General features: G+C 48.5%; 8 protein-coding genes across 22 annotated transcripts; 6 read left to right on the top strand and 2 right to left on the bottom strand.

Moving 5' to 3' along the window:
* Positions 1-22,588: 22,588 nt before the first annotated feature.
* On the top strand, positions 22,589-36,301 carry CSF3R (colony stimulating factor 3 receptor). 4 transcript variants are annotated; one of them, XM_047873372.1, is made up of 18 exons: positions 22,589-22,744; positions 23,802-23,856; positions 25,811-25,894; positions 27,828-27,896; positions 27,993-28,289; positions 29,214-29,337; positions 29,487-29,674; positions 30,511-30,680; positions 30,795-30,948; positions 31,041-31,120; positions 31,547-31,754; positions 32,729-32,917; positions 33,299-33,400; positions 34,027-34,173; positions 34,288-34,428; positions 34,665-34,758; positions 34,999-35,080; positions 35,498-36,301. In XM_047873372.1, the coding sequence occupies exons 3-18, from the start codon at positions 25,831-25,833 to the stop codon at positions 35,975-35,977; spliced, it is 2,589 nt and encodes an 862-aa protein (XP_047729328.1). In that variant the 5' UTR covers positions 22,589-22,744; positions 23,802-23,856; positions 25,811-25,830; the 3' UTR covers positions 35,978-36,301. The 4 variants fall into 4 exon arrangements, with proteins under 4 accessions (XP_047729328.1, XP_047729329.1, XP_047729330.1 ...); XM_047873373.1 differs by having other exon boundaries at positions 35,002-35,080; XM_047873374.1 differs by lacking the exon at positions 27,828-27,896 and having other exon boundaries at positions 22,590-22,744.
* Positions 36,302-38,128: 1,827 nt separating this feature from the next.
* Positions 38,129-44,783, top strand: MRPS15 (mitochondrial ribosomal protein S15). Its single transcript, XM_047873433.1, has 8 exons — positions 38,129-38,379; positions 38,657-38,701; positions 39,811-39,886; positions 40,789-40,837; positions 41,314-41,398; positions 42,586-42,644; positions 44,186-44,377; positions 44,627-44,783. The coding sequence occupies exons 1-8, from the start codon at positions 38,244-38,246 to the stop codon at positions 44,762-44,764; spliced, it is 780 nt and encodes a 259-aa protein (XP_047729389.1). The 5' UTR covers positions 38,129-38,243; the 3' UTR covers positions 44,765-44,783.
* A 4,323-nt stretch (positions 44,784-49,106) lies between these two features.
* OSCP1 (organic solute carrier partner 1) lies at positions 49,107-76,591 on the top strand. Of its 2 annotated transcripts, XR_007155243.1 has the most exons (11): positions 49,107-49,296; positions 59,470-59,624; positions 63,559-63,726; positions 64,496-64,576; positions 71,599-71,702; positions 72,144-72,272; positions 73,043-73,112; positions 74,494-74,633; positions 75,855-75,918; positions 76,185-76,411; positions 76,576-76,591. XR_007155243.1 is itself a non-coding variant. In XM_047873844.1 (10 exons), the coding sequence occupies exons 1-10, from the start codon at positions 49,185-49,187 to the stop codon at positions 76,299-76,301; spliced, it is 1,140 nt and encodes a 379-aa protein (XP_047729800.1). In that variant the 5' UTR covers positions 49,107-49,184; the 3' UTR covers positions 76,302-76,534. The 2 variants fall into 2 exon arrangements, 1 of the variants encoding a protein (XP_047729800.1); XM_047873844.1 differs by lacking the exon at positions 76,576-76,591 and having other exon boundaries at positions 76,185-76,534.
* Positions 76,592-85,661: 9,070 nt separating this feature from the next.
* On the top strand, positions 85,662-90,050 carry LSM10 (LSM10, U7 small nuclear RNA associated). 2 transcript variants are annotated; one of them, XM_047870726.1, is made up of 2 exons: positions 85,662-85,961; positions 87,438-90,050. In XM_047870726.1, the coding sequence occupies exon 2, from the start codon at positions 87,461-87,463 to the stop codon at positions 87,830-87,832; it is 372 nt and encodes a 123-aa protein (XP_047726682.1). In that variant the 5' UTR covers positions 85,662-85,961; positions 87,438-87,460; the 3' UTR covers positions 87,833-90,050. The 2 variants fall into 2 exon arrangements, with proteins under 2 accessions (XP_047726682.1, XP_047726683.1); XM_047870727.1 differs by having other exon boundaries at positions 85,662-85,831.
* A 3,842-nt stretch (positions 90,051-93,892) lies between these two features.
* STK40 (serine/threonine kinase 40) lies at positions 93,893-134,204 on the top strand. 3 transcript variants are annotated; one of them, XM_047870721.1, is made up of 11 exons: positions 93,893-94,281; positions 114,803-114,922; positions 116,664-116,749; positions 117,110-117,253; positions 119,677-119,904; positions 120,812-120,864; positions 126,208-126,323; positions 129,593-129,737; positions 129,882-130,001; positions 130,440-130,524; positions 131,875-134,204. In XM_047870721.1, exons 2-11 carry the CDS (start codon positions 114,811-114,813, stop codon positions 132,091-132,093), a joined length of 1,308 nt encoding a protein of 435 aa, XP_047726677.1. In that variant the 5' UTR covers positions 93,893-94,281; positions 114,803-114,810; the 3' UTR covers positions 132,094-134,204. The 3 variants fall into 3 exon arrangements, with proteins under 3 accessions (XP_047726677.1, XP_047726676.1, XP_047726678.1); XM_047870720.1 differs by lacking the exon at positions 93,893-94,281 and adding an exon at positions 94,534-94,716; XM_047870722.1 differs by lacking the exon at positions 93,893-94,281 and adding an exon at positions 105,667-105,761.
* A 5,928-nt stretch (positions 134,205-140,132) lies between these two features.
* EVA1B (eva-1 homolog B) lies at positions 140,133-142,492 on the top strand. 2 transcript variants are annotated; one of them, XM_047870723.1, is made up of 3 exons: positions 140,139-141,055; positions 141,458-141,563; positions 141,790-142,492. In XM_047870723.1, exons 2-3 carry the CDS (start codon positions 141,497-141,499, stop codon positions 142,218-142,220), a joined length of 498 nt encoding a protein of 165 aa, XP_047726679.1. In that variant the 5' UTR covers positions 140,139-141,055; positions 141,458-141,496; the 3' UTR covers positions 142,221-142,492. The 2 variants fall into 2 exon arrangements, with proteins under 2 accessions (XP_047726681.1, XP_047726679.1); XM_047870725.1 differs by lacking the exon at positions 141,458-141,563 and having other exon boundaries at positions 140,133-141,055.
* Positions 142,493-143,319: 827 nt separating this feature from the next.
* SH3D21 (SH3 domain containing 21) lies at positions 143,320-157,437 on the bottom strand. 5 transcript variants are annotated; one of them, XM_047870717.1, is made up of 16 exons: positions 157,165-157,437; positions 156,855-157,012; positions 156,700-156,763; positions 156,330-156,448; positions 155,972-156,062; positions 155,742-155,797; positions 155,607-155,652; positions 155,357-155,457; positions 155,151-155,237; positions 154,946-154,988; positions 145,109-145,202; positions 144,969-145,021; positions 144,738-144,832; positions 143,735-144,579; positions 143,586-143,649; positions 143,320-143,507 (listed from the first exon to the last, which is right to left on the bottom strand). In XM_047870717.1, exons 1-16 carry the CDS (start codon positions 157,166-157,168, stop codon positions 143,436-143,438), a joined length of 1,992 nt encoding a protein of 663 aa, XP_047726673.1. In that variant the 5' UTR covers positions 157,169-157,437; the 3' UTR covers positions 143,320-143,435. The 5 variants fall into 5 exon arrangements, with proteins under 5 accessions (XP_047726673.1, XP_047726672.1, XP_047726671.1 ...); XM_047870716.1 differs by having other exon boundaries at positions 143,320-143,501; positions 157,165-157,424; XM_047870715.1 differs by lacking the exon at positions 155,972-156,062 and having other exon boundaries at positions 156,700-157,012; positions 157,165-157,424.
* An 885-nt stretch (positions 157,438-158,322) lies between these two features.
* Positions 158,323-234,742, bottom strand: THRAP3 (thyroid hormone receptor associated protein 3). Of its 3 annotated transcripts, none has more exons than XM_047870711.1 (12): positions 234,612-234,742; positions 207,105-207,210; positions 178,361-178,528; positions 173,089-173,994; positions 170,835-171,548; positions 169,717-169,889; positions 168,853-168,964; positions 167,734-167,818; positions 165,575-165,762; positions 162,532-162,727; positions 161,961-162,104; positions 158,323-159,910 (listed from the first exon to the last, which is right to left on the bottom strand). In XM_047870711.1, the coding sequence occupies exons 3-12, from the start codon at positions 178,495-178,497 to the stop codon at positions 159,689-159,691; spliced, it is 2,877 nt and encodes a 958-aa protein (XP_047726667.1). In that variant the 5' UTR covers positions 178,498-178,528; positions 207,105-207,210; positions 234,612-234,742; the 3' UTR covers positions 158,323-159,688. The 3 variants fall into 3 exon arrangements, with proteins under 3 accessions (XP_047726667.1, XP_047726668.1, XP_047726669.1); XM_047870712.1 differs by lacking the exon at positions 234,612-234,742 and adding an exon at positions 233,639-234,415; XM_047870713.1 differs by lacking the exon at positions 161,961-162,104.
* Between the last annotated feature and the right edge of the window lie 17,131 nt (positions 234,743-251,873).

A 251,873-nucleotide genomic window follows, 5' to 3' on the forward strand; every position in this document is an offset into this window, starting at 1 on the left:
CCCTGCTGATTCAGCCTCCCCGCCAGGACAGGAGGAAGGGCTTCAGAAAAGAAGAAAAACATGCTAATCCCCCCCCCATTAGACCACCTGCAGGCTACAGCCTCTGAGCCCTGAAAAGAGCATGGACCCAGGAGGAAGGGGGACATGGGCCGGCTGTGCAGCCTGGACCCTGGATATTCCTGTTCACATCTGAGGCTCCCAATCACTGCCCCCTGAAAAAGAGGACCTCATAGTGTGGTAAATCCGGGAAGGAGCCAGATCTTGTTAACCTCCTGCTTGATGCCGTGGTCTTTCCTCATGCCCCCAGCTTGCCCGCTGTGTGGGCAGACCCAAGTGCTCCCATCCCCCCAGTCACCCCAGGTGAGCACTTCTCAAAGGGGGACAGAATTAAGCGCCCCGTCCAAGAAGCCACTGCCCCCACATCACGAGCCTAACTCTCGCTGGCCTGTCCTCACCTCTCACCCCCTAAAGCAGTGGGGTCACAGTCATCAGATTCTGTCTAGGGGTGCCCCCATTTTCTGCCATGATGATCCCCACACACCCTGAGCTACACAGGGGCCTGTTCATCCTCCAGGCAGCCCGTCACTTTTTCCGTGGCTCCCCTCCCACCCGCCCCGTCCCCCTCCACCTGTCCCTTAAACACAGGCAAAACCCCAATCTCCGCCCACCCCCAAAAGTAAGGGGCAGCTTCCAGAATTACAGCACTTTATCCTCCCTGGGCAGCCCTGGGTTCTGAGGCAGCACTCATGCCCCTTCTCGCAGTGACCGGCATCGCCCAGGGCTTGTCCTGTTAACGTTGCAGCAAAGGGCACTTGCAGCCAGCTGGCTCAGGCCCTTAACTTACCCCTGAGGTTGGCGCCCCGCAAAGCCAGCCCACGGCCGGGTGAAGGGCAGCAGAAGGCGGATCCCACGGCAGCAGTATCATGTGGGCGATTAACAGAACAGCGCAGGAACTGTGCACACAAACTTTCTAAAGCTAGGGTGCCTGGGTCCCATCCCGGCTCAGACACTTACTGGGCAACCTCACGTTGGTTACCGAACCTCTCCCGTTCATCTATAAAGTGGGAGTGCTGCTCGCAGCTGCCTTGTCGAGTCTTTTAAGGATTAAATGAGTTAATACACGTAAAATGCCTAGTTGGAATAACGAATGGCACACGAAAAGTCAGACACGAATATTACATGAATCAGAAATGCTGTCAGGGGAGGCTGGCAGGCTCCGTCAGTAAAGCGTGCCAGTCTTGATCTTGGGGTCATGAGTTCGAGCCCCACCCACCTTGGGTGTAGCGATTACTAAAAAAAAAAAAAAAAAAATGGCGTCAAGGTGTCCGCCTGGCTGGCTCAGTCGGTAGAGCATGTGACTCCTGATCTTGCGGTCATGAGTTCAAGCCCCGCATACAGCTTACTTGCAAGATAAATTAATGTATTAAATAAAATGAAAATGCTGCCAGTTGGCTCCACTTCTGTTCGAGTTGGGATGTCCTCCACTTATGTATCCAGGTTGCACATGCTCCAGCCTCCCTTCCGGCCAGCTCTGGCACGTCGCTATGTCCTGGCTCTGAAGTGTCGCGCACCAACCCCGGGGGGCCTTATTTAAAGGAAGCTGGAGCCTGTCTTGCACTCCTTCTTCATTCACCCTCCCCCCTGTTCCCTAAAATGGGAACCTCCCATCTGGGACCACGAGGATGAGAGGCGCACCCTGGGGATGGGGGACAGGAAGCTTGCAAGGAGCCTGTGTCCTTGAACGTTCCCGAGCCCCTCCAGCCCTGGACTTGTACATGACAGAGAAAGAAATTCTCTGCTGTCCAGGCTCCCCCGACAAATACACCTTCCCATCTGCCACGTGAATAGAAACGACGGCCTCGGATGCCTGCCGGCTAGCATCCCAGGAGGGACCCGCCACAGTGCCCCATCCTCCTCGCCAACTAGGGCAAGGAATGGGGACGGCACAGCTCGGGCCGTGCTGGTGGTGGGGACCCACTGGTTGGGATCACGGCCAGGAGAGGGTAGAGAGGGTTCAGAACCTCAGCTAGAACCAGGAGGATTTTGTAGCAGGCTGTACGGCAAGTGGGTGATTCGTGGGGCTCTACGCGAAGTGTCAGGCTTCCGGCCCACGCTGGACTCTGGTTAATAGGCTCCTTTCTGGCTGATAGAGATAGCATTGTCGGATTAACTCCGAGTCAGCCCAATGGGGAGAGCCGGCACCGAGACCCACCCTCAGAGAAATCCCCCTCCTCCCTCTCCTCCTGATACCGAGGCACGTTGGGGAAAAGCTGAGACTATTTTCTCTTTTCCCCTTCAAATCTCAGTCTGTGGCTTGTCTTTTTCGCTTTGTTTATGGTGTCATCTGTCTTCTGGATTTTCATTGTTATGAGTTCAAACCTGACAGTGTTTGCCTTTAGAGCTTCCGAGTTGTGTGCCTTGCTAAGAAAAGCCGTCTCGTCTCAAGGACGGAGGTGCCCCACAGAGGGCCCTGGCAGTGGCGAGGTGGTGAGGCAGCCTCAGGCAACCTCACAGACAGCGGGCACCAAGGGGGCAGGGAGCGGGAGCCGGGGCCAGAGGACACGGCCGATGCCACGAGACAACTCAAGCTGGTCGGATCTTGCGTGAACACCAGGCAAAACCCCCTGGAGGCTCCCAGAAATAACTGGACGAGACCTGCAGGCTTCTGGGAATCCTGGCGAACAGATGGGGATAGAAGCCAGCCAAGGACAGGTCGTGACTGTTACTGCGACTCCACGGGTACCTTTCCCGGGCTGCTGGGGCCTTGGGGGAAACTCTAGACAAAGCATGTGTGCCCGGACACCCCCAACATGGCGATTTCCTTACAACTGTATCCTTCTTCCCTGCTTCTTGTCCCATTGTCCCGACACCCAGGGCAGATGTTCAGAGCTGCACCTTCGGAACAGGTGAACATTTATTCTGTGGCAGACCCCAGGCTAAGTAGCGTACAGGAAATCTGTTCATTAATCCTCATGGTGAGGGGTGCCTGGGTGGCTCGGTCGGTTGAGCGACCGACCCTTGGTTTCCACTCAGGTCACGATCTCACAGTTTGTGAGTTCGAGCCCCACGTCGGGCTCTGCGCTGACAGGGCAGGGCCTGCTTGGGATTCTGTCTCTCTGCCTTGCGCTCTGCCCCTCCCCCGCTCGCCCTCACTCACGTTCTCTCTCTCAAAATGAGTAAACTTAAAAAAACATTATAAAGTAGATCCAGTGACGGTCCCTATGTACAACTGAGGAAGCTCAGAAAAGTTATGAGATGGGCAGGAGAGCCCTGGGGGAGTGATAGGCAGAGCTGGGGTTTGCATAGGGGCAGCGTGACCCAAGCCACAGCTTTTCACCAGCGTCCCACGTGCCTCGATTGATGGCTTATTCTTCCTCTCTGTCCTCCCCCCACCATCTCCTTGTGTTGTTACTGCTGCTGTTGCTGTTGCCATCGTTCTGAAACCCTTGTGTGCTGCATCTCGGTCCCAAAAGGACATAAGATGGCTTACAACAGGAAAGATTAATTCATTCGACAGATTCGTATTGCTCAAGAGAAAAAAAAAAATAGCAATCTTAAGGGCTGCCATCGTTGTTGTAACTGATCCCGAAATTTGGCTTTGAGCTTCCAGGCAGCCAGGGCAAAAAATGAAACACTAAGTTCTGACACTGATTATGAGAAAGGAGGAAGCAGATCAGTTCCTGCACAGGTACAAATATTTCCAGGAACTAATTCTGAAAGAGACTTCTCCTACAGGGCCTCATGTCGGGGACACGGGGTGACATAACAAGAAAGCAGCCTTCTTAACAATTTGACAGAGGAAGTGGAGAATTTCAGTATAAGCATAGAGGGCATCCTGCAGTCTTGGAAACAAGATTCAGGGACCCCAGCATGTGGATTGCCTGTCAGCTAAAGCTCAGGAAAGCTAGAATTTTCCCCCATGTGTCTTAACTCTTGCTGGGTTTTGTCTTTTGAGAACAGAAAGCTATCATTGGTTTTGACAGGTCCCCAAGTACTATGAGGTGGGGGTGGGGCAGAGCCACAGCTATGGAAAGCAGAGATGCCCCAAGGTTTCATTCACACATGCACTTATCAGACATTTATTATGTCCCTTTTGTGGCAGGTCTTGTACTACACGCGGGAGGAACCAACGGAAGAAGTAATACAGGGTTCCCAACCTCAAGGAATTCAATCATTAACAGAAAAAAAAGGACCTAGATTTTTTTGAGCACCTACTGTGTGCCAAGCACTGAGTTGGCTGCTTTGCGCATAGCACTTCATTTAATATTTCTTTTTTTTTTTTTTTAATTTTTTTTTTTAACGTTTATTTATTTTTGAGACAGAGAGAGACAGAGCATGAACGGGGGAGGGTCAGAGAGAGGGAGACACAGAATCTGAAACAGGCTCCAGGCTCTGAGCTGTCGGCACAGAGCCCGATGCGGGGCTCGAACTCACAGACCGTGAGATCATGACCTGAGCCGAAGTCGGACGCTTAACCGACTGAGCCACCCAGGCGCCCCTTCATTTAATATTTCTAACAAAGCTATATAATATGTATCATCGTTGCTAGCCACAACACAGGACCAGACAGAAACTGACAAGAGTACTAGACCCCACATTGGTACATGCCCCAAAAGGAAGCCAGAGACCCATTTCATAGTCTCTGTGCATCTAACAGACCTCATCTAGTTAAAGACACTTTCTCATCCTGAGCCCTGGTAGGGAACCTCACATCAAAGACATCAAATGATGGGGGCGCCTGGGTGGCTCAGTCGGTTAAGCGTCCGACTTCAGCTCAGGTCACGATCTTGCGGTCCGTGAGTTCGAGCCCCGCGTGGGGCTCTGGGCTGATGGCTCAGAGCCTGGAGCCTGCTTCCGATTCTGTGTCTCCCTCTCTCTCTGCCCCTCTCCCGTTCATGCTCTGTCTCTCTCTGTCCCAAAAATAAATAAACGTTAAAATTTAAAAAAAAAGACATCAAATGATGTCCTCATATGTAAAAATGCCTCTAATCAACAAATAATTTCAAGCAAGAGACATTTCAGGATGGGCACAGAGGGTCTCTGTTCGATCCAACAAACATTTATGGAGCAAGTTTTCCATGGCAGCACTGTGCCAAGCAGTGTGAATACCCAGTGAGAAACCATCCCTGACCTCAAGAGGCACCCCCATTTTAGCGGAGAAGCAAATGCATAAATGGTAACTTTCAACATGAGTTGACGGCTGCTGAGAGTCAGGTAAGCCCAGGGGGCTTTGAGAAGACAGAGGAGTCTATCCAATGGAGAGAGGAGTCTTCCAACCTAAAGGAGGATCAGCAAAGGCTGATCCAGGAGGCTCTTCCAGGAGGAAGAGATGGCATAAGAGGTAAGTCTTATAGAATGAATAAGATTTATCCAGGTGGGGAAAAAGGGGTGACGGCTGAGACAGTTGAAAAGGGAATCTCAGGCAGTAGAAAAAGCTTAGGAAATAGACAAATAACATGGGAAAGAAGTCGGGGTAGAGGGTAGGAGCCACAGAGAAGTTAGGAATTACTGGAGCATACAGTTTGAGGCTAGAAGCTGTGGGGATGAGACCAGGAAGACCACCAGCAGGGGCCAGGCCTTGAGGAACTTGGACTTTATCCCGTGGGCAGCGGGGACCGCTGGAAGGTTTTAGCCAGGGAAGCGACTCGATCACATGTGTGCTTTGAGAATTCTCTCTAGCATCAGTATGGAGGATGGTTAATAGCCCAGAGATAAGAAGAACATACAAGACACAGAAGAGGGAGTAGGGAGTTGCACAAAACACAGGAGTCCTCTCCCAGCAACAGCATAGATTCTGGGCCCTCACAATACAGATCAACCAGATCCTTGAAAGAAAGTGTTTTTTAAAATGTTGCTAGGTGTACAGGCATAAGGGTTTGCTCTGAGCGCACAAGCACCATCAGCAGAGAGATAGGAAAACGGAGAGGTGACATCTGAACGGGAGTCGTGGGAAAACAAGAGAGTAAGAACAAATTCCACCATCGAGAGACCAAGATGGGGCTAGAAGCAAGGTGCGGGCCATCACCTTAACACTAAGCCAGGACCCACAATGCAACAGAGGCTAAAGTGACCCCAGGCAGAGGTGTCCCTCGACCCCTAGCAAACCCAAATGAACCCTCGCTGGAGGACAGCATCCCCAACTTAGGCACTCGGGGTTCCCAAAGAATATACATATAGACCCGCAATTTTTTGAAAAACCAAAGACACCCAGGAGGCCAGAGCAGGTATAACAATAGATTGAGATCCCCAAGGATGTCAGAAATTGTAACTGTTATAATTATAGTATATGAAATAACTGATTGAAATTTTCAAAGAAATAAAAGACGAAATCATAAGAGTTATCAAGTAACAGAAGGCAATTTAAAAAGTGACTAGCCAGCTCTGGAAAAGAACCAGAACTTTTAGAAATGAAAATGATAGGGGCGCCTGGGTGGCTCAGTCAGTTGAGTATCTGACTTCGGCTCAGGTCATGATCTCATGGTCCGTGGGTTCGAGCCCCGTGTCGGGCTCTGTGCTGACAGCTCAGAGCCTGGAGCCTGCTTCAGATTCTGTGTCTCCCTCTCTCTCTGCCTCTCCCCTGCTCATAATCTCTCTCTCTCTCTCTCTCTCTCTCTCTCTCTCTCTCTCTCTCTCTCAAAAATAAATAATAAAGATTTTTTTTTGTTTTTTTAAAGAAATGAAAATGGTAACTTGAAACTGAAAGTCAACAATGGACTATACGGTATATTGGACATGATGTTAGAGACAAAGGGGGAGTTAAAAGATCCGAAGAAATCACACAGATAGCAGCACAGGCAAAAGCAGATGGAAAATGTGAAAGAGAAGTGAATGGCCAAGCTGGTCAGAACCAAGGCCCCTGCAAGAGGAGAGAGAGAAAGGGAGCAGGGCTATATTTGAAGAGACAATGGCTGAGCGTTTTCCAGAACTGCCGAAAGGCATGCCTCCATAGACACGGAGAGCAAAACATAACATCTCACAAGACCAGTAAGAAGAAATCCACGTCTAGCCATACATGGCAAAACCACATAGCAAAGTGCATCCTGAGACGAAGATCTTAAAAGCAGCTACGTGGAAAAGCCGCACCACCTACAAAGAAAGGATAATTAGACAACACACACCTCTCAAAAGCAGCCGTGAAAACCAGAAGACAGGGAACAGCTTCAAAGCACTGAGAGAAAATAACCGTCAAGCTAGAATTATGAGCTGAGCCAAACTATCTTTCCAGGCTGAGGCTGAAATGGAGATTTTTTTTTTTTTCCAGTAAACAAAAAGACCCACCAGCAAGTCTTTACTGAAGGAGCCTCTGAAGGATGTGCTGTAAGAAAAAGGAAATTTACCCCAAAAGAAAGATCTGGTGTGCCAGAAAAGAGCAGCGAGTAAAGACGCTGATAAACATGTAGCTAGGTCTACAACATTGTATAAAATAATAACAACATACAGGAACAGAAGGCTAAAATAAGCAAACAGGGGTGCCTGGGTGGCTCAGTCAGTTAAGCGACCAACTGTTGATATCCGCTCTGATCATGATCTGACTGTTCATGACATTAAGCCCCACATTGGGTTCTACGCTGACAGCCTGGAGCCTGCTTGGGATTCTCTCTCTCTCTCTCTCTCTCTCTCTCTCTCCCTCTCTCTGCCCCGCCCCCACTCGCTCTCTCTTTCTCTCAAAATAAGTAAATAAACTTAAAAACAGAAAAGAAGCAAACAAAAACTCCAAAGTGAGGAGAAAGGATAGGGAAAAAACACAATAAGTAAGAAAACAAAAGTAAATCAAAAATACCAATAATCATGATCAACTTAAAAGGACTAAATGGGCCATCAAAAAGAGTGTTAGACTGGATTTTTAAAAACCAAGCTCTTTGCTGTTTACAGTTTGCAAAAGCTGTTTACCATAAGCATTCTTAGGGGGAGAAAAGGTCAGTACACAAAGACTAAAAAATTCAGTTTCCTTGGAAGACAGCAATTCTAAGTCTACGTGTACCTAGTAAAATAGCCTAAAAAATTAGGAAGCAAAAATGGATGGAAGAGGGAGATAGAAAAACCCACTTGCGGGGGTAAATTTGAATACTCATCTCTCCATTATCGGTAAGCCAAGCAGACAAAAAATTAGTCAGAAGACTTGAACAATATAATAGAAATACATTTAATGGAAGTTTCCGGAATGCTGCATCCAACGATAAGAGACTGTACATCTCAAGCACGTAGTGTTTTTAAGTTATTTTAATGCGTCATGTATTAGGGTGTAAAGCAGGTCTCAGTTCCGAAGAAACATCACACAAATCAGGGACTCTGGCTGCAGTGCGTTTAAAATAGAACTCAGTAAGAAACAGATACATTTAAAGTCCCCATACATTCAGAAATTTTCAAGTTTTCTTCTAAGTAATTCATAAATCAAAGAAGAAATCCAAGTGAAAATCTCAAAGCATTTAGAACAGAACGATGAAACGAAAATCGTGCCTGTCAAAAATGTGGGACAGAGCCAAAGTAGTATCTCTTGTAAAATACAGAGCCTTGAAAGTTTCTATTAGAAAAGATGAAAGCCACAAAAATTAATGAACTAAGCCCCCGACTTAAGAATTTATAAAAAGAACCACAGAATAGCACCCAAAGAAATGTTTAAAGTAATAAAGCTAAGAAATTAATGAAGTCAAAGCAAAAGCAAAACAAATTAATGCAAAGGAAAGCAAAAACAATCAACAAAGTCAAACACTGGCTTCATGAAAAGAAAAATAAACAGCCAAATCTCTGGTGAGACTGATCCAAAATTAAAGAGAGAAGTCACCAAAATTTTGTATTAAAAAAAATTTTAGGGGGCACCTGGGTGGCTCAGTTGGTTAAGTGTCTGACTTCAGCTCAGGTCATGGTCTCACGGTGTGTGGGTTCAAGCCCCGTGTCGGGCTCTGTGCTGACAGCTCAGGGACTGGAACCTGCTTCGGATTCTGTGTCTCCCTCTCTCTCTGCCCCTGCCCCACTCACTCTCTCTCTCTCTCTTTCAAAAATAAATAAACTTTAAAAAATTATTTAAAAAAATTTTTAAGGAACATATGTATATTATCCAGAAGAGATTAGGAAGACAGACAGGGAATACCATAAACAACTCAATGTCAAGGAAAAGATCATTCCAACTTATACAAACTCTTATAGAAACTAGAAAAAGAGCACTTCCCGGCCCATCTCATGAGGACAGTATAACCTTGATTCCAAAATCTAACAGGGAGAATATGAGAAAGGAAAATTATAGGCCAATTTCACTCAAGAGCATAGATGCAAAAAATCCTAAACAAGGTAATAACAACTTGAACCCGGCCATGCATAAAAGTGATAATATATTCTGGCTAGGTTGGATTTATCCTCAAATTGCAAGGGTGTTTTAATACTTTAAACCTATAAATGTTATTCATCACATTAATAAATTAATTGAGAAAAAAAACACATTATCTTTTCATTAGATGCAGAAGCATTTGATACGATTTAAAACCTTATCCGTGATTTTTTTTAACGCTTAACAAACTGGAACTAGAAGAGAAAATTCTTAAATAATAATGTTACCTACCCAAAACCTTTAGAAAACTTTATTCTTAATGGGAAACATTAGAATTTCCTTTAAAATAATAAACAAGAGGGGCGCCTGGGTGGCTCAGTCCTTTGAGTGTCTGACTTCAGTTCAGGTCATGATTTCATGGCTCGTGGGTTCAAGCCCTGCATCGGTCTCTGTGCTGACAGCTCAGAGCCTGGAGCCTGCTTCGGATTCTGTGTCCCCCTCTCTCTCTGCCCCTCCCCTGCTTGCACTCTGTCTCTCTCTCAAAAATAAATAAACATTAAAAAAAACTTTAATAAATAAAATAAAATAATAAAATAAAATAAAACAAAATAAAATAAAATAAAACAAAATAAAATAAAATAAAATAAAATAAAATAAAAAACAAGAGAGGTGGCCTGGGTGGGTCTGCCAGTTAAGCATCCGACTCTTGATCTTGGCTCAGGTCATGATCTCATGGTTCATGGGTTTGGGGCACAGTTCATGGGTTTGAGCCCTGAGTCGGGTGCTATGCTGACAGTGGGGAGCCTGCTTCGGGACTCTGCCCCACCCCACTTGCGTCTCTGCCCCACCCCACTTCTGTCTCTGCCCCACCCCACTTGCGTGCCTGCTCTCTCTCTCCAAATAAATAAACTTTAAAGTAATAATAATCATGATAATAATAATAATAAACAAGACAAAGATGCTACTTCTTACCACACTTCTCTTCAAAGCCAAACTGGTAGTCCTAGCCAGTGTGGTGAGACAAAAAAAAAAAAAAAAAAGAAGTAAAAAATGTAAAGATCAGAGGGAAAAAATGTACATCATTCACAGATGATACCTTTATTTACGTAGAAAACCCAAAAATCTACAAAGGGTTAGGATAAGAGATGTAACAAAGTTCCCAGATTTTTTCTTTTTTCTAAGTGAAATCTATGCCCAACGTGGGGCTTGACCTCACGAACCCAAGATCAAGACTCCCGTGCTCTACCAACTGAGCCGGACAGGTACCCCAAAGTTGCTAGATTTTTAAAACAATGTATAAGACAGAAGAAAGAAGTTATCTTTCCCTGTCGGGGAGAAAAAACCAATTGTATTTAGGAGATGTAATTTTAAAATATGTATCACTTACAATTGCAACAAAACCATAAGGTAACCAGGAGTAAATCTAACAAAAGATGTATAAGACCTGGGTGGAAACTTAGCATTTAAAGATGTCGATTCCTTCTAAATTGGTCTGTAAAATCAACGCACCTCCGATGAAAATTACAACAGAATTTTGGGGGATCTAGACAAGCTAATTCTAATCACCTTAGCAGAGCAAACATCCAAAAATAGACACGGCTGGCAAAGAAAAATAAGGTGAGGGGACTTGCCCTCCCAAATATCAAGACTTTTAAAGGTCAAGTAACAAAGATAATATGGCATTGACATAGAGATGCTCAAACTGACCAACAGAACAGAGAGCCTCCAATCACAAATATATGGAAATTTGATATATGAGGTAGATAAAAGAAGCATTACCTACAGATCACTGGAAAAAGCAAGTGCTATTATCAGTGAGTCATTGGATATCCACACAGAAAAAAAAAAATATATGAAATTGGATCCTTTCCCCGAACCATAAATGATATCAGCCCCAAGTGGATTAAAGCTTTAAATATGAAAGGCAAAACTTTTAAACCCAAAATAAAAAGCACCCACCATGAAAGAAAATATTCATAAATTCAATTACGTTAAAATTAAGAATGTTTACTCATCAAGACATCACAATGAAAATGAAAAGACAAGCCACCAGTTGGGGGAGAAGTTATTTGCAACACACACAACTGACAGCCCAGTTGAACACATGAGCAAAAGACAGGAGCAGGCATTTCTCAGAAGTAGGACATTAAAGACAATCAACACATGGAAAGATCAACCTCATTAATAATCAGTAAAACGCAGATTAAGACGACATGAGGCACAATTTTACACCATGTTGGCAAAAATGAAAAAGTCTGACACCACCATGGGTTGGTAAGGATCTGGATCAGTAGGGACTTTTACACTTAGCTGGTAGGAATGTAAATGAGTGGAGGCATGTTGGAAGACACGAAGGTGCCATTTGTAAGTTTAAACATTTGCAAATCCTCCTTGCCCAGTAAGGTCTCCAAAGAAATTCACGACCGCGTGCACCAGGTAATTGTGTAAGAATGTCCCTAGGAGCAACGACGACAACAAAAAAAGGAAACCACCTCAACTGCTATTGATAAGAAATGGATAAAACCAGTTTTTGGTATAGCTACACAATGAACTCTACAGAGGTGAAGTGAAAAAGCTCCAATCACCCCTACCAACATGGCAGAAAGACAAGATTGAGAGACAAAAGCAAGCAACAGAAGACTGCATTCAGTATGACGTCATTTTATAAAGTTCGAAAACAAGAAAACCAAACAGTATGTTGTTTACAGAAACATAAATGTGTGATAACTGTACCTTAATATATGTTTTTCAGTAGAAAGAGAATAAGCAATATAACACTCAAGATCATTGTTACCTCTGGGGGACTGAGGAGACCAGGGGGTGGGGGGTAGAGCAGGAAGGAGTTTATGAGTGGATATAAAGGTGTGGCCCATGGTCTATAGCTGTGCCTTCCAATGCAATAACCATTAGCCACACTGTGCTTATTCTGATTTATATTTAAAACAGTTAAAATCAAATAAAATATAATCAGTCACATGAGCCAAATCTCCAGTGCTGAAGAGCTGCATGTGGCGAGTGGCTACTGTCTTGGACAGCATAAATTTTTAGGACATTTCCATCACTGCAGAAAGTTCTATTGGACAGCTCTGTTGGAGGCCAGAGGCTGGCAAACTTTTTTGTAAAGTGTCACGTGGTAAAAGGCCCTTTTGACCCCATTTTGCTTTGTGGAACATGAGGTCCTTTGTCACAACTAATTCTTTTATTGTACCTCAAAAGCAGCTACAGACCACAAGTAAATGCACGGATGTGATTGTGTTCCAATAAATCCTTATTTAGGAAAACAGGCAATGGGCCAGATTTGGCCTATAAGCCATAGTTTGTTGACCCGTATTCTAGATCTTAAGTTATGTGATTGGTTGACAGATGGTCATTTTATGATTATGCTTCATAATTTTCAAGCATCCTTACATATCAAACATTAGAGAATAGTCTTTCAATAAATTTTAAAAATATGTCTAGGGACAATTGGTGAAATCTGAGTAAGATCAATAGATCAGGGGCACCTGGGTGGCTGAGTTGGTTGAGCGTCTGACTCTTGATTTCAGCTCAGGTCATGAGCCCAGGTCATGATCCCATGGGATCAAGCCCCACGTCAGGCCCCATGTGGAGTCTGCTTAAGATTCTCTCTCTCTCCCTCTGCCCCTCTCCCCTGCTCATGCTCTCTCTCTCTTTCTCAAAAATAAGAAAATAAAAATAAATTAAATTAAATCTTTTTTTAAAAGATCTATAGATCAGATAATAGGATTATTAATTTTCTGATGTTTAGCATTTTACCGTGGTCATGTAAAAGAATGTCCTTGTTTTTAGGAAGTACACAGTGAAAACACTTAAAGATAGTAGAGAATCACATGTGCAACATACTCTTGAATGGTTCAGAAATGGATTGTAGATGTAGATGTAGATGTATACACACACACAAATTGCTTGCTAGGGCTGTCATAGGAAAAGACTGGATGGCCCAAACAGCAGAAATTTATTTTCTCATAGTTCTGGAGGCCAGAGGTCTAAGATCAAGGTGTCAGCAAAGCTGGTTCCTTCTGAGGACTCTCCCCTCAGCTTGCAATCAGTCACCTTCTCACTGTGTCCTCACCGTGAGGTCTTTTCAATGTATGTGCTCATCTCTAGTGTCTCTTCCCCTTCTTATAAGGACATCAGTCATATTGAATTAGGGCCCTATATTAATGGCCTCACATTAACTTAATCACCTCCTTCAAGACCGCATTTCCAAATACAATCACATTCTGCTGGGGGTTGGGATTCAACAACGAATTGAAGGAATAGGGCACACAACTCAGTCCATGATAGATAAAGGATAGATGATAGATGGATGGATAGATAGATAGATAGATAGATAAGATAGATAGAAGATAGCATATTTGGTAAAATGTTAAAGATCTGGGCAAAGGGTAGATAAAAGTTTTCTGTACTATTCTTGGAGCTTTTCTACAAACCTGAAATGATCTCAAAATTAACAGCTTAAAAGCACATACGTATATAGTTAAATACGCTTAAAACAAAGCCAAAAATACAATTACAATTGTACATTGATGCATATATGTTACTCCTCAACAAAAACCCATGAAGTCAAAAGGAATAGGAGGTTGACATTGGCAAAGCCAGCAGCCCAGCTGAGTAAGGAGAGGACTGAGAAGGATCTGGTCACCGGAAGGTTGTGGATGATCTGAAATAAGACACCCTTTGGGAATTACAAGGTGGAAGCTAGATTAGATTGGGCAGTTAGGAGATGGAAATAGCAAATGTTGACAACTCTTTACCATATTTTGGCCTGAATGGGAGGAGAAAGAGTCGTACCGAAAAGGAAATCATGTGAAAGGAAGAAGGAATGGAAGAAGCTGGATCACGGTGAAATGTGCTGGCAGAACCACAGAGCAGGAAAAGCCTAGAAGCCCATGGTATACACACAGTGGAATCAAGCTGCCTGGCTCAGAACCAGATCCTGACTCTGCCACTTGCCGGCTCTCTCAGTTTTCCCATTTGTGATATGGGTTCGTGTGATAATAGACCCCACCCATAGAACAGCCATAAAGATTAAATCAATGAATAAATATAAAGCACCTCAAGGAAGTCATGGTGGTTACAGTCAGCACAAAAGCAGGAGGAGAAGTCATGGAGAAGAGGTGGGGAAATGGAGGAACTTAGAAGAGGAGTGGAGGGTGAAGGAGGACCATGAGAAGGACCCCCATCCTTGAGAAACGCCCGGAGAGGCATGTTTTGATGGCACAAAACCAAGAGTGGTCTCGCTTCTTGGCCAACTGAGAGTTGGTGGGGGAAACTCTTGAGAAGGGGCCTCAAGGGTCTCAAAAGTACTGAAGGGACAGTTTGAGGACAAAGGACAAGAACAGAGTTTGAGAGACAGCTTGAAGGCCCAGGAGAAATTGGACGAGACCCCCGTCTGATCTTCCACAAGGGTCTTCACAGGACCCACAACAAGCCCGGCTTGGGTGGGGAAGAGGAAATAGCTGACGACAGCCCGATCTGGGGGGCCCTTCCGGCCAGGGAGGTGGGAGCACAGGGCTGCAAAAGTATTGAGCATACAGGTAAGAGAATCACCAATGAGTTCAGGCTGGTCTCCCAAAGCAGGAAGAAGGAAAGAGATGAGGTCAAGGCGGATAGCAAGGAAATAGGAGAACTGGGGCCTGGAGGCCTCCCTGAGCTCACAGAGCAGGAACCTTGGAGGTGGACGGGGGAATGCTAGACAAATGAGGGCTATGGTCAAAGAGGGAGGTATGAGGTATAAGGTCGTAGAAGTTGAGCAGTTCCAGGTGCCAGTAAGGGCCACAGTGTGACCACTGTATTGGTGGCTAAAGTGACAAAGCCCCTGGAGATGACTGGTCAAGGAACTGAACAACCAAGGTGTGGGTGCATCATCCATGTGGCTGAGAAGACCTCCCAGATGGTGGCAGGATGGTAGTGGAGAGGATGACCATGAGGCAGGCACCCAGGTCAAGAGAATAAGACCAAGTGATAGGAGATCAGTAGAAGAGAGTGATGGGGCGGAAGAGGCTGTCACAGCTTCGAAGGCAAGAGCTTCGAATGAGGACCCAGGAGCCATGTCTAGACCCAACACTGGGATCAAGAGAAAATTTAACCATGCTTCTGGCTCCTGGTCTACCTGGAGCTTGAGAGGAGGAGCTGCCTCCATTCGCAAGGGCTGTAGGGAGGCGTCCTTAGAGATGGGAGGCACTCAGAGGTTCTGCGAAGAGCTTGAGGATATGGGAAGTTTGTTTGTCAAAGACCACACCATTCATACACTACCTCAGGCTCAAGTGCAGGGCCTGGTTGGTAGCAAATACTCAAAAATATTTGCTGAATAGATGGATGGGTGGTTGGGTGCATGCACTTGGGTGGTAAATGAATGAAGGAATGGGAGTGTGATGGATGGATGGGTGGCTAAAATGGGTGGATGGATGGATGGGTGAGTGTGATGAATAGGTGGGTGGCTAGATGGGTGAGTAGGTGGGTGGGTGGGTGGATGGATGGATGGATGGGTGAGTGAGGGGATGAACAGAAAAAAGAATGAGAAGGTGGGGATGGGGGTGAGTGAGTCAACAAATGCAAGAACTGAATACACTGGGCATTCCAGGAGAGACCAGCCTGGGAGACCAAAAAGGTGATGGAGATGATATGGGAAGCCCTACCCTAGCAGTCCAAACCACTCATAGGACAGTTATTTTATTTTTTTTTTTAAATATCTGATGACAAGGTTTTAGAGGGTCAGAATCTTCAACGTTTATTTTATTTTTGGGACAGAGACAGAGCATGAACGGAGGAGGGGCAGAGAGAGAGGGAGACACAGAATCGGAAGCAGGCTCCAGGCTCCGAGCCATCAGCCCAGAGCCTGACGCGGGGCTCGAACTCACGGAGCGCGAGATCGTGACCTGGCTGAAGTCGGACGCTTAACCGACTGCGCCACCCAGGCGCCCCAAGGACAGTTATAAGCACAAGGAGGTTGCAAAAGCCATCATCCCTCTGCTCCCTGGTGCCCCCCAGCCCAAAGGCTAATCTGTGGCCAGAAGCCCCCACCTGTGGCCCTTGGACCCAGACTGGTAAGGCAGAGGAGCACTAGAAACCACTGAGGACCCCTCTTCCCTCTCAGCATCCAGATCGAGCACCCCAGGAAGCAGGGGAGAACGCAGACCCCAGTTGTCAGCAGAGTTATGGACCCGTCTTCACCTCTCTCTTGCCTTAAACAGGTCATTTTGTTTCTCCTGGATACCCTTCCTCACAAGATTTTTAGGAAAAATGCCCCTGTCTTATCCCTTCCGTGGGCCCACCCCAGTGAGGATGTGAACCAGCTGCCTTGATCCAGCTCCCTCCCCCAAGGAAGCCCCATGATGAGGGCAGATGCTGGCCTGGCCTGGGGACTCTCCCCTTATCTGGCCACCCCCCACCCCTCCTGCCAGCCACAGGCTTGCAGAGGGAATAGGTTTCCTCCAAGCCAAGATAAGTATCTGAGCTTTATCTCCCCTCAGCCTCTGATCTCCCCACACCCTACCCCCAAGACTGTACCCCCTCCCCGGCCACACCATGGAGAGCAGAGATAAGGCCCTCCTGGCCAGCAGACCACAAGGGAGGATGGGGGCTGTCTTCCCTTTTGCCCACCCAAAGTTAGAATTCTGCTTCCTTCCCTAGAGGCAGGCCCCAAGAGAGCATCTGGACAGCCAGCCCAGCCCCTTCACAGCTTGGGCCCTGCACTTTTCGATCTAGCACCCAGCATTGATTACATCCTAATTGGTTCATTTTTCATTTGGGGGCAGCAATCAAAGGGAGAAAATCCTGCCAACCTGAGCGCCAGAGAAGCAGGATAGTGGAGTCCTAGCTGCCACCAGGTGGAAAAGACTCCTCCAGAATCTTGGCAGGAAACCCGGGGACCCTGAAGACCCAGGTCCAATATCAAACCGTTCTGCACCCTTTCACGCACCCCCTCCTCTATGCCAAGTCCCACGCTGGGTACTGGAGTCATGTATCAAGTCCCTGCCTTCACAGAACACCTGGGAGCTCAGGTGAGCAGCACCTAACCCAGCCTGAGAAATCCAGGGAGGCTTCACAGAGGAGGTGACATTTCAGCTGGGTTTTAAAGGATAAAAGGCATTCCTTCAGACACAGAAATAAGGCGAAGAGCATTCCAAGCAGAGGGAACAGTGTGGAGAAGTCTTGGCGCTGTGAAAAAAAACAGCACGCGATAGGAAGGCGACGATAAATGGAGTGGTGGGGCTGTCGGGCCCACGAAGGGGAAGAGGAGGTTTAGAAAGGGAGCATGAAGGGATGAGGCTGGAGCATCAGGGAGGGTTAAGGGCCTCAAAGGCCGTGAGGAAGACTTGGAACTTTATTCCACGGGCAGCGAGGCACCAATGGAGGGTTTTCACTCGGACGGTGGCCAGCCGGGATTGTGTTTTGGAAGAAGCTCTCCAGCCGAGTATAGCAAGGGTGGCGTCCCCGGAACTAAGGTGGGGAGACCAGGCGGAGGCTGCCGCAGTCATCCCGAAGAGCAAGGACAGTGGCCTGACTCCAGCAGTGGCAGTGAGATGGGAGAGAAAGGACCCACACAAAGGGGTGACAGGCTACATGTGGGGCATAAGGGACAGCAAGGAGGGCAGGCCGAATCCAGGTTTCCAGGTGCCATCCACCAGGACAGAAATTTTCAGGGAAAATGTGGAGGGGCCCAGTGCGGGGCACGATTAGCCTGGGGGGCCTCTGGAGTATCGAGGAGCTGATGGGGATCCGAGAGGCAGGACCATCCTGCAGTCAATGTCACTGCTGGGTCTAGAATGCAAGCCGGTTCCTCCTGTTACCTCCTCCTACCTCTCTGATGGCCTCCATCCACACTCTTCCTGCCCCCAGGCTTGATGCCTTTGCTCTTGCCCAGAGTACCCCTTCCTCCTCTGCATAATCCCACCCACCCTCCAGTTCCAACTGGAGTCCCAGCTCAGTTTAAGGGCCGGAGCGCAGATCCACAGTCAGAGGTGGGTGGGGTTCAAAAGAGAGGCAGAGAATTATAAGAGAAGGCGCAGAGACCAGACTCAGAGCCCAGCTCTGCTGCGAGCTGGCTGTGTGACATGGGGCAGTCCCTTGCCCTCTCTGGACCTGTTCCCTAACCTTTCAGAGGTGAACAAGGAAAGGTCCTTGCCCCAGGAAGCTCAAGGTCTAGAAAGCGCCGTGAGACCAGGGATTTGAGGTGTACTGAATCCCTTGGGCACGCAAAGCAGGAAAAAGTTTATGGAGAAAGACTTAGTGGTATGTTCTCCGAGCCATGAAGAATGGGTACAATTTCAGCAAGTGGAGATAGAGGCAGGAGAGGGCCCTCCAGGCAGAGAGAACGTTCCGAGAAAAGGCTGGGAGGCACAAAATTCAGGGTGTGTCCAAGGAAGAATGAGTGTCCAGATTCTGGGGGTTTTTTTTGTTTTTTTGTTTTTTTGTTTTTTCTGAGTCAACAGCTCGGGCCCTTTTTGTAAGCAGGCAGCCCGAGCCAGGCAGCCTCCAGTAAACACCTATTTGCACAATCGAGGTCACACACAGGGACGTGTTTGCACAACAACCTGTTTGCACAATCTCAGCCGACTGCTATATTCCAGCCAAACCAGGCCCCGGCGGATGAGCACGGCCTCGACTTCCGGACACTCACCCTGGCTGGCCCACCGGTTCCCGCCCCTCAGGAACAGGCTGCTCCTTGACCCACCCCGTGGCCCCACGCACAACAGGCCATAACACACCGAACCGATCCGACCCACGGGAGGGCCGCCCTCCCCAGGGCTCCCTGACTGGGCTTTCCAGCCCTCAGAGGTCACTGTCTGATGGAGGAGGGGGCCCTGGCCCCAGCAGGAGAGCTGGAGGAGGAAGTATCCACAAAGCAGACACTAGGTGATGGAGGGGTGGACTCCACATATGTCTCGTGTTTGCCAGCTCTCACCAGAGGACACATTTATTGAGCCTTTACCGCGTGCCTGGCTCTGTGCCACAGGCCTCACGTGCATTCTTTCGCCAGTTTCTCTCACAAATCCCATAAAGCAAACGCTACTATCCCGATTTTAAAGACGCTGAAACCGAGGCTCAGAGAGGTTCCACAACTTGCCCGGGGTCACACAGCTAGTAAGTGGCAAACCCGAGCAGTCTCCTCAGCCCCTCTCTTGACCTCTCTATGCTAATGTAATGTCTCTAAAGTCTCTCGCCCTGAGGAAAGTTCTTCCTTAAATCTCACTTTCATTTCAGCTGCGGCAGTTTTGTTTCCTGGTGCAGGTCCTCGGTGGAGAATGGAGCACACATGAGCAGGAAAATCCTGCTCTGAAACACTGAACTGTGCAGTGATGGGAAAAGGAAAGGAACTTTATTGAACACCTACTACATGCTAGTTAGCACACTGGGTTTCATACCTCCCATAGCTCAGTTGATCCTCCCAAAACCCCTGGGAGGAGTTATTATCTCTGTGGCAGATAAGGAAATGGAGGCTTGGAGAGGGAGTTTCTGCAGTCCAGTAGATCCTCACTGGGAATCCTCTGTGCCGAGGCTGGAGGCGGAGATGGGAAGAGGGTTTCTGCCCTCGAGGAGTGCGCAGTCTAATGGAGGAGGCAGACAGCCAACAGCCCACTGCAATAGTACAGGATCGCCAACGAGGGAGGGCACCTGACCCGGCCCAGAGAGGTGCCCAGCGCAGGCTGGAGGTCTGAGCGGGGCCAGAGGCTGGACTCAGCCAGCCAGAGGCGACCAGGGGCTCGGCAAAAGCAAACACACAGAGGTGTTCCAGAGCCCGGGGCAGGCAGGAAGATGTAAGCAAATCCTGCACGACTACAGCCGGAAAAAATGTGTCTGGGGAAGTGGAGGCAGATAAGGCAGGAGAGGGAGGTGGGGCCAGCTGGTGGGGTATCTTGATTGTCCCGTTAAGGAATTAGGATGCGTCATAGGGCCTCTGAAGAAAGGGGACTGGCATGGTCACCCGTGCCTGCGTGTAGGAACGCTCACTCTGCCAGGTGCTGACAAAGGGTGGAGTGAGAGAGCCCAGAACAGGGGGCCCGCGGGGAGGCTGGGGCACGCCCAGGTGAGGGGTGGGGAGACCTGACAAAGGCAGGGTCAGGAGATGAATTTCAGAGCTGTGGACAAGCCCAAGAGCTCCATAAAGGCAGGAATGAAAGCTGCTTTTGGTCACCATTGTACCCCCGCACCTGTTCTGGGAGCATGTTTTCTGAATGATGAACCGAAGGCCCGTTCTCCTTCATTAAGGACTGGTTGCATGTGGGAGTGTGGAGAAGCAGGTGTGAGGAAGGATTCCTAGGCCCCTGGGGTGGGTGACTTGGGAGGAGTGGGAATGGTGATATACTCTACCAAAATGAGGCACGTGAGGATTGGGGACAGGTTTGGCAAAGTGGGGGGAAGATTCATCCATTCAGTCATTCATTCAACAAAAATATGTTGAGGGCTCACTAGATAGCAGGCAGTGTTGAAGACAGTGGAGAAAAAGGTTTGAACAAAAGAGACTAAAACCCTTGCCCTCGTGGAGCTTCCATTCTGGTGGGGGGTGGGGAAAGCCAATGACAGATAGTGAAAAGGGATATGGAAGAAAAGAGAGATAGGAAATGAGGGGGGTCAATTTTTTAAAAGGGTGGTCAGAGAAGGTCTCAATGAGGTGATAATCTAAGCAAAGACCTGAAGAAGGGGAGGAAGTGACTCCTGTCATTATTTGGGGGGAAAGAATCCAAGCAAAGAAATAGCAGGTGCAAAGGCCCTGAGGCAGGAGGGAGCCTAACAAGTTCAAGAAAAAGAGAGTAGCTGGAGCAGAGCAGTAAGGGAAAGAATAGGACAGGAGCCAGGGAAGGAATGGGCACCCCCCCCCCCCGCCCCGGGTTGGGTGAGGCCTTGCAGATCATCGAAAGAACCTGGACTTTGACTCTGAGTGACATGGGGGCCATTGGGGGTTTGAGACAGAGGCTGACATGAACCAACTTTTTTTGGTCAGTATCACACTGGTTCCTGAAGGTACAATAGACAGGTTGGTGGGGGACAAGGATAAATGGAAATAGGGGACCAAGAAGGGGACTATTGGAAGGATCTAAGTAGGAGAGAAGGGTAGTTTGTCCTGACTGGTATTGGTTTAAGTGATATTTATATTTTCCAACTTTTTATCATGAATATATTGACACACAGAGCCAAGCTGAACTGTATAGGGAATATCCATCTACCTGGGATTCTGGTTATATTTTGAAAGAACAGTCCATAGGATTTGCTGAGCATGTGGGGCCTATGGGACATCTTGGGGAGGTTGCCACAGACAGTTGGGTATTTCCATCTGGAGCCTCGACTGCAGCCCAGGTCTGTCCCTCACCCCAGACTCAGAAGCCTGCTTTTTTCTAAAAAGAATCATATGTTAGGGACACTCTCCTAGTCAGTTGGCACCTAATCTTATTGGGTCATAAAACCAACAAACTATGAACAGTCTGAACCCTCCTCGGAAAAATGCACAGAAAATTATTTGTAAACAGTTTCGGGGGAATCATGGATACAGACAATGGGAGACGCTAAATTTAGTCTACTTCACTCAATCAAAAAATGTTCAGGGTAGCAGAATCCTTGCGAGTAAACCAATTTCTTTTTTTTTTTTTAAGCTTTTTTAAATTTTATTTATTGAGAGAGAGAGAGAGTATGGGAGGGGCAGAGAGAGAGGGAGATAGAATCCCAAGCAGGCTCTGCACTGTGAGCACAGAGCCCAATGTGGGACTCGAACTCACAAACCGTGAGATCATGACTTTAGCCGAAATGAAGAGTCGGACCGACTGAGCCACCCAGGCGCCCCGATGAGTAAACCAATTTCAAGTGAGCATATGAAGGCTGAGCCTCACCAGCTCATCCCCTTATGTTGTTCCCAGAATCCCCATTTCTCCATCGCCTGTCCATGGTGGAAAATGTAGCAAAGAGGGGCACTGTGAGTAAGGTGCTGGGTCACAAAATTTCCTGTCACCTGGAAGCTGCCGCCTAGAGTACTGGGAGGATCAGAGCCCCAAGCCTAGAGCCAAAGAGGCTTAGAGCCGAGCGAGTCTTCGAGCCAGGGTCTGTCTCTGACTGATGTTCCCCCAGGAGTGGACCATGGGAAGGAATGGCACCCAGGCGGGTTGAAGCCTGGGCCCTGGCCAGCCTCAGAGCTTTGAGGTCAGGAAATCCGGAGGCAGGGGAGAGGGACACCGTTGCCACATTCCCCGGCCCCTTTGAGACCCCCGAGGCAGGAAGGCTGCCCGGCCCCACCGGCTTCCCTCCCAGGCTCCTTCCTGTGCCTCAGCGACTGAAAGCACAAGGGAGAGAAGGAGGCCGGGCAGGTGTTGCAATCCACAGCTCCCGGGCCTGTCACAGACTGAGCCATTAACGACAGGGCTGGGGAGAGAAGCCGGCCTGCGGCTGTTTTCAGGAACTTGCCCTCAAAAGGAGAGCAGAGACGGTTCTCCAGGGCGGTCCTCCAGGCGGGTGCCCGCTGCAGGCTCCAGCGTGAGTAGGGGATCCCCAAGGAGGGCTGCATCTCCGGCTTGACGAGTCCCAGGTCCACTCTCCCCCGAGCTCTGCCAAATGCCCGTATGCAGGCCTTTCGGATTGGTCCCTGGGAACCAGGAGCCCTGGACACTGAGCGTCTTTGACCAGGGCTGCCTCCTCTTTGGGGGCAGGGGGTGTGCATCGGGGAAGTCATAAATAGCCGAATATTTCTTTGGGGACGTCAAGTTGGGCTCGGGGAAGGACACGATCGCCATCCCTCTCCGCGTCCCTGTCTCGGACCCTGTGTCTCAGCCCGTCCCTGTCTCCCCTGTTTCTGTCTTCCTCCCCAGCCCCTCCCTGGCCTGGGCTCCGGGTCTCTCTCTGTCTGACTCAGAGTCTTGCTGTGCCTTCCCCCATCTCTTACATTTTCCTCTTGAATCTTAAACTATTTTGGGGACCTCTTGCTCCTCAGCCTTGAGTGCTGGGGTCTCTGGGTCAGCGTCCTTATCTCCTGGGCTCTTTCTTTCTCAGAAAGAATCAGTCCCAGATTCCTTCCCCCCAGAAAGAATCTCCATGTAGGAGAGTAAACACAAAACAGGAGAGAGAGGGTGTGAGCTGGGGAAGGGAGAGCAGGGGAGAAGGCTGAGTGTAGGGAAAGGAGAGGAGAGCAGGAAGACGTGGGTGATAGCAGTGCCTCCAGGAGGCAGCGGGTTCGACTGGAACGGAGCGGGAGAACCGGGCAGATGGCTGGAGAGAAGGCGAGACTGGGGTCCCAAGGAGCCACAAGTAGGGAACCCAGAAATGGGGCTCTGAAGCCATGCCGTGTGACACGGATGAAAGCAAGGTGGCGGTCCTGGGGGGCTGTGACCACACAGCCTATAAGCGGGAGAGGAGGCCAGGAGGGTTCTGGATTCCATGATGCAGTGCCCCGCTTCATGGCACGTGAAAACAACTGACGGTCCCCGAGGGCTTCTTTTACGCAGGCTCTGCGCTGAGCGCTTTTATCACAGACCATCTCAGGGCACCCTCACTACAGCCCTGAGAACGGGGTGCTGATGTTCTCCCCCTTTCACAGATGGGGACGCTGAAGTTCAGAAAGGTGAAGTAACCTGTCCAAGGCCACAAAGCTGGTAAGTAGCGGAGTCGGGGCTGGAGGCTGGTCTAACTCAGAGCCGGACTCCCCACTTGTCTACATACCGGCCCCCAGAGAGTGAGACCACGCTCCAACAGGCCCCAGATCACTCTCAACACTCTCAACTGGGGTAGGGGTCACCCAGGGCTGCAGTGGGGGACCAGAGACTGATGTCAGACATGCCGACACTCAGCAGCAACCCAGGGGGAGGATGCCCGGCCTCTCAGGGTGGGGTTTGGCTACCCATTCTGGACAGGAGTCAGAGGACAGGGATGAAGTGGTATCTCACTGGGCACAGGCTGGGCCTTATGCTGATCCTTGCTAGGGCAGCAGGGCTGGGGTATGATCAAAAGCCCAAAGAAATGGAAACCAGTGTCCCAAAATCTGGGCCCAGGAGGCTAAATCTTCCCCAACAAGTGGCGGGGGGGGGGGGGAGACGGGGGGGTTGATGCTAATCAAACTGGTATAATGCAGTAAGAAAGCTGCCAACCACTGATTAGTAGACCAGGGTGCTCTGAACAGTGGTGCGGGTTTCTCACTGCACAAAGCTGCCCAGCTAAGGAGTAAGTAAAAGCTGAAATCCAGTCTATTCTTCAGTTGCCAGGTCTTAGTGTGAGCCTGCATCTGCCCAGAGGAAGGGGCGCTTTTTTCCTGATTGGCAAAAAAGTGACTTACGGGCTAGCATCCGGGCAAGCATACCCTTGGCATCCTGATACCGAAGCGTATACAAATAGCCCAGGGGTTGGGGTAAGGCCCCTGCCTTGGGTGTCTGGGAAGTTCTTATTCATACCCCTGCCTGGGAGGAAGAGAAAAAAGGAGAGAAGCTTTCCCCCTTCTGAGCACAGGGGGTCTGCTGGGACACCACCTACATGCATGTGTTCCTATATGTACACGCAGGCTAGACAGTGATTTCCACTGACCTGCCACCGAGGGTGCCAATTAGTGCTGAAGAAGCAGGTGCCAGGCCCCAAGACCCCAATGGGAGCAGAATGGAAAGTTAGGCTAGAAGCCCGCCATGGCAGAATACCTTTGGCATACTTCCAGAAACAGAAACTGGAGGCTCCCAACAGGCAGGCACTGTCGCCAGGACCTCAGGGCACCTGGCCCCAGAAAACCTCCAGAGGTCTATGCCCAGAAGCGGGGGTGCATGGACCCCCGTGTCCTCCCTTTCCCACCATCGCCACAGAGGCCAGCCTCCCCCAGGTGTAACCTGACAGCCCCTTGCCTCAGCTACTCCATGCAATTGTCACTTTCCGCCAAGGGGCGCCTCTAACCTTTCTGGCACGGCTCACTCAGGAGAACATGCCTAGTGCTCACGCGTGTGCAACCTGGACGTGCCAGGAAGTTAACACCCCAAAGAACAGCCCTTGACTGATGCGGGATAGAAGTCAGTAGATGAATGTTCCCATCCTCCCTCCTGTTCAAGGGATAAACTGTCCCTTGGGTGGATAGTTCTGACGTGTGTTCTACACGGCTCCTCGGATGGTTCCAGCAGGAGGGAGCCCCAAGTCTGTGATACACCCTTATGTCGGCTTTCCCTCCTTACCTGTGATCATTCTCCCCACCCCCTCAGTGTTCCTGGGATCCTTCCTATTAAACTACCTGTGTGCAAGCCCAGCTCAGATAAAAGGGAAGGGGGAAGAATGCTATTCCTTGACGCTTCTGTCCCCGCTCTCTCCTGGAAGGCAAATATAATAACAACAGTGGCAGTCACTCACACAGTCATTTCCTACGTGCCAGGCACTATGTGAAGCCCTCGTCTTGCACCATTTCTTGTCTTCCTCCCAAAGCCCTTTGCAGTATAGGCTGTTGTTACCTCCATTTTGCAGACAAAGAAACTGAGGCTCAGAGAGGTCAAGTCACCTGGCCAAAGCCACACTGTGGCAGAGCAAGGGTTAAGCTCAGCTCTTACTCCGAAGCCCATGACCTTCACCATCCCCCTCTGCCTCCAGGTGAGCACCAAGTTGGCACTATGGTGGAGCTGGGAACCTGGAGCCTGACCAGAGCTGCCCTGATTATCCTGCTGCTCCCCAGAAGTGAGTGTGGCCGGGGATAGGGGTGCCGTGGGGAGGGAGAGGAGTCACAGCGAGAAAGACAGAGTGGGTGGAGGCGGGAATCATTTCCCTGCACTGCCACACTGCTCCTGGGGTCCCCAGAGAACCAAGGCTGGGCCACAGATGTGGGGTAGCCGGCTCCCACGCACAGACCTCTGCGGGCAAACCACCATCCATGAGGAATGGTGAGCGGGCCTGGGCTGGTCAGCCTGGAAAGGGCTGGGTGACCCAGGCCTTGTCTGCAAATCTCTGCCAGGCTGTCAGAAGGAAGCTCTGAGTCCCCTGCAGGCTTTGTGGGCAACAAAGAGATCAGGGTGGGAGCCACAGGGAGGTAGGATTCATCCTGGAATCGGGAAGCCCAGGCAGAGCTCCCCAACTATGGAAACTCCATCTTGAGAGGTAGAGAGCTTCCCATCTCTGGGGATATGCAAGCTGAGGCCAGGGTTGACAGGGAGGCTGCGCAGCAGGGGCCAGCGCACTCTGCTTGATAGGACTATGGAGGCCACATACAGTCTCTGCTGCATGCTGTTATCTGTTTTCTGTTCTGTTTTCACCCTTTAAAAATGTAAAACCCACTCCTCGCTGGCAAGCCATACAAAGCAGGCCACCCTCAGCCCTGCTGAAAAGGATGCAGTGCCTGACGAAGTTCTGGAGTACACAGTTTTGCGAGGTCCCTTCCAGTCTGAAATTCTGAGTCTGTGCAGTGATGGGAGCCCCACGTTGAAAGTCATGAACTTGCTTCGTGATCCTGGGAGAATCCCTTCTCCTCTTAGGGCCTCAGCCTCCTCATCGGCAAAACAGGCCCAGGAACACATGACAGAGGAGAGGAGGCATGGGGGGGGGGGGGGGGGGGCAAGTGCAGCACTGCCTTATTTGTTTAGACAAGAAATATTCACTGAGAGCCTACTCCATGCTAAGCTCTGGGAATACAGTCGTGAGCCAAACAGCCAAGGTCTCTGGCCTCACGGAACTTCTGGCCTGATCTCTGGGGAGACAGACAAACAACTAACCACGTGGCTCCGTAATTAGGAAGGATGAAAAGAGCTTTAGGAAAGTTCAGGGCACTTGGCCTGGTCTGGTTGATCAGGGCCTGGTCTGGTTCCCCCAAGATGCTAAATGTTAAGCAGGTGAGAGAGAGGAAAAAAAGAGCCCCTGAGAAAGGAACAGCAGGTACAAGGATCTGGAGATTGGAGAGATCGTGGCATTTTCAAGGAATAGGAAGAAGGCCAGAGTGGCTGCCGACGAGAGGGGGTGGTCTGAGCTAGAACTGGGAGGCGTAGCATGGACAAGGCCAGGAGGGCCCTGAGAAGGACCTGGGTTTTCACCCCGATCATGGCAGCAAAGACATTGGTGGGGCCTGGCATGTCATTACATCTAATCCTTGGAGCAACATGAAAGTAGGGACTATTTTGCATCCCCATTTTACAGATGAGAAAATTGAGGCACAGAAAGCCTCGGTAACATACCAGGATCACACAACGAATAGGCAATAGAACCAAGCTCTGAACCGAGGCGGTCTAGTTCCAACATCCGTGCTCTTACCCACCGCACGGCTGCAGTGCTGAAGCGCCGTGATCCGGAGGCAGTAACACAATCAGATCTGAATTCGGAGAGCTGGGGCTGTGGGCTGCCTATCATTCCAACCACCGCTTTCACCACCTTTGGGGAGGGCGCTGCAGGGGGGACCTGTCTCTGTCCTGCGGTGTGCTGGAGCTGGCTTGCGAGACCTAAGGGCGCAAGTTCACATTCAGTGATGTCACACGGGTGGCTGGAAAATCAGTCTTGGTGGGACATATTTACACCAGGGAAAGCAGCCCACACTACAAACCAGGATGTGGTTTTCTTGTACAGTCAGTTGATAAGCATTGATCAACACATCATTCTCTCTCTCTCTCTCTCTCTTTTTGCCCCTGAGAACCCCTCACCGTCCCCATAGACATTCTCCCCTTTCCGGCCCCCATAACTTCGGCGGGGAGGCAAGAAGGTAAGGGCCCTGAGTCTAGGAGTCCAAAGACTTAGCTTTTTGGCCCAGCTCTGCCAGGCACAGGGGGGACTCGTGGCCCGTTCTCTCCCACCCCAGGCCTGGAGGAATGCGGGCACATCAGCCTCCCAACCTCCACTGTCCGCCTGGGGGACTCCATCACAGCCTCCTGCACCATCAGCCCCAACTGCAGCCACCTGGGCCCGGAGTCACAGATTCTGTGGAAGTTGGGAACACAGCTTCAGCTCGGAGAGAGGCAGCAGCGTCTGGCAGATGGAAGCCAGGAATCCACCATCACGCTGCCCCCGCTCAACCGCCCGCGGGACCTTCTCTCCTGCTGCCTGCGCTGGGGCAACAGCGTGCAGATCCTGGACCAGGCTGAGCTGTGGGCAGGCCGTAAGTCCCTACGGCCGTCTACCCACTCCGCCTCCGTGCCCTCCTGCCAACACGAATAAGAGCTAGGATTCACCGAGCACTTGCTCAGTAAGCACATTATGGGCATGATATCAGATAACCTTCCCTGGCAGCGAGGAGTGCTCTTTAGCCCCATTTTGCAGATGAGGAAACTGAGGCTCGTTTGGTGAGGGGCACAGGCGAATAAGGATGTGGCCGAGATTTATATCAGCCGGCGTGGCTCTGAAGTGAGTGTAGTAACCACTACTCCATATGGCTGCCACATAAGCCCAACTACCCAGCCACTGGAGGGTGTGCCCAGGGAGGACACACTTTACCATCTGGGCCTGCTCTCAGTTTCTCTGCAACTCAGTCTCAGCCCTCTGCTCAAACTGAGAAGCAAGGGGACGATGCCAAGCCAGTGCATGAGGAAAGAACTAAGACCAGGTTTCCTTGTTAAGAGTCGCTAGGAGTAGAGCAAACACTTACACAGCACCTGCCATGTGCCAGGCATTGCCCTGAGCGCTTTGTACATAGTGAGTCACTCAGCCCTACCCAGGGGGTAGGCATATCACCATCGCCCCGTTTTACAGATGAAGAAACTGAGGCACAGAGCGGCTAAATGACATGAAGATCACAATGGCTAATAAATGGCAAACCCAGGATGAAAACCCAGACCTACACTGTCACGGTCAAAGGGGGCCGAGCTGAAGGGGTCGGAGGCTCTGTGATGCCTGCCCTGTACATGCCTATAATTTGACTTGCCCCAGGGATGCCCCTCCAGGGTCACCCTGAAGGAGGCGAGCGAGTAGACAAGGTGACCCCAGAGGGAACAACCCCGAGCAAGGAAACGAAAATAACTGATTCCAGTCAGAGCTTTCGGAGTGGCCCTACTCCAAGCCCTCAATCTCCCCACCCTTCGTGCAGACCCTCCCGCCGCGCCCCACAACCTGTCCTGCCTCATGAACCTCACAACTAACAGCCTCGTCTGTCAGTGGGAGCCAGGACCCCACAACCACCTGCCCACCAACTTCACCCTCAAGAGCTTCAAGTAAGGAGGGGTCTCTGGCCCCGTTCCTCTGGGTCCTGGGGTGGGGCATGGGCGGGAGTGGGGATGGGGGAGCCAGAGGCAAACACGGGAGGGAGAAGGGAGCCTCGCTTTCTTCTTCTGCTAGACACCCAAGCCTGGCCTATTGGCAGGAGCCGGGACAACTGCCAGACCCAAGAGGACTCCATCCTTGACTGTGTGCCTAAGGACGGAGACAGCCACTGCTCTATCCCACGCAAATACCTGAAGTTGTACCGGCACATGGGCATCTGGGTGCAGGCAGAGAACGCACTAGGGACTGGAAAGTCGCCACAGCTGTGCCTCGTTCCCATGGATGTCGGTGGGTGACGCCGGGTGTGGGGGAGGGGAAAGGCCCCCACAATGGGCAGATCCACAGAGGCACAGAGAGGGACTCCCAGACCCAGTGACAGACAAGGAGATCCCGGATGGCCTAGAGATAGAGGCAGACGAGAGAGACGGAGACGAAGTGGAATGCAGATGGGGCCAGAGCTACGGATGGAGACACAGACACACAGACGTGGGAGAAACACCGAGGCAGGGAGACACGTTCTTTCAGCAAGCTTCTTGAAGTGCCCACGGCACGCTAGGCAGAAGTTGTTCTAGGTGCTGGAGACCTGAACGAAATATCAGAAGTCCTGCCCTTGGAATGTTACGTTCTAGTGGGCAAAATAAATAAAATAGAATGTCAGGCAACCAGAAGTATGAGGAGGGAGTTAACACAGAGGGGGAGGTGGGGAAAGCCGGGGGGGGGGGGGAACAATTGCTCTTTCAGTAAGGTGGTCAGGGGTGGCCTCACTAAGAAGGTGACATTTGAGAAGATCCTTGAAGGAAATGAGGGAGCAGGCTGCTGGATATCTGAAGGGTAAGATCTCCAGGCAGAGGGAATGACGAGTGCAAAGGCCCTGGGGCAGAAGGATGAGACAGAGACCTAGGGAGAGACAGACACATATATACAGACAGACCTCCAGAAACATGATGACATGGAGATGAAGAGACACAGAGAGACGGAGAAAAAAAGAAGCAGGCTGACAGAGACCCCAGGGGTGGAGACCCCAGGGCAGAAAACGGAACAACAGGCAAAGAGAGAAGCAGGAATAAGGCAGAGCCCTATAGGATGGGGCAGGGAAGGTTTCTGACAACCCCTCCTCCTTACAGTGAAGCTGGAGCCCCCCACACTGTGGGCCCTGGCCCCCAGCCCTGAGGTGGCCCCACCCCAGCCAGGCTGCCTGCTGTTGCGCTGGGAGCTATGGAAGCCGAGCCTCTACATAGAACAGAAATGCGAGCTGCGCCACCAGCCACAGCTCGGAGAAGCCAGCTGGGCCCTGGTGAGGTGGAAGGCAACCTCAAGAGCCTGGAGGGGGGGTGGCTGAGGGGAGGGTGGCTGAGCTGGGCCTGAAGGGCACAAGGATCCAGGCTCAGAGCCACGGCCATCCCACCAGGTGGGCCCCCTGCTCCCTGAGACCCTCCAGTATGAGCTCTGTGGGCTCCTCCCGTCCACAGCCTACGCCCTGCAAATGCGCTGCGTCCGCTGGCCCCTGCCTGGCCAGTGGAGCGACTGGAGCCCTAGCCTGATACTGACCACCGCACAACAGGGTAAGTGGGTGGGGAGGGGCCAGGAGCAGCCATCAGGACAAAGTCCAGCCTTCAGGGCCCTCCCTGAGCCCCTCTTCCTGCTCCGTCCCCAGCCCCCATCGTCAGATTGGACACATGGTGGCGGCAGAGGCAGCTGGACCCCAGGACTGTGGATGTGCAGCTGTTCTGGAAGGTGACCCCTTCTGAAGGCCATCCCTCCACCCCTGAGACTTCTCCCAACCCAGACAGATCCCTGTGGGCTGGGGCTCAGGACTCCAACAGTTCTGGGAGGTTTGGATGCATTTGTATGTGATTTGCATGCACTTTGCATGCACCTAGGAAGCTGGGTAGCACCCTTCTGGAGAGACTACAATGTAGGACTCACCTATGGCAAAGAGTCAGCTCAGGGAATGGTTAAGTGCCAACCTGCTCCTTCCTTTCCTCCCTCCTAGGACCTGGCATGGGGAACAGGGAAGAAGGAAGGGAGGGAGGAAGGTTGGCTCCCAGCCTGTGGGGGCTCAGTTCCTATGACCCACCCACCCCATCTAGAAGCCGTTCCCTACTCAAGATGAGCTGTGCGCCCCCACCCCTTATCTTCTTCTTCCTGTGTCCACCGCAGCCAGTGCCCTTGGACAAATACAGCGGGCAGATCCAAGGGTACCTGGTCAGACCACCAGGCCAGACTGGGGCAGTCCCAGCCCTCTGCAACACCACGGAGCTAAGCTGCACCTTCCACTTGCCCTCGGAAGCCCGGGAGGTGGTCCTTGTGGCCTATAACACAGCGGGGACCTCTCATCCCACCCCAGTGGTCTTCCTGGAGAGCAGAGGTAAAGGGCGCTGGCGGCTAGTAGAGTGTAGTGGGTGAGCACGTAATGTTCAGAGGCTAGACTGCCTGGGTTCACAACTAGTCCCGTCACTTGCTAACAGTATGACCCAGGCAAGTGACCCCTGGCCTCGGTTTACTCACCTAGCAAAGGGGGACAATCCAGTGCCTACCTCAAAGCCCTGCCGTGAAGGTCACATCCATTAAGACATGTGCCTGGCACCACGTTCCCGCTCAGTATGTGTTAGCTACTCTCGTTATCATCAGCCAGAACCAAGTTAAGCTGGTGGTGGTACCACACAGGCTCACATTCACTCACATGGTCACAAGTGCAGACGCTCATAGACACGCATTCGCGTGTGCGTGTATGCACGTGCGTGCATGCGCGCATACACGCACACACACACAGTCCATTCTGCCAAAGAAGATAGGAAGAAAGCCCTACATTTTTCCGGCTGGAACACGGTCCCTGAGTTAATTGCTCATTCTCAGTGGATCGGCCACCACCACCCCCAGGTTCCCCTGAACATGGGTCCTCACAAGGTGACACCAGCGATAACAAGAGCTCGTACTCCAACTTACGAGCCGCATGACCTTAGGCAAATTACTTAACCTGTCTCAGTTTTCTCCTTGATAAATTGGGGCCAGGGTAGCGCCTCCCTCCTAGGACGCTTAGCGGACTCAGTAAATTCACACATACCAAGGCCCATAGCCGCACAGACCATGAACTACACAGCGTTAGCACTGATCCCTGTCAGACACTCCTCGGCACGAGGCACTGTGCCAGGCTCGTTCTAGGCATCATCTCATTTGATCTGCGCCAGGACCCTCACAGAGGAGCAAACTGAGGTCCTGATGTTGACTTACTCAAGGCCATCCGGCTTGTAAGTAACAAAGCCAGGATTTGAACCCAGGCTTCTGGCTCTGGGACCTGCATTCTTCTTGCTTTTGCTCTCTCACCTCCTACCCTGTCTCCAGGCCCGCCCCTGGCCAGGCTCCACACCACAGCTCGAGATCCCCACAGCCTCTGGGTGGGCTGGGAGCCCCCCAGCCCTCGGCCTCGGGGCTATGTGATTGCGTGGGGCCTGGGTCCCCCCAGCCCCAGCAGCAGCAATATGACCTGGAAGATGGAACACAACGGGAACATTTCCGGGACCCTGCTGCAGGGTGAGGCAGGCCTGGGGACCTGGGAGGCAAGGAGGCAGTGTTTGTCAGGCAGAAAGCAAGGGGCGGGCTGAACCCCCCTACAGAAGAAGCAGACTCCCCAGTCTTTCTTGACTCCTTAGTCTCGTCTCATACCCCCAGAATCAGGGAGTTCTTCCCCCAGTCTAGCCAGATCCTCCCTTTACACAGCCCTGCCCTGCCACCTTCCTAGCTCTCCTCCTTTTCTGCCCTTACGTCCATCAAATGATCTGAAGAAGAGATAGACGAGGCTAGCCCTGCAGCACAAGGCCTGGGTTATTCCCCACTGGAGGTCTGAGGTTAGCTCCTGATCATCTGCAGAGGTTAGCCCCTCACCAGGGGGCCTGCCCCATTTTCTCTCCACAGAGAACATCAGGCCCTTTCAGCTCTACGAGATCACCGTGACCCCTCTATACCAGGACACCGTGGGACCCTCCCAGCACATCTATGCCTACTCCCAAGAGATGGGTGCGTCAGCCACCAGGCTCCTCCCAGAATCCTCCCCTCTCGACGCCTGCCTGGGGCCCCACAATCAGGACTATGAGGGAACATTTCCTTCCTCCCCCACCTCTGACCCACAGGAGACCCTCTCCCAACCCTAAGATGACCCCTGGCTTACAGTAAACCCCTGCAGCCGGACAGAAGTCAGGTGGTGGGGTGACAGAAACTGGGGAGTGAGTTGGGCAGAATTCACGAAGCGAGTCTGGCAAAAATCAACCAGTTTTCCTGAAAGAAATCAAGCGTCCTGTGTGGCAGAAATTAGAGAGAAGGCCCGCCATAAAGTCAGAGAGCGAGTGGCAGAAATCAGATAGTGAGCCCAACAAAATCAAGCCTGGCAGAAATTAGGAGGCAAGGCTTTGGAGTCAGAGAACCAAGTGCAAATCCTGACTTAGCCACTTATCAGCAGTCTGTGGAATTCAGTCAAAGGTGCTGGCAACATGAGGCTTGGGCATGGGTCCCCTTGGACTCTCTTCTCCCACTCCCCGCCATAGTGTGGCTCAGTTCTGGGCTCTGGGGAGCCACAAGATGTCCAGCTAGGCTCTCCACTCTTCCCTGCTCCCTGTCAGCCCCTGCACCTCTCTCTCTTCTGGCAGCCCCCTCCCACACCCCAGAGCTGCATCTAAAGCACATCGGCAAGACCTGGGCCCAGCTGGAGTGGGAGCCCCAGGCCCCTGAGCTGGGGAAGAGCCCCCTGACCCACTACACCATCTTCTGGACCAACGCTCAGGACCAGTCCTTCTGTGAGTCTCTGCTCAGTACCTCACAGTCCCAGAAGGCCTGGGAGGGGACGCCCAGCAGCCTTGGAGGGAGCCTCGGCATCTGGGCCCAGGCTGACCATTCTCTTCTACTCCCAGTCACCACCCTGAATGCCTCCTCCCATGGCTTGGTCCTCCACGGCCTGGAACCTGCCAGCTTGTACCACGTATGCCTCATGGCTTCCAGCAAGGCCGGGGCCACCAATAGTACAAGCCTTACCCTGATGACTTTGGCCCTAGGTAAGGAGAGCAGGGGGCTGGCCAGCCAAGGCTGTTGGGAAGGTTCATCACCCAACGGATCTCTCATTTTGAGGCCCTGCCTGGATCTGCTAGTCTGAGGGAGGAGACTGAGCCCAACCCATGAAGCCCAGGCTGAGGGAGGAGGCCCATTCCTGCTCTCAGAGCCCAATCTGAGGAAAGAGGCCCAGCCCCACTTGCATGCACTCTAATCTCTTCTGGCTTTCCCCTCACCCCAGAGGAGTCTGAGCTGCATATCCTCCTGGGCCTCTTTGGCCTCCTGGTCTTGCTCATCTGTCTCTGTGGGGCTTCCCGGTTCTGCTGCAGACCCAGGTGAGTCCTCTCAAGACACCTAACACCTACCTACCCCTCCCCACAGGGAACTGCAGGCTGGAGCGGGACGGTCCAGGTCCCTCCTTGCCTTCCCAGGCCTCAGGGCCCATGCCTGGGTCTAGCCCTGCACCACCTTCTCTCTGTACTAGGGAGCCTTCAACTGCTAGAGCGGGTGGGAGAAAGGATGGCAAGATGGGAGGGGGCATGCCTGACCCAGCCTTCACCTGCCTTCTTCTCCAGCAGGAAGAATCCCCTCTGGCCAAGTGTCCCAGACCCAGCCCACAGCAGCCTGGGCTCCTGGGTGCCCACCATCATGGTTGAGGTAAGAACCCCCATGGGAGAGGGAAATGGGGCCGGGGGCGCTGGCCCAGGCTCAAAGTGAAAGGAACCTCCCCCAAGGATGAGTCCTCAGGCCTTCCCATCACTTCCTAGCAAGGTGCCCTCCCTCTGGAGTAGAGCAGATCCGAGTTTGCATCCCAGTTCTACCCATTTCAAAGCCTCAGACATCTCACTGTGAATTGAGGTGAATCTCACACAGAATCATTGGGGACATGCACCGAGCTAAGTCTGAAGCCCATAGAACGCGTCAGGAATGTATGAGATGCTTTGCAAGTGTCACCCTTTGGGCTCCAGCAGAGAGCAGCAGGAATATCCCCACAACTGGCCCACCGCAGGAAGGCACAGTGGCTGGGATGACTACGAGATAAATCTTGCCCTCACCCCACGTCCTTGTGTCCAGGAGGCCTTCCAGCTGCCCAGCCTTCGGGACCCCGGCATGCCACCCATCACCAAGATCACAGTACTGGAAGAAGAAGAGAAGAAGCCGGGGCCCTGGGAGTCCAACGACAGCTCAGGGACCTGTGGCCTCCCCACCCTGGTCCAGGCCTATGTGCTCCAGGGGGACCCAAGAACACCTTCCACCCAGCCCCAGCCCCCGTCTAGCACCAATGACCAGGTCTTTTATGGGCAGGTGCTGGGCAGCCCCACAGGCCCAGGTCCAGGGCACTACCTCCGCTGTGACTCTACTCAGCCCCTCCTAGGGGGCCTTACTCCCAGCCCCAAGTTTTATGAGAACCTCTGGTTCCAGAACAGCCCCCTGGGGACCCCAGAGCCCCTCGTCCCAAACCAGGAGGATGATTGTGTCTTTGGGCCACTGCTTGACTTCCCCCTCCTGCAAGGGCTCCAGGTCCATGGGGTGGAGGGGCTGGGGGGCATCTAGCGCTTCCTGGGACCCCCGCCCAGGCCTGCCTCTTGAAAGGCCTGGGCCATCCAGAGGAGAGGAGAATATCAGTAAGCCCATCATGAAAAAATCATCTCGTCCCAGAAGGGCAGGAAGACTACCAGTATCTCCCTATCTCTGGTCCCCAGCATCCTTCCTCCACCTCCCAGGCCCCATGGGCTGACCCTGCCTCTCACTTTAGTGGCCAGAGAATGCTTCATCCAACCCTGCCCACTAGCCTTCTGTGTTTAATTCCTGTAATTTTAGTCTCTTAAACCGGTTCAAGGTTTGGTTTGTTTTGGTTTCGAGAAACTCTTGAGTGTGCATGAGTCTCTGTTCTTTTTCTTTTCAGGGCCCTAGCAGTGATGGGGGTACTTATCAGAACTGTTCGTTTGTGTATTCTTTCCTTCGCTCATTAATTCCACCAGCCCACATGTAGCATTTAGGTCCTGTGCTGGCAGCAGGGATTCAAAAATGATTTGGCTCAGTCCACCCTCAAAGGGCTCCCATGCTAGTGGTGGAGACTTGAAAACTGGCCATTAGGGCACAGTGGCCAGAGTTATCTTGTGAGGGTGGGGGTGAGGGGTCACAAAATGCTATGGGATATGGGGAATACACTTCAGAAAAGACCAATCCCTGTTGGAAAAATATAATTAAAAACAAAATCTCCTGGGCTGCCTGGCTGGGTCAGTCAGTGGAATGTGTGACTCTTGATCTCAGAGTTGTGAGTTCCAGCCCCATGTTGGGTGTAGAGATTACTTAAAAATAAAATATTAAATATGTATATATTAAATATTAAATATATATTTTTTATTTAATATAAAATATTAAATATATATATATATCCTGCCAACCTAGAAAACCTCTCCACAAGGGTAGAAGAAAAAGAAATCTGTTTTATTATTGAACGAACATTAAACCAGAATGTGAAACACATGTGCATCACCAGCAATCCCCTAAAGAGCTTGAAAAGACAGAAGTCTTACCCTTATATATAGCCAGGTGGATACAGATTACTGCATACATTTTCTTAAGATAAACAGTAACTTGTCCTCAATGACACCATCTGTCTTTGTCACACAGAGTTCATCCTAAATTCTCCTGGTAAATGGGGTAGTCACGCAAGTTTACTAATTGTCTTTACCCAAAAGAAAACCAAGTTTCTCATATCTTTATGAGAAGAGTCAGGTTTGCACCTCAGAGGCAGGCAGAAACTGGGAGACAGGGCCACTGCCTCCCTTAATGATTACATTTCAAGAGATGGCTCCCAGATCCTTGAGAAAAACATGTTGTAAAACTGGCAAGAGGCTTATTTAGCTTTTAAAAAGATTTACGAGTGCCTCAAAAGGGCAGAGAAAGAATTCGCAATTACAAGTTTTCAAAAGTAAATGCTTTAAGCAGAGTGAAGGGGAGAAGAGCTTTCTCCCTCTTTGCACCAGGGAGGATTAAAATTTTATTTTTGTGTCATCAAAAATTTATTTTCCCTACTTTTAAATTTGTAGTTGTCCTTACACCCCTCATTTCACCAATATTAACACAGCAAATATTTATCAAATGCCTACTATATAGCGGCACACAACTGCCTCAGGTAATCCTCCAACAATGCAAAAAACTGATACTGTTATTACCATTCCCATGTGATGAATGAGTACACCGTGGCCCAGAAAGGTGGAGTGACTTGCCCACAGGATCATACAGTGAGTAAATACTGATGAGTAAACTGAGCTATGATTTCAGCCCAGGACTGTCCCATTCCAAAATCAACGACCTTCATCACGAGGCTTACCAGGCTGCCCGAGAGGAGGCTGGAACCCAGTAGTTCTTAGGGGGCCTCGTCGTGGAATACAGGAGGAGAGGAGGTGGAAACACCAGGTTGGGGGAGAAGACTACGGCAGGCCCCACGGGAGCCTCCAAAATGACCGGGGCCCAAGGCCAAGTACATAGAGTGGGATTAAGGGCGGGATGCCCAAGGGGGAAAATGGCATCTTAGAATTTATACAGCACCGGACACCACTGACCAGGCCCGCAATCACCCAGCCCCCAGCCCCGCACGGCTGCTAACCGGACCTCTCCCCTGGACCCAATCGCGCCGCACCCCGGGTCTTGCCTTTCCCATCCATTCTCTCGGTCTTCATCTGCTCCGGTCTCGCAACTGCACTCCATTGGTCGAGCCTGAGCCAGCATGGCGGCGCCCTTGTAACGCGGTCCGTGCCGCAAAAGGGACGGCGGCGGCGGTGGCGCCGGCCCCGCGGGGTCACAAGTCGGCATGCTGAGAACAGCGTGGAGGGCGCTGAGGTCGCTTCCGACCCAGGCAGTGGCCCAGGCTCCAGTCCGCGGGCTGCCGGGCGGAGCGTGCGCCAGGCCTCCCTTCCGCCTGTGGGGCCTTCCCTCCGCTCCTGGAGGTGAGGAGCTGAGAACCTAAGCAACTCGAGCAGGGAGGTGGGGTTGGGCGGAGATGGGGGACACGCGGGACGAGGATGGGGAAGAAAGGCCATTGGGTGGGGAAGAAGTAAGACGAGGTGGGAGAGGCGTGGGGCCGCGGGGTGCGGAAGAAATGGGGCGGCTGCTAGGCGCCGAAGCGCCAAGACCTTGCAGAAAGGGTAAATGCAGGGGCCACAGAAAGGAGTCGAGGCTGGACTGTTTAAGGAGATGGGCCTCGGCTCTCTCTCTTCTGCACAGGTGTTATCCTTCCGGCCGTTCGCGGATATGCCATCCAGAAACCAGGTAGGAGCTCTTAGGGTGGGATTTCCGCGGAGAGAGGGACGTCTGGAGGGACGCCGGGTGGCCAAGGGGACAGAGATGGCTCCTTAGAACCACTCGATGGGGGTGGCCCAGAGGTCCTGAGCAGAAAACCCCCACGTCCGCCTTGTCAAAAGGCTGTAACCTGAAACCTGCCCGGGACCGGGTGGGGGGTGGGGGTGGCGAGCCGGAGCGGGAGCTTTCGGACTGGGTTTGAGTGAGAGTGAGCTAGCAGGGGGAGGGCGTGCTGGGCGTACCCAGGCCTACCTAGAGTCCAGGTAGACACTTTGTGTCTACCCTTCCGTGGTGGAGGGCTTGGTTTCCCGTTCCAAGGCAGTCTGCATCTCTCTTACTGAAGAGATCTCTCTTCCTCGGCACATGATATTGGGCAAGTTACTTCCTCCAGTCACATTCTAAAATGATTGTAGAAGTTATCTATTCGAGAGGATTGTTGTTAGGATTCAGTGATAACACATGAAAAGCATTCTTAGCACTGAGCGCAATAAATGCAGTCTATATTAGCATTTATTGCTACTAATATTATGTACATAGCGGCAGAGCAGGGTCTGACTGGAGAGGACAAGTTATCACCCTTGTACCTCTCCCTCATCCCCGAGGGAATAGGACACACACCGAGGCCTGAGGTGGAGGGTTTCCGATTTGTGCTTACATGTCAGGTGTCCTAAAGCTAGGGGGTCCCTCCTCAATCCCCTTATTTCATTCATGCAGTCAGCCAGCAAGCGTTTGTCAAGTACCTGTTCTACATGAGGCCATGGACCAGACCGGGGATTCAAAAGGAGTCAAACTCAGTCCGTCCACAAAAGGCCCCATCCTGGTAGGGGATTCGATAACTGCAGAGTCAGAGGTGTAAGAGGTGGAGGCACAGTATGGGATCTTAGGAAAGGCAATCTACTCCCAGCGTGAAATATCAAGACAGTTGCCTGCGGCGTTTGCAGAGGAGAAGCTGAGCCCAGAGATATCCAGTGTTTTGCTTGAGACCCTGGGTGCCTCACGGAGTTGGTGGCAAAAGCCAGAACTGAGGGGGTGGGCAGTGAGAGTTGACTCTTGGTGTTTTCCATCCCTACACTTGACAGTCCAGCGCAGCCAAGAAGATGACCCGCCCCCTTCCACGCTGCTCAAAGACTACCAGAACATTCCCGGAATTGAGAAGTAAGCAAAAAGAAATCTCTTTGATGAGGTAGGGTGCCCTAAGAGGAGTGAGGAGGAGGAGGAAGGGAAGACAGTGACTGGTCCGGCCTGGCCCACTGTATCTGAAGCTTGGTTATAGAATCAGGCAGAGGACTCTTGAAGCCCAGGCTTGGTGAGGGTGAGTGGCAGGGCAGAATGGCATTCATGGAGCTCAATTTTTTGCCTTTTTTTGTACTCTGGTTTAGTTAGCAAGGAGGCAACATACCTCATGGGTCTTTGTGAAATCTCTCATCTCTGGATCCTCAAAAAAGCCCTCTGAGGGAAGAAACAGTGTCCCCCTTTTATACATTACCAAGTTGTCCTATGTCATACAGCTCCTAAGGGACGGAGCTGAAAGACACCAAAGCCGGGATCCTTCTGCTCAGTCCCTGCCCTATGCCCTAGGAGCTGTCCTGTGTGACATGAGAAGAAAACGATTATAGAATTGAAATGTCTCAAGACAGATTGAACCATACCTTTTGCTGAAATGAAAATCTTCCCTTTGCCCTCCCTGTGGTGGGCCTGGAACACTCACACGGACAGCCCCAATTTTGTGTAGTTATCACATCATTCCATGTTCTCAGCACAGCACATCAGATTCATGCTGACTGTTAATCCCCGAGAAATGGCTCCCTGCTTCCACAGAGACTCTTTTGTTATAAAAGAAATTTTCAGGGGCGCCCGGCTGGCTCAGTTGGTGGAGCATGAGACTCTTGATCTCGTAGAGATCTACATTGGATGTAGAGATTACTTAAAAATAAAATATTAAAAAAAAAAATTTTTTTTAACCGTGATTGCTTTTCAAACTAAAATGGAAACAGCATCGTTTCCCCTTCCTCCCCATCCCCCCACACCTGTCTCTCATTGCTCTGGTTTCCGCACAGGTTTGACGATGTTGTAAGAAGACTCTTGTCTTTGGAAATGGCCAACCAGGTAAGTGACCTGTGCAAAACCCCGGCCTCTCCTAGTCCTCTCCTTTGGGACTTCCTCCTACCGTGGTAACACCACCCCAGGCTTCTCAAGTCACAGTATTTATCCCAGTGTCATTCTGTGACCACTCGTCCATCCCCCAGACTGAGCATCTCGAGGGCAGGGACGGTCTTGTTCTCTCACTGTATCCCTAGCACCCGGCAAACAGTAGGTACGCAGTAATGATCTAATGCCTGAATGAATGAGCAAGGTTTGGAGACATTCATCCAACAAGCCATTTCACCTGCCATTGGCCTCGGACTCACCTAGATGTGAATAGCTACGTGCTGACCAAAGGCCTTGCCCTGATGAACAGAGTGAAGCCAGGCGCTGAACTTGATGGCCTAGGTTCTATGACTGTAGCCAGGGCCTGTGTGGTATGAAGGCTAGCTCTTAGGGGCTGGCAGACCACACAGATTCTCTGTCTCTATCCTCAACAGAAGGAGAAGCTAAAAGTCAAGCAAGAGCAGTTGATGAAGAAGATTGTGGCAAACCCTGAGGACACCAGCTCCCTGGAGGCTCGAAGTTGGTCAGGGGAGCCTTGGGGAGTGGGAGAGCGGCGGGAAGGGGAGGGGGGTCTGCTAGCTGGTACTTGATCCAGGGCTCTTGTCTACAAGTACACTAGGTATTAGATGTGACTTGATAAAGGGAGAGACAAGAAGGACCCAGAGTGATGAAAATTGGACTCTGTGATGCTAGAGTCGGCGCCCAGATCCCACCTCATACCTCTGTGTGAGCTCGGGAGAGTTTCCTCAGGAACCAAAGCTTGTCTCTGTGTCTCCCTCTACTCTGCAGCTAAGGTGGTGTAAAGGGGCAAGTGGTCAGGGCCAAGATTCCACCTCACTCCACAGTGCTGCCAGAACTTATTGTGTGTCCAGGAAGGGCCTGCTGTACTGACAGCATCTCCTTGGGGCCACCTTCCGCTTCTGCCTTTGCCCCCGTCTTTGCAATAAAGGCAGGGATCAAATATGAGGCTACCTAAGGAAGGATATTGCAAGAGTTTAGGAGATGAGTGAGAGCTGGTAATTCTGAAAACTCACTAGTGAGGGGTGCCTGTGTGGCTCAGTCGGTTAAGCGTCCGACTTCGGCTCAGATCATGATCTCACAGTTTGTGGGTTCGATCCCCGCGTCAGGCTCTGTGCTGACAGCTCAGAGCCTGGAGCCTGCTTCGGATTCTGTGTCTCCCTCTCTCTTTCTCTGCCCCTCCCCTGCTCGCACTCTGTCTCTCTCTCTCAAAAAATAAATAAACATTAAAAGAATTTGAAAACTCACTAGTCAAAAAACAGAAAGGTAGCCACTGGAAGGGCAGAGGCAAGGAGTAGACCCTTGATGGTTTGGGAATCTAGTCTTACTACATTGGGTAGGACCACCAGTGCAGCATTGAATGATTAACAACGATAGCATGGACGGTAGACTGATTCCTGAATTCAACAGGAACGCTCTAAAGTTTTACCATTAAGAATGCTATGTGCTATGGTTTGGGGATGATACGTTCATAAGATTAAGGAACTTGCCTTCCTTAGACTTTGCTTTCTGAAGGAAAGAGAGTCCAAAGTCTTTTGAGATCTTGAAATTCAGAGTGCTCTGGGAGTTGTAGAGAGCTACACAAGAGCACTGGTGATTGTTATTCCTTGAGGTCTTAAAACATAACCCCGGCCCGGGCCCTTCCTTCCTCTGTGCCAGCTCTCATCCTCTGTGGTTTGTGGTTTCAGTTGTTGCTTTGACCGTCAAGATCCGCAATTATGAAGAACACAGGCAGAAACACCGAAAGGTAAACCTTGGGCATCGCTCCCAGCTAAACGCCAGCAGCCGGGGGAGAGGAGTCTGAGAGGTGAAGGGCTCTGGGTCCAGAGAAGCAACTTGAGAAGCCAGATGGCCACAACGCCAGGGTGCCCGGCCCTCAGCTGCGGTGGAAAAAACATTCCCCTCCTGCCGCCAGTGGAAAAATGGGAGCCTTACGGTGCTGTGCTGAGTGTCACCAATGGTCAAGAATGCAGACTTCAGGGCATGACCGCAGCGTCTGGCACATAGTGGGTGCTCAGGATTTCTAGAATGCAGGAAGGGAGTCAGGTTGGCACTCGGTTCAAATCTCAGCTTTGCCATTTCCGCTAACCAGATGTGTGACTTTGGGGAAGTTACTTTACATGCCCAAGCCTCAGTTCTCCTGTCTGTAAAGTGGGGAGCGTAGTAGTACCTGCTGATGGGATTGCAAGGACTAGGTGAAATAATAAAGCACCAGCATGGTCATAGGAAGTATTGGGCCTTGTGCAGAGCACCTCACGTGCATCAGTTCATTTAACCCTTAGAACCATCTTTCTATCCCATTTTACAAAGGCGTAATCTGGGCATGGGGTGATTAAGTTATTCCTCAAAGCACACCACTGAGAAATGATGTGCTAGGACTTGAAACTAGGCGGTCTTGCTCTGGGGCCCATATTCTTCTTTTGTTTGTTTGTTTTGCAAAGAACACAAGTTTATTATCTCGTAGTTGGGTTTTTTTGTTTTTTTTTTTAAGTTGATTTTTTAATTTGTGTTTTTTGAGACAGAGAACACGAGCGGGAGAGGGCGGGGGGGTGGGGGGTGGGGAGAGAATCCCAAGCAACTCCACGCTGCCACGGCGGGGGGGGGGGGGGGGGGGGGGGGACAATCTCATGAACTGAGATTGTGACCTGAGCCGAGATTCAAGAGTTGGATGTTTAACTAACTGAGCCACCCAGGTGCCCCTCCAGGGCCCATATCCTTAACCATGATGCCATAGCTCAGCACAGCAGTGGGCACAGAGCTACTGTAATTTAGGCAGCTGCCCATATTTTTAATAAATACAGAGTGGTCCGGCTCTGCATGGGCGGCACCTCAGGGTTCCCTGGAGCAGGTTGATCTTGCTTCTTGGCGAGGAGAGTTTTGCTCATTTGGAGTGTGAACAGCAGCCCTCACAGAGGAGCACAGACCTTCCCTCCTCCACCCCAGCTGACACTTTGCTGAGCTGTGGGGAGGCTGAGTAGGTGGCATAGGGGAAAGAGCATGAGATTTGGAGTAAGACCCATAGATGTGGATTCCAGACCTGACCTCACACAAGGTCCCTGCCTGGCACAGTTCTAGGACCTCCTATGAATCAGGTGACATCTTTGAGCCTTTATTTCCCCGTCTGTAAAATGGGAATAACAATGACAGTACCTACCTGAGAGTTGCACTGACATTTGCATAAGATTGTTGGGAGGTTTCAATGAGATGATGAAATGACCATCCCTTGTTACTGTATAGTGGCTCACACTTAAATAGGACACTAAAAGTAATATACCAACTCTCTCGCAGGACAAAACCCATAAGCGCTATCTGCTGATGAGCATTGACCAGAGGAACAAGATGCTCAAAAACCTCCGTAAGACCAACTATAGTGTCTTTGAAAAGATCTGCAAGGAGCTGGGGATTGAGTACACCTTCCCTCCTCCATACCACCGGAAAGCCCACCATCGCTGGGCGACCAAGAAGGCGCTGTGCATTCGGGTACGAGTCGGAATTGCTGCTTTCGTTGGCCCCATTCTGGGACTGTGGTGGAGAGATCAGAAGGGAGGGTAGTCTGTTTCTGACCGAGGCATGGAACTGGCCCCAAAGCCTTGAGGAGGCTCCCAGGCTGTCAGCCCCGTGGAGAAAGGCTGATGTGACCATCCGGGGGAGTCCGTTCTCACCCCAGCTGCTCCAAGTCTGAGGTTTTGCATAGGGTTACAGTCTCTTCCTGCTCCCTTTCATCCCCAGGTTTTCCAGGAGGTACAGAAGCTGAAGAAGCAAAAGAGGGCCTTAAAAGCTGCAGCAGCGGCAGCCCGGAAACAAGGCCAGAAGAACCTGGAGAGCCCTTCCAGAGCCGGACCAGAGGCAATCAAAGAAAACCAATAAATTGTATTAGAGTTCTGTCTTTCTGCCTTAAAGGATAATAGAGAAGGTGGGGCTCTGTGCGCTGAGGACAAGGAGGAGGAATTTGTTTGTTCGTTCAGCTCTGGGATCCCAGGGTTTTAGGAGGCAGAGCCTCTGCCCTCACACACCTGAGGACACGTTCTCACAATACCCCTCACACACACTCACATAAACAGCGCCCTGTTGTCCACCTCCTTCCTGCAGAGGGGAGACTGAGCACACAGCAGTACAGAGGAAGTGTGGCCGGCTGGCTGGCTGGCTGGTGGCCGAGTGAGAAAGCCGGCTGTAAGAGCTGCCTTCTGGACAGGGCCCTGGAAGTTGAAGTGGAAGCTCACCAGACAGAAATGGGGTGGGAAGGTGTCCTGGACCGAAGGAATTGCAAGTACAAAGGCAAAGAAGTCAGCAGGTGCAAGCTGTGTCCAGAGAACACTGGGAACAGGAAATAGAGCTTGACAGGGAAGTTGAAGCCGGGGTGTGAGAGGCTTGATATGCTGGCCGCCCTCTGGGGAGTGGGGAGACGGTCATGGTTTAAAACCAAAGGAGTGAAGACAGCACCAGGTCTGTTTAGATGGTTAAGCAGCAGCAGTGCAGGGGGGGATCAGAGGGGGAGCGATCAGAGCACTTTATTGTTTGGGGGGCAGAGCTGCTGGTGTTCAGGTTAAGAATCTGATAAAAGCTACAAGTCCTATCCATGAGAAACTGCACATACGCAAAACATTCCTTGTAAGTTCTGGGGAGTTACGAGTACCCCTTTTCCTGCAAAGTTCACCCATTCATACCAAGTGAAGTGTCAAGGCCTTGACGTCTGAGCGTGCTTGGCAGGTTTGCAGAAGCAAGGGAGACTGGGTCTAAAACAGAGTGAATGAAGAGATGAGGTCAGAGGGAAAAGCAGACACCAGATAATCTAGACCTTTCTGGGTGTGTTAGTCTGCTCAGGCTGCCATTAAAAACCATAAACTGGCTTAAACAATGGAAACTTATTTTCTCAAAGTTCTGGAGGCTAGGAAGTCCAAGATCTAGGTGCTGGCCAATTTGGTTTCTGCTGAGGAATCTTCCTGACTTGCAGATGGCCGCTTTCAGACTATGTCCTCACTTGCGAGGGGGGAAAGATCTCTTCCTCTTATAAGAGCACTAATCTCATCGTGAAGACTCTACCCTCGCGACCTCATCTAACTCATTACTTCCTAAAGGTCCCTCCCGACCTCATCTAACTCATTACTTCCTAAAGGTCCCTCCAAATACCATCATGTTAGGTGTTAGAGCTTCAATATGTGAATTGGGGGAGGTACACATTCAGTCCACGACAGCGGGGAAAAGATTCTGGAATTCATTCTGAGACGGGAAGCCATGGAGGAAAGAACAGGGGAAAGTTGTGTTAAAGTGACGTCCAAGGAGAAGTTGGAAACTTAGATCCAGGACTGCAGCGAGGCCTAAGCTAGACACAAGTTCACAGGTTATGTTTAGATGGTGAGTGAAACCATGGGTGTGGGTGAAATTGCCCAAGGAGGGAGTGTAAATGAAAAAGAAAGGGCCATGTCAGGATGGGAAGGATGATCTCTGAGGGCATAGCCTGACTCCGGAGCAGCTGAGGGGTGGGGGATGGTAAAGTGAGGGTAGAACAGAGAGGCTGGGGTCCTGCAGAATCAGAAGTGGGATGAGAGGCCCAGAACAGCAGACGAGCTCTTCAGATAACACCTCCAGGAACAGCGGGGAAGGCGTTTATGGGGCAGGACTTGGAGTGGACACAGCTACATGGAGATACTTGCTGGAGGGCCAGGTGCCATCATATAAGGGGACCAGTGGAGAAGTTGAGAAAAGGGACACAACAGGGCAGACCCTACAAGAAAAGCATTGTTGTAAGTGCTTGTAGGCACAGTATCATCTAATCTTTAAAGTCACCTTCGGGGCGCCTGGGTGGCGCAGTCGGTTAAGCGTCCGACATCAGCCAGGTCACGATCTCGCGGTCCGTGAGTTCGAGCCCCGCGTCAGGCTCTGGGCTGATGGCTCGGAACCTGGAGCCTGTTTCCAATTCTGTGTCTCCCTCTCTCTCTGCCCCTCCCCCGTTCATGCTCTGTCTCTCTCTGTCCCAAAAATAAATAAAAAACGTTGAAAAAAAAATTTTTTTAAATAATAAAATAAATAAAGTCACCTTCTTGGGGTGGCTCAGTCGGTTGAGCATCCAACTTCGGCTCAGGTCATGATCTCGCGGTCCGTGAGTTCAAGCCCTGCGTCGGGCTCTGTGCTGACAGCTCAGAGCCTGGAGCCTGCTTTGGATTCTGTGTCTCCCTCTCTCTCTGACCCTCCCCCGTTCATGCTCTGTCTCTGTCTCAAAAATAAATAAACGTTAAAAAAAATTTTAAAGTCACCTTCTCTATCCAACCATCCCATATTGGCACAATTATCCTTATCTTAGCATGTGAGAACTGAGGCTCAGAGGTTAGTAACTTGTCCAGGTTCACACAGCTGGTTAGAGGCAGGCCTAGAATTCAAGCAAGCCCACATCCATCTTTATTCCAAGCCTGTGTTCTGCTCATTTTACCACGTTGCCTAGGGGCAAAAAAAAAAAAAAAAAAAAAAAAAAAAATGGCCTGAGACACCATGGAAGGAGTCTATGTTACAGCAAACTTAAATGCCTTTAGCAATCAGGCAGGTTAACATGATGTATGAAAGGCCAGGTATAGCTGCTTGATACATTCCTATCCCAATTATTTCCCCTTTTAAAACTGCAGATAGGCAAAATCAAATCAAAGCCTTGGGCTGCCACCTTTCAATGACCATATTGTATCCAATACTGAAATGTTGGTTAAGAACCAAAAAGTCTTCATGGCGAAGTAGTTTCAGTGGGATGGAGAGAACTGAATCCAAGTTGCAGTGAGGTACGGAGTGAGGATGTTAAGGAAATTCAAGTTGTGAGCGTTGACTACTTTTTTTTTTTAATGTTTATTTACTTTTGAGAGAAAGCAGGGGAGGGGCAGACGGAGGCAGAGAATCCCAAGCAGTCTCTGAGCTGGCCCCAAACTGTCAGTGCAGAGCCAGATGTGGGGCTCCAACTCACAAACCCTGAGATCATGACCTGAGCTGAAGTCAGACACTTAACCAACTGAGTTACCCAGGTGCCCCTCGACTACTTTTGAGAACTTGGCCGGGAAGGGAAGGGGACTAGAGAAGGAATGGGAAGGACTTGAGCTGTCAGGGCAAGACTCTGCAGTAGTAGGTGTGGTTATGAAGAAGATGTGCCGTTCCACTGAGCGGGCAAAGCCAATGAGATAGATGAGTTCTGCTGCATTAGGGGGAAATGGGGGAGTGCTGAAGATGTCTCTAAAAAGGTAGTTACAGTCAGGGTGGAGAGTCTTGAATGCCATGCCAGGCACTTAGACTACGATCTGGCAAACAGTTGGAAAGCACAGAAGGGATGCGTCATATGGAAAATGGCAACTGCTGAAATTTAGCCTAGCAGCCAGTGCGGGTGGAGAGAAAACATACTAATGCAGGCAGAAAAAGAAACGAAGAGATAAGTGTGGAAAAGATTTTGGAGGTAAAAGCAGAAGTGGTGACTGATAATAGGACCCAAGGAGACCAGAATTGTTAGCCAAGGCTCAGATTTCAAGTCTGAGTGGCTGGAGGGAAAGAGGATTCGTAGGTTTTAGAAGTATTGAAATTTACAGAAATGGTTGCTCATCAAAGTAAAAACGTACAGCAGAAAACAAGAAGGTGATGCTGGAGCTCATGCCGCGAGTGAAGTGTGGGGTCGCTGCTCTCCAAGCAGACAACTGCTCGACAGTGTGAAAGGAGGGAGCTTCAGAGAAACCCCAGCACGCTTGCTCGCGGGGCGGCCAGACGTGAACAGGCCTGGTTTGCTTCACGGAGCACGAAACCCAGGTGGGACTTCACTCCAAGTCTCTTTTAGGACGGAAACGCAAGTTAAGGCCTTCTGGCCCTTCACCCGTCCAAAAGATTACCGAGGGCTTTCGGGGCATTTTGCACGATCTCAGGGATTCCTCTCTGCAACCTTGTGTGGCGGGTGACCCCTCCACGTATAGGGGAGGCCAGCCTCGCAGAGCTCGGAAAGGGCGGGGCCGGGATTCCACCCCAGGTCCGGCTGCCCACTCCGAAGATCTGCTCGGGCTTTCCGCGTCCTCCGGCAGGGGGCAGCCCAGCCACCCCAGCTGGAGACGAAAGCAGCGCTCGAACCGCGAGGCCCAATCCACCACGGAGGCGGCAGCCGGCGGCCCAATAAGGCGTCCGCCTCGGGCGCCTCCCAACAAGCGGCCCGCTGATTGGCTTCCTCGGCCACCCGCCGCGTTACCCTGGCAACCGAGCGAGGGGACGCGGCGGCTGTGAATCTAGGCCTCCCGCCACCCAACCCCGGGTCTCGTCGCCTGCCCCGCTGGTATCTGGCACCATGTCGGTGCGGACGCTACCGCTGCTCTTCTTGAACTTGGGCGGGGAGATGCTTTACATCCTGGACCAGCGGCTGCGGGCCCAGAACATCCCGGGAGACAAGGCCCGCAAAGGTGAGAGGCGCCCGGCCCGCGCAGCCAGCCCCACGCCCCGCAGCCCGGCCCCCTCCCCGCCGCCCCGGCGCTCGCAGCCGGACCCCGTCCCCCCAGCCAGGCCCCCCTGCAGACTGACCAACACCGCTGCACCCCGCGCTCCTATAGCCAGCCCCATAACGCCACAGCCCCGTCTGGTCAGAGCCCCTCAGGAGTCAAATTCTCCAAAAAAAAAATTTCGCAGCGGAAGGATTAAATACCCGCGCTAAGGTATATCATTAGGGGACCTGACCCCCTCACCTCCAATTTCCTCCCCCCTCCCTCAAACTGGAGAGATGATCTCCCAATCTCTCTTGACAAATGATCCCTCCCAAATGTAGGAGTCCCAGCCGCCCACCACCTGGCGACAAACTCCTTGCCAGTCCAAGAATCCTCTACTCCAACGAGGTGAGGATTCTCCTGTCCTCTGTGTAGTAGCCTCCTTCATGAACTGGAGGCAAGTCTTGCTCATTTCAGAAGCTATTTCTAGAAAGATGGGGTTCTGGAATAACAGATAAATAAGAAAACACAAGTGACTTTTAAGCTTTCTCTTTACAATTACTGGAAGAGAAGGCAGTTCTGGAGATAATTATATGAGAGTTTCTGAAATGCAAACGCTGTCACCCATATACACCACGTCTAATTTCCGGAGAAATGGCCACCCAGAACTCTCTGCCACCCTTATGCTCTCCCTCTTTTCCTTCCTCTCAACCAACATCCGCTTTCACCAAGTTTCCTGGGATTAAGTATGAAAGAAATCTGTATTTCAAGGTAGAGAAAGAAGAGTGGATATAAAGGTAACTGACATGACCCAAGATTAAAAATTTATTCTCTCCAACAGTCTGTATGCTCAATTGATGTTAAACGTGCATACTCGGACGTTAAGCATACATATTCAGATATTCACTGTTGTGCCTGTGCGATTGAGTCCAAGTCTATGCACAAAGAGATAAAAAGAGTTCCCTGCAGCATACCCCCTCCATTCATTCTGCACACTGCCGCCTGTGAGCTTTCTAAAATGCAAATCTGTCCATACTCCCCGCTACTTAAAACCCTTTGTCAGCTTTCCACTGCTGTTTGGATGGAGACCAAGTCTTCGGCAGGATGATTCAGGGCCCTCGCTGACATGATCTCTCTCCACCTCTGCAGTCCTACCTTCCACCACTGCCTGCCTCCTACTGTGTATCTTAATCATAGGTCTACATTTAAAGCATGTGCATTCAGATTTCCACGCTAGTAACCCCCATTGTACCCCAAACCTGCCATTTCTGTGCTGATAGTTCCCCTCCCATCCTGCATTTTCAGCTTAAGAATCATCTCCTTCGGGAAGATGGGGAAAGGGTCTGAGAATCCTCCCATAGCACTCCATGCATGCCTCTCCCTACCTTGTCACTGGCCATGTTATACTGAAACAGTCTTTGGGTGTCTCCCCCACACGTGAGGGTTTTATTCAGCTTTGTACTGTAGCACCTAGCGCAATGCCTAGGCCAGAATAAATTGGTGTTGAGTCAGTGTTTGTTGAACTGATGATCTAAATTGGCTGTTTGATATGATGTTGCCATTTCTTCCTCAAGAGGGTTCTGTCTTCCTTGGCCCATATGTTCTGTGATTTCACTGCGCCTGATGGCACTAGTGAGCTGACAGGTAGTCCTTGCCCTGGCTGCCTGCATCTCAGAAGACAGTGTAAATTAGCAATTAAGAGCACACTCACTGCAGTCATACAACTGGGTTCCAACTGTAGCTCTGCCATTTAACCAGCTGTGTGATTTTGGAGTGTAACCTCCATAAGACCGTTTCTTTTTCCATAAAATGGGAATCATACATACTTACAGCAAAGTTGTAAGAATTGAATGAGATCTTGTATTCAGCATATTTTGCACAATGAGTAGCAGGTGCTGGCTTTCAAGAGGGGGGGTCAGGACAAGACCCTCTGAATGCGAAGGGACCGGTTTCCTTTGTCTTCAGGAGCTATAGTCCTTCTGGGTTTGCCGAGCGCAGCTCTAGGGAGTTTCGGCCATGGTTAGCAATTCACATCCACTCGCTGGTTCCTTCCTTCCACAGTTTGGGTGAGTGTCAGACATCCTGTGAGATGCTGGGTGGAGCCTGATCCAGCCGTTCTGTGTATTCACAGAATTCAGGGCTTTGGATCAGTCTCATCCAGCAACTGATTCTAAAACGGGGCAGGCGGTGGGGGGGGGGGGGGGCGGCTGGGGAGCTGACATATCTTCCTAACAACAACAATAAACATTTACTAAGCACTTACCGTGTACCAAGGACCTCTCTGAAGACCTTAATCCCCACAGCTATACTATCCTTTAGGTAATACTATCCCCTTTTCACAGTTGGGGAAGCTAATTTGCCCAGGGTTACATAGCCAGTAGGAGGAAGAGTAAAGGATTTGAACCCAGGTCATCAGGCTCCAGAGCTCACACTCTTAATGAATATGTCCTCAACTGCTGCACTATACTTCCATACGTGGGGGGACTGTATCAGAATCTTTGGGAGGGGGGATGGGAGGTGGGGAAGAGAGGGAGAGCTTTGAAAAACGTATCCAACATACCCCACTGATTTTATGAAAGGAATGACGGAGGGTAGCTGGCTCATGGGGACTTGTAGAAGACAGTGACAAAACAGGGTAGAGGGCTCAGGATTCACAAAGCTGAGAAACACCCTTCTGTCCCCCCATTGAGAGTTGGCGTAGCTGCAGGAGCCACTGTGGCCGTTACTGGCGCACAGAGGCCTATAAAACACCAGACACGGTAAACAAGTCCTCGTTGATGCCGTGAATGGAAATCATATTTCTTCTAGGTGTTTTCATTATCTTACACAACTAATTGGTCTCCTGGAGGCCCTCCCGCTCCCACAAGGCCAGCGCACATATTGCAGTTTTTCGCCACAATGCAGCCTCTAGTTTAGCATTCAACAGAAAGGAAGTGCCATCTCTGTGGGGCAACTTTTGAGTGTTGCATATGAATGTCCCACGTTTTAAGCAATAGCAAGAATAATAAAAGCTGCCTTTGCCTCCTGTCCTCTCAAAAATACTCCTAAATAAGACCCTATTACATTTTGTTTACATTCCTCATTTTAGAGAAGGGGAAACTGAGACATAGAGCCAGTAAGTGATTTTTCCAGGACAAGCAGATCACAGCGAATGGTGGTGAGATACCGTTTTTATTTTTCTAGTTCCAATGTAGCAGGCAGCTCTGGATAATCTTGAGCCTTCCTCCCATTCAAAATACTAAAGTGAAATTGTTGCAACCAAGTCATCAGGAAAAATAACAGAAAGTCAGGACGTGATTTTTACCTTCCTGAGGTCCTCAGGAGGACAGGGACGTGGGGCGCACAGCACTAGAGCGACCTCTGCTGGAGCTGAGTGTCATTGCCTGCAGGAGTGCCCTTACCCAGGACCCGATTTTGCCAGCAGCAGGGAGCCACTGTCTCTTAGAGTACTGGGCCCCTTGCAGCACCACCCCTCTGCCCACGAACGCATCAGGCAAGACCGCCTGTAAAATAAATGCCACTAAAAGACAGAGGATGTGGACATTATGCCAAAGAAACCAGTATCTGCTCCAAGAAGGCCAGGTTCTTGGTGCTGCTTCCCCAGTATTTTCTCTCCAAAAGCCTGTGACTTGTGGGGAAAAAGATGGTGAATTTTCCCAGAGGCGTCTAACCTTGCAGTGGGAACCTTTTGCCACCAGTTAGGGCACGGCAGTGGCTGTGCTTTCGAACTGATTTCTTAGGTGCTGTTGGTGCTGTATGTTGAAGGCGCATGGATGCTCGATTATAACTTCAGAAATCACCTCTGAAACAACCTATTTTGCAAGTGTTTCCAAAAGAGACCATTAATTACAAAATGTGTTTAAAATATGGATGCAATAAATAAATAAATAAGAATGTGGATGCACGTAGAACCCTGCTTAGAGGGCGTGGTATTGGAGTTCAACATTGAAATCTCCCCCCCAGAAAATTAAGGAAAGAAAAAAGCCACATTTCGTCCTTCATGGGTAGTGTCCAAGGTCGTGTGGTACAGAAAGCGAAGCCAGAAGAGAAGCCAGCTAAGTGTTGGATGCGTGTTATCTGCTTCATCCCCACCGCAACCCTATGACGTAGGTGCCGTTCGGATCCCCATTTTACAGATGGAGAAACTGAGGTTCAATAAATTGCTTGAAGTTACATAGCTAGCAAATGGTAGAGCCGGATCTCAACCTATAAAGGGTCTTGATTCTCACGGATTTCTCCAGCCAAGCACCTCTCTCCTCATTTGGTTTCCTCTTGGCATGTCCCCACCCGCTTTTGTCCTCAGGGGCTTTCCTTACAGTGGTCCCCTCATTATTCCCCTCTTTTTACATGGGAGTCATGCATCTATATGTAAAAAGTAAATCAGAAACAAATGGACATTTTTTTCCTTTTGGTTCACCTTTCAAGTTTTCTATCTGGAGCAGTTCCATCTGTACTCTGGAAAGGGAAATCTTAATCAAAAAAAAAAAAAAATCAGGTTGTAGAAAAAGAAAATCCTCTCTCTACCTACTCTGGGGAGTCTTCCTCATGAAAGTTAGTGTCTGTAAAAGCCTTTGAATGGTGTGTATTCTCACAGCATCAGAGAAAATGACTCCTCAGGCCTTTCAAGATCAACCCCAAGGTAGCTGGTTTCTCCTGGGTTTCCTCTCCCACGAGGCCCCCCTCTAAAAGACATAGCCTCTCCAGGGCTCTTTTGGAACTTGTTATTTACCTGTTGTCCTTTCCAAAGTCTCAAATGGAAGGCAGGGTATCCGCATTAGACGTCACTGCCCACGTGCAAACTGAAGTTTCATAGGCCACAACGTCGGAATTGGTGTTTTTAAAGCCTCCTTGAAAAAAATGTTCTTGCTTCATGAACTGGTGTTTTCTTTTTATATGCTTCATGTAGATGAATGGACAGAGGTGGACAGAAAACGAGGTATGCTATCTCTGGGCTGCATGCGTTCAGTCTGCATCCACAGGCTCACTCGGTCCTGTATCGTTGGGCTTCCTGTGGGACCACTCTAAATACTCCTAAGGGAAAACACAGGCGTGAGTTTCTCTTTAGCCAAGACGTTGGTTGTATGGTGGAATCTCTTACTTAAATAAATGCAGCATATAAAATGAAAACCAAGCAAACTTTGGCCAAAGGACCATATGGCGCCCTAGGTATTTGTCTCTTCTCATCAGTGCCAAGTTTGACAGGGACCACCAAGACAGCAGCTACACATCTGGGGAGACTGTCCTATCCGGTAGTCCTTAAAACCATTATGTGACAGTATCGTGCAGCCAAAGAATTGCGCTTCGACACCGGTGCTCCTCCCCGAGCCGTTCTCCTTAGCACACAGAGATCTCTACTGAGCAACGGAGAAAAATGGGAGCCTGTGGCTGCACAGCCGCCAGGACTGTGGGCTGCAGCATGCATGCACCAGGACCTAATCGTGCCAAATCTTCAGTTTCCCCTTCACCTACAACCAGCAGCAAACCTGAAAATTTGGCCAGTTCCCCAGAATAAAACCTTAGCCTTCCCCACCTTTAAATGTCACAAGTACCTTCCATCACTTGACATTTGGGTGCGGTTTATGCACGCCATCGGCCATCGTCCTCAAGATTTTAAATGCTCTCACCATACCAAGTATGCCGAGGAGACGACATACGTAATATGTAAGAGCACAGACGGTAAAATCAAACACCCATCCTAATTTCACTTCCACCACCAGCTACGTGACCTTGGACTTTAACCTGTCTAAGATTCAGTGGTCCTCCTTGATAGAATAAGGAGAGTAATTCAGGGTTGTCTCGGGGTTTAAATGAGAAAGTTCTAAGCCCAGTGCCTGGAACATAGTAAGGTTTCAAAAATGGTAACCACCTGGAAGTAGCAGCTTCTCCCTTTTAGGCTCGGTTCCAAATTGCATATTCCCCATAACAATTAAATGTAGAGCAGAGGTAGTTGGTAACAACCCAGTTGCCTTCAGGGGTGCGTGGGTGGCTCAGTCGGTTAAGCATCTGACCTTGGCTCAGGTCATGATCTCACTGTTCGTGGGTTCAAGCCCCGTGTCGGGCTCTGTGCTGACGGCTCAGAGCCTGGAGCCTGCGTCAGATCCTGCGTCCCTCTCTTTCTGCTCCTCCCCTGCTTGCACTCTGTCTCTCAAAAATAGACAAGCATTTAAAAAATTTTTAAAAACCCAGTTGCTTTCATCAAGAGAATTATTTCATCTAGGCCAGGATCCAAGAAAAACACACCTGAAGTCCTCGACACACTTTTATTGCATTTTACCACTTCTCTTGAGCGATTTTTGGCCCACCTCTTGACACATGGTGGAATTTCAGATGAGACGTGAATTATGAAGGCTGTGAGTATACATAATTAAATCACTGGAATTTATTTTAACTTAGGCATTTTTAAAATTTTTTTTAATGTTTATTTATTTTTGAGACAGAGAGAGACAGAGCATGAACAGGGGAGGGTCAGAGAGAGGGAGACACAGAATCTGAAACAGGCTCCAGGTTCTGAGCTGTCAGCACAGAGCCCGACATGGGGCTCGAACTCACGGACCGCAAGATCATGACCTGAGCCAAAGTCGGCCGCTTAACCGACTGAGCCACCCAGGCACCCCAACTTAGGCATTTTTAAATAACAAGCAGAACCTGACCTCATAGTCAGAACCCAGGACAAGCAGCCTGATATGTTAAGAGCTCAGCTACTAACCCTCTCTGATGCACCTGTTAAAAATTACTTCCTTCCCTGCCCTTAGTCCCTGCAGGCTGTCGCCTAGCTCCTAGCACATTCCTGCCTCGTGAAATTAGGCAGAGCTCATGTGAGTGCAGAAAGCTAACACGAAGACAGACCGACAGGCCTGCTTAAAATCGTTTCTCAGGTTTAACTTCAATACAGCATGGACTGCTTCTCTAGGGAAGGCCAGCCTTCCGTTCCTCGTGCCCTGGCGTTTATCTCGAGTCCGGTACAGATTTAGGCCCGCCTCAACCAAGTGCCGGGTAAAGCACATTGTGAGCTGTGAGCCTGTTAATTTGTGCCCCCATACTCTTTCCAAAGACTTAAATTCGAGGGGCGCCTGGGTGGCGCAGTCGGTTAAGCGTCCGACTTCAGCCAGGTCATGATCTCGCGGTCCCTGAGTTCGAGCCCCGCGTCGGGCTCTGGGCTGATGGCTCAGAGCCTGGAGCCTGTTTCCGATTCTGTGTCTCCCTCTCTCTCTGCCCCTCCCCCGTTCATGCTCTGTCTCTCTCTGTCCCAAAAATAAATAAACGTTGAAAAAAAAAATTAAAAAAAAAAAAAAAGACTTAAATTCGAGAGGCGAGAGCCCTGGGTGCCAGAACCCAATCATAAAACGGTCATTTCTTCTTTGGGGGCATTTGTGTTCACCGCCCTGCCCACAGAGACAGGGTGCGCTGTGCTCCTAATGACAGGTAGACTTTCTGGTGGTTCTGGTACAAGGAGCCATGGTGATACGTGGCCTATTCACTTCCCGGAGGGAAAGGTTTCACTTTGCTTTGTACTGTGCCAGAGTGACTAACACTCACCCTGCAATTTTCTTTCTTTTAGAACTGAGGTATTTGGGTCTAAGCTGCTAGGGACTCAAAGACTCTAGAGAAACGACCCAGCACCCGGGTAAATGGCAGCTTTTGTAAACACTGACATGACCAGAGCTGATGTGATTCTTCAACTGGAATTCTTCCTCTTTGGCACTCCTCCTTGCCCTACCTAAATCTGGAAAATTCTTCAAATTCTTTCTTTTGAGGGCTTATATGTGGCTTTGCATTTGTACCTATTCCCTTGCAAATTCTGCACTTGATCTAGGCTACGGTAAGAACAGGGTTAGGAAACCCAGTTCCTTGCAGGCCCTTGCTTGTTTTGGCCAAAGACAAAAGACCATTCATGAAGCAAACCCAGAAGAGTTCATATGTCCCCAAACTGTCCACACTGGGGAAATGTTTAGTGCACATTAGGGGCATGCTGCAATGGGTTCAAATTGTCAGAGGTGACGCCTACCCTATGTTGGTAATGGAGTTCTTCCTCACAAAGAAGATAGAGCCTAGAGTGAAGTCCTAAGGTCAAGTGTGAGTTCAACACTTCTGCCAGGAGCCACAGTCATTTAGTTCTTTTCTGTTAAAAAAGGTGGGGAGGGGGCTTCCGCTCTTTCTCCGTAGCCCTTCCAGGTAAGATTTAAAAACAGCCTGGGGGTGCCTGGGTGGCTCAGTCGGTTAAGCGTCTGACTTTGGCTCAGGTCATGATCTCATGGTTCCTAAGTCCAAGGCCCGCATCAGGCTCTCTGCTGTCAGCTCAGAGCCTGCTTCAGATCCTCTGTCTCCCTCTCTCTCTCTGCTCCTCTCCCCTGCTCACACATTCTCTCTTAAAAATAAATAAATAAACATTAAAAAAAAAAAAGATTTAGACACAACTAGCCCCCAGCTCCCCTTTCCCCCCAAAATGTTCTTCGAGATGCTTTTTTTTTAAGATTTTACTGTTTTTAAGGAATCTCTACACCCACTGTGGGCTCAGACTGACAACCCCAAGATCAAGAGTCGCACACTCCACCAACTGAGCCAGCCAGGTGCCCAGATGCTTTTTAGTGCTGGCCTGAGCGCTCAGGGTACTTCTATCCATGACTTAAAGGTATGACCTGACCACACTACCTTGCCTTCAGTCTCCAAAATTCATGGTCACAACCAATCACCTGGTGCCACCTTTGTGTGGCAAGAGAAAGGGGCATTTGTATCCTTCGGTGATAATCACTCATGTTTAGTAATTGAGTTTGTATCATTATTCTAAATAATCAGTTTTCTTGCAAGTTTTTTTTTTTTTTTAATTTATTTTTGGGACAGAGAGAGACAGAGCATGAACGGGGGAGGGGCAGAGAGAGAGGGAGACACAGAATCGGAAACAGGCTCCAGGCTCTGAGCTGTCAGCCCAGAGCCCGACGCGGGGCTCGAACTCCCGGACCGCGAGATCGTGACCTGGCTGAAGTCGGACGCTTAACCGACTGCGCCACCCAGGCGCCCCTTCTTGCAAGTTTTAATTGCTATGAATGTATATTCTCAGCATTCATATACTCTCACCCTGAGGTCAGCATATATCTGGCTTAATTAAGAATAATCTGTGTTCATACATACCTGGTCCTATTTCTTGTACCAGATGGTTTTCCTAGCCCTCAACTAATGTTATTTGAGCAGCACAAAATAGTTAATTGAATGAGTGAATGAACGACTAGAATTATAGACACTTTGGTTTGCACATGCCTTAGGACTTTTATTCTCACCAGATGGAAACTTTCCATTTGAACAACACTGAGACATGTCACCACAGTGTAATATCAATATTATAGATCAAATGTAGGGGCGCCTGGGTGGCTCAGTCGGTTAAGCGTCCGACTTCAGCTCAGGTCACGATCTTGCGGTCAGTGAGTTCGAGCCCCGCGTCGGGCTCTGGGCTGATGGCTCAGAGCCTGGAGCCTGCTTCCGATTCTGTGTCTCCCTCTCTCTCTGCCCCTCCCCCGTTCATGCTCTGTCTCTCTCTGTCTCAAAAATAAAAATAAACGTTAAAAAAAATTTTTTTTAAATATTATAGATCAAATGTAGAAATCAAGGCATTCTAAAATGGTGCATGACGTACATGTCTTGTAGAAACACGAGAAATCTCTAACCAGTGGGTAGACTTGTCTATTTTCATAAAGTATTTTTTCTTTAAACAGAGTCAATTACCATTATTGGTCCCATTTTTATGAAATTTAATTTTAAGTAAAAACGTTACAGATTAGCTAAACACAAAGAGCAATACTGCCTCTCATTTCAAGGAAGAGATCGAAAATGTTCGTAGGAATCTTTTTTAAAGAAAGAAGAAACATTTCCCCCATCAAGTGAGATAATACCTGTATAAAAGTGGCTTATAGGCCCTAAAGCATGACACATTTATACGTTGTCACATTTATGTTTGCTCTGGGACAGGCTCATAAGGCACTCTGGGCCCTGCTTTCTATTGGGACACCTGTGTGGTTTATCCCAAGGGAGCACATCTCACCAGCACATCAGCATCCCCAGCTCTGCTTAGACCGGCCCCTGCATCCCATTCATACACAGAGACCATTTCCCGAATACAGCTTCCTCCAGTACCTCGCTCAGCTGTATTCTCTCTTGTCTCTACAGTTCTGCACGACATCATCTCAACCATGTTCAATCGAAAGTTTATGGAGGAATTGTTCAAACCCCAAGAGCTCTACTCCAAGAAGGCCCTGAGGACCGTCTACGACCGCCTGGCTCATGCCTCCATTATGAGACTGAACCAGGCCAGCATGGACAAGGTGAGAGCAGACAGCTGCCTCTGTCTCCTTGGTTGCACCTCTTGTACCCTTTGTGGATGAGCACAGACTGGGTCAAATGAGATGATGTATGCAATGGTGCCTTGCCAAAAAGAAAAAAAAAAAAGCCACTCACAAGTATCAGGTGTTGGTATTGAGTTTTGGAGTTAGAAAAGACCTCAAGTCATCCATCCCAACCCCTCTGATGTTTGTGTCCTTCCACCTGCCCAGAGAGGGCTGGCATCCATGCCCATATTTGGGAACACTAGGAACACACCTAGGAACCTCAACCCAACACAGGTGCCCCACCCTAAACACTAATTCTGCTTCATTCTTAACAAATCTAAGCTTTGCGATGAGGAAACCAGACATTTTTAAAAGCAAATTCGATACTGCTCAGTCTTTACTTAGAACATGAACATATCTATATCTTTGGGGAACAAATTGTTGGGGCACTCTGATTTTTAAAACGATAATTTCAAATAAATAAATGGCAGAGAACAGACAAATCTCCTATTCAGAAGAATCTCCTGTTCAGAGCATGCTCTGCCATCAAGAAAGGAGAGCATAACCCCGCACTCCCTGTGTGGGGGCTGCACTCAGTGACTTCCTTCCAAAGAGGCCAGTACAGAAGGGGAGGGGGACACCAACTTTCAGTGGAGAAATGACAAACATTACCTCCACCGGGACCATCAAGGTCCACGTCAACAGGGATAAGTCATGTTGGTAGTATGTGCCCCGATGGGATGTGATGAGGATGGCACTCGACCCCTGTGGTCTTCCCCCCCGAACACTCACAACCCCAGTCTAATCGTGAGAAGAACGTCAGATGACATTTGGAGGTCACGTTACAAAGTACCTAACCAGTACCTAACCTAAAGCTCGCAAGGCCACCAAAACCAAGCAAAGTTAGAGAAACTGTCACAGCCAAGAGAGGCCCAAGGGACCTGATGACTAAATGTAACATGGGGTCCTGGAACAGAAACAGGACGTTAGGGGAAACTAATGAAATCTGAATGAAATATGGGCTTCAGTTATCTTTAATAATAGCAATAACAATAATAATTTTTAAATAATTTATTTTTTAGTGTCTCCGTTATGTGAAGGTTTTAAAATCCTGAGGACTGACAGTGAGTGCTGAGTGTGCAAAATCAGTGCTCACTTAATGCTGGAAGCTGGGAACCTTGGGGAGACAGACTGGTTTTAACTGTGCCCTTACCCCCTCTCACTTACTTCTGGAAAGTTACTTGATCTCCCTGGGCCTCCAGTTTCTCATCTATAAAATAGGGATAATAATAGCTTGTTTGTATCAGTTCAAGGAGGATTCAATGAGAAAACATAGCACACCTAGACTTGGCACGTAACAGATGTTCAATCAGTGTTAATCACCTTCTCCGCTCTGCTCACTCTTCTGCCTTTAAGAAGGTCCATGTTTTCGTAAAGAAAGCACACAGAATTTGGAATCAAAAAACCTAGATTCTTGGGGTACCTGGGGGGCTCAGTGGGTTAAGCATCCAACCCTTGATTTCGGCTTGGGTCACGATCTCATGACTTGTGGGATCGAGCCCTGCGTCAGGCTCTGCACTGACAGCAAGGAGCCTGCTTGGGATTCTCCCTCTCTCTCCCTCTCTCTCTGCCCCTCCCCCACTCACATGTATGCACACTCCCTCAAGAGTAAATAAATAAAAAAAAATTTTTAACCTGGATTCGAGTATCTAGCTCTACCAGTTACAAGCTATGAGACTCAATTTACTGAATAATCTGAATTTTCATTTCTTCATCTTATACCTGTTTTTATCCTTGATTCCTTGCATGGTGTCCTATCCACAGCAGGTGCTTCATGTCTGGCAATGACGGCAGAGAGTCTCAAATCTATATCTTTAGTATTTTATGTTCACACACACACACCAGGGTGCTCCTCTTGCCTTAGGATCTGACCATCCTGAGTTCAAATCTCACCCTGCCACTTACTACCAGCTATGTAAAATTAGGCAAGTCTCTTCATTTTTAAACTTGGGCTAACCTCTACATCATAGAGTCCGTGTGAAGATTAAATAGGACCAAACTAGGTGATGTATGTGATCGTGCTCAGCACCACACGAGATCGTCATAGCTTATAGTCTCCACCCTGCCTCGAACGTGCCGGTAGCTTCTCTCCCAGACTGCTTCCTTCTGCCCCGCATCCCCCAGACTGCCCTGCCACTGTCAGCATTGGCCTTCTCCTAAGCACTAGATAGAAAACGCATTTCAGACAGCCCTTATCTTCGTCCCCAAACCTAGCCAGGCAGTCGCCACATGTGACGCTTTTCCTTTGAAGAGTCACGTGTGCTTCCTTTCCCTGCCTTTTCCATGCCCACCATCTTTATACCAGGCCTTACATCCAGATTACTCCAGCAAAGTTTCTTTCATCCTTTTTTTTTTAAGTTTTTATTTATTTAATTTGAGAGAGAGAGAAACTGTGAGCAGCGGAGAGGCAGAGAGAGAGGGAGAATCGTAAGCAGGCTTCGCACCATCAGCACGGAGCCGGATGCCGGGCTTGAACCCATGAACCACAAGTTCATGACCTGAGCCGGAAGCCCGATACCGGATGTAACAGACCGAGCCCAGTTTCTTTCATTCTTGTAGTCACTAGATGTTATTACACACCTATCAGGAGCCAGGTCCTAGCCAATCTCCCCAACTCCAGTCTCCCTTCCACTCCATCTCATTTTATCATTGCCAGACTCACTGATCTGGCTTAACCACTACCTCTATCCTGACAGCTCGGAAAAATTTAGTAGCTCTCTAATCCCCACCACGTCTATTCTAAATTATTTTGCCTGCCTTGGAGCGCTTGGGTGACTCAGTTAAGCGTCCGACTTCGGCTCAGGTCATGATCTCGTGGTCCGTAAGTCCGAGCCCCGCTTCGGGTTCTGTGCTAACAGCTCGGAGCCTGGAGCCTGCTTGGGATTCTGTGTCTCCGTCTCTCTTTCTGCCCTTCCCCCGCTTGTGCTCTCTCTGTTTCTCAAAAATAAACATTAAAAAAAATTAAAAATAAATAAGTAAATAAGTTTGCCTGTCTTTCTAAAACCTTTAATATTCTAATCTTGCCATATTTATCCAACTTTGTTTCCCACTGACCCCAACACGAATTCCCCTCTCCAATCAGGCTGTCCTCCTCCTTCTCCCAGGAAAATAGCATACTCCTTGCTGCCTTCAGGCCCTCCTACATGCTGTTGCCCTCAGCTAGAATGCCTATCCCCTCCCTCAGTCGGTGTGAACCTATGACTGCAGCCTTCTGCTCCCGCAAAACCTATCCTGACCACTTTGGTCCTCACCAGTGTCTCGCCTCTTCCTGCTCATGGGCGGTCAGACCACATGGGGGGCTTGTTGATATCTCGTTAAGTACCGTTCAGCATTTAAAACTGCTCCTACATGGTTGTGGGACCTTACACTTACCACATGTGCACATACCATCTCCCTGCCTCCTCTCAGCAGTTCCGCAATGATAGGAAATTAGGGAATAATTTTTACACGTGTGAAAGCTCAGGCTCAGAGAGGTGGAGGGACTTGGCCAGGGCCATCCAGCACATCAGCCACAGTGGTGGAGGGCTGGCTTTTGGGTTTTCGCTCTCTGAGGCCAGCACCAGTCCAGGGCCCCGTGGCTGCCGATACTGTCCCAAACGTGTTCCATTAGCAACACATGTGAGCTGACCAGAAATCCTGGTTTTCTCAGGAATGCTCCTCCACTGGTCTGGCTTCATGCTCCTCCTGCTGCTCTGGCTTAATTACTAATATTATCCCCTTTGACTCTCAAAAGTATCTTGGTTTGAGTGATCACTGATGTGGTCACCTGAGCTGTATGATATGCCGAGAACTGGTTTTCAGTAAATGCTTGACCGAATGATTGTGTGGAGGTGCTGATGTCTACTTCTCTGATCCCCTTTATTTTGCTCAGCTCTATGACCTGATGACTATGGCTTTCAAACACCAAGTATTGCTGTGCCCCCGCCCCAAGGATGTGTTGCTCGTCACTTTCAATCATTTAGATGCCATCAAGGGATTCATCCAAGACTCCCCAGCCATCCTGCATCAAGTGGAGGAGATTTTCCGGCAGCTGACTGAAGTAAGAGGTCACCGCCAGTTCATCATCCCTCAGCCCTGTTCTTATTCTCATTCCCCCTGATAAGAACAGTTGGATTCTGGGGCTCCTGGGTGACTCAGTCAGTTAAGTGTCCGACTCTTGATTTCGGCTCACATCATGATCTCACTGTTGTGAGTTCGAGCCTCACGTCTTTGGGGCTCTGTGCTGACAGTGCAGAGCCTGCTTGAGATTCTCTCTCTCCCCCTCTCTCTGCCCCTCCCTCCTCTCTCTTTCTGTCTCTCTCTCTTTCTCTCAAAATATAAATAAAATAAACATCTTAAAAAAAAAAAAGAACAGCTAGATTCTATGACAGACAGAATAGGCAAAGCCTGCCACTGTCCCCAAAATTCTAAAAATCTACAAGTATCTAAAAATAGATTAAAAGGTCATATAATAGGCCTTCCCATCTTATGCGCTCTCACCGTTGCCTTCAACGCTGGGAAAGCAATGACACAGAGCACGAGCACAGCCATTTTCTCCTGACCCCTCTGAGAAGGAGTTCACGGTGGATGTTCTGCTAAATCTGAATGGGAGAAGGGAGAAGTGAAGGGTACCATAATGGGGTCTCTCCCCCTGGGGAGGGAGCCGGGCTGGCTCTCCTGCTGCCCCTCCTCCCCCAGCAGCCGAGTTCCCTGAGTGCCCTGTTGGCCTCTCTGGCTCCAGCCCCTGAGTGCCCGCCTAGCCCTGCCTGTCTGCCCTTCCCACCTCACTTCTGGAAGTGAAGTGCTTCTTTCTGCTTTGCCTCTGGCAGACATACGGGGGCCTCTCTGCGGGGGAGTTCCAGCTGATCCGGCAGACCCTCCTCACCTTCTTCCAGGACCTGCACATCCGGGTGAGTGAGTGGGTGGCCCCAGGAGCACCCTGCCACTGCTGTCCTAGGGAAACAGGGTGCCAAGGGGCCAGGCAGAAGACGCCTGAAGTGGCCCAGTTAGTGGTGTCCTCAGCGCTTGGCTCCATGATGATAAAATTGCCGATAACAAATCTCAGCAGTTTTCAAATGGACCAAGGAAGATAGTGATATCGCCATTCTTGCCCAGTTACCCTATGTATCTCTTTAAAATATGGTCTGTTCCCTTCTCCAGAGGAAATGTGTTCTCTGTGGACCAGGGAAGACAAATAGATTTCAACTCAGAGGCCAATTTCATTTTTAACCCTCATGAATAATTTTATTCAGCATAGATGGGAGTAATAACACCAACATAAATTAAGATCTCTCATAGTCATCGATTAAAATTTTAAAAAATATATGAAAGTACAAATAAGATTAAGTTTTGTATTGCTTTAAAATATTGAAAACCCTGCATCATATTCTTCTCAGGACGGTGCCTGTGTGGACATTGTTTTATGGATTGTAGTGATATAAGGAGCCATATTGATTTCTCAATTCTGACGAGATAAAATCCATTATAATGAAAAGACACTCCTAATAATAAGTTTATAACAAAATCATTAAAATATATTAAACCACAAAATATATTAAGCTTTAATTGCCAAGTAGGCAGGCAGTGAAACATCTGAATGTCCATGAAGAAAAATAGGAATATCATATCCTGACGATATTCCGCTGCTGCTCCGTTACACTTGGCTGGTTTTCCGAGACTGGTCTTTAAAGGTGTTTCTGCTCGGCCGCAATGTCTGATTGCCTACACAGATTTTCTCTGTTTTCAAAACAGTCTTGATAGTCTTTAGTTTTGTTAGTGGGAATCCACTTGAAATCCTGAGCAGTTCTTTACAACCATCCCAATCCCCAACCCCCTCAGCCCTCCAGAACCCTTGCAGAGTTGCCTCCTCAAAGGCAGTCTCCTCAGATCACCTACCCTCAACCAGACTCTCATTCCCATTCCCATTTCCTTCCCTCGTGGACCTTCCTCGTGTTCTTCCCATTGTTTCAGATGTTGGGACACTTCATTCCATCTTTGCCTTTTCATAGAATGTTCCCTATACCTCCCCTCGATTATCCACCGCCTTTGGAATCAGTTCATTCTGTAAAACTAGTCAGTCCAACACTTGTTTATTGAGTGCCTACTCTATACTCACTCAGTGTCTGAGATACTAGGGTGAGAGATACATGGGAGAACAAGACAAAGGCCCTGCCTTGGGGAGGTTCTACACTAGTAGGAAGAGACGGGGAAGACAAGTAAGTCATGTTCTGGTTCTGATAACTTTTAGGAAAATGACAAGATAAGGTAAAGTTATAGAGAGCAACTGGGATGGAATGTCCCTTTAGACCAGCAGTGTCTCATAGCACTTTCTGTCGCGATAGAGATGTTCTATATCTGTGCTGTCTACCGTGATAGCCACTAGCCACATATGGTTATGGAACACTTAAAATACGGCTAGTGTGACAAAGAAGCTGAATTTTCAAGTTAATTTTAATAGCCACACTTGACTAGTAGCTACTGTACTGGACAGCGCATCCTTAGATGATAGAGTTAAAGACATGTCAAGGGCAGCCTTTCTGAGGACAGACACATGAGTTGACATCTCAGGGAAGTGCATCTAAATTGAAGGGACAGCAAGTTCAAAGATCCTGAGATGGAAAAAGCATGATGTGTTCCTTGGACAGAGACAAAGCCAGTGTGAGTGAAGCCTATGTAGGCAGGAGTGATACAGTTAACAAGCTGTGTGGCGTGGGCACTGACTCATCAGAACAGATGCCAGTTATAACTAAACTGGTACCTACCAGTTGACTTAGCTTTGTACCCAAGTGAGGAGTTTATTTTAAGAGTAAAGAAAACATTTCAGGCATCCTAAGGTGAACAATAACGTGATCTGATTTGTGTTCTGGAAGATGAACTGTATGGGACAAGGGCGGAAATAGGACTGTAGCTAGGACACTACTGTAGAAATCTGGGTAAAAAATGAAAGTTCTTGGGGCCCCTGGGTGGCTCAGTCAGTTAAGCGTCCAACTTCGGCTCAGGTCGTGATCTCACGGTTCGTGGGCTCTAGCCCCGCATCAGGCTCTCCGCTGACAGCACAGAACCTGCCTCGGATCCTCTGTCTCCCTCTCTTTCTGCCCCTTGTGCGCGCTCTCTCTCTCTCTCAAAAAAACCAAACCATTTAGAGGCACCTGGGTGGCTCAGTCGGTTAAGAATACAACTCTTGATTTTGGCTCAGGTCATGATCACTGTTCGTGAGTGACAGCACAGAGCATGCATGGGATTCTCTCTCTCTCTCTCTCTCTCTCTCTCTCTCTCTCTCTCTCTTTCCCTTTCTCTCTCTCTCTGCCCTTTGCTCACTCATGCCCTCTATCAAAAAAATAAAATAATAATTATTTTAGGGGCACCTGAGTGGCTCAGTTGGTTGGGCGCCCAACTTCAGCTCAGGTCATGGTCTCACAGTTTGTGAGTTCAAGCCCCACGTCGGGCTCTGTGCTGACAGCTCAGAGCCTGGAGCCTGCTTCAGATTCTGTGTCTCCCCCATCTCTCTGCCCCTCCCATGCTCATGCTCTGTCTCTCTCTGTCTCTCAATAATAAATAAACATTAAAAATTTTTTTAAATAATAATAATTATTATTTTATAAATAAAAATTAAACAAATAAACATTTTTTTTAAAGACAATGAAAGTTCTCGGGGCACCTGGCTGGCTCAGTCGGTGGAGTATGTGACTCTATCTCATGGTTGTAAGTTCAAGCTCCACATTGGGTGTAGAGATTACTTAAAAATAAAATCTTTAAAAAAAAAAAAAGAGGGGCGCCTGGGTGGCTCAGTCGGTTAGGTGTCCGACTTCGGCTCAGGTCATGATCTCATGGTTCATGAGTTCGAGCCCCACATTGGGCTCTGTGCTGACAGCTCAGAGACTGGAGCCTGCTTCGAAATCTGTGACTCCCCCTCTCTCTCTGTCCCCTCCCCAGCTCATGCTCTGTCTCTGTCTCTGAAAAAATAAATAAACATTAAAAAAAATTTTTTAAAGCAAAGAAAGAAAGAGAATGACAGTTCTTTTTTTTTATGATTTTTTTTTTAATTTTTTTTTCAACGTTTATTTATTTTTTTGGGACAGAGAGAGACAGAGCATGAACGGGGGAGGGGCAGAGAGAGAGGGAGACACAGAATCGGAAACAGGCTCCAGGCTCTGAGCCATCAGCCCAGAGCCTGACGCGGGGCTCGAACTCCCGGACCGCGAGATCGTGACCTGGCTGAAGTCGGACGCTTAACCGACTGCGCCACCCAGGCGCCCCGAGAATGACAGTTCTTGCTGCCAGTGGAGATAGTGAGAAGTCTTCACATTTGGGGTATCCCTTCTGGGCAAGAGCAGTTAAGACTTACTGAGAAATTGGACATGGGGAGGGAGAGAAAGAAGAATGAAGAATGATTACGTTTTTGGCCTGAGCAGCAGGTGGTGCCATTAACTGAGAGGGGGAAAGCCTGAGGGAAGTATATTTGAGTAGAAAAATTAATTAATTTTATCTAAGTTTGATTTGCCTATTAGGCATCTGAGTAGCAAAGTCAAATAAGTAATTGAATATATAAGTCATAGAGACGGCATTCAAAGTCTTCTGGTCTCTTGGTGGAGGCTGGTCATCCTCCCTTGTCCACAGGTAGGGTGTAAAAAGCATGGTCAGCATTCCACCACCTTCCCCCTTGCTTTCAGATCATTATTCTCCTGCCCTCACCAGCTTGGCCCTCCCCTAGTGAGGACAGACCGATAAGCCCAACACCACACAAAGCCCTGCACTCATCACTCACTGAAACTGACTGCCCAGTCACTCACCCCTGTTCCCGGAGCATTGACATCCCTGGCTGGCTCTCCTCCTGGCCAGCAGAGCCCAGCCACTGTCCTGGGGAATGTGACTGCTCAGGGACACGCCTCATCCGGCACTCCAGACCCACAGCCCTGTGACTTTCATTTCCTCTTTCCATAGGAAACATGCTACCTGCCCCCAGGAACTCATTAGAGAAGGGGGAAATGCACTAAGTGCCTTACAGATGTTTGGTTTTAAAATAGAAGAGCTTAAAGAGGGAGGACACGGGGGTGGGGGCAGCCATTTCTACCTCAGAGAATCAGAAAAGTTGGGGTGTCTGACTGGCTCAGTCGGTGGAGCATGTGACTCTTGATCTTGGGGTCGTGAGTTCAAGCCCCACATTGGACGTAGAGATTACTTATATGTCTTTTTAAAAAAAGAAAGAAAGAAAAGTCTTCATAGAGGATCTGGTATCTTTTTTAAAAAATGGATTTTCACCAGGCCCATGGGAAAATAGGAGCGGGGTTAAGTGGACATCCGAAGTAGAGAACACCATCTCAGTAAAGGCATGAGGCACATACCTGTTTGGTGTATTTCGTGGTACAGAGGCAGCAGAAGACTGCAAGCGTTTGGATGTGGCAAGAACATAGGATTCAAGGAGGAACATGGCTGCAGAGAAGAACACAGGCCAACTGGACATTATCTGGCAAGCAGCAGAGAGTCACTAAAGCAGGAAAAGGACACAGCCTGATAGAAGTTTAGAAGTGTCTCTTCACGGGTGCCTGGCTGGCTCAGTTGGTTAAGTGTCTGACTCTTGATTTCCGCTCAGGTCATGATCTCATGGTTCATGGGTTCAAGCCCTGCATCGGGCTCTGCACCGACAGCGTGGAGCCTGCTTGGGAGTCTCTGCCTCTCTCTCTCTCTCTCTCTCTCTCTCTCTCTCTCTCTCTCTCTCTCAAATGAATAAACTTTAAAAAAAAAAAAAAAAAAGAAGGGTCTTCACCGCAGAATGGAGGATGGCTCACAACCAGGTGAGGGGGGGCAGGGAGGCCAGTTAGGAGGCACCTGCAGCGGCCAGGCCAGAGATGACGAAGGTCTGCACTAGGGACCAGGGTGGAGAGGAAGGGCCAAACACAAGGAGTAATTACTAGGTCTGCAGGGCTTGGTGACTGAATGCACATGGGAAGGTGGCGAGGAGAGGAACTCAGACGGCTGAGGTAGTGCCCTGGTGGCGTCAGTCGCTACAACTGGGAACACCAGAGGAGAATCAGGTTTGGGAAGACAAACGATGACCCTGTTCTGAGCAGGGTGTATTGGAGGTACATCCCACGGAACCCATAGGTAGACACGTCTAATAGGCAATGGGATAGATGCACCAAGTGACCAGGGCAGGAGACCAAGTGGCAGCTTGAGATCTGGGCACCCTCAGCACAGAGGTGAACACTGGGAGTAGATGAGGTCACTTGGGGGGAAAAAGGGTGAAAGAAGAGGAGAAGGACAGGAGAGCCACACTTAACAGCTGAGGGCCAGCAGAGGGGCTGGGCAAGCAGACAGACCCAACAGTCCCATCCAGCCAAGGGCAGGTTGTCGGGTCAGACACAACCACACACTGGACTGAAGTGTATACATTTCAGACCTGCTATGACACAGTCAACCTTATTAGAATTAGGCTCACAGAGGGTCTAGCACATGCATATATTCCCACTTCTCTCTCCAAATTTTCTTTCTCCATGCTTGTATTCTCATCTCTTGGTCACAGAATCTTAAGGTTAAAAATTCCTTAAAGGTCTTCCAGCCAAACCCACAAACCATGAGATCGTGACCTGAGCCAAAATCAAGAGTCAGATGCTTCACTAACTGAGCCACGCAGGTGCCCCTCCCATCTCTGCTTCTAAAGTGTCTTCACACCCACCTTCTTCCGGGCCCAGCTCCAAACCCACACTCACCCCTGCCCACTCCCATGCCTGTGGTCATTCTCCTCAGTGGGCTACTGTGCATATACCATCCAGCATATCCTGCTGTGTGTTGTCCCCTGTTGCCATTTTACGCCCGGGTCCTGGGTCCGGTTGGACTGTAATCCTAAGAGTATTAGCTACCACGTATCGAGCACTTACTGTGTGTCAGACGCAGCGATAAGTGCTTTTTCATTATCTGATTTAGCAGGTAACACTTACCCGTTGAATACATGCTATTATCACCCCCGGTTTGCCAAACAGAAAACTGATACTCGGAAAGGTTGTAGAACTTGCCCAAAACTCAGAGCCAAGGAGTGGCCCAGCTGGGGTGTGAGCCTAGACGGTCTAACATCAGCGTGCCAAACTGCCATCTTACACACTCTTACCCCTTTGCGTTTTCACTGCTTTGCACACAACAGATGCTTATTTTTGATGATATTATGAATAAAATCTAGTCGAGTTTTAGAGTTTGAAGGGATCCTCGAATTTATCTCGTTTTACAGATGAGGAAGCCAGGATCCAATAGAACTGATTAACTACTGCAACCTTGATGGAGTTTCATCTGATCCAGACCTTGACACAAAGTATGCAAACCAGGGGGCGTCTGGCTGGTTCAGTTGGTAGAGCATGTGACTCTTGATCTCAGGGTTGTGAACTTGAGCCCAACGTTGAATGTAGAGATTACTTTAAAAAAAAAAAAAAAAAAGCCAACCAGGAAGTAGAAATCAGCATATTATGGTGTTTGCAGTCACATAAAAGACCTTCAGACTCTAAGGCCAACCGGATCCACATCCACCTGCTTGGGCCCCCTAGCACATGGCCAAAAGCTCAGGCTCCAGAGTCAGAAACACAAGGGTTGAATCTTTAGCTCTGCCCCTTCTGAGCTGGCTGGCCTTGAGAAAGTGTCTCAACCTCTGAGCTGCCAGTTCCTCGTCCTTATTGTTCTCTTTGGGCAAGTCCCCTCACTCTGGGAACTCAGCTTCCTCATCTTTAAAACGAGGGTAATACAGCTCACCTGGAAGACTTGCTGTGCGGCTCAAAAGAAGGTCTGTTTGGAAAAACACTGTAACTCTATAGGGCTAGTTACGCTTAGTCTTTCTCGTTGTTAGAAGCTCACTAGGTAACACCCCCAAGCCATTACACACTTTCCATCCTCAGAATGCTTATGTCTAGGAAAATATACCAAGAAAAATGACAAGAAGTGTATTTTTTCCCAGGTATCCTTATTTCTAAAGGACAAAGTTCAGAATTCCAACGGTCGCTTCGTGTTGCCGGTGTCCGGGCCCGTTCCCTGGGGAACTGAAGTTCCTGGACTCATCAGGTGAATTCTCAACAGTAATTGTCAGACCAACGTTTGGGGTGCCAGGAAACCCACATGCAGGCCACCACGTAGAAAGTGCCGGGTTCCTACCCACCCCAGCCTTCCGTCAGTGAAGCACAGCAGTTAGAAGGTCAGGTTCTCATCCCAGCTAGGCCACTTAGCAGACACTTGAGGCCAACCGCCCAGTTCTTCAAGATTCACTTCCTCATCTATGAAATGGTTGCTGTGAGAATGAATAAGATAATAATGCTCTGAAGTGCTTACACAGCACCTGGCACCTCACACGTCCTTGGTAAATATTGTTATTATTACCTCAACCAGCATCTTTATCTTGAAGGAGTGCATGAATCTCCTTTTTGTCCTGTAGTACAAAGAATAAAGAAGCCTCCAGGACTACCCGAGCTTGGAGAACATCCCATCATGTCATACTTTGTATTGTAGAATGTTCGACAGCAAAGGCAAAGAAGTGAAGAAGGTAGAATTCAAGCATGGTGGAAACTATGTCACTGCACCAAAAGAAGGTTCTTTTGAACTGTATGGAGACCGAGTCCTGAAACTGGGAACCAATATGTAAGCACATTCTCCCTCCCCGAATGAATTCAAGTCTGAGGGAGGTCACTTCATTTTTAAAAACCTGCTTGACTTCCCCTATGAAAACCCCTGCTGACAAGTGAAATAATTTCCCCTCAGATACAGTGAATGCAGAGCCCTGACATTTTCCAAGGGCCCCCAAGATGCCCAAACATCAGGTAACTCAACAGGTTGAAAAATAAATAATTTTAAATAGCCACGGATGGGGCACCTGGGTGGCTCAGTCGGTTAAGCTGCCGACTTCGGCTCAGGTCATGATCTCGCGGTCCGTGCGTTCAAGCCCCGCATCGGGTTCTGTGCTGACAGCTCAGAGCCTGGAGCCTGTTTCAGATTCTGTGTCTCCCTCTCTCTGACCCTCCCCCATTCATGCTCTGTCTCTCTCTGTCTCAAAAATAAATAAACGTTAAAAAAAAAAAATTTTTAATAGCCACGGAAGAGCACTAGCCAAAACCCTTGTTGCCATGGAGATCCAGAATGGCGTGGCCTTCACGTACTGTTCACGTTTTTTTCAGTAATCTACATTACTTTGCGAGAAGAGCCATTTCCACCTAACTTCACAGGTATTTTTCTTTGGGAAGCCATGAAATCTGCGTGGTTGCTACCCACTTAGTTATATTCTGTAATCCTGGCACGTTTCTGGGTGCTTTTTAATGTCTCAGGATAAAAGTTAACGTGCTGTATTTCTGAGTTAGAAACAAGTCAGTGTAAAAGGGCTGGAAAGTGTTTTCACAGTTTTCTGTTGACACCAGGTACAGTATGAACCGGCCGGTGGAAACCCATATGTCTGGGGCATCAAAAAACTTAGCTCCACGGACCCAGGTGAGCTTCCGCCCTCCTTATTCCTCTTCAGAGCTGATTTCTAGACACAAAAACCGGGATGGGGAGAAGGGTGGAAATTCTAGACTTCAAAGCCAGCCAGTGTTTCCCTCATTGTTTACACTCTTCTCAGTTCAGCCTTGCAAGTACAAAGGTTTTTAATTGTAGTTTCTCATGAAGACTTCCAGTGATCTGACTAATTAGGTAATTTCAGGCTTGGCTCAACCACCATAATTAAGCTGGAACCACACACCAGGACACGTGAAACGGCATTGTACCCGTGCCACTAGGTCTGTGGTTGCTGAGTCTAGCACTCGTGTGTTCTGATCATTAAACCGTCCCTTTGCAGTGCTACCCGACATAAAGATGTGGTAGCTCCGTTCAAAATGGGGTTTTAGATTCTCTGAATGCCATCTTTATAAATTTTCACAGCATTAGCTACTAGCGAGCTATAGGACAAATCATGAAATAGTTATGTGCAAACATTGATTGAACGACTTCTGTGGGCTGGGAACCCAGGGACACAAAGCTGGCTTAGAAGGAGAAATGGGCCCACAGACCAAGGTGTCAGTATAAGCAAAGGCACCAGGGGACAAGAGAGCCTAGTGGTGTTTGGGGGGGATCCGGGAGGCAGCGTCTCTCCCACGTGGCTGGGTCATAACGCAATTGAGGCAGGTGGCCGGAGAGCCGCCCGTACCAGGACACTGGGGCCTGATCCCAAAGAGGCTTAAACAACTTGGACCTTGTCATTTAGGCAAGAGGCAGAGGGGTTTATCTCAAGCGAGAGAGAAGTCTACTTGAGATAATGGTCTGGTGGCAGAGCGACAAAAGAAAGGCAGAGTAGCGGACGAGGCAGAGCAGGGGGCGGCTGGGTTAGAGGAGCCGGGGTTGGAAGGAGGGGTGAGGGTTGAGCGGGGCCAGACAGCAAGAGGAGGGAAGGGATCCCGGGTGTGTTCACCACAGTCACCACCTGAGGGCAGTGTGGTAGCTCCGATGGAAGCAGTGCCCTTGGACCTGGAGCTTTTGCTGAGGCTACTTGTAAACTCAAGGGAACTAGACTGACGAAAGAGGAGGTAATGTTCTTCCTCTGCAAGGAGGAAGGTCGTCTGAGGAGAACGGGGATCCCTGGGGGCCCTCCGCTCATCTTGAAAGTGTGAGAATCTCTGGTTTGCTGCCTTGCTAAGGGTCCTTCTTCTTCTCATGTGGATTATTTCTGTTTTGGTTAAGCCTCTTTTCTATGCTTTGTTTGGACACATTTCTTCCCCGGATAATGTAAAGAGTCATTGTTTTGCCTTGTTCTGTAATACCACCCTGGGTCTCCGGGGTCTCAGCAGGAAATGTGATCACCTTCATGTAGCTAAAAATCATGAAATTGTTTCTGCAGGAAAACATTGCTCCAAACCCTCTTGCTAAAGAAGAGCTGAATTTCTTGGCCAGGCTGATGGGAGGGATGGAGATTAAGAAACCCAGTGGCCCTGAGCCAGGATTCCGGTTGAATCTCTTCACCACTGATGAAGAGGAGGAGTACGTTTTAAACCTGTTTCTTACAAGGCATATATAAAAATCCTAAGTGTGATAAGAACCAAAAAAAAATGACCATTGTAACCAGTAACACTTAAAATATAGGTGTAAAGGTCACAGAGGAAAAACCAGCAAATTCAATAACCTAGTTAAAGAAAAATCCACCAGGGACGCTTGGGTGGCTCAGTTAGTTAAGCGTCTGACTCTTGATCTAGGCTCAGGTCATGATCTCACAGTTCGTGAGATGGAGATCTCAGCTCAGGTCATGGTCTCATGGTTTATGAGATCAAGCCTGACGTGGAGCTCTGCGCTGACAGCACAGAGAAAGTATTCTGTCTCTCCCTCTCTCTCTGCCTCTCCTCTGCGAAAACACGCACGCTCTCTCTCTCTCTCTCTCTCAAAATAAGTAAATAAACTTTCAAAAAAAGAAGAAGAATCCACCAGTATTAAATAGCATGCATCTTCTGGATTCATTCAAGAAATAGTTCTAATGTCTTACACAGCAAAGCATAGCTGAACAAGAAGTATCGAAAGTCAAGAAAATCATAGTAAGAAAAATCTGTTAAGAAACCAGAGGGAAGTCAGAGCATGAGTCTTTGGGACATGGCAGCCTCCTCCAAAACCAGTAGGGAGAGTGATCCACCCAGATTTATACAAAGCTTCATAGTTTGTAGAGCACGCGTGCATCATTATCTCATGTGATCCTCCTTGCACCCAAGTATTTGGGATGGGAGTTGCCCTCTGTTCCTGTTGAACTAACTTCTTCTGTGTGAGAGTCACTCTGGTGAGTGCTAGGGACACAAAGATAGAGCGTAAGACCTAGAGCCTGTCCTCAGGAGCCCGCAGGGTAGGAGGAGAATGCACGCAGACACAAGTTAGTTCGGTGCCGAGTCATAAATGTTCTAATGGAGGACGTAGTGATTGACTTTGCACCAGCAGATGAAGGGAGTTGGCATCTGGGCTTGGTCTTGGAGTTTGCCAAGCAGAGGAAGGGGAAAAACATTCTGGCCAAGTTCAGTACATGCAAAGGCACAGAGACATACAGGGACTTGACTTTCTGGAGCATAGGGTACACTGCTTGGGGATAGGACGGCCAGAAAGCTGGAGGGAAACGGCAGAAGGTGAGGCAGAAAAAATAGGCTTCTAAATTATCAAGCGCCGGTGTGCCATGCTGTCGGGGAGAAAACCCTAACCTTTGACCCATTTCTCTACTATCTCATGCAGACAAGCAGCCCTAACCAGGCCAGAAGAGTTGTCCTACGAAGTTATCAACATACAAGCTACTCAGGTGTGTGCGGGCGATTGCACAAGCCAAACGTTAGTCCCCTCCTCACCTCCTAATAACCTTGAACTTCACTGGCCCTCCCTTCCCTTGAACTTCACTGGCCCTCCCTTCTCTCTAATCAGCATGTATCTAGAGCCCCTAGCCTGGCAATCAGGTGAGGAACTGACCTGCATCACGGTGGCGGGATGAAAATTAAACACCAGGTGCACAGAGAGGCAGTCGTGCTGACACGTCCCTTTCACTGCCTTCCCCTGGTGTTTCTCCAACAGGACCAGCAAAGGAATGAAGAGCTGGCTCGCATCATGGGGGAGCTGGAGGTCACGGACCAGCCGAGGCAGAGTGCCAGCAAGGGGGATGATCTACTTGCCATGATGGATGGGCTGTAGGTGTACTGGCCCGGGACCCTCGGCCCCCTGTGGGGCGGGCTCCCCGATAAGGACCCCAGAGACGCCTTGGGGAGCAACATGATGTCGCTGGTTTTCTCCGGAGTGAGCAGGTACCTCCCGTTCCTGTTTGTGTTGTAACTGAACTACACAAGTCTCCCTCAAGGAGCACAGTGTCTGGAAGGCACACACATACCCACGTTCTCACCAAAATATATTCTGCATTTTAAATTGGACCTTCTCCATTTTCTTCTGGTTTTATGGCAACCATCTAAAGCCATAGGGCCATAGGTTCAAGCCCCAGAGCCAGGAAGGGGGCGCGCCTGTTGCGGCTCTCCATTGCGGCTTTCCTGTGGATGCCTATGGCTCACGGGCCCCTGTGAATTGTCACAAAACTTCAAGGCGTCCTGGGATGTACTCTGCCTTGTAAGCGACTTTGAAATGGGTGGGGAAGGCAGTTGGGGCCCAGCTGAGACAGCCCTCCTCTGCCTGGCACCCCGGGAACCGTAACCTCAGAGGCAGAGTAAGTAAGGCCACTACAGGGAACACGCAGCTGGGCCCCCGCGCAGAGCATGTGGGTATCTGTCCTCCTCTGCACACCTCGCTATCCATATGTGGTGTGGACGTATGCCATATGGAAGCGTGTGCCAAGGAAATAGTTTGCTTGGTATGTACTCTTCACCCCCAGGGTCTTCCTCTGCCGCTTAGTGTCCTTGCCTTCTAAAGACCCCCGGCATGATGTGCTGTGACACCCATCTCAGCTTCACCATCAGTGGCCAGACAGAGCCTTAAGTGAGTGGAATATGTGGGAGGTACACGTGGTGTGGCACTTTCCCTTTCATGTATCAGATGAGTTACTTCCGTTGGCGGGAAGCCAAGTCTAATTGAGATCCATGTAAAATATCTCAGGCCAGGGCAGCCCTAATTGCTTCAAAGAAGGAGCATTAGCCCACCACCACAGGCTCATCCTGGACCCAGTAACTGGCAGGCTCAGGGCCAGCCAGCATCCAGAGGTCAAGGTCCATTCAGTCCCATGGAAGAAATACCCAGAATGGCAGAAGGCAAGAGAGAAACGGAGCTGAGCCAATCACTGCCTGAGATCGAGCCAGCCACAGGGACCCCTCCGGCCCCTCATGCCGTGGCAAGAGTGGAGGCAGACATAATTCTGGAATGTGAGGGGCAGGGAAGCTGCCCTTAGCCTGCCGAAGGCATAGCTTTTGGGTACAGAAAGATAAATCACTAAATGAACTTAAGTTGCTTCCTACGAATGAAAGTTACACTTCCTTACCTACAGAACCCCCCAGAAGGTCCCTTGGGGAGGAGACGCATATCATGCCACCTGTTAACAGCTTACAAAGAGCCTTCTGTTTTAGCCTCTTTTTTTTTTTTTTAATTTTTTTTTCAACGTTTATTTATTTTTGGGACAGAGAGAGACAGAGCATGAACGGGGGAGGGGCAGAGAGAGAGGGAGACACAGAATCGGAAACAGGCTCCAGGCTCTGAGCCATCAGCCCAGAGCCCGACGCGGGGCTCGAACTCCCGGACCGCGAGATCGTGACCTGGCTGAAGTCGGACGCTTAACCGACTGCGCCACCCAGGCGCCCCTGTTTTAGCCTCTTTTAAGCACTCTGGCTACCAGTTGGGGCGGCCTGAAGGGGGGACAGATGAAGGGGAAGGCTCTTTCCTGTTCTGGGCCAGGCTCCCACCACACTGCCACAAACCGAAACTCCACGGCCTGCTCCGGGCCTGTCCTGGAGCCTTGGAGGTGGGCCACCAGCTGCTGAGAAGCAGCCACCTCCCTTCACCTATCCCAGAGCCATGCGGATGATTTCAAACGTGTCTGCTTCCTCAATAAATAAACAAGATACAGATCTCTGGTAGGACAGCCTTGTGATGAGGCAACCTTTGCGTTTCATGTCTCTAGACTCGCACAGCTATTGAGAAAAACAAGTTCACTTGCGTGGTGGTTGAGGACATGCAGAGAAAGCAGGGGAGGCAGGAGGAGGCAAAGAAAACAGAAGACGGGGGTTGATCCGGCAAGAATGTGGACTGAGCACTAGCACTTCATCAGTGTTCATTTAAAACCAGGCCCCGTGTCCGAGGGTATCCTAACACAGTATTCAGTGTGCGTCAGGGGAAGGCGTCCCACGGTCAGAGTCAGGACACTGGGCTGTGGCCCCATCCCTGCCTCAAACTCACCATGGCCTCTGGGGCACTCACTCTCCCTGAGCCTCAGTTCCCTCATCTGGAAGAAAGAGAAAGAACTGGTTCACTGGCTTCAAGCTGGCGTTGAGTTTACAGATTCCTTGGCCCCTCCCCAGGTGGGAGCTGAAAACTGGAATCTATACGTATGCCCCCCCCCCACTCCATGCTTTGGGGGTAGATCTACTCTTCCAGCTCCTTCTGTGACCGACCTCCTCCCAGCTCAGCTTCAGCCTGTTCCACTCTTGTTCACATAGTGTCGGAATGCCCTACAGATTAGTAAGGCAAAGTTCTAGAAACGTCTTCTGAACAAAAGGTCTTTAATGGCTCCCAGAAGAAAGACGTAAAAAGTTAACAGTGAAGGGGGTAAAAAGGGGTGGGAAAGAGCATTTAGCTCTCAGTTCTAAGAGGAAAGTCACCTCACATGGTCCATGTGAGTATCTAACAATTCTTAAAGGCAAACTCACTTTTTCCAACCCCAGCATGGGAACCAGATCCTGGAGATCCCCAGGTCTAAACAAGGGCACGTTCCTGCGTCCACTTGCACCTGGTTTGTGGCCAGTTTACATGCAGGAGAGAAGCCAACTTAAGCCATGTGAAACCAGAGGAAGAGAAATGCAAATTTTAGAAAATACACCTATTTGCCATAGTGCCTAATCATAAAGACCCAAATTGTTTTTTTATTAAATATAATTTATTGTCAAATTGGTTTCCATACAACACCCGGTGCTCATCCCAACAGGTGCCCTCCTCAATGCCCATCACCCACTTACCCCTCTCCCCCCACCCCCCATCAATCCTCAGTTTGTTCTCAGTGTTTAAGAGTCTCTTATGGTTTGCCTCCCTCCCTCTCTATAACTCTTTTTTTCCCCTTCCCCTCCCCCATGGTCTTCTGTTGAGTTTCTCAGGATCCACATATGAATGAAAACATGGTACCTGTCTTTCTCTGCCTGACTTATTTCACTTAGCATAATACCCTCCAGTTCCATCCACGTTGCTGCAAATGGCCTGATTTCATTCTTTCTCGTTGCCAAGGAGTATTCCATTATAAAGACCCAAATTAAAATCTGAAAACTAATACAACCTTTACTTGTCCCTTACTCTCTTTGTTTTAGGTCCTGGGTAACTCCTCTTCAGCTGCCAAATTCCTGGACAGCTGACTGTAGAGGGGGTCAAAGGGAGTGTTTACCAGGGATTGGATTGAGGAAACCCGGTCACAGTTGGATCTTCCCCACATAGCTTTGTGATTCGTGTGAAGTAAATTCTCAGATCATAACTCACCCCTTTCAAATGAGAATTTCAAAATGCATTCCAATGGCCCATGGATTGTTTGATACTCTGGATTATTGAGTAATGTAACACTCCCCCCACCACACACACACACACACACACACACACACACTCTTTTTGTTTCTGGCCTGTGGTGCTTCTGCTGACAAAAATAACATTACCTTCTCTGTTAGTTCCCCGAACCACACAAAACCCTAATTGCATTAGGCCTGGTGGAGCCACACAGCTGGCGTGGGCCCAGGTGAGCCGGGAGCAGACCCTGGGCTCCTAAATCCTGGACGTGCACGTTTGCCTCAGATCACTCCGCCCTCCTTTGTCTTTACTAAACTCTCTAACTTCCTTTCGAAACACTGGGGCTATTGGTTTTTTCGGGTTTTCAAGAAGTCACGGTAGCAGCCAAGGACCTTCGACGCGGGTTTTCTGGGTGTCCTAAAGACCTCTCGGGCCTCTGTGACAGCTGCTTCCCGTGCCTTCCCTCATCTCTCCTCCCCACTTCAGTGCGCGTCTTCTATCTGTGCCCTTCTTCCCCTCAGTCACACCCAGCCTCCTTTCTGCACCTCAGACATGGGTCTGAACGGCTGCTGAGGACGCACCCCCAGCCCAACTGCTCCCACCCACACCCTGGGGCTCTGCTTCCCCAGGCTGTCCTAGTTCCTCTCTGCTCACTCGCCCGTCCGGTCCGCGCTCCAGGCTTCCTGGCCGGCTCCCCTCCCCTCCTTCCTACATGCTCCCGTCACCACACAGACCCCTTCTCCCCTCCTCCAGGCTCCGCCCGCTCTGCCAGGTGCGATGGCCTTCTCTCCTCCCCATTCCCCCTGGCCTTTGGAAGGCTCTCGGCCCTGCTAAGCTCCATTTGCTTCCCAAAATTCTCTCCCCCTTCGGCCCCGGTGGCTCACATCCTACTTTGTGCCCACACTTCCCCTCTCTCCCTCGGTGGCTCCTGACGGAGGACTGCCCAGCATGATACAGATGCTGTTGCTGTGGGCATTTTTCAAAGGCTGTCAGAATGGCCAGGTCAATTGCCAGATGACCCCAATTTCACCCTTAGCCTCTCTCCCCGCCCCTCACTCTCCCCTCGCCTCCCCCCTCCCCCTGCCCCCTAGACCGCCCCGCAGCACCCAACCTTCATTCTTTGCCAAGCGTTTGCCTCCTTTTCTTTCCAAGAGGCCATTACTCTCAACTCTTACTATTGACTCACAAATCTCCGTGACCCCTGTCCTCGCCTCGCTGCAGGTTCACTTTCCCTGAGATCTTCCACATCACCTCACAACTTGGTGTCCAACACTGACATCTTTGCTTATTTAGTACATTTACTTCACTTTCTTTTTTTTTTTTTAATATATTTTTCAATGTTTATCTATTTTTGAGAGAGAGAGAGACAGAGTGCGAGCGGGAGGGGGCAGAGAGAGAGGGAGACCCAGAATCCGAAACAGGCTCCAGGCTCTGAGCTGTCAGCACAGAGCCCGACGCGGGGCTCGAACTCATGGACTGTGAGATCGTGACCTGAGCCGAAGCCAGACACACAACCGACTGAGCCACTCAGGTGCCCCACATTTACTTCACTTTCAAAAGGCATAGAGAAACTTCTAAAATTAAATGTAATACAGAATAGGACAGTTTTCCATAGAAAAGGACTAGAAGCAATGGGTAGAAGTTACCAAGAACATCTGACCACGGAGTCTAATGCCTGGCAGCAAAGTGAGCCGCTAGTCACCAGTGCATCTTCTGAGCACCGTGGAGGGGTTTTAGGGCACTGGGTGCTGAGCTGGAGCAGGTGACCTGGGAACTGCCCTCTTGGGATTCTGTGATTCTCCGACAATTGGAAACTGAACCATTAACAGCTCATCTAAAGGGAACATGGGAATTCAAGGCTCCTGAAATGAACTCAGTTCAAGTGGGCCCAGCACTAGTCTAGGTTTTGGGTTGCAAAACATTGAAACCAATTCTGGCTACTTAAGTAGAGAAGGAATCGACTTACAGGGCTCTGGGAACTCACAGTTGTCAGGAAGACTGAAGAACCAGGAGAAAATGGCCAGGAAACAAGGGTAAGCAGGCAGCAGAGGAAAGGACGCTGGCACCAGCAGCAACCCCAAGAATGAGGACTGGACGATGCCTAAAAAGTCCATGCTGGTTTATGTCACTTGCTCCAGATTTAGAACCTGGTAACGCCTGAGTTTAGGTCATCAGCCCATGCCATAGCCAACAAGGATGAGAGACAATATCTGGCCCTGAAGTCATCTGGAGTGGGAAGCCAAACCCCACTCAAAATGCATAGCATGCCTGATTTCCCCAACTGTGGGGAAAGGAGTTTAGTGGCTGAGTAGCCAAAAAATGGGATCTCCCCCACAGGGTCATTCCACCATCTCTCTAGATAACCAGAGTTAAAATATAAATCATTGAGGGGTGCCTGTCTGGCTCAGGCAGAAGAGCATAAGACTCTTGATCTCAGGGTCGTGAGGTCGAGCCCCACAATGGGCATAGAGAGTACTAAAAAAATAGACTTAAAAATTTTTTTTTAGTCATCGATTTCTCCTCCTCCCACCCATACTCCAGATCTAATCAGCCTCCAGGGAGTCTTCTTATTCCATTCAGTCTTTAACATTCAGCACTTCTTTCCATTCCAACTGCTGCCATCTTCATCCAGATCCCTATCACCTTCTCACCACATTCATAAAGCTGGTGTTCCTCATGTAACTCTGGTTTGTAATGTGAAGCATTTGGGCCTCCTCAGGCTTTCTCTCTGTCTCAACACCCAGGAGACCAGTAGGGGAGAAAGTAAGATTTACGTAAATAAGGGTGCCTGGGTGGCTCAGTCGGTTGGGTGTCTGACTTTGGCTCAGGTCATGATCTCGTGGTTTGTGAGTGCAAGCCCCGCATTGGACTCCGTGCTGACAGCCCAGAGCCTGGAACCTGCTTCGGATTCTCTCCACCACCAATCCCCCCCCCCCCCTGGCCAAAATAAACATTAAAAAAAATTGTTTTTAAGATTTACATAAATAAGTATGCAAGTCTGCATACAACAAGCAAACATACAGCAAGCAATATGCTATAGGGGTTAGGAGTGAGACATCACTCCCAAACAGGGTTATCGGTGAAGACTTCAGAAAGATACAGCACTTGAACCAGACTTTGAAGTAGGGATTGGACTTAACATCCAAAGACAAACAAGAGAGGATCCCAGGCAGATGGAGCAGGATAGCAAAGGAAGAGGCAAGAGTTCAGGGCTTGTCTGAGTTGCTAAGTGGCTAGGTCTAACTAGAGAGGAAGACAATGGGCCTCACATTGTAGTGTGCATTGTTGGATGTGCAGATTCCCGAGTTCCACTTCTGATTCTATGAAACAGCATTCCTTTAAGGCAAGTTGTCCCCATACCACACTTTAGGAAACACTGGTTGGAGGGTTTGAGTAGAGAACCTGAAAAGAGATCCAGCTGGAAGGTGAGGTGAAATCAAATCAATGTCAGCACTGGAACCTTTATTCTGTTAACTAATCAAAAGTTTTCTTAGCAGGTAAGTAATATCATAACTGTGCTTTGAATCTGTTGGCAAAGATCATGAGACACACAGGCCAGTAAGATGGTTTTCATAATGAATCAAGTGAGAGAAAGAGGGTCTCAACTAGGATGGCAGCAGTCAGAATAAAAATACAAGCGAGGGGTGGGAGACGCACTTCCAAGAATTTGCAGGGATCAGTGACTGACAGGTGTAAGGAATAAAAAAATGATCCAAGTTATCATATTTATTCAAGGTGGTTGAATGGTTGAAAACTGGTGGTAGAAACCAACCACAGAAATAGAAAAATTCAGGGCAACAACTGATTTGGGAAGAACTTGACAAATTTATCTTGTAGACATGCTGAGTTTCAAGTACCACTAAGACACGGGGGCATGAGCAACAGACAGCTGGAAAATGGAGTTTCAGAGAGTGGACTGTGCCCGTGATCTAGACAAGAAACTCAGCACATAGTAGTAGACAACATGGATAGATGTGACCACGTTGAGGGTGGGGCTGGGAATACAGCCCAAGAGAAAGCACACGTGTTGGGAAGCAGGAGAATGAAATGGGGCTTAAAAAGAGAGGGAGAGAGATGGGAGAATAAACAACCAGAGATCCATAAAACCAAATGATACAATGCCCCCCGTGGGGGAGGAGGGGCGGAATACCAAGGAAGAGAAGGGACAATATAGTCAAGCACTAAGAAGGATCATGAAAGTAAGGACTAAGGAGAGAAAGGTTCTCCTTATAAACCATCAGTAACCCCTGCCAGAGAAGTCAGTAGAGTCTTGGAAGTAAGCCAGATCACAGAGTTGAGTGAGAGGATGACAGCCCTAAGACAGAGTAGCGATTCTCAAACTTTTTCGAAGGGTGAAATAAAATTATAGTATTAATTCATTGTAAAAGAACAATAATAGACCCATTAACATATTTTTGTATAAAAATGACTATTTTGGGGGGGGGGCGGTGCACGCTGGGTGGCTCAGCCCTTTAAGTGTCAGACTCTTGATTTCAGCTTAGGTCATGTTCTCATGCTTCATGAGATCAAGTCCCACGTCCGGCTCTGTGCTGAAAGCACAGAGCCTGCTTGAGATTCTCTCTCCCTCTCTCTCTCTCCCTCTCTCTCTCTCAAAAATAAATTCACTAATTAAAAATAATTTTCAAGTGTATTTTCAAAAAGAAAAAAATTGATGGGAAGAGTCACATTGTGCTGTGTTCTTGCAAATCTCTTTAATGCCTGTCATAACAGAAGTCAGTTAGATTTTCATATGTGCTTCTGCGTTCAGTCCCTTGCAATACGTTGTTTTGCTTGAAGTGCATGCAGGAAATCCAGCCTCACCAAGATAGGAAATTGGACAAAAGATTACACTTAGAGAACCACGGGTGTAGGGGCCTCCTGAGAAGTTCCTTGTGTGGAAGATTAGGAGAACCAAGAGCAGCTTGCATGGAGGAGGAAGGCAGTTTCTATTTTTAGGACGAGAGAGACCAACTGTGATCCTTGGGAGAAGGGGAAGGCTCGTGGGGGAGCTGGAAATCAATGAATGAGAGTGAAGGACTGAAACAAGCCTACACCTTAGGGAGCCAAGTGCTTTCATGTATCAATGAAGGTCAATTCTCCGAGATTGACATCCTTTTTTTTTTTTTTTTTCTAATGGGGAAATTAAAGCTTTTACCAAATGACCTCTGAAAAATGTAAATCAGATCATGTCACTCCCACTTTGATACCCCATCAACTGCACTTGTAGAAACTGAGGCACAAAAAGGACAATTAACTTGTGAAAAGTCAGCAGGGAGCAGATTTGAAGCCAGGCACTGCGGCCAGAGCCTGCACTCCTAACCGGGAAATCCAACCCCTTACCTTGGCTTACAAAGCCTTACATGCTGAAGCTCTTGCCTTCGTCTCCCACCTCTTGGCATACTACTCTCCTTTCTGACTGGCTTTTCCGTTTTTCCAAATTGGCGAGCGCCATTTCCCCCAGGTCCTTTGCACAAATTACTCCCTCTAATTGAAGTGCTCCTCTCCTAGTTTTCACAAGGTTGGCTTCTTGTCATTGATCTCAGCTCAAACGTCACCTTCTCAGGACACCCCTGACCATCCGATAAGAAGCCACCCAGGACTGAAGGACTCTTATAATTTTCTTGTTTTGTTATGGACACACCCCCCCCCCCTCAAGTAGTTTTAAGGGTTTCCAGATCAGGGGGCTTGTCTCCTCGGTCACCGCTGTTGTGTCCAGAGCCTGGGAGGAAGCCTCAATGAACATTTGTTGAAAGAATGAATGACTCCCGGGGAGGAGAGACTCCAAGACGCAGGCCCACAGTCGCCCGTGCGCGAGCACGCCGCCCGCGAGGCGTTCTGGGGATTGTAGTTCCGAGCGCCGCCGCAGTGGCGCGGACCGGCGCAGGCCGCGCTCTCTATGCTCCGGGAGGACCGAGCGGCCAGGCTGTTGCCATGGCTTCCTAGTCCCGCCGCGGGAGGGAGGCGGCCCCGCCAGGCGCTCGCTAGCTTCGGCAACTAAGCCGACCGGGAAGCGGAAGGAATCCGGCGCGGTGGGTCCCGGACCCCGGGGCGGAGCGCGGGGGCGCCCGGAACCCCGGAAGGCGGCGGGGAGCGGGGGAAGCGCTTCCTTCCCGATTTGCGGAGTAGATTCCATCTCCCCACGCCCACCCCCACTGCTCCGTGAGTAAAGGTTCTTCGTCGTCCCCATTTTCCCGATGGGCCAACAGGCTCGACGAAGCTAAGCGGCTTGCTCGAGGTCGCCCTCCTGGGAAGTGGCAGAGCCCATCCTAAAGCCCAGGACTGCCTCTTTGCAGTCACCGGGCAGCCCTAACCCTCGCTTGGGCGCATTCTGGTGAAGCCTGCGTGGGGGGTCGTTACACACACACCCCCGGCCCAATCCCCCCATCGGTGGTGTGGTCTGGCTTGCCACGCTTGATGCTGTCCTGCACAGCCCGGCTCGGGTTTGAGTGAGGTCGTAAGGAGGAAGGCCCCACCACCTCCCACTCAGGGTCTCAAAAGAGGGGATAGACGAGACAGTCACGTTGATACAACATCAGGGCGTGTTGAAAGCAAAGTACGTTCAGTGAGATTCTGTTAGCCTCATTTAGCCTGTGGTTTCATAGATGTGGAAACAGGTTCAGAGACATGAAGTAACTGCCCTTGGTTTACAGAGTTTGTAGGTGGAGTGAGGATTTCAACCTATTTTTCTCTGCCTTCAAAACCTATGTGTTTTATATGCTGCCATGTTTTTGGTGTTGTTCTTTTTCAATTTACTTAAATGGTGGCCGTATGGTGTAGACCAGTCATTCAGGGAGCACGGGCCCCAGACCAGCAAGTCTCTGTTAACTAAGAACATGTTAAAAATGAACATTCTTGGGCTCCACCTCAGACCTACTAAGTTTGCAAGTGGGGGGGGGCGGGGGGAGGGAGTCCAGCTTTCTGCGTTTTAACATGTCCTCAGGTGATTCTGATACTCACATTTGAGAACTTCTGGTGATTCATGCAGGGGTTATGATAAAGTGCAGATTCTTTCTGCAGGTCTGGGGACAGACCAGAGATTCTGCATATCCCTAACACGTGCCTGAGTGATGCTGAGAGTTCCGGTCCACAGACCGTATTTTGAGTAGCAAGGGTGTAAACGACATTTAGAGCAGCGCTTCTCAAACTTGGATGCATGTGAGAATTAGTTGGGGAGCTTTGAAAAAGAGGATACCTGGACCCCACCCCTGACCAAATGAATCAGAACCTCTGGGGTGTGGCAGCAGGTAAAAACTCACCAGGTGACTCTAACATGCGGCAAGGTTTGGGGAGTACTGGTGTGGGGTTTGGAGTCAGGCAGTCGTAGATTTGAATCCCAGCACCTCCGCTTATCAACCGTGTGACCTTAGGCAAGTCACTTAACGTCTCTTGGCCATATTTTCCCTACTTATGAAGTGAGTAGGAGTAATTCTTGGCCTCGCCGGGTAGCGTGAGGCTTCTGTGAGATGTGTAAGGCACCTGGCATCGAAGGGTGTTCCACAGACACAGAAACCGGGGAGGTAGGCAGACTTGCAGAAGTCTGCGCTGGGAATTACGCGTAAGGCCTGTTGGAGGGGAGTTGGCGACTGGGCCCGCTCGCCTGCTACAGCTCCCGTCTGTGTGCTCCTCCTCCCGCAGCTGACAGCCCTCGGTGTGGAAGAATGGCCGTGAGCCACTCAGTGAAGGAGCGGACCATCTCTGAGAACAGCCTGATTATCCTGCTGCAGGGCCTCCAGGGCCAGGTGACCACTGTGGACCTGCGCGACGAGAGCGTGGCCCGCGGACGCATAGACAACGTGGACGCTTTCATGAACATCCGCCTGGCCAATGTCACCTACACGGACCGCTGGGGGCATCAGGTCGAGCTGGATGACCTCTTCGTGACAGGCCGTAACGTCCGTTACGTGCACATCCCGGATGATGTGAACATCACGGCGACCATTGAGCAACAGCTGCAGGCCATCCACCGGGTGCGCAACTTCGGCGGCAAGGGCCAAGGCCGGCGGGAATTTCCCTCCAAAAAGTATAAATGAGCCGGCTCGACAGCAAGCCCCCGTCCCCACTCAAGTTCCCCCGGGGTTCTGCCGAGCCAACCGCCTGCGCCGCCTCCCTGCCCAGAGCCCAGAGAGCGTGCGGGGCCAGCCCAGAAACGGGTGTCTCTGAGAGACACCCCTGTCACAGCTGCCTTTCGCAGGGTCCCATCTCCTAGGCCCCCCCTGGGATCCTGTCTCTCTGCCTGTGGCCTTGAGGCAGGGGACATTGATCACCTTGTGATGATTTGCATCAGAATCTGATTTACTGATTTAGGGAATCTGCCAAGTAGTTTCCAACCCTCTCCCAGTGAGAGTTACCAAGTGTACTTAGCCTGGGCCACCCCTCAGTGTTGCGGTTTCCCACAGTTGTTTTTCTTTCTCATAAAACTTGGATGCAAACAAGCCCATGCCGCGTGCTTCCTCTGACATGTGCTGGGCTCCGTCTTGTCCTGCCTAGTAGGGCAGTGGCGCTCACACTTGCAACAGATTGCAATCACCTGTCCCACCATCAGTTCAGATTTCATTGATATGGGGTGTAGCTTCTGAGGTGATACTAATAAGCAGCAGGTTTTGAGAATTGTAGGCAAGTGCTTCAGTCTGGCCGCATGGAAGGTGGCTTTTTCGGTGCAGATTCCCTGTTGAGGAGGTTGTTCGTCTCATTGCTCTTTCCTGAGGTAGAGAGGTTGAGGGAATCCTGGGCCCTCCCCTCAAGTGTGGCAGCTCAGCCAACAGCAAGAGATCAGGCTCCAGTTCTGAGAGTTTTGGGGTCCTCAGGGAAGAAGGGGTGCTCAGGGGTAGAACCCAAGTCTTTGTGGTAGCTGCCTCGTGGCCACACCAGCATGACCACAGGCAAACGACCATCTCAATAAAAGCGGCTGTGTCCTCATCACATCTCCACAGAGCAGCTGCCGTGTGCCAGGCCCTCTGCTGAGCACACATTGTCGAATAAGATTTGGTCCCTTCCAAAGAGGGGCTTACAATCTAGTGGAGGAGGTGGTCCAGAACCACGAGATGAAATCCAGCCTGAGAACCTGCTGCACTAGAGTCCTGAGTAAGGCAGGGCCTTTGGCCTCAAGATGCTTTCATTTCTTGAGGGGGACTTGAGAGGAGCGTTCACTTGGGCACTAGCAGCCCGAGGGCCCTGCATTCACGTTCTCGCCCAACGTGAATCAAAGTGTCGTCCTTGGACCGCCTCATCAGAACCAACTGGGATGTGTCTGGAAAAGCCAGTTTCCTGGCTCCAATCTGGAACCCAGGGATCTGCCTCAGTAACATCCACACAGCCACCCACCATGATTCTTCTGAATACTGTGTATTTCATTGCCTGGAGGTCCCAGAAGTCCCCAAGACTTGACCTTTGCCTTCGGGAGAGAACAGTGGGTCCTAGCAGGGAGAAAACAACTGTTTCCAGGCCCCGCTGGCGGCTAGAGTTAAGGGGAGCGATGCCACAGGGTGACTGCTGCTAAGAGAAACCAGAGGGCAGGCACGGAAGGGAGGCCCTCGCTGTGGAAATGTCTGTGTACTTGCGGGAAGCGGGGGAGCCACCCCATCTGGAGTAATGAACTGGCAGGGAGTCCCACAGCGGCCCCCATTGCAGACGTTTCCCACGTGTCTGCAAATGTTTCCAAACTTGAAGAGGGCTCATGCTAGGAGTGTGGCCTGGAGATGAAGGAGAAGTCCAGCTCTTTTAAAGGGTGTGCCGGGACTTCTGCAACCTCGGCAGAGCAAGGAGGAGCCCCCAGGCCGGGGAGGGACGTGGGAAGGACGGTTGAGAAGAGGGGCTCGGGCCGAAGCCCTGTGTCCTCTTTCCAGAAGCATCGTGCGCCAGACCCCGATGGGCCCTCCGTCGTCCCCAGATGAGGTGCTGGAAGGATAGACCAGAAGGAGGGGAAATGGGCCTGCTGAGACACGCTCGTGCTGAGCCCCTGGGATAGAGCACAGCGAAGTCTTTAAGCCCCGAGGCTATGGGTCTCCCGGCATCTGGTCCCGGGTTGTCGGGGGGAAGGCTGCCAGAGGCCCAGGAAGGCTGGAGGGAGGGAGGTCAGTGCCCACTGGCCGGTGGCAAGCCGAATTCCCTAACTGCTGCCCACCCTTCGTGCCACAGGTATCGCTAGTGACAGTGCTAACTGCTGAGGGAACATCAAGACAGACAAGGGTCCTGCCCTCAGGAAGCTGACATTCTAGACGGGGAGACTGACAATAAAAAAAGTAAAAATTCTTACGGTTGTCATGAAGGAACTAAACAGGGTACTTGAGAGAGAACACGGAGGTGGTTTTATTTTGGAAAGTATGGTCTGAAGAAGCAAAATGTAAACCGAGAAGGAGACTGCCATTTCGAGAGCCAAGGGAAGGCAGAGGAAACTACCAGTGCAAAGGGCCTAGGTGGGAACGCTTGGGGGCTGGGGGCAATAACAGAGCACCACTGTGACTATCGGAGGGGGGAGAGGCAGGTGAGGCTAGAGAGAGGGACGGGGCTGGGGCATGTGATACCAAGCCTTGTGGGTAAGGAGTGTAGCTGGTTCCAGTTTCCCGTGTGTGAGAAATAGACCTTGAATTTTTCCTAATTCAACGGAGTTCCTATGTCACCCCATTCAGCCAGAGTGGCAGAAACTTAACTGCGGTCGACTCAAAGTTCTCCTCACTTTCCTTGGAACTGGTCGAAAGTTAGGGCATTTCCTCTTAGCGTGCCCAACGTGGGAAAGGCGGTCTGGTCTGGTATTCATCCAATCACACATCCACTGAGATGTCCTCATTTTCTCCTGGTCCTTTGTCATCAGTCTGCTAAGGCTACCACCAACCCAAAGACCCGTTCAGGAGTCACCCCTACCCCTCTCAGCGTTCAGAATTTTATTCTGCTTTTCCCAGGAGATTCTTAGGCCCTTGGGCTAGATAGGCCCTGTTTGCCCAAATGCAGCACACAGCTGTTTCTTCAGAGGGTTTTGTTACTTCCTGGCACTCCCCGCCAGGAAAAGAGCACAATTCTTCGTGCTCCCCAGTCCCTGAGACCCAGCTGACACTGTCCAGCTGAAAGTTGAGGAGAAGCTTGTCTGTTCTCAGGGACCACCCCAAGTCTCAAGTCTCCCACATGCCCCTTGCTACAGTTTTCTAAATTTGTACGTGCACAGACATTCTCCCATTCCTCCCTGAAGGCTAGGCTTTCGGAATTCAGAAGCTAAAAATGAGCTCTGCATTCTGTTGCATCCTTTGTTTCCCGAAGCAGTGAAGGCAGAGCAACCTAACTATCTGCATAAGGAAAGGAAGGGACACCAAGGAAAAGATGAAAAACCCATTTCCAAGTGTTGTCTTCCCCTTGGGTTTGTTTTGCTACTCATTGCTTCGGTCTTCACTCAAGCACGTGCAAAGACCAACGTGGGGGGCCCAGCTGATGACTGAGCCCCCAGGCATTCTGAGTGCTCAGGTGGGCTGGCGGGTCCCCACCTCGCCCTGCCTTCCTAGAAGGAAGAGTGCAGGGTGGAAGGGTCTCTGTCATTCGGGGGAGGGGACCGCCAGGGTGGGCACACTGCTTGAAGTTCAGATCTCCCTGGGCCCATACAAGTGACAGAGCACCACCGGCTGTCAGCTGGCTGCGACACGAAGAGAGCATCCAGCTCACTGAGTTCCATCCTCAGCTGAAGGGGCCCCGAGGCCGCAGAGGTCCCTTGAGCTCCTGTCAATGTTCCAGAAAGGACCCGGAGAAACAGCACATGGTATGTGAAGGGTGACCGAGCTGGTATGCTCTCTGCTTCGGGCTGGAGTTACCCCGATCACAAGCCCTAGCAGCTGTAAAATGAGGCTATAATCAATAAAAAAGGAAGAAATGACTTGACGTAGGTTTAGAGGAGACAAAATCTTATCAGATACGAGGCTCATGAGGGAAGTTTGATGGCAAGAAGACTGGGAACCACTGACCCAATTCAACTCTGTCATCTTACAGTTTAGGAAACTGAGGCCTGGTTTCCCCAGGGGGAAGGGGAAGGGCTCTCCCCAGGTCTCATGGTGAAGCGAATGGCTGAACGTCAAGATGGCCATCATAAATAGCTACCGCTTGCTGCTGATTGTGGGCCAGCGCCTGGGCTGGGGGCTGCAGGAGGGCAGAGCCGTAGTCTGTTTGGTCCCCCTGGGTCCCTGCCATCTAGCTCAGTGCTCTGCACATAGCAGGCACACCATAAATCTTTGTGAAATGGAAGAGTCCTCTCCTTTCATCATTACAACAACTTTGGAGGTGTATATTAATAGTTTCATTTTACAGATGAGCCAACAGGCCCAGAGAGGTTACGTGACTCGCTCAAGATCGAAGAGCCAGTGACCAACACGTTGGGGATTTGAACCCAAGCCTGTATGACTCACACTCCGTGATCTTGACTACTGCATTACACTGTTCTGCTTCCCACCACTCCCGACATCACACCGATGGCAAAGATAAGCAGTGTCTCCGCTCACCTCAGTGGTGGTGCCCACCGGGTGTGGTGCTGGCATTCAGAACTTGTCATACCCGGGCCCTGGGGCTTGGCCATAAGGAGAAGCCAGAAGCCAGCAGTGAGTAGGGTTCGCTGGGTTACAGAAGCCTGTGGAAGCTCCTCAGGGTTGAAGGTTTCTTCCTCTCCTTCTGTGATAGGCAGATCCGCCTATACCTCGTCAAGCAACCATCTCTGCTGTTGTGACAGGCGTCACTTTGTTATGGCAGTACCATCTGCCAGTATGCCCAAAGTTAGAGAGCCAGCAGGCAGCAGGAGAGTATGTCACCGTGTGTGTGTGTGTGTGTGTGTGTGTGTGTGTGTGTGTGTGAGAGAGAGAGAGACAGAGAGAGAGAGAGAGAGATGCAGCAGTCTCCTCATGTTGGTGGTGTCCTGAAATGAAATATTTTTCATTTCCTCTGGCTGGCACCTTTCATTTCTATTCATTACCTCTCCTCCCCTCTTTTTCTTCCTTCTCCTCCTCTTCTTTGTTAAAATCCTATATTTTGAAGCAACTGAAGGTCGGGGGGGGGGGATTGGGGGAGGGGATGGTGGTGTCAGCTCCAAGTGACTCATCTAGCTGATAATTAGAGCCCTGGAAAACCCAAAACTCACTCATTCCTGGCAGTCAGGGCTTCCGGAATCCCTAGGCTTTTCCCTTTGTCAGGCACAGAAGCTGGGGGGCTGTGGCTGGGCCTCTTTGTACCTGACTCAGTCCCGAACCTTACGGAAGCCCTGTAACAAGTGAGTGTGAGCACTCTTGCTGGCCAGGTCCCGTGAGAAGCTGTTTCCATACTCACTGAGTCTTCTCAATGATCCTGTAAGGCGTTATCCCTATTTTGACAGTCCGAGAAGGTCAAGGAACGTAACGTGGAATCACTCAGCTTGTGGGAGATGCAGCAAGGACTCAAATCTAACCCTTTTGGAATCTGCCACACTTGGTTCAAATCACAGCCCTGCCATTATTAGCTATGCGCCTTTGGACAAGTTTCTTTCCCTCTCAGAGCTCTAGCTGCTGCATCTGTAAACAGACTCCCAACACTGATGTCTCTAAAGTGCTGTAACACAGCAGTGGGAGCTGTTTTGATTCCTGCTGTCACTTAGCCCCATCAGCTTAGTGGGCACCAGGCATTTAGAGAGACAAAGAGACGGACAGGAGAAGGCAGCCAGACTCAAGTCACATCACCTCTCATGTCCTGGCACTGCCTGTGTGGAGATGACAAATGCATATCCATGTGCACCTGGCCACACGCCCCTAAGAAAACCCAGCGGTGCACACCGGCTTGGACACATGTGCCCACACATGGATACAGAGTGCCCCAGGAGACAGCTGGAAAGACACCCAGGAGTTAAGACAGTCACATGCGGCCAGCACTCTGGCTCACACCTCTGAGACAAAGGAGTGGGGCCATGGCTGTTGGTGCTGCTGCCACTGAGCCCTTCTAGCTGCTTCTGGGTGCCAGAGGAGGGAAGCCAGGCTCTCAGAGGGCCCCAGTGAGTCACCCGCCTGATGCAATCCCTTTAAAGGGCTCATCTGCTGGTGCAAGAAGCTGATTCATGGAGGGCGTGGTTGCTGGAGGAGGAGGAGAAAGGGACCGAAACTGCAGCAGGAGGGACTGAGGCTAGATAGCTGGAATCGTTAATAGGATCTTTTCACTGTAAACCTCCCTGGTCAAGACTCCAGAGATCTTCAGGCTGAAGCAGGGTTTCTACAAAGGCGAGGGGCCCAGAGGGAAATAAGTTGTGAGGGCTGAGACAGGAATTCTGTCATTTTATTGAGCCTAATTCCAGCGCTCTCCGCACAGGGCTCCAGAAACCGAGAAATGGAGATCAAGGAAGAGCCATTTCTCTGACAAATGCACTGTGCTGGCCGATCTTCCAGCTGCGGAAGACTTCTCCAAACCCAGCAGGGCGAGTGTAGGGCACTCGAGGTCCTGCGGAGTCGGGGCGGGGGCGGTGTCTGCGTCCCAGCCTCACCGCAGACGTAGATAAGCGGTAAGTACCGCCCCTTTAGAGTCTCAGTCTCCAATCGTTTCACAGGTTTCGGCCCAGACCTCACTCTGAGCCAATCGTCAATCGGATTCCGGACTCTTGCCTGAAGGCTTCCGCCCATCTTCAAGATGGCACCCCAATCCGGAGGCCGTGAGAGCGCAGACACAGGCGAGGGGCGGGGTCCGGGGAGAGGGGTGGGGCTGCGGCTCTGGCCCGAGAGGAGGGGGCGGTGCGTCACTTCCGTTGTCAGGTGGCGGCGCCGCAGCCATGGAGGGAGGCGGCGGCGGCGGCGGTGGCGGCTCGGGTGGCTGCGCTGGGAGGCGGCGGTGAGCGGCTCCCACGCCCCCGGCCCGGCCCCGGCTCCCCGGGACGGAGCGCCGAGCAGTCCTGGCTCCGGGCTACGGACTATGGGCGAGCAGCGCTGAGCACCGGGGGAAGGTGAGGGCGGGGGTCCCGGAGCGGGGAGCCGGGCGGGGGGTGCGGGTTGGCGCGGCGGGCCTCAGCGGCTGTGGCACGGGGACCGGGGTGACAGCCCGAGGCCGTCCCGGTGCGACAGAAGTGGCAACAGTGAACGCCCTCTCCTCTTCTGGGGTCTGCCCTTCCTGGGCGGCGGGGGCGGGGACTGCTGCGCTCGGGGTACCGGGCGGCCTCGGGGAGCCTGGGTCCCGCCGCAGCTCTAGGAGGTAGGCGCTGCCAGCCTTGCCCGGAGTCATTCGGCTAGTTAGTGAGGCCCCCGACGTTTGAACTCAGCCAGGTCGTCCCCAGGAAACACCCTCTGCCTCTCCATGCTTCCCTCCCGATCCCGAAAGGGACTTGAAAGTTAGAACGAGTCCCCAAGGCGGGCCAGCCAGGGCTTCCTCCAGGAACCCTCACCCGTCGCTGCTGGGGAAATTTTCGCATCGCGGGAGGCGTTCAGATGCGGGTCAGAGCTACCTGCTTGCCAGTGCTACGTTTGGCCGGCCTTTTCCAAGGAGAGAGCACGCCGCTGTGGTCAGTTTCACCTGCTGTGCCGGGTCTGGCCCGCCCATTCCCACGCGACTCGGCCACACCTTCCAGGCGGTGGGTAAGGGCTTTGGGATTTCCGATGCTACGTTCTCTGCTAACCCCCACTCCCTAGGTTTGATGCCCGTTGGCGGAAGGAAGAGATGACAGCTGCCTTCGGTGGCAGAGTAGACTTTGCTCTGTTTTAAGTCACGGGAGAAACCGGTTGGCTTTGGTTGGTTTTGAGAGCAGTGGGGAAGAAGGTAGTCACTCTGGGCTGGGCACCTTTCCCTCTTGGCTTAGTTTTGCATGAGATAAGGAAGAGCAGAATATGTCATTGTAAAGCCAAAAGAATCCTTGTTTGTAAACAGTGCTTGTGAGCTGTTCCAGCACTCCTTGCTGGCCCTGCTCTGCCAGTGGTTTGTGGAGGTTGCTCTCATTTATTCATTCCTTCCCCGCATGACAACAACAGTGTCCTTGCCTAGAGAGGCAAGTACTCTATGGTATAGTGGTGAAGAGTGGGCTTTGGAGCCAGACTTCCTGAGTTCAAATTCTGGCCCTGCAGCTTCTAAACGTGTGTCAGTAGGCATGTGGTATAAGCTGTCTGTGCCTCAGTGACCTCATCTGTAAAATGGGTGATTACCTAGAGCTGTTGTGAAGATTTAAAAAGTTAACACATGTAGGGGCGCTTGGCTGGTTCAGTTGGTGGAGGGTGTGACGCTTGATCTCGGGATCGGGAGTTCAGGCCCCACGTTCAGTGTAGAGATTACTTAAAAATAAAATCTTTAAAAAAATTGGGGCGCCTGGGTGGCTCAGTCAGTTAAGCGTCCGACTTCAGCTCAGGTCATGATCTCTCAGTTTGTGTGTTCAAGCCCCACGTCGAGCTCTGTGCTGACAGCTCGAGCCTGGAACCTGTTTCAGATTCTGTGCCTTCCTCTCTCTCTCTCTCTCTGCCCCTCCCCCACTCACGCATTTTCTCTCTCTCTCTCTCTCTCTCTCTGAAAAATGAATAAACCTTAAAAAAAACTTTAAAAAAATTAACACATGTAAAACACACAGAACCATATCTGCCACATGATACATGTTACCTATTATTCTTATTTCAAGAAGCTCATGGTCTGGGTAAGGGAGACTGATCTGTAAACAAGTAGTTAAAATAGGTCTAAAAAAGCTAGTAGCAGCAGGCACAGGGCTGTAGGAGCCCACAAAGATCCTGGGAAGACTTGGCAGAAGTGATGACCCTGGAGCTGTGTCTAGAAGGATGGAAGGCTTAATCAGTGAGAATGAAGGGGTAAGGTGTTCTACTTAGAGAAAGACAAAGGCACGCATAGTTTGGGGTTTTCTTAAGTAAAAGCTTTAATTTACTTATTCATTTAAGTAATCTCTACACCCAACGTGGGGTTCAAAGTCACGACCCCGAGATCAAGAGTCACATGCTCTTCAGACCGAGCCAGCCAGGAGCACCTGAGTACACGCATAGTTTACTCCAGAAACCTCAGATTGTTCCGTATGGTGGTATGAAAGTTGACATGGTGCAAAGTAAGGCAGCACAGGCTGACAAGGGAATGCCACGTTAACAAGTTAGGACTTTATGCCAAGGGCAGTGAAAAGGTTTCTAAGCAGAGGAGTGACATGATTGGATCTGTGTTTTAGAGCGATCTCTCTGGAGTTGGTTCCAGCTGAGGAGGGGAGAGCCAGGACTGGAGTCATCTTTAGAAGCCCCTGCAGGCCTCTGAGTAGGGAGAGTTGGCGCCAGGGTGGGGGATCTTTGCTGAGAAAGCCCTGGATGCCATGGGTGGCAGGTGGCAGGCTCCCTGCCTTGCTCTGAGCTTCTCTGCCCAGCACAGAAGTACCTGGTGCATGTGTCCCTCTCGTCCTAGGATTGCAGGTCACACGAGCACCGCCTTCTCCAAAGGCCTGTGGCCGGGGGTGCTGCACTTGCTCCCTTGTGCCTTTCGTTTGACCTGGGAAGGCAGCAGACTGTGGGCGTTAAGAACCTATTTGGCTCTGCGGTAAGACAGATCTGAGTTCCAATCCCAGCCCTGCTGGTCGCTAGAGGTTACTTATTCTCTCCATGGCCAGCCTTCTCATCTATAAAGTGGGGACAGTAAGGCCCCTCCCTAGGAGGGCAGTTGTGAGGATTAAGTAAGACGTTGCAGGTTGAACACTTAGCACGCACTGAGAAATACTTGGTAAGTGTTATTACAGACTGCAGGAAAGAACTTCCAAGAATTAGTGGGAGCAATGAGTCGCAACTGGAACTGCGTCCCTTGGAGCTGTCGGGAGCTGTCAGAAGTGTCCTGAGGGATCACAAGATCACAGAATTTCATTGTATTCTTTCTGAAAAGGAAATCTGTGGGGAGTTTACCCAGTCTTTATGGGAGCCATGCAGATGATTCAGCTCAGCTCTTTAAGAGAACCATTTTGGGGGACACCTGGGTGGTTCAGTCTGTTAGGCATCTGACCTCGGCTCAGGTCATGATCTCATGGTCCATGAGTTCAAGCCCCACATCGGGTTCTGTGCTGACAGCTCAGAGCCTGGAGCCTGCTTAGGATTCTGTGTCTCCCTCTCTCTCTCTCTCTCTGCCCCTCCCCTGCTCATGCTCTGTCTCTCAAAAATAAATAAATGTCAAAAAAAATTTTTAAGAGCCATTGTTTTTAAAAATAGAAGAGTACTTGAGAAAAAATTGTATTTTAAAGTATTCATGACAGAAAAGATGTTTAGAGGTTCTTCCGTGTGTCCCTATTAGATACCCTTGTCTGGTTTCTGAATTAGTATCACCAAGAAGCATCACACACATTGATGTATGTAGTGGCTCAAAATCCAGGGCTCCATATGTGGCTGGGGTGTGCTGGGTGCCAGGGGCAGAAGGAGAATAGAGAGGTAGCCCCTGCCCTGGAGGAGCTTGTGGTCTAGCAGGGGCCTAACCAATGAACACTCGCATAGTTTGGCAAGTCTTTCCCAGAAGTCTTGTAGCATGTAATGGGAACCAGGAGGAAGGAGCAGTTCCACTGGGGGATGTGGAGGAGACTGGGGAGAGCTTTGGAAAGGCCTCAGGGTTTAGCTCCCAAATGGCGAGTAGAGTTTTCCGAGGGCTCACAAGGCACCCCAAGCGGGGGAACAGCGTGGCACGGGCCTGGATGCGTGCTGGTGTATGTGCATCTTTAGGAACCACAAGAGGTTCTAGCACAGGGTGTGAAGGACCTGGCTGTAGGATGTGCTGGAGAGATAGGTACCAGTCTAAGATGCTTGAACTTCTCAAGATCTTGTGATGGAACGCTTTGTTTTATGTGGAGGGAACACCATTAGGCCTGCATCTTCCCAAGAGCCCTCTAGCTGCGGGTGGAGGGTAGACTGGGAAGAGAGTGGGTCTGGAGTCCAGGAAGAGGCTGTTGTAATGGTCAGAGCAAGCCCTTGTGTGGGCCTGGATCAGGGCAGAGGCATTTGGGATGGAGAGGAAGGGCAGAGATCAGAGCTGTTTGAGGAGAAATCAGTAGGACTCTAGGAATATTTGGAAGGGATGGTTGAGGGAGGAGCAGTGGTGGCAGGTGACCCACAAGTTCCTGGTTTGGGTGACATAGTGAATGGTAGTGCAGAGGCTTGGGAGAAGACAGTGGCCAGTGAAATCTGCCCGCTCCCTTCAGTAAGATCCGAGTGCATCTCACGGGACAGCATCAGTTGTAAAGTCTGTGGCACCCTGTCCAGCTTGGGGCCAGGCTTCCCTCTGGTTACGCCTGAGTCAGCACCTGGGAGAAGGGCAGCTCCCCTCCCTTCACCTTTCCTCTGCCCAGATTTGCCCAGGGAGGTGACCTTGTGCAGTATTTCAGAAACTCAACTGGCTGAGTCTGCAAAACTTGTGTAATTTCTCCAGCCTTCAGGTGGCCCTACAGAGCAGCTCTTTACTCTGCGCCATCCACACTGCTTCAGCTGATGGGGTCCTGGTCAGCAGCATACCTCTAGGTTGTACGTGGCTTTCCCATTGTTTCCTGGAGATCTTATCTGGAAAGAGATCTTGAGATTGGATTTACTCCCTAGGCTGGGTTAGCCGACTCTGTCCCTCTTCTCAAGAAGGAGAGGTGTCTGCCCGAGGCCACCTAGGACTCAGAGCCACCAGAGAGATGAGAGGAAGTTGCCCTGGTGCCCTCGTCTCCGAGCTCTATGGGAGTGCAGGGCTAGACCAGAATCGATTGTGCTGTGCAGAGAGTGTGCTGGGGGACAACAATTCAGACAGGCCCTTCGGAACGGGGGAGATTTTCACAAGATTTGTCCTTGGGTTTGTGGGGTAAAGAAGGTAGAAGAGAAAGTGGCCTGAAACGAGAGCATTTCTTCCTCTCCCACCTGCTCAGGTGACACTGTGGCCTTGCAGCAGGTGGCCCAGGGCCCACAGCAACCCTGCATATCCTCTCAGGATCTGTAAGACCCATGAGAGAAAAGGATGGTGTTGTTTGTTTTGATTTATACTGTCTTAGAGATGGTCCCATTCTGGCACATGGATGCTTGGGTTGTTTTTCATTATGGATGTGTGTAATGTATTCAGCAAGCTCTCTACTAATAAATTTAGGTTATTCTCTGTCTTTTGCTCTCCAAACAGAGCTGTAGTAACCGCCTGCATATATATGATTTGGCCCACCTTAGGGATGTGCAGGATTCTAGAAGAGAGGTTGCTGCTTCAGAGTACCTTTTATTATTATTATTATTATTATTATTATTATTATTATTATTTCTTGAAGAATTTCTAGGCCTCCTTTTAATAAACTTGAGTGGCCTGATTTTGCTCCAGTGAGCAAAGGTAGTCTTTTGGGTTGAGGTACCCTATCCTGTGGGGACACTGAGGAGTCCTTGCCCTGAACAGGCTGCAGCTCTGTGGTGCTCATCCTCTTCTGATTGACGGCAGTCTACCTCAGGAGTGAGTTCAGGCTCCCCAGAGCTCTCACCGTCCAGTAGTATACAGGCTTGATGATTTCCAAGCAAGTCTAGTTTTTGGGAAGCCCCAGAGAAAACTGAGAAGGGCTCTTGTCATTCAGAGTGACGCTGTGCTCTCTAAATATGTTTATAGACTGCCGCCTACTTGGCAAAAGAGACAGAAGATGTTTAGCCTTTAAAGAGTCTGTGACCCAATGATCCAGGAAGAAGAAATAGTAGCCTGGACGTTGTGGTGGGAATTGGCAAGAGCAGGACTGATGTGCCTGTCATTTGTCTTTGGGTTTGGGGCAGAGCTGGTTTAGGGTGTGATAAGGAGACAGCAGGTGCTTGTAGAGAGAAGCTCAGTTCCTTGGAAGACCTTAGCACTGGCTAGCCCAGAATTCGGTGGGGCATTTGGAGCCCCATTTCTGGCATCTGCCAGCCCTAGAAAGCAAGAGTCCTACATTTTGCAGCGGGCGTGGAGCTCCTGGTGTTACTGTGTTTGGCATGAATTCCACAGGGTGCTTTCTCCTCTGACTGCTCTCCCAACGTGGTCCCTCCTGAAGGAACCGGAAGGAAACCAGCCAAAAAAAGGCAGATTGCCACCACCTTCCAGGTCCTTTGCTAAGTACTCAGCAGTACAGATTGAATGTTTCTCAGACTCTAAGGAAGGAGGGACTGTCTCTTACGGAGGAGAACCCCTAGGCTCAGAGATGTTAAGTAACCTGTCCACCGCTTCATAGGCAGTAGGAGCAGAGCCAGATTTCCAGCCTACACTGTGTGATTCTAGAGCCCATGCCATGCCATTCACCCTGGCCCCACTCTGGCCCCAGGGAGTCCAATCCACGTGGAATCTTGGACTCAAAGAGTTTTAGAGCTGGAAGGGTCTTTGGCAAAGCTGAAGCAGTCCTTTCTTTGCCAGAAGAATGGAAACTACCACTTTCTGGAGGCAGGTCCCTCCCCCTCCTGCCCTATGCGCTAGTGAGTAAGGAGACTATCAACCGTATCACTTAACAGTTAAGGGCCTAGGCTCAGATCATACCTGGCTTCAAAGCCCACTTCTGCCACTTGCTCGTTGAGTGACCTTGAACCGGTCACTGACTGTCTCCAGCTTCATTTCCTCCCCTGTAAAATGGACATAATACTGCCTGCTCCTCAGATAGTAATGGGGATTAGACATGAGGTGTTATTGTCTGTAGCAGGTTCAGACTGATTTCTAGTCCGCAGTCAGGACCCAGGGGCGGCTCTGATGAGGCCCAGCTAAGCTCTTTGCTGGCGGGTCTGTGAGTGTTCTGAAAGAGGCATCGTGAGCCAGGTTCCAGGTCTCCAGTTCGAATGCTTTGGTGGTCCTCCCAGCCCCTCTGGATGCCAGCTGGCGAGCAGGAAATTCCTTCTAGGCATGTTTGCAAGTTACCTGAGAGAGCTTAAGTGTGCCCAGAGTGGTGGTTTTGTCCCTCCCGCCGACTCTCCTGCTGCAGCCTTGCAACGGCACACGGGCTGGTACCTTCAGGGCACTTCTGCATGTGTCCTGTGCCGTACCCCCTCAAGTGTGCCCTCTCTGAGGCCCAGCCTCCCTTGAGCCTGTTACTACTCTTAACAATTCTAATGGGTTAAACATTTTTTGAGATTTAAAAGAAAGTATCGTTATAGTAGTGTATGATAAAATAGTTAAGCAGTATGGAAGAATATAACATCAACTCTCCCTCCTCTCCCTGGGCCCCTCATCCTGCCAGGAAGTATCCACTGTTAAGTTTCTCCTAGAAATTTCCTGTGCATATTAAAAGCTTGTGTATGATCTTTTTGTCTTTACCCAAATGGGATCGTATTATACACAGAGTACTGGTTTGTTTGTTTGTTTTTTAATGTAATATATTGTAAACATCTTTACCAGCAGGTGCAGACCTAGTCTCATAGGCTGCATTGTGTTCCATTGGATGGAACATGATGTAGTGAACCAGTCCTTTCTTGGTGGACTTTTAGAGTGTTTCCTGTCTGGATGTGTGTGAGTGTCTACGTGTGTTTTGATTTTTGTGGTTTTATCTTTTGTGGTTTTTTGCTGCGACACATGGTTCTGTAGGAACCCTCGTTGAGCACATTTATCTTTGTGGACTTGTGTGGATATTTTTGTAGGATAAATCCCTTGAACTGGAAAGGCTGGGTCCGAGCCATGTATTTTCTTCTGTTGTGTTGGCTGTGGTTTAGCACATGTTTTCTGCACACCTGCTGAGCCTATGCAGGGATTCTGAAGTGAACAAGGCCCAGGCCTCGCTCCTAGGAGCTCACCCTCTCCAGAGACACATGCAAACAGACATATGATGAGCATGCTCTTGCCATTGTGTGCGCTGTCTGTCAGTGGTGGCTCGTGGATCTCAGGATTGGCCCTGGCTGGCCTCCTGGTGGCTCAGAATAGGTGAGATCCTCATGTAGGCCTCCCCTCCAAATGGCTCCCCGAGGGGCACTCTGCTGGCCCAGCCTGCCATCAGCCTCTGCGACCCTGCCCCTCCCAGCCAGCGGCATTTCTGAACTGTATTGTTCATGGTCAAAGTTGTGAAATTGAATTGAATTTAAATTTTTTTAAGTTTATTTCTTTATTTTGAGAAACAGTGTGAGTAGGGGTGGGGCAGAGAGAGAGAGGGAGAGAGAGGAATCCCAAGCAGACTCCGCACTAAAAGTGCCCCAACGCCGGGCTCGAACTCACAAACCGTGAGATCATGACCTGAGCCAAAATCCAGAGTTGGACGCTTAACTGAGCCACCCGGATTGCCCCTGAATTTAATTGCTGATAGAGGCAGTTACGGAGAAGCAGTTTGCTGACCTCAGTCCAAATTGCCTTTCTTACAGCATGATGGTAGTGATTTTTGCTGTTAAAAACAGTATAAAGAGAGAGAATCACGTGTACCTGGGCCTGGCCCGGGCTTTCCCGTCTGTCGCTCTGGAAATCTGGGGTGGAAGGAAGGAAACTTAACATTTGTCTAGTGCCTCCCACACGCTGGCTCCCGGCAGTCCTCAGGGAACCCTGTGCGGGGGCAGCGCCATCCCCCTCCTGTAGGTGAGGGGACCGTGGAGCACAGAAGCACATATTCAGGTTGCACAGTGGACACAAAGGGTGGTTCTCACACTCAGCCAGCCTTCCTGCAGTCACTTGCTGTTTTCTCCCCATGTGATTGGGGCCACTGTGGGTGGCAAGAACCTGAACTCCATGTGGGACCCCGTGGCAGGCGTTGTTCCCCGGCTGAGTCACTGCACAAGGCAGGAACTGATGGTTTGAGCTGAGGATGGGTCCCCTCAGGAGCAGGGCAGGCTGGCATGAAAGGGGAGAGCTGTCAGGGACTTGGTCTGCCATCACTGCGCAAGGCAGAAGGCCCCCCACAGAGCCAAGGGGCCACCAGGAATGCCTCCCGAGCCAGTGTGCTTGGCTGCTTCCCCAGGCTCCTTCTCTGGATGGGAGATACCAGAGCAGCACGGCCTGAGAAAGAGCTATTAAGTCTGTCCCTTCCTCCTCTGACACCCACACACAGTGACGGATTATTTGTTGTCACATCAGCTGCTTCCGGAGGCCCTTGGGAGGGGTGTGCTGGTGGCAGGACTGGCATTGCTGCCCTGGATTCTGCTCTGGTGGCGCTCAGAGTGACCGCTGGTGAAGCCCTTTGCCCCATCTGCAGAGACTGGTCTCTCTTCCATTTATTTGTGTTTGCTCCAGAGGGGCCCACGGGTCCACCTGTGTGTGCACAGCCCTGGAGCCTTTCCTCCCGGAATCACTCTGGAACACATCCTCCTGGCCAGAGGCCTTTCGCCTCCAGTCTTCCCCGCCCAGCCGTCATGGAGGCCACAGAGAAGCCCAGTGGGGACTTCCTCAGGGCAGCGGGGTGAAGAGGGACATCACTGATTACGTAATCTCCTTGTATGTGAATCTGGCCTCCTAAAGGAGACCAGAGCTGGACCTCTGAGCTGCAGACACTGGGCACAGACACAGACACTCTCTGTGAGCAGTGGGGTCTTTGGGCCCCCGCTGGCCCCCAGGACTGCTGCGCTGGTCACACTGTAGTCCTGCTGGGGAAAGGCGGCGACAGAGGATGGGTCTGGTGCGGATGTGCTGAGGGGGAGCAGGCTGGGCACAGGGCCCTCTTTCTGACCGCCCCTCCCACTTCCCACTGGGCTGAGTCACTTCCTCCCTGGCTGCTGCAGGTAGGTACTCTCCCACACTCCTGCGCCTGCCTGCGAGCAGACCAGCAGACCGGGCTTCAGGGGGCGGGGTTCACCCCGGGCAGTGAGAGCAAGCTCTGGTTAGAAGCCGCCAGCTCACTCGGTAACCCCGAGGCAGGAAAGCAACGGCGTTTAGGGAATGGTGTGATGTTGTGTATCCTTGACAAATTGGAGCTGTACATATCCTGCATTTTCAAAATGAGCAAAACCATCACACTGTTTTGGAACAGCGAAGATGACAGCGCATGCATGAATCTTTGTCATCAGGGAGTCCTGGCTGAAGCCAAGGGATTACTAATCCTCCTCCCCATCCCCCAGCTCCATCCTGAGCTCTGAAGCAAATGGCTTCCAGTGGGTTCCTGGAGAGGTTCCTTATAGCCTTCAGACTCCCAGGGAGAGGGTTCATGCCTACTTCGGGGTGGCTGCCATTAAAACTCAAATGAAAAGCCCCCGTTCACTCTAGCTAGCAGGAGTAGAAGAGAACAGGTCTCAGGCAGCCTCCTCTGGGCCCGGTAAGCTGGCCAGGGCCTCTAGGCCTTGGCTGGTCAGCAGTAGAAGGGGGAAATCTTTACTTCATCAAGTTGTGAGAAGGAAAGAAAATCTAGGAAGACACTAGAATGGTTCCTGGCAGGCAGTAGGTACCCATTAAGTGATAGTTCAAAAAGGATTGCACCCAGAGAGGCTTGTCGCCAGGGAGGTTACCTCCACTTAGAGCAGGGACCCCTCACCTTCCCCAGCAAAGACCTCATGACACAGCCAGCCACAGCATCGCATCTGGCCCTTTAGTGTTTCCTCTTTTACAGATGAGGAAACTGAGGCCCAGAGAGGATAGATGACTCTCACAGAAGGCAGGTGACTAGTTCAGGGAAACAAAGCAAGTAAGTGATGGAAGCTGGAATTTGAACCCAGACCTATCTGACCTCAAAATCCATCTTGCTCTCCCACCTGGCATTTGGGTCCCTGGTCTATGCTTCGAAACACTTAGTTCCATGGGCTGTGAATTCCTCTGGTTTCCTGAGTTGACTTTGTGGATGGAAAGTGGGTCTGTCAGGAAGTTGGGAGCCCTGGTAGCAGCCCCTGCATGTGAGTATTGGGGTGCAGTGGGGGTGGCTTCCAGAATGCTTGGGTCACAGAGGGCTGGGGGACACCGCCTGGTTGGCTGTTGGGAGGATATCTCAGTAACCCCACCTCGACTTGGCCCCTCTCTCCAGAGAGACCTGCTCGGGGGCCAGAAACACCTCCTTATCCAGGGACAAGCACGGCCCCTCTCTCCCTGCTCACCTGCAGCTTTCTGGCTGGCAGCTCCCTGATTCCAGGAGAATGACTGCTTATGAGGAAATCCAGAGGGTACCCCCCTCTCTCTGGTTGGCACTCCTAGGACCATAGCCATCATCAGGTAGGGAAGGAGCAGTCAAGGAAGCAGTGTGGTCAAGTACAAGGAATATGGGATTCAGAGTTGGGAAACCCGTGTTCACATCCCATCTCTTTCAACAACCAGCCGGGTAACTTCAGGCAGGTCTCAGTATCTCTGAGTCTCAATTTCTTTTTCTAGAAAAAGTTGTGTTTGAGGAGAGGTGGGAGGGATCAGTTACAGTCATGTACGGGAAAGCGCTTTGTAAGCTATAGAGCTCTGTGCAAAAGTTAGTTGCCGTGAGAGTTCATGTGAGGGTGTGGGCCTCCCCTGTGGGCTCCGAGTCCGAAATTGACCATCTAGGAATGAGCCTGGAGAATTTTCGAGGGAATTGGCAGACCTCTAGTGTGGGGGTGTCTGGTCTATAAAGCAGATCTACAGGTCTTAGTTGGGTCATGTGTTCAGATTTCACACTGCTCACCCCAAGCCTTGGTATTTCTTTCCAGGTATAGTCACATAAAATGCAGAGTTGAGCCAGAACTTCCCTTTTCTGGGGATAGCAAGAGTGCTAGGAATTTTTCTGACCAGCAGAAGGACCTTCACACCATGAGCCTAGAGGGACCCAGAGGACCTGTCACTGGTGTGTAGGGGCAGGACGAACTATCATTCACATGCCCTGCATCTTGCTGCAGGAAAGCAGGTCTTTTCACTGGATTCAGCCAAAAGGGGGCTAGTCTGTCCCTTTGCCAGTGAGGGGTCGGGCGCAAGCCTCAGGCATGTGCTGTGAATGAGTCACTCCTCTGTGGGGTCTGCTTTCCGGCAGCAAACACTGTCGAAGCACAACCCCCGATGATCAGCCCGCCCAGAACCCTCCCTGCCCCAGGCATCCAGGCATTTCTGACATGGGGCTCTGCCTGGACAAATGGTTCCCAGCATCTTGCAGCCCACTTACGTGCAGCTGTGACCCCTTGTCTCCCTGACCCTGGATTCTGTCTCCTGCCATGAGCTGGTGGACCATCCATCCGTACACCTGGCGTCCAGTTGGGTCATCCCTGTCCCCTGCCCCAGTATGGTCCTTAATGTACTCTGGGCACGTAACAAACAGTTCTGCAGTCCGTTTTCTCATTCAGCAGTGTGCCAGGCCCCGGGCAGGGTGCAGGGAAGCAGCGGTAAATTGGAGTTGCTCCCTCAGGGGTGGTGGAAGTCAGATACACCATGGTTCCAGGACAGTGGGAGGGGACAGAGGTCTGCTCAGTGCTCTGGGAGCTGCAGGAGGAAAGGACTCAGAGTGAGGACGGAGGGAGAAGGATGAGCCAACCAGGGAGAAGAGGGTGAGGGTGTTCATGGCACACTCAAGGAATTGTGAGTCATTTGGTGTGGGTGGATCTTGGGGGCCTACTAACGCAGTGCAGCCGGAGAGCTCGCCTGGGTCCGAGGAGTTAGGGTTTCTTCCTGAGACCAGAAGGGCATCGGAGGACCCCCGCCACGAAGACAGAAACCCTGCAGGCCTAGGTCCCGGAGCAGAGGAGAACGTGCAAGGTGCTAGAATCTGTTAGTCTGAGCCCCATTTACACAGGTAGCTGAAGTGGGGCCTTCTCCCGGCGTCCTTCCTGCATCCTTCCTGATCAGCCGCAAGAGAGGTTCCCCCTGTTTGGTGCACCTGATGCAGTAACCCTTTGATGAAAGTGTGCTGCAGAAAGACGCCACCAGGTGGCAGACCCAGAGATTGCACAAAAGCCTCCTTTTTCCCTTTAGCACAGCGTTTGCAGGGGCGGTCGTTCAAGACTGAACTCCTGTTCATGCCAGCCTGGCTCTGCCCAACAAGGGTGAGATCCCGCATCCTGCCACTGTGGGCACAAGGAGTCCCTTTGTGAATCTGGACAACAGATTCCTCCAGGGCCTTAGGAACTATTCCGTCCAGTGGCTTGCACTTTCTCCGGTCTCTGACCTCAGAGTAAATTGCAGGCATTGTGACCCTTTGCCCCCAAACCCTTCAGCATCTGTCACCTCAGAGCAAGGGCATTCTTCCGTGTAACCACAGAGCAATTTTCAAATTCAGGAAAATTGACATCGATACGGTCCGTATTTAGATTTTGTCAGTTACCTAGTCATATCCTTTAGACCACCCCCCTGCCCAGGATCACACACTGCATTTACTTGTCTCTAGTCTCCATTAATCCAGACTGGTCCCTCATTCTTCCTTTAACTATCAGTCATTGATGTTTTTGAAGCACACAGGTCTGTTCTGTTGAATGTCCCTCAATTTGGGTTTGTCTCATGATCACATTCCGGTTACACATTTGGGGCAAAATGATAATAACGTAAGTTGTGATTTTATCAGGAGTTACACGATGTCAGTTCTGGTGTTGGTGATACTACCTTTGGCCATTTGGTTAAGGTTGCAGCTTGCTTTTTTTTTTTTTTTTAATTGAGGTATATTTACACACAGTGAGTCTCACAGATCTTTTAATTATAGAATTCAGTCATTCTGACAAATGCACGTCTTGGACTAGAGGCACTAGGTCTCAATTCCAGACTCCTCCCCACCCCTCCACTAGATCATGACAGAGGATCCATGTGGGGCGGCCTCATCATCCTGGACAGTCCCTTACTGTGCCCCGAGTTGATAATTGCCAGCCGGTGTTCCAGCCTCTGCTTCCCCCTAGGCCCGTGAACAGAACAAGACAAGAGCATGAGGTGCTGTCTGCCTCTGCCCTCCCATTGCTGGGCATCCCGCCCCTCCTCAGCAGCTCGGCCAGCCCCCTGGGCCTCCTCCCCTCCCCACGCTGAGCTGAGTGTGTCATTCGGGCTGGCCATCAGACTCCCCTGGCCTTCAGTGCTAGGCCAACAGCCCAATGGCAGGTTCAAGGTCTCTTAAGCCTTCACTCTGGGTACCCTCTTCTGCCTTCTTCCCCCACCACACACACCCATTCGGTGCCCAGTTAGTAACAATCCCTTTCGGTTTGGGCAGGAGAGATACAAAGCTACTGTGTTGAAGCTAATAATAGCACAGGTTACCAAATGCTTACAGTATGCTGGTAGGCACTTTTGCGTGGTTTATCTTACTTAATCCTTAGACCAACTTCCTAAGGTAGGTGTTGTGCTCTGTATTTTGTAGATGCTGAATACGTAACTTGTCCAAGATCTTATCACTATCAAGTGATGGTGCTGGGGTTTACACCGGATTGGACTTACTCCTAAACGCTTGCACTGAGTCTGAGGTCCCCAGCCAGTGTGGGTTATGGGGATCAAGATGGTGCTCCCTTCAGCCGAAGGGTGACCGGGCCAGGCATAGGACAGCTGGGGTCCCCTGTTCTTTCACCCCCAAGTGTTATACAAATGGTTCTGTGTCGTGCTGTGAAAAAAGACTAACACACGTTGCTCTAACCGTGTTATTGTGCCGCCTTAGTGTCCTGTCAACCGAGACTCTTTTCCCTCCCTCCAGGGCTGATGTGGGTCTAGGCGCACAGACCCTTGACACGTGTGTAGCAAACAGGATTGAGGCCAGGGATGGGTGGGAGCCCTGCCCTCACTTTTAAGTGCCAGGTGGGCTGCCCAGTGGTGCGGGTCCCTGCCTTCAGTAGACACAGCCAGAGGTAAAGTCCAGAAGACAGAAGTCTGCCCAACTCAGGGAATTTTTTGATTTGTTTGTTTGGTTCGTTTTGTTTTGACAGAGCCGGGAAACGTGGGAATGGGCGTAGGGGCTGCTGACAGGGACAGCTTGAATCTCGACACCATCGGCTCAGCCTGACCCTAGAGTGTAGACACAGTCCTTTGGCTCCTAGCAGGCATTGGAAGCTGCTAACAAACTGTGGCTACCAGCTGCCATTGTTGTCATACACACACACACACACACACACACACACGCACGCACAGCAAGCAGTGCACCGGGCCTGGGTCTGTTGCCTGCTCCTTTCGGGGACTGCCCTTGCACTCTGCCTTGACTGGTTTGGTGTGCAGGGTTACCCATCTCTCCAGGAACCCAGAAGTTGCATCAGGAAGCCCAGGACAAGGTGGAGTACAGAACTTTCTGCACAGTGGGCAGGCTCCATCACTGCCTCTCATGCTTGCAGGGGGATGGGGTGCACCCCCTGGCTCTGTGCACGTGTGAATGTCCGCTGCATGGGGCGTCTGCATACCTGAGTGGAGAGGGTGATTCTGGGTGTGAGTGATGGGGCCCCTCCTTGGTTCGGCCAGGCTCCAACTGCTTCATGGTAGGTGGAACTGAGGAAAGACCCAGCTGGGGAGGCCTCAGCACCATCTCTCTTTGCAACCCACCTCCTTTTGGGGTTGATAGTAGGTATATCCACCATGTTGAACCATGCCCTGCCGTACAGTGCCCTGCCTGGCCCTACCCCGCCCAGCTGTCCTGTGTACTGTCACACTGGATTTGGCACCACGGGCCTTAGAATCTTATGTGTTGCTAATGGCCCAGCCATTGTTGCCTTCTGGGAGAGCTGGGCTGACATCACCCAACAGCTTTAGAGTGAAATGACCTTAGCCCCAAATAGACAGGATAGGGCAGGCATCCCCCTCCTTTGGGCATGCCATGGTGGCTGTCACAGAGCTTTGGCCCTCCAATGCTGGCCCAAGCAAGTGAACCCCCAGCTCTCAGGATTGAGGCCCACAGCTTGCAGATGGGGGGTACCAATCTGGTTCTCTTTCAGTGCCTGCCTCCTAGCCTCTTCCCTTCACCCCCATTGTTGCCTCACTGAGCTTCCTGGTGAGTGCAGGTTCTAAGGGAACCAGTGCTAACTTGGGAGGGTAGTGCATGGAATAGTTGACAGATTGAAAGCTCGGGAGACTCTAAGCCAGGACTGCTGAGTTACCAGGGAGCTGAGCAGTAGGCCCAGGAAATACCAGGCAAATGGCTGCCCCTTAGCCAGACTGGGCCAGGGTCCTTCACCCCAGCCTGAGGACTAATGTCTCTGGAGGGGCCTGGCCCCAAGTCCTTCTAGACCAGGGTAGCCAGACCTTTCACTTCGCAGATTTCACTGTGAAACCAGGATCCCTCAAAGCAGCCTTCCCCACGGGAGCATTTGTGGACCATTTGCAGGTGTGTCTCTGGAAGAGAGCCCGTCAGGATGATTTTTGGGTGAGGCACATCCTCCCTGTACATCAGTGGGGGTGCGGAGGACAGGAGGGTCTATCCCCAGGGGGGTTGTCTTTGCTCACCCCTCCAGTGAGCCTGTTAGCGGCTCCCCATTTTCCAGGCCTGCCTCTTCACACTGCTTCCTTTGCTCCCCCAGCCCTGGTGGCAGGAATGGATGTTCAGGAAGGAAAACAGCCCTGCCACCGCTTCCCCTGCCAGCATCTTTTCCCTCTCCCTGCCCGTCTGCTTCCATCCTTCTGTCAGCCTACGTTTTGGAGCGGTTCCCAAGCCATTTGCTTGAGCTGAATCCTGAGTGGGGTGGGTGGGGTCAGGCTGAGCCCACTCATTGTCTGTGCTGCAGCTGCTCCCGACAAACTGTTGTCTAGACCAGGCCTGTGTGGAGGCGTCCAGGCAGTGTCTACACAGATACGATGGAGCCTCCACGGTGCTCTCCGGGGAACCAGGAGGAGAGAGGGGGCTTAGTGTTCCAGGGAAGATGGCAAAGATGGTCGGAATGGGAGCGAAACCAGCTCATCTCCCAGGGCAGGGGCAACTCCAGCGCAGAGCTGCTGACCCAGCAAGAACCACCACCAATATATATATACCTATATATATATATATATATATATATATACACACCAATATATATATACCTATATATATATAAATTATATATATATATATATATATATATATACACACACATATATATATATGTAAAACCATTGTACCCCTCACTGTACCCCATATATATTATATATATGGGGGTAGAGTGGTTTCATATACACACACATATTTTTTTTCCTTGTGGAATTTGTAGTCTAGTGGTGGGGAGAAGACATTAAGCATATAAACACACAAATAAATACATCATCACAAAATACGGAAAATTCTGTGAACAAAAATCCCACAATAGAGTGCTGGGACCCAGTGTCGGTGGAAATACCAGGGAAGGCTTCTCTGAGGAGGTGATATTTAAATTGAGAAGGATGCAGAGAAGTCAACCAGGCAAAGGGCACGAACACTGTTCCAGACACATTACTGTCTAGCTTTTTAAGATTTTTCTCGAAGCAGTTTCATTCTTCTCGTAGGAATGATCTTGAATCTGCGTCCGGCATAAGCCTCTTTGGCAGAAATCATGGCCAAGCCTAACTGTGGCTTCTGCTCCACCTGGGAGCTATCAAGGCCTACTGAGTTACATGGTCCTAGTTACTCTCAGAATGAAGTCTTGGGTCTGCGCCTCAGTGGCATAGCTCTGAAAACAAATAGGGGCTTGATGAGAGGCAAGCCTGGTAGATTGGACCAGAGGTGTGCCAGGCCATCTCTCCTGAATTCCATTTCACTGCTGGATTCAGGCTCTCAGGGTTTAGAATAAGGGCCAGAATGGCAGCACGTGAAGATTTAAGCTAACTGGTGAATGTGCACCTGTTCTCAGATTAGGGGTGGCCTTCCAGGAATAACAGGCAAACAAACTAAAGGAAAAGAGAGCTATTTGACTACACAAGCATGTCACCGTTTTTTAAATTAGCAAAATGTTAAAACATTAAGAGAAATGACATCATATGTCAGCTATAGCCTTCATATATAAAGAGTTTCTAAAAATCAATAAGACTAATACACTCAACACAGTAAAAAATGGAAAAAGAATATGAACTGATTCGTGGAAGAAATAATGCATGCAACCAGTATGTATGTAAAACAGGTTCAACCTCGTGAATAATTGAGGAGTTAGGTAGGCATTTAAACAATGATGTTCTTTTTATTACTCATCAATTGGCAGTTCTTAAAAATTATATTCAGTCCTAGTGCAGGTTCTGGGACTTACTCGCCCACACCACTAATGTGGCATAAATTGGGACAGCCTCCCTGAGAGCAGCTTGACAGTGTATGTCAAGCATCTTTGGAAACGTGTGCTCCATTTGACCCTGCAGTTCCCCTTCTTGGAATTAATCCTGAGGGAGAGAGACAAGTATGTCAAGCTGTATGTGTGTAACAGTTAATAAAAAAATAGGGGAAAAAACCCCAGATGTCCTGATGGGTGTGTGGACCTATAAACTATGATATATTCTTACCAAGGAGACCGGGTAGATATTTCAAGTGATGCTTCAGGATATTGTCATGTAAGGTTGTTCATAATTTTTTTTTACAGCCTTATTGAGATATATTTCACCTACCATAAAATTCACCCTCATAATGTATTTTAGATGGGAGAAAAGAAAGCTTATAAAATGGTATCACAGTGTGGTCCAAATTCCTGTAATAACGAAAACTAGAAGTGTGCGCACGTAAACATACAGGATGGTTTGCCTGAATGTTAACGGTAATTACATCTGGGTGCTGAGATTATGGGTACGTTTTAATCTTATTTTTGCATATCTGTGTTTTCTAATATTTCTGCGGGGAATGCCAATAACTTCTGTATGAAGAAAAAAATTATAGAAGTTGGGGTTCGGTGTCCCCCAGGCCTTTTATGGAAGGATAAAGGCTACACTCCTAACTTGGCCATCAGGTCCCCTAGATCTGGCCCCTGTCCCTCTCTCTGGGTCACTTCTCACCACCCCGTTTCAGGCCATACGCTCCACCAACACAAACTCCTTGGAGTTGGTTGCTTACGTGCCATTTCTTACCTGTGTGGGTTTGCTCACCCAGGTCCCCCTGCCTGGAGTGACCTTGGCCCCTGCGCAGCCCACTTCAGTATCACTTCCACAGGGTTTTCCCTGGGCTCCCTCAGGGCCAAGCGCCCCTCCTCAGGACCGGGCAGCTGGCCTTCCCCAGGCACCCCTGTGACCCTCTGCCCTCCCTGCCCATTCATCCGTGTACATCTGTGTCCTTGCCCCCCCCCCCCCCCCCCCCCCCCGCCGTCCAGGACACTGCCTTCCCAAGCTGTTAACTATAGGCCGCTGGAAGGAGCAACTCTTGTCTTTTTAAATCCACATCCAGAGGTTAATATCTTTTAATTTTTTTTTTTTTTCAACATTTATTTATTTTTGGGACAGAGAGAGACAGAGCATGAACGGGGGAGGGGCAGAGAGAGAGGGAGACACAGAATCGGAAACAGGTTCCAGGCTCCGAGCCATCAGCCCAGAGCCTGACGCGGGGCTCGAACTCACGGGCTGCGAGATCGTGACCTGGCTGAAGTCGGACGCTTAACCGACTGCGCCACCCAGGCGCCCCAGAGGTTAATATCTTTTAGAATCTGGCTCCTGTGTCCATCTTTCCTCCTAACCCTGGAGGAGATAGGGATTTCCAGGCATATCCAGGTGCATCCTTTAACTGGCTCTTAAATGCACAATATATGTTTTTCTTAAAAGTCATTCAAGAAAAATTTGAAAATAGGAGAAAGAGAAGAAAAAGTAACACCCCCCCCCATGACAACTTTGGGGTGTTCCTCCATCAGAGAGGACCTAAGAGTCAGAGGAGTTTGAGAGAGAAGATCCTCGGGGCAGCCATCCTCACACTTGGTGGGCATGAGAGTCCTCCGGGGCCCCCTCCATCCCACACCCCAGAGATCGGACCAGTGGGGATGCAGGGGGACCCAGGATTCGGCACCTCAGGCCATTTAGCTACAGGTATTTGGGGGGAAGACTTCACCTTGGGAACAGCCACTTCCAGGCCATTTCTCCCCTCTGTCTCTGTGGTGGTCTCTCGGGGACCTCAGTTTGCATCCACACAAAGCCAGTGTCCTCTCTGCATCTGATTGGCCCCTTTGAGATGGGCTGGCTGCCCACCTCTGTAGCCAGTATATGCTGCCTGGAAGGACATTCCCCTTGAGCCCCTGATTAATGCCAAGGAAAGGAGCTGCGGTTCTTTGTCACTGAGAACCTTTGATGCTCCTCCGGCGGGGGGGGGGGTTGGGGGGGGGGAGGTGGCGGCGGCAGTGGGAACAGCAGCAGCAGCTGTGTGACGCATCCCCAAGTCAGACTTGCAGGCTGAGTTCGCGTGAGGAAACTCGCTGACTTGCTCAGTGAGAAGGGCTCTTCTGTGTCTTGTCTAGAGCTGAGAATGAAGCGGAGAGCATCGGACAGAGGAGCTGGGGAAACGTCGGCCAGGGCCAAGGCTCTAGGAGGTGGCATTTCCGGAAATAATGCAAAGAGAGCTGGACCATTCATTCTGGGTAAGCCTCTGACCACTGGGTGAGGCAGGTTGCGGGGGGGGAGGGGGGGTGGGGGGCGCATGCTCAGTCTGACATGGTGAGCGGGGCGGCAGGCCTAGGCGCAGCAGTGCAGGGTGAAGTGCCACACCCACCACAGTGCAGGGCCTGACCCACCCCGGCCTGGCCCTAGCTTCCCTGCTCGACACGCAGTCTCTTTGTGCCTGTGGAAGATCCAGAGCGTTAGGTCATGTCTTACCAACAGCTGTCATTTTTGTCGTAGCCTCATGAGCCTTAGGTCCACTGCGGCTGAGAGCTAAGCTGTCTCTTCCCCCATGGAGCCCCGCGTGTGCCCCTGCCCCATGCCACCATGGGAGGCACACAAGCTGCATCTGAACCCAAGGTCCATCATCCAAGGCACTTCTTGGACCATTCTTGGAGGGCACAAGTAATTCCAGGAGGCATTTGGTATAGCCCTCCAGAGGTCTTATAAAATTGGCACAGAAGTCCCGTGGAACTTCCCAGCGGGGGTTCCCGGTGGTCCAGAGTAGCAGCAGGGCCTTTCTGCCTGATGTTGGAGGCCCAGCAAATCTGGGTTGCTGGGCTCAACGTTGCAGGAGTGAGCTGGGTTCTGAGGACGCCAACTCTTCCACCAGCCAGAGACTGGGTGTGAGTTTTGCTTTGGGGCGCTGTCTTGGACTTATGGGCACAGGACGGTTCAGCCCCAGGCGTTGATCAGATGGTTCCCCGTGCCTACTATGTGCCAGGCCTGGGCGATTTGCTAGGGCTGCGGCAGTGAACAAGACAGGCAAGTTACTGCACTCACCAGAACTTCATATTCTAGTTGGAAAAAGAAACAGAGTAAACCGTGCACAAGATCATCATTGGGTCAGTAAGGGCCTTGAAGGAAGAAAATAAGACGATGTGAGAGTGACGGGTTTAGAGGGGGTGTATACAAGGAAGGTTCTGTATGAGGAAGTGATACTTGGGCTGACACCCAAGGGTGAAAAGGATCCAGCCATGTGAAAAGCAGAGGAAAGCATCCTGGACAGAAGGAGCAGCAAATGCAAAGGCCCAGAGGCAGGAAAGGGCTTAACAAGTTAGTACCTAAGAGCGCAGTGTAGCTGGACTATGGTGGTGGGGTGGGGAAACATAATCAGTTAGGTGGGCGGGAGCCAAATCGTACAAGACCTTGGAAGCCAAAAAAGAAGTTTCAGCTGTATGTTAAGAGCAGTGAAGCGCCATTAAGTGACACTGTGACATTGTCTGAGTTATGTATGATCTGAAAGCTCAGGCGGGGTGCCATCAAAGGACAAGGAGCTGTGTACATCTCCAGAAGTACAGAAGTTCCCCAAACCGGGTGCTCTGACGGGCCCGGCGGCCCCCTCAGACTACCAGGGGAACTCGCCAAAGCTCTGGTTTCTCACCCGGGAGATGCTGATTCAGAGGCTCCAGGTTGCAGCTGGGATCTCTCTCTCTTTTTTTTTAAACACATGCTCCTCAGAGATTCCAGCACACAGCCACTGCTGAAAACCCCTCTTTTTGAGAAACATGCCTGTAAAAGCCAGGTGTGCCTCGGGCAGATGCACATCAAATCCTCCACTTCTGGAGGGGAGCCCGTGAGAACTGGCCCCCAGGAGACAAGGGGGGTAAATCAGTGGATGTAAATGACCTTCCCAAAGAAGAGATCTAGCGGAAAGACCGCGTGGTGCCACGAGAGACAGGGCTTCTTCGAAAAGTAAGCCCGAGGCTCTGTATGCCGTAGGTCCCCGTCTGGGCAACTCCCCGGTGCCAAGCATCGTGCAGTGTTTGGCGAGGAAGGATGGCACAGATGACTTTTATCAGCTGAAGGTGAGTGAAGCACCGGGGGTGGGGGAGGCCTGGGACCCGGGGCCGTCCTGCCAGCCTGCTCCCCCCCTCCTCCACCTTCACAGCCACACCGCTTGCGAACAAGCTGCTTCTTCCCGGGAGGCAGTCGGGTTCACGCAGTCTCGCTCTGAGCGGGCCCGATTTGAAGGGCTCCACCAGAGCAGGAATCACACTGCCGTCACACTACGGAAAACCTTGCACGTCGTATGTGCATGTGTGAGTGCGCGTGCGGTGTTGCATGGCAGAACGTGAACCCCCCCTGCTCCTCCCGTTGTCACTCGGCTTTGTAAAGTAAGGTCTTTTTTGGCTTTTTGGTCTTTTTGTGTGTGTGCCTTCCTAAAGATCCTTACCCTTGAGGAGAGGGGGGACCAAGGAATAGAAAGCCAAGAGGAGAGGCAAGGCAAGATGCTGTTACACACCGAGTACTCTCTGCTTTCCCTCCTCCACACGCAGGATGGCGTGGTTCACCACCACGGGCTCTTCCAGGTGAGTGGCAGAGGGGGCTGCCTGTCCCCACCCTTCCCCCGGACCCCCTCCCCGGCTGGCCTGTGGGGGGCGCCTGTGTGGCTGGAGAAGCTCGCCCGCGCGGCCACCTGGGAGCCCTGCCAGCCGGGCGCACCAGGACTTCCCGGGTGGGGCAGGCGGGAGGCCAGTCTGCGGCCACGTTAGCTGGGGCGTCCAGGCCACAATGGCCACAGCCTCGCAGGAGTGCACAGTTCTCTCCAAGGAGACCCGCTGTTCCCAAAAGGGAGGAAAGCACGGAGTCCGTTACAAACCCATGGGCTCTTCCCGAGTGTGTCGTGTGGAGAGCTGGCCAGGCCAGGGCGGGAGGGCGGCGAAACCAGTTGTTTCTGGTGCCGACGGTCCTTTTTCCTGCCCGGGCGTTCTAGTTAGTTCAGCGAGTATCCCTGTGCCCTCGCGCTCAGATGTGCCAGGTCCCTCAGGGAAGGTACTAATTCGTCCTTGTGCCCTGAAAGGAGCCGTCCTCAGGGCAGAACTGAAATCGTGTCTCTGGAAATGAGGAAGCCCCGGTTCAGGGTGCCCAGGAGGCCTCCTGCCCGGGCCCCCGCACAGCTTCTGAAGAGCCCTCAGCTAGACGCACTGGCCAGGGCCACTCTTGCTAGAGGCACCTGGCCCTCGACAGGCCGTGTGGTGGCAGGGAGGCGCAGACGTTTTGGATCCGGCAGCCCTGAACGCCGGCTGCGTGACCTCAGGCAGGTCACTTCTGCCTACGCCTCACCTTCCTCATCTGTAGGATGGAGGCAGCGATGGACGCTCGCCTTGTAAGGTCGGGAAGGTGAATGGGAGTGTGTGCAGCCCGAGCTGTTCCTGTACATGCTATCAGTGGTATTTTCTTGTCAGCTTGATTTTCTGGAGAAAATAAAGGGGAAATGCCCCCCCCCCCCCCACTCCCATACATAAACACACTAAGGTGTTTATTATTAGATGTGCAATTAGAGACAACTCTGAAAAATCAGAGTGCTTCCCTTGAACATGAAACCCAACTGAGCAGGATTGTGTTTCTTTAGCGTTTCATCTCTGATAGCTTCCAAAGCTTGGCCCTGCTTTATGTCATCTTGAATAATAGAACCTGCGTGATTAGAAGCATTTCTGGAGTCATCTGTGTGCCAGACACTGCTGGGCCTCTGGGGAAGAGTGAACAAGAGGTGTGATTTGCTCGGAAGGAGAAATGTAGATATTCAGTCCCCAGGGGTTCCCCGGAGGCAAGCATCAGTCTGCTGGGGACGAGACTGAGGGCCTCCCCAAGCTGACATAGTGAAAGTCCCCTTGTTTTCTGTCTTACTAAATACCTTTTCAGGTCGGGTGCCTGGCTGGCTCAGTTGGTAGAGCATGTAACTCTTGATTTCGGGGTTGTAAGTTCAAGCCCCATGCTGGGTGTAGAGATTACTTAAAATAAAATCTTAAGGGGCGCCTGGGTGGCTCAGTTGGTTGGGCATCCGACTTCAGCTCAGGTCATGATCTTGCAATTTCGTGGGTTTGAGCCCCGTGTCGGGCTCTGTGCTGACAGCTCAGAGCCTGGAACCTGCTTTGGATTCTGTGGCTCCTTCTCTCTCTACCCCTCCCCCCTTCTCATGCTCTGTCTGTCTGTCTGTCTGTCTCTCTCTCTCTCAGAAGAAAATAAACATTAAAGATATTTTAGAAAACAATAAAAAAATCTTAAGAAAAAAGAAAAAGAGGCACCTTTTCAGCAAGGAAAATGGGCCCAGAACTTGCTATCACATGTTGGTTACAGAACCCACTTCCTGATAGCAGGCATGGGTTGTCTTCCTCTCTCCACAACCTGTGAGGGCAGGGTGCTCAGTCCCTTTGACAGATGAGGGGCCAGAGACGGAAAAGTGAGGTGTGCTGCCCCATGTCCCACAGCTGGGACAAGGGGGAGCTGGGGCCTGAGCCCAACCTTACCCACTATTACATGGCTGCCCAGGAGTCCCGCTTCCATGTGAAAGCAGTTGTCTTGGACATCCAGAACACCTGACTTCTACCACCTCAGACCTTGGTCGTGGCTGGAATCCCTGGATGTGCCATGGAGGGAGGAATGCCACGGCCCTGGGTTTGCTGCCTGGACCCTGGGCTCGGAGCTCCCTTTGGCCTTACATTCCCAGCCCCGATCCAGACCCTTTGCTTTGGCATCAGAGCACGAAACCTGAGCCTGAGCCACTTTCACCCCAGCCCCTGGTTGGGCTTGGCCCTGGCACACAGGAAGCTGGGCATTACCGAGCGGTCCGCTGGTCCAGGCCGCCCAGGCCTCGGGCCTCCACCACCCCACACGTGCAGCCTGTTCTAGGCTCTCGTGTGTGTATCCGGCTCCAGAGGAGAGTCCCAAACCCCTGGCCCTGAACCTGCTGGCCTGCGGCCAAGCCCCCGGGTCTGCCCCTTTGCCCCCCCAGGACCGCACCTGTGAAATCGTTGAGGACACAGAATCCAGCCGGATGGTTAAGAAGATGAAGAAGCGCATCTGCCTCGTCCTCGACTGCCTCTGTGCGCATGACCTCAGCGACAAGACTGCCGACCTGATCAACCTGCAGCACTACGTCATCAAGGAGAAGAGGCTCAGCGAGCGGGAGACTGTGGTCATCTTCTACGACGTGGTGCGCGTAGTGGAGGCCCTGCACCAGGTGACACCCTGCCCCGCTGCCTGTCCCTCCTCCTCTGCCTGGCGCGTCCTGGGCCCCAGTGACCGAGACGCCTCCAGGTCCCCCTGCCACAGAAGGCTACGCTTGTTGCTGCTGCTCAGCGAAAGCAGCTCTGGTCCCCCCCTGCCGCCCCTCCCTCCCGGCCGGGTGCGCTTTGCAGAACATCCAGGCAGAAAGCGGCCGGATGACCTGTGCGCCCAGTGGGGCACAGGGCTGCAGGCCTCAGCCCGTGTTCCTGGGGACGTGCTGCCCGGGCAGCCTGGCAGAGCACAGCATAGTAACTCCCTGGCCGCCGAGAGGCCGCCCTGTGGTCCCCCGGTGAAGGTGACAACTGTGAGGTCCCGCTCGGGCAGCCACAGCCTGTCTCTGAGCTTTTCCTAGGGTTGGGGTGTCAGGCACCCCGAGGTCCAGGTGAGGAGAGCCTGGCCTGTCCCGGGCACACAGCTTCTGCAGGCTGAGCCTGCACTGCTTGCTCGCCAGAACTGGGAGGGTTCATCTCATAGCGCAGATCCACGCAGGTGCCTGTGGTTTGGTTTTCCAGCGGGCTATTTACTGGAGGCGGAGAGAGGAGTAGTTTTCTCCACTGGCTGCTGCCCAGAGGGGAGAGAGCTGGGGGAGCCGCCCCGGGTGGGGCAGAGACTGCCTGGGTTCACCTACCACCCCATTCCTGCCCACGGTTGTTGAAGCCTTAGGATGGTCCTCACCTGCCTGTGGCTGACAAATCAAGGCAAATCAAGACAAATCAAGGCTGACAAATCAAAGCCTAAAGAGACACATCATAGAGCTTTTTCCTGCCTTCCCCAGCTCCTGGAGAGCCCATGTCTTAGAGGCTGGATCCAGCCATGGCCTTAACCTTCTCATTACAAACCACATGCCTGTTGCTTTCCAGAAAAACATTGTGCACAGAGACCTGAAGCTTGGGAACATGGTGCTCAATAAAAGGTAAGATTCTCTCTTCTTCTTTCTTGATGTAACCTTGGGGTTGGCACGGGCCACACGCAGCAGCTTGCCAGCGCCCTAAAGTGCCCCCGTGTTTCTGACTCAAAACAGCCCACTTCCCCCAGGAATCCCAGGGGGCGGGGGGTGCAGTGTCTGCTTCCTCTGCCGTTTCCCACATGGGAATATGGTGCTTGCTTAGAAGGGGAGTCTGGGGCGCCTGGGTGGCTCAGTCGGTTGAGCACCCGACTTCAGCTCAGGTCCTATCTCACGGTGTATGAATTTGAGCCCGCTGCAGGCTCACTGCTGTCAGGGCAGAGCCTCCTTCAGATCCTTCACCCCACTCTCTCTCTTCCCCTTCCCCGTGCATGCGCTCTCTCTCAGAAACGAATAAACGTTAAGAAAAAAAAAAAAGAAGGGGAGTCTTAAAGTCCACAGAAAGGGAGCTCTGAGAAGGGCTCCAGATGTCCTCCTTGGGCCATTCACTGTGCCTCGGGGGTGCTCAGTAAATATACAAAGGGACAAATGAGTTGAAGGAATGACAGATGAACAAAATAAGGCCTTGTCACAGGTCGGGTTCCCAGGAAAGACTCCAAGATGTGTGTTCCCGAGGGTTACTAGGAGGCGCGCTCAGGGGAGAGGGTGGGATTGGGCGGGGGGAGACACGGAGCTGTGGTACAGTCACGGCAAGGCTTCAGCCTGGAAAACTCGAGATCCAGAGGGCCCCTCAGATGTCCCACATCGAGGCAAGGGGCCAGCCTGGGCATGAGGGCTGTGGCCCGGGTGGCTTACTTTGGCTAAGGAAGCTTCCCGGGAATGAATGCAGCTCAGTGGTCAGAAGTCACTACTCCCAGCAGCAGGGAGAGGGTGCTCCCCCTTGGAGGGGGTCTGGGTGGCTCACCCTAGCAGCCTCGGTCAGTCAGCGGCAGAGGGAGATCATACAAAGCCCCTGCGTCAGGCCGTCACCCCCTCAGGCGGAGGGGCCCCAGCCTTGCAGGGGCTCCGGACTTCCAGCAGGCACCACCATGACCAGGAAAGTGTAGGGCTGGGAGGGGCTCCCACCTCCCCTACTCTCCCCGGGCTGGCATCTCACCCTCGTCACCCTCTCACCTCCATGTGTTGCAGTGGCTCGGGGGGGCTCGCAGATGGCAGGCATCAGTCTCAGAGCAGAAGTGGTGTGTGTGGCAATTTGTTCCGTGACGGGGCCACCCACCCAGGCGGGGGTCCATTGCCCCCGTGAAGCATCCAGGGCCATGGCAGTCACAGGGGAAGCTGCAGGGAGATGGGCCTCTGGGGAGGAGGCGTGGGGGTACCAGATCCTGCAGTGCCGGCCTGAGATGCCGTGGGGAGGATGCTGCGGACAGACATGGTTCCAGAGTCCCCGTGCGATGGGGCACCGACCAGAAAGCACTGGCTGGGGGCCCATGGGGGGGGGGGTGGCGGGGCGGGCAGAGACTCTGGCCGTCTGAGTCAATTCATGAAGGATGAGTAAAGATTGCCAGCTGGAGAAAGTGAAGCAGTGAAAACCTTACCCTGTCATGCTCCACAGGGAGGAGGGAAGGGAACTGAAATTCTAGGGCTGCTCGAACCCTTGCCTGGCCAGGTGGGAGAGTTGGGGAAGCTGTGGAGGAGCCAGACGTAGGGGTCAGGCCTGGCTCAGAGCCCAGCGCCCCCTCTTAGTTACCCTGGAGACCATGGGGATTCATTTGATGATTTGTTATTGACTGATTTGTCCGTGTATTGAGAGGCTGCTGTGGGATCAAGTGCTTCTCTGAGCTTCCGTGTCCTCATCTGTGAAAGTGGAGGTGACCAAACCTCCCTGTAGAAATTGGCCTCAGATGTGGAACTGCCTAATGGGGCCGGGCCCGTCGTAAGTGCACCCCGTGCTAGACAGCCTGCGGCTCACTCCTCCCGCCCCCCGGGGAGACGAGGCCTGCTGGGTGTCGGGTGGCTGGTGGGGGCACCAGTGGCGAGTCCGGCGAGGCCCTGGCCTGCTGTGGGGTGTTGGCCCGGTCACCATCCCACTCTGGACCACAGGCTCACTGCTCACCCAGAGAGGGCACATCTTTGGACCACCTAAGTACATCTGGCTGCAGAGCCCGTGTCCTCCAGCCTTCCACACAACTGTGCACTGGCTCTAAATGAGCGTCCTGAGGGGGTTGTGGGAAGGCGCAGTCGGGCTCCTGTGCCGCTAACCACAGCAGTCCTCCAGGCCTCTGTGTGTCCGTGGTGGGTCTGCTTTTCCCGTCACTTCTCCGGGCCCTTCTGGGAGTGTAGTCGGGAGGCCACACCTCTCTTGAATAACGACAGTACAGCTAGAGCAGCTCCTCCACGTATGTGTCTGTCTGTCTGTCTGGTCTGCACGTGTGTGCGTGCCGGTGTGTGTTTTCCTCGGATTGAGGGGCGCCAGTACCCCGCTCAGAGCCTGTGTCTTGGCTGCATTGCCTTTAATCTAATGATCCTCCTCTCCTGGGTCTTGGGAAGGACAGAGGTTCTGGCCACCTCTTACCTCTCACGGGTGCTCTGGGAGGGGGCGGCGCGCCTGGTGCAGAGGGACCCACTCCGGACGCCACAGCCCGCCCTGTGCGTGTCTGTGGGCACAGCCCGCCCCTCTCGCGTGCACCCTCGCAAAATCCAAGGCCGACCTGGAGGAGCTCCACCCCTCGCCTGCCCGTCAGGTCTGGCCCTGACACCAGCTGCAGAGGCAGGGAGCCAGGGAGCCAGGGAGCTGGAGGCCTCTGCTCTGGCAGAATGGAGCGCTCCCAGGGGAGGAAGCGGGGAGAAGTGTTTGCAAGGCAGCTGGAGTGACGAGTTCACCCTGCTTTGGAGAGAAGGCAAGGGTTGGAACCTGAAATCCCCTTTTGGGGTTATATGAGGTCTGCTGTGGGTTCTCTCTCCTTCCTCCTTTCTTTTTGGGTAAGCAAGTTGCACACCAAGTTCCTAGAAAAGGAGAAAAACACTGGTAGCCCGAAGGGTCATAACTAAAGAGTGACTCACGCAGAGCAGATCCTGCTGACGCACAGCTGCCTCCCTTCGCTCCCGCTGCCCTCGCCCCCTCCTGCCAGGACGAGCCTGGGGGGGTCTGGGGGCTCCCAGGGATGTGGGCGCCTCCTGCCGACTTGGGTGGTGGGGGCAGGGCAGGGGAGCATGGCCAAGCTTCGGGAGGTCTCGGAGCTGACCGTGTGGCTTCCCGTGGGACAGACTCCAGACCCTCGGCAGCGTAGGCCGGCTCGGCCCTGCTGCCCGCCGCACAAGGTGTCCTCAGGCCCCACCAGCCTGGCCCACGCAGGGGACATCAAGGCCTGCGGCACAGTCACTGGGAAGCACAGCCTGCACTGCGCTCCGGGGCCTGTGGTCACAGTGTGGCTCCCCTCGCCTGCCACCTCAGATGGGGTCTTTCCCGGGGTCTCCCATGACCAGTCCCTGCCAGGCGTGCCCACCATCTGAGGAGGAAAGGATAATCCGAGCTGGCAGCTAGCACTCAGATACTAGTCACCACGCCCGGGGCCTCATGCTTTCCCTGGGACTGTCTTCTTGTCACATCCTAACAGGGTCCTGGGAAGTGGGTGCTAATATTCTGTTTGACAGATGAGGAAACTGAGGTTTGCTTCATCAGAGATTAAATAACGTGCCCAAGGTCTCACAGCCAGGAAATGGCCAAGCTGGGACTGGAACTGGGGAATCTAACTCCCCAGCCCACCAGACGCTGCCCTGAGCGGTCCCCTCCCGGGGCCTCGCGCCCGAGAGATCCCCTGCAGGATGCGTTTCCAGCTGCCATCTGAGCAGAGGGGAAGAACGCAGTGCTTCCTCTCCGTGGGGGCCTTGCCGAAGCGCAGCCCCACGTTCAGGGCAGTGACATGGGCGGTCCAGAGCTGGAGCAGTCCGCTTCTTGACGTGGTGTCCTTGGCCAGACCCTTGGCCCGCACGCTCAGGCTCTAGCCGCCCCTGGGAGCCACCAGGCAGATTTCTGTGGCATCTGACAGGGCAGGCCTGTATGCAGAGCAAGAGTCGGAGGTTTCTGTTTGGAATGCAGAGGACAGACTAACCTTTGTTTTGTACCAAGCCCTTTGCCAGCAGAATTCCCCGAGATAGCTGAAGGGCCTGCACAGCCTCTTGGTCACAGCTCCCGGGGAATTCCGTGCTCGGGCCCGCACAGCCAATACCTCTGAGCCGACCCACTCTTCACCCTTGAGACTCATCTGGCAGCCTGAGGACCCCTCGGGGCTGCCCTTCCTGCCATCCTCCAGCTTCTCCGCCTAGCCACCGACATGGAGCCCTCTGTGGGGGGCGAGGCGCCCTGCCTCACTGGCCCTCCCCTGCCTACCTGCCCACCCCCACCCCCACAGCCAAGGTGTGGAGTAAGGCGTCCTCCCTGGGCCACTTGCTTTTGTGCACATTGTGAGCTTCATGAAAGGATCAGAGCCCTAAGCTCCTCTCACTCATGATTCTCAGATAGGGGGTTCTGTGGTCTTCTAGGTCAGAGGAGGGTCTGAAGCACAAGACAAGGGGTGAGTTAGCTTTGATGGAACTGAAGGGAAATTCAGGGGCAGGGCACTGGTCAGGGACACATGGGTACCAACTGGTGTCAGTCCAGAGTACAGGCTCTGGAGCCAGACAGACCAAGGCTTGGATCCTGCTCTCTAGCCGTGTGACCCTGGGCCAGCCCCTTTATTACTCTGTGCCTGAACTGCATCATCTGTGAAAATGGGACAGAGAGGAAGTCTCCCTCGTAGGCTTTTATGAGGGGTGACTGCAAACAGTCCACAGCAGACACGCAAGCCAGGGCCTGCACCTGCTGAGTACTCCACAAGCATTAGTTTTAGTACTGCCTGTGATGCTGATTGACAATGACAAGGGTGATGACCAAAGGGATCAGCAAAAGGGAACAAAGCCGGCACCATGGTGGATTCCAGAGCCCTGCTGGACTTACTTTCCTTTGTGTATAAATGAGGGAGCTGAACTAAACCTCTGGTCATTCCAAACCAGATGTCACGTGAGGTTGTTTTGGGAAATCTCTGAAATTGTTCCGAGTCCTAAACTGTAGCCCCCAGGCTCAGCTGGGACAGTGGTTCCCGGGAGTACTTCTGGAGCACTCACCTGGTCAGAGCGACTCATTCCTCTGATCTCAGATGCCCAGGGGACAGCTCAGGTGGTGACAACCAAGGGCAGCTGGCTGGTGTCAGCACCCCCGATGGCACTGCTCACACAGCCGTAGGAAGGCGGTGGGGGCCAGGGGAGCAGAAGAAGATGTGGGTGTGATTCCTTTGTTCCCTGGATGAGAGGTGGGGCAGCCGGGCGCCCGCGGGTACAGACACGGAGGTTTGTTCATTCTCTGCCCCTCTCTCCCAGGACTCATCGGATAACCATCACCAACTTCTGCCTCGGGAAGCATCTTGTGAGCGAGGGGGACCTGCTGAAGGACCAGCGGGGGAGCCCCGCCTACATCAGCCCAGATGTGCTCAGCGGTACGTGCGGTGTGCCAGGCAGCGGGCCCCGAGGCCCCCACCCAGCCGGGGTGTGCAGCAGTTGGTTCCTTCAGCCGGGCGGGTCTGTGGGCAGGCCTGCGCTAGGTGCGCTAGGTGCCGGGGCTTCGGTGGCAGTCCAGACCAGTACTGTCCCTCTGTGTGCGAAACTTGGGGCCTTATGAGAGAGGAAGATGGTGACCCTCACACCGGTGCCTGGTTAATTACTCTCTGAGATCAGTGCTTGGAAGGAATGAAACATATTTCTGTGAGTGTGAACAATGGGTACTTGAAGGACTTTCCTGAGGAAGTGACATTGGAGCTGTGATTGGAAGGATACAGAAGCACTCGAGGGGGTGTGACTGGGCAGAGGCGCACAGAGCAAAGCTGGAGAGCCCTGTGGCTGCTGCTCCGAGAGGGAGGGGGGTGGGGCAGACCAGCAGGGCCTGAGCGAGAACATCATCCCCTATTTCAAGTGTAAAAGGCAGCCACTGAGCAGGTCTTTACCCTGTGCCACCGTGAGTTTGCATTTCAAAGACATCTTTCCCTTTGTTCTGTCCCTGCCTTAGTTGGGTTGGCTCTTCATTTGTTCCTTCCTTCCTTCTTCCTTCCTTCCTTCCTTCCTTCCTTCTGCCCGTATTTACCAAGGGCCTAGCCCATAGAAGGCCCTGTTCTAGACACTTCAGATACAACATTGAACAGGCAGACAGACATCCCTGCTGCCACGGATGGTGAGCTGACTTTCTGATGGGGCTGAGACAGATAACACACAAAATGAAAAAGCCAGCTGTGCACTGACTGCCTCCTGATCGTATTGCTAAGCGCTAGGCGCTATGCCGAGCACACGACACGCATTATCTGTTTAGAGCCACACAGCTACCCCGTGAGGAAAATATTCCAAGTCCTTTTTTTACAGATGAGCAAAGGCTAGGAGAGATCAAATCTCTTGCCCAAAATCAGAGCTAATGGTAAACGGGAGAACTGAGGCTCCAGCCCGGGGCCGCCTCCTGCCCAAGCCCATGTCCGACTGGGCTTTCTTTCCTTTCCCCTGCGTCCTTTGCCACATCGCGTCTCTGAACCTTAGGGAACCAAGGGCTCCACATCAGTTCCCATCCATTCCACACGGAGCTTCCGAGGTTGCCTCCGGGGCCGTCATACCCGGCACGCACGCACATACCCCTCCTCGCGGTAACAGAGCTGCCCCTTCCCAGGCCATCACGTCCTTGCGGGGAGCAGGCTGCCGTAACCCGCCAGAGCATTTGCAACACCTTGGAGGCCTCCCCCAGCTGAGGCCTCTGCTGCAACGCCAGGCCCCTCCCGGGCAGCGCTGCCACTCTCCAGGACCTCGGGCTTTGGGTTGGAGTCACTGTGGCCCTGCTAGAGGGATCCAGGCACCACAGGTGCACCCCAAATCCCTGGGGACCGGCCCAGCCCGGACGCCCTCCTCGAGACTCCCCAGCTCATCCCTGTGGGTGGCAGAGCCAGGACGATGAACCGGGCCTGTGACGTGGGGCCTGTGACTGTGTGGGCTGGGGGCAGAAGGGGCCCGCAGAAGGGGCAAGAGGCCCTTGGCCAGGCCTGCTCAGCGATGCCAGGCTAGCGTGTGCAGATACTGCCTGTAGCTGCTGGTGGCCTGTCTCTGGCCCTTCCGGATTCATGCCAGTCTTGGAGGATAAAACAGGAGCCCAGTGCTTCAGAGAGAGCCCTGGACCAGAGACCAGAGACCCGGCTTTCAGCCCCCTTCTCCTCGTGGGTTAAAAGCAGAACGCATCGCCGCCTCCCCTCCCCGTGTGGTTAAGAGGATGGAGCAGGAAGATTAGTTACTTACATGTCCTGCCCTCTGGGCTCAGAGCCGAGGTCAAGGTCAGCCACTTCTCTTCTGTGTGCACAAGATCACCCAGGCTGCTCTTCGGCAGGGCCGGGGTGACACAGCCTTGGAGAAAGCGTGGCAGAGGCTCATCCCCACAAAACTGCCTGCCGCACCAGCCAGGGCAAAGAGACGCTCACTCCCCAGGTGGCCCTGTGAGGCCGGCTTCCTGTCCCATTTTGCAGACGAAGGAACAGACTAGATGAAGGAGGCCCGTGGAACAACACTTGTGTGCACAGATGCCATAGACGCCCATTGGTTAAGCCACTTGACCCTCAGCGGGCCTGGAGAGACCTTCAGAACCAGTATCTCCTATCCCAAAGGTGTCTGTGGCCACCCAGGCAACTTCAGGACCATCCAGGGATCCTGGATGTCCAGGAGCTGCCTGGTACCCAGGAGGTGACACTGAGGCTCCTGGCAGCATTTCTTCCATGCCCTTGGGGGGCTGAGTCACATTCTGGGGTCTGGGCTGCCGCCGAGTCAGCTGCTGTGCCAGACAGAATGCTGTCCAAGGACCAGGCGGGTGGGGAACTTTGAAAGGCCTCGGTTCTGTTTTGTTTGCGGGAACAGGTCAGGCAGTGACTGGCACGGGAGGAGCTTGAGCACAGGTGGGTGCGTGGATGGCTTGCCCCGAAAGAGGGAGGAGCAGGGCTTCTGTGGCCGGTCGTGTGGCCTTGGACAAGTGACATCCCCATGCCTCGTTCTGGAAAAATAGAGACAATACCTAATTCATGGAGTTTGATGGAGACATGATGAAATAAAAGCGTCTCTTCCAATGCTGTTACAACGTGGATGCTCAGTTAAATGTCTGCTCCCTTCTATTTTGCAGGGACGGAAACTAGCACAGAGAGTTAACTAGATATTCATTCCTTTAGCAAAATATTTGGGTCCGTGCTAGGCACCGGGGCTCAACGGTGAGCCAAGCAGAGAGGCGCCTGCATCTGAGAACTTACCTCCTTCTAGTGGGGAAGATGAGGGAGGGGATCCTTACAGATTGGGCTAAGTGCTTTGGGGTGAGGGGATAGTGATTGGGGTGGGATGGCTAACTGGTCCCGAACCGGGTAGCTCTTTGTTCTACACACACTACCGGCCACCTGCTCTGTGAGCTGCTTTGCTGGGCGCTGGGGCCACAGACCCCGGCCCAGCCCCCAGGAGCTCACAGCCTGGCAGAGCAGGGCCGGTGTGCAGGTGGGTGGCCTTCGCAAGGCCCAATGTAATCCCTTCTCCTCCGGGAGTCACTCCAAGGTGGGGCATCAGCCTGCGTGGAGGTAGAGGGGGAGAGTGACAAGGTAGAGGGGTCCCATGGGTGGGATTTCAGGCAGGTGGCCGGTAGGCTGAGGGAATCCCAGCACTTAGCTCTTCCCCGGCTGTGGGCTGAGCGTGTGCGTGTCCATGTGCCCCACAGGCCGGCCGTACCGGGGCAAGCCAAGCGACATGTGGGCCCTGGGCGTGGTGCTCTTCACCATGCTTTACGGCCAGTTCCCCTTCTACGACAGCATCCCACAGGAGCTCTTCCGCAAGATCAAGGCCGCCGAGTACACCATCCCTGAGTGAGTCCTGCTCCCTGGGGAGGGGAGGGAGGCCCAGCCCTCAGGCTTGAGGGACGGGAACAACAAAGTGAGACTTGGAGTCGTGGGTCACAGAGACCCAGCACCAGCCTGCACCGCCTGAGCCCTCTCCCTCTGCCACATCAGGGACGGGCGGGTTTCTGAGAACACCGTGTGTCTCATCCGGAAACTGCTGGTCCTTGACCCCCAGCAGCGCCTCGCCGCGGCCGATGTCCTGGAGGCCCTCAGTGCCATCATCGCATCGTGGTAAGCGGGCAGGTGCTGGGCCAGGTGGAAGGCTGGGTTCTGCCCGGCCTTAGGCACTGCCCATCCCGTTCGGAAAAGCAGCCTGAGGTTGAGCCTGCTTCTTTGCCAGACAGAGTCAGGTTTCCAGATTTTCCCCATGGGCAAGATTGGAAGTGTGCCGGCAGAACTCAGGGTCGAGCATCTCCTGCATCCCAGTTAATACCAACTGTGGGACTGGCATTATCTGACAGCCTGTGACGTAGAGATGTTCCCCCATTATTGGATGAGAAAACTGAGGCTTGGGAACAGGTCATTCATTTCAAGAACTTGCTGAGCTGTGATCCCCCCAGGTCTGTCTCAGAGCAGTGGGGACCTGGCCTTTCTGGGCTCCGGCCAGCGGGCCTGGGGAGCAGGGGCCAGGGCTGCCCGCGGCCAGCCCGACTCGTCTGTCCCCTGCAGGCAGTCCTTGTCATCTCTGAGCGGGCCTTTGCAAGTGGTTCCTGACATCGACGACCAGATGAGCAATGCAGACAGCTCCCAGGAGGTGAGTCGGGAAGGCCAGATGGGCCATTACCCAGTCCCAAGGGACCAGCGTCCCGGGAGGACAGGCATGGCCGGGGCAGAGATGGCAGCTCCCGGCAGGCCACAAGGCCTCCGTGGCCTCAGCCTCATCCTTTGACGTAGGAAAAGGACACTTAGGTCCTCGGTCTGAGCTGCCTGGGGCCTGCCTTGCATCCGGCTCGGTTGGCAGCCGTGCAAGAGCGCCGTGGGGCAGTGGAGGTGGGGGCCCCGCCTGGCCCTCTCTCAGCTTCCTCTTGCTGCCCAAGCTCTGGCCCTGCTGTGTGCTGGCCCTTTAAACAGCCACATTTCTCTGCCTCTGACTCACAGAGTCTCTCTCTCTCTCTCTCAGCCTTTCTGCTCTTCCCTTTCCAGATGATTCATTTTCTCCCAGTTTTCTCTCATTTCCTGCTCCCTGCACTGGAGAAAGTGCCGGGCCTGGGGTGGGGGCAGAAACCAGGGCCCTAGACAGCCGCTGGCAGGTGATCTTAGGGTGCCCCCTGGAGGGCAGGGCTCGGTGAGCCCTGGGAGGGCTGCCGTAAGGCCCCTCCCCCCCCTCCCCCCACTGCAGGAGGAGCCTCCTGGGACAGCACGGGAGCCCACTGACCCTTGAGGAGAGAGTCGCAGGCCCTGCCCCGCCTAGGTGCCACCGCCCCCAGTGCATTCCAGTGGGTCGTCCCCACAGGCCCGGGCGGCCCGTGTCCTTATCCTCCTTTCACGAAAGAGGAAACTGAGGTTCAGAGAGGTGAACTAATCTTCCCAGTCACACAGCTCAGAAGTAGTGGAGCTGAGACTTGACCCCAAGTTCCAGTCCAGAGCCCTGCCCTCCCCGTGTGATGACCAGCATGGGGACGGACCACTTCGGTTTGCTACCGTCTGCCTGGGTGCTCCAGGCTCACCCAGGTGGTGAGCCCCCAGCCCCAGACCCCTCTTAGCACTTGACTTGTATGGGTCCCCCACCCCCCCGGCCTCTCAAGACCGCCTCTGAGGGGGGACTCCTGCCCCTCTTCACAGCTGAGGAAGGTAATGCGACCTCTCCCAAGGTCAGTGGGTTAGGATCGGGGTGGGGTGGGGGGGAATCCGGCTCATACCCCAGCCCTGTGCTTCAGCTGGGGCGACCCCCAGGACGGCCAGCAGGCTAGGTCCAGGCTGGGTGGAGGGCTTCGGGGACCCAAACTGCGGGCCACCCGGCCAGATGCAGTCCAAGGGGCTGCTGCCTGGGGAGGGCAGCCTCTGGAGCCGAGTCACCTAACACAGGCTCCCCGCTCTTCTCTCCCCCTCCCCCTCTCTCTCTCTCTCTCTCTCTCTCTCTCTCTGTCTCTGTCTCTGTCCGAAGGCGAAGGTGACCGAGGAGTGCTCCCAGTATGAGTTTGAGAACTACATGCGGCAGCAGCTGCTGCTGGCCGAGGAGAAGAGCTCCGTACACGAGGCCCGGAGCTGGGTGCCCAAGCGGCAGTTCGGCAGCGTGCCCCCCGTGCGGCGGCTGGGCCACGACGCGCAGCCCATGAACCCCTTGGACGCGGCCATCCTGGCGCAGCGCTACCTGCGCAAGTAGCCCCCTCGGGCAGGGCGCCAGCACCACCCGCCAGCCTCTTCCCGGCCCCTCGGCAGGCGGCCCGAACTCTCTCCCAGGCCGCGGCGGGGACGGGGCAGGGACAGCGCAGGTCACACAGGGGGTCAGCAGAGGTACCACGAAGCTACCTTGGGAATGATTGCTTGATTGTTTGGTTTTTTAATCTGAGAAGCCTAGATAACTAATCTGCTTTTAATCATGACGTTTTAATCTACCTCTGGCTCTTTAACCATGCTGTCTCTGGACTGAGTGAGAGGGAGGAGGAGGGAGCCCGCCCACCGCCCAGCGGCCCGGCCGGGGCGGCTGTCCCCCCACAGACAAATAAGCTGAAGGCGCAGCTCGCTGCTGGCTCCCAAAACGAACGCCCACTCCCCACCGCCCTCCCCAGCCCCCCCACCCCCAGTCTGTTTCCATCCCTCCCCTTCTGACCCCGGGCCCCTCAGTCCAAGCTTTGGAAAACCTTCACCTCATCTTAAGCAGAATTCAGATATATTTATTTTTGTACTGAAACCAACTTCTCTCCCATCTCTAGGTGGCTCCGCCCATGGCCACTCCCCGCCCCCCCCCCCCCACCTGGCTGGACAGCAGGGAGTCCACCGCCCACAGATGGGCCCCCTCCTCATCCCCCAGGCTCAGAAGCCCCTTCTTGCCGGCCCCCCCAGCTCCAGCCCACCGGTCCCTCCTGTTTCTGGTGATGGGGAGGCCTTTCTAGACTTGGTTTTCTTTCTCCCATCTCAGTAGCTTCTCTGAGGTGCTGTACACCCTCGCGTTAACCCTGGTTTCCTTCTGCACCCCTCACCGTGGTACCGAGGTGACGTTGACAGATGTGAAAGGGGTGCCTGGTGGGCGGGCGGGGAGGGGCGTGCCTGGCTGGCCGTGGACAGACGGGCCCTGCCCGCACGCCCTCTTGCTCCCCACACCCCTCTGTGTTCGCGGAGCGGTGGGGACATCTCCCCTCCTGTTCTTCCCCCATAACGGATGGGGTGTCTCTCCCAGCAGACCCTGGCCAGGCCCCTTCATGTGGGCCGTGGGGCTTGTGGGGAGAGCTGCAGGGCCTGGGGGGTCTGCCTGGCTTGAGAACAGGCCTGTTGCCCTTTTTGAGCCGAGATTTTGAAGTGGATGCCCGTCTTGCCAGAACACTGTTCTCACCAGAATGCCCTTCCCTCCCGCTCTCCCTCACTGGACTTGGCCTTGCCCAGGGCCAAGCAAAGACCCCTCCTCTGGCCTACCCCCTCCAGGCACCCCCGGGAAGGCTGAGTGTGCACTTCCAGGCAGCCCTGGGCCCCTCAGGTCCTTCCTGTCTGTTCTCGTTCCCCAATGGGGAGGTGACCGCGGCCTGTGTGACCTTGTTTCCCAGAGTGTGAGCCGCCCCCCCCCTCCCCAAAAGCTGACTCACTGTGAGTGACTTGGGCAAGTTCCCAAACCTCCTTGTGCCTCAGTTTCCCCATCTGGAAAAAATGGGGCCACCTCTTGCCAGCAGTAGCAGGGCCGCCCATGCCCCTTCCTCCCCATGCCCCATCCCAGCACTTGGGCGCCTCATGCCTCTGCCTCAGTGGGTCTGTGGGAGCCCGCCTGAGCCCAGCACTTACTCCCCCTGAGCACGAAGCCCTGCCTCTATCGGCTGGCCAGCGGCTGAGAGCCAGGGCGTTGTGCTGCAGGGGCAGGGGATGTCCTCTTTTCTATATTTATTTCAAAAAGTCTCCCAAGGGAGCAGAAATGCAGTCTGGCCTAGGGCTCCCAGCCCTTGGGACTGTCCTCCTGTGAGGGTCTCAGCTGGGCCCCTGCCCAGACCCTCCGGGCCTTCTGGCCACTCGTCGGCTCTCCCCTCCTCTTCAAAGCAATACCCTCCGGGTCTGCAGGGCCTTATCAGACCGGCTGGGCCTCCGGGTCAGCTCACGTGTCTGATTGGGTTTGTGTCAAAGCAAACAGGAGGAGGCTGGGCCGGCCCTCACTGGGCATCACACAAGGGGAGGTCCTGTCGTAAAGACAGAAAACAAAACAGAAAAAGTCACAAAAAAGTTTGTATAAAGACATATTTTTGTACTACACGGGGACTCTTCCTGCATGTCAGCAATAAAACTTCCTGACCTGGAGCCGGTGTGGCCTGTACTGTCTGCTGTCCTTTCCCTTCTCACCTGTGTGTCTGTGCTCCCCGCCCCCCTCCCCCCCCCCCCCCCCCCCCCCAGCCAGGCAGAGCGGGCTTCCTGCATCTCTGCCCCCGCCTCCAACCCAGAACAGCACCCTACCCCCAGTCGCCCAACCAGCGCCACCGCCTGGATGGGGGACCGGAACTCCCCAGGCGGTCTGCGACCCACTAGTGCGCACCCCCACCGAGTGCCCCAGGGGGCTCTCCCCGCTTGGCCTGCTCAGGACCGGTGCAGGCAGGAGGCAGCCCGGAGCGGCCGCGGCTCACAGAGTAGTGATGTGGGAGCGACCATCTGGGGTCGGGGGGACCTGGCCAGCCAGACTGCCCGTGCGCCCACAGGCCCATCCAGGGCAACTGGGGTAAGAAGGGCCAGGCAGGCCTTTTCCTGCACTGCCCTCCCCCCTCGCTCCCTTCCATAGGAAGCCACGGGGCTTCCTTCCTTCCTTTCTTCTTTCCTTCCTTCCTTTGTCTGAATTTAGACTCTGCGGATGGAGCACGGAGCGGTGACGCTGGAGGTAGGCCGGCCCCTCCCTCAGCACACCACAGTGCCCCGGAAGACGCATTTCTATGTTGGGGAACCCGCACACGAGAGGAGCAGAGCTCCACGCCGAGGAGCCCCCTCCCAGTCAAGCATCCACACGGCAAGAGTGAGAAGGCCCTGGGTCTCTACAGGTACTCAGAGCCGCCTCCAGCCCCTCGCCCCTACCCTCCACCACGCCCACCCGGCAGCCAAGTGGCCCCCACCTCCCTGGTCACTCCCAAGTCTACACACATTTCCCCCATCTCACCTGACCCATAACTTGGCTGTCGAGCTGTCCGGATGCTCGGCCAGAAGGCACGCCCGCCCCCAGCGCGCCATTGCCGCACTCTGGCTCTGCCGGCGGCCGCGCCTGGGCCTCGTCCCCGTGTCCGCCTCCTTTCTGTCCCCCGACCTGATCAGCCTCAGTTCCGTGAACAGGTGTCTCCTGCGCACACGCATGGATCAGGCTTTCCACTCACCGACACAGGCAGGGACTCTGTTTTGCTGACTAGCGTGTCCCCCGCACCTAGAACTGGCTTGGCGTGCAGCTCACGCACCAGAACTGTTGGTTCGTTGATCTAAACTTATCAGATGGCTCCTCCGTTTTTATTGTGAGCCCTGGAAGCCACAGAAGGGGAAGGTACCAGAAAGGTGGGGGGGGGGGGCGGCGATCAACAGCCTCCTCTGCTCCTGAGAAGTCCGACAAGAACTGAGAAGTTTCTTCTTTTTTTTTTTTTTTTTTTTTTAATTTTTTTAACATTTATTTATTTTTGAGACAGAGAGAGACAGAGCATGAACGGGGGAGGGTCAGAGAGAGGGAGACACAGAATCTGAAACAGGCTCCAGGCTCTGAGCTGTCAGCACAGAGCCCGACGCGGGGCTGGAACTCACAGACCGCGAGATCATGACCTGAGCCGAAGTCGGCCGCTCAACCGACTGAGCCACCCAGGCGCCCCAAGAACTGAGAAGTTTCTATCAGCTTTAGCTACCTCGCGGTCTCCAGCGTATCAGGGAAGGCAGACTGGAGCTGCCCAGCTCTCAGAGGTGGGGAAAGGCGGGAATGGAGTCTCGGTGGCTCAGTTGCTCAGGTTCCAAAACCAGCCTTGCCTTGACTTCTTGCCCCTCCTGCAGTCCTAACCCACTGCTAATCCTGTCACCAGCCAGGCAGAATCTGACCACTTCTCCCAGCCCCTCCTGTTGCTTCCTGCTCTCCCTGCTCCCACCCTGCCCCTACAACAGCCCAAGGGCCACACGGCAGCCAGAATGAGCCTTTGGGAAGTCCGATTTTGTCCCCCTCCTGCTGACACCTCTGATGGCTTCCATCCCATGCAGGATAACATCCAGATGTCTGTGTCTTAGCTCCACACCACAGGGCTCAACGCCTGGCCTCCCTCTAACTTGTCGGCCCCCCACCCCTCCTCACTCCCTGTGCCAGCCACACTGGGCTCCTTGCTGATCCCAAAGGACGGTTCCACCTCAGGGCCTTTGTATAGGCTATTACTTCTGGAAGCCTCTTGCCCCAGATACTTACATGGCCCCTTCCCTGGCTTCCCTCTGCTCAAAATGTCACCTCCTCAGAGAGGCTGTTCCTGAACATGTGGCCTTCTCTAACCCCTCACCCTGCTCTGTGTTTCTCCACTGGGCTTATCACAGCCTCGTATCAGATCCTATATCGGATTATTAGTTATATCTGTCTTCCCTCCTCAAACGCTGAGCTCCATGAGGGCAGGACTCCTTGCTGTGCATCTGTGTGGGGGCGAGGGAGTTGGGGGGAGCTTATCAGAATGACAGGGGTGCTGCTGGCATTGGTGGGGGGATGCGGAGACAGCCCCACAAGGCAGGCAGATTCCACATCCTGCACATGAGTGAAAAGTTGTTTACAATGACCAGAGCCAAGAATCTAACTCCCTCTTATACATAAACACAAAGGACTGGCAGACACATAACATACACTGAATCTTCTGGGAACGCAACCCCTGTGTAAAAGTGGAGGAAATCGGTACTCGGTCTTGTTCAGAACTTTACCAAGAGCCCTTCACCGTTTCCGTGACACCACCGCAATGTCCCAGTGCCTCAGAGCTGTCACCTGCCCGGCAATTGACCCTGTCACAAACACAGATCATTACCTTTCGTTTATATTACGTTGTATTTTTAATTAGATGTGGAGGTGGGTATATTAGCCATAAGTTTCGTTTCAGGGGCATAAAAGCAGCAACATAAAATATGGTGAAAAGGCGGCTTTGGGCCTGACTGGGTGGAGAACCGTGACCTAAAACCGCCCCGTGGAAGGCTGGTTGGGAGCTTGGGCTCCGAAGTTCACGTCCAGACCCCACCCCTGACAGCCACATGACCACACACACGTGCTTGACCTGAGCCTCACTTTCCTCCTCTGTACAATGGGAATCATGCTACAAACTACACACGGTTACCGGGGGATCTGAAGGTGAACGTGCACATAGCACTTCGCCAAGTACCAGCTACCGGGAGGGCACTCGTACCCATAACTGTTACTGTTCATTGTGCAAACTCCACTGTGCCCTCTGCCCGGCAGCTGTCCCAGGGCTAAAGGGTGTTCCGAGGGCTGGGCGGGTTTGAGGAAGCCATCGGTTGGTCACCTTCTCTCCTCCGTCTGAGACCTAATCAGCTCCTGAACCCCTCAGTGGGGAGGCCCCAGTGTCAGGAATAGAGCTGCTGAGGCCAATCCCCAGCTCGGCCACTGGGGAAGGGGGCAGGGTCGTGTCTCGCGTGGGGCTTTGAAAACGCCAGCCCCCCTGAGATCCCTCCCAGAGGTCTGTTTCTCTCAGTCCCCTGACCTCCCATCAAGACCTGTCTTGGGGCGCCTGGGTGGCTCGGTCAGTTAAGCATCCGACTCTCGATTTCAGTCGGCTCAGGTTATGATCTCACAGATCCGGGAACTCGAGCCCCGTGTCAGGCTCTGTGCTAACAGTGAGGAGCCTGCAAGGGATTCTCTCTCTCCCCCTCTCTCTGCCCCTTCTGTGTGCACACACGTGCCCTCTCTTTCTCTCTCAAAATAAACATGAAAAAAAAAAAGACCTGTCTTTCCTGTGTTTCATCTTAGGATCACTGTGCCTCCCAAGGTGACAAATTTCAAGTGTCACAGGCTGACAGGAAAGCAGAGAGGCAGCCCGCAAGCGGGCAGGGGGCAGGCCTCAGGTCAGGGGCCGGCAGACAGGGCGGAAAGTCAGGTGGACGGATGGGAGGCACTCCAGGCCGTGATACATGCGCAGAGACCCCGGCAGCACAACAGGAAAGCAGGCGGCTGGGCAGACCCGCGGCCAGGCTGGCGGGCAGCACGAGGCAGGCCGAAAAGCAGATAGGCAGGTGGCCAGGAGGGCATGAGGGCTGTGGGGATGGATGGCCTTTGGGCACATCCCCTGGGGCCGCCCCGAGCAGCCCTCAGCCGCTTTTGAACCTTTCCAGGGCCAGGCTGCTGCTTCTCCCACCCAGCCGAGCCTGGCCACACGCAACCCCCGCCTAGGGAAGGCGGCGCTCTGGGCCCAGGAACCGGCTCAACCCTCACTCTGCTCCAGCCTGGCCGCCTGCTTCCCCAGGGCCGAGTCACGCCTGACCCACTCCAAACACACAAGTCACACACCAGTCCAGCTACAGACACCTGTGTCTGCAGGGAGCAATCCCCAGAGGTCCACATAGCACGCTCACGGCTTAATACAGCGTATCCCGATCTGATGCCGCCCTCATAGGTCCGGCGGGGGGGGGGGGGGGGGGCACGCACGTGGAGCCCCACGAAGACACAGGTGCAAAGGGAGGCACAATCGGAGGCACAGCATCCTCAAGGGGGGTCGCGGAAGCACCGCCGCAGCACGCGCCACTGTTCGCTCGGGTGGGAGGCATTCCGCAGCTCGCTGCACCCGTGGAAACCCACCGGTACCACAGCCAGTGGCTAGATTCTGGCCTCACCCTCGCCTCTCCGCTCAGTGTGGCACGGCCGCCCTTGTCCTCGTCCCGGCCGACTCCTCCTCCCACCTCACCCGTCTCTCGCCGACTCCTCCGCGAGAGCCCTCGAGGTTGCGGCATCCGAGCTCAGGCTTCGGCGGCTTACTCTTCCCTCCCGGCCCCAGAGGTGATCCCACCCGCTCCCGGAGTGTCCAATCCATCTTAGGTGTTGAGGGCCCTCAACTGCGCGTCCGCCCAGACCCCTGGCGGCTTCCCCCGTCTGCCACCTCCCCTGGGTATGTGGGGGACATCGCGTATCTAACAATCTAGCCTGAAGCTCTGCCCCCAAACCTGCTCCGCACAGAAGCGCCCTCAGGTGTTCAGGCCCAACATCAAGCCGTCCCCCCACATTTTCCCTCACGTCCACGTCCAAGGCGGGAATTGTTGAAAGCCTTCCGAAGACCAAAGACCGCTTGAAGGTGATGCCCTCACCTCCTCCAGGGGGACTTCCGAGCCAAGCCCCGGGGCGCTGTTTGATCAGATGGCCGCAGTCGCTCACTGCTCTCCCTGTCGCGGCCCATGCTACACTGAGCGCCCACGGGGGTCTCTCCAAAGTACGTCAGGACCCGTGACGCTCCCCTGAGACTCTCAGGGTTCCCCACAACACTGACGGTAAAGTCCGAGCACCCTCCACTGCACCCCAAGACACTCCTGCCTCAGAGCTGGCCCCCACTCCTGCCCAGACACTCTCCCCCCACCCCCCACCAAGATCCCGAAGTGGCAGGATTCAGGCCTCGCCTCCAGTGCCCTCCAGGTGTTCTCCACCACCCTCTGAGCCTTAACACCCAGGCTACCTTTATCATGTAATGTCTGTAATGTCCTTTCCATGAGGGCAGACATTTGTGTTCTGTTTATGGCCGAACCCCCATTACTAGGAGGTCCTGGGCAGATGCCCTCAGTTAGCATCTGCTGATGAGTGGCTGTATGGATTTATCCACAGCCGTACCCACACCCACACAAATGCTCAGAGACAACACGAAAATGGACGTGCACACATACAGATATGGGCAGAAATGCCTCCGCGCACATACGCAAAACACCCAGGAGTCCTTTCCCACCCCCATGGGGGCCAGTCTTCCCTTTCTCCATCTAGATCTGCCCTCTGCTTGAACCCAGGCTCAGGACTGGGAGTGGGGGGTCTCCAGCCTGGACAGAGAGGGGGGTCACTGGCCCACAGGCCTCAGGCAGAGCCTTCAGCTATGTCTGCAATTTCCTCTCCCCCTTCCTTCCCTCCTCCTCTCTGAGGCTCCCGCCAAGAAGGCCTCCCCCTCACCCCAAGCCCCAACACAGGAAGGGGGGCCCAGCAGGGGGGGCTGAGAGTCTGAGCAGGAAGAAGCCTCAGGCCGCACACGCGGATCACACAACACATGGTACCCTCGAGCCCTGCGCCCAGGCGGGCATGGATGCGGCCGCATCCCGCATCCGCAGGTTTATCCGGGAGCGAAACGCGTCACTTCGCTGCCTCCTGCTCTTGTGAAGGGCACAGGGGGCCAGAAGTTCCAGGCTGGGCTCTGCAAGGCCGGCCTGCGCCTGGCTCCCAGCCGGACTCCAACATTCATTAACCCTGTGTGACAAGATCTCTGCCAGCTGGACACACTCACCCAGCCTGGGCCCTGGGAGGAGGGCATTAGAGCCCCCTCCGTTGTAAGTTGAAAATCTGGGGGAGGACTGGAGAAAAGGAGCAATCTTCCCTGGGTGAGGGGGCCTCCTGGGAGGAAGAGCAAGGTGTAGAGGAGGGGTTAAGAGCCCGGGGCTCTAGAGGCAGAGAGCAGTGGATTCAAATCCTGACCATTTGGTAAAATTATTCAACCACTCCGTGACTCAGTTTACTCATCTGCCAAGTGGCGACAATGGTACTCACGTTCTAGGATTGTTAGAATATCGTAAAGGGCACTCACGCACTGCCTGGCACCCAGGCAGAACTTCATCCTACTATTATTGTTGTTATTGGTAGCTTGGGGGCGGGACGCTGCCACCGGCCTCCCCAGCGGTTTCCTGTGGGGGAGCCGGCGGCCCCGCGGGCCTCGCTCCCCCTCCTCCCAGTCGCTCGCTCCTCTCCCCTTCCTCTCCCGGCCCTTTTCCTCCCCGCCTCCCCCCGCCCCGCCCCGCCCCGCCTCTTTCCTCGGAGGAAACTTTCCGCCGGCTGGTCCATCGGCCCGTGTCCGGCCCGCGCTGCCGCGGCCTGGGAGCCGAGAGGGGCAGGCGGGGCGGCCGGGACCGGACGGGGCGGCAGCGGCCGGGTCCAGGGTGTATGCGGCGGCCGAACGCGCCGGGGCCGGCAGCGGGGAAGCGGGGCGCTGACGGTGAGTGAGCCGGGGCCTCCGGGCCGGTGGGTCCCCGCGGGGCGGGCTGGACGGGAGAGGGAGGCGGCTTCCCCTGCCGGGAGCCCGCCCTGGGAGTGGGGAAGGCGCTCGCGTCTCTCTCCTCCATCCCACTGCCGGGACGGCGAAGCCGGGCCTCATTTGGAGACCCGACGAGGGGGCGGAGTCTTCTGCGGCCCACTCCCCTGACCCCTCCAGTTAGAGGGGCGTCTGCGCCCTGGGAAAGGGTCCCCCAGGCCGGGCCGAGGTCTGTAACGAAGTTAGGGAGCTGCTGTCGCCAAGGTGGGCCCTAGGGCTGCTCTTCCAGGGAGGAGCTGCCCGGAGGAAGCGGGGTAGGGGCAGCTCTAGGCTGGGGATTGGGATCTGACCTTGCTAACCTCGCAGGCTGGCCGGGGGGCTGCCCTTCCACCCCCGGAGCGCAGCATGGACGCCCCCCGAAGGGACATGGAGTTGCTCAGCAACAGCCTGGCGGCCTACGCACACATCCGCGGTGAGGATGGGCCCCGGGGGGCATAGGCCCCTCCCTGCCCCTCTGAGGCCCCACTCCACCCCTTCCCTCCCCACCTCCCTGCCCCCCACCCCCGCCCGAGGGCGGCTACCTACTCTCTCAAATAAGGAGTACTGTCCTTGGCCCCCAAACTTAGAAGCGGGGGGAGCTCCCCTAAATGGAATGGAGAGTCAGGGCTCCTGCATGACTTCTGCCCTCTGACCCCCAGCTAACCCCGAGAGCTTTGGCCTCTACTTCGTGCTGGGAGTCTGCTTTGGCCTGCTGCTAACGCTGTGCCTACTAGTCATCAGCATCTCCTGTGCGCCCCGCCCGCGGCCCCGGGCCCCTGCTCCGCGCCGGGACCCCCGCAGCAGCACCCTGGAGCCGGAGGACGACGATGAGGACGAAGAGGACACGGTGACGAGGCTGGGCCCCGACGACACGCTCCCAGGCCCAGAGCTGTCCGCCGAACCTGACGGGCCCCTGAGCGTCAACGTCTTCACGTCGGCGGAGGAGCTGGAGCGGGCGCAGCGCCTGGAGGAGCGCGAGCGGATCCTGAGGGAGATTTGGCGCACCGGACAGCCGGACCTGCTGGGTACTGGCACGCTGGGGCCCAGCTCCACGGCCACAGGCACCCTGGGTCGTATGCACTATTACTGACCCGTCCCGCTCCCGCTGCGAGGCACTCTGAGTACTGGTCAGGGGCGTGAACTCAGAGCTGCCCCAGGACGTTGGAACTGCCCCTGCCTGCGGTGCTATGGAGGCCCCACCCCCCACAGCTTCCTCAGTGCTGTTGCGCATGGATCCCCACCTTCCGGGACCCCCAGTCCTGCCAGAAAGCCCGTGGGGGACGACAGGACACAGGATCCCCAGCCTCTCTCTGGGGACCGGTTAAGAGATGAAGTGACCAATGAAAACTGCATTCTCAGTGAGTCAGTCTCCCTCCGTTACTCCTGCCCCCAAGATCCCCCAGGCTCCTGCCGTGCAGGGGGCCCCAGGGTTGAGACCCTCCTCGACTCTTTCACCCGGCTGACCACCTCCATCTACCCACCCAACACCTCAGCACACATGCTTGCATTCAGTTCACAGACTGCAAAAACACACACTCCACCACCTCACAGCCTCACGCACAAAGAACAAGTTATCACTGGCATTCCTTCCTCACAGATGCATTCCTTCCCGCCGAAGGCGTGGGCACGCTTTGCCCCCATCCCTACAAATGCTCTGTGATCATGCATCATGGCAATCACTCACACACAAACACGCACGCACACATCAGGCCCCGGGACCCCGACACCAAGGCACTATTCGCCCCAATGTTAACCGTGTGTGCCTGAGCTGGGCTATGGACTTCGTGTCTGAGCAGAGGTGCGTTCCAGTGAGTCCTTCTGAGCGGACTGTGGGGCCAACTGGGAGGGGTCAGGGCTCGAAAGCAGGCCCGCCCAGCCCCTCCTCTGGCGCACAGCTGGATTCCGGAATCCGGGCCCACAGGCAGAGTCCCACCCCGCCTGGGCCCCTCCGGCCGGCCGTCTCTCTCTCCAGCACCCGGCAGACGTCCGAAGGAGACGCCCCCCACCCACCCCCGCCATCCGGTGGATAAAAATAGCCGCGCGCAGGCCTTGGGAACGGTAATGGGAGCCACATGTTGGCCAGATGTGCCCGGGAGAGACCGCCAGGAATGCGGAGGGCCGGGAGCGCGGGGTCGGTCCCGCCCCCGCCACGCAGGCCCCGCCCCCGCACGGACTAGGCAGGCAAGGGGAGCGCTTACACCGCAGTTTACTTTCTTGTGTTTCTCAAAGTCGTGTGGGAGGACGTGGGTGGCCGGGGCCTGACTTCCCCCCAGGTCTCGCCGTAGTCCCCCTCCCGGGCCCACCCTCAGTGCGTCTGCGTCTGCACGTGGATTGAGCCCCCGGTCCGGGACTCCTGGGTCCCCTGCTTCATCTGCACCTAGTCGGGAGAGGGCGTCAGGAGAGGCGGGCAGGGGAGGGCCAGCCCCCAGCCCCCTGGGATCCGCACCCCACCCACCTCCAGCAACAGGCGCTTCTCCTTCTCGCTCTTCAGCTCCTCCCAGATGTCCGTCAGCTTCCTCCTGCGGACAGAGACCAAGGGTAAGGGGTGGGCTGGGCAGGCTTAGAGCCCCCGCCTCCCTCCCTGCCCTCCCCCTTCCCACTTACTCCAGCTGCACCCACATCCGCTCCAGCGACCTTTTTAAAGACTCCACCTCGTCCTGTAGCCTCATTATATCGCCTCTGTCACTTTTGCTGTCCGTGAGATTTTGTGGGACCGGAGAAAGTAGGCTGGGAGTCTCTTGGGGGTCTGGAGTCGACTTGATAGGATGAGGATTCTTTTGAACAGGGGCTATCTCTTTGGGGGACTCCTGCTCTTTGGGGGGTGCCTCCTCCTTCTGGGTAGCCTCATGCTGCCCAGGTACCTCCTCGGCAGGCACGGACCCTGGCTTGGACTCAGACTGGAACGGGGAGCTGTCCTGATTCACAGGGTATGTCCTCATGCAGAGGTCAGTCTCCTCTGGCATATGGACCTCTTGGGATTGAACCTCATTGGCCACGAGAGACTTGAACTTCAGCAGGGCTTGCTCCGGAGAGAAGTGATGGAGCTGAGTGTTGTCTCTAGTGGAGGCCTCTGCAGAGAGCACCTGCTCAGGGGTCAAGACCTTTTCTAGGGTGGGGGTCTCATCCCCAGGCAGGGCCATCTTTGGGCCAGGGGCTTCATCCTCAGGTGGGACGTCTGGGGCAGGGGCCTCATCCCCAGAAGTCACGCTGTGTGGGCTGGGAGCCTTGTCCAGAGTCAGGCTCTCCTCTGGGGTGGGGTTCTCTGGGGCTGGGCCCTTGAACTCCAGAATCTGGGCCTCCTCTGAGATGGGGACCTTATCTGGAGTCAGGGTTTCCTCTGGAGTGGGGGCCTTATCCGGAGACAGAGTCTTCTCTGGGCTGGGAGTCTTGTCCAGAGTAGGGGTTTTATTCACAGGAGGGGCCTTTGCCAGGCTGCTCTGCTCTTCCTCCTGTGGTGATGCGGGTCAGGTCTCAGTTGAGGGCTGGGTACCTTGACAGTTTGAGTCAGGTCCCCCTTGGCCTGGGATCCTTCCCTCTTGTACGCCACACCCCTGGGAACCAGACCCTGCCCAGCAGTCTCACTCTCCTGCGTCTCAGGCCCTCTTACCTGACTGGTGGCAGAGCGCTGCCGGGAAGTCTGGGTTTTTGATCCCTTTCTACCAGGGTGGCCTGGACCCCTTCTGAGGAAGCTGCCACTGGAGCCTAGGAGAGCAGAACCTCAGGGGTACAAGCTCCCCCGACTCTGGGTCTTTCCCCATCTCTGTCCTTCAGCACAACCACCCTGTCCCTGTCCCCCATTCCTCGCCCACCCCCGCTGGAGGGGGGCTGCGAGACCTACCGGAGTCTCGGGAGGGGCGCTTCTGACTGTCTCCACTGGGTATCCAAGATGGCCTGGAACATATCACCATCAGACCAGAAGGTGGGGGGCAGGGAGCAGCCTTTCCTTTGTACCCTCCCCACCCCCACCCTGCTCCTTACTTGGGTTTGCTGGGCCCAGTGGGGGCTGTCACCAGCTTCTTGACTGTAGGCAGGGCTGCTTTGGGCATCATCCTTTTTGGTTCCTTAAGAGGAGCTGGGAGGGAAGAAGGGAGTGTGGCACCCATTCACTCCCTTATCCATTCATCTAACGGTTGGTGGCCCTGTCCTGTGCACAGGGGACTAGGGACAGGAGATGAACATTTGACTCTGCCTCCTCAGAACTCTGGGGAAGCCTACCACCCTCGTGCCGCATGGGCACGGGGAACCATGGGAGCAACCTGAAGGGGCACCTGGCAGAAGACAGTTGTCAGGGAAGGCTTTGGAGGGAACATGCTTTCATATCCTGCCCGTTTTTAATCCATTCTTTTCTTTTCTTATTTCTTTTCTTTCTTTTCTTTTCTTTTCTTTCCTTTTCTAAAGTAATTCTGTGCCCAACGTGGGGCTCAAACTCACAACCCCAAGATCAAGAGTTGCACGCTCTACCGACCGAGCCAGCCAGGCGCCCCTATCCAAACTTCTCTAAGACCTGTCTCTTGCTCGGTGCCCATGGCTGTCTCCCTGGGTCACACTTCATCTTTTTCCTAGACCACAGCAATAACCTTCCCCAATCCAGTCCTCCCTCTGTAGAACTTCTCGGTCTTCTCTATCTCATTTACTCCCTAAGAGACCTCACCCAGTTTGAAGGATTCAATTAGCAACAACAGGCCAACGACTCCCGCATTTTCATCTCTAGCCCCTGAGCTGCAGACACTGTCCAACTGCCCTCTCTGTTTCTAGCTGGGGAGCTAAGTGGCATCATACACTTAATGTACCCAAAACTGAACTCTGACTTGTCATCCCCCAAACCTGCCTCTCTTCCAGACACCCCCTCACGCACTTGCCCACTTGCTCAGATGACGAGTCATCGCTGACCTCTTTCATTCCCTTATGCTGCACATCCAAACCAGCGGTCCGTCTCGGCTGCTGTACCTTCAAAATGTCCTGAATTCAATCACTCGTCTCCACCTCTGCCACTAAGCGCTCCGGACCCAGGCATCTTCACCCAGACTATGACAGCCACCACCCTGCGCTCTGGCTTGCACTGCCCCCCTGTCCACAGCATGTTCCCACAGCAATCAGAGTGAGCTCAGGTCCGGGCATCTGGGCGGCTCAGTTGGTTAAGCATCTGACCGGTTCGGGTCATGATCTCATGTTTCGTGAGTTCGAGTCCCGCATTGGGTGAGCCCTGCTTCTCTCTCTCTCTCTCTCTCTGCCCCTTGTAGGATTCTCTCTCTCTCCCTCTCTCCCTTTCTGCCCTCACTCACTTGTGCCCTCTCTGTCAAAAAAACCCCCAAAAACAAAAACGAAAACAAATGAGCTCAGATTCTACTGGGGAAGCAGACATAAGCAAAAGTCGAATATGCAATGTGTTGGAGTTATCAGGTATTACTGAGGAAGAATAAGCAGAGGAATGTCAATTTTATTTACTCTTTTACGCTTATTTATTTATTTTGAGAGAGAGAGTGAGAGCATGAGCATGTGAGGGGCAGGGGGGGGGGAGAGAGAGAGAGAGAGAGAGAGAGAACCCCAAGCAGGCTCTGCACTGTCAGTGCAGAGTCCGATGTGGGGCTTGAACCCGTGAACCGTGAGATCATGGCCTGAGCCGAAACCAAGGGTCAGGTTCTTAGCTAACTGAGCCACCCAGGCACCCCAAGAATGTCCATTTTAAATGGGGTGGTTGGAGAAGGCCACACTGAGATGACATCGGCGCGAACACGGTCACACGCGGGGACGTTCATGTTTGTGGACACACGACCAGCCACTCTGGCACATGCACACATGCTGGCATTTAGTCACACGCACAGTATCACACGCAGACACACGCACAAATCCTGACGGTGTGCATAGTGGGCTAGAGCGTGGATCCTATTGCCAGACACCAGGCTTTGACGTCCTCCATTACTTGCCGGCTGTGTGAAAACTTGGGTAAGTCACTTAACCTCTCTGTGCCCCGGCATCCTCATGCACCCAGTATACATCTGGTAGGGTTGTTGTGAGGTCTGGGTGACTTCCTTCACATGAGGCGCTTAGAAGAGTATTTGGCATATAGTCAAAGCTCAGTAAATGTCAGCTTTGACTTCGGCTGCTCGTACTTCGGCTGACAGGTGCTCGATAGGGCTCTCCCACTGGAGAACAATTATATCCTCCTTAAGATACAATTTTGAGGCACTGTTGGAACTCGAAGAGGTGGGGGAGGTCCATTAAAAAGGAGGGAACTGAGGGGCGCCTGGGTGGCTCAGTTGGTTGAGTATCTGACTTCGGCTCAGGTCATGATCTCACGGTTCGTGAGTTAGAGCCCCACCTTGGACCCTGTGCTGACAGCTCAGAGCCTGGAGCCTGCTTCGGATTCTGTGTCTCCCTCTCTCTCTCTGCCCCTCCCCCGCACTTGCTCTCTCTCTGTCTCTCACAAATAAATAAACGTTAGAAAAAAATTTTTTTCTAATAAAAAAAAAAGGAGGGAACTGAAAAGTAGGGAGAGGGCAGCACTACTGTGGCTACTGAGCCTGGGCCTGTGATGAGCAGATGCCCCACGGTGTCTCCCTTGGCTCTCCACACAACCCAAGCTTGGTTGCTACGCAGCAGTGAGCCCTTTCTTCCAGAGGGCTGAAGTGGTCTCTACTGGTGGGTGCCCTGTAGTTACTGGTGGGAGTAGGGGCAAGTCCTCTCTGGAAGAAATCTTCCCCTACTGAGGCATACACAACTCACTCAGGTTGGAATCGAGTCATGAGCTCACACACAAAAATCATAAAACACACGAGAAAGGAGGCCCCTGAGAATGGGACTCAGCAGACACAACACACAGCAGACACAGGAGTTGTCAGGAAACATAGTTGTGCGCAACATGAGCACAAAACGAAGGGACCATCAGGAATAAACAGGCAAATGTGGGAGGGCAGGGAAAGAAAACTGAAACTGCTAGAGATGAAAAACAGCGTTCTTGAAATAAATCAAATGCACTACAGGTTAACTAGCAGATTCAACACAGCCAAAACAGCAGAGAGATCCAGTAAACAGGAAGCACAGTGAGACAAGGAGCAGAAAATCTGAAAGCAGAGGTAAAGGAGTGGATAATGACAGGGGGTCTGACCGCGGCTGAATGAAGGGCCAGACAAATCCTCACCTCTAAAGGCAACTAGAAAGCTGGACAAAACCACCATCTCCATGCCCTGGAAATGGACCAAAGGCATGAGATAATCCGAGAAGCATTTATGCTTGGTGGCGTCCTTGCCCACGGCTGCACCTGTCCCTGCTCTGCCAGCATGATCCACACCGACCCTCTGTGGCCTAGGTCAGGCTGCAGGAGTTGGCAGCTTTCACGGCCATGAGAGAAGGGAGGTCACATGATTTGGGGTTTAACCTGAGACTTGGCACTGGTTTCGGAGATATGACACCAAAAGCACAAGCAACCAAAGAAAAAAAGTAGGGAAGTGAGACTTCATCAAGATGTAAAACTTTTGCGCATTAAAAGGTACCATTAAGAAAGTACAAAGACAGCCGACAGGATGGGAGAAAATATGTGCAAAGTACGTGTCTGATAAGGGACTTTGCTCAAGATATATATAAACTCTACAGGTCGGGGCACCTGGGTGGCTCCATTGGTTAAGCGTCTGACTCTTGATTTCAGCTCAGAATATGATCTCACGGTTGTGAGATCGAGCCCTGGGTTGGGCTCCATGCTCAGCATGGAGCCTGCTTGCGATTCGCTCTCTCTCTCTGCCCCTACCCACCTGCCTCTCAAAATAAAAAAATAAACATTAAAAAATAAAAAACTTCTACAAGTCAAATAACCCAATTGAAAAATGGGCAAAGGATCCAAATAGACATTTCTCCGAAAGATATATAAATTGTCAATAAACATATGAAGAGACAGTCCACATCTAAGCTGGCACGGAGAGGTGCAGCAGAGGAACCACAATGAGAAACCACGTCACACACACTAGGATGATTATCATGAAAAGGAGAGGAACAAGGGCTGGGGAGGATGTGGAAAAAGTAGAACCCTCGTGCACCTGCTGGTAGGAACAGAAAACGGGACTAGCGCTTTGGCGAACAGTCTGACAGTTCCTCCCAACGCTAAATACAGAGCGGTCACAGCACCCAGAAATCATTTGCCTAGGCATACACCCAAGAGAAATGGAAACACGTCAACACAAAAACTTGTACACAAATGTTCATGTCCCCAAAAGTAGAAACAACCTCAGTGTCCACCAGCAAACACGTGGATGAATTGTGGTACATCCATACGAGGGAGTATTATCGGGCAACCAAAAGGAATGAAGCATAGCACACGCCGGAAAAATGGATGAACCTTGAAAACAAAAGGTACGATAGAAAAGGTGTCTTTTTAAGTACTTGAATATATTAACAAGTCTCTGATGAGACCGAACAAGAAAAAAGGAAAAAATTACTAGAAATGAAAAAAGACTTTTAAGTGCAGATACAGATTATAAAAGAACATTATGAATGACTTTATGCAAATAACTAGAAAGCTGATAAAATGGATAATCACAAATATAACTCATTAAAACTGATTTAAGAATTTAGCCAGATTTTTGGTCAGCCATCAGTACCCAGGGACCAGGAGATTAGACCGCTAATGGTGCAAGGCTCCTAAAATGCAAGGTTTCCTCTCGAGTTCCAAGGTCAAGCCATTTGAATAACAGTTGCAAAGGGACCTTTGCAGATGTAATCAAGTTAAGATGAGGTCATACTCTCCGGGCCCCTGGGTGGGCTCAGTTGGTTGGGTGGGCTCAGTTGGTTAAGCGTCTGACTTTGGCTCAGGTCATGATCTTGCAGTTCCTGGGTTTGAGCCCTGAGTCAGGCTCCACGCCGACAGCTCAGAGCCTGGAACGTGCTTCTGATTCTGTGTCTCCCTCTCTCTGGCCCTCCCCCGCTCACGCTGTGTCTCACTCTCTCTCTCTCAAAAATAAAATAAAAAACATTAAAAATAACTAAATAAAGGAGAAAACCCAGAGAATCATTTCAAAAGATTCATATAAACAATTTGAGAAAATTCAACACATACTTGTTTTTTTTAATTAAAAAGATTTTTTATGTTTATTTTTGAGAGAGAGTGTGAGTGGGGGAGGAGCAGAGAGAGAGGGAGACACAGACTCTGAAGCAGGCTCCAGGCTCTGAGCTGTCAGCACAGGGCCCAACACGGGGCTCGAACTCACAAACTGCGAGATCGTGACCTGAGTCAAAGTTGGGTGCTGAACTGACTGAGATGCCCAGATGCCCCTCGACACATACTCTTGATAAATATTCTAAATAAACTAGAAATAGAATCGTTGTTAAAGGAGAAGTTTGGAAACATTCCACTTGAAATCAGAACATAGTAATGATGCTCAATGTGACTACTATTCAATAATGTATCGAGCCCCTAGCCACTATAGGAAAATAGGAAAATAAAATGAAGACATAAGGGGTAGAAAAGATAGAGCAAAATTGTCATTAGTCACAGATGACATAACTGTCTTCAAAGAAAACTTATTAGGAATCCACAGATAAACTATTAGAAATAATAAGAGTTTAGCACCGTGGCTGGCTATAAAATCAATATACGAAAATCAATGCATTTCTATATTCCAAAATAAACAGAAGAATATCTAATTTTTTAAAAGGCACAAGAAAAAAAAATAAAAATAAAAGGCACAAGAAAAAATCTGTGGTATTTAGAAATAAATTTTATAAAAGCTGGGTAAAAATCACACGCGAAAAGTAATAAACGATGCTGAAATAGCTCCTTGTCCATATGGAAAAAGTTCTAATTGGGTCACTCATTAAAAATCAATGCCACAGAGAATGCAAACTGGCGCAGCCACTCTGGAAAACAGTACGGAGTTTCCTCAAAAAAATTAAAAATAGAACTACCCTACGACCCAGCAATTGCACTACTAGGTATTTATCCAAGGGATACAGGTATGCTGTTTCGAAGGGGCACATGCACACCAATGTTTATAGCAGCACTATCAACAATAGCCAAAGTATGGAAACAGCCCAAATGCCCATCGATGGATGATGTCCATCGATGGATGAATGGATAAAGAAGATGTGGTATATATACACAATGGAGTATTACTCGGCAATCAAAAAGAATGAAATCTTGCCATTCGCAACTACGTGGATGGGACTGGAGGGTATTATGTTAAGCAAATGAGTCAGAGGAAGACAAATAGACAAATGTCATATGACTTCACTCATATGAGGACTTTAAGATACAAAACAGATGAACATAAGGGAAGGGAAGCAAAAATAATATAAAAACAGGGATGGGGACAAAGCATAAGAGACTCATAAATATGGAGAACAAACAGAGGGTTACTGGAGGGGTTGTGGGAGGGGGGATGGTCTAAGTGGGTAAGAGGCATTAAGGAATCTACTCCTGAAATCATTGTTGCACCATATGGTAACTAAGTTGGGTGTAAATTAAAAAAATAAAAGAAAATTTCTTACAAATAAAAATACGCAAAAAAAAAAAAGCTACAGAGATGAAGGCACTTTATTATTATTATTTTTTTTATAAATATTGTTTTTTTTTTTAATTTTCTTTTCAACGTTTATTTATTTTTGGGACAGAGAGAGACAGAGCATGAACGGGGGAGGGGCAGAGAGAGAGGGAGACACAGAATCGGAAACAGGCTCCAGGCTCCGAGCCATCAGCCCAGAGCCTGACATGGGGCTCGAACTCACGGACCGCGAGATCGTGACCTGGCTGAAGTCGGACGCTTAACCGACTGCGCCACCCAGGCGCCCTGAGATGAAAGCACTTTAAAAAGCAACACTTCCAATGTTTTAAAGAAATATAAATGAGGGGTGCCTGGGTGGCTCAGTAAGCCTTGGACTTCAACTCAGGTCGCGATCTGGCGGTTCGTAAGGTCGAGACCCACATCAGGCTCTTCACTAACAGTGCAGAGCCTGCTGGGGATTGTTTCTCTCCCTTGCTCTCTGCCCACCCCCCACTCATGTTTTCTCTCTCTCTCTCTCTAAATAAAATAAGCTTAAAAAGAAGAAGGGGTGCCTGGCGGACTCAGTTGGTTGGGTGTCCTGTGTCAGCCCAGGTCATGATCTCCCAGTCCGGTCCGTGGGTTCCAGCCCTGTGTCAGGCTCTGTGCTGAAGGTTCAGAGCCTGGAGCCTGCTTCAGATTCTGTGTCTCCCTCTCTCTCTGCCCCTCCCCTACTCACGCTCTTTCTCTCAAAAATAAACAAATATTTAAAAAACATATAGGGGCGCCTGGGTGGCGCAGTCAGTTAAGCGTCTGACTTCAGCCAGGTCACGATCTCGCGGTCCGTGAGTTCGAGCCCCGCGTCGGGCTCTGGGCTGATGGCTCAGAGCCTGGAGCCTGTTTCCGATTCTGTGTCTCCCTCTCTCTCTGCCCCTCCCCCGTTCATGCTCTGTCTCTCTCTGTCCCAAAAATAAATAAACGTTGAAAAAAAAAAATTAAAAAAAAAAAAAACATATATATATATATATGTGTGTGTGTGTATGTGTGTGTGTATATATATACATATATATACACACACACATACACACACACACACACACACATATATATATATATATATGTTTTTTTAATATTTGTTTATATGACTGTTTTTCTGAATTTGGAGCAGGAAGGATTTCTTAGACAAGGAAAAACCTGCTAACCATTAAAGATTGATATGTTTGCATTAAAATTAAGAATTCCTGCTCATCAAAGAACACCATTATACAAAAAGAGACAAAAAACCACAATGAGAAAAAATATTTGTAAGGCATATAACCCACAAAAGATTGGTATTCAGTTTATATAAAGAACTCCAACTAATTATAACTAACCAGGGAGGAGCATCTGGATGGTTCAGTCGGTTGAGCGACTTCGGCTCAGGTCATGATCTCACAGCTTGTGAGTTGGAGCCTCGAGTCGGGCTCTGTGCTGACAGCTCGGAGCCTGGAGCCTGCTTCGGATTCTGTGTCTCCCTCACTCTCCGCCCCTACCCCTCTCATGCTCTGTCTCTCTCTCTCTCCAAGATAAATAAACGTTAAAAATTTTTTTCTTTAATTATAACTAACCAGGGAAATAAATGCAAATTAAGTCCAAAAGGAGATGCTCTTTTGTAGCTACTAGATTCACACACACACACACACACACACACACACACACACAAGTAAAAGCTGATAATACCTCTGTTAAAGAGGATTTGGATTAACAGGATCTCATACAGCTCATACACCGATGGTGGAATATTAAAGTGTACAACACTTTGAAAACCAAAGCGACTTTATGTCATAAAAACTGAACATTCACGAACCCTATAATCTAGAAGTGCCACTCCTAGGATTATATCCTAGAGAAATTATTGTACGTGCACACCAGGACAGAGGCTCAGGAATGTTAGAACTATTTGTTGTAACAAAAACTAGAAATAATGAAAATGTCTAACATCAGGCGATCAGATACATACAGAAGCTGTGGTAAATTCCCTGCAAGGAATATTATACAGCAGAGGAAAATTAGTGAATTCGCATCTACATACAACATGGATTAATCTTAGAAATATGATGGTGATTGGAAACAGCAACTCCCAGAAGACTATAAAGATATCATTTTTATCAAGCTCAAAAGAAGCAAAAATTAATTAAGCAATACATTATGTAGGCGCATACATAGGTAAGGAAACTTAAAAACTCAAGGGAATTATAAACACAAAATTCGGGATAGTGGTTACCTTTTTGGGGTAGGTAGCAGAATGGGAAAGAAAAGGAACACACAAACTATCAGCAATATTCTAGTTCTTGGGTTTGGTGACAGATCGCGAATGTACACGGGAGTCCATTGTTGAGGTTTAAAGCACATATGTACATTTTGCGTGAAATATTACATTAAAAGATAAATAAAATACCCCAACAGAACTATTCACTGACACGTTTATATGACGTGTGAACACACACACACGGTCTCATAGACGCAGACGCACTGATCCATACCTTTCCTTAAAAAAGGAAATGAGGGGCGCCTGGGTGGCGCAGTCGGTTAAGCGTCCGACTTCAGCCAGGTCACAATCTCGCGGTCCGTGAGTTCGAGCCCCGCGTCAGGCTCTGGGCTGATGGCTCAGAGCCTGGAGCCTGTTTCCGATTCTGTGTCTCCCTCTCTCTCTGCCCCTCCCCCGTTCATGCTCTGTCTCTCTCTGTCCCAGAAATAAAAAACGTTGAAAAAAAAAAATTAAAATCAGGATAGGGAATATATGAAACGTCATGAAATTCTGTAACTAAGCACTTTCTTTAAAAAAAAAAAAAAAAAAAAAAAAGGAATTGGGGCGCCTGGGTGGCGCAGTCGGTTAAGCGTCCGACTTCAGCCAGGTCACCATCTCGCGGTCCGTGAGTTCGAGCCCCGCATCAGGCTCTGGGCTGATGGCTCGGAGCCTGGAGCCTGTATCCGATTCTGTGTCTCCCTCTCTCTCTGCCCCTCCCCCGTTCATGCTCTGTCTCTCTCTGTCCCAAAAATAAATAAAAACGTTGAAAAAAAAATTAAAAAAAAAAGGAAATGAATCTAAACACACTGATAGCCACATTCTCAAGACACACAAAAAAAATTATGAACACAGTAATACACTGATTCCTACACACTGATCTGCACACATTCCTACCAGGTCCTTAACCCACATAGAGGTAGCTCCTAAGGGGCTATAATAGTGAACCACTGGAGAACTATGGGTGTTTATGGATGGGCAACTAAACTGGTGAGCCCCCCCCCCAACCCCCACCGAGAACAAAATCCACCCCCCCACACACAAATCCCAGGCTTCCTGGGCACCCACCTGACTCCCGAGATGCCACTTTCCGTGGGATCAGCTTCTTGATCTGTGAAGAAGAAAATTATCAGAATCTGAAGAAGGGTCCCCACATTTCTAAATTCACCCTCATTTAGGGGTGAACTAAATGCCCATTAAACACCACGACCCCCAACTTTGTCCAGAGCAGCACGCCCCACCCCCCTACCTGAGTGTCTGGCTCCATACTCACTGGGGGTGGGGGGAGCACAAAGTTGTCTGGAAAGACTCCTCTTCTGCCTTGAGACTCTCCTTCCCACCAGCCCTTATCCTCTGTGGTCTGGGAGAGCAAGAGGCCATGGGGAAGGGAGCCAGATCCCCAAGCTCCTTCCTTCCAGGGTGCCTCCGCTTCTCCACGCACCCTTCCGGGCCGCCTTCCCTGCCCTGCGCCTTTCCTACCTTCCTCAGTACTTTCACCTCGTCTCCTCTCCGCAGCGCCAACTCATCTGGGGCCTCAGGCTGGTAGTCGAACAGCACCCTATAGATCTCAGGGCGGGAGACTGAGGGGAGGTCAGTCCACTGAAGCCAACTCCTCTCCCCGGATCAGTCAGCCGCTCCCTCCCCCATCAGCCTAGTTGGGGTTCCCCTCTCCCAAGTCAGGGTGGCTCTCAGGAGGGGGTTTCCAGGAAACCTTTGGCTGGGTGCTCACCTGTCTGCAGGTAGTCTGGAGGGCTGTCATAGGTCAGGCTGCTCAGCTAATGGAGGAGGGGGAGGGTGGAAGAAGCTGAGCCTCCACGTCCCCAAGAGGAACTCACCACTCCTGTGCCCACCGCACCCAGTTTACCTTGGGAGGCCGCTGGGGACTGGGGCTGACTGAAGGCATGTCTGGGTTCCCGAGGCCTGGTGGGGACAGTGAAGTTAGGGGGCTTGCTAATTCAGTTTAGATTGTGGGAGAGGTCAAAGGGGTCACAGGGTCAGGATGTGTGGATCACAGGCCCGGGCCACCGGGAGGGTCACTGGAGATTCCAGAGTCTGGTCACAAGGGTTCTCGGGGTCACAGGGTGCAGGTCTCACTTGGGGGCCCACTGTCCAGCAACTCCACAAAGTTGGATGGGAAGGCTCCCAGCTGCCCGTTCTTCTTCCCCAGCCACCAGCCGTCCTCAATCTGGGGAGGAGGAGGACGCAGGGCCATCTGGTTCTGCCCCAGGGTCTTTCGAGAATTCTTCCACCATTTTTTCTGCCCCGATTCTGCCCAATGCCCACCTCCTCCTTTGCTCCCTCACTTTCCCGTTTCTGCGCCCCTCACCATCCCCATCGCCCACACCCTCACTTCACACATCTCCCTGGGGACGCAAGCGCTCCAGCACCTCAAGCACCTCCAGCCCTCCAGCACCTCCCTCCAAAGCCTCTCATCATCACCTCGTCCCCTCACCTCCTTTATCACTTCCACAATCTCCCCAGCTTGCAACTTCAGCTCGTCCGCCTGCTCCGGACTGTAGTTGAAGTTCACCTTGCACCATCTTTGGGGGCCCCGAGATTTGGCGGGGCGACCTCAGATCGGACCAGAGAGAGAGGCCGCTGGATCTGTGAGCCCCAGCCCACTGAGCTGAGAGAGGGGCGGGCCGGGAGCGCCCTAGCAGAAGCTCCAGGCCCCGCCCTGAGGCGGAGCATTGTACCCAAGAACCAATCACAGACCACAGAGTGCCGATTGGCCCCGCCCAGAGCCGCGCCCGTCACGTCCCGCTAGGGGTGGCCGGAGCCGCGCAGGCTCCGCGTGCCCGCCCACCCGGCCTGGCGCTCACCTCGGCGGCGCGCACAGCGCGGGCTCGGCGCCTCCCCGGCGCCGCGCAGAGCCTCGGGGATCTCCTGGAGATGAGGGCATGGGGACGTGGGGGCTCTCAGTTCCTGAGGGCGCGCACTGAGACCCTCCTCCACCCGACCTGCGGCCCGGCCTCACCTGTACCGACCTCTCGGGGAAGAGGCCACAACGACCCCGTAGCTCTCCGCGCAGCCAGCCCCGTGCGGACCCCTCGCACACCTGCCGGACCACGTCCCCGGGGGCCAGATTCAGTTCGTCCTCCTTCTGCGCGCGGTATCCGGCCAGGACCAGCACCTCTGCGGGCGGAGGACCGGGCGGGGGCGCGTCTCAGAAGGGACCGGTCCGGGCACACTGGCTTAGGCGAGATCCCGGGCTCCGCGTGGAGGACAACGGGAGAGCGGGGCGGTGGTGTGAGCCATTTCCGCCACCCCAAACCCTCTGCACATACCCATAGCTTCAGGGTCGCGCTCCAGAGCCGGGCGCTGGAAGGACAGTACTGTCCCGCAGGCAGCCGAGTACTGGGCCCAGGTAGGATGGGTGGGACGAGCTCGAGGTTGTGAAGCGAAGGAGGCGGAGACGCTAGCCGATAGGTCGGGCCCCGGATTCTGGGAGTGGGTGTGGGAGAGGGGGCGGCCCGGCTCAGCAGGTTCGTCCCCCAACCCAGAGATGAGGAGGACTCCAGGGTCCCTGGCCAGTGCTGGGGCCACAGCTCCCCCACGTGTTTATCCCAACCTAGTCACTTAAATTACAGTCTAGCCGCCTCTCCTCCCCCTGGCAGCCGTAGGCCCTGAGGCTCCCACCCACCGTTCGCCAAGAGCCTTCCCTGGCCTATCTTCTCCCCGCTGGCAAGCTTTGAGCAGCCGGGGAAGAGGCGGGAGAAGTGCATACCAGGGTGGGGCCCCCAGCAGGCTGCAACTGCTCTGAGGCAGGCCCTGGGTGGAGGAGGTGGCTGTCTAGCGCACACAAAGCTATTCCTAGTGTACTCCAAATCTCTGCTGTCCCTGGAAGGCACTTTACCCCCACAGCCCCACCCCAGGTCAAAGGAGGAGGGCAGAGACCCCAGCTTCCCACCACCTGGCTTCTTTGGTTTCATAAAACACCTCCCAGATTCTCCTTGGGAAAAGGGCGAGAAAAAAGGAACTTGAAGAGCTTCCGTGGCTCCTGCTCAGAGCCAAGCTCAGAGCTAGTAAGGGCTGAAGTTTAGGGTCCATCTGGTGCCCATCCCATCCAGGCTGGGCTTTCAAGTAATCTTTCTGCTCAGTGGTGAACACGGAAGGCTGAACCTGTTGTCCACGACCCGTGATCTTTACCCCACCACTTTGGAAGCCAAAGTCCTTGCCCTAACACAGGGAAAAAAACCTAGTTCTCTTGGGGTGTCCAAGTTACAGGATGATGCAAAACCACTGGGGTGGCGAGTTACTAGCCAGCAAAGGGTGGCAGTCTCCTCCCAGAACAACTGGGCACGGAGCTGATGAAGAGACTGAGCAACAGTCTGGGCCCAGCCCTCACAGACATTTGTCTTTCAGCTGCCCTGAAGCTGCTGTGGCAGGTACCCTCCCCCCCCCTCCCCCCCCCACACACTAAGGGTGACAATGACCAGAGTCCATTTACATCTGCCTTCTTCATTTATTTATTTATTTGCAGGAGGAGTTGAAACAAATTTGAAGGGTGTTTTCATTTTTCCCCCCTAAACATGAATCATTCAAGTAAAACCAACTTAACTATAGAAATGTAGCAAAGTAAGGGGAAAGAAGCACAACAACCCAAGAGGCAAAGGTTGGGGGTGGGGGGAAGAGGTGGGTGCAGTCCGCATATAACATATGCATAAATGCCATATGATTCACCTGCTCAGGACCGCCTCCCCAGAAGGCAAGCACAAGGACCCATTTTAAGAGGATGTTTTCCCCCCAAACATCCAAGAATGTTTCAACTTAAAGCTTAAGGTTTAAAAAAAAAAAAAAAAAAAGGAAAAGAAAAAACAAACCCCCACAAACCACCCAGCCATAACCACCTTCCTTAATCGATCATAGGAGTTTCTTTTCATTTTATAAAAAGATTAATAAAAAATATTGAAAAAATTATTTTCTCATCTTATATTTGTAAAGATAATAGAATTCAGAAGTTTCTTAGAAAACAGACCAGAAACTGCCGTCCAGTTTCCACCCCTGTTGCTGAGAGGATCAGCAGGACTACAAAGTTTGGGATACTGGAGCTGCTGGTGGAGAATGGGATGCCCAGCCCAGAAGAAATCAGAAAATATTGGGGTGTGGGGGGGGGTGTGGGGTATGGTTAGCAGCACACCATCGGATACATGGCTGTGCAGAAAAGGGGAACACAAGGTGGTCAGAAAGGCCTTGAACTCCTCCTCGACATACAAAACCAATTTTTACAAAGATCCAAGCAGTTTGGTCCCAAACTGAGGTGAACACTTCAAAGTTTATTCACATGCTTTGTTTTCTCTTTGAAGAATCAAAGTTGCCCAAATTAAATCTTTCTGCTATGGTTACTACATATGCCTAAAAAAAAAAAAAAAAAAAAGGAAGAAGAAGGGCTTTTAAAATCAGGATAAGGGAGAAGAGATTGAAAATCAAATTAGTCCTCTTAGCTCCAAATGAAATTAAGAACAAAACTGTTGGTTTCTAATAGGGAACAAACCAAAATCCAGGTATCGCTCTCCCCTCCCTACCCCAGCCCCCACCCCGCACACCAACAACAAATGAGAAACACAGCTAAAGCCCAATGTGTTGTGTTCTGCTCCAGAGCTGGGCCCAACCCCCAGGCCCCTCAGCCGGCCGCCTGTCCAGTGGGACTTGGCGCCAGGGATGCTTTCGGCGGTGATATAGGATTCTGCGTGGCTGGGGGGTGAGGGGGGTGGGATTTTCGCAATCTTGAGGCTTCTCTGTTTCGCTCCTCACCAGCCATCTTCCCAGCGCCCTCTCTCCCCTGGGCAGGGGCTCCCATCAGAGTGGCCCCTACTCAGTTGTGGGCTGTAAATTGTCCTTCTCTTCTCGGTTCTCTGTCCCACTCTCGTCGTCTTCAATCTCCCCTTCCTCCCCACTGAACTTGTCATGGGCCCATTTGGGGCTGGTGCTGGATTTCCGGAACATGAACCGGCCTCGGCCCCGGGGGAAGGCTCCTCGGCCCCGACCCCGGCTCACCCACTTGTCACTGCCTTCGCCTTCACGGTCATCATGCTGAGAGGAAGGAAAACTGCCATCAGTACTGGAGCGAACAATCATGGCCAGAGCCCTCTTCTCATCCAAATGTGACTCTCAAACCAACCTTTTGCCCCACCCCACCGTTTGTTCCTTTTGTGTCCTCATCCCTGTGCCCTAGTCCAAAAATGCTACTGATTCAGATCCAAGCCGATCTTCCTGTTGTGTGCCTTAGGGAATTCTAAGGCAGTGGCTTGGGGGCATTATAATAATGATGATAAAACCCTCACTGAGCACTGAAAGACCTTCACACCCATGACCTCATTTAATCCTCACTTCTACCCTCCTATCATTATCACCCTCCACCATGCAAAAGAGGAAGGAAAAAGGCTTAGCAACTTCAGGTGACTCCATGTTATTTAATACACCATCTCTCAAAGGACAGGTCTGAGAAAGCCAATCACACCAAAACATGAAACTATGTCTGATGTGGGACATCAGGCAGCTACCAGAGGAAGTGACAATACCTCGCTAGGATGTCAGCTTTTCCCGCCCGCCCCAACCCCCCCACCCCAACCAGCCTGGAACAGGAAGTGAGAACAAAGGCAAATGACTTGGTCACAGTGTCAGACCTGTAAGTGGCAAAGGCAGGACCAGAACCCAGCCTCCCATCTTCTATCCCCCCTTTAATTTCATGCAAAGAGGCAGTGTGGCTGAGCCTGCATCTCAATCCTGTTCTGATGATCTCATGAGAGAAGGAGGCTCCAATGAAAGAATGAGAAAGCATTTTGAAAACTAGAAGTTGGTGTTCCCTCATGAGCCGCATGGCTTCAAAAACTCTAAACCATCACAAGCAGGACCTCAGGCTCCAGGGGTCAACTCAGCTAAGGGCCAGCTGCTTCTTACCAACCAGGGCTGCCTGTTCAACAGCCTAAATGCATGAAGCCAGCAATGCTCCTTCAGAAGGCAGATGGGAGACAGGGAGAAGGGCTCTAGATGGACTTTAATCCTTCTCCTATAGCAGGGCCACTCCAGCACTGATCCTAGGCCACACCAACTCCTCCCTGGAGGGTCCAAGGGTCCTCTAGGAGTCTCAACTCAGCTCCTAGCAGCCCCAGAAAAGTGAAGTTGGCTGTACACAACCATCTACAAAACCTGTTTCCTAACTGTGCAACTGACAATACACACCAACACCAGCCCTTCTTGTGGGTGATGAAGCCTTGGCTGCAAGTTTACTTTGGTTACAACACTCAGAGTCATGTGCTGGGACCTAGGCCTGCTAGTGATATATAGCAAGGCGGAGAGAACTTACTCATTGGGAAGGTAATCCAGCCTAGAAGAGCCCCAATATGAGGGAGACAGGGAGAGCCTGGGAAATGCCTGCTACTTCGGAGTGACCAGAAGCTGAGATGAGAGGAGCCCAGTGTCATTTCATTCTGGAGACAGATTCCCCTCCCTCACAGAGACCCTGTGCTGTCTTTTCTATCTATCTTGCACGAGGGAGTGAGAGTGGAACTGCAGACTTGGGAGAAGGTTATGACTCCATCCCTGAATAAAGGCTAGAGGGAGGCTGAGGTTGGGTTAGCAATTAAAAAACTCACAGACCTATGAGGCACCTGGGTGGCTCAGTTGGTTAAGTGTCTGACTCTGAACTTTGGCTCAGGTCATGATCTCACAGTTCGTGAGTTTGAGCTCCGTGTCGGGCTCTGTGCTGGCAGTGCGGAGCCTGCTTGTGATTCTTTCTCTCTCTGCCCCTTCCCTGTACGCTCTCTCTCAAAATAAATAAATAAACTTAAAAAAAAAAAAAAAAAGCTCACAGACTAAAAAGGCCAGAGCAAGCCTTCTTGTTTATCCTAGAATCCATAAACCTCTTAGACGATAAAACACTTCTGAGGCCAGGACCAGCTCTCAAGAGAACACTCATCTTTGCCGGCACTGTGCTGTCCCTCAAGTACAAATCCCCCCCGTGCAATATGTCTGCACACGTATTTAATCACAGTTCTGGACAGATCAATTAAAGCCTTGGTATCAGCTACTGTGTGTGCCCAAGGCACTGCTCCGGCCCTTCCCGCTTATCCCAGACACCTACCAAGTAATACTTCTTGCTTTTGGGTGTGTACTCGGGGTCCCACTCCTCCTCCCGGGTTCTCTTTTGAAAATCGTTGTTGCTGTTATTGTTGTTGTTACCAGAGTAGTTGCCTCTGCCCCAGCCTCTCCCTCTGGCTCGAAATTGCTGTGGCATAAGTAGGGAAAAGGAACAAAGGACTCTGTCAGGAATGGAGAAAAACAACTCCCTGCCTTCTGTTCAAATCCTGTTCTAGTGCAGAACAGACAGCAGTCCTCTGGTCAATCTGCTGGTCAAATGGTCTCTAGCTCAAGTCTGGAGCCCATACAGAGAGGACCACATGGCACAAGGACCTCCCTACAGACACAGCAGGGACTCAAGGTAAGAAGGGGAAATAATGAGGTCAGAAGCCCCAAGAGGCTTTCTAGGTAAGAAATATAAGTAAAAAGAAAAAGCTTAAGGAAGAGGGGAACCACAGATTCTGGGATCTATAGACTGAATTCCTTGTATCAAGGACAATAAAACTAGTATTTGGATAAACAAACAATTGGGAGGAATAGGGGCTCAGAGAAAGGGAGAGGGGGCAGGATCTTACAAAGGTCCCTCGAGCTCTGCCTCCTCTTTCGCTTGGACCCACGAAGTCTTTGGTCCCCAGTCTGGACTTGTCAAAGCCTGTGGTGCTCTCTTCCCTCTCCTCCGTCTCTTCAGTGTATTCTTCCGCTTTGTAGGAGTGGGATGACTGGGAGGAAGAGGAAGATGACCTGGACCGGTCTCGCGCTCTCCGGTGCTTCCTACAAAAACAGAAGAGCCAGGGATTTAAATCACCAAGCTCCAGGGTACAGCCCTTGGCTGGGGACTCACTGGTAAGAAGCACAGGGCAATCAGGAACATACCTGTGATGAAAACACTGAAGACACTGAGTAACCTCAAAACACCCAACTCACCCCCAACTTACCCACCCAGAGTACCTAGGAGGCCTCCTCTCAGTTCTGTGGGTCATGTTCAGTGACAGGTCTGTGTGTCAGCCTGTGATGAACATGGGACATACACAGAGAAGGAACAGAACACAGCCCATGGCCCCGTATAATACATCTGCATGAACTAGAAAGGCAGAGGAGAGAACACTGCATTGCAAGCCATGATGTATCTGGGACTGGGACAGAGGCTTAATATATTACCATGTGTTTAGTGCTTTACATTACTTTTATTTCTCATAGGAAGAACACTACTGGCCTAATTTAGGCCTGTTCTAGAGACTGAACAAACAATATGCTTCAACACTTCACAATGACATAGCAGGTGAGTAGTGAATGGCGGCTGTGATTATTCAGTATTATTTCTCCCACTTTATAGACAAGAGATTCAGGGTGACAGAGCTGAGCAGAACTGGGGTTCAAACCTAGCTCTAATTATACCACTATCCCACATACCACCTCTCACTGAGCTCAAACAGGTTGAGTTATTAAAGCACAGGATCTGGCAAAACTCTTCCCAGAGTTACTTCCCTCTCTTCCCTTCATCTGAGAGAAATTACAGACCAGGGCAAATTAGCTTACTACAATGAGTCACCATCTATGGAGAAGTCAGTGCCAGCCCTGCCATGTGCTAGTGGGGGTTACTGGCTGCCTTTAAGATGGCAGAAAGGCCAGGCTCCCAGGAGTAGAGGACACTTAGAGGTAAAGGCCAGCCAAGCGCCAATAACCTACTGCTATCCTCCCTTCCCATGTCCTCCTCCATTTCGCAAACAAAGCACCCTGCTCCCCCTCCCACTACATTCGACATTTGAGAAGCTCAAGAACTAAAATATTTAAATCCTAGTGCCTCTTTCTAGCATTTACTCATAAATAGGGGAAATCTAAGTTATCATCACAGGATTTTTCTAAGAGGTTTTAAAAACAAGATCCCAAAAGGCCTCAGACTGGAGTCCCAGCATCACTTTTATTACTTGTGTGATCTTGGGTTAAGTTGTTCTTCAGTCATTCGAGAAACCGTTTTTGTAAACTGAAGAGTGATGTGATATATATATATTTTTTTTTTAATTTAATTTTTTTTTTTTTTAATTTATTTTTGAGACAGAGAGAGACAGAGCATGAGAGGCGAGGGGCAGAGAGAGAGGGAGACACAGAATCTGAAGCAGGCTCCAGGCTCCGAGCCGTCAGCACAAAGCCCAACACTGGGCTCGAACTCACAGACTGTGAGATCACGACCTGAGCCGAAGTCGGATGCCCAACCGACTGAGTCACCCAGGAGCCCCTGAAGAGTGATATTTAACGAGATTAAACATCTTTCTTCTTGCCCCAATCACAAAACACTAGGGTTTCAACATCACACAGCAAGTCAGAGGAAGAGGTACGTGTTCCAGGGAAAGGAATCAGGATCAATAATCCAAACCCAACCCTGAAATGTTTGAGGGGTTTTGCCTCCTTTCCACCAGAAGCAGTGCTGAGGACTACTGGACCACCACATCCACTCCCTGTTGAGGATTATCAGGTCCCTTTGTCAGGGGGCAGCCCTGGCAAGTACCAGGGCTCCTGATGCACAAGTAACAGTGGAAGGAAGAAAAAGTGGAACAGAAGATCTGAGTTTTGATGTCAGCTGATAATATGTCATTTCAGAAAAATCATTATAAGCTCAGCTTATCTTTCAAATGGGCAAAGCGGGTACCATACCAACCGTGCGACTTATCTCAAAGGATTGTTATCAGAAAATGGATAATGAAAACGCCTGCTGGCCAAAGTTCAGAAACAGCAAATGTGGTGTTGCTTCATATGGGAATGTGTGGGGCTTCAATTCTACGTTTAATGAGACATGATTGAAAAGTCATGGAACTTTCACAGATGTAAACAGAAATGACAGTACCTTGGCATGAATGCTGCCCTATGAAGTTCAACAACGCTACCTTTGTTTAAAGAATATTTGGAACACCCTACTTGGAAGTGTCTGTCAAACTAGATCTTAAAGGGCATTTAAGATCAACAATCTTGGGGCGCCTGGGTGGCTCAGTCAAGTATTCAATTCTTGATTTTGGCTCAGGTCATGATTTCATGCTTCGTGAGACAGAGCCCCAAGAACCCCCTCATCATGCTCTGTGCTGACAGCATTGAGCCTGCTTGGGATTCTGTCTCTCTCTCTCTCTGTCTCTGTCTCTCTCTCTCTCAAAATAAAGAAACATTAATGGGGGGGGGGGGGGGAGGTAATGTTCTTAAAAAAAAAAAAAATCAACAACCTTGTCCTATATTTAGTTTCTCCCTATGTCTTTGACAAAAGTGTTAGTATGAGCCAACAACTTTGAGCCATTTCTAAAACATAACCTCCCCATTAAAATTTGTGATGAAAAAGAATGTATCAAAGAAAATGTCTAAAATAACCCAAAAGGAATTCCCGAATGATTTTCCACTCCATCCCTAGAGCCAAACTAAACACCCATCTCCCAGGAGGCCTTCTCTGGACAAGGATCATACCCCTACTTTGATGCAGAAGTTGTTTTCAAGCCAGGGACCTTACTTGACAGTTACAGGATATCAAAGAACAAACTGCTATCATCCCTAACCCTAAATGAAACTCTGGTATAGAGCCCAGAAGGAGCAGACAAGAGACCCCACTCAGAAGTCTGAATGAGGGAACAGGGGCTTACGTACTTCTGCTTCTTTGATCCTTTATGAGTTTTCTCTGTTTTCTCAGCTGATCTTTCCCTCGAGTGGCTTGAGTCTCGGGAATCCACTGATTCTCTTGATTTACCTCGTTTAAGATCTCTCTCCTTATGTTTTTTACGACGTTCAATATCAAGGCGGAGATCAACAGGATCATCTTTGTATTTTCCCTCAGTCTGCCAAGAGAGAAATCAAAATGAAGGTTTTTGGGATTCAGGGCTGCCAACTCAACCACCCCACAAACTGTGGTTTCCACTCCAATGGAGTGGTACAGAGGAAGCACTGGGAGTGTGAGGCACTGCACCCAAGCTTGGGAGGGATACAGGACGTCCCACAGAAGTCCCTTCCTGAGGGTCCCTCACAGAACCCAAACCAGTTCTCTGAAATAATGATGTCTACCTTCCGAAAATGCTGAACATCGATCTCGCCTTGTTTGCTTCCTCTGTGGCCCAGTAATGACTCTGGCTAGCCTACAAGCTGAGAAGGCCAAATTCCGCTTTAGAGGGTGGCTGGTTAGGCTGGCTCAGGCCTATAGTCACCACCAAGAGCGGAAATGCCTGTGTCGTGTTGTCCTTTCCTACCTATGCTGTGGCAGCCACCATGGGTTTATGCTTTCCTTGGAACTGGCTCTGAGCATGCAGCCCAGCAAGAGAGCATGGGACACTTCAGCAACCTTCCAAAATGTTTAGTTACAATGAGAAACAGCTTTAGAGAGGGAACATCAAAAACCATAATGGAAAATTCATGAAGTGACAATACCAGGTCGAAATTTATTTTAAAAAAGAAAAAAGCAGCAGCAGAAAAAGAAAGCAAAACCCCGTTTTTGCTGACTTCCTAGGAAGTCGAAGCCTCAGGGCACATGCACCGCAGATGGACAGCAGTAGCACTGTGCGTCCCAAACCAGGGCAAAGGCTTTCGACAGCTCTTGGGACACTCAGAGCAGAGGGCAAGGTGGATTCAGGATCATTAAGCACCAGGATTTGCCTCATGGGAAGTAAAACTTCCCTAAAAGAGGAAGGAATGGGCAGCTGACTCTGTATTAACATTGCACTTACACAAACTACTAAGCTTTTTGCCGAAATAAGTTTAAGGTTTATTTTTATCATGTTGGTTTTGAGAGGGAATGGGGCCTCTGCACCATCCAAAGACAAAAACAGAACAAAACAACAAAACAAAGGCAGATGCTGCTCCCTGAGGCCGTGCACCCCCAGCACCTCTATGGGGTCAGCTCTGCGAGGCCTTGAGGACCAGCTCTCTCCTGCTGTTTCAAAGCCTTGCATTTCACATGGTTAGTGCCGAGCTGAGGGAGTACCGGGGGGTGGGGGGGGCGACAAATGGAGAAAAAGAAAAGGGGGTGGGAGAGAAGACACTGTGCCAGAGTGCTTCTCATCACATTCAACTACCAAGACAATTCTGTCCAGAAGACTTGAATATTAATATCTTTAGAAAAGGTTTCAGCAGCAATGGAAATTTTTAATTTTAAATTTTAACTGCATTATGTGAATGAAGGTCAATAAACACTAAGACTTAAAAAAAAAAAACCCAAACCTATTATTTCACAGTAAAAAGACTGCATACAAGCTTTAACTTCTTAATAACTATGTTTGCGTGCACATCATTGCAAATGTAGCTGGGCTATCAAAATAATGTTTAGCTTTTAAAGTAACAGTAACCGACAGATGATAAATATGGTACAATGTTAGAAAAAAAAAACTGGACTAGCTGTTTAAAACAGTCTACCATGTTAAGATATGAATATTTCACTCTCCTCTGACATGCATGTCTTTTTGAAATCATGGTTGGAAATAGTGCATGTAATATAGTTGATTTGATAATACTTACAAGCAGAAAAATATCACAAAAAGTTTCTTCTCTCATCATGGGCACTTGTTCCAAAACTCCTCTCTTTTTTTTCTCAAGCTCACCTCAATAGACTTTGGGGTCATTTACCATATTCTAACCACTTCACAAAGGTTGTTGATACATTTAATAAAAATTAACCCTTTGTAGTTCATTTTTAGAATTATGCCCATCCTTAAAAGAAAAACACAAACTTAAGTAGAGAGTAATTTAAACAAACACATTTCTGTCAAGTTCATGCCCAACGCACTCATTTTGTTGGAATTACGATCAAAGCAACAGTTCACCTTGTAGCCAGGTTCCCGTGGGCTTTTCATTTCGTCATGAGCCAAACCATGTTTTCTGAATGTACTGGGAGAAATGTCTATCCTCCTAAAAATTGAAAACAGAAAAAAGGTTTAATATCCCACAGTATGAATACAGTAGTGGTAACATTTTAGTTCATAAATTGGGCAACAGAATCATAGGCATTCTTTTTCATTATGTTTCCTAACTTAGACACATACATTATTTACATTCTTTGCTTATATGCTTATACTCTCCCATAGGTGTGTCCGTGAGCACACAGGAGCGTACACACAACATATGCACCAACCTCTCAAACTCAAACTGAAGAAACTTCTCATTCCTTCCCAATACTGTTACAGCCAGGAAAAAAGACTCCCCTACACCCACACCTTTTATCTCAAATTCACATCAAGACTATCCATGCCCTGCTAACCTCAAAGAGCAGTTTTCATCTTGGGAATAAGAATATAATAGCCCATTATTTACCTATGAGATTCGGTCTAGATGAGAAAACAACGGCCTGGCACGTACACACACCCCAAAGACCCTAAAACCCGAAGACTGTTGTAGAAACAGCATTCTCCTACCTACCGCAACAGGCTCAAGAGCGGACTATTAAGAAATTAAAGATACAGCCAAGTTTGTTTCTAGACAAAGCCCGTAACTGCTGAATATACTGCCACAATTGAATGTGATACTCTAAAAGTGCTGGGCTTTTAAACCCTTTGACACAATTCTGCAAGCTCTCCCACCCACTGCAAATTCTTCCAAAAGAAGTAGATATATGGAACACAGGGGTTGCTTACAGAAACTTAGCATTTACTCTGCCTATAGAAAGTTCACAGTGGTCACAGGTTACTATTTGTCAGCTCCCAACAATACAAGGATTCATCTATATCAAAAGGCTGGTCTCCCTCGGGCCCAAAGGGAGCAACCATAGTCATTAAGGCATGTCCTTTCCACTCAAACAACAAACGCCCACTGCTACCCTAGAGTCTGGAGAGTGTTTACCCTAAACCCTGCTGCTAACGCACCTAATGTTGATAAAAACAAGAGGAGTTTATTATCTGATGGGCAATCTTTTATGGCCACCTCCAGTGTAAGGCTGAAGTCCTCACCTGTGTATCTCTGGGCTTTTCTTGTTTTTAGCCGCCTCCTGCTCAGTTCCTCTCTTTAGGTATTTAGTAAAGCGCTCATGCAATGTCATTCCTGAGGACCCAAAGTGATGCTCTGTGGGAATTCAAAGAACATGTTATGCTACCAAAGGCAGAATATTCAACTCTTCTGCATGAACCTGTAGCCAGAGATGTGACTCAAGTCGTCAAATACACGTAACAAACACGCTGAAAAGAGGAAGGAAAAACGGCTGGTTCAGACACGATCCAATGTTGGCCAATGGGTTTCCACTATATAAGTCCCTTGTCTTAGGACATGGATACAAGGAAACCGAGAGCTCACTTCTCTGTGAATCACAGCACCAACTCCCACTGGAGTTTAGATTTCAGGTAGAACCTGAAACTGGCCCAACCTAGCTTCTGTATCACTTCTCTCAGCCATTCCCAACCTGCCCACCTCAATCTGCCCAGGAAATGGTAGAATAATGTGGGGAAGAAATTCACACCACAAAGTCTCTGAGAGATCTTTACAGGCTTTCATCTGCTAGAAAGGAAAAGACAGAGGTGCTGGAAAAGCCACTTTTCATACTTCCTTCTGCCAGCATTTTAAACCTTACGTGAAGTATTTTACCTATTCTCACGAGCACAGGTTACTATAATTTCGAAATGTTCAAGTCTGTAATTACAAAATGGAAACTCCTCCTCGAAAGGAATTTCCTTCAAGCCAGTCCCTAGCTTCAAAGGCCCTTTTGATGAGATAAAGGGCCCCAAAAGGCTCCCTTAGTCACCCACTCATCCTTCTGCTTATAGCAGAGGAAGCTAAGCACGCAGAAAGGGAGGCTCAAGCAGGCTGGGGTCTGCACTCACCTTTAACATGGTGAACAATGGTCACTATATGCTGGGCAAACAGTTCAGAGGGGCTCCGCTGAGACTGAGCTGACTGTATGTGCTGGAAAATGGAACGAAATTCCTGTTCCTTTTTGTTGCTATGGACTAGATCCCGACAGAGCTTGCGTTCCTGAGCCAATAAGCCACTGGGTCTGAAAAAGAAACACAGGGAGGCCCCGTGTAACAAGATATACAGGAAGTCAAAACACTCAAACCCTAAAAATACAATGCTTTTTTTTCCTCAGTAGTTTTAAATTTACCCACAAAGTTCCTTTTTGCTTCCTACCCAAGTTCAAAGTAATTTCAATGGACCATAACTAGGGAAAAGGGCATCCAAAAATCTCTCTTCCCTTTTTTCACTGGGAGTCTTTGACAGGAACAAATGGTCAGGGTAAAGTACTGAACATCAGTAACTCTGTTTTTGGAGTCGCTGCTGGTTTTAACACACACAACAAATTGAAAAGTATTTAAAAGATCAACTAGCTTGCCCAGCCAGGGCCACTCAGTGAAGTGACACAGTGATGTGGGAGGTGCCTGGAATGCTGCTCAGGCAGACTTCCAACTGGCTGTGCGGTTCTCACACCAGGTATAAAACACAGTCAGTCTGGGCCTTACCGTTCTTCCCTAAAGTTCTGCCAACACACCCTTCTTCCACCCAAGCCCCAACTTTAAAATTGCTATGTTATGTGATGGAGGTCTGTAGTAATAACTGACTCTGGTAACCAGCATGGAAAAATGGATTCTGGATGGCTCCACAGGCAAAATCACCTTAAGCACATTTAAGGGGAAAAAAAGGGATGACAGGGGATATGGGGTAGGGTAATGGACAGAGGTCAAGAGGGGACCCAACACCCAGAAAGCCAGTCACTGAAGACTGCAGAGATGCTTCACCACCCCTGTGATACTGCCCCCAACACATAACTCCTTAGTGACACACACTTCTCCACTGAACACAGGTTGACGTATCGGCTATGAAACTTGGATAGCACAGGAAATACAGGAGGGGCCTGTCCTGGTTCCAGAACATCCTTAGAGAGAGGGATAAGGAGATGCCCCTTAGACCACTAAAGCCCTGAGGTTCAAGGACCACACCTCACCTGGCAAGGTCCTCATCAAAAGAGTCCATCCGGACATTGACCTGGGCCTCTCGAGTAATAGAAAAGGAAGACTTCCCTGAGGAAAAGTCTCCTTTGGCTCCTAGCTTCTCTCGGCTCTCAGAGGTCTTTCTCGGGGGAGGTGAAGAGCTTTTCTCCTGGACTGCTTTGTAAGCGGTCACTCGGAAATTCTTTTCAGGCACAAACCCCCGGTGCCCACTTTCGGTTCTCTTGGGCCCTCCCCGATCCTCCTTTTTGGATCTCTCTGAGAAAGATTCCTCCTCCAGCTCCTCGGTTTTCCTCTGCTTTTCCTTTCCTGGAGGCGCATACACCAGGCCCTCCCATTTGCCGGACTTCTCCTCCTCCTGGTTTTTGTTTGCACCTGCTATAACTTTCGACATAAATTTGGGTTCATCATCAAACTCTGATTCCTTCCTTCCCTTCGCTTTGTCTTTATCTTGACCATCCATGTCCTCCTTATGGAAGTCAGCCATCTTCTTCTCAAAGTCATCTCGAAGCTTATACCTTTTGGGAGACTGGCTACCCCGGAAAGACTTTTCAGCATCAGTTTTGGGAGCAAATGGATCAGATTTCATTTTCGCATCACCCAAGCCCGTGTCAGAGAAGCTCCCTTTTTCTTTCATTTTCTCTTTATCAGTGTTTGTTTGTTTCTGTTCCTTATCTTTTCCGTTCTCTGTCTTCTGCTCTTCTAGGTACCTAGTTATAAAACACAAGGGAGACACAAAAGAGGCTTCTTTAAGCAACCTGATCTAAAACAGCACCTTTTTTTTTTTTTTTTTAATTCTCTGAACAAACATGTCTTGTAGATTCCAGTGTTACCAAAGGACTTTCTACTTGGTTACTTTCTAGTAATTTCTAAAAAGTGGCCCTTCACAGATCTATGAACTTGGATGCCATTTAAGAGAAAAATACATGGCCCATGGAGTTGTATCTTACAAGAGCAACCAAAAAGAAAACAGCAAAGGTAATTTTTTAGGATACTAAAAAACAAAAACCTACTTACCTGTAAGTGGTCTAGGAAAAAAAAAATTAAGGTCTTATCCAACCTTCACTCAGTCACTTAAAATCTGCTTTCAGCAAAGTTAACATAGAATGTTCAACCTTGGACTGTTTTGCTTTTTATACAACTCACATTTGGAAATACAAGTCTCAAAAGAGACTTCATGTTTGCTTCAAGTCACCTAGAAGATCTAAATATGAAATATACTGCGAACACAAATAAAAACAAAATACAAGTTAATTGGGGGAAGAGGGCAAAAACCATCCTACTCGTTCTTATGGAAAAGCAGAGCTCATCCTTGAGTCTCCTAATGAGACTCCCAGTCCTGGCAAGGAACCACACTTACACTTTCAAGCAGACTCACTGAAGGCTGGAAAGTACAGAGGCTGAACATCTCATTTGTACCATTAACGAAGGAAGTCTAATCAAGTTATAGTTGAGTTAATAAGGCAAAGAAGAATCAAAGGACAGCAGGGGCACCAAAGAATATGCTAATGAGACACAGAGAGAGAGAAAAGGAGAGGGGAACCACCTGCCCGGTTAAGTACCTCTTGACGACCTGGTCCCAATGCAACTTCCCTGTTCCGTCTCTGCCATCCCAATCCATCCAACCACACAAAGATTCAGGTTCCAACTCACCATGTCCCCCACAGCAGAAGCATAGTCACGTCCTCTCCTAACACACGCAACCTGGTTAGCTTCTACTGGGACACACACCCACCTTGTGATTTTAAAACAAGGGCTTCCTGGACTAAGCCTCAGGCTTTCCCATTTTGCCCAGTCTCCTCAACTGGAGGGTGTGAGGGTACAAGGTGTACCTCTTCATCATCATGGGCTGATGCAGATTGATCACAGTAGATGGTGGGTCCTACAGGGTCTAACATCTCCAATGGCCCGCTCATTTTGGCAAAGACCATAATTTTTTGATAGCTGACCCACAGAACTCTGTTCTCTGGCTTACGTTGGTAGAATCCAAGGCAAATTTTAAATGTGAAAACATCATTGCAGAGCAGTCTAAAGAAACTTTATGCTACAATACAAATTCAGGGAGGCAGGAAAGCTAGAGTTAAGCTAAAGGTTTCCTTGGGTGATGCTTTTCAAGGTTGCTACTGCAAAGTTTAGGAAACGGGGATTACCTTATTACCATTAATCAGAGCTCTAACCTAGATCACATTACAATGAAACTGCCAGCTGGCGAGATAAAAACACAACCAGGAGAGGAAACGAGACACTTGCCTCTTTGTATAGGCTGCTCCTCCTGGAGCAGCAGCCTCCTCCTTTTGAGACGAGCCATACGTGGAGCCAGTGGCCGGTGGACTCTTACCCACGGGGCTCTTTTTGGATGGACTCAAGGACCCAGAGCCATGATCGAATGGACCTTGGTGTGTCCCGGCCTGGTACCCAGCACCACTCTGCAGAGTTGAGCCCATCTGGGACGTGCTGGAAAGTGGAGGGCTAGGTTTTGGCACAGGGCTAGGACGGGGTGAGCGCCGCCTCACCACCACAGACTGGAGCGGGCTTTTGAGAGCAGGGCTTCGCTCCCGGGGACTCAACTCAGAAACTGCAGAGGCCCGTGACGCAGAACCAGCAGTGTATGTGGTGGCATCTGGCCACGGTTTCGAGCTGTCAGATGCTTTTGTGTCTTGAGAGGTGCCTCCAGAGAACGTCTGCTCCTTGGCCTCATCTCCTTGGTTATCCCCAGCAGCCTGAGACGGCCGGCTATCCTTGGAAGAGGACTTTTTCTCCTTTGCAGACTTGCGCTTAGAAGATTCAACTCGGCTGTGGTTGGAGGAAGAGCGAGACGATGAGGAGCGCCTCGACCTGTCAGAGGAAGACTTATCGGAGTTTCTAGAATGGCTCCTGGACCTCGGTGAAGGGGACCTTCTCTTTGGGGACCGGGATCGGGAACGGCCCCGACGAGGACTGTATGCTTGCCGGTAATTCTGCCAATTCGAGCGGTAGTTTCCATAGCCTCCTCGGTTATACTGGCCCCACGGATAAAAGCCTCTGTTGCGCCCACGGAAATAATAGGGCCTTCTATAGCCTCTGTTGTGACCTCGGAAATCCCGGTTCTGATATACTCTTGGGTGATTTCTCTCTCTGTTATGAGCTGGAGAATATGATCTGGAACGAGACCTAGAACTGAAAAGGGGGAGGAGGGAAACATTTGAATTTTTGACACAAGCCTTTTATTTAAGACATCCCTGCCAACAAAGAGCTAACGGTTTGAGATCCTGTTCTTAAATATTTTATTTTCAAAGAAAGGGCACAATTTAAATATCTGATCCCACTGCTGACCCATATGAAGTACAAATACACAGATATGAATCGTTTTAACAATTACACATTGAGATTGCTTCATTAATACTGTAGCCCTTTTTAAATAGAAATGTGTTTCTACAATGCTTAAAAGAATAATGTTCTTAATGTAGTACACTAAACAAAATCATTTTAATATAGTATACACGTTGCTGAGAATGTCACATGGGATTCTACAGGTCCCTAAACCATTGGAAGCCAGGAAGAATGCAAGCTCGAATCTGCAGACAAAGGTCCAGACTAAATGTAGGTCCTCACCCCCTATCATGGTATAACACTCTATTCCTCATCCCATTCAGCCCTCTCTGTCTATGCAGGACTACTGCATAGTGGAATCCTTAGATTCCACTAAAACCTTGGGTTGTAAACACACAGTCCCAACCAAAGAACACTTAAACAGGAACTTGGAGATGCTACTGCTCAGAGCTTAAAACAATTCACTGAAATCAGGTCAGCAAAAGATACAACAATACTGTTTTTCTTACTGGGGACCTGGGGGCACCTGGGTGGCTCAGTCGGTTTAAGAGCCCAACTTCAGCTCAGATTGTGATCTCACGGTTTGTGGGTTCAAGCCCCACATCGGGTTCTGTGCTGACAGCTCAGAGCCTGGAGCCTGTTTCAGATTCTGTGTCTCCCTCTCTCTCTGCCCCTCTCCCCACTCACACTGTCTCTCTCAAAAATAAACTTAAAAAAAAATATTTACTGGGGACCTGGAAACGGTTTCATTTCTTAGGTGGATGACTTTCTGTTGTTGAATCACACGATCCTACCTAGGTGCCACAAGAGGGCACCATCTGACCATAAACACCCAAGTACACAGGAGGTTCAGAAAAGAAAATGACAAAACCAACCCCTCTTCCGGCACCACCACCCACACGTCTTTCAAGTGAACCTAAAGCCAAATGTTGTGTTCTTCATCCAACAATTTGGGACTCTAATTGGGCAAAGGGGCATTTCCAGAACCACAGGGATTTAACAGTAACCTGATTTTGTAAAAATTACATGTTTATGAATGCTAAGTTTGTCAATGACAGGGAGCTGTTTTGATCCAAAAGCCAAAGTTATCTGTTGGTATAAAAATCTGCTGGGGTTCTTGGACACCGAATGTGCCTTGTCAATTATGATATACATCATTAACATAAAAGTATCTAAAATTACTAGAAAAAAGTCTTCGCAAAAATACTTTCTTTACATACAGTAGAATAAAAACCTTCAGTTAATCAACAGAATTTTTCATATTTGGCCTAACCAAAAACAGATTTTATTTGCTTGTTTTATAAATAACTCCATTTAGCAAATATGACAGATCTTAACTAAACAAATGGTGTTTTTGAAAAGAAATTTATATTAATCCATAGAAGATAAGAGTGGGATTGGTCTTCCCACGGTGTTCTTTATTCACCCCAAGAACAATTGTGACTGGCAAAAACGTATCTTATGGCTGGTTGTTAACAGTTACTATTTAAGTACAATGAAAAAAAACTTACCTTCCATACTTTTCATTCGAAAACAGTAACAATATAAGAAAAGAAGGAAGAGGCGGATGCAGGCTATGAAAGTGTCTATGACCCGATTAAATGGCTATACTTGAGGGAGGTGATGCACCACCAGCACTAAGGAGGGTTTAATTCATGTCCCATCCTCAGAGGCTACTGCTGCTTCTGTCACCAACTACTAGTGCGGGCCCTGTGGCATACCGCATCCAAACCCCGCAGTCATTGCACAGATGCAAGAACATGAGTCTCTGCAGATTGCAAATGAAGTTATTTACAAGAAGTCACTTAAAAGGATACAGTCTGTGAAATACAAGGAAACAATCAATTTTCTCCAATTCTGTAGAACTCAGCAGTTAAGTTAATTTAAAGGCATGGTTTCTCAAACTCTCTGGATAGTATACTTTCCTTGTAGGAGAGGGGAAAAAAAAAGGAAAAAAAAAATCATGGAACAGATAAGCCAGAAATAAAAAGTGAACATCCAGTGGCAAATTTATCTGTTTCTAAAAAACAGAGATGTCAGACTAGAATCGAGTATAAAAACATGTTTTCCAGTGGAGAAATTCCTCCAAAATAACAATCTTCTCGGTGTAAGATAGCATATAAAGTGGCTCTAGGCCTACCCCAGCACATACTGCCCGAGATATTTTTCCCTCATTTGCCAAGTCAGTGACCATGCCAAATAATCTGTAGAATACGAAGAGATCTGTCCAGACAGATCTGCCCGGAATCCCAGCTACCACAAATACTTCAGAGCTGGTTAGCATTTTTCAATCTGGTTTGTGTGCGTTCAATTTTGTCATTCAGTTTTGGTTGTAGAGCCCTTGTTTTTGAGGCAATTACTTAATTTCCATCTACTAGATTAAGTTTTAAAGTGTTACTCTCTTCAGAACAAACTGAGCTGAAGTGAAGTTGAAATGGCACTAATCAAAAGACTCTGGGGGCAAAGCAGGAGTAGGTTACTAAGAGTCTCTGCTCAGTCCCATGCCTTGACAGCAACTTCCTAAGGTAGATATAAATATATTTTGGTGGGTTTCCCTCTTCTTTTTTTCGGGGCTGGTGAAAGGTAGAAATTTATTTATATGGACTCTGACACAATTAAGCAACAGTCTCTAGCCTAGGGCTTGAACAAAATTTGACCTAAAAATGCATGCCCAAAAAACACGGAAGAAGAGAGGGTGAGAGACTAGGACTCATTATCACAAAGTGTAATATTATCTTTAAAAAAAAAAAAAAAAAAATCTAGTGTTTCTTCTGTTTGAGGAAGAGACTGTATATTCTAACTTATAGCAGAATCATTAATAGCGGTACCTGGGTGGCTCAGTCGGTTAAGTCTCCAACTTCAGCTTGGGTCATGATCTCACAGTTTGTGAGTTCGAGTCCCGTATCTGGCTCTGTACTGACAGCTCAGAGCCTGGAGCCTGCATAGATTCTCTGTCTCCCTCTCTCTCTGCCCCTACCCCACTAGCGTACTCTCTCTCTCTCAAAAATAAATAAGCACTAAAAATATATATATTTTTAAAAGAATCATTAATATTTATGCACACCAACTTTTTATTCACCCTCTGGTCTGAAATTAATTTTTTCAGGCAGGCCTCTCACAGATTCTATTTAAGATGTTGGGAGGAAAAAAAGAATCCCACCAATTCCTTAAGACATTTTAGAAGTGTTTCACAGGACTACAGAAGTAAAGAACACAACTTAATAACTACTTTTCCTGAGGTTTATTTTAACTTTTGTAATCAATTCATTTAACAAAAGAATTCCAGAAACTTATGTGAAATAAGGAGTGCAGAGCAGGGGGAGGGTGTCCAAGTGGTGAAGCTGAGAAACTACTTCCTTGCCTGGTGCGATTCTGATAACAAGAACGAAGCTGTGCAAATATCCCCCTTTGGTATTTAAATACATCAATATTCATGGATAGAACTTGTATCTACAAAAAAGTTCTTGTCTGTTCACAAGAAAAAATTACAAGTTGTAAAGAATGAAAAACCCAACTCCCAATACATGAAAAGAGGAAACGAGATGGAGGTTTTTCTAAGACATAACTGAAACAGGGAGACCCACTGAAAGATGTGAAACCTGACAGAATTAAAGAATACTGGCAATAAATTCAAAAGAATTATTTGTACACTTAGGCACAGAGATATCTACCAGAGTGATTTTTAGATAGTTTTGCTGTGTTTTACTAAATAGACACAGCTTGTTAGTGACTGGCACATCAGATGTACACAAATGACTCCTGTTAAGTTTTTGTGGTTTAATTACATTATTGAATTAATGAGGCTTCTTGCCTCGCAAAGTTGCTCATAGTATTAATCCCCTTAGCTATCTTTTCTTTGGTGATGATGCATACAACCTTTTGTCCAAAGCCTGCAAAAATACCTCAGGAAGAAATCAATCACGTGTAGATTTGAAGCAAGCAGCTCAAATAAAACAAAATGCTCTTTCTTCCAAAGTAGATGAGAAACAGTACATGCTGGCAGAGGAGAAAAGGAATTAGGCAAACAGTATGGCAATCAAAGATGATTTGGATTTGCAGCGTTTGAACAAACCTGTAATATCTGACAACCCAACCCTTTACTTGAAGCCAACCCCCCACTCCATTTGACACTCACAGAGTCTAGCAAAACATCTTCAGAGACCCTCACTGACCGATACAATGGTTATCCCGATATACAATCACATCCCCTTACCTCAGCCTGCGCTTCCTTGAACGAGAAACAGATCGACTTCTGGACCGAGACTTCGAAAATGAACGAGAACGAGATCTTGATGCAGATCTTGAGCGAGAAGAGCGAGATCCAGACTTGGATTTGTTTGTTTTTGACATCTCTGAAGAGAGGGTCACTTTTCAATTACACCTAAAGTAGAAAACAGATGCAAACAAATGAGGGAATACCTTTGCAAACTTGAACTTCTCTGGACACTTAGAAACAACTGTTTTTTTAAACAAATGAAATGACTGATTAAAAACACTGCCCGTTTATCAAGAGGAATTTCTACGGTATTCACACTTCATTTAAAAAGATTTTTTTAGGGCCAGGTGGATGGCACACTCGGTTAAGCAACTGACTCTTGATTTCAGCTCAGGTCTTCACTCTCAGGGTCACGAGTTCAAGCCCCATGTTGGGCTCTGCCCTGGGCATGAAGCCTACTTAAAAAATAAATAAAATTTGGGGGGGAGGGGTGCCTGGCTGGCTCAGTTGATGGAGCATGCAACTCTTTTTTTTTTATTTTTTATTTTTTATTTTTTATTTAAAAAAAAATTTTTTTTTCAACATTTATTTATTTTTGGGACAGAGAGAGACAGAGCATGAACAGGGGAGGGGCAGAGAGAGAGGGAGACAAGAATCGGAAACAGGCTCCAGGCTCTGAGCCACCAGCCCAGAGCCCGACGCGGGGCTCGAACTCACGGACCGTGAGATCGTGACCTGGCTGAAGTCGGACGCTTAACCGACTGCGCCACCCAGGTGCCCCGGAGCATGCAACTCTTGATCTCAAGGTTGTGAGACTGGGCCCCATGCTGGACATGGAGCTTACTTTAAAAAGTTTTTTTATTTTTTATTTTTTTTTAGGGAAGGATTTCTAAGCAGCACAATCCCAAACAAACCAAGCCACAGCAGCAAATGGAAAATCTGACCTGTAGCTCTGACTTGGAAACACAATAAACCACTTAACAAAGTGAGAGGAGCTACCAATGATTTGGTACACATAGTCTTTTTTTTCAATAAGCAGACAAGTTTTTCAGACTAAGTCAGCTGTTAAAAGCATTGAGAAGACCTGGGACAGGTTTCCCAATTCTTTTTTTAAAATTTTTAATGTTCATTTTTGAGGGAAAGAGGGAGAGGGAGGGGCAGACAGCAAGAGACACAGACTGTGAAGCAGGCCCAGATTCTGAGCTGTCAGTACAGCAGAGCCCGATGCAGGGCTTGAATTCATGAGCTGTGAGATCATGACCTGAGCCGAAGTCAGACCCTTAACCAACAGCCACCCAGGAACCCCCTGGGTTTCCCAATTCTAAGAAAAGAAACTCTATGCAATGATGTCTTGTTACTGAGTGTATGGCAACATCTGACCATTTCTCTACTCCCTAGGCCTTAAAGCCACGGGGCAAATCCTTAATATTTCATTCCAAGAAAGAGGCTTAAAAAGTGTGCAAGAACAACACAAAATGGTGTTGGGAAAACTGAACAGCTACATGCAAACGAATGAAATTGAATGACTTTCTTATACCATACACAAAAACAAACTGAAAATGGATAAAGGACCTAATAAATGTTGAGACTTGAAACCATAAAAATCCTAGAAAAGAGCACAGGCAGTAATTTCTCTGACATTGGCTATAGCAACATTTTCCTATATAGGTCTCATGAGGCAGGGGAAACAAAAGTAAAAATAAACTATTGGGACTACGTCAAAATAAAAAGCTTCTGCACAATGGGGTGCCTGGGTGGCTCAGTCGGTCGAGTGTCTAACTCTTAATTTTGGCTCAGGTCATCTCAGGCTTGCAGGATCAAGCCCCATGTCGGGCTCTGTGCTGGGCTTGGAGCCTGGTTGGGAGCCTCTCTCCCCCTCTTCCCCTCTCCCCTGCTCCACACTCTCTCTCTCTAAATTAAAAATAAAAATAAATGTGTTTTAAATAAAGCTTCTGCACAGTGGGGGAAACAATCAGTAAAACAAAAAGACAACCTACTGAACAGGAGAAGATATACGCAAATGATACATACGATAAGGGGTTAGTACCCAAAATATATAAACAACTCATACAACTCAATACCAAAAACAACAAATAATCCAATTAAAAAATGGGCAGAAGACACAGACATTTCTCTTCAAAGAGGACATACATAAACAGCCAACAGACACATAAAAAGATACTTGACATTACTCATCACCAGGGAAATGCAAATCAAAACCACAATGAGGTATCACTTCATGCCTATCAGAATGGCTAAAATCAAAAACACAAGAAACAACAAATGTTGGTGAGGACGTGGAGAAAAAGGAACCCCTGTGAGCTACTGGTGGAGATGCAAACTGGTGTGGCCACTGTGGAAAATAGTTAAAACTTAGAAACAGAACTACCTTATGATCCAGTAATTCTATTACTGGGTATTTACCCAAAGAATATGAAAACACTAATTCGAAGAGACAGATGCATCCCTATATTTATTGCAGCATTATTTACAATAGCCAAAATACGGAAGCAGCTCAAGTGTCCATCAACAGGTGAAAATATAAAGAAGTTGTGGTGGAATGGAGTATTACTCAGCCATAAAAATGAGTGAATTCTTGCCATTTGCAACAACATGGATGGATCTAGTGGGTATAATGCTACATGAAGTCAGAGAAAGACAACTACCATATGATTTCCCTCCTATGTGGAATCTAAGAAACTAAACAAATAGGGGTGCCTGGGTGGCTCAGTTGGTTAAGAGTCTGATTTTAGCTCAGTCATGATGAATCTCACGGTTCTTGTTTTCGAGCCCTCTGCTGTCAGCACAGAGCCTGCTTTGGATCCTCGGTCTCCCCATTTCTCTGTCCCTCCCCCTGCTTGTGCATGCTGTCTCAAAAATAAACTTTGAAAAACAAATTTAATTTAATTTAAAAAAAGAGAAAGAGGAAAAAAGACATAAACAAAAAAACAGACTCTTGAGCATAGAGAACTGATGATTACCCAAGTGAAGGCTGGAGAGAGGAGGAATGGGTAAAACAGGTGACAGGAAGAGCACTGAGTAATGTACAGAACTGTTAGATCACTATATTGTATACCTGAAACTAATGTAACACTGTATGTTAATTATACTTGAATTAAAAAAAAATGCAAGAGTATTCTCAAATACTCTAATACCATGGTACTACATCCTGTAAAATAGAGGATATTAATCCTAAAATATAAATATAATCCATAAAACACAGTCCTGAGGTACTTTATAAAGTGAAGAACTGTCACTTTCTTTTAGCTCTTCTTTAGCATCAAGAGGCAACCTTTTTTGGGGGTCATTTGCCCATGAAAAAACAAAACTGTCTTTTTCCTTGTTTTTCCTCCCCCGCAGGAATGAATGAATGAATGAATGGAGAGCCTCAGAATTGCACCAAGCCCGCTGAGTTTGGTCAGCAAGGCACACTCGCACTCTATCAAGCCGGCTCACTTATTCTCCTTTATACCCTATGACTACAACTGTGGCGACTTCCAAGGAGCAAAAAGTTGAAGGGCTATAGCATGTGTGTATCAGGAAGAACAAGGGATGGGCCAAAAACCACAAAGCTGGTTAATAGCCAAACCAGGCCAAAATTCTAGGGCTTATTCTATCACACCTCACTGCTTCACAGTTTTGCTGTAGATTCTTTTATGATGCTGACCCTGGTTTGTAAAGGGAAAATGATAATCAACAAACATTTCACCCTCCCCTACCTCTCAGATTTTGTTATTCAGATCTCAGCTCAAAAGCCATCTCCTCAGGTGGCTCAGTCTGTTAAGGGGTGAACTCTTGATTCCGGTTCAGGTCGTGATCTCCTAATACGTGAATTCAAGTTCAAGTTCGCCCCAGTCTCTAATTATTACACCCCAGTTTTAGATACAAATTTTAAGAGTTTGTAGAAAGGCAAGCAAGTCCAGGAAGCTGCTATCGCACTAGATCATAGGGGAAATAACTATACCCATAGGAAAGAGACCTGATTTGGAGGACGGAAAACCACTAGGAAGCCAGAGACACAAACGATAGTAAGATATTGCTAAATGAGGGAACCAAAGACCTAGAGTCTAGGCCCTGCCAAAGGGACTGAACTGTTGTGTGCTCCAGCAAGGTCAAAGAGATTTCCATTTGAAGCCGATTTTTGGCAGAAGTGTCACGGTACAAAGCCAGGGTAGAGGACTAAGTAGCTATTCAGGCATGAAGAGGTGGAGGTGTAACTGAGCAATTTAAAGGAACTGAATACGGAAAATGCATTTTGTTTTTCTGGTTGGCCTTCAGCAAATTTTAGGTATAGTCTTGCTGAATGGATTTTTTTTCTGTCACAAATTTAGGGCTATTTCTGCCTCGTGATATCTCTGCCCAATCTTCAATTTTAGCTGAAGTCGGAATGAAAAATCCTTTCAGATCACTGGTATTGTCCACAACAGGTGGACAATAAAAAAAAGAAAAAAGAAGAAAGAAAAAAAAGGATCAGCAAGCTAGTGTTGAAATACTCATTTCACCCCCAGAAATTAGAAAATTACAAAGCTTATTTTCATTAAGAGGAAGAAAAACTTGTCATCTAAATGCAGATAAAGCCAAACCTAACATTTCTAAATATAAACTTACTAGAATTGACAAGTATGCTTAAGAGTCACAATACTGTGATACCACCCTTACTCCTACTCCTGGAACTTTTTAAACGTGAATTGAAACTGATTTTAAAAACATCATTATACTCTGAGAAATAAGTGGAGTGACTCTGGATAAAATGAAACCACAGCTGGAGATAAACCAATGAATCACTTAACTCATTTGAGAGGATGCTAAATAGAGGATAAACAGTTAAATTAAAATTAAAGCAGAATTGATTCTGGCCTTCATGGATCCCAAAGTCTAGAGGTGCTAAAAGACAGCAAATAAGGAAGCAAGCAAAGATGTAATTACAAATTCTGGTAGTTACTAAAAGACAAAGACCACATAATGTTAGTAAGCTTATGCAGAGTAGTACTGACTTATTTTATTTAGATAAGATGATGAAGATAAGATGGTGAAAAGCTGGTATTTAAGTGGTCACCTGAAGAATAACAAACAGCAAATTACAGGAAGAAAAAGGGAAAGGAAGTGTCCAAAAGACATGAAGTTTTTTCTCTGGATATCCATAAATACATATATAAATAAATCCTTTTTAGTATAAGGTAGGGACAAACGTAAGTAAAGCCATTTGATCTGATCAGCAAAGTTCATTCAAAACAACTCTCAATTCTATTTTGAAGACTTTCAGACTTTACGTGATTACACACACCTTTTCCTGTTTCTACCATTTCTTCCTTGGTCATGTTCTACAAATATATTGGGAAATGGGACAAACATCACCTTGGGAATCAATCTGGCACCTTTTTACATGTTACAAATTCCTAGCATTTGATTTCTGTTCAAACTAAAATTTCCCCAAAGGGAAGTTTTGCTTCTTCAACAAACCCCACTCTTTCTGGAGAGGCTTGTTTCATTTCAAATACTATAGAAGAGTCTAGTCCTTACAGAAGAACTATGGCTTAATATGGCAGCTCATGGCTATGAAACGTGCCTCAGGCAAAAACATACCCTCTCAAACACAATCTGGGTAAAAACTTCTTCTCACAATGAAGGTAAGGGAGTGCTGTTCCTCCACCAGCATTATAGAAGAATCCACCAACGGAACAAGTAGCAATCAATACTTACTATCCACTATGTGCCTGGCATGTTAAAGATGCGGAAGCATAGGACCTGGCTCCTAAACTCCTATAGTTAAGGGCCTGGTAAGACCCAAATATCCTCAACTTTCCAATAGTCTTTAGATGATGTGGTACCAGTTTGTCTTCCTTCATTGGAAACTCAGAACTTAAACGAATTCTCCAAATGTGGCCTACTACAAAACTCTTTAGATACTATTAATGCATCTGAGTATGTCTCTTTCTGGAAAGCCATACCAAGCACATGTAGATTTGGAGCATGTCCCAATGTCTTCTCTCACACACCCTTCTGCAGCTGCAAGATGTTTTCTTCCTCCATCTTGTGTGTTTATCCGACTACTGTTCTCTTTTTTCCTACCTTTTCTTTAAAACCCAAGAGAAGAATTTCAAACAGCCTTTTTGAAATTATTTCAGATACAATTCAGTCACTTGGAGCAAGGGTTCACTTTCAAACTGTTCCCTCAGAGCCACTTGAGAGCAGTCTCCCAAGCCTTCCCCACCCAAACCACTCCCTCCTCTAATTACCAAGCAGATAAACAGGCCTTGGGAGAACAGATGCATTGTACTTAAAATGAAGGCATTAAGATATATAATTATATGACTTTTATATCATTAAAAACATATCTTATTATTCAACTCAAAGAAGAAGTAACATTGGCAGACAAAGCCAAAACTTCTCTAAATCAAAAACTCTCAAAGGATGAATTAAATTATTCCTTTTCCCTTCTCACCTCAGATTAAGTTTCTTCTCAGTGTCCCTAAGTGATTACGCCACCATTACCTTGGCCAAGTTGTAGGCATCTGCTGAATTCACCAGAATAAACATTATGGGAGTATTTACCCCATGGCTGGAACCCTGCAGGTAGCCTACTGAAAGGAGGCAGGAGATTGGGTTCCTAAAACTAAGTAGTGCCAGATAGAACCTCAATAGGCCACATGGGGTTCCAACCTTTGCATGCCAAACAACCAAGCTACACATAAACCAACTATCCTTCACTCCATAAATAACTCGGTTCATATTTTAAAAGGTCTTCTCAGACTTTATTTTTAATAATTTTTTTTTAACGTTTATTTATTTTTTTGAGACAGAGAGAGACAGAGCATGAACAGGGGAGGGGCAGAGAGAGAGGGAGACACAGAATCTGAAACAGGCTCCAGGCTCTGAGCTGTCAGCACAGAGCCCGGCGCGGGGCTCGAACTCACGGACCGTGAGATCATGACCTGAGCCGAAGTCGGACACTTAACCCGACCAAGCCACCCAGGCGCCCCTCAGACTTTATTTTTAAAGAAAGAGCATTTAGGGGCACCTGGGTGGCTCAGCAGGTTGAGCATCCAACTTCAGCTTAGGTCATGATCTTGCGTTTGTGAGTTCAGGCCCCGAGTCGGGCTCTGTGCTGACAGCTCAGAGCCTGGAGGCTGCTTCGGATTCTGTGTCTCCCTCTTTCTGCTCCTCCCCCTACTCATACTCTGTCTCTGCCTCTCAAAAAATAACAACATTAAAAAAAAAAAAGTTTAAAGAAAGGATTTTATTAGTCAAGCAAATAAAAACTAAAGGCAAACATACAATAACCTAAAAACAGAATGGTAACATGAGGCAGACCCAAATCCTCCCTAATATGTGAAATCAATTCAAACCTAAGTCCTTTAAAGCTTTCTAAACCCATGGAAAGATAGGGAAACGGGAGCTGGGCAAGGGACAAATAAATGCCTATGACGAACAGTCTGATCTCTGGATAGCTGCACCTAAACTATTCTGAATGGCTCCACTGCTCTAATCTAATGTCTGTAGAGGGCTTTGCTGGGCAGACTATATCCTTTTTTTTTTCTTTTCTCATTCCCATATCACATTTACTATCTCACAGGACATTCGATTTCTTCAAGAGATCTCACATACCTTGAGCATATTCACAACATTTCGCATGGTACTAACTCTCATTTCAATATACACATTACAACCAATTTAAGACCAAAATCCTAGGTATTCTCCTGATAAACACCAGCCTCTTCTAGCACCAGCAGCTTCCTTGCAGCAATGAAGCATATAGAGGTGCCTTTGTCTTATCTTCCTAAATTACTCAGATGTATTAACATCATGAAACTTTCATTACTAATGCTTACTCCAAGGACCCATGACAGAAAAGCCAAGTGTTAATTCAAGAAAGCAGCAGTGTTACAAAGGAACATTTATTTTAATGTTTAATTTGGGTTACAGGACCCAAGTAAGCTCTAAACCAAGAGAATTTCAGGATCAATAAATATCACCCTCTAAGAGGCAACTAATGGTCAAAACAATGGATAAGAATGGTCACCTATGGAAATCTTCCCCAAAACTAACCCTCCAAAAAGAAACGCAAGAATCTTAGCATAAGGCTTAGAGTTCTTTTAGGTAAGTCTCTAATTTAAAACGTAAATACCATATGATACACTGAAATATTGAAATGCATAACATCTATGATCTAACTTTATAAAACACACAAGTTTTAGTCACGAATAAATACTGAAAGGAGGAAACAAGCATTAAGAATTTGCATCTTCTTGAAATTCAGAGAAAGAGAAAGCTAGAATTTAATGACCCATAACAATCATCTAAAGAAACCTAAAAGTACAGGACCATAGAGTTCAAACCTGAAAATTAGCAAATAACCCAGTGGAAGTTTCTGCTTTGTTTCTGGCTAAGACAGGCTAGGGTGGGGGTTGTTTGTCCCCAGCAATGTAAAGTTTATAGGATACATACTTATGATGACAATGGGGAAAAGGATTTTAAATTGGGACTATCCTGAAGAGTTAGGATACATCATTTCCTCAAGTAGGGCAATTCAGCTATGATGATTTGATGGGATTACTTCTTAAGAACATCTAGCTTCTGGGGCACCTGGCTGACTCAAGTCATTAGAGCATACAACTCTTGATCTCAGTCACTGTTGTGAGTTCAAGCTCCACAGTGGGCATAGAGTTTACTTGGGGGTAAAATAAAGAATATCTACTTCCTCCTGCTCTAGATCTAGAATGAGTTCAAGTCCTGCGTTGGGCGCAGAGCTAGCTTGCAGGGGTGGAGACACATCTAGAATCTATACCAAGAATACATTCATCAAACATCCTTCTAAATCAGTTTGGCCTCTGAATGGACCTGCCTATCATAAAGCCTGCGAACTGCGAACTGGCTTTCTTGCTAGATATGTATCTAATGGAAACGGATTCCTGGCACTTTGATTTATCAATAACAACTGCTAGGGGGTGCCTGGGTGGCTCAGTCTGTTGAGTGTTTGATTCTTGATCTCAGCTCAGGTCTTGACATCAGGGGCATGAATTCAAGCCCGTGTTAAAAAAAAAAATTGTTTTTTTGTAATTGAGAACCTCAATAACAACTGCTAATATTTACCAAGATATGCCAGACAAGGAGCTACAAACCTTCAGCATTAGCTCATTTTATACACACAAACCTCATTAAATACTATGCTCTGTCCTGTTTCACAGACAAGAAAAAAAAGGACTTGAGGGGTTAGGTATCTCACCCTCAAAGTTCCAAAGCTAAATAGGTCCAAAATTCAAACATGATTTTTTTTTTCTTTTTTAAAGTTTGAGAAAGAGCACGCAGGCAGAAAGGGGGTGGGGGGGGGGGGGGAGGAGGAGGAGAATATCCCAAGCAGGCTCTACCTGACAGTGCCCCAACATGAAGTTTTTAATATGGTGACTCACCATTACCTTAAAGGTTTAGCTACTCCATTTGCATATCGTACCCATCAGTCTCCTGTGAATCTGATCAAGTTAAAGTAAGAATCTCTGGGGGAGCCTGAGTGGCTCAGTCGGTTAGGTGTCCCACTCTTGGTTTTGGCTCAGGTCATGATCTTGAGGTTCCTGAGTTCAAGCCCAGCATTGGGCTCAGCACTGATAGTGCACAGCCTGCTTGGATCCTCTCACACTCCATCTCTCTGTGCCCCTCCCCTACTCACTCTTGCTCACTCTCTCAAAATAAACTTGAAAAAAACTTTTTAAATCTCTGAAGCATAATGATCTCTGAAAGAACTTAATTCTTATACCAGCAAAGCTGAAATGTTTAAAGCACAAAACAGCTCTCTTCCCCCACCCCATCTCTAACATTCCAAAAAAATGGAAATAGGCTCTACTTGAAACAAGTCTCAGAACTTCCAGCACAAAAAGTCGTCTCTTGCCAAAGACAGCAGGAATGTTTCTGCCATCAGTCATTTTACAGAGCCTAAATCAGAGAGCTACAGCCAGGTGTACGGAACAAAGAGCTTCATGTGACAAGAGACTGATAACAAGAAACATGAATATACCTAGGATTAAAAAATGGCCCTCACTTGGGAAGGGAAAATTAGTTTCCACTGTTTATGGATCTCTAACATAACCCGAAAAGGATGAAGAAAGTTCCTGAGGACTGAATCCACATGGGCCTGGACTGGCTGTCCTTTGCATACACCCCAAGACTGAGTCTCTGCTCTGCTAGAAGACAGCACACTTTTCCGGATCAGATGGCACTACATTTGAGGACCGTAAGGTTGCTAACCAAATTAGTTTCACAACCTGGGATACCAAAACCAGGAGGCTACAAAATGAGCTGGTCAGAGATCACGTCTGATTTGCTCTCCAGTTGTATCTTCAGCACTTTGCAAAGTCATTAGCCACAAGACTGGACACTTCACATTTCAAACTTCCTCTTCATTCTCCAAGCTCTCCACCAAAGTAGCAGTTTATCAAATACAAATAACACAATCCAGGAATAGAATTAAGTATACACCATAGGCTAACCACTCCTGCTCAATGGGAAGTTGAGATCACTCTTTCTTGTCCCTTCTACATCTTACTCCAAGGTACAGAAAGCCAAACTGACCTCAGTGTTAGGGAGATACTCAAACTCTATTTATTAGTGCCAGGTCAGAGTAAAACTTCAATGCCACCAAGTCCAGTCAAGACAGCCATGCTTTGGGGGCGCCTGGGTGGCTCATTCAGTTAAGCATCTGACTCTTGATCTCAGCTCAGGTCATAATCTCAAGGTTCCTGGGATCATGTCCCATCCCACAATGGGCTCTGCTCTGACAGCACGGAGCCTGCTTGGGATTCTCTCCCCCTCCACCGCTCATGCGTGTGCTCGCTCTCTCTCTCAATACAATAAATAAATTAAAAAAAAAAAAAAAGCCATTCTTTTAATAGTCACTAGTGCAAGAAGTAGAAATTTTTGGTCAACAAGACACAAAATGACTAAGATAAAGAAAAGATAGACGGAAAACTACCAAGAAAGAAATTCACCATTCATAAAAAGTTGTGAACAAAGCAATGGTCTGACTTGTGCTTTGTATGCCTCTGGATACTTCTGGCTAGGAAAGCAGGGCTCAGGTGAAACATTACACATGTTTACTATTTTATGCTTTTCTCTGGAGATTATCCCTCTCCTGAGAGACAGAAACAGAATCAAGAGCAGCTGGGGGTATCTCTAGGGTAACACTTTGCTAAGGCTTCACACCCCACCCACATCCCTGAAGAAACTGAACTCAGGTGGGGGAAGGGCCTTTGGGGAGAATGACAATGAAGGGGGTTTCTGATCTGATTTCCATTCAGAACTGAAATTAGTATTACATTTACAGATTTAATAATCAACTCTATTAACTGGCTCTCTTAAATTATTAAGTAAGCTAATAAATACAATACTAATTTCAATTCTGAGATTCTAAAACTTATAGAGAAGAATAATCACACATGCATTAATTAAGTACCTTCCTAAAGGTGGGAAAGGGCCTTTGGGGAGAATGGCAATTTTATTGCTTAAACAACCTGAAGAAATAATAAAAGACTTGACCTTGCCTAGGTTATTATAAAATCAAAATTATTCTGGGGGCGCCTGGGTGGCTCAGTCAGTTAAGAATCTGACTTGGCTCAGGTCATAATCTCACAGTTTGTGGGTTGGAGCTCTGCGTCGGGCCCTGTGCTGACAGCTCAGAGCCTGGAGCCTGCTTCATATTCCATCTCCCTCTCTCTCTGCCCATCCCACACTTGCACTGTCTCTCTCAAAAATAAACAAACATTAAAAAAAAATTTTAATATATTCTGAAGTTTAGTGCTGAAATTCTTAAACTTTAAATACTGAATTCTATGGAATTTGGTAGAACTTCTTTAAAAATGTGTAATATGTGGGTGCAGATGTACATATAAGATGTACCTACTTAAAGCACATGCAGCAAACTGTTAACAGCTGTTACCTCTGCAGAGCAGGAAGGAAGATTTAAGAGGAAGGGGGCAGGAGAAGGGAGAGACACAAAATGAGGGACATAGAATTACAGCTTCTTACTTTACGTATAATTCTCTTAGCTGGTCATTTTACAGATGACTTCACCCCATTATTCTAAACATAAAAGTTGTTGACATTCTGGAGTTAATGGGTTGATTCTTTCATCTTTAATGTGGAATCAACACCTATCTACCTTCTTCTGAGATATTTTAAAAAATCTAAAATAGTAACTTCCATGACCCTAAATAAATAAAGCTGCACTGTAATTACTCGAAGTCCATTTGAGAAAGTCTTATCACATTGGAATTGTTTTGTTCTTTTAGGACTTTAGAGAGGGTTAGGAAAGGCTTGCTTTACAGTCAACTGAGTTCTATTCCTTTAAAATGTTTTTATTATGGAAGTGTTGATTCATACTAAAAAATAGAACAGTGCAAGGAACCCAAGTGTGCCCACCACCCAGCTTCAAAAACCATCAACTCTCTGCAGGTAGGCTCCACTTATGGTCAAAACGCTAACAAATTTGGGTGAATGTAGCCAGTCTCTGCAGCTATTTTCCTATATCTTTTCCCTTGAAATAAAAACAGAAAACAAAAAACAAAAGAACGAAAAACAAGAGACTCCTTATATTAAAAAATTTACAAATATAAATATCAAAATCATTATGTTGTACACTTGAAATTAAACTTTTTTTTTTAATTTTCTTTTTAAAACGTTTATTTATTTTTGAGACAGAGAGAGACAGAGCATGAACAGGGGAGGGGCAGAGAGAGAGGGAGACACAGAATCTGAAACAGGCTCCAGGCTGAGAGGTCAGCACAGAGCCGGACGCGGGGCTCGAACCCACGAACCGTGAGATCATGACCTGAGCTGAAGTCGGCTGCTTAACCGACCGAGCCACCCAGGCACCCCTGTTGTACACTTGAAATTAGTATGTCAATTATACCTCAATAAAAAAAACAAACCTGGGATGCCTGGCTGGTTCAGTCAGTACAGCATGTGACTCTTGATCTTGGGGTTGTAAATTTGAGCCCCACGTTAAGTGCAGAGACGACTTAAAAATAAAATCTTAAAAAAAAAAAAAAATCAAAACCCAGATATGCAATGAAGAGACCCAAATCGCTCACCTCTACATGCTTCTCCTTGTGTGCTCTACAAATAAGTCTAAAAGAAGAATCATTTATCAGCAAATAACAATCACTCTGATTTAAGTTCAAACACATCTAAAGCAAATTCCAAAGTGCAACCCTAAACTATCTCCTAATTCCAGGACATGAGTAGTCCAAAATACCGTTCCCATTGTGTGCTGTTTCATCAACTTGTTTTTAGAAGTGTGAATACTTCATAACAGCTGAGAAGATCACGATGAGAAAGTAGAAAATACATATTAACAAACTGTATGTTTGGTTAGCAACTCCCAAAAAAAACCCAACCCAAGGTTTCTAATTCTACAGAGTCCAAAATCCACTGTAAAAATGGTGACTTCACTACAACTGTTTGGTATTTAGGAAAATACAACTTTGTCATTTTTTTTTCCCGATGTGCCTTCTTATGTCAAGCCTTATTATCAACTTCCCTAAAAATAACTTTTATTAATGAAAGCATATATATTTATGCTAACAATGGACCTGTTTACAAAACAAATTCCCAACTGTCCTAACAGTAGGAGGAACCAGCTTGGCAACCTTCACAGAAATCATGCAGTCTGTACCCAGAAACTGGAGGGATAAAAGTCAGCCAGCAAAGCCCACACCCTTGGAGAAACTGTATCTGGCCCCCGGTTCTTATGTCAGGGTTAACTGCAGAAACAAAAGGCCCAACTGTGTGTACTGTTTTCACTACATAAAAAACTAACATGTCCGTTATCCATAGACACACGGACAATATGTCTAAGTGAGCATTAAGAAGTTTCTCTGAGGGTGAGCTATGAAGTAATTTAAAAGTAGAGCAATTAAGGAATGGCCAGCCTAGCATAAAACTACACATACTAGAAATACTAGGCCAGCTTTTATCCACAAGAGTTCAATTCCAAGTGCTCAAAAACTCAATCTCTGTTCTTTCTTTCCTATCCCTAGTGTTTCTTTGGATGGCAAATGAGAACTCCAAGGTATTTGTCTCTTACAAAATCCACACCCAAGATTGCACTGTATGTTAACAAACTTGAGAATAAAAAAAAAAAAATTCTTTTAAAGAAAAAAATCCATGGGGCGCCTGGGTGGCTCGGTCAGTTAAGCGGCCGACTTCAGCTCAGGTCATGATCTCATAGTCCGTGAGTTCAAGCCCCGCGTCGGGCTCTGTGCTGACCGCTCAGAGCCTGGAGCCTGTTTCAGATTCTGCGTCTCCCTTTCTCTCTGACCCTCCCCCATTCATGTTCTGTCTCTCTCTGTCTCAAAAATAAATAAACGTTAAAAGAAAAATTTTTTTTAAATAAAGAAAAAAATCCATACCAAGCTGAATAGCAAATAAAGAAAAAAGTGACTTTTTGCTGTCACTTCACACTTGAGGGAAATAGGGAATTCCTTTCTAAAAGTTATTACTATTTACTTTGGATGCTTTGGGCTGCCCTGACCTGTTGGAACAAAACTCATCTCCAAAAGCCACCAGATGATCTGTTACAGATTCTGTTGGTGTATCCAGCAGGGAGCCCATCCTACCTGAGAAAAAGTCTTAACTTCCCTCCTTCTAAGCCCAAGCACCAGTCAGCTAATATACAGGAGACTTGCTCTAGTCTTCTGTTGAGCTATAAACTGCTTTCTTCCTTCTCTCTCCCCACAAAATATCAAGGCCCCCAGGGGAGGGCAGAACTGATCTTTTTCACTGACACTGGTGAGCAATGAAAGGCTGGGAAAAAAAATAATTAACTGGCACCAAGCAAGTGCACAAGAACCTTAAATGAGGGAAATTTATCAAAACCAAATTAATGCTAATAAACCCAGAAACCCTTACATGGGGCAAGTATTTTTACCTCTCTGTGACTGTTTTTTTCAATAAAATGATGATTTGGAACAGTTTCCTACTGTCAAAAAGCTTGAAAATCTACACAAACTTAGGAGGACATCCCTCATCCTTACTTCAGGTACATCTTACAACTGGAATTAGGGGCCCCTTGGTGGCTCAGCCAGTTAAGCTTCCAACTCTTGATTTCAGCGTAGGTAATGATCTCAGGGTCATGAGATCAAGCCCTGCATAAGGCTCTGTGCTAAGAGCACAGAGCATGCTTGGGATTCTCTCTCTGCCCCTCCACTGCCTCTCCTTCAAAATAAGTAAATAAACTAAAAACAAACAAACCTGGAATTAAATGGAATAGCTTAAGTTTTCAGCTTCTAAAAAAGAATCTCATCCGGGTGCCTGGGTGGCTCAGTTGGTTAAGCATCCGACTTCAGCTCAGATCATGATATCAAGACTTGTTGAGTTCAAGCCCCACATTGGGCTCTGTGCTGACAGCTCAGAGCCTGGAGCCTGGTTTGGATTCTGTGTCTCCCTCTTTCTCTCTACCCCTCCCCTGTTCATGCTCTGTCTCTCTCTTCTCAAAAATAAATAAAAACATTAAAAAAAAAAAAAAATCTCATCCTTCCATCCCCTATCAACTCTGAGATTTACTGTAGAAGAAATCATTTAAGATACACATCATATTCTACTCCTTTATAAAAACTAGCCAATCTGCCTGAAACCACTTACTTTTTTTTTTTTTTAATGTTTTTATTTATTTTTGAGAGGCAGAGCATGAGTAGAGGAGGGGCAGAGAGAGACAGACCGAGACACAGAATCCAAAGCAGGCTCCAGGCTCTGAGCTGTCAGCACAGATACCAACACAAGGCTTGAACTCACACTCCATGAGATCACAACCTGAGCCGAAGTCAGACGCTTAGCCAACTGAGCCACCCAGGCACCCCTGAAATCACTCACCTTCTAACTGTACTTAAAAACTTATCACTTGCATCGGGGAGAAGCCAGCTATACCAAATTCAGGCAGCACCAACCTCACTTGGTAAAGATGAGCTCCCAGAACGAGTCTGGGCTCTGCTACTGAATCCTGTCAGGGTGAGGGACACTGCTGCTAGCTTCTTCCCATCACAGAGCCAGCAAGAGGTCACATTTCCTTTTTCTTCTTCAGTGACTGAATTCATTTCTTGTCTCAATGACACGGCAAGCTCCACCCCTTCCATCTTTCACTTTTTAAAGGAACAGGACCGTATTACTTCTGAATAACTTGGAAAGGTAGGAAAAATTCAATGATATGTATTTTTCCCTATTGCACAGAATACAGCAGGCAAAGAGGCACTAATTATTTCAAACCTGATTTCCATACAGGAATCAGAGTTTCATAAAGCTTGCTTGCTTGCCTGCTAGGACATTGGAGAAAATATTAATTTAAGACCACAGTGATAAATCTTTGCTAGGAAACACCTTTATTCACTCTTTTAATCAAATTATTTCTCCTTTAATCAGAAATTAAAACATATGAAAGTCTTAACTAGTGGGATATTCATTCACAGAAGGCAACATAATCAGTGCCTGAAAATTCTGAAAAATGCACACAAATAATGAACTTAGGTCCCAAGTCACCAGCTTGAAAAAAGCTAGTAAAATAAAATGCCTATAAGAAATTTTACACACCACTTAGTCTTAAGTATATATAAGGCATATATATATATGCTTATATAAGCATATATGCTTATAAAGCATAAGTATGCCTCTTAAAGGTATTCTGAAGGAATAACAAGTGTGTTTAAGTGATAACTTTATTTGCCAGCATCTTGTGTGGTAAGTACAGTGTAAGGTTTATCTAATAATGCCATAGCAAAAGGAAGTGACATGGATAAGAGGCGTTCTGGGGAACTTTAAGAAAGTAATCTCTATAGATTTCAGTTTATTTTTTTGTGAAACGTGGATAATACTAGACATACAACTTCTAAGGCCTCAGGAGAAGTAGCAGGTTGGGCTTTACAAACAAAATAGGACACTGCATTAAGAGATGCTTAACAGAAAGGTAAATACACCATTATTTCATAATTTAAAACTTAGTCTTGCTTTCTCATTAAAGCAAGATTCACAATCTCTATACACAGGCATACAACGGGAGATACTGCAGGTTTGGTTCCAGACCACAGTAATAAAGTGAGTCAAGTGTTTTGCTTTAAAATTTATGTCTACACTATACTGTAGTCTATTAAATGTGCAATAGCATTGTGTCTAAAAAAATGTACACACCGTAATTAAAAAATACTTTACTGCTAAAAAATGCTAACCATCACCTGAATTTACATAAGTTGTAATCCCTAATCATAGATCACCATAACAAATATAATAAAAAACATCTGGAATACTGCAAGAATCACCAAAATGAGACACAGACATGAAGTGAGCAAGAACTGTTGGAGACATGTGCCAACAGACTAGCTTCATGCAGAATTGCCACAAGCATTCAATTTGTAAAAACAAAAAGAAAACAAAACACAAAGTGTCTACCAAGTGCAATAAAGTGAAGTACAGTAAAAGGTAGGTATGCTTACAGTTACTTTGGTTAAGACTGGTATGTGTATATTCCCCAAAAATACCACTGTCCAGCAAGAACCAGGAGCATTCTGTTCACTCTATGAGAATTTATTGAATGCTAATTCTTATGTTATACATTATGCAAGATGCAGCAAGCAAGAGAGAGAAGTTCCCTGTCGTGCTGTAATTATACATAGAAAAGTATTTTGGGGGGCACCTGGGTGTCAGTAGGTTAAGCGTCCAACTCTTGATTTCAGCTCAGGTGATGATCCCAGGGTCGTGGGATCAAGCGCTGCATTGGGCTCTGCGCGGAGCATGGAACCTACTCAGGATTCTCTTTCTCCCTCATCCTTTGCCCCTTTCCCTTGCTCACGCTCTCTCTCCCTCTAAAATAAAAAATAGTAGTAAATTAAATAAAAACCACAGCAGCTTTAAAAAAAAGTAGGGGTGCCTGGGTGGCTTAGTAGGTTAAGTGTCCGACTTCAGCTCAGCTCATGATCTCACAGGTCATGAGTTTGAGCCTCGCATCAGGTTCTCTGTCAGTGCAGAACCCACCTTGGATCCTCTGTCCTCCTCTCTCTCTGCCCCTCCCCTGCTCATGCTTAGAGTGTCTCTCTCTCAAAATTAAGTAAACATTTTTTAAGAAAGTATTTTTCACTATCTCTTCAGATTCACAATGTGACTTTGGGAGTTTTCTTTTGCAGGCACCAGTGTAAAGTCAGAAACAATGTCACTAGCTGTGCTATCTTTTGCCAGTCACATCTTCTCTTTGAACTGAAGTTTTCTCAGTTGTTAAAAACAGGGGTAACACTTTAATTCATAATAATGTATCATTATTGGTTCATTAATTGTGCTAAATGTACCATACTGGTGTAAGGTGTTAATGAGGGGAAATTGGGGGGTGCCTGGGTGGCTCAGTCGGTTGAGCACCCCGACTTCAGCTTGGGTCACAATCTCACAGTTCATGAGTTTGAACCCCACGTCGGGCTCTGTGCTAACAGCTCGGAGCCTGGAGTCTGCTTCGGATTCTGTCTCCCTTGCTCTCTGCCCCTCCCCCGCTTGCTTGTGCGCATGCATGCATACACTCACTCTCAAAAATAAACACTGAGGGGCGTCTGGGTGGCTCAGTTAAGCGGCCGACTTCAGCTCAGGTCATGATCTCGCGGTCCGTGAGTTCGAACCCGGCATCAGGCTCTGTGCTGACAGCTCGGAGCCTGGAGCCTGTTTCAGATTCTGTGTCTCCCTCTCTCTGACCCTCCCCTGTTCATGCTCTGTCTCCCCATCTCAAAAATAAATAAAACGTTAAAAAAAAATTTTTTTTTAAATAAAAATAAACACTGAAAAGAAAATTAAAAAAAATAAAATAAGGGGGGAACTGGGTAAGGGAAATATAGGAACTATTATGGGTTGAATTGTTTACCCTCACCCCCAAAATTTATATGTTGAAGTCCTAACCCCAAGTACCTCGGAATGGGACCTCATTTGGAGATAGGACCTCCATTGAGGTATAGGACTGGTGTCCTTATAAAAAGAGGAAATCTGGACACAGGGATATGCAGAGGAAAGACAATGTGAAGAGACACAGGAAGAAGAGAGCAATCTCTGTGCCAAGGAAGCAACCCTGCCAACACCCTGATGTTTTTACCTTCAAGCCTCCAGATCTGCAGGGCAATAAACTGCTCTTGTGGAAGTCGCCTAGTTTGTACTTTCTCTCAGCAGCCTGAGCAAACTCATACAAGGATTTTGTACCATCCACGCAATGGTCTAAACCTATCTTCAAACAAAAACTTTTTTAAACAAACAAAAAAAAGCAGGGGGATCTGGTATTCCTCTCTCATGGTTATGAAGACCAAAGTAGAAGATGACTGGGAAATTCCTGTTCAATGGCAAGGGAACCCCAACACACAGCAAGCAACCAAGCTAGCACTAGAATCCAGGTTTCGTTCAGTGTTTTCCACAATCTAAGCTTGCTTCAAGATGCACATAAAGGTGGATGTAAGGGAGAGAATCTGAAGTAAATTATCAATCTCAAATAAATGCCCTGTCTCAAATGGACAGCACCCCTGAGAGCCACTTTCTAATACAGGACCAGGTTCTGCGGCTTTGGCACCAAAAAAGAACGAGGCTCCAGTCCTGGCTGCTCCATTCATTAGCTGGGTAAGATATTTCCCCAATCTTCCAAAAATGACCTACCACTCACAAAACCACCATGGGAACTAAGTGAGTGCACATAAACTGCCTGGCACATAGCAGATAAGTTCACACCACAAGGTCTGTTCAGCTACAACCCCAGAGTGGTGACAGGGAGATACTGAGGAACTTTCTCTGACAGCAAACAGATTTCACCACTGAATTCTATTTTCTTGTTATTAGTAATAAGTAATCAGATATCTTCCTACACAGAACAATAAAGTGCTTTATACCTTTTCTAGCTAAATCAGCATGTATTGCACTGAGAGGTATAAAGAAGCAAGAAAAGGTCATATTCTAAGGTCATGACCTTTGGAGAAAAATCCCTTTGCTGCTAGATGTTAGCAGAGAAAATCAACAGCAAGCTGAGGGGCCATTCATTTGGAACTTGTTCACCACAATATCCCCCAGTGTAGGCAACTTGTGGTATTTCCTCTTGAGAATTTGCTTAAGTCCAATGGGTGTCTACTAATCAGGATCTTCTATGCAATTAATCTTTCATCATTAGAAAAACAGAATGGACAGTATATGCATAGTCAGTAGCTTAAATAATCTTCAATTCACCCCAGAGGCTGTTCTCCTATATCCCTAGGGGAGGGTAACGGCAATTTTAGTTCCACTTTTAAATGAGTGTATGTTACCACTGGGGAATATCTTCTCATTTTTTAGAGGAAATCTCAGCTTTTCTAACTTAATAAAGGCACTATAGCCTGTCAACTAATGACCTATGGCCTCCTTCTAGTTCTCATTATGGTAAACCTTTTTAAAAGCTGAATTAAACAGCCAATCATGACACCTACCTGTGTTTTTTTTTTAATGTTTATTTATTTTGAGAGAGAGAGAGAGAGAGAGAGAGAGAGCGAGCGCGCGAGCGCGCGAGCCGATGAGCAGGAGGGGCAGAGAGAGAGGAGAGAATCCCAAGCAGACTCTGCACCACCAGCACAGAGCCCAACACAGAGCTCAATCTCAGGAAGTGTGAGATCATGACCTGAGCCGAAATCAAGAACTGGGTGTTGAACCAACTGAGTCACCCAGGTGCCCGACACTGAATTATTTTTTAAAATGAAATTATTATGGGGTGGCTCAGTCAGTTAAGCATCTGACTCTTGATTTTGGCTCAGGTTGTGACCTCACAGTTGTGAGATCGAGCCCCACTTCAGGCTCTGCACTAGCGTGAAGCCTGGTTGGGATTCTCTCTCTCCCTCTGTCTCTCTGCCCCTTCCCTGCATGCACACACACTCTCTCTCTCAAAAGTAAACATTTAAAAGAAAATGAAGTTATTACTACTAATAGCTTGGGCTTAACCAATAGTGCATACTGCAATCACCTCTAGAGCTTTAAGAGAAGTCCATTTATTAAATCTAAAGTTTTTTTTATGTTTATTTACTTTTTAGAGAGAGAGCAAGCAGGGAGGGACAGTGAGAGGGGGAGACAGAATCCCAAACAGGCTCCATGCCCTCAGCACAGAGCTCAATGCAGACTCGAACCCACAAACCATGAGCTACCCACGGAAGATTCTTATTGAGGAAACCTGGAAAGGGATTCAGAACCACTGACATATGGACACTGCAGATTCCAAGGAGTGGAAGGACTGTGGTCTCCCTTCATCAAGTTATCATCCCACCCCTGATGCACAGCCACTGTTTACAAGTTCTATATCAAGCTCGTTTATAACTCTCTTAGGAGAAGCTGTTTGGTATCTTTTATAAACATTGGTCTTTTTAGGACCAAATCATCTTCTCCAAACAAGTTTATCACACAGTGGTTTAGAGGGAAAAAAATACATGTGTTCAAGTTTATTTCATTTCATGTTAATCTTTCATTGCTTTAAATTGTATTTGGAAGATGGGAGTATGTTATTCAATAAGTAAATCATATTAATTTTTCTGTTCCTTCAGACATATGAGCCCTCCTCAGGACTGCACTGTCCAATACATCTATGGCTACTATGCCCTTGAAATGTCCCTGATCCGGACTGACATGAGCCATAGGTATAGAATATAGTATTTCAAAGACTTAGTACAAAAAATCAAAATATAACTACCTCACTAGCTATTTTTTACATTACATGTTGAAATGAGAATATGTCAGGTATATTACATAAAATATACCATTAATTTCATTTGCTTGCTTTTTTTGTTGTTTGTTTTTATGGCTGCTAGAAAATCCAAAATTACATATGGCCAATACTGGACTTCTCTTCAACAGTGCCGTCCTAAAGGACAACAAAAGCTCAAATGCTCAAGTTTTAAACTGATCGAATATTATTTTGTCACTTTTATTTTTAAGTAAACTCTATGCCCAACGTGGGGCTCAAACTAACAATACCAAGGTCAAGAGTTACACGCATGCTCTACTGACTGAACCACCCAGGCACCCCTATTTTAAGTCACTTTTAAATTCATATTTATTTCTGCAGTTTACAGTCTCTATCCAGTAAGATCTTCCTGTTGATAGAACCACCTGATAACTTTCCATTTACATCTGCCCTTCACCAGATAAGTTGAGGAAAAATGTCTGTCTTGGGGTGCCTGGGTGGCTCAGTCAGTTAAGTGTCCAACTCTTGGTTTCAGCTCAGGTCATGATCTCATGGCTTTGTGGGTTTGAGACCCACATCGGGCTCTGTGCTGGCAGTGAGGAGCCTGCTTGGGATATCTCTCTCTCCTCCCTTGCTGCCTCTCGCCTAGTTGTACTGTCTCTCTCAAAATAAATAAACTTAAAAAAAGAGAGGGAGAGAGAACTGTCTTAAATACACATAAAACTCTCCATAAGAAACCAAAATTGATTTCATTTTGGATTTTATCAGTCACCTGAGTCTACAAAAGGAACCAAGAAGAACCCAACCCACTGCTTCCATTAAAATGAATTAAGGCACCATTCGAAGCTATCTAAATTTAAAGACAACACAACTACCCCAACCCCAGTTAGATCCAAACACCCAACCAGAACTTGGTTCGCATATTATGTGATCAATACAGCTCCTCTCTCTGGGATTTCCTTTAGGAACAGCATATAAACTACCTATAGAAATAGGTCTGTTTATTTCCTAGAACATCTTGTATTTAGTTTTTTAATAAAGGAACAAAACTGAATTCATCATTTAGGTATGAAAGATCAGGCTTGCCATAGTTTCAAAATACTAAGTGATGTGGCCCTTGCCTACTTGTCCAACACCATCTCAAACCACTCTCTCCCAGGCACAATGGCCTTCTTTCTGTTCCTTGAACAAGGCAGGCATTTACAGTCCCAGCACCTTTCCACTTGCCATTGTCTTCAAATGAACTCTTCTGCAGTCCCCAGCATGGCTGGCTTCTTTCCCATCCTGCTGATCTCAGCTACTTGAAAAGGCCTTCCTTTAGTATATTATCTAAATGAAACCTCACTGCTCCCCCACCCCCAATTTTTCTGGCTGTCCTATTTATTTCATTCCTGATACTTAGGAAAATCTGAAATTATCTTATCTGCCTCCCCAAACTAGAAAGTAAGCCCCCCAAGAACACAAGTCCTGTCTGCCTTCCATGCTCACTGCTGGTATCCCCAGCACAGAGAGCAGGCACAGTAATAAGGACTCAAGGGGATACTGACTGAATGAATCAAAAAATTCCAAAGCAGCCTTCAAAGACAAAGAAGGTTAAAATCCAGTACGCTTATTTGAAACACTGTGCAACTGGCTTCCTATGTACATTCCCTTCTAGTCTTTATTTTCTAATTATCAATGCTTAAGTCTCTTGAAGAACTGCCATATTTCTGTGTGGATAAAAATATGAAATATGGAAATAATTATACTTTGTTTGCTGAGGGTGGAGAAGAAAGAAAGGCTTGTACCACTAACTAAAAGATGAAGTAAGGCTACAATAATAAAAACACTGAGTATCAGGACAAGATTAGAGAAATAAATGGAACAAAATACAAAGTTTCAGGGTGCCTGGCTGGCGCAGTCAGTTAAGCATCTAACTCTTGATATCGGCTCAGGTCATGATCTCACAGTTCGTGAGTTCAAGCCCCACATTGGGCTCCACACTGATGGTGCAGAGCCTGCTTGGGATTCTGTCTCTCCTCCTTTCTGCCCCTCCTCTGCTTGTATGTGCGTGCACGCGCTCTCTCTCAAAATAAATAAACAAACAAACAAACAACTTAAAAAAAAAGTTTAGAAGTATACCCTCCCTGTCAGGGACACCTGGGTAACTCAGTTGGTTAAGTGTCCGACTTCAGCTCAGGTCATGGTCTCGAGGTTCGTGGGTTCAAGCCCTGCGTCGGGTTCTGTGCTAACAAAACAGCTCAGAGCCTGGAGACTGCTTTGCTTTCTGTGTCTCCCTCTCTCTCTCCCCCTCCCCTGCTCATACTCTGTCTCTCACAAATAAATGTTAAAAAGAAAAAAAATTTTTAGAAATATACCGTCAGACACCCTTTACAAAGGTGGCTTTTCAAATCACTAGATAAAAAGGATAAATCAGTAGTCAGGACAAGTTATAACAATTTGGCACAAAAAGTTAGATTCCTTCTTCTTAACATAAACAATAATAAAACTCCTGATATATTAAAGACAGGTAAAAAAGCCATTAGAAAATATTAGTGTCAGTGGCGCCTGGGTGGCTCAATCGGATGAGCGTCTTACTTCGGCTCAGCTCATGATCTCATGATTGAGAGTTCGAGCCCCGCATCGGGCTCTGTCCTGACAGCTCGGAGCCTGGAGCCTGCTTCAGATTCTGTGTCTCCCTCTCTCTCTGCCCCTCCCCCGCTCAATGGTCTGTCTTGCTCTGTCTCAAAAATAAATATAAACATTAAAAAAAAAAAAATTTAGGGGTGCCTGGGTGGCTCAGTCAGTTAAGCGTCCAACTTCGGCTCAGGTCATGATCTCGTGGTCCGTGAGTTCAAGCCCCGCGTCGGGCTCTGGGCTGATGGCTCAGAGCCTGGAGCCTGCTTCCGATTCTGTGTCTCCCTCTCTCTCTGCCCCTCCCCTGCTCAATGCTCTGTCTCTCTCTGTCTCAAAAATAAATAAACGTTAAAAAAAAAAAAATTTAAGGGGCACCTGGGTGGCTCAGTCCGTTAAGTGTCCAACTTCAGCTCAGGTCATGATCTCACAGTCTGTGAGTTCGAGCCCCACATCGGGCTCTGTGCTGACAGCTCAGAGCCTGGAACCTGCTTCAGATTCTGTGCCTCCCTCTCTCTCTGCCCCAACCCACTCGCATTCTGTCTCTCTCAAAAATAAACAAACATTAAAAAAAAAAACTTTTTTTTAAATTGAAAAAAAAGAAAATATTAGTGTCTATTTGATAAGCCTATGTAAGCCTATTTATTAATTTTCTCAGAGATAAAAGATATTCTATCCATCATAAGCGGACAGGAATATAGTAATAATAATAAAAAAAAAATAACCAGGCACTTCTCTAAATGCTTCACATACATTAATTCACTGAGCTTACAACACTGCTATGAGGTACACACTATTATTACCCACATTTTACACGAGGAAATGATCCACAATCTTAAATACTAAACTATTTCACTTCTCTGCTGCAGAGAACAAAAGGGAGCTCTTGAAAACTAAACATGTAAGAACACATGTTCAGCAATCCCACTTCTGGGTATTTATCCAGAAGCAGCAAAATCTAGACCTCAAAGAGATGTCAGCACTCCCATTCACTGAAGCTCTATTCACAATAGCCAAGATGGGAAAGAATCTAAATGTCCATCAACAACAGATGAATGGATAAAGAAAACATGGTATATACATACAATGGAATACTATTCAGCCTCAAAAAAAAAAATTCTGCAATGTGTGCCAACATGCACCAACCTTGAGGACGTTACGCTAAGTAAAATAAGCCAGTCACAAAAAGACAAATACTGGCTGATTCCATTTATATGAGGTATCTAAAACAGACAAACTCACTGATTCAGAGTGGAATGGCTGTTGTCAGAGCGCTGGGGGGAGAGGGAAATGGGCAGGTACTAATCAAGCACATCAAGTTTCAGTTACGTAAGATAAATAAGCTTTAGAAATCTGTTGTACAACACTGTATCTACAGTCAGCAATAATGTACCGTATGCTTAAAAATTTGTTAAGAGGATAGATCTCATCTTAAATGTTCTTACCACTATAAAATAAATATCATCATCCATGATGTCAGTAAATTGAAAAGCCTTCATAAGAGGTGGGAAGGAAGGTTTGTAGTTTACTGCAGCTGGAATCTCTGACTCACATGGGACAATTTAAGAACTAACTACTGCCTGGGGGACTCAGTCTGGTTAAGTGTCTGACTCTGGATTTGGTTCAGGTCTTGATCTCACGGTTTGTGAGATCAAGCCCTGCTTCTCCAGATTCTCTCTCTCTGCCCCTCCCTCAACCCTCTCAAAATTTAAAAACAAAACAAACAAAAAAAAAAGATTTCCAGCTTGTCTTGAAGACACAAGCTTCTGCATATGTATGAAGGGCATAATTATATTTTTGTAGGGACTGCAGTTGTTTAGAGTTATATGAAGAACTGAGTAAATAAAGATATTGATGAATATGGGGGTGTTTGGTGGGCTCTGTCAGTACAGCAACTCTTGATCTTGAGGTCATGAGTTCAAGCCCCATGCTGGACAGAGATTACTTTTTTAAACAGTTGATAAGGGGCAACTGGGTGGGTAACTCAGTCTATTGAGTGTCTGACTCTTGATTTCAGCTCAGGTCATGATCCCAGGGTCATGGAATGGAGCCCCATGTGGGGCCACGTGCTGAGCATGGAGCCTGCTTAAGATTTTCATTCTCCCTCTCTTTCTCTCATTCCCTCTCTCCCTCCCTCACTGCCCCCTCCCCCGCTCGTGCACACTCTCTCTCAACAAGAAAAAAGCTGATGAATGTGAAAAAAAAAAAAAAAATATATATATATATATATGCAAACATAAATGATAAAAACAACAAAGGTTAGAAAATGCAACCCAGAAAATAAAGAGATGGAAATAGCAGAAAAAAAGACAATTTACAGGATCAACCCAAAAGATACAACATCCAATTAATAATAATTCCACAAAAGAGTAGCAAAAATAAAGGGGAGAAAAATCAACAACATAATTCCTGAAAATTTCCCGGAACTGGGGGACTTTTAAGTTTCAGTCCATTAAGAGACCAGCACATTAGATGTAAACAGCCACACCAAGAACATCGTCATAAGATTTCAGAAAGCTGAGAAAGAGAAGTTCTGAAGTTTCAGGGGTCAAAGGTAACTTACATCTCATCAACAGTGGAAGCCAACAGGCAATAGAACAGGATCTTAAAAATCTGAAGGAATATGATGTTCCAACTAGAACTCTAAACCCAGCCAAACTAATAATCAATATTAAGGCAGAATAAAGGCATTTTTAGACATGTACGTCTAAACAATTTACCTCTTGTGTACCCTTTTCTCAGAAAGCCAACGGAGAATGGAGCTTCTCCAAAACAAGAGATTCGATCAAGAAGGAAAGGATGTGGGAAAAGATAATGGGATCTAGCACAAGAGACACAGGAAAAATCATGAGGATGATGATGCTGAGACAGCAAGTATGACGGCTGGGCAACTACCTTGAGAATATCCAGAATGGAGCAGATTAGAAGGTATCTCCAGGAAGATAAAATTTGTCATATAGCTAAAACATTTAAAGTATCAAGGAAGATTTACACTTCTGGGTAGAGTTTAAAGAGGAATAACTGAGGAAAAATAGAAATTAAGCAAAACAGACCAAAAAAACAGATCTTTATTAGCAACAGAGAAAATAAAAAGTCATGCAAGGGGCGCCTGGGTGGCTCCGTCAGTTAAGTGCCTGACTTCAGCTCAGGTCACAATCTCATGGTTCATGAGTTCTGACAGTTCAGAGCCTGGAGCCTGCTCCCAATTCTGTGTCTCCCTCTCTCTCTGCCCCTCCCCCACTTGCACTCTATCTCTCCCTCTCAAAAATGAATAAACATTAAAAAAAATTTTTTTAAGAAAATGAAAAGTTATGCAGAACAGGAAAATTAACCATAGCATGTAACATGACTTGGCTGTGAATAAGTTATACACAACCATAATACTGTCAACAGTGAATACTAGCCAATTAGGATTGTACTAGAAACCACTACTATCCAAGGTGGGGAGGTAACACATAATACCAAAAACTAGAAAATCAGTAAGTAGCAAAATAAGCTTATTACTTAACAGTATCAAAAGAAATGGTAGAGTTGGAAGTGATTACGTTAGGGACTAGAACGGGTCTCCGTATGTTAATAAAAAGAAAAAAGTACAAAATATAAAATGCTTTCTAAAGTTAAGGAAATCAGGGGCGCCTGGGTGGCGCAGTCGGTTAAGCGTCCGACTTCAGCCAGGTCACGATCTCGCGGTCTGTGAGTTCGAGCCCCGCGTCAGGCTCTGGGCTGATGGCTCAGAGCCTGGAGCCTGTTTCCAATTCTGTGTCTCCCTCTCTCTCTGCCCCTCCCCCGTTCATGCTCTGTCTCTCTCTGTCCCAAAAATAAATAAACGTTAAAGTTAAGGAAATCAAATGCATTCATGAATTTATTCATGTCTATTACACAGTTATCCAAGACAGAGAAAAATGCGAGAAAAGCCTAAATGTCTACCAAAAAGGAACTAGTTAGGTAATTTTAAATTATATGGCACATCCATGATGATGAAATGCCATGAGTCACTTAAAAATGCAAACAGGGAAAGACTTGCTCTTGTTAACAAGAACCAGGTGAGACAAAAAAAGTCCAGCCCCGGTTTTGTTAAACACACACACATCCAAATAACACATGCATGGAAGGAGAGTATTCACCAAAATATTAACAATGATTATACATACGTCAAGTTTATGGATGATTTTTTTCAGTATTTCCTAATGAATAAACATGCGTTATTAAAGGACTCAAAAGTTAGTTAAAATAAAAAAGGTAAGTGCCAATTCTACAACTTAGAATAGAATCAGAGAGGAGAGCAGAACTACTTTATCATCTTGTTTCAGTTTATTAAGCTGAAAAATAAGCACTGCTTAACAAGAACCCAGGACTTCCAGTAAGGAATCTTCTCGATTCCTTACCTCTTAACACAAGACTGGTTTTATAAGCCAATGAAGTAATTATTAGTTCCTTTTACCACCATGCATTTACCTTATTTAAACAATGATTCGACTTGCACCGGATCCCAAAGACACTACCTGAAAAGAACACTGGCAGTGTCACTGGCTTCTCCAATTTACAAAGTCAGGATACTATTCTGGAACGAGAAGAAACAAGCAGTGGTAAGACACTTACCCAAACAAACCTTGCAGATTGTATCCTGAAATACAGATGCTAGAAATCTCTAAACAAAACCTCTACTTTTTTTTTTTTTAACTTTTTAAAATTTTTTAAATTTATCTTTGAGACAGAGAGAGACAGAGCATGAGCAGCGGAGCACAGAGCCTGACACGGGGCTCGAACTCACGGACTGTAAGATCCTGACCTGAACGGACGCTTACCCACCTGAGCCACCCAGGCGCCCAACAAAACCTCTACTTTAACCCTCAACTTCACTCCCAGTGGACACAGGTTTCTTTCTCAAAGAATGCTGGCCCAGAGGTCTTCTGTCTGTCTCACACACGTTTTCATGCATCCAACCCCCTGGAGTAAGGCTGCAGAATGGAAAGCTAAAACCTTCCTCTTGTATCCTGATACTCTCACTGGCAGTGTTTCAGGTGCTACAATTTGCATTATGAAAGACTGACTGGAAAACTCCATAATTTAACCTGGAGAATTACTTCAGGAGATTTAGATTACTTGAAACAAAAAAATTTAACTGAGGTATGCCAAAGTGAATTTAACAGATACATTTCAAGTTAAAACAACTCCTCATCCTCATCCCTCAAAGCACAAGAGAACCCTTCTGATCCAGTGGTTTAAATATTCCCCTATCTAAACATTACTAACATGGTCATATATCAAAGCTATGTAGTGTTATCCAAAACAAATAGGAAAACAAAGTTCCAAGATCAGCAAGTATGTAGTTAATGTCCTTACTCCTACATTATTAAAGCTTTATCATTTGTTCACATTGCTATACAGTAGGAAGCACTCAAAATTCAAATAATCTGAAGATGCAGTCTTAACAATCTCTTTTTTCACTTGTTCAGCATTCACTCAATTAAGGACACCCACCTTAACTTTCTCTGAAATCTGTGGTTTGCACATAGCAGAATCCTTGCCCAATTAGCCAGGAAAGAAAGGAATGTATTTCCTTAAGCTATGGTCTCTTGGTACATGTGGAACCCTCAGCCTAGAACGCCTCCTCCCCTCCCACCAACCAAACTCCTACTCATTCCTACAGGGGTCTCCTCCCCCAGCAAGCTGCCCCTGGTGCACTCAGGCTGAGTTAGGTACTGCTTCTTGTTGTTACCCTAGGTGTGTCTCCACTTAGATTCATCTCATTGTATCCACCAATGTCAATTTTCCTCAAAGGGCTGCAAACTCTATATACCTAACAATGATATGTATTTGCTTAGTAAACTGAAAACCCAAGCAATAAAATCTTGACCGATGCCAAAAGTAAACGTGTAATTAACATTAGGAAGTGGCCATAAAAACCTACTCTTAAAACAGGATAAGACAATTTTATTAAGACAAAATTAGTATTCCATCAGACACTTTACCAAAATAATGACAGCGTTTACATCTTAGTTGATAAATGGTAAAAACACAGCACTTTAAAAAACTTTCTTGCAAAATTATTCTTGCGGCTTATTCTTAGAACGTATTCCTAGGTTACATCAGCCAAAATTTCCTTGTTTTCAACTGCAGAGGCACAGGTGCTCATATCAGTCAGCTGCAGGGAAATCCCAATGACTGCTCCAGGATTGAGAACCACTTAATCTGTAATGCACTGAATTAAAGAAACGGACTGATCCAATATACCCATCCCTATGATTCTAACCAAATAGTTCGCTCACGTTCGCTCTCTCGCGCTCTCTCTCTCTCTCTCTCTCTCTCTCTCACACACACACACACACACACACACACACACACACACACACACACACTTCCCCTTCCTTCCATTTTACTACCCCATCGTGTTTCCTATTAATCAACCTCCTCTTGGACACTGGAAAGAATTTTATCACCCCAGCAAGTCTTCAATCTTCCACTGTTGCAATGGGTGGAGAAGCAAATCTAAGGACCTAGCCCTTAGTTATTCTGTGACAGTGAGGAGACACATGAAGCCCTGAGCCACCCCTGCCACCAGTTTTTATGCGCCCTCCCCAACTCATCCTGTGTCATCTGGACATAGTCATACTTTGCAGCTTGTCTCTAAACCTCCCTTGGTCAAATACCAGTAGACTATTAGCTGGGACACTCTGACACTGCCAACAATATAGCTTTTCCCCTTCTACACAATTTCCCTTCTAACTGTCCACTTACCAAACAAAAATTTATTAAGTACCTACCACAATGCCAGGCACTATCCTAGGCAATGGTGTTTCAACAGTCTAAAAATCTCTTCATTTCTGGAGCTTACATTCTAGGAGGAAGTTGGGGGCACAGAGACATGGGTGAACAGGGCCTTGCAAGCCATTTTAAGGACTTTGGTTTTCTTCTGGATAATGTGGGCAGCCACTGGAGTGTTTTCAGTGGAAGAGTTAACATGCTGAAAATTATGTTTTAAAAGGATCATTTTGGCTGCGGAGTGTAGCAAGGTCAGAAGAAATTGGGAGATATTGCCTGTAATAATCCAGGTAAAGGACAGGAGTGGCTTAGACTAGAGGATATCTCGGAAGACTCCCGTGTTCCAGATATTACCAGACCTTGAGTTACAACACAGTTCCTAAACCCGACCAAAGGATAAACACTAATATTCTTAGGACCGCAGAATTTGTACCCCGCTATGGTTGAAGACTTAATTTTTTTTTCTTATCTCACCTCAGGCACCCACAGTAATCTTTTACTGAGATTAAGAACATAAAGAAAACACAAGGATGACCTTGCATGCTCCTATGAACCGGAGTTCAGAGCTAGTCTCCTTTAAACCACCAAGTATTACTTGCATGTGTACTACCTTAAAGACTAAAACAGCATGAGGATGCCAATAAAAGTGAACAAAAGAGCACAGTGTCTTCTATTCGAGTTTACCCAAAGTATCCACCAAAGAACAATATTTAACATTAGCTACTTCCCCTTGAAAAAAATAGTAGGGATTGAGGAGATTATGATAGCTGACAAATAAACCTTTAGTGTTTTAGCACAGAAAACTGTGCAATGTCTGCTTTAAGTTCCTTCCATGGCATCAATCAGAATGGAGAATGAATCCAAGGCTGGTGACATTACTACATATGGCTTTGGAAAGAGAGATACTTCCAAATGGGTCATGTATGCAGAGGCTTCTACATTAAGGGGTCAGCAAATGATGCACTCAGACCAAATCTAGCCCAACTTTTTTTTTTTTTACCACCCACGAGCTAAGAATGATTTCTACATTTTTTAATGGTTGAAAAAAATCAAGAGTATTTCAGGATGTGTGAAAATTCTATGAAATTGTAACTTCAGCATCTATGAATAGTTTTATTGGAACAGAGCCATATTCCTTCGTTTACAGATAGCTGCTTTCACACAACAGCAGAGTTGAGTAGTTGCAAGAGAGACTGCACATAGTGGTCTTACCACTTCGCACTACTACAAATTTCAGTGAAGTGGTTATGGCCCAAGAGCAGTTCAAAAGTACCATGCATTCTGTCATATCACATTTTATTATTATTTTTAAATTACCAATGTATATCAGATGTTGAAACAAGAAGCCAGGGCACCTGGGTGGCTCAGCTGGTTAAGCATCCGACTTCAGCTCAGGTCATGATCTCATGGTTCACGAGTTCAAGCCCCACATCGGGCTCTGTGCTGTTAGTGCAGAGCCTGCTTCAGAACCTCTGTCTCCCTCTCTCTCTGCCCCTACCCCTCCCACACGTACGTGTGTGCGTGCACACACATGCGCTCTCTCTCCCCAAAACAAACATTAAAAAAAAAACGATGACAAAAGTGGACTTTGAATGTTACCCATTTAAGGGCAAGTGTGAAGTGTGGGTTATTTTAACAACTTATATGGCAAAACACTGTCTATTATGAAAAAGCACCATGGCTGTACCAAGAAAACAATATCCATCAACATTAACAAACATTAACAACACAATAATCCCATTTTACAGAATTTTGCTACGAAGATTAGAAAATTTGGGGCGCCTGGGTGGCTCAGTTAAGCATTCAGTTTCAGCTCAGGTCATGATCTTGCGGCTCATGGGCCCAAGCCTCGTGTTGAGCTCTGTGCTAACAGCTCAGAGCCTGAAGCTCACTTCGGATTCTATGTCTCTGTCACTCTGTGCCCCTCCCCAACTCATGTTTCTCTCTCTCCCTCTCTCAAAAACAAACATTAAAAAAAAATTTAAACAGAGTATCTCATCACAACAGAAAACCTTCACAAGAACAAAAAATAAAAATGAAGCTACAACCAAAGTAAGTTTCTGAGTGGTTCATTTGTCAGCTTAACAAGGAAAGCCATTATTTAGTGGGTTGATCAAATCATGTTTGCGGCAGCAGCCAGAGAAATGTGTCCATAGAAAATGAACTCATTGAGAATGCAAACTGGCACAGCCACTCTGGAAAACAGTATGGAGGTTCCTCAAAAAATTAAAAATAGAACTACCCTACGACCCAGCAATTGCACTACTAGGTATTTATGCAAGGGATACAGGTGTGCTGTTTCGAAGGGACACATGCGCCTCAATGTTTACAGCAGCACTGTCAACAATAGCCAAAGTATGGAAAGAGCCCAAATGTCCATCGATGGATGAACGGGTAAAGAAGATGTGGAGAATATATATACACACAATGGAGCATTACTTGGCAATCAAAAAGAATGAAATCTTGCCATTTGCAACTACATGGACGGAACTAGAGGGTATTATGCTATGTGAAATTAGCCAGAGAAAGACAAATATCCTATGACTTCACTCATATGAGGACTTTAAGAGACAAAACAGATGAACATAAGGGAAGGGAAACAAAAATATATAAAAACAGGGAGGGGGACAAAGCATAAGAGACTCATAAATATGGAGAACAAACAGAGGGTTACTGGAGGGGGTGTGGGAGGAGGGATGGGCTAAATGGGTAAGGGGCATTAAGGAATCTACTCCTGAAATCACTGTTGCACTATATGCTAACTAATTTGGATATAAATCTAAAAAAAATAAAATTAAAAAAAAGAAAGAAAGAAAATGAACTCATTTAAGACTATTAGCCTTTAGGGGCGCCTGGGTGGCGCAGTCGGTTAAGCGTCCGACTTCAGCCAGGTCACGATCTCGCGGTTCGTGGGTTCGAGCCCCGCGTCGGGCTCTGGGCTGATGGCTCAGAGCCTGGAGCCTGTTTCCGATTCTGTGTCTCCCTCTCTCTCTGCCCCTCCCCCATTCATGCTCTGTCTCTGTCCCAAAAATAAAAATAAAATAAAATTTTAAAAAGTTGGAAAAAAAAAAAAGACTATTAGCCTTTTGACTGTAAGGGTTGAGGACAATGGGAGCAACATTAGTAGTCAATTAAAAAATAAAGCAAGTGGAGGGAAAAGGAGCTGACCTAAGTAACTATGAAAGGAGTGGAACAGGGAAAACTAACAGCAAAAGGAACTGCACATAACCACTGTATTCTAGTTGTTAAAGTTGTTTCCCATGGGGGTATAGGGTAACCATTCTTAAACAATTACACATGTATAGTGGAATGATAATAAATAAATGGATGGCAAATGGCGAGAACCAAATTTCTCACTGTTGGGAATCGGACGTCACAGGCAAGAAAGGAGGGAAAGGCTAGAATGATCCAACAGTACTGGCTTAGAAGTGGAGCTATCAAGGGGCGCCTGGCCGGCTCAGTTAGTACCACACACAACTCTTGATCTTGGGGTTGTTGAGTTTGAGCCCCAGGTTGGGTGTAGAGATTACTTAAAAATAAAATCTTTAAAACTAAAATTATTAAAAGTGGAGATACCAATATAAACTCCTGTTTAGACAGATACAAATGAATACGCACAGGAACATCAGAAATATTTAGATACTTCTCTATGTATACAAAATGTATTATACACACATTTCCAATTACGTATACATACATACCTTTCCTTTCTTTGTCAGCTGAAAAGACCTATGAGCAGTAACATCCCAGTAGCAATGAATACACCTAGCACCCAGACCCTGACTTTTTTTAACATTTATTTAGAGAGAGAGAGCACAAGCAGGGGGAGGAGAGAAAGAGAGAGGGAGAGAGGAAAGAGAGAATTCCAAGCAGGCTCCACACCATCAACGCAAAGCCTGACATGGGACTCAATTCCACGAACCATGAGATCACGACCTGAGTCGAAATCAAGTCAGACGCCCAGCTGACTGAACCACCCAGGTGCCCCCAGACCTTGATTTCTAATAATATTCTCCAATAAAAGAAACAAAGGCTTCTGGGAGAAGTGACGGACTCTAGGGCTGAGGCAAGGAATACACTGGATAAGCCTGGAATATCTTGTAGTGCCAGAAAGCAAGGACTGCATAACAAACAATACACCATAACGTGTACGTCAAAAGGACATTCCTGCCCAAATGAGTTTTCAAGTCAAATCAGAAAAAAAATTGATCAAAATGTAGTCGTGGATAACTCAAAGAATACAATATCCAGGAGTCTATATGGATTTAAATAAATGGATGAAAATAAACCAACCATTCGTGCAGAATTCCAAATAATTTACGTATATATTTCACCCTCCAGAAGGTGGAACATAGCTCTCCTCCATTCCTTAAGTGGAGTGGGGTGAGCCAAGTGATTTCCTTCCAAAATTACAGTATGGGGGCACCTGCGTAGCTCAGCCGATTGAGCATGCAACTTGATTTCAGCTCAGGTCATGATCTCAGGGTTTATCGGTTCGAGCTTCAGGATGGGCTCCACACTGACAGTGCACCTCCTGCTTAGGACTCTCTCTCACCTCTCCTTCTGACCCTCCTGTGCACGCACTCTCTCTCCCCCAAAAAACCTTTCTTAATTAAACAAACAAACAAAAAAAACCAGGGGCGCCTGGGTGGCTCAGTCAGTTGAGTGACTGACTTCATTCAGCTCAGGTCATGATCTCATTGTGCAGGTCATGATCTCATCGTTTGTGGGTTCGAGCTCCACGCTGGGCTCTGTGCTGACAGCCTGGAACCTGGAGCCCGCTCCAGATTCTGTGTTTCCTTCTCTCTCTGCCCCTCCCCTGCTCACACTCTGTCTCTCTCTCAAAAATGAAGAAACATGAAAAAAATTTTTAACAAAAATTTAAAAAAATAAAAAACAAATCAATAAATCATGTTGATAGCATGTACTCCTTATATATATGACGTGATGAAAATGATACCTCATCTCTGTGGTCTTTTATCACCAAAACCCATTAACACCAGTCTAATCATGAGCAACATTCCAACCGAGGGACATTCTACAAAGTATCTAACTCCTCAAAACTAGCAAAGTATCTAACTCCTCAAAACGGTCAAAGTCACCAAAAATAATAAAAGTCTGAAAAGGTGTACCAGCCAAGGGGAGTCTAAGGAGACATGACAACTAAATATATACCTTAGATGTGATCCTGGAACAGAAAAGGGTTATTAGGTATAAACTAAGAAAATGTGAACAAAGTATGGACTTCAGTTAGCAAGAATGCATCAACACTGGTTTGTTAGTTGGGACCAGTGTACCATACTACTCTGTTAACAGGGGTACGGGTATATGGACACCTTTTGTACTGTTTTCTCAGATTTTCTGCAAATCTGAAACTACTCAACAATAGAACATTTGCTAAAGGCGGGGGGGGGGGGTGGAGGAGTGATTTCAGTGGTGTTCCTTGGTTCTTGATTCAACAATTATTGACACTGTTAGCTTTTTACTGGAGAAGGTCAATGCCCAGTGTGAACTAACTGAAGAGTTAGCCTCTATGAATAGTCTATGGGGAACAACTACAGGTAAGAACCTTTCAAAGACACTGAAAGAACACTAATACAACCTGAATTTGAATCTGCTAAGATGTGTCACAAATGACCGTAGTAAAAATATGTCTAGAGAAGGGCATAATTGGATAAATTTACAGAGCTTGTGAAAATGTAAGGTATTTCAAGCATATGGTTATTCACTGTACTATTCACCAGCAGGTACTCTGCAAAAAACTTTTCATTACATGTTGAGCCAGTATTGTCAAGAGTAACCTCCATTCACTCTCAATTCACTTTTGTAGATTTAACCGTTGTCAGTTTTGTGAGTTTTTGTCAGAAATAGAAGGTGAATCCTGATTTGCACTACCAACAGCAGTTCAATGGCTTAGCAGCAGTAAAATTTTACTGTGATTTTTTTTTTTCTTTTTTTGAGAGAGAGAAAGCATGTGCGGGGGAGGAGCAGAGGGAGAGGAAGAGAGAATCTCAAGCAGTTTCCATACCCACAGCAGAGCAGGATGTGGGGCTGCATCTCAAGAGCGTGAGATCATGACCTGAGCAGAAATGAAGAGTTGGACATTCAACCAACGGAGCCACACAGGCACCCCTAGTTGTAATTTTTTTTAATCTGAATTTTTTTCTTAAAAAACCACCCTTCAACATTATTATTGAATACTGAAAAGCTTTGAAAATTAACTTTTGTTGCAGACTTGCTAATGTTTCTTAATGAATTCAATAAAAAGTTATAAGGCAAAATAGCATTTTTATGGGAATGATTACTATAGCAAATTAATTTGAACAAAAGTAAACATGGGGCGCCTGGATGACTCAGTCGGCTGAGCGACCGACTTCAGCTCATGATCTCACGGTTGGTGAGTTCGAGCCCGCCACCAGGCTCTGTGCTGACAGCTCAGAGCCTAGAGCCTGCTTTCAGATTCTGTGTCTCCCTCTCTGCTTCTCCCTCGATCATGTGCACACACACACATACACTCTCTCTCAAAAATAAACTTAAATTTTTTATTTTACTTAAAAAAATTTTATTTTTTACTTAAAATTTTTTTTAAGGAAACACTGTTTTAACTTCAAGTAATGTCAAATTATTTCATTCACTTCCTGTACTGTCAAAAGTTAACACAAGCAATGAGATCTCTCTGTTCCCACAAAAATCTGAAGCAGACATATTTTAACTCAAACTACACTTCCAGCGTATTTCCAATCTTAAAGTGCAAAGTAAATCTCCATCTTTGAAAATCTCTCTGTGAAACTGAGAAGTTTCCATCGAGGGGCGCCTGGCTGACTCAGCCAGTGGAGCCTGTGGCTCCTGTTCTCAGGATTGTGAGTTTGAGCCCCACGTTGGGTGTGATTATTTTTAAAAATCTTTAATGGGGCACCTGGGTGGCTTAGTCGGTTGAGCATCCAACTTCGGCTCAGGTCATGATCTCATGTCTCATGAGTTCGGGCCCCACTTGAGGCTCTGTGCTGATGGTTCGGAGCCTGCTTTGGATTCACTCTGTGTCTCCCTCTCTCTCTGCCCCTCCTCTGCTTGCATGCGGTCTCTCTCTCAAAAATAAACATTAAAAAAAATTTTAATAAACTCTTTTAAAAAAAAAAGTGGGCTCAGTGGGTTAAGCATCTGACTCTTGATATCAGGATCTTGAGTTCAAGCCCCACATTGGGCTGCATGCTGGGCACGGAGCCTATTTAAAAAAAAAGCAGCAGCAGCTTCCATCTAATCTTCCACTGGAAATGAATACTTTGCAGTGTTAATGGCATACAAAAAGGCAAATATCAAGAAATGAATCTAACAGAATTCTGTAATTGCCTTCCAAATGATGAATGTGCCCAAATAAACCATATGCTCAAAAAAATCATATGCTCGTGGATTAATATTAATATTTGGCAGTACCTGTGTGTGTAAAGACATTTTCAAAGACACATATGTGAAATCTTCACTACAGATTTCTGTATGAACAAATGAACACTTGCCATCCATGTCGATAGGTAAAGCTAACTTTGAACCCCAGTGACACGAAATGGTATCCCCCAAAGTGAATTCCACTCTTGTAACACAGCTGCCTTACAAAAACTGTACTCAACTATTATATTTTGAATTCTGCCAATGAAATATTTTTCTCAGGGCGCTTGGCTAGCTCAGTTGGTAGAGCATGCAACTCTTGATCTCGGGGTCGTGAGTTCAAGCCCCATACTGGGTACAGAGATACTTAAAAAAAGGAAGCACCTGGGTAGCTCAGTCAAGCATTCAACTCTTGATTTCAGCTCAGGTCATGATCTCACACTTCATGAGAACGTGCCCCAGGTAAGGCTCTGCACTGCCTGTGGAGACTGCTTGGAGTTCTTCCCTTCTCTGTGCCCCTCTCACACTCTCACACATGCTCTCTCTCTCTCCAAATAAATAAACATTTTAAAAAAAGATAAAATAGCGGTGCCCACGTGGACCAGTCGGTTAAGCATCCACCTTCAGCTCAGGTCATGATCTCACGGTTCATGAGTTCGAGCCCCCCGCGAGGCTCTCTGCTGTCAGTATGAAAGAAATATGCTTCAGATCCTCTGACTCCCTCTCTCTGTGCACCCCCTCCCACTCTCTCTCATAAATAAACAAACATTAAAAAAAAATTTGGGGGGGGCACCTGGGTGGCTCAGTCGGTTGAGTGTCCGACTTCGGCTCAGGTTATGATCTCACGGTCTGTGAGTTCGAGCCCCGTGTCAGGCTCTGTGCTGACAGCTCAGAGCCTGGAGCCTGCTTCGGATTCTGTGTCTCCCTCTCTCTCTCCCCCTCCCCTGCTCATGCTCTGTCTCTCTCTGTCTCAAAAATAAATAAAAACATCAAAAAAATTTTTAATAAAATAAAAATATTTAGAGAACATTTGCTTTCTCTACTGTTATTTAAGTACTCACATTAATAGCCTCAGTTTTGCCTCTTGGCCTCCAAAGCCTAAAGTATTTTCAGAACCGTTAGAGAAAAAGTGTGCCAACTCTGGTTCTACATCATTTGCTTATTTTTTCTTTTTCTTTTAAGTTTATTTATTTACTTTGAGAGCAAGAGAATGAATTTCAAGCAAGCTCCATGCAGTCAGCACAGAGTCCAACATGGGGCTTGATCTCACGAACAGTGAGATCATGACCTGAGCCAAAAATCAAGAGTCAGACACTTAGCCAACTGAGCCACAAAGATGTCCCTACATCCTTTGCTTATTATTAACAAAGGCATTTAGTACAAATGGCCATACAAGAATAAACCCTTAATGAGCAGTAATTCTCAAAACCGTAGGGGTCTCAAATGGTAAAAACTGTCATTTTTTAATCCTTGTACCTAGTAACTTATAGTAAGACAAATACAATTAGTAATCAACATCCCAAAGCAATTTCCAAAGCACTGGCCCAATAAATAAGAAAAAAACACATGCTTAAAGGCTGACTACCTTTGATTCCCCAGCACCACCAGCCAGTAATTTTGACACCTGTGATAAGTTACTTTATTAAATCCCATTATCTGTTTCCTCATCAGTAAAATGGGTTCCTGCTACAAAGAGCTGTTACAAAAATTGAATGAACTGATGTATGTGTAAAGTACCTGAAAAAGTACGTAGCACATGTTAAGCACTCAACAGATAAACATTATCAATCAGGCCAATGTCAAAATCAGAGTTAAAAGACCAGATTTCAACCAGCTAATATCGGTAGTCATGTGGTCATTAAACAATGACTGTGTCTCTTCTCCCAAGAATTCAGAATTTGTCTTTATGGTAGACTAGGAAGGTAAGACCATTATACATCTTCAGAACCTCTTAAAGAAGCAGTAACTCTGGCAACAAACCCAAGCCTAAACTTGATCCCAGACTGAAAGAGCTGGCTGCCTAAATGACACCACTATTCTGTGCCAAGGTTCTCAATTTACAAGAGAGAGAGGGATCAATATGTCATCCCTACACCTGACAGTTTCTACCCAGATTGGTAGTTTTTAAAATCAAGCTTTCAGGCTACACAGAAGTACCTTGGGGCAACATAACATTCTCACCTGAATCCTCCGGACCAACCAGCAGATAAAACTGCCAGGGAATTCCTAAGAGCTACTTTCCCATCTTTTTATCACAATGCAAAACTTTTACAAGCTACCACTTCCTGAAAACTTAAACCTCTATTTCCTCGAGAGGCTCCTGGGTGATTCAGGCAGTTGAGCGTCCAACTCTTTTTTTTTTTTTTTTTTTAACGTTTATCTATTCTTGAGAGAGAGAGAGAGAGAGAGCACGCGCAAGCAGGCACAAGAGAGCAGGGGAGGGTCAGCTCTAAGCTGTCAGCACAGAACCCGATGCGGAGCTCAAACTCACGAACTGTGAGATCATGACCTGAGCCGAAGTCAGATGCTTAACTGACTGAACCACCCAGGGGCCACGAGCATCCATTCTTTTTTTTTTTTTTAATAAACATTTATTTTTGAGAGACAGAGAGACACAAAGTATGAGCAAGGGAGGAGCCGAGAGCCCGGGAGACACAGACTCTGAAGCAGGCTCCAGGCTCTGAGATGTCAGCACAGAGCCCGACGCGGGGCTCGAACTCACAAACCGCATCATGACCTGAGCCGAAGTCGAACACCCAACCAACGGAGCCACCCAGGCACCCCTTGAGCATCCAATTCTTGATTTCAGCTCAGGTCATGATCTCACAGTTTGTAGGACTGAACCTCGTACTGGGCTCTGCACTGACAGCACGGAGTCTGCTCGAATTCTCTCTCCCCCTCTCTCTACCCCTTCCAGGCTTGATCATGCACACACACTCTCTCTTAAATAAACATTAAAAGAAAATTACCAAAAGAGCACCTGGGTGGCTCAGTCAGTTGAGCGTCCAACTTTGGCTCAGGTCATGATCTCACAGTTCGTGAGTTTGAGCCCCACATCAGGCTCTGTGCTGACAATGTGGAGCCTGGAGCCTGCTTCAGATTCTGTGTCTCCCTCTCTCTGCTCCTCCCCTGCTCACGCTCTGTCTCTCCCTCTCAAAAATAAATAAACATTCAAAAAAAAATTTTTTTTTAATGGGGCGCCTGAATGGCTCAGTAGGTTGGGCGTCTGACTTCGGCTCAGGTCATGATCTCGCGGTTTGTGAGTTCGAGCCCCATGTTGGGCTCTGTGCTGACAGCTCAGAGCCTAGAGCCTGCTTCGGATTCTGTGTCTCCTCTCTCTGCCCCTCCCCCTCTTGTGCCTTGTCTCTCTGTATCAAAAATAAATAACTGTAAAAAAATAAAAAGAAAAAATAAATTTTAAAAATTTAATAAAAAAGAAAAAATAAAAAATTTACCAAAAAAGCAAAAAAAAAAAAAAAAAAATACCTCCCTTTCCTTGAAAACCACTAGTTGTGTCATATTAGTACTAAATAGCTTCTTCAGGGCAAGTACCAAATTAAATTCCTTTCTGTATCCCCAGTGTCTAGGTACATGTCTGCTGAATGACAAACAAATGAATTATTAGCCATATTTTGTTTTATTATGGAAAAATAAACAAAATTAAACATTTTAACCATCTCTGAGTGTACAGTTCAGTGGTATTAAGTACATTCACACCATTACACAACCATCACCACCATCCATCTCCAGAACTTTTCCATCTTCCTAAACTAAAACTGTGTGCCCATAAAACAATAACTCTCCCACGCAGAACACTACCCTATGAATCTGACTGCTCTAGGTATTTCATGTAAGTGGAATAATAAGACTTGCCTTCTACGTATAGTTTATGTAACCTAGCATAGTATCTCAAGGTTCATCCATGTTGTCATGTATATACAGCTTTAAAAAAGAGAAAAGCAGGTACAGAATTGTGAAAGTTGAGTATTAACTAAGCTTTTATTTGCCTAAGCAAACTGTTCAATTCTTTTTACCTAGTTTTTTTCTTCTTAGTAGTACACGCACAGTAAAAATGTCAAACTGTACAAGAGTATACAATGAAAAGAGGTCTTTATGGTTTCTACCCTCCTTATCCCCAACTTCTAATCCGCCTCCCTGATTGAATTTTTAATTTTGGAACACAATCACCAAAAACATGTTACCTTGCCTTGACAACGTCCTATTAGTAAGACATTCACTTGGCCTATCAAGACTGGCCATTCCCCTCTTCTGAAAATACTATCATAAAGATAAAACAATGTACTTAAAAATTTTTTTAAACATCTTACAAACATTTCACTCAGTTAATACTCATTGAGCACACGCTATGAATAACATCTTTGCTAAGCAGCATACTGTGGCAAGAAAAATTACAAGCTCTGAAATCACATAAAAATTAATTTAAGGAACAGCAGGGTGGCTCAGTCAGTTAAGCATCCAGTTCTTGACTTTGGCTCAAGTCATTTTTTTTATTTTTTTAATCTGATCTTTTATGTTTTTAATTTTTATCTAATTTTTTTTTTATCTGGTCTCACGGTTCATGGGATCAAGTCCCATATCTGGCTATGTGCTGACACTGCAGAGCCTGCTTGGGATTCTCTCTGCCCACCCCCTGCTTACACACTCTCTGTCAAAATAAATAAAAAGTTAAAAAAATTAGTTTAAAACATTCTCTTGTAAGCCTGTTTCCTGATCTATAAATTAGGAGCAATACTACCTCATAAGCTGCTGCAATAATTAAATGAGAAAAACGTCTAAATTTTAGTAGAGTTCCTAGTAGTAGAGCAAGCACTCAACAGTAAAAATAATTCTTGGGGTGCCTGGCTGGCTCAGTGGGTGCAGCATGCGACTCTTGATCTCGGGGCTGTGACTTCAAGCCCCACATTGGGGATAGAGATTACTTAAAAATACAATCTTTAAATAAATAAATAAACAATTCTTAGTTTCTTTCTCTGGACACTGTGGAAAGCATAAAGATGAATCAGAAACTCTGTACCTTTCCAGGTGCTTATAATACAATGGAGTTTATCTCGGCTCAGTTTGCATTATCATTATTCTGCTGAGAACCTGGTTAATACAACTTCCAGCCAGCTTGCACTTAATAACGTTTATGGACCTATTTCTAAATCTCATGAAAGAAGTATCTGAAAAAATAATTATGACTTGAAGTGCTAGGAGAATAAAGAGAAAATTCAATACCATCAAGACTATACAGAGGCTGTGTTAGCCTCAAGGCAGCCTACAGCTGACTTTAATCAAAGAGCAGAGAGTCTTGTGATTAAGAGATCACAATCCACTCTAAAGGCAAAACACTATCCAAGAGAATATGAGTTTTGGACAACTAGGACTAGGAGAGTCACAAAGCATTAAGAACTGGAAGCACTCCCCTAGAGATCGTATCTAGCACAACCTTAGTTTTACAGAAGGGAAACAGCTCACAAAAAGGAAGGCTTTTACCCAAGATGGTGACCTAAAACTAGAGTCTATGGGGCACCTAGGTGGCTCAGTCAGTAAGTGTCCAACTCTTGATCTCAGGGTCATGAATTCAAAGCCCCACATTGGGCTCCATACCAGGTATGAAGCCCACTTAAAAAAAAAAAAAAAAGAAAGAAAAAGAAAAAGCCCTTGGTCTTCAGTGTCCCAATTCTTTCACATCATGACGCTAGCCATTTACCTGTTAAAGAACCTTAAGCCACAGGGGCACCCAAGTGGCTCAGTCCATTGAATGTCCTACTAGGGCTCAGGTCATGATCTTGTGGTTCATGATTTCGAGCCCCGCATCGGACTCTGTGCTGACAGCTCAGAGCCTGAAACCTGCTTCAGATTCTGTGTGTCTCTCTCTCTGCCCCTCCCTACTCATGCTTGCCCACTCGCTCTCTCTCTCAAAAATAAACATTAAAAAAAATTTTTTTAATAAAAAATTTAAAAAACTCACATAAAACTTAAAACCATGCAAAAAAAATACGGTATTTTGTTTAGGAAACCATACATGTTTAGTAAAAGTCTAGAAAAACACACAAGTATCATAAACACCAAAATCAGAAGCAAGGTTGAGAGAGAACATTCCCAGAAGATTCAGTTGTGGTAGCAGAGCTTTAGTTCTTAATTAAATTGACCTCTTAAATACACAGGTGCTACTTGTATTATTCTTTGTACTCTTTTGGTTACCTTCATATTGCAAGCTTTTTTTTAAAGCATGAAGAAAAAGTTTATACAACACTGAACACTGGTTGTGCTCCTTTTAGATTCACTCCCTTTCCCAGTCTCTAGAGGAAAAAAAGATTCTCTAGGATAGTGACAAAGAAGTACAAGTATTCCCACATACCTCACCAACTTCCTGGCCAAACACAGATTTTTGCAAACACTTCTAAAGCTTGAAATAAGATTCATAAAGCAGTGCTCTTAAGGTCACATCAAAGAAACAACTCCACATAGGGGCACCTGGGTGGCTCAGTCAGTTAAGCGCCTGACTTCAGCTCAGGTCATGATCTCACCATTCTTAGGTTCAAGCCCTATGTCAGGCTCTGTATTGACAGCTCAGAGCCTGGAGCCTGCTTCCTATTCTGTGTCTCCCTCTCTCTCTGCCCCTCCCCCGCTCACACTCTGTATCTTCTCTGACTCGAAAAATAAACATTAAAAAAAATTTTTTAATAAAAAAAAAAAAAGAACACATCCACATCGAAGGACAAGCACATGAAGATTTCTGTTGAATACAGGCAGAATGGTAAAGTCATGTTGCAAACACACAACTAACCTGAATTAGCATCCTGACTCCACTTCTTTGCAGGCTTGAGCAAGGTGTATAATCTAAGTTTCCTCAGCTCTAAAAAATAAATACTGTACACTAATCTTACAATCTATCATAAGAATTAAATGAACTGATGAATGTAAACCACATAGCACACCGTATTCTAAAAAGGCAGTTTGAAGAAAAAACAAAATTGGAAGGGAGAGGCTTTTTCCCCAGCAACGTGTTTACATAATTGCCAAAAAAACAAAACAAATCCTTAAAGGTAATTGTTTTCAGAATCATCTCCAAAATACTATGCTGATACACAAAGAGCTGTACAATGAAAAGCAGAGATCAGGCTAAATCCCTAGGATGTTGCCTAACTCCACATCAGGTCCAACTCAGGCACAGACTGCTGAGTGAGGGAAAAAAAAATTACACTAATTGCTATATAACTTGTAACAAGAAATGTAGTCAAGAAAAAGTTTTAAATATTTTCAACAGGAAACTAAGATTGCTCAAGAGTTACTCTAAGAAAATCTTAGTTTTGCGAACATAATGCTTTATGATAAAGAGACAAACATCAAAAAGTGTATCCAGGATTTATATATTTGAACAATGGTTTCTTATTCACTAAAAAGAATAAAGGCAGAATACAAACCCTGTATATTCCTATAGCTCTGCAGTGATACTTAATACCCAACAAGGAAACCAAAGATCCTCTCCTGAGAAAGTGCCCTCTATTCCTTGTTGGCAACTCTCAGATTAGTTACCAGAATAAGATGAGGTGAGAAGGGTAAGGTCAAAATTCCAGCTGGAATAACATACTGTACATAAAGCTACAGCTTATGTATACTTTTGACTAGCACATAAAATCCTAATTTCCGAATAACCACAGCAATAATTCAGTTGACTACATTGAAATTAAGTAACTTATCTTTTATTTACATTTATGATTCACATACTCAAATACCTCATTTATGATGAGTGTGGGTATCATTTTATCAGGAAGTTAGCACTTTGCGTTAACCATGTTAAAAAATTCTTCATTAAAAAAATTTCATTAAGGGGCACCTGGGTGGCTCAGTTGGTTAAGCTTCCAACTTCAGCTCAGGTCATGATCTCACGGTTCGTGGGTTCAGGTCCCACGTCAGGCTCTGTGTGGACTGCTCAGAGCCTGGAGCCTACTTTGGATTCTGTGTCCCCATCTCTCTCTGCCCCTCCCCCATTCATGCTCTCTCTCTCTCTCTCAAAAATAAATAAACATGAAAAAATTTTTTCATTAGGTTTCCTTCTCTGAAAGAGATGTTCAAAAATTATCAAGAGATGTTCAGGGCATCTGGTTGCCTCAGATGGTGGAGCGTGCAACTCAATCTCTGGGCTGTGAGTTGGAATCCCCACCTTGGGTGTAGAGACTATTTAAAAATAACATAAAACAAAACAAGAAATGATCATAACTGCTATGGCAAAGCATTTGCAACAGTTAAATGACACTCTTATGTATCACTCATCCAATAAATTTCAGACCCACTGCTACTGAGCCAAGAGTCCAACCATTTACTGAGAAGATTATTCACTGAAATGGCTAAACTCAAATTCAAATGGAGTTTAAAACAACTACATATGAGGGGTGCCTGGCTGGCTCAGTCAATAGAGCACGCAACTCTTGATCTTGAGGTTTTGAGATTGAGCCCCACATTGGATGTAGAGATTACTTAAAATCTTAAAAAAAAACTACATGTGAGAATTTCTAGTGTGCTCAACTAACACTGTTTTATTCAACTGTGAAAACAGCACAAGACTAGAGGGCTTTGGTTCTATTTGTGCCTAAACTTTGTGTGAGACAGGGTTTTCACTTTTACACATCCAAACTATTTAATAATAAATGACAATATGTGATTATATTAAGTTTCATAAGATATTAAACTGTACAATTTTTCACATATTCTTTACATTAATGTCAAACATACATACTGTTTAATTCTCTCAAAGAAAGGTATATTTTCATTTTAAAAATGAAAAGATGTGGGGCACCTGGGTGGCTCAGTCGGTTAAGTGTCCAACTCTTGATTTTGGCTCAGGTCATGATCTCATGGTTCATGAGACTGAGCCCCACAAAGGGCTCTGCACTGACAGAGGGGAGCCTGCTTGGGATTCTCTCTCCCTCCCACCCTCCCTCCCTCCCTCTCTCTCTGCCCCTCCCCAGCTCGTGCTCTCCCCCCAACCCCAAAATAAACAAACACTTTTTTAAAAGATACAAAAAGCTAAGCAAATATGGTCAATTCTGAAATACATCTTCTGTCGTTCTATCTGCAGCAGTGAACCACAAAGTCTGTCAGCTGAATTCAAGCCCATTATTTCTGAATAAAAGTTAAATATTTTAACGTTAGATCTAATAAACATGACAATAACAAAATGGAGACATTTTATTATCTGAGGACCCTGTCTTAATTTAGTGACCAATCTACTCCCTAGACCACTACTCTGAGCAGTATAGCACAGTGCCTAGGAGGAGAGGGTTAGAGCCACACCTAGATTCAAATCCTCTCTCTTTCCTTGGGCCTCAGCGTCATTTGTATAACAAAAAGTTCTTTACTAACCTCCCAAAATATAGGTTTAAATGACATAATGCATGTAAAGTGCTTAAATAAACATTTACTTTTGGAAAAAAAACTCAATCTATAAATGTGCTTCTTTAGTATTTAGATTGAGTTTACATCTAAGTTTGCTAAAGACATTTTACACCTGTTGTCCCAGCATATTAATAGCATTCTCTCTCAATGGTGTCCTGCTTCAAATTGATAAATTATATGGTCACAATACTAATCTGGCAAAAATCTAACTCAAGACAAACATCATTAAATCAGAGGAAAAGTGAACTATTCCAGTTAAGAAATGGCACCCAAAACCTCTCCATTCAAGCACTTACAAAGATGGTCATACTTCAGTGTGTATATTTTACCTCCCTTTCCTTCTTTCCCTGCTAAAAGGGAATCCAAAAGCAAATACTGAACTCTAGCTAACAATATGCATGTTGAAGTGTTTAGATGTGAAATGTACTGACATCTGAAACTGACTTCAAAATGCTTCAAAAATGTGGGGCGCCTGGCTGGCTCAGTCAGTGGAGCATGCTACTCCTGATCTCAGAGTTGTGAGGTCAAGCCCCAAGTTGGGCATGAAGCCCACTTAATTAAAAAAAAAAAAAAGGGGGGGGGGGCGCCTGGGTGGCTCAGTCAGTTAAGCGTCGCTCAGGTCATGATCTCACGTTCCGTGAGTTCGAGCCCCGCGTCAGGCTCTGTGCTGACAGCTCAGAGCCTGGAGCCTGTTTCAGATTCTGTGTCTCCCTCTCTCTCTCTCTGTCTCTGTCTCAAAAATAAATAAACATTTAAAAAAAAAATCACCATAAAAAAATGCTTCAAAAATGTTAAGATGAGAAATAGTCAAAAGACTTGAATAAACATTTCTTCAAAGATACACAAATAGCCACAAGCACATGATAGCCAACGTAACGGGTTTTAATTCCTACCATTTAAAACAAACAAACAAACAAACAAACACAAAATAAGTGTTGACAAGGATGTGGAAAAAATGGGAAACTAAGATTTCTATCTCCATTTGAAATTGAACAGATACTCTAAAAGGATAAGCAACTTGCCCCAGAGTCCCAGTTTAAAAAAAAAAAGGGGGGTGGGGGTGGGGGGCACCTGGGTGGCTCAGTCAGTTAAGAGTCCAATTCTTGGGGGCGCCTGGGTGGCGCAATCGGTTAAGCGTCCGACTTCAGCCAGGTCACGATCTCGCGGTCCGTGTGTTCGAGCCCCGCGTCGGGCTCTGGGCTGATGGCTCAGAGCCTGGAGCCTGTTTCTGATTCTGTGTCTCGCTCTCTCTCTGCCCCTCCCCCGTTCATGCTCTGTCTCTTTCTGTCCCAAAAATAAATAAACGTTGAAAAAAATATTTAAAAAAAAAAAAAAAAAAAAAAGAGTCCAATTCTTGGTTTGGCTCAGGCCACAATCTCACAGTTCAGTGAGTTTGAGCCCCTGCATCAGGCTCTGCACTGATGGTGTAGAGCCTGCTTGGGATTCTCTCTCTCCCTCTCTCTCTCTCTATCTCTCCCATTCTCCTTCTCAAAATAAACTTAAAATTTTTTTAAATAAAAATAAAAAATAAACAAAAAAAGGACTTCCATTTCTCATCCCCTGCATCTGATAACTAAGGCCTCTAGGTACCAAAGATCATGTACCTCTATGAGCACACTCTACTAACACCGCAACAGAAAATGTTTTGCTGAAAATACAAAAAAAAAAAAAAAAAATACAACCTATCAAACTACTTTCTTCAAACTACTTTCATGGGGCGCTTAGGTGGTTCAGTCGTTTAAACATCTGACTTCAGCTCAGGTCATCATCTTGCTACAGTGAGATTAAGCCCTGTGTCAGCTCCCACTGGGCTGGGCCTGCTTGGGATTCTCTCTCTCTCTCTCTCTCTCTCTCTCTCTCTCTCTCTCTCTCTCCCCCTGGCATGCCCTCTCTCTTTCTTTCTCAAAAATAAATAAATAACTACAACTACTTTCATGTTAGATGTATCCTCCAATACTAAGTAGCCTCCAGAGCAAAAAAGGAAGAGAACAAGCCAACAAATGAAAATATTCTCTTCCTCATTCTATAGTCATTCAATATGGCACTACATTCAAGGCCACTTTAATCACCTAATATGGCTGGCTGAATGGTCAAACAACTTGTACTTGCTAATAGTAAAATGTCCAGCAAAAACTTATGTGACAAATAATCCCGAAACAAAGGGAGAGAACAGGCAAGCTAAAATCTATGCTATGAACAAAGGAAAAACACTTAACATTAACCCAAGAATCAACACTATCACCCAAATTTTCCAAGAAAACAAGAATATCACAAATACACTTTTGCACTTTAAGTCCTTTTAAAGCAATGTTTTAAGTATTCAGCTTTCATAATAAACCAAAGAGGTTCATCTCTACTTCCTCCTTGGTTCCTTCCTGTCTACCTTTACTATTCAGAAATACCTTTTAACCGGCATCAAAGGGTGGGAAAAAAAATCACAAGTACAACAAATGAGAACGGAAATCTCTTCTATATACCCAAACTGCTTACACTGGCCTAAAGAGCTAGCATTATACACAGGAAACTTATTTTCTACATTACAAATTGCTGCAATGTTATTTTTTTTCAATAAGCACCTATCTATAAGCAGAGGAAATAAAACTGAAGACAACTACCTGCCCCCACCAAGGGTTTTACAGGTTGTGCCTTGCTTAACTAAACCATAGGGCAGAGGGAGGAGTTAGGGAATCAATGTTGTTTTAATTTTTAAAAATGAAATGTTGGGGAGCCTGGCTGGCTCAGTCAGAAGAGCATGCGACTCTTAATCTCAGGGTCATGAGTTCGAGCCCAACATTGGATATAGACTTAAAATAATAAATTTAAAGAAAAAATTTTTAAATAGATAAAAATGTAATGTTAAGCAGAACCCCAGAGTAAAAAATTAGCAATGCAGAAATGCTCTTTCCTGAGGCACCCTCCTCACTCCAAACAGTATTTGAAGTTCAGGGCAGAGCTTGAACTCACAACCCTGAGATTAAGACCTGAGCTGAGATCAGGAGTCAGATGCTCAACTGACTGAGCCACCCAAGCACCCCTCCAAATGGTACTTAAAAATCTCCCGTCCAATCTATACTTGACTAAACTTACAAAAATTCAAGAAAAGCCATCATTATCACAACTTCTACAGTTAACTCAGTTTTACAGAATAGCCTTTACAGAATGGCTTTTGAAAACAAATTTTTTTTTTAATGTTTATTCATTTTTTGAGAAAGACAGTGCGAGCAGGGAAGGGTCAGAAAGAGAGGGAAACACAGAACCCAAAGGCTCCTGAGGCTGTCAGCATAGAGCCCAATGCGGTGCTCGAACCCACAGGCTGCAAGATTGTGACCTGAGCCAAAGTCGGATGCTCAACCGATTGAGCATATCTTGCCTATTAAAATAGAAAGGGACCCCATATCTTGCCCTATTAAAATAGAAAACTCTGAGTTATTAGCCCCCCCCCCAAAAAAAAACCTACACACAGAAATTGATAGCAAAGGACTTCACACAGGCATATTAAAAACACATACAACTTTGGTTCTTATCCCTGAGGACAAGAGTCTAAAGTCTTCTAATTAGACATTCAGCAACTTCTCTTTGCTTGGTCTTCTTCTATGTTCTGAAACAGGCCCAGCTATGCAGTTACAACATTCCAGATGCTAAAAACCAAATCAGGCAGAACAAAAATGAGGACCCTGGGGGCACCTGGGTGGCTCAGTTGGTTGAACATCTGACTTCAGCTCAGGTCATGATCTTGCGGTTCGTGGTTGTTCAAGCCCCACATCAGGCTCTGTGCTAACAGCTCAGAGCCTGGAGCCTGCTTCAGACTGTGTGTGTGTATGCACATCTCTCTCTCTCTCTCTGGCCCTCCCCTGTTCCCACTGTCTCTCTCTAAATAAATATATAAATAATAATAATAGTAATAATACATGGGCAGGGGTCAGATCAATGCCTTTATGCTTTCTAAAAGCCCTTGGGTTTCTGAGTTTGGAAACAAAATAATACAATGTTCTGAATTTTATCTCCCTCACTGTCCAAAAAAAAAAAAAAGGCACCAATACGGAAAACAATTTTTTCATTTTTTTTAATGTTTATTTATTTTTGAGAGACAGAGCACAAGCAGGGGAGCGGCAGAGAGACAGAGAAACACAGAATCCACAGCAGGCTCCAGGCTGAGTTGTCAGCACAGAGCCCGATTCGGGGCTTGAACCCACAAACCGCAAGATCATGACCTGAGGTGAAGTCAGATGCTCAACCAACTGAGCCACCCAGTCGCCCCCAGAAAACAATTTTTAATGGTGATACAATGTTAAGACAGCAAAAGGACTTCCAGTGCAGGCAGTAGAGACCTATATCATATATCTAGAACAAATTAAAATGCCTACAAACAAGTAATATAAAGGTGTAAAATAATACCAAGTGACACTCTGCTCCGTGTCAGGGATACATGTCAGGCTGTGGAGAGGGCTACGACAAACTGGAGAGGACATGCCCAACCAGAGAAGATGGCTGCTGCAAAGCAGAAACACACTGCCAGAAGAGATTTTTCAAAAGCACACTGAATCCAAATTTTTACATAAAATCTCCTTGGTTTTTTAATGTTGACAACAAATTCAAATTTACAATACTGTGTGAGCCAATCAAAACACATCTGGAGATTGGATTTAGTCCATAAGCTTTCAGTTTTCAACCTCTGCCATATAAAGAAAAACACATGCTTCTCTCAGTGGTAGAGCTCTAACTCTGGGGTAGAAAATACACCCTATGCTTCCAATAACATGCTGGCATGTCAAAACACACTACAAAAAAATATGAATATACATCTAAAACCCCTAATTGCTGAAGGAAAGCAAGAAGAAAATCTTACTCTGCATTTCTACCACTAAAATAGAAACTATTTCTTCCAGTGGAAGAAAAATTAGGAAATGGGTTTTCATGAAACCGAGCTCACTAATGTTCAGCTTCCTCAGTATATGCATCAGCCCGTACCTTGCGAACAAAAAGAAACGAAAAGATGACTCCTATGGCACATTTAACTTTAAGAAAAAAGTTCCTGGAGCACCTGAATGGTTCAGTCCAGTTCTTGATCTTGGCTAAGGTCATGATCTCACGGTTCTGAGTTCAAGCCCCGTGTTCACTGGGCTCTGCACTGACAGAGCGGAACCTGTTTGGGATGCTCTCCCCCCCTCCCTCTCTCTGCCTCTCCCCTGTTTGAGCTCTCTCTCTTTCCCTCCCTAAATGAATAAACATTAAAAAAAAAAAAGTTCCCATAAAAGACTAAGAAATGGGGCACCTGGCTGGCTCAGTTCTTGGGGCGACTCTTGATCTCAGCATTTTCAGTTTGAGCCTGACGTGGTGTACAGAGGTTACTTTAAAAAAAAATTAAAAAATTCTTGAAGAAAATCAATCTTTTAGAAAAGGGTACCCGTGACGCTGAACTCTCTTGGTAACCCTTGGGCAATTACTTTTTTATGGGTTATAAACCAGCATAACAGACTCTAGAGCAGTGGTTCTTAAACACTGAAACTAATGAATAAGATGGAACATATTGAACTTTGAGGAAATACACTCCCCCACAAAAATTTTACGGAGCTCACGGGCCCCCTACAGTACATGGACCACGGATTAAGAATGGCCTGTTCTGGGGCCCCTGGGTGGCTCAGTCAGTTAAGCATCTGACACTTGGTTCTAGCTCAGGTCATGATCTCATGGTTCGTGGGTTCAAGCCCCACATCAGGCTCTGTGCTGATGGTGCGGAGCTGGCTTGGGATTCCCTCTCTCTGCTCCTCCCCAGCACTGCTCTCTCTCAAAATAAATAAACTTAAAAAAAAAAAAAATAGAAAAGAATGGCCTGTTCTAAACATTAAACCTACACCGTCTCCAAACTCCTCCCTTCTTCCCACCAATACATCTCTATTCTATCCCTCTACTTAAGCAACTACCACGTCCAGCCTGGACCAATACAACAGCCTCTTAAATGTTATCCCCCATAATCCATCTTCCACACCTCTACAAAAGTGATTTTAAAATATAAATCAGAAAGCTTTGATGGCTTCCACAAACAACCTTACTGTCCATCTGTTCAGTAACTACTCTGTGTATCAACTACTTTCGGCCTCTTTTCAGTTCTGAAAGCGCACTAAATTTTCGCCTTCAAGTTTCAGCACTTGCTGTTACCTCCACCTAGAAATGCTCTCTCCTACAAAACTGGCTCCTCGCTCTCACCCAAAAGAACTTCTCTGACCATCCTTAAGTCTCCCTTGTTAGCAAAGAGTCCCCTGCTAGGGATCTCCACATTACTTTTCTCAATCTGTCATTTATTTGCTTACCTGCTATATCTTTCCCCCACTATACTGGCAGTTCTCCAAAAGCAAAACCCCTTTGTCTCACATGCCCCTGTACTCCCAGAGCCTAGCACAGGAGCCGGTAGACGGTACGTCCTCAGGCACTATGTACTGAATCAATCTTAGATGTTTACAGAATGACCATGTGAAGCAATCCATCAAAATCTAGTATCTGAGAGACGAGCATTAACCACACTTCCTTCAACTCAGGATGTCAACGTGCCCAAGAGAAACAGCCTAGCATCTTAAGATTCTCAGTGATTGAGACTATCCAAAGAAATAAATAAATAAAATTAATCATCTGCCTCCGCTCCCTCTCAGGCAGCCTCATCTTCTTCCATCTCAGCACTAATCTGCGCTAATCTCAGAAATATTCCAAGCTTCCTCCCTGCAATCGCTCAGTACAGAACAGGACACTCACTCTTTTTATAATCCATGATTTCAATGGCTAAATCAAATTCAAAAAGTATCTGTATGTGGTGGCAATGCTAATGAAATATGCTAAAGAACTATTTTTGCTGTAGTTCTTCTACACCACCACTAAAACTGGACTGTACTTCATCCGCAGACTAAAAACATCAGTCCTCAAAACCGGAGATCTTTCACTGCTGCCAAAAGGTTTAAAGAACAAAAAAATAAGTCTATATTGGACACAACGATTATTAAACAGTGTTTTATGAAAACTTCAATTCACCTATTACAAGATACAATCAAGCCTGACTGGCTACAGAATAAACTTGGTTTCGGTATTGCTAAAGTCTGTGCACTAGTTCACAAAGCAGAATTCCCAAGAAAGAGCAAACTAAGCCCCATTTGCTCCAGAAGTTTTTCATGGCAGGAACCACTTCTGACTTCAACAGGCTACTGTTGGGACACCTCAAGCTGTCCAGATAGCCTAACAGACAATAGTTGCATAAACAAAAAAGGGGAGGGCCATCCGAAAGGAAAGGAAAATGATAGTGTGACACATGCCTTTCCACTCTGGGCCCACACTGGAAATCCTGTAAGCGATGAGGATAATAATAATGGCGTTTAATACATGCCAGGTAATGAGCGAAGCGGTTTTCAATTTAATCTCACTTAATCTTCACAAAAACTCTATAAAATAACCCCGTTACTTACCGCTATTTTGCAGATAAGGAAACCGAGGCACCTAGAAGGGAAGCCCCTTGACCTAAAATAAAAAGCTAACAGAACCAAAATTTGAACCCACGAAAGCTGGCTCCAGAGTCCATCTGTTATGCTGCCACCAGAAGCTTCGTTGGCTCTCGCCCGCCAGGCTCTACCATACTGAGGCTTCTCCTTCAATCCAATTAACAATCCCTCCGTAAACACCCTACTACCATTGATGGCTTCGAACTTCTGGGCACCAGCGCTACTCGCCAGCTTCTGCCAAGCTCCACCCCTAAGATTTAGAAAAGCAGTGAGAATAGCTGATAAAAGTTGCTGAAGTGCTAAGGGAGGCAAAGAAAATTGCCTTCTACAAGCAGAACACACGCCAATTACCACTGGAATGCATATCGGCTTCACCTCCACCCCAAGAGACTGAAATAAAAGTGGGCGCACAAATGTTCCCGTAGCAGATAAATTTGGACTATGCCTCCTCTGGCCGCAAGGCAAAAAAGAAGGACTAACATTTACTGAGGGCCAGCCACATGCGCCCTAGGAGAAGGCAGAACCAGGCCAATGGAGACCGAGGGGAGGGGGAGGGGGGCTGGGTTGCACTCAGAGAGTTCGGGGAAAAGAAAAAAATCCAAATGATGGGGTTCCTACGGCCAAAGGGAGAGCTGAAGGATGTGGAAGCCTCTCCCTCACAGCTTACGAGGAGGAAAAAAAAGAAGTACGAGCTGCTCTCGAGAAAAGGAGGACTAAAGCGTCGGGAGCTAGGCCGAAGCGAGGGGAAGCCCTGAAGGGCGGGGAGGGGGAGGAGCCGAGAGAGTGGGGCCCGCTCAGAGGCCTGGGGGTAGGCGCGGGGAAGCGGCTCCGCGCCGGGCCTGCCGGGGACCCTGACCCAGCCGCCGCGGAGAAAAGACAAAAACGAAAAAGACTGGAGCTGGCGGAGCTGCCCTAATCCCCATCAGAGGCCCTCACTCACCTGGGCCCACCGCAGCGATCGCAGCTGCAACCTCGCAACGGCACAACCGGCCCGAACCTCGCCCCCGCCCGACAGCGCGCCCCGCGTCCCCGCTCTCCGACGGCGGTAGCTGCGGCGTCGTCCCGCTGCCTCCTGGGAAATGTAGTGCTAGGCCCGCCCCTCCTCGCCAACTTGCCGGCCGGCTTAACTACGTTTCCCACCAGGCAAGGCGAGCGTTGGGCCCGCCGCTTTGCGTCACGCGCCAGGTTGTCGGCAGTCACGTGGGTTGCTCCGTTCCATCCCCTCCCCCCGCCTGGGTGGCCTGGGGAAGAAGGAGGGAGGTGGACGGAAGGGGCGGGGGCGTTGCTGACGCCACTACCCCCACCATTTTGGAACCAGCCTGAAGGGAGGGCCTGAGCCCCACCCACTCGCGGCCTGCCTTCGTTGTGGTGGAGTCTCTGAGCTGGGAATTAGGGTCGCCAGGCTTTCCGTCTCTTCCCTGCTACCTCTCGTTTTGTGACCTTGAGCACATCGCCTCCCCTCAGTGAGCCTTGGTTTCCTCCCTTATGATACGAGACGGGTAATTTCTATCCCGCAGAGTTGCTGCGAGAGTCCGACAAGTAAAGCACATGAAAGCGGCTTGTACCCTGAAAGCAGCGTGACTCAAAATGGAGCTGTTTTTATTGTGATAGCGTGACCTCTATGGGAACCCCAGGAGCCCGATGGGTCAAGCTACGTCCGGCCTCATCTCCCGCATCCCCTACCCCCACTCCCCCACCCCGGCCTATGACTGTGGGAGCACAGAAAGAGATTTTCTAGAAGAGTAGTCCCGTGAAGCTTGTTAAAATGGATGCCACTCACCTATTAAACCAGAAGTTTCCCAGGAACTATATAGGCTTGGAATCTGTGTTATAAGCAACTCTCCAGTGATTCTTATGCACCTACAAGCTTGAGAGGCACTGCATTTATCAGGGTTTCGCACATGCTTGTTTCCTCCAGAATTACTGCACTAGTGAACTCCAACCTTAAAGACTGGCTCAAATGTCACCTCTTCTATGAAGCCTTCCAAGTTTACAAGCTCCTCACTATATGTATTCCCACAGTAGCTTCGCACCTTATTCTATAATTATCAAGGCCTGTGTTTGTCTCCCCCACCAAACTGTGAGCTCTTTGAGAACAGAGATCGGTTTTGGTGGATTTCTGCAACCCCAGGGCAAAGTAAACATGACTAAATATTGAAGAAATCTACTGTTCTTTCTGCAACGAAAGCTCACCAGGCTCCACTCAACTTTCAGACCGTGCCACATCAGCCCTCACCCTTACTGACCTCAGCAGCAGTATTTCCAGGCTGCTTACTCTTTCTTCCTTCTTTGAGCACTTCCCTGCATGTTGTGTAATGTTTCTTGAAAGGTTCTGATTCAACTTAATTTTCAATTCACAGATTTTCTGAGTGTCTGTTACATGCCATACCCAGTGCAAAATACTAGGAACACGATGGTAAATTAGAGGGATACAAAAATGCATAGTCGTTCCCCTTGGTTTCTGAAATACTCTGTTGGATCTCTTCTTACCTCTCTCCCACCTCTATCCGTTCCCTGGCCCAAAACTTACCCCACGGTTCCAGCCTCCTCCCTCTCTTTTCATTCAGCCTCTCCTCGCTCCTTGAGTGATCTGGCATACTCGGGTAGTTTTCTGTCTCTGCTGTGCGTTTTACTCCCTTAACATGTTCGCATCAACTCAGACTGTTTCAGATGTGTAGGAGTCCCCATACCTTGGTATCTCAAACTAATCCTGCTGAAGACTGAACTCTTTTTGCCTCCAATACATTACCTAATTGTGTAGTTAATTGTTTATGTGTCTGTATTCTCCACTAAGCTTTGAGCTCCTCTCATGAAAGAGAACATTTTAGGGGCACCTGGGTGACTCAGTCAGGTAAGCATCCAACTTCTGCTCAGGTCATGATCTCATGGTTCGTGAGTTCAAGCCCTGAGTCAGGCTGTCTGCTGCCCAGCACAGAGCCCGATTTGGATCCTCTGGTCTACCCCCCATCTCTCTCTGCCACTCCCCTGCTCACTCTCTCTCTCTCAAAAATAAACACTAAAAAAAAAAAAAAAAAAAAATTTTTTTTAAAGAACATCTTTTCACGGCATTCATTTGAGTCAGGCCTTGTACTAGAAGCTCAGGAGGAAAATGACAAGCAAAACAAATGTGGTCCATGCCTTCACAGAGCTTACTTCTAACTGGAAAGACAACATTAAGAAATCTATTGTTGGGGGTCCCTGGCTAGCTCAGTTGGTAGAGCGTGTGACTCTTGATCTCAAGGTTCAAGCCCCATGTTGAGCTTAGAGATTACTTAATTTTAAAAAAATTATTTGGGGGGAGGGGGCAGCTCCTGGATGGCACCGTCGGTTAAGCATCTGACTTCAGCTCGTGTCACGATCTCATGAATCGTGATTTCAAGAGCCGATCTCATGAATCGTGATTTCAAGAGCCGTATCAGGCTCTGCGCTGACAGCGTGGAGCCTGCTTCGAATTTTCTGCACCCCCCCCCACCCCTCCCTAGTTTGTGCTCTCTCTCTCTCAAAAATAAATAAGGATTTGGGGACACCTGGGTGGCTCAGCCCATTAAGCTACCGACTTTGGCTCAGGACATGATTTCACAGCTGGTGAGTTGAAGCTTGTGAGTTTGAGCCTCACATTTGACTCTATGCTGACAGCTCAGAGCCTGGAGCCTGCTTCCAATTCTGTGTCTCCCTCTCTCTCTGCCTCTCCCCTACTTGTGCTCTCTCTGTCTCAAAAATAAATAAACATTTTAAAAAGGTTTTTTGTTTTTTTTTTTATTAAAAAAATAAACATTTGGGGCACCTGGGTGGCTCAGTTAAGCATCCAACTTCGGCTCAGGTCATGATCTCATGGGTGTGCAAGCTCAAGCCTCACATCAGGCTCTATGCTGATAGCTCAGAACCTGGAGCCTGCTTCAGATTCCCTCTCTGCCCTTCCCCTGCTCATGCTCTGTCTCTCCCTCAAAAATAAACAAACATTAAAAATAATTTTAAAATAAATTGGGGCGCCTGGGTGGCGCAGTCGGTTAAGCGTCCGACTTCAGCCAGGTCACGATCTCGCGGTCCGTGAGTTCGAGCCCCGCGTCGGGCTCTGGGCTGATGGCTCAGAGCCTGGAGCCTGTTTCCGATTCTGTGTCTCCCTCTCTCTCTGCCCCTCCCCCGTTCATGCTCTGTCTCTTTCTGTCCCAAAAATAAATTAAAAATGTTGGAAAAAAAATTTTAAAAAAAATTTTTTTAAATAAATAAATAAGCATTTTAAAAATTCAAAAGAATATTCTTGCATCAAGTGTCTTTAAAAAAAAAAAAAAGTCTGACTCTTGGTTTCAGCTCAGGTCATGATCTCACAGTTCCTGGGATCGACCCTGGCATAGGGATTTGCACTGGCAGCATGGAAACTACTTAGGATTCTCTGTCTCCCTCTCTCTCTCTCTCTTTGTACCCCTCCCCTGCTTGCACTAGTTCTGGCATGTGTCCATGCGTGCTCTCTCTCTCTCAAAATAAATAAACATTAAAAAAAATTTTAAGTCCATTGCAAAAAAAAAAAAGTCTACTGCATGCATGATTAATTATCACTGTGATAAGTGCAACACAGGAAAGTATGTGATACATGCCATTGACAACATAGAACAGGGGTTGGCAAATGATAGGCTACAAGCCAATTCTAGCCCTCCTCCTGTTTTGGATGGCCAGAAGCTAGGAACTGTTTTTACATTTTTTTAAGTTCTTTTTTTTTTTTTTATTCATTTATTTTGAGAGAGAGAGAGCAAGTGTGACCAAGGGAGGGGCAGAGAGAGAGAGAGTCCCAAGCAGTCTCCACACTGTCAGCACAGAGCCGAATGCGGGGCTCAAACTCATGAACCTCGAGATTGTGGCCTGAGCTGAAATCAAGAGTCAGATGCTTACCCAACTGAGCCACCCAGGTGCCCCTGTTTTTACATTTTTAAATGGTTGTAAAAAATCAAAAGAAGACTAATATTTTGTGACATGTGAAAAGTACATATGAAATTCAAAGTTCAGCATTCATTCGTTCATTATGTATTATCTATGGCTGTTACGACACAGAATTGAGTAGTTTTGACATTCTGTGACCTGCAAAGCCTAAAATATTTATTATCTGCCCTTTATAGAAAAAGCTGATTATTTTTTTTTTTCTTTTTCTTTTAGAAAAAGCTGATTCTGACATGGAATCTAGAGATCTTGACCTAGGCTAGAAGGTCAGAGGAGGCTTCACTGAGGAAGTGACTCATAAACTTGTAATCAACCAGGCCAAGAACTAGGGAAGCACATTACAGACAAAAGGAAAGGCATGTGGGAAAGCCCTGTGACCTGAAGGAACTTGGCACATCGTAAATATTGTTAGGCCTACACACTGAGTGTAATAGGAACTAAAACACAATAAGCCTGATGAGGTCCTAACCAGCCATATCCTGCTGGGTCTGATTGGCCATGTTGAGGATATTGGATTTTATTCTGAGAGCAATGGGAAGCTATTGAGAGATTTATAAGCAGGGGAGGGACTCAGATTTCCTTCTGTAAAGGATTATTCTGGCACAGTGTGAGAATGGATTAGGGCAAACCAGAATGAAAGTGGAGAGACCAATTAGGAAGTCATACTACGGTAGTTCAAGCGAGAAGATAAAATGTCTTGATCTAATGTGTTTTCAGTGGGGATGAAGAAAAAGTAAACATATTCAAAAGATGCCCAAAAGATATTTAGGAGGGGAAGAACAAATATTGTTACAACGTCATACTACCCCAAACAATCTACATATTCAATACAATCCCTATCAAAATAACACCAGCATTCTTCACAGAGCTAGAACAAATAATCCCAAAATTTGTATGGAACCAGAAAAGACCCCAAACAGCCAAAGCACTGCTGAAAAAGAAAACCAAAGCTGGAGGCATCACAATACAGGACTTCATGATGTATTCCAAAGCTGTGATCATGAAGACAGTATGATACTGACACTAAAACAGACACTCAGATCAACGGAACAGAATAGAGAACCCAGAAATGGACCCACAAACGTATGGCCAACTAATCTTTGACAAAGCAGGAAAAAATATCCAATGAAATAAAAATAGTCTCTTCAGCAAATGGTGCTGGGAAAACTGGACAGCGGCACACAGAAAAATGAACCTGGGCCACTTTCTTACACCATACACAAAAATAAACTCAAAATGGATGAAAGACCTAAATGTAAAACAGAAAGCCATCAAAACCCTACAGGAGAAAGCAGGCAAAAACCTCTTTGACCTCGGCCGCAGCAAATTCTTACTCAACACATCTTCAGAGGCAAGGGAAACAAAAGCAAAAATGAACTATTGGGACCTCATCAAAATAAAAAGCTTCTGCACAGCGAAGGAAACAATCAGTAAAACTAAAAGGCAAGAGACAGAATGGGGAAAGATATTTGCAAATGACATATTGGATAAAGGGTTAGTATCCAAAATCTATAAAGAACTTTTCAAACTCAACACCGAAAAAACAAATAATCCAGTGAAGAAATGGGCAAAAGACATAAATAGACACTTCTCCAAAGAAGACATCCAGATGTCAAACTGACGCATGAAAAAACGCTCAACATCACTCATCATCAGGGAAATACAAATTAAAACCACAACAAGATACAACCTCACAACTATTCGGAATGGCTAAAATTAACAACTCACGCAAAAACAGATGTTGGTGAGGATGAAAAGAAAGAGGGTCTCTTTTGCACTGCTGGTGGGAATGCAAACTGGTGCAGCCCCTCTGGAAAACAGTATGGAGGTTCCTCAAAATATTAAGAATAGAACTACCCTACGACCCAGCAATTGCACTACTAGATATTTATCCAAGGGATGCAGGTATGCTGTTTCAAAGGGGCACATGCACCCCAATGTTTATAGCAGTGCCATCGACAATAGCCAAAGTATGGAAAGAGCCCAAATGTCCATAGACGGATGAATGGATAAAGAAGATGTGGTATATATATACAATGGAGTATTACTCGACAATCAAGAAGAATGAAATTTTGCCATTTGTAACTACGTGGATGGGACTAGAGGGTATTATGCTAAGCTAAATTAGTCAGAGAAAGACAAATATATGAAATATATGACTTCACTCATATGAGGAATTTAAGATACAAAACATGAACATAAGGGAAGGGAAGCAAAAATAATATAAAAACAAGGAGAGGAACAAAACATAAGAGACTCTTTTTTTTTTAATTTTTTTAATGTTTATTTATTTTTGAAAAAGAGAGAGAGAATGGGGGAGGGGTAGTGAAGGAGGGAGACACAGAATCTGAAGCAGGCGCCAGGTTCTGAACTGTCAGCACAGAGCCTGATGCGGGGCTCAAGCTCACGAACTGTGAGGTCAGGACCTGAGCTGAAGTCGGATGCTTAACTGACTGAGCCACCCAGGCACCCCCATAAGAGACTCTTAGATACAGAGAACAAACTGAGGGTTGCTAGAGGAGTTGTGGGTGGGGAGATGGGATAAATGGGGAAGGGGCATTAAGGAAGACAATTGTTGGGATAAGTACTGGGTGTTACACATAGGGGATGAATCACTAGAATCTACTCCTGAAATCATTATTGCACTATATGCTAACTAACTTGAATGTAAATTTAAAAATAAATTTAAAAAAAAAAGAGGGAATTTTATGTGGATCCTGAGAAACTTAACAGAAACCCATGGGGGAGGGGAAGGGGAAAAAAAAAAAAAGAGGTTAGAGTGGGAGAGAGCCAAAGCATAAGAGACTCTTAAAAACTGAGAACAAACTGAAGGTTGATGGGGGGTGGGAGGGAGGGGAGGGTGGGTGATGGGTATTGAAAAGGGCATCTTTTGGGATGAGCACTGGGTGTTGTATGGAAACCAATTTGACAGTAAATCTCATATATTAAAAAAATAAAAATAAAGAGGTAAAAAATAAAAACCAAAAAAAAAAAAAAAAAGAGGGAATTACCTATGCTGCAGAAACTTTGTATCTTCATGGTACCTCTTAGTCACCACTGTAATCTTTCTCTCAAAACTGATAATTATCTTGACTTTTAACATTGTAAATTTTTTTCCTATTTCTGTGTTTTATGAATAAAATCATAACACTGTAAAAAAAAAAAAGATATTTAGAAGGGGTGCCTTGGTGGCTCAGTCAGTTGACGTCTGACTCTTGATTTTGGCTCAGGTCATGATCCCAGGGTCATGGGATCAAGCCCCATGTGGGGCTCCATACTGAGGTTGGAGCCTGCTTAGGATTCTCTCTCTCTCTCCCTCTGCTCCTTTCCCCAACTCGTGCTCTCTCTCTCTTAAAAAAAATAAAAGATATTTTGGAAATCAAACCTACTGGTCTTGATGATTGACTGAATGAGAGAGGGAGGGAGAATTCAAGTCTCCTTTTCCAGTTGGAGCAACTGTGTGAATGGAAGTGCTGTTACTGCCTCCTTCCTACTCTGCTTGTACAAGTCTGCCCACACCCAGCACAATATATTGGAATCATCCATTACATGCCTGTGTCTCCAGCAGAGAGCCATCTCCCAGAAGACAACAATGAGCTTGTTCTTTGTCTTCCTAGAGGCCAGCAGCCGTCTAGACACAGAATTGGCAGCAGTATATGCCTATGGACTTTTCTTGGTTCTTCTTTCTGTTTCTTATAGGGTATCCTCTAACATTCTGATCACCCAGGTTCAAAATCTTAGAGGAATCCTGGCTTTCTCTTTCTACCTCATCCACCATATGGCATCAAAGTCCAGTGTATTCTGCCCCCAAAACATCTTTTAAATCCCCTGCCACCCCGTTCCAAGCCTTGACATGTCCCAACACCTGCGAAGTGATTAGAATAGTATCTGGGCCAGAGTAAGGAGTAAATAAGTGTTGGCTCTGATTAAAAGCTCTTCCCTGGCCTCCCTGCCTCCTGCCTCCTCCTACTCTCCATCCAGGCCCTGCTTCAGAAGGTAGTCAGAAAGCTGTCTCTCAAGCCCAACCCTCATTGTATTGTTCTCTGGCTTCAGTGCTTTCAGGATCAAACCCTAAATCCTCAATGTGGTCTACATCCCCACGTGGTCTAATCTCCCAACTGTCTTTCCAGTTTCACTTTCACTTTCACTTTCAGAGGCTGTCCATTGACATTGGGATGAAGGGCAAGCCCAAGGTCTTCCCCCATCTGGCCTCCATGTCCTCACCAGCCTCAGCTTTCAACCCAGCATTCCAGTCATGCGTGCTTGTCTTGACCATCCTCTGGACTTCCTGCCTCCTTCCTGCCCCCTTCTTTCCCAATGGCCCAACCTATCAAAGGCTTTATCTCATCGGTTCTAGTCCCTCTCCATCAAGAGTCCCCCAACACCTACTCTGCATTTGTCAAATTCTATCTTACGTTGTTGTGATTTCTGTACATCTCCTCCTAACCTGGGAGCAAATAGAGTGACTATCAGTTGCTATGGCTGCTCAGCCCCCTTCCATTCCTCCTCCTCTGGTAAAAGCACTCTGATAATCCTCTGAGAAGCCTTCCCACCCCCACTCTGACTCCAAGATGAGCAGGTGACTCTGGTTGATCAGCACATTTCATTCCTTTGGCCACAATGATTGGCGGGTAGCTCAAACCAGGCTAACAGAGGGAATTAACATCAGCCTGACACCCATGCTGGAACCCTGAGAAAAGAGCCCTCTTTTTTTTCTGGGATTGCTAAACCAGAAGAGGAGCAGCCTGGACTTGTTAATGTCATCTTCACCACGATTTGGAGAGAGCCTTCCTGAGAATGAAGCCAACACGATTGGAAAGCAGAGCCATGAGTTGAGAAAGACAAATTCTGATGTGGAAATGGTGGGGTTCGGAGCTAACAGCCAAGAAAGAATTCTTGAAACATCTTTGGTAAAAAAAAAAAAAAAAAAAAAAAAAAAGGTGGTTTTATTAAAACACAGGGACAGGACCCCTGGGCAGAAAGAGCTGCACTGGGGTTATGACGGATAACTGATTACCTACTTTCAGGTTGGGAGGGGGATAGGGATGGCCTAAGTCTCTAAGGAATTTCAGAAGGTTTCCAGGACCTTGAGGGGGCTAGCTGTTGTTAGGAAAAGGTTATTTATCACTGTCTAATAAAATCTTAGTCATGAGACCCTTCAGATGTATATCAGTGGGCCATATGCTTGGAGGATGATTGCTAACGTGTACTTGGGAGGTAGAGATAAAGAAGTTTCCAAAGGAATTTTTATGTATTAAAGGAGACTTACAGGATCCTGGAGGCTGAGATAACGTTAAGATTGCTTTTTGCCCTTAGGAAAGTGTCATCATCGAGGCAGCTGAGTTCCCAGAGGAAGGTCACTCTGCCTGTCTCAAGGACCTGTGGGGCGCCTGGGTGGGTCAGTTGGTTAAGCTTCCGACTTCGGCTCAGGTCGTGATCTCATGGTTCTTGAGATCAATCCCTGCGTCAGGCTCTGTGCTGACTGCTCTGAGCTTGGAGCCTGCTTCAGATTCCGTGTCTCCTTCTCTCTCTGCCCCTCCCTCCACTGACACTCTCAAAAATAAATAAACATAAAAAAATTTTTTTAAAGAACTCGTCAATAGACTATAAGTTGTAATGAAATTTAATTTGTTTTTCTTTTTTTTTCTTTTTTTTTAACGTTTATTTATTTTTGAGACAGAGAGAGACAGAGCATGAACAGGGGAGGGGCAGAGGGAGAGGCAGTTTCAGACACAGAATCTGAAACAGGCTCCAGGCTCTGAGCGGTCAGCACAGAGCCCGACGCGGGGCTCGAACTCACGGACCGTGAGATCACGACCTGAGCTGAAGTCGGACGCTTAACCCACCAAGCCACCCAGGCGCCCCAATTTGTTTTTCTTTTGCCTTTGCTTCCTACATCATATTCCAGTTGGAACTGGCTATACCAGTTGAGCCTTTGAATTTAGCCATCTCTGAAGTTAGCGCCTCTGGACTTTTCCATGCACGAACCAAAACATGAATTGGTTTGAGTTGGGTTCTAAACTGGAGTCATGACTAACAGAGAGAAGCTGTTGGAGCTTTCTATTGTATACAAGAGGCTGTCAGGGCAAGGAGGAAGCTGGGAAGGGAAAACAGAAGAAACTGAGACCAGCACCAGTGTGTGACCCTCTAAGCTTGAAGGGCCGCCTGTGGAAAAGAGAAACAGTTATCTTTGCTACTGTTCAGACCAGCCAAAGAAACTTCACCTCCATCTCTGCAGAAGAACCAAACCAAACACTCTGGTCAGGGGAACAGTTGCTTGTTTTCCTGTTGATCATTGGCAAAAGGAAACCCTTCATGGCTGAGCTTAAGCAGATGGTTAGTCCTTAGCCATTTGGCTAGGATCTACCATCAGGGAATATTCTAGTCCAGTGTTTCCCAAACTTGTCTGCACATTGGAATCTTCTCAGGATATTTTAAAACTTCCAACACCCAGACCACATCCCAGGCCAAGCAAACACAATCTTTGGAGGTGGGACACAGGCATCATGAGTTTTGAAGTTTCCACAGGTGGTTCCAACGTGCAGACAAGTTTGAGAACCACCAACAAAGGCCCCCATCCTTCTGTTTCCAAGGCTGACTCTTCTATAAATCAGAGGTTCTCCACCTACTTGACATTAAATCAACTAGGGATTTTTATTTTATTTTTTTAATGTACAAGTCTAGGCTGCATCTCCTGGAAATTCTGATTCAGTTGGTATAGGGGTGGGGCCTTCATACCTGCTGCTACAGGTTGAATGTGCCCCCTCCATTCATATGTTGAAACCTAATCCCCAAGGTGCTAGTATCTGGAAGTGAGGCCTTTGGGAGGTGATTAGGTCATGGTGGTTGGAGCCTTCATAAATCTCCCTTATAAGAGAGACTGCAGAGAGCTTCTCCTTACCGTTCCCCTTCTCAATCACTTGCTCCTCCCTGAGGAGAAGGAATATTTTGTGGGATGGTTGAGACTGAGAGAAGCTTCGACAGGCAAATAAGACCTGGGCTCCCCTCCCTTTTCAGACCCTCCTACTTCTGTCCTTTACGTGGTGAATACAGGCCAGCGCTTGAATCAGATTTCTAGAGGCAGGTCTGCAGATCCACCTCTCTGATCCCACTCTCAGTGTTAATTAGCCCAAGGACTGGGTAGGTATGTCTGTCCTGCTGGCCCAGACTCCCCCTTGGGTGGTTCTTCCTGAGGGCCAGACGTGGGAGGGGAAAGTATTTGAGCTTATGTCCAAATATGAGCAACTAGCAATAAAGCTCATTTGGCTCTCCATCCTACTGTCTCAACTGGCCTATGTGGACACCACTCGGTTGGTTTGAACTTGGTGGAGGGGTTGTAAATATCACTCTCAAACCCCAACACTACCATTTGTACCAGCTTCCATTCATTCATTCTTCTGACCAAACTGGACTATATATTGCATCCTGTGTCCTCTGTGTTCCCCTAGCACAGAGATTGCCACAGCAGTTCTCAATATAAATAAAATAAAGTCTTGACTGAATTCCTGCCCCATTTATGAGATAGGAAGGTATACAAAATATGCAGATGAGATACAGTATAAGCCTTGCCCCAGGGGTCTTCAGTTTCACCAACGGCCTTGGAGAGGCAGGGAAGGTTTCCCAAAGAGGAGACATTTGCACTGTCAGTGCAGAGCCTGATTCGGGGCTCAAACTCACAAAATGGGAGACCACGACCTGAGCCAAAACCAAGAGTTGGATGCTTAATGGACTGAGCCACCCAGCGCCCAGGCACTCAGGTGTTAATCTGACTTCATCCTGCGTTGATAGGGAGCCATCAGAGGATGTTATGTGAGCTTGGAAGCCCATGTCAACTTTGAGTGGTTGCTGGGGCAGCCCGGAGGGGAGACTCTTACCCTCACAGTGTCTGTGTTTAATTCCCTCCAGGCAGGTCAGGAGGTCTCTCTTGAAGTCTAGCTAGAATCTCTTCTTTTGTATCATCAACTCTTCCTTTTGCTTCCTTCAGTGCCTCAGCTGGTTGTTGCCAGCACAGTGGTCTGACTACAAGGCAGAGGTTGTAATTTGCATTTTGGTGGGTAGGTTTCCTCCTTTTTGCCTGGAGGGTGGGGACTGAGGCTGTTAAGGCCAAAAGCCGAGGTTGCCAGGCACCACAAGACATCCCTCAGCCAGGGCTTTTGTTTACCGAGGCCGGGCTCTAGGAGACATGGGACTGGGTTATTCCAGAGTGCAGGGCTCCCAGGCTTGGGAGGGGGGAAGTGGCCCATCAGAGGAGGTGGGGAGAGGCTTCCCAAGCCTGAGAAAGTGAACAGGGGTCTGGGTGTCTTTGCTGAAGCTGTGATGCTTCCTTGAATAATAGCAACGTTGCAGCACTCCTGCTCAGATCTCCCAGGACCTCTGATGGGCCTGCAGAGCTACTGTTTCCGGGGAAGGATGGGTGTGCATGTGTGTGCTGAGTGTGGTGGTTTGGGAATCAGAGCCAAAGACCACTGTGGCAAAGCCAAGCAGATTCATGAGGATAGAGCAAAGTTAATTGCTAATCAGAGTCCTCTCCTGAACGTTCTAGACTGGACACACCCTCAGGAATAGTGCTTAGGAGGGATGGGGACATTATCAAAAATTAAATTATATAACCTTGCAGTTAAAGAAAGTGTATTTGAGGGGTGCCTGGGTGGCTCAGTCAGTTAAGCGTCCGACTTCAGCTCAGGTCACGATCTCACAGTCCATGAGTTCGAGCCCCGCGTCCGGCTCTGTGCTGACAGCTCAGAGCCTGGAGCTGCTTCGGATTCTGTGTCTCCCTCTCTGTCTGCCCCTCCCCTGCTCACACTCTCTCTCTCTCTCAAAAATAAATAAACATTTAAAAAAAATTTTTTAAGTCTATTTGAGGCACCTGGGTGGTTTAGTCGGTTAAGCGTCCGACTCCTGGTTTCTGCTCAAGTCATGATCTCACAATTCATGAGCTGGAGTCCTGAGACAGGCTCTGTGCTGGCAGTGTGGACCCTCTCTCTCCCTCTCTCTCTGCACCTCCCCAGCTCATGCTCACTCTCTCTCTCTCTCAAAATAAATAAATAAAACTTTAAGAAATTAAAAAAAAAAAGTGTATTCAAAGGTAATAACATTCGAAGTGCATCACTTCCTAATCATTTCACTGCATTCTGCTATCATCTGTGCTCCTGGGCTATTCACATCTGTAGGGTGGAAACGTGGCACGATGGTGCACATCTACACAACACTTCCGGTGACATCATGTTGGCAACTAGAAATCTGCTGTGGTGGCACTATTTATACCACGAAAATAGGCAAATGTTACAAATTAAGTCTCTTCCTAACGCCACCCCTCCCCCCAAGCTGTTTGTAGACATTTACCGGCACACCACTGGGTAGAGGATTCCCCAAATATTACTGTGATTGAATTTCCCACCAGCCTGGCTGAGGGGTGGGGGTGGGGCAGGGGGTTAGAGCAGATAATGTGATATAGAGAAATAAATAAAGGTGACATATCTTACATCGGAGCATTGCGGGTAACATGCATACTTGCTACAAGTGCCTAGTCCAGATGTACTTGGGGGCTCACGTCTCCCTCCTCCTACCAAGACAAGGGTGCACACCCACTCAAAGCACCCTCTTGCACACCCAAGGCACACCTGTGGTACCTTCTGGATGGAATAGGACCAGGAATGCCATGAGGGCAGGGACTCTGTTCACTACTGCTTTAAATTTTTTTTTTGACATTTATTCATTTTGGAGAGACAGAAACAGACCATGAGCAGGGAGAGGGGCAGAAAGAGGAGACAGAATCCAAAGCAGGCTCCAAACTCTGAGCTGTCAGCACAGAGCCCGACGTGGGGCTTGAACTCACGAGCCGTGAAATCACGACCTGAGCTCAAGTCGGACACTATACCGGACTGAGCCACCCAGCCGCCCCAAATTCATTGCTGCTTTGGTCTCAGTTTCTCTGGCTTCCGAGGCAGGCAGTTGAAGCCATGCTGGGGGGGAAGGGGGCAGCACAAGGGCTGATGGGAGAACCAGCCAGAAACCAGGAGTTGGTTCTTCTCCAGCACATGGTTATCTAGTTGGGAACAGGGAAGATTGTTAGCCAGGGGCATTTCCTCCCCAGGGAACATTTGTTTTGTTTTGTTTTGTTTTAAGGTTTGATTCAAATTCCAGTTAACATACAGTGTAATATTAGTTTCAGGTGTACAATATAGTGATTCATCCCTTCCCCAGGGAACATTTGGCAAGATCTGGAGACATTTTTGGTGGTCACAACCTGGGGGGAAGGGTGTACTAGCATCTGGCAGGCTGAGGGACTTAGCAGCAGCTAACTATCCTACAATACACACGACAGCCTCCTCCCACCGACTATCAGAGAACTGTCCTGCCCCAAACATCAACAGGACTGAGGTTGAGAAACCTAGGGATAGAGGACACAGAGGCGAGACACTCAGACCTGGCAGGGCTTAGGAAGAGACAGAGAGAAGGTCTGTCAATGCGTCCCTCCACCACCAATTTCTCTATGTAGAGTTGAGTCTCTCACTCTGTGTCTCGCCCTGCTTCTCTGGTCTGTCTCTGGTGTCCGCCCTGTTTATCTCTTCTTATCTCATGGCCACTCTTTCTCATCTCAGTTGTGCCATCTGCTCTGCTGGATCCCCGTGTTCTGAGACATGAGACAAGCCTCTGGCATTCCTACTCCCTCGGCCCACACTAATCACTCCAGCTGCCTTGGCCTGGGAGCTGAGCCAGGAGGCTGGCAAAGAGGGAGGGTGGACAGACAGGGGAGCCTAAAAGTTCCCACTCTCCCTACCGCCCATCCTGTTTTTGCTCCTCGGGCCCCTCTGTGTCTCCGAGAGATCTGGAGCTCCAGCCTGCTCTCACCCTCGGGCCTGGGACCTAAGTCAGTCTGCCCAAGTGGCCTTGCCCTGTCCACTGATCCCTTTTTCCCTACCCCACCCCCAGCTCCTTAAATTTCCCGTCTAGCCTGGTCCAGCAGCTGTTACAAAACAGCTGGGGGCTGGGCAGCTCCTCATCCCCAGCCCCACCCTAGACAGTAAGGGACACCAGGCTCACAACTGCTGCTGAGCTGAAGTTCCCTTTGCCCAGTGACCAAGAACTCCTGGCCTTCTCCCTGGTCCTGGTTTCCAAGACCCAGAGTCCAGCACTCAGAGCCAGGACATGATACCCTGTGCTTGAAACCCAGTGCCCAGTATCCAGGCTCAATTACCAGGGCCCATCACCAGGACCAGTCCTCAGGGCCTGTCCAGAGCTGCCTGACCTGCTTTCTCCACTCACCTCACTCGGCAGACACCAGGTATGCTGGGGTCTGCTGTGTGCTGGGCCAGTGGAGCCAGGGGCAGCATTGTGTGAGGCCAGAGACCCTGCAGAAAAGTCTGGTGGCAATTTTTAAAACAGATTTGAGGGGCACCTAGGTGGCTCAGTCGATTAAGCATCTGACTTTGGCTCAGGTCATGATCTCACAGTTCGTGGGTTTGAGCCCCACATCAGGCTCTGTGCTGACAGCTCAGTGCCTGGAGCCTGCTTCAGATTCTGTCTCCCTCTCTCCGCCCCTCATCTGCTCGTTCTCTGTCTCTTTCCCTCTATGTCTCTTTCTCTCAAAAATAAATAAACGTTTAAAACATTTTTTAAATAAATAAGTAAAACAAATTTGAATGGCTTTTAAGAAAAATCATTCAGATGAGGATTTAAAATAAAAATTGGCAGAAGGACCAGTAGTATGGGCTGAGGGAGAAGAAAGGCCAGGGTATAGGGTTGCCAGATAAAATCCAGGAAAATTTAAATTTCAGGGAACAATAAAGACTTTTTAAATGTATGTCCCATGTCATATTTAGAATATACTTATACTTAAAAATTACCCATTGTTTGTCTGAAATTCTACTTTAACAGGGGTCCTGTATTTTGATTTGTTCACTCCAGCAATCCCACCAAGGGCTAGGCCTCTCCTGTAGCCCTCATCCAGATTATCTTTCAGCAGCTTTAGGTGGGGACACAGGGAGGGTTTCTATCATTACTCACTTTCAGGTAGAAGAAACTATAGGGGATCCTATTTTTTATTATTTTTACTTTTATATATCATCTCATCTACTTTAAGGGGTCAACATTGGTTTATAATACAAAAAAGTCAAATGTTACAGACATCATGTCTTGAGTAGATGTTCAGTCTTTTTTTTTTTTTTTTTGATGTTCAGTCTTTAAAATGACTTTCTGATGGGCACCTGGGTGGCTCAGTCAGTTGAACATCCTACTCTTGATTTCAGCTCAGGTCATGATCCCAGGGTCATGGGATCGAGCCCTGCATTGGACTCCGCACTGAGTGTGGAGCCTGCTTGGGATCCTCTCTCTCTCTCTCTCTCTCTCTCTCTCTGTCTTGCTCTGCCCCTCTACCCTACTCACTCTCTCCCTCTCTCTAACATAAAAAAAAAAAAAATTAAAATGATTTTTTGACCAAGTAGTACACTCACATGCTTCAAATTTTCCACAGGTACAAAGAACATGCAGTGAAATGTCTCTTCTGCCCGTGCCCCTTGGCCATCCAGTTCCCTTCCTCAGTTTCCCTCCAGAGACATCTTATGGCCACAGCCTCATAACTACTTGCCTCCAGTCTTGTCCACCTGCCTCCATCCTGTGGTTGGCTGGTATTTTCACCTCCAATTATGTTACCTCCCAACTTAAAACCCTTCCGTGAGTTTTCCATGCAATAAGAGAAAGAAGAAACGTCCCAGCTAATCAGAATACAAGGCACTCAGTGCCTGATTCCTGTCCAGCTTCTGGGACACTTGGCAACATTCTTTTCTGTCTCACGCTGCACCAGTGTGAAACACGACCTGCCTATTAGTCTCCCTCTCTCACTCCCCCAACTGTTCTGGCCTGCACACTCTGGCTCATGTTTCTCTCTGTCAGACATTTATTGTACACAGACAGCATCTAGTGTGTGCCAGGCACCAGGGCCTAGGAAGGACAGAACTGAAATGTTCCTACTCTTGTGACTCAGGTTCTGGCAGAGGAGCATTTAATAGACAAACAGTTGGGGTGCCTGGCTGGCTCAGTTGGTGAAGCATGTGATATTTGACCTCGGGTTGTGAGTTCAAGCCCCCTATTGGGTGTAGAGATTACTTAAAAATAAAATCTTAGTGGCGCCTGGGTGGCGCAGTCGGTTAAGCGTCTGACTTCAGCCAGGTCACGATCTCGCGGTCCGTGAGTTCGAGCCCCGTGTCAGGCTCTGGGCTGATGGCTCAGAGCCTGGAGCCTGTTTCCAATTCTGTGTCTCCCTCTCTCTCTGCCC

The sequence above is a fragment of the Prionailurus viverrinus genome, chromosome C1 (assembly GCF_022837055.1).
Source record: "Prionailurus viverrinus isolate Anna chromosome C1, UM_Priviv_1.0, whole genome shotgun sequence".
In the NCBI taxonomy this organism is placed as follows: domain Eukaryota; kingdom Metazoa; phylum Chordata; class Mammalia; order Carnivora; family Felidae; genus Prionailurus; species Prionailurus viverrinus.

What these genes read in the sequence shown, in the direction of transcription:
- LSM10 (XM_047870726.1), top strand. Translation starts at nt 87,461, where the DNA reads ATGGCCGTGAGCCACTCAGTGAAGGAGCGGACCATCTCTGAGAACAGC.
- SH3D21 (XM_047870717.1), bottom strand. An exon ending in AGTGGCATCTCGGGAGTCAG is followed by an intron (nt 145,203 to 154,945) that starts GTGGGTGCCCAG and finishes CTTCCCTCCCAG; the next exon opens with CTCCTCTTAAGGAACCAAAA. An exon ending in GCGCCCCTCCCGAGACTCCG is followed by an intron (nt 144,833 to 144,968) that starts GTAGGTCTCGCA and finishes CTGCTCTCCTAG; the next exon opens with GCTCCAGTGGCAGCTTCCTC.
- OSCP1 (XM_047873844.1), top strand. Translation starts at nt 49,185, where the DNA reads ATGTCGGTGCGGACGCTACCGCTGCTCTTCTTGAACTTGGGCGGGGAG. An exon ending in GAAGTTCCTGGACTCATCAG is followed by an intron (nt 71,703 to 72,143) that starts GTGAATTCTCAA and finishes TTTGTATTGTAG; the next exon opens with AATGTTCGACAGCAAAGGCA. An exon ending in TCAACATACAAGCTACTCAG is followed by an intron (nt 75,919 to 76,184) that starts GTGTGTGCGGGC and finishes TTTCTCCAACAG; the next exon opens with GACCAGCAAAGGAATGAAGA.
- THRAP3 (XM_047870711.1), bottom strand. Translation starts at nt 178,497, where the DNA reads ATGTCAAAAACAAACAAATCCAAGTCTGGATCTCGCTCTTCTCGCTCA. An exon ending in CATTGTTCACCATGTTAAAG is followed by an intron (nt 168,965 to 169,716) that starts GTGAGTGCAGAC and finishes GAATTCCCACAG; the next exon opens with AGCATCACTTTGGGTCCTCA. An exon ending in CACGGGAACCTGGCTACAAG is followed by an intron (nt 165,763 to 167,733) that starts GTGAACTGTTGC and finishes CTCTCTTGGCAG; the next exon opens with ACTGAGGGAAAATACAAAGA.
- MRPS15 (XM_047873433.1), top strand. Translation starts at nt 38,244, where the DNA reads ATGCTGAGAACAGCGTGGAGGGCGCTGAGGTCGCTTCCGACCCAGGCA. An exon ending in CTTTGGAAATGGCCAACCAG is followed by an intron (nt 40,838 to 41,313) that starts GTAAGTGACCTG and finishes TATCCTCAACAG; the next exon opens with AAGGAGAAGCTAAAAGTCAA. An exon ending in CAGCTCCCTGGAGGCTCGAA is followed by an intron (nt 41,399 to 42,585) that starts GTTGGTCAGGGG and finishes TTGTGGTTTCAG; the next exon opens with TTGTTGCTTTGACCGTCAAG.
- CSF3R (XM_047873372.1), top strand. Translation starts at nt 25,831, where the DNA reads ATGGTGGAGCTGGGAACCTGGAGCCTGACCAGAGCTGCCCTGATTATC. An exon ending in TATCCTGCTGCTCCCCAGAA is followed by an intron (nt 25,895 to 27,827) that starts GTGAGTGTGGCC and finishes TTTGCCCCTGAG; the next exon opens with AACCCCTCACCGTCCCCATA. An exon ending in CCTGATGACTTTGGCCCTAG is followed by an intron (nt 34,429 to 34,664) that starts GTAAGGAGAGCA and finishes CCCTCACCCCAG; the next exon opens with AGGAGTCTGAGCTGCATATC.
- EVA1B (XM_047870723.1), top strand. Translation starts at nt 141,497, where the DNA reads ATGGACGCCCCCCGAAGGGACATGGAGTTGCTCAGCAACAGCCTGGCG. An exon ending in GGCCTACGCACACATCCGCG is followed by an intron (nt 141,564 to 141,789) that starts GTGAGGATGGGC and finishes TCTGACCCCCAG; the next exon opens with CTAACCCCGAGAGCTTTGGC.
- STK40 (XM_047870721.1), top strand. Translation starts at nt 114,811, where the DNA reads ATGAAGCGGAGAGCATCGGACAGAGGAGCTGGGGAAACGTCGGCCAGG. An exon ending in TAGTGGAGGCCCTGCACCAG is followed by an intron (nt 119,905 to 120,811) that starts GTGACACCCTGC and finishes GTTGCTTTCCAG; the next exon opens with AAAAACATTGTGCACAGAGA. An exon ending in ATGCAGACAGCTCCCAGGAG is followed by an intron (nt 130,525 to 131,874) that starts GTGAGTCGGGAA and finishes CTCTGTCCGAAG; the next exon opens with GCGAAGGTGACCGAGGAGTG.